Source organism: Nomascus leucogenys, chromosome 1a (genome assembly GCF_006542625.1).
Source record: "Nomascus leucogenys isolate Asia chromosome 1a, Asia_NLE_v1, whole genome shotgun sequence".
NCBI lineage: Eukaryota > Metazoa > Chordata > Mammalia > Primates > Hylobatidae > Nomascus > Nomascus leucogenys.
The window spans coordinates 47578352-47862567 of NC_044381.1; the positions used below are offsets into that span (position 1 = coordinate 47578352).

The following is a 284216-nucleotide window of genomic DNA, read 5'->3' on the forward strand; positions in this document are numbered from 1 at the left end:
CCGTGCCCAACCAGAAATCACTTTTTAACATGTTATTTTGCAGTAGAAAGAGAACAGTATAAGTTATGGCCTTTGAATCAAAGGGGATCAGAATATGCCAATCCCAAATATGCCACTTTGGCTTAAGAATTATTTTGAACTGAAGCCAATTAAGAAAGATCAGATGGGCCAGGCACAGTGACTCACACCTGTAATCCTAGCACTTTGAGAGGCTTGAGGTGGGTGGATTGCTTGAGCCCAGGAGTTTGAGACCAGCGAGGGCAACGTGACAAAAACACATTCTACAAAAAATACAAAAATTAGCCAGGTATGGTGGCACATGCCTGTGGTCCCAACTACTCAAGAGGCTGAGGTGGGAAGATCACTTGAGCCCAGGAGGTTGAGGCTGCAGTGAGCCAAGATCATGTCACTGCACAGCAGCCTGGGTGACAGAGTGAGACCCTGTCTCAAAAATTTAAAAAGGAAAAGAAAAAGAAAAATTAGATGTATAAGAAACACTCACCTCTTCTCCTTTCTGCATAGAAGAAAAACTAACTTTCCCTTTGTGAAGGTGTTTCTCCTACTCTCTCCATATTAGGAAGAGAACATAGCTCTTATTATTAGAGATGGCATGGACTTGAGTCTGCATAACTAACCTTACAGTCTCTGTCTTCCATTAGTTTTCCCCATATATTTACCTCCCATAATTTACCACACCTAGAAGCTCAAACACATTTTCGTTGTCTTGTCACTTCTCCACAATTTTTTGCCGTTTGTTAAAATGGTGTATAAACTCCCAGGCCTAATTGCTTTTGGGGGTTTTCGCTTCTTTTCTGTGAAGCTCCCGCTATACATATGAAATATACCTTTGTCCTGTTAATCTGTCTTTTGTCAGTTTAATGTTCAGGCCCCAGTTACTAAACCTAAGAGAGCAGAGGAAAACCATTCACTGCTGAATCAATTATAACAACTGATAGATTTTTGGTGACTATCATTAATTTTCATAGTATTGTTTCATAAATTTTCTAAACAATAATTCACAAACATTTGAAATAAACTAAATCATATGAGAAGTCATAACGTGTGTGATAAAAAAAAGTAAAACAAGTTCATTGGTAGCAGGACCGTTTTGAGGAGTCCTAGCCAGGTATCCTATAAAACATCCCCAAACTGAGTTGTCTTATGTTTTCTCATTATTAGACAGGTGTCAGGGGTTTTGGAAAAAAATTACTTTTCTTTTCTTTTTTCTTTTTTTGAGATGAAGTTTCACTTTTATTGCCCAGGCTGGAGAGCAATAGTGTGATACCGGCTCACTGCAACCTCTGCCTCCCAGGTTCAAGTGATTCTCCTGCCTCAGCCCCCTGAGTAGCTGGGATTATAGGCACCCACCACCACGCCCAGCTAATTTTTTGTGTATTTGGTAGAGACGGGGTTTCATCATCTTGACCAGGCTGGTCTTGAACTTCTGACCTCAGGTGATCCACCCACCTTGGCCTCCCAAATTGCTGGGATTACAGGCATGAGCCACTGTGCCGTGGCTGTGCAATGCACATCCCTTGGGAGACACCTCTCTGAGGAGTAACTCAAAGGGGTGGGAAAAGGGCTAGAAAAAGTATTAGTAAACTTTTTCTCTTGTTGATCTTTTGTGGGTCTAATTTGCAGGGCCTCAGGCAGAGGAAAAGTGTTTCCTCCCCTACAATCTCAAACTTCAGCATGCATCAGGCTCACCCAGAGGGCTTGTTAACGCACAGATTGCTGGCCACCCCCAGAGTTTCTGATCCAGTAGGTCTGGGCCAAGGTCTGAGAATCTGCATTTCTACCATGTTTCTGGTGATGCTGATGCTGCTGATCTGATCCAGGGACCACATGTATACAAGAAAGGACACTACTAGGATGAAGTTACCCCCTAATTAACTCTGGGACCCAGGTCAGTTTATAACTCTCTGGAGTCCTCCTGTTTCTCCACTCATAAAATCCTGTGGTCTTTTCAGTCTCCCAATATTTGGCACTGCTGGACAATGTGCAGAGAAGAAAGCTACAGACCATGTACCCAGAGGCAAGGACCAGCCTTTGTGCTTGCTGGGTTCCTGTGAAAGGAGGACCGGAGGCAGGTGGTTTATTTGGAGGCAAGCTCAGCAAGCAGCAGTACGGGAGCAGGGAAAGCAAGATGGGGAAGGAGAAAACGCCAACATCAGAGCACATTATTGTGGTCCCTTAAATCTCCTGGGACCTCTGAGAAGGTGAATGCCTTCCAAAATTGTCCACGGGAAAGATGGGCAGCCATGGCATTATCCACCAGCTAGACCCCATTGGTCCAGGGTTGTCTGGGGGCATTAGCCCTCCTGCACTTGTAGACCAAGACAGCTGCCACAGCACCAGATGAGAAAGACCAGGGGCAGCAGTTACGTGATTGAGTCATGACTGTGGTGAGGCAGATCTCCCATGGGACTGTCCAGCACAGCCACAGCAGAAATCAGAAGTGGACCTATGGGGCATGAAATAGGCAAGAGTGGTGTCTGCCACCTGGCTGTAAGTTCAGGTGTGCATGAGGGCTGAGAAGGCCCAGATTTTTACAGGTGCTGTAGGCTCTCCTAGGCCCTTAAAAAAAAGCTTTCTCCAATTGCATATCCATATTCTTAGCAGCACTATTCACAACAGCCAAGAGGTGCAAGCAATCCAAGTGTCCATCCACAGAAGAAAGGATAAACAAAATGTGGTACAAACAATGAAATGTTATTCAGCTCTAGAAAGCAAGGTGGGCCAGGCACAGTGGCTCATGCCTGTAATCCCAGCACTTCAGGAGGCCAAGACAGGCAGATCACTTGAGGCCAGGGAGTTCAAGACCAGCCTAGCCAACATGGTGAAACCCTGTCTCTACTAAAAATACAAAAATTAGCCAGGTGTGGTGGCGTGCACCTGTAATCCAAGCTACTCTGGAGGCTGAGGCACAAGAATCGCTTGAACCCAGGAGGCAGAGGTTGCAGTGAGCCAAGATTGTGTCACTGCACTCCAGCTGACTCAAAAAAAAAAAAAAAAAGACAATGGAGAGAATGAGAGACAGAGCTTTCTTATGCACAGAGCCTGGTGGAACCCACAGCCCCAGGCCACAGGCTTGTTCCTCCTTAGCCTCAGGACTTTGTCTTATCCTCTCAAAGGAGGGGAGCGCCCTGCCTGTCTGCCTCGTGTTTCACAGGTAACTTTCACTCATGGTTGAACAGGAAGTGAGGCTACAGATCCCCTTTTCTCAAATTATATTATTTGAAGCCACCTACGATTCCTCTCTTTATAGTTCTTTATGCCAAATTTAACAAAGCACCAAAGTGAGGTCCCAGGACAGGCAGCATCAGCATCCTCTGACAACTCATTTGAGATGCAAATCAGAATCCTTGGAGTAGGGCCCAAAGATTTAACCCTTGATAAATTTATGTTTTAATAAGCCCTCCAGGTGACCCTGATGCACCCCTGTGGTTTGTGAAGGATGGCCCCAGATGTCAATTTTTAGGATATGCATTTTGTTAAAGTAGTAACCAATTGATTTTTCACCTTGCTATGGTTTCAATGTGTCCCCCAAAGTTCAGATGTTGAAAACTTGATCCTCAATGTGCAATATTGGAAGGTGAGACCTTTAAGAGGTGTTTAAGTCATGAGTTCTCCCCGCTCAAGAGTGGATTCATGCCATTATCAAGAAAGTGGGTCTCTTACAAAAGGATGAGCTCAGCCTTCTCTTGCGCACTCTCTCTCTCTCTTAACATTTCTGTGCCCTTCCGTCTTCCACCATGGGATGTTGCAGCACAAAGGCCCTCACCAGATGCTGGCCCTTTGATCTTGGACTTCCAAACCTCTAGGACTGTGAGAAATAAATTTCTGCTCTTTATAAAATACCCGGGCTTTAGTATTCTGTTCAGCAGCACAGAACAAACTAAGACACACCCCCAATTTAAAAATACATTATCATGGATTGCCTATTATAATTACTGTAAAATGTTATCATCACTTATTCAGAATAGGATGAGTTTCTCTGCTCTTTTAGCAAACTACAAGCTAGCAAAACATCTCTCATAAACACTTGCAGAATGCCTCAGCAGACAAGAAATCATTTCACAACATAATCCAAATCCAGAGACATCTGAGATAATTTTTCAAACTCTCCTTGCTGGGCGTTTGTTTCTTTATATTGTCTTCACTTACTCTGTCCCTCTCTCCTGGTGACCAGAAATAGAAAGCAGACAGTGCAAGGGTCACAAAGTCCTGTCACACTTCTATCTTTGCAAATAGTCCTGTGGACTAAAGGCCAAGAAAGGTGAAGACATTTACATCCTATGATTTAGTAATTCCCCTCTAAAACCCTGTCCCATTTAGAAACAAAGGATTTATACATGTTAATAATAACAACAAAAATGAAAAACAATCTGAATAGCCAATGTTCGGGGAATAGCTACATAAATCATGTATATGCAATCACACAGTGGAATATTATTAAGTCATAAAATGATGTTTACAAAGAGTTGCAGTGAAGTGATGAAATGCTTATGATATAGTTAAACCAGAAAGCAGAATATGAAATTGTGTATACAGTATGATGTTAACCATGTAAACAAAAAGGACAAAAGTATTCTAAGGAAATAGTAAAAATGTCAAAATGTTAACAATGGTCATTATTAATTATTATTATTAATTTTTGGTGAAGAGATCATGAGGATTTTCTTGTGCTTCTTTAAGCTTTGTACTTTCTCTGAAGGAATAGATTTAAGTTTCACTTCCTGGAGGAAAATTGACACAAGAATCATTTCTCTTCTTATCTATTGGTTCAAGAAATATTCTGGGTTCCACCTCCCAAAACAGTTTTGTGACTCCTCAGTCACCAGCTAAACTTATGTGACAGACACTGGTCGTATTGTGTGGCTGCCCTGTATCTGCCTCTGTGAACCTCCTTCCTCCAGTGGATGAATGTCCCCCGTTGGACCCCATCCCCAGGGAAGAGCCAGGTGCTGACTTGTAGGATCCAGGCTCCTACAGCCAAGAGCAGCCCATCCAGGAAAGAGTGATGTGGGGAAGACAGCAGAGGCACTCAGCCCCAAGTGATCAGGACTTGGTCAATAACTGCTAGCTTCCCAAAATTTTGATTTTATTTCTTTTTTATTTTTATTGGCTTATTTATTTATTTATTTTGAGATGGAGTTTTGTTCTTGTTGCCCAGGCTGGAGTGCAAAGGCGTGATCTTGGCTCACTGCAACCTCCAGCTACGGAGTTCAAGTGAGTCTCCTGCCTCAGCCTCCCGAGTGGCTGGGACTACAGGCACACGCCACTATGCCCGGCTAATTTTGTATTTTTAGTAGAGATGGGGTTTCACCATGTTGTCCAGGCTGGTCTCAAACTCCTGACCTCAGATGATCCACACACCTCGGCCTCCCAAAGTGCTGGGATTCCAGGCATGAGCCACCATGCCCAGCCTTATTTGTTTGTTTGTTGGTTGGTTTTTTAAGACAGAGTCTCATTTTCTTGCTCAGGCTGGTCTCCAATTCCTGGGCTCCAGCCATCCTCCCACAGCCTCCCTCATAGCTGGGATTATAGATGCGTACCACCCCACTGGGCTACTCCCAAATATTTGCCTCTACTTCCAACTCAGGACCAACCTGAGAAAGCCCCATATGCTCCTCTAACCAATCTAATAGGCAGCCCCATCTCTAATTCACCCACCATGCCAACAGCCTCCAATCAGGGATCCCGGAAGCTTATCGGCACACAGCTTCCCCACTCCCCTGACTGCCCTTGAGCCTCTGCCAAGTGCAAGTGATGAGGCTGACTCTCATACTATGCTCTGAGTCAACAGCCTCTGGCTACTCTCATTGAGGGAGCTTCAGTTACTTCCACTGGGGAAGGCGGTGGGGGGCGGGGGATGTGGGGGGACAGCAGTGCCCAGTGACAGCTCTGTGGGGTGGGTGCCTGGCCCTGCATCAGTGGAGTGCTCCCTGGGATATCCTATGATGTGGCCGATGCTCCAGCCCTCCCAGAAGCTTTGTGAGCCCCCTAATATTCTATAATAATTCCCTTTCTACTTTGTTCAGCTAGCGGGCACCCTTGGGCTCACTGCCAAGAACACTGGTTAAATGTAACATCCAACACTGTCTACCTTTTGGGACAGACATCTCCCCTAAGGTCTGGGTATTGCAATGGCAGCAGAAAATATGTGTGCAGTTGAGGCTGCCGGCCAGCTGTGCCCTCTGCATCCACCTCACCAGGGAGTGCAGCCTGAATACCAACTAGTCCCATCTATCTGATTCATGGCTTTCTTTAAGGCAGGCTGGAAGTGTCAAGGATTTTATGCCCCTGGAAGCAGCCCTCAACCACTGGCTGACCAGAATTGGTGAAAAAACATTCCAGCTTGCTCCCCATTCTCCTCACTGATAAGTTAATTAGGTTCATGCCAACTAGGTGTGCTAACTCAGACCAAAGCAGGTTTCACAACGACTCAATAAAACATTTACACTAGGTGTGCTCAGATCAAAGCAGAAGGTGTTACAATGACTCAGTTACGCATATGTGCTCCAATTCATGGTTTATTGTGAGGGCTTCACACACCATCAATCATGCAATTAATATTCAATGCACAGGCAGTAATAAAAGGAGGATAAGGAGCCACAGTGATAGCTCTGGAGATCAAGGCACCCACCGATGAGTTGCATGGGTCCGGATGCCCTTCCAACACCGGGGGGATCTCTGCTTCTCTCCGGCACAGCCTCGCCAAAGTTGGAAGAAGGCCTCACAGTTCTCAAGGGCAGAGCCTCTGAAGGCATCTTGGAGAAGGCTAGATTTTTGCTGTCCTTATGATCCACAGTAGATGGGTCTATTCTCATTATCTCAGTCATCTTCCACTTTCCATAGGTTGGTTTCAGGCCTGGGGTGACACCCGGCAGCAGCAGGTGCAATATTATGACCTCAGGCCATCCCATATGTTTACTGCGTTGAAGGGGAAATGACTTCGCTGTGGGCTCAATGCCACTTGACATGAATGACTCCATTTGGAGATATTAGTGTCACAAATCATGACATCACTCACATGGGCTACTCTGAGGTTTCCATTCTGCACTCTCTCCGAGGCTTTCCCAAGGGGACCAGGCAGAGGTACCTTTTATTGGCTCCCTTCCCTGAGTCACATTCCCACTCCACAGTAGGGGTATCTGAGATCACCTCCCATTGAAAGGCTCGAACTTGGATCCTCTCCTCAGGGTTGGCTTCTGGGGATGCCCAAATCTTCACAGACCTGGAAATTTTCTAACTACTTTATCTGGTGTCAGTTCTTATCTTTCCTAGGTATTCCCCCTGTTTTAAGTACTGGTGATGGTTCAGTAAGCACTATTAACTAATCAATGCACTTAAATTATGCCCAATTTTCCCACCAAATGAGTTATTTTTTGCAGCTAGTGTTATTTCTCAACTCCTGAACTTAACCCTTTCTTTCTCTCACCACCAGAATAAGGAATAGTACAAACAGTACTCTTTAGGCCAGGAGTCACAAACTCAGATACCTTCCAGGATCCAGCAGATAATATTTGTGTGTATAGGGGCATGTGTAAGGCAACAGGGAAGATGGAACTGGGACAGCCTTGAGAAGAATTCTAACACAAAGTTTATAAAACCATCTTTCTGGATGAACAAGACAAATGAAGTGGGCCTGTGGGTCCAGATTCCACCTTCTAGATTTAGGTATTTTGTAGAAAACATCTATTTTTCTTCTGTTTGTTGGGTCTTCCCAAGGGCCATGTCTAAAAATTGTCTTACATCATGGTCATGGGCACATAGCTCCCAAAAAGGATTGATAATGTTCTGGAACTCCAGTTTCGAATACACTTACCTCTGCTCAAGCAGTCTACTTTACTCTGGGAGTCAAAAACATTGTGGCTATTATTACCTCCTAACCATTGCCCTCATTCAGTGACTCACTCCAACCCTATGTACACACAGGTATTGCTGAGGAGGAGGCATAAGGGGGCCAACTATTTGAATTTGCCCAGGACTGAAGAGGGTTGGGATATGTGGGACTTACGGTACTAAAACCAGGGAAGTCCTGAGCAAACCAGGATGAGTTGTTCACCCTAGATGTGGGCCTCAGCAGCCACGTGCATACGGCATGCCCCAGCCACCACGTGCATACTGCATGCCCCAGCCTTCTACTCTAGCCATAGATGATTGGACCATAGCAGACACCTGATCAAAGAGAAGCCAACCCCTAGCCTTGGCTGAGCCTGTCAGATTCTCTCTTTCTAGGACTAGAGAGAAACAGGGAATTATAGGATGATGGAGCCTTTAACTAAGAGGTCAAGCAGATCCAGGGCCAAGATGGTCACATGGCATACAAATATGGACTGCAATCATGAAGGCACAGAGAGACAGAGGGATCTCATCTATTAGCATTATCCTTAATGATGGAAGGCTGCATGATTTCTCCCCTAAGTTCAGGAATAAGACATGGATATCTGCAATTGCTACTTCTTTTCAGCCTATAATCGAGGTTCTAGCCAGAAAAATTAGGCAAGGAAAAGAAATGAGAAAACGAGGTAATCTCAGCAAGGCATGGTGGCTCACACCTGTAATCCCAGCACTTTGAGAGGCCCAGGCCGACAGATCACTTGAGATAAGGAGTTTGAGACCAGCTTGGCCAACATGGTGAAACCTCGTCTCTACTAAAAATACAAAAATTAGCCAGGCGTGGTGGTGGGCACCTGTAATCCCAGCTACTCAGGAGGCTGAGGCTGGAGAATCACATGAACCCAGGAGGCAGAGGTTGCAGTGAGCCAAAATCACGCCATTGTGCTCCAGCACTCCAGCCTGGGCAACAAGATGAGACTCCGTCTCAAAAAAAAAAAAAAAGAAGAAGAAGAAGAAAAGGAAAAGGAAGAAGAAGAAAGAACAAGAGGAAGAGGAAGAAGAGGAAGAAAAAATCTGGAATAATTTTTTTCTAGCTTGAAAAAAATAAACTGATCTCTATTTACAGATGATATGATCTTTTATATAGAAAAAACTAAGGAATCCACAAAAATATCCTAATACAAAGTTATTTTATATTACAACTAATACAATAGTGTATTATTATTAGAACTAATACAAAAGATCAGCAAAGTTACTGGATACCAGATCAATATATAAAAATCAATTGTATTCCTACATATTAACAATGAATAAGAAATTTCATTTACAATAGCATTAAAAAGAATGAATACTTAGGAATATGTTTAACTAAAGGAGTATAAGACTTGTACACTGAAAACTACAAAATATTATTGAAAGTAATCAAAGACATTAATAAACGGAAAGACGGCTGGGCGCGGTGGCTCATGCACGTAACCCAGCACTTTGGGAGGCCAAGGTGGGCGGATCACCTGAGGTCGGGAGTTCAAGACCAGCCTGACCAACGTGGAGAAACCCTCGTCTCTACTAAAAACACAAAAAATTAGCCGGGCGTGGTGGCACATGCTTGTAATCCCAGCTATTCGGGAGGCTGAGGCAGGAGAATGGCTTGAACCCGAGAGGAGGAGGTTGCAGTGAGCCAAGATCATGCAATTGCACTCCAGCCTGGGCAACAAGAGTGAAACTCCATCTCAAAATAAATAAATAAATATAAAAACATTCCATGTCTATGTATTATTAGAATACTTAATATTGTTAATATTAAGTTAATATTGTTAATGTAATAATACTCCCTAAATTGATGAAGAAATTAAATCCAGGGGCTGGACACAGTGGCTCACACCTGTAATCCCAGCACTTTGGGAGGCCAAGGCGGGCGGATCACCTGATGTCAGGAGTTCAAGACCAGCCTGGCCAACATGGTGAAACCCCATCTCTACTAAAAATACAAAAAATTAGCCAGGCATGGTGGCGGGCACCTGTAATCCCAGCTGCTAGGGAGGCTGTGGCAGGAGAATCGCTTGAACTTGGGAGGCAGAGGTTGCAGTGAGCCCAGATAGTGCCATTGCACTCCAGCCTGGGCAACAAGAGTGAAACTCTGCCTCAAAAAAAAAAAAAAAGAAAGAAAGAAAGAAAGACATTACATCCAATCTTTATTGAAATCCCAGCTGGCTTCTTTGCAGAAATTGGCAAGCTGATTCTAAAATTTTCATGGAATTGTAAGGGACCCAGGGTAGCCACAACAATCTTAGAAAAAAAAAAGTTGGAAAAACAACATTTCCCAATTTCAAAAACGTACTGCAAAGCAAGGGTAATCGAGATAGGGTGGTACTGGCATAAGAATAGAAAAATAGATCAGTGGGATGGAATTGAGAGTCCAGTTATCTACCTTCATGTTTATGGTCAATGGATTTTCCACAGGAGTACCAAGACAATTCGATGGGGAAAGAATAGCCTTTTCAACAAATGGAGCTGGGACAACTGGATATCCACATGCAAAAAATGAAGTTGGACATCCTACTTCACACCATATACAAAAATGAACTCAGAATGGATCACAGATCTACCTCTAAGAGCTAAAACTATAAATACTTCGAAGAAAACAAAGGAGTAAATCTTCATAACCTTGGATTAGACAATTGTTTCTTACATACGACAGTGAAAGCCAAATAACAAAAAATAGATAAACTGAATTTTATCAAAACTAAAAACTTTTGCACTTCAAAAGATATCATCAAGAAAATAAAAAGACAACCTATGGGATGAGATAAAATATTTGTAAATCACATAGCTGATAAAGAACTTGTCTCTAGGATATATAAAGGAACTTTACAACTCAGTAATAAAAAGTTAACATTAAAACATAGAGGATCGAAATAGATATTTCTTCAATGAATATGTACAACTGTACAGTAAGCACATGAAAAGATGCTCGAAATCACTAGTTACTAAGGAAATGCAAATCAAAGCCACAGTGAGATGGCTAAAATAAAAAAGACAGTAAGAAGTGTTGACAAGGATATGGAGAAATCAGAACCTTCATACACTGTTGGTGGGAATGTATAACATAGTGAAGCTACTTTGGAAAACAGTCTGTCAGTGCCTCAAAAAGGGCTGGGCATGGTGGCTCATGTCTGTAATCCCAGCACTTTGGGAGGCCAAGGCAGGTGGATCACCTGAGGTCAAGAGTTCTAAGACCAGCCTGGCCAACATGGTGAAACCCCATCTCTACTAAAAATTAAAAAAAAAAAAAATTAGCCAGGCATGGTGGTACATGCCTGTAATCCCATCTACTTGGGAGGCTGAGGCAGGAGAATGGCTTGAACCAGGGAGGCGGAGCTTGCAGTGACCTGAGATTGTCCCATTGTACTCCAGCCTGGGCGACAAGAGTGAGACTCTGTCTCAAAGGAAAAAAAAACGGTAAACATAGAGTTACTACATGACCCTGCAATTCCACACCCACTTGCCCAAGAGAACTGAAACATAGGTCCATAGAATTGAGAGTCCAGTTATCTATCTTCATGTTTATGGTCAATGGATTTCCCACAGGAGTACCAAGACAATTCAATCGGGAAAGGATAGTCTTTTCTACAAATGGAGCTGGGACAACTGGATATCCACATGTACACAAAAGTTCATAGCAGCATTATTCATAATAGCCAAAAAGTTAAAGCAAACCAAATGCCCTCACCTGATGAAAGGGTAAACAAAATATGGTACATCCACAGAGTGGAGTATTATTCAAATGTTAAAAAGGAATGAAATACTCAGAGATGTTACAACATGAACGAATCTTGAAAACATTCGGCTGAGTAAAAGAAACCATTCAAGCTGGGCACAGTGGTGCATGCCTGTAGTGCCAGCTACTTGGAAAGCTGAGGCAGGAGGATCACTTGAGCCCAGAAGTTCAAGGCTGCAGTGAGCTATGGTTGCACCATTGCACTCCAGCCTGCACAACATAGTGAGACCTTCTCTTTTAAAAAATGTATTAAAGAAGCTACATGGTGTATCATTGCATGTATGTGAAGTATCTGGAACAGAAAATCCATAGATATTCATAAAGTAGGTTTATGGTTGCTGGAGCTGAGGGGAAGACAGGAAATGAGGGGTGACTGCTAATGGGTACAGAGTTCGTTTTGGAGTGATGACATATTCTGAAATTAGATAGTGATGATGGCTGCATTATTCTGTAAATACAGTAAAAAACCAAGGAATTGTATCCTTTAAAATGGTGAATTTTATGGTATATGAATTAAACCTAGTAAAGCTATTTTTAAAAATCAGCAGAAGATGCCGGGCATGGTGGCTCACGCCTGTAATCCCAGCACTTTCGGAGGCCAAGATTGTGCCACTGCACTGCAGCCTGGCGACAGAGCAAGACTCTGCCTGGGAAAAAAAAAAAAAAAAAATCAGCAGAAGAATGCAGCAGACCCTAGGTGAAGGAGAAATGACCAAGCAGGTGGCCCATGTGAGTGGAGCCGCTGAGCCATGCTGCAGGTTCTCCAGCTCCATTCCTGTATGGCCAGTGCTGCTGGGTTCCCCTCTTGGATGTCTGAGCGACTGCATGGTGACTTCTCTCCATGAATCCCTTCTGACCTGAGCTAGTTCAAATGGGTTTCTGTTGCTTGTCCCCTAACAATTCCTAATACACGCATCGTTTCTGTCCTTGATTCTGCCTGGCCACCTGCAGTTCATGTTGCCCTTCACGCCAGGGGAGGTCAAGGCTCTTAATTCAGGCTTTAGCCTGGTAGAGAAGCATTCAAGTGTCCTTGCCATCCCAGACCTAGAGTGGATTTGTTCTCAAGGTTCACATTTATGATCAACATATTCATGCGGGAGAGACATGGCTGAGCCTGAAAGGATATTGTCAAATTTTTCCTGAAGATCAACAGCTTTCAAAAAGACAAATGTTCACTTGACCACTTTCCTACATCCATTGGGTAAAGACAATTTGGTGCTACAGGTCCCTGATAAGTTTTGCCTTGAAATCCATGTCTTCCTCTTTTGGTATTAGGTCCTACTTGTATATTATTTGATTAATGTTCCTCTCATTTCCTGCTGTACAGCAAGACCCACTCGAATATGAATCTGTAATATTGTTGCACAACATTCTTTAAAACTAACTTAAAAAGTTGGGCTTTCAGAAGTAACCTTCACCATCAGTAAAACAAATCATGAAAAATTCCCCGTTTCCTTGAGACCCTTTCGTTGAGCTCATTTAGTTCAGCATGTCTTTTGTGCTTGGGAGAAAATTGGTTTTCTGTTAAGAACAAATCATTCTGTACATTTTACCTTGATTGTAGGAGACAGTGCCTAGCTCCTTTCGGGCTTATTGTATTCAAACATCTGCAGTTTAATAAAAATATAAATTCATAGCATCAGGGAAAAAATCCGTAGCTTCTTTATTTTTCTTTTATGTGAGCAACTAATTGTTCAAAATCTTGCTAATTTGAAAATGTGTTGTGTGAAATAAAAATAAAATCCTAAGCCCCTGACTGACGGAACCAACCTCTCTCAACTAAGGAGGCCCCAGAAAAACCTTAGCACTAAGCTTCCCAGCCATGATGAGACAGGAGGTCAGTCACGTCTCAGTCCCCCCTACCCCACGGACCACCATTAGACACTTTCCTAAGAGAGAAACAGAGGCCAGGCATGGTGGCTTACACCTTTAATCCCAGCACTTCGGGAGGCTGAGGTGGGTGGACCACCTGAGGTCAGGAGTTCGAGACCAGTCTGACCAACATGGCAAAACTCCATCTCTCCTGAAAATACAAAAAGTTAGCCGGGCATGGTGGTGCGTGCCTGTAATCCCAGCTACTTGGGAGGCTGAGGCAGGAGAATTGCTTGAACCCAGGAGTAGAGGTTGCATTGAGCTGAGATTGCACCATTGCACTCCAGCCTGGGCAACAGAGTAAGACTCTGTCTCAAAAAATAAAAATAAAAAAAGAGAGAGAGAGAGAAACAGAAACCAGCCCTGGAAAACAAAGAACAGAAGACTCCCCCGCTGACCAGCCTGATGCCATGGCCAGACTCCAGACTCCCCTCCCTATTCATTGTCTCAAAATGACTGCTGACCTGCTTGCAGGGCGTTCCTTCCTGATGAATGCCCGTCGAACAGGGGACTGGTCCTGGCCAGAGTATGGGGGCTGTGCACAAGGTACCTTTGTGTCTTTGATCTCACCTTTTGACGTACAGATCCTAATTTTACTGCATTTTAATGTTAAATCTCCACCCCAAAGTGAACATGGGACATATGTAACAGGTATGTTTGCTCATCATGTATGCTGGAGAACCTCTTTTTTTTTCCCCTGAGATGGAATTTTGCTTTGTCACCCAGGCTGGAGTGCAGTGGCATGATCTCGGCTCACTGCAACCTCCACTTCCCAGGTTCAAGCAATTCTCCTGCCTCAGCCTCCGAAGTAGCTGGGATTACAGGCGCCCACCACCGCACCTGGCTAATTTTTGTATTTTTAGTAGAGACAAGGTTTCACCATGTTGGCCAGGCTGGGAGACCCTCTTTCATAAATATTCACAGCGTCTCCTATAACCTGTTAACTAACCTGTTATGTTAACCAGCCTGTCTAACATAAAATGCTTGTTCCAACCTTCCTCTCTGAAAGTGACTGCTTTTGGTCTCAGCCAGAGGCTTGTTTTCCCAGCCTGCAGGTTGCAACCCTCCTCAGAAATAATGTTCCCTTTTTCAACTTTACAGATTTTGTGATTTTTAGTTGACAGTTGCCACAGAGGATATTTATGAGTTCCTGGTATGGATTGCTCTTCTCATTCCCTTCCCAATGGAAGGCTAGTGTTGGTTTCTTCAGGCTGCCTGCACCTATACCAATGTCCCTCTGCCTCACTACCCTGTCCCACCTTGTCCACTACATGCAGCATTCATCTCATCTCCTCTTAGACATCCCTGCTCCCCAAATTGAGTCAGATACTTCTGAAATCCCGTATTAAAGCCTATGCAAATATCTCTTGGATACTTATCATATTGTATCATAAATAATGAGAATGTGAACTCCCTGAAGGCAAACTCTGTGATCCTAATAATGGACATAGTTCCTGACACAGAGTAAGCATTCCATTCATGATTGGCCAATGAATAAATACATAAATGACTGTAAAGATTTTCTTCTGCCACCCCCGCAAAAGACTTTCATTTTAAACCTTCCAGACAATCTGTTTTCTGCCACTTATTGTATGCCCCATACATTTGATGAGAATAGATAATATCACCAGATGCAATGGCTCACACCTATAATCTCAGTGCTTTGGGAAGCCAAGGCAGAAGGATCACTTGAGGCCAGGAGTTCAAAACCAGCCTGGGCAATGTAGTGAGGCCTTGTCTCTGCAAAACATGTAAAAAGTAGCTGGGTATGGTAGCACATGCCTATAGTCCCAGCTACTCAGGAGACTGAGATGGCAGGATCACATAAGCCCAGGAGTTCAAAGCTGCAGTAAGCCATGACCACACCACTGCACTCCAGCCTGGGTGACAGAGCAAAGCCTTGTCTCCAAAAAGATAAAGAAAAAGAAAGTAAGTGTATGTCCTTCATAATGAAGAGCATTGATTCCCAAAGAAAAATGCAGGTTCTGAAGCTGGTTTGTGATAGATCATTTACCAGTCAGCTGCACAATGAGAAAAGTAAGGACCTGTGTTCAGTTTTCATGGAGCTTGTTAAGTAAGAGGCCATTGTTTTGGACTGAGCTCTTGCACTAGGCCCCAGTAGACCAAAACAAAATGGAGTCACTCTTGCTAAGTGCCACATAATCAAACTGAAACTTGAAGGAAGCCAGAAAATCCCAAACTAGACCAGGTTTACCTAAAAACAGGAGATTCACAGCAACCAATCAGAAAGGGCCCAGTTAACCTCAGCTGACGTGATAAGGAAGTCCTCTCTGCTTTAACTCTTCCAAGGAAAGTAACCTGAGATAACCTGAGGTTACCAATCTACTTTTTTGTATTTTTCTGTTTTCTTGTTCCTGCTCAAGCTGTTAATGGTGGAGAGTGTGCAGGTTCTTGGCATCTTGAACAAAGAATTGGACAAAACACACAAAGCAAGGAAAGAATGAAGCAACAAAAGCAGGGATTTATTGAAAATGAAAGTACTCTCCACAGGGTGGGAGCAGGCCCAAGCATAGGGAATCAAGAGCCCCGTTACAGAATTTTCTGGGGATTAAATACCCTATAGAGGTTTCCATCGGTTACTTGGTGTACACCCTATGTAAATGAAGAGGATGAAGTAAAGTTACAGTCATTTATTCGGTGTACGCCCTATGTAAATGGAGAGGATATTTCCTGTTATAGCTGAAGTGTTTCCATTTGATTTAGTTCAAGGAAGTCAGCATGAATCGGCCTTATGTTCCCTGCCTCCAGACCCTATTCTCCTGCCTCAAAGCTATCTGTTTTAGGCCCTCTTGCATTGCTATAAGTACCTGAGACTGGGTACTTTATGAGGAAAAGAGATTTAATTGGCTCACAGTTCTGCAGGCTGTACAGAAAGCATGACGCTGGCATCTGTTCAGCTTCTGGGGAGGCCTCAGGGAGCTTTTACTTACAGTGGAAGTTGAAGAAGGAGCAGGTCCATCACATGGCAAAAGCAGAAACAAGGGCAGGGAGGTGCCACACACTTTTAAACAACCAGATCTCATGAGAACCCATTCGTTATGGTGAGGAAGGCATCAAACCATGAGGGATCTGCCCCAATGGCCCAAACACCTCCCACCAGGCCTCACCGCCATCATGGGGGATTACAATTCAACATGAGATTTGAGCAGCGGCAAATATCCAAACTATATCACTGCCGTATACAAAACAAGTGTTCTTTATTGCCCAACTGAGCTTCTTTTATTTGTAGAGAGATGCTGCAATTCATGAATTACTAACAAAAACCAGTTTAATATTTAAATTTGTTGAAATTTTGGTTTAACAAGCTAAATTGCCACTTTTTGCTTCTGAGATAATCCCTTTCCTACTTTTCTGTAGGAAATTAAGATGACTTTATTTAAATGCTTCTCTTTCAGAAACTGTTGATGCAACTAGAAGGTAAGGCACACACACGTGCAATATAGGTGAGATAGATATATAACAATACAAGGTATTGATATCTCTGCTATACATTAATATGTAACATAAATATGTACATTGATACTGACGTACTGTATTATTCAGAGTAATGGCCAACTGCTTTTTCAGCCAAGAAGGTCCCTAGACTCGATGTCTTGAGAAAAGAAGATTATTCCTCTTTTACATAATTATTCCACAAAGAGTAGACCAGGTTGGTGGGACAGCTTTCTTTTCTTTTTTTTTTTTTTTCGGATGGAGTCTCGCTCTGTCACCCAGGCTGGATTGCAGTGGTGTGATCTTGGCTCGCTGCAAGCTCCGCCTCCCGGGTTCACACCATTCTCCTGCCTCAGCCTCCCAAGTAGCTGGGACTACAGGCACCTGCCACCACGCCCGGCTAATTTTTTGTATCTTTAGTAGAGACAGGGTTTCACCGTGTTAGCCAGGATGGTCTCGATCTCCTGACCTCGTGATCCGCCCGCCTTGGCCCCCCAAAGTACTGGGATTACAGGCGTGAGCCACTGCACCCAGCCGACAGCTCTTCTTCAAGCAGTTATTCAGGAATCCTGACTCTTTCCATCTTGTCTCATCCCCTCAAGTTAGATTGTCAAAGGCGTTTGAACCAGAGCAACTCCATCTTGAATAGGAGCTGGGTAAAATGAGGCTGAGATGTACTGGGCTGTGTTCTCAGATGGTTAAAGCATTCTAAGTCACAGGATGAGATAGGAAGTCAGCATAAGATACAGGTCATAGAGACTTTGCTGATAAAACAGGTTGCAGTAGGCCAGGTGAGGTGGCTCACACCTGTAATCCCAGTACTTTGGGAAACTGAGGCAGGTGGATCACCTGAGGTCAAGAGTTTGAGACCAGCCTGGCCAAGATGGTGAAACTCTGTCTCTACTAAATATACAAAAATTAGCCAGGCATGGTGGCAGGCACCTGTAGTCCCAGCTACTTGGGAGGCTGAGGCAGGAGAATTGCTTGAACCCAGGAGGCGGGGGTTGCAGTGAGCTGAAATGGTACCACTGCACTCCAGCCTGGGTGACAGAGCAAGACTCTATCTCAACAAATTAAAAAATTAAGAATTAAAAATACATAAAACAGGTTGCAATAAAGAAGCCGCTAAATCCCACCAAAACCAAGATGGTGACAAGAGTGACCTCTAGTTGTCCTCACTGCTACACTCCCACCAGCACCATGACAGTTTACCAATGCCATGGCAACATCAGGAAGTTACCCTGTATGGTCTAAAATGGAGAGGCATGAATCATCCACCCCTTGTTTAGCATATAATCGAGAAATAACCATAAAAATGTGCAACCAGCAGCCCTCAGGTTGCTCTGTCTATGGAGTAGCCATTCTTTTATTCCTCTACTTCCTTAATAAACTTGCTTTCACTTTATGGACTCGCCCTGAATTCTTTCTTGTGCGAGATTCAAGAACCCTATCTTGGGGTCTGGATCAGGACCGCTTTGCATTATTAATAGGATGTCCTTGTCTGCATGGTCAAACCTGGGTCAGAGACGCATGTGTTCATATATCCAACATGCATGTGGATATATGAACACACATGTGTTCATATATCCAAGGGCAAATCTACATGTGTGTCCAAGTGGGAAGTAGAAAAGAGAGAACTCCAGGGAATGAGTCTGTCCTTTGGATTGGGGATGACGTAGGAGTGACACACTTATTTCTGCCCATGGTCCATCAGCCTGACCTTAGTAACAGAACCACATCCAGCTGCACAAGAGTCTGGAAAACGTGTTCCCTTACTCAGCAATTTTGCAACCAGCTTAAACTCTACTGCTATGGGAGAAACAGAAAACAGATCACGGTTGACAATTAGACTATAAGGGTAAAGAGAAATCTAAAAAAATATGAATTTTCTCTGATGCCAAAAAAGAAAGAAGAAAGGCTGAGCACAGTGGCTCACACCTATAATCCCAGCACTTTGGGATGTCGAGGCAGGAGGATTGTTTGAGGCCAGGAGTTCAAGACTAGCCTAAGCAACAAAGCAAGACCCAGTCTCTATTTTTAAAAAAAATTTAAAAATTAACTGGGTGTGGTGGTCCATGCCTGTAGTCCCGGCTACTCAGGGGGCTGAGGCAGGAGGATTGCTTGAGCCCAGGAGTTCAAGGCTGCAGTGAGCTATGATTGCACCACTGCACTCCAGCCTGGGCAACAGAGCAAGACCCTGTCTTTGTTTCAAAAAGAGAAAGACATAGAATGCACACACACATACTTTTTCTTAGAGCATTTCCCCAGGAAAGTCTTAATTGTTAATAATTTCTTTGTTTTTTTGAGATGTACATACATCTTTTTTTTTTTTTTTGACAGAGTTTCGCTCTTGTTGCCCAGGCTGAAGTGCAATGGCATGATCTTAGCTCACTTCAACCTCTGTCTCCTGGGTTCGAGCGATTCTCCCAGCCTCCCGAGTAGCTGGGATTACAGGCATGCACCATCATGCCCGGCTAATTTTGTATTTTTAGTAGAGATGGGGTTTCTACATGTTGGTGAGGCTGGTCTTGAATTCCCAGCCTCAGGTGATCTGCCCTCCTCAGCCTTCCAAAGTGCTGGGATTATAGGCATGAGCCACCACGCCTGGCCCAGAAATCTTTTTAAAAGTGAAATAAGCCTCATGCCAGGTCTTGCCTCCCAGCAATGTTTTTCCTGGGGGTTCTGAAACCTCTTTGAAATGTAAATATCAAAAAGAAGGGAGCTTTGACTCCTTGCCTCTGGGGGAGTTTAGCCTTGGTGCCTACCTTCAACTTCTAACTTCCTGCTTTGTTGTAAGAATGTGAGAAGTTTTCTTTTTCCCTTGGATAAAGACAATTAACATATAAGTACTGGGTTGTATCTGCCTTGTTAGATAAAAGAGAGGGATTTCTTTCTGTCTTTCCAATCTCTTTAGTGAATGCTGTGATACATCTGATCACAAAATAGTTTCATTCTTTTCTATCTTTTTCTGGAGAGGATTTGCCTGGGTTGGCAGAAGTTCTTATTTTTAATTATTTCCCCTCTACCACCATCACATAATAACCTTATTTGGTAAAAGTTGTCAACCCCTTGTCAGTTCTTCAGACTGCCCTGGCCCTCAAATCCTAAAGCCTGGGAACTCTCAATGTAGACTATGTCCAAGTGTTCCTTAACATGGTGTGTGTCATATACATATAGGCAGCCGGTCCAGCCCCATAACTACTCCCTTCTGGGTTTTCTTTTTTTTTTTTTTTTTTTTTGAGACAGAGTCTTGCTCTGTTACCCAGGCTGGGGTGCAGTGGTGCAATCTTGGCTCACTGCTACCTCCACCTCCCAGGTTCAAACAATTCTCCTGCCTCAGCCTCCCAAGTAGCTGGGATTACAGGCATGCGCCACCATGCCCAGCTAACTTTTTGTATTTTCAGGAGAGATGGAGTTTTGCCATGTTGGTCAGGCTGGTCTCGAACGCCACCATGCCCAGCTCCTTCTGTTCTTCGCAGCTCCCACAGTCCCAGCTCTGGTCTCCTGGTCAATCCCTTAGTGTCTGTTCCATTTCTAGATTCCATTCCTCCTGTTACTGAACTGAACCTGTGTCTGCTCATCCAGCACAGCAAAGCCAAACACTGATACTGAGGTTTGCAGTGAAAGAAAGAAATGAGTTTATTGCAGAGCACCAAGCAAGGAGAACAGGCAGGTAATGCTTGAGATCCGACCTCCCCTATGGCTGACAAGCAAGGGTTTATAAAGGCAGTGAAAATGCCTTTGCAAAACTACAACTGAGACAGTGAAAGAGATCCAGCTTAACCATCTCCATCCTGCTTCTAATCTCCAAGCTGTCTTTGTTCATTCCTGGGCGTAGGCTTGTTATGGGAAAGAGGTCTCAGTCCAGACCCCAGGAGAGGGTTCTTGGATCTCATGCCAGAAAGAATTCAGGGCAAGTCCACAGCGCAAAGTGTAAGCAAGTTTATTAAGAAAGTAAAGGAATAAAAGAGGCCGGGTGCAGTGGCACATGCCTGTAATCCCATCACTTTGGGAGGCCGAGGTGGGCAAATCACCTGAGGTTGGGAATTCAAGACCCGCCTGACCAACGTGGAGAAACCCCATCTCTACTAAAAATACAAAATTAGCCGGGCGTGGTGGCGCATGCCAGTAATTCCAGCTACTCAGGAGGCTGAGGCAGGAGAATCGCTTGAACCCGGGAGGCAGAGCTTGCAGTGAGCCAAGATTGAGCCATTGCACTCCAATCTGGGCAACAAGAGTGAAACTCCATCAAAAAAAAAAAAAAAAAGTAAAGGAATAAAAGAATGACTACTCCATAGACAGTGCAGCCCCAAGGGCTGCTGGTTGCCCATTTTTATGGTCATTTCTTAATAATATACTAAACAAGCGGTGGATTATTCATACCTCCCTTTTTTAAACCATAAATTCCTGACCTTAAATTCCCGATGTTGCCATGGCATTTGTAAACTGTCATGGCGCTGGTGGGAGCGTAGCAGTGAGGAAGGCTAGAGATCACTCTCGTCGCCATTATGGTTTCGGTGGGTTTTGGCCAGCTCCTTTACGGCAAACTGTTTTATCAGCAAGGTCTTTATGACTTGTATTTTGTGCTGACCTCCTATTTCATCCTGTGACTTTGAATGCCTTAACTGTCTGGGAATGCAGCCTAGTAGGTTTCAGCCTCATTTTACCCAGCTCTTGTTTAAGATGGAGTTGCTCTGATTCACAGGCCACTGACAGGCTGAACTAACTTAGGGAGAAACTTAGTTCGTAGTTTATAGTTTAAACAAAGACGGTAACAGCCCTTTCCCAAAGCAGACCTCCTACTTGCCTGGGGACTAAACTAACATTAGCCATAAGATTAGAAATTATGGTTTAGGAGTCATACAGCTGGAGGCTGTAAGACTCCGACCTTCCTTAAACTGCTCCTAAGATCAGAGCTCGAGATATTTCGCATACCTTGCACTTGATGGATCAGCTGGCTCCACCCAGATCAATAAACTGGCTCATCTGATCTTGCAGCCTCCCCAGCCCATGAACTGACTCAGCACAAGAAGACAGCTTTGACATCCCTGACCAGTCAGCTCTTCTGACTCACTGGTCTCCCCCCGACCCACCAAGTAAACCTTAAAAATTCTGCTCCCCGAGCTGGATGCGGTGACTCATGCCTGTAATACCAGCACTTTGGGAGGCTGAGGCAGGCGAATCACCTGAGGTCGGGAGTTTGAGACCAGAAAGAAACCCCTTCCCTACTAAAAAAAAATATAAAAAATTAGCCAGGCGCGGTGGCGTATATCTATAATCTCAGCTACTTGGGAGGCTGAGGCAGGAGAATCACTTGAACCCTGGAGGTGGAGGTTGCCGTGAGCCGAGATGGTACCATTGCACTCCAGCCTGGGCAACAAGAGCGAAACTCTGTCTCAATTAAAAAAACAAAACAAAAAAACTCTGCTCCCCGAATGATGCTTGGGGAGACTGTTTGAGTAATAATAAAACTCTAGTCTCCTGCACAGCCTGCTCTACGTGAATTATTGTTTGTCTATTGCAATTCCCCTGTCTTGATGAATTGGCTCTGTCTAGGCAGCAGGCAAGGTGAACCCCTCGGGCAGTTACAGCAGGGGTACATTTCATGAAAGCAGGAGTTACAGGGACTAAAAGAAAAATCTCAGCTGAATTAAATTTAAAGGAGTTTAATTGATCAGTGAACGATTCGTGAAGCCGGCAGCCACCCCTCCCCCAGAATCACAGCAGGTTCAGAGAGACTCCAATGCAGACACATGGTGGAAGATTTATGGACAGCAAAAGGAAAGTGAGGTACAGAAAACGGAAGTGAGGTACAGAAACAACTGGATTGGTTACAGCTCAGCATTTGCCTTATTTGAACATGGTTTGAATAGTTGGCTACATTTGATTGACCAAAACTCAGTGATTGGCACAGGTGTGGGCCATGGTTGGTTTATATCTCCACTTGTTATAGTTCACAATGTACAGAAAAATTTTAGGCTGAGCTTTAATATGTAAGGAGGCAGCTTTAGGCTAAACTTGATTTAACACAGGCAAAATCGTAAATCAATAAATGCAGGATATCTTGAGGCAGGGGCTTACAGGTCACAGGAGGATTCAGAGATTCTTTGATTTGCAGTTGGTTAAGGGAACAAGGCTGTGTCTAAAAACTTTAGGCCAGCAGGAAAGGAATGCAAAGGTTTGGCTTTAACATGTTTGTTAGGATAAGGAATCATTGTGCGTTGCTATGCCATAGTCAGTTTATGACAGCAAGCCGTAGCATACTGTGTCAGAGTGACCAGTTAGCAAGATTGATGGTTTGCAGGCATGACTGTCTCCAGGCTCCATCGTAAAATTTTAAACAAAGAACAATAGTCAGAATTCAGCCCTCAGTTTCCCCTTACCTGAAGTCTACGTGACAGCAGTTGGCATTTTCCATCTGGTGGGAGTCCTGGTTTCTGAAAAACAACTTAAGATGTTATCTTTTGGCTGGGTGTGGTGGCTGACATCTGTAATTCCAGCACTTTGGGAGGCTGAGGTGGGTGGATCACCTGAGGTCAGGATTTCAAGACCAGTCTGGCCAAAGTCGTGAAACTTGTCTTTACTAAAAATAGAAAAATTAGCTGGGCATGGTGGTGCATGCCTGTACTTCTAGCTACTCAGGAGGCTGAGGCAGGAGAATCGCTCAAACACAGGATGCAGGAGAATTGCTCAAACACAGGAGGCGGAGGTTGCAGTGAGCTGAGATTGCGGCACTGCACTCCAGCCTGGGCAACAGAGCGAGACTCAGTCTTAAAAAAAAAGATTTAATCTTTTAGTTTCTACAGAGAACCAAACACTTTGTGACTCTGACTTACTGGGTGGTTATTGTTTAAGCTATTATTGTCTTCTTGCTTCAAACGCTGTTCATTTACTTCTCTAATTGCTGGTTGCAGGGTCAGCTAGGTGACTAGAATTTCCTTGGAAGAACTCAAAATTTTTCTTCATTTCCATGCTTGTGGGACCCAGCAAGCCCCTAAGAGGGGTCCCTGCTCTGTCTCACTACCGCCCCAGGGCCTTAGCTTTTGTAGCCCCAGCCCCTGAAATGCCAGGAGCGTATCCGGTGTTGGCCTGGCCTGCTGCACTCTGGCCCCCAAGCTTCAGGCCTTGTATGCAAGAAATACATGCTCATGAAGGGGGCCAGAGTATGCCACCTTAAAACATGCCAGTTTAACATGTGGATTGTTTTGAGTCGAAGGTTATTGGGAATCAACAGATAGAGAAAGAAAGCCTTCTTGTAGCTTCCCTTATCTGACTAAAAGCAGAAACTTCCGAGAAATTAGGTTGCCATAAATCCCTTCTCTCCCCAGGGGCATTTTATGTCCATGAAAAAGATGGAAAGTTGACATTGAGATGAATCTGCACAAAGAAGCCTTCCTAAAATAACCCTGTCTTCCATTAGTTTCACCACATGTTTACCTTTTGACAATTTATTGCCCCTAGGGGCCCAACCCCCACCCTTTCTTTGCTAGTCACTTCTCCACAATTTATTGCCCTTGTTAAAATGGTACATAAGCCCCTGAGCTTAACCACCTCTTTGAGGTTTTACTTCTTTTTGTGTAGCCCCATGCACATAAAATTAAAACATCACCTAAACTTGTATGTCTTTTTCTCCTATTAATGTCTTTTGTTAGTTTAATTTACACTGACAATAAGAGGGTAGAGAAAAAGCTTTTTCTTCCAGGTACTTGCATATAATGATGAAAACTCGGCCAGGCACAGTGGCTCACACCTGTAATCCCAGCACTTTGGGAGGTCGAGACCGGTAGATCACCTGAGGTCAGGAGTTCAAGATCAGCCTGGCCAACATGGTGAAACCCCATCTCTACTAAAAATACAAAAATTAGCTGGGCATGGTGGCACGCACCTGTAATCCCAGTTACTCGGAAGGCCGAGGCAAGAGAATTGCTTGTGACCAGGAGGCAGAGGCTGCAGTGGACTGAGAGCTTGCCACTGCACTCCAGCCTGCACAGCAGAGCAAGACTCCATCTCAAAAAAAAAGAAAAAAAAGAAAGAAAGAAAACTCTTTATCATTACCTGGTTGTAGTATTTTAATTATATAACATATGACAGATTCTAAAATGTGGCACTGATGGTACAGCTAGAATATAAACCCATAACTACATATTATAACTAGGTGACATAGCTCCCCTAAGGGAATATTTACAGCCATAAAAATTAATTGTGTTAAAATTTCAAAGTTTCCTGGTGGAACAAGAAGTTGAAACTGCCCTTGGTCTGGCATTTCCTATGATTTGGGGTACTCTTCCCTGGACTTCCTAACCATTGCTGCTACCACCTTGAACCTATCTCCCATTAGGAAACCCTGAAAACTTCCCTCATCCAGTGCTCCCTCCTTGATGAAATCTGTGTCTTTAGGCTTGATGCAGGCGAATGTAATCTGCACACTATCTCTGTGCCTGAAGTTTTATTCTCAGGTTTTGGATTATCAGAGTGGACCCTAAATGAAGTCACTTATAGCCCTATTAAAGGGAGGCAAGAGGCTGGGTTCGGTGGCTCACACTTGTAATCCTGGCACTTTGGGAGGCTGAGGTGGGCAGATCACGAGATCAGGAGATCAAGACCATCCTAGCTAACATGGTGAAACCCCGTCTCTATTAAAAATACAAAAAATTAGCTGGGCATGGTGGTGGGCACCTGTAGTCCCAGTTACTCCAGAGGCTGAGGCAGGAGAATGATGTGAACCTGGGATGCGGAGCGTGCAGTGAGCCAAGATCGTGCCACTGCACTCCAGCCTGGGCGATACAGCGAGACTCCATCTCAAAAAAAAAAGGGAGGCAAGAGAGATTTTTTGTTTCGTTTTGTTTTGTTTTTTTTGAAGACAGAGTCTCACTCTGTCACCCAGACTAGAGTGCAGTAGCACAATCTCGGCTCACTGCAACCTCCACCTCCTGGGTTCAAGAGATTCTCCTGCCTCAGCCTCCCCACCAGCCACCGTGCCCAGCCTATTCAGTTATTTACAAGGTGCTAGACTTTTAGTTAATCTCTTCAGGATTGGGAGGGCCTGGAAGAAAAAGATCTAGCCATGTTAAGAGACTCTTTACAGATCTAGATTTTCCCCCACAAAGGATGGCTTTGCAGGGCCATTTCAAGATATGGCAGAGAAACATGTTTTGGGGTAAAATATTTTGATTTTCTTCCTTGTCTTGTAATGTTATGCCAGAGTCAGATTGGAAAGTAAGTCATAATATATAGGGTTAAATAAAATCCATCTGATGGGAATTTATGATTTGTGGGAGATGATTCCCCAGACCCCTTAGATAGAAATTTGGGCAAGATAAAAAAAATCAGAGCTTAGTACCCGTTTGTTACAGTGGCTCCAGAAAATAAATCACATTGTCTAAATGATTCTTATGTCCATATAATAAAATACTATTAGCCCGTTGCCAATGATCATGAAGAAGTTTACTTAGTGATATGGAAGATATACTGAGAGGACAGTGCCTGCTACAAAACTGCAGGGCTGATTAGTCACATATACAGTTGATTCTCATTATTCACAGATTCCATATTTTGTGAATTTGCCTACTCACTAAGATGTATTTGCAATCCTAAAATAAATATCCATGGTGCTTTTGTGGTTGTTTGTGGACACCTACAGAGTAGTGAAAAATTTGAGTTGCCTTACGAGCACATTCTCAGCGAGGTCAAACAAGGTGATGTTCCACCCTCTTATTTCAACTCTCACACTGTATCCAAAAGTCCTTTTTGCTATTTATTTATTATTATTATTATTTGAAACGGAGTCTGGCTCTGTTGCCCAGGTTGGAGTGCAGTAGTGCGATCTCTGCTCACTGCAACTTCCACCTCCTGGGTTCAAGCGATTCTCCCATCTCAGACTCCTGAAGAGCTGGGACTACAGGGGCACGCCACCACACCCAGCTAATTTTTGTATTTTTAATAGAGACGGGATTTCACCATATTGGTCAGGCTTTTCTCAAACTCCTGACCTCAGGTGATCCACCTGCCTCAGCTTCCCAAAGTGCTGGGATTATAGGCATGAACCATTGTGCCCAGCCCCTTTTTGCTATTTATTTAGTGCCATGTTTTTCACATTTTTGTGCTCTGTGTTGGTGAATCCATTGTTTAAAATGTCTCCCAGTGTAGTACTAAAATGTCCAGTGTTTCTAAGTCCAAGAAGATTAGGATGTGCCTTACAGATAAATCATCATCATGTATGTTAGATAATCTTTGTTCGGGAATGAATGAAAGTGCTCTTCATCATGAGTTCAGTGTTAATGGATGAAAAATATGTATTAAATAAGGTGTCTTTCAACAGAAACATGCATAAACCAAGACTATGTATTGCTCAGTTGCTGAAAATGTTGTGACAAGAGGCTCACAGGCACCTAACCCTGTATTCCCCTAGGAGTAATGTTTTAGTATTCACTAATTCAGTGTCAGTGGTGAGTTTATAGAATATAATTGCCGTGAATAATGAGAATCGACTGTACAAACATTAAATGAATTTTTTATGATACATATGTACAAACACATAGACAAATCTGAAAGAATATGCACAAACCTATGATCAGTGATTGTCTCAAGGTAATGTGTAGAATTCTGGTCTTTTACATTTTCCTCTTTTTGCCAGTTTTCATTTTCTAGTTTTTCTTCGTTTTTTTTTTTTTTGAAACAGAGTCTCGCTCTGTCACCCAGGCTAGAGTACAGTGGCATGATCTTGGCTCACTGCAACCTCCGCCTCCCAGGTTCAAGCAATTCTTCTGCCTCAGCCTCCTGAACAGCTGGGATTACAGGCATGCGACACTGTGCCTGGCTAATTTTTGTGTTTTTAGTAGAGACGGGGTTTCACCATCTTAGCCAGGCTGGTCTCGAACTCCTGACTTCAAGTGATCTGCCTGCCTCAGCCTCCCAAAGTGCTGGAATTATAGGCATGAGCCACTGCGCCCAGCTGAGATTACTTCTTTTTCTCATTTCTCTTCCTTGCCTAATTTTTCTGGCTAAAGACTCAATTATAAGGCTGAAAAGAAGTAGCAATTGCAGATATCCTTGTCTTCAATTCCATCCAGGTTGCTGTGAATGCCATAATTTCATTCCTTTTTATGGCTGAATAGTATTCCATGGTATACATATACCACAATTTATTTATCCACTCATTGATTGATGGGCATTTTGGCTGGTTGCATATTTCATAATTAAAATAAACATGGATAAATTCACTATCAAAATAAAATAGGGTCAAGCAATTCTTTTGCCTCAGCCTCTCGAGTAGCTGGGATTACAGGTATGTGCCACCACGCCCGGCTAATTTTGTATTTTTAGTAGGGAGGGGGTTTCACCATGTTGGTCAGGCTGGTCTCGGACTCCTGACTTCAGGTGATCCTCCCACCTTGGCCTCCCAAAGTGTTGGGATTACAGGCATGAGCCACTGTACCCAGCAACCAAAATTTTTAAAATATACAACCTTTCAACTTATTAAGAATATATTTTATCTTTATAGGGATCAAATTTTGCCCTGATAAAAAGAAAAGAAACATTAAAATGTTGCCAATTGAATAAAAACAAACACTGATATGGTTAGAAATATTAGTTTTAGATTTTAAATCCTGGATTTAAGTCTCAGCTTCATCACTACAACTGTATGATGTTGGCCAAGTTATAAAATCGACATGAGCCACATGTCAAGTATAAGAAAATTTGAATAGCAAGAGAAGTCTGAATGAAAATGCTTGCTTTGTCATTTGCCTTTGTATGTCCTTGGACAAGTTACTAGATTTCCCCATGCCTCAGTTTCCTCCTCTGCAAAAAAAATGGGGGTTGACAACCTTCTAGGTTTTTGGTCAGGATTAAATGAATGAACACATACAAAGCATTTAGAGCAATTCCAATCCCATGGTAAGCCCTTCCATAAGTGCTATTGTTCCCTCTCCACTAGGTAACTACCAAATGTTAAATGAGTTTATAAATATCAAGCACTTCACACAGTACCTAGCGCACCAACTCATGATACCTTTCATGATAATCCATCAATCCAGGATTCAGTGTTGTTGGTTTTGTTGTTGTTGTTGTTGTTGTTGAGGCAGAGTCTCGTTCTGTCGCCCAGGCTGAAGTACAGTGGCATGATCTCTGCTCAATGAAGCCTCTACCTCCCGGGTTCAAGTGATTTTCCTGCCTCAGCCTCCCGAGTAGCTGGGATTACAGGCACATACCACCATACCCAGCTAATTTTTTGTATTTTTAGTAGAGACAGGGTTTTGCCATGTTGGCCAGGCTAGTCTCGATCTCCTGACCTCAGGTGATCCACCCACCTTGGCCTCCCAAAGTGTTGGGATTACAGGTGTGAGCCACCACGCCTGGCCCAGGATTCAGTTTTGATGTTGACATTGTTGAAAGCTGAGCAACTCCTTCAACAGGTTGAAGGACCACCAATCTGTTGATCAAGCAAGACCATGGTGGCTACCAGCACAGTCATAGCAGTGTCTCAAGGGTAAGGCTTCAGAGATTCGGTGTAAGGTAGGTCGTTCGGTGCAGGTGTGGGACCTGACCAAGCGTAGGCAAGATTTGTACTTTAATAGGTGCAGAGAGGGCGGGGCATGGTGTCTCACGCCTGTAATTCTAGCACTTTGGGAGGCTGAGGCCCGTGGATCACCTGAGGTGGGGAGTTTGAGACCAGCCTGGCCAACATGGTGAAACCTCGTCTCTACTAAAAATACCAAAATTAGCTGGGTGTGGTGGCAGGCGCCTGTAATCCCAGCTACTCGGGAGGCTGAGGCAGGGGAATCGCTTGAAGCTGGGAGGTGGAGGTTGCAGTGAGCCAATATGATGCCACTACACTCCAGCCTAGGCAGCAGAGCGAGACTCCGTCTCAAAAAAAAAAAAAAATTCAGAGAGGAGATTTCAGTTTTGAACTGAGCTTTAAGGAACAAAGAGTTGTTTGATAAGCCCAGTTGATCAAACTGCTTTTCTGAAAAGGGAGCTATTAACCCTGATAATAAGAGATAGTTGAGTCCACAGTTCAGATAAATGGGGTTCCAGGAAGTTTTTGGCATAAACCATAAAGTCATTTGAATGTTATCTTCCTGGGCAAGAATTTTCTGGAAGAATAAAGTCATGTTAATATTGACAGTCTCAGCCTGACCTGGTGGCTCACATCTTAATTCCAGCACTTTGGGAGGCCGAGGTGGGTGGATCACTTGAGGTCAGGAGTTTGAGATCAGCCTGGTCAACATGGCAAATCCTTGTCTCTACTAAAAATACCCAAAAAAAAAAAAAAATTATCCGGGCATGGTGGCTGTGATCCCAGCTACTTGGAAGGCTCAGGCACTACAATTGCTTGAACCAAGGAAGGGGAGGTTGCAGTGAGCTGAGTTCGCTCCACTGCACTCCAGCCTGAGCAACAGAGTGAGACTCCATCAAAAAAAAGAATATATATATGTATATAAATAGTTTCTGTTCTTAATTAAACTGTGTGACTCTGAATGGTTTCAGATTAGTGTCCTTTAGTGCCATTGTTCTTAAGCAAGCCTTTCTAGAGCTTATGAAAGCAGGAAAACCAATGAAATTGAACTTGCATATAGGGACAGGCATTTGGAGCTAGTCTTGTCTTCAGAGACCAGACCTAACACAAGAAGACAGATGAAAGTCTTCATATATCTCAAAGAAAACCTGTTCTATTTGTCCATAAATGTGTCTTTATTAAATGTGAGATTTAATAAAGCTAGCAGTTAAAGTGATAAAACATTGATTGTAGTTTATGACAGTGCAGATGCCAAGCACCTTTGAGATAGATGTCCCTGGGACCAAATCTGGTGCAAGTGAGCTCATGTACCTGGGTGTAAGAGCAGGCCCAGGAACCACGTGACCACAAAACGGTTGATGCTTGAACAGAAGCTGCAGTGATACGCCTCTCTCACAGCTGTCGCTGTTGCCTCTTCCTCTTCCCACTCTGCCTAATCTAAAATACATTTTCTCCTTGAGCCATCCTTGCTGCAGGGAAGCGTCTGTCAACACTGCAGTTTGCCTTCATTTGTGAAATTCTAGTTAGTTTTTTTTCCCCAACTGCTCCTTCCATAGTGAGCTAAGTCAGTTCCTGATCATGCATTTCTCTTTTTTTATATACATAAGTAAACATTTCTTAGACAAAGCCATTAGCAAACAGTGGAGAAACAGTTTATACCATCTGTCTGATACACTCAGGGAACTCAGTTCTGTATTCCTCTAGATGCTTCAGCTATACCTTCCAAAAATGGTTCTCTTTAGAGAGATGCAACAACATCCTAAAAGCTTAATTGCATAACTGCTTACTTTATAGTCAGCATCAGGCAATTAAAAATCTTCAAAATCAGTTCCAGACTTGCTAACCCCAAGAGCCATTCTGAAAGGTAGGAGGATTAATATGGATTTTTTTTCTTTTTCTTTTTCTTTTTTCTTTTTGTGACAGAGTCTTGCTATTTCCCAGGCTAGAGTGCAGTGGTATGATCTCGGCTCACGGCAACCTCCACCTCCCGGATTCAAGCAATTCTCCTGCCTCAGCCTCCCGAGTAGCTGGGATTATGGGTGTGTGCCGATTTTTAGTAGAGTCGGGGTTTCACCATGTTGGCCAGGCCGGTCTCAAACTCCTGACCTCAGGTGATTGGCCCGCCTCAGCCTCCCAGAGTGCTAGGATTACAGGCGTGAGCCACTGCACCCAGAGAGTTTACCAGATATTATGCCCTGTTTATAAGGGAGGGAATATCCTCAAAATATTTAAGACAGTTCACATATTATATTGAATGCCACTAATTTCAATGACAAGAATCCATTTCTAACATTCCTCATATAAAGCCTTTAGAGCTAACAGGGATAGCTTCTCAGGTACTTATAGTAGCTGCTGTGGGAGTGTGGCCTTTCTGGTTAAATACTAGCTGGTCACCTCTAGAATGCAAATTCTTCTTAAATAAAATTTCGATTTAAATAACAAATGAGAATGTAAGCTCCACGAAGGCCAGAATTTTTGTCTGTTTTGTTCATTGCAGCATCTAAAATAATGCCTGATGAATAGTGAGGGCACAGATATTTGTTGAATGAGTAAATATCACGCTGATTTTGCTGAACTATTTTAACAAGTTACAGACATTATAAAAATAAATGTTTTGGGACGGACACGGTGGCTCACGTCTGTAATCCCAGCACTTTGGGAGGCCGAGGTGGGCATATCACGAGGTCAGGAGATTGAGACCATCCTGGCTAACACGGTGAAACTCCGTCTCCATTAAAAACACAAAAAATTAGCCGGGTGTGGTGGCGGGCACCTGTAGTCCCAGCTGCGCGGGAGGCTGAGGCAGGAGAATGGCGTGAACCTGGAAGGCAGAACTTGCAGTGAGCCAAGATTGCACCACTGCACTCCAGCCTGGGCAACGGAGCGAGACTCTGTCTCAAAAATAAATAAAAATAAAATAAATGTTTTGGCCACAAGCATACTCACTGTAACAGTAATAAAAAATAGGCTTGAACTACATAATCCTTAATTTTAGGGGGCTCAAGAGTTTAAAGGAAAGGGGGAGATATCCGAGTAAGAGAGCATGCATGCTAGCTTTCCAATAGCTGGATGTTATCTACTTTTCCTAAGACTATAGCAACCTGTTGATCATGACCTGTCTTTTCATAAGAGTCCCACTTAATCTAAAAATTAGGCTGGAACTTAGAGCCAATAAATACATTGTGGACCTGCATTTCCTGTATATCTTTTGTATTATAGCCTCCATGCCATCTAAGAACACTTTGTTCCTTCTCTCAAAATCCTTCCCTGCTTTTAAATAATTTACTTTTGAATTAATAAAAACCTTACCTTATTAATCATCATATTATTTGCATCACATTAAACCCTGATCAGTCCTTAAAATGTTAAAGAAAATACATTACTATGTTTCTTAATGAATACACAAAACCTTTCAGTACAAATACTTTTATATTCAGCCCCTGTAAAACCATCAGCTGTTGGAAACGTTTCTAAACATGAACCAAAGGGTCTAGTTTTAACAACTTAGTTATGAGTGGGTGAAATCCTACCCATTTCATAGAGTTCTCCAAATTAGTAACAACATATATTGGTCTATTCTCACGCTGCTATAAAGAACTGCCTGAGACTGGGTAATTTATAAAGAAAAGAGGTTTAATTGACACAATTCCACAGGGCTGGGGAGGCCTCAGGAAACTTACAATCATGGTGGAAGGGGAAGCAAACATGTCCTTCTTCACATGGCAGCAGGAAGGAGAAGAATGAGAGACAAGCGAAGGGGGAAGCCCCTTATAAAACCATTAGATCTCATGAGAACTCATTCACTGTCATGAGAACAATTACCTCCACCTGGTCCCACCCTTGGCACGTGGGGATTATTACAATTCAAAATGAGATTTTGGATGGGGGCACAGCCAAACAATACCACAGTGCAAAATAAAAGGAGGATCCCTTAGAGCTTTGAAATTCTTCTGCTGACAGTCCTATCTTCTTTATTCAAGAAGTATGTAGTCATTTTCAGAATTCACTCCAGAGCTAACTTCTTAATTTAGATGTCAGCAAATCAGTGATGGCAAAAGGTATGCAAAGAAAAAACCCACATCAAAAAGGATGCAGAGCCAGAGATCCAACCAGCAGGGGTGTTGGGGAAGCCCATTTGCCCAGGACTGAGGCTGCACATCAAAGTTCTGCTGCTATCTCTCAACCTTGCTCAAGCCTTGCCACTTCCAGGGACCATCTCAACCATCTACAACCGGTGAGGCCACCTTCAATCTTGCTGCAACTTCGTTGCAACCCTAGTCTCTCTCTTATTTCGATGAATGTCAGCATTTGCTGTTTTCTTCTCCATCCAAATACAAAGCTGTTCACTTCTGCTCCTGGTCTCATTTTCCAAGCTTGTTCAGCTTTCTCTCTTGTTGGATTTTCCCTACTGCCCTCAATAACCATAGATGTATATACAATGGACATCTATGTATCTGATGGCTGGAAATTGCAGAGGACTAATATTTGTAAACACTGATAAAAGCTGGAATTTATTTTGAGGGGAAAATTTCCATCAGTTCAAGGAGGAATCACATTGGTGAGCCCTTTTTGTCACATGGATATAACTGAAGCTCCTACACAAAAGTAGGTGCTTCCTACTGAGACATTAAGCATGCAGTGTAATTGGTATGTTTTGAAAGGCCATCCTTGTTATGGACTGGCATGGCTCTGCAGAGATTACTGACTTGTTTAGCAATTTGGCGGGTGGGCCAGGGAGTAGCAGAATGAGAGAGGGGGACTCCTAAGGAAGAAGGAGAGGTGCTGGCCCCAGCATTGCAGTAGCAGGAAAGGGGGAAGAAGGGATAAGTACCCCTGAAGAGACATGGCCCACAGACTTCCAGAGCTAGGATATCTGATGTCCAGTGTTAAACTTTTCTTTTCTGTATTTTTAGTTAGTGAGTGGAGTTGGTTATAGCTAATAATGTATTCTCGGTGCCTTAGGGGAAAAAGAGAAATAAAGGCCTGTGCCCCTACTTTGGAAGGAAGCAAACCCATTGTATCAGTGAGACAGCCACAACATCAGTAAGGATTAGGTTCACTTGCAAGTGAAAGGTAACAGAATATAAGAACATTTAAATAATGTAAACAAAGTCCAAAGTCAAACAGCCTAGGACTGGTGTGGGGGCTCCATGACCATCAGGAACCCGGGATCCTTTTATTCTGTTGCCCTACCATCTTCAACATGTCACATCCACCTAGGGTCCAAAATGACTACCTGACTGACAGCTGCCAGGTCACATTCTCAGGAAGGAGGAAGGCAGTGAAGAAGGTTACTCCCCCCTGTTCGAGGGATAGCTCCTCAAGCCCCACGTGATATCTCTGTATCTAATTGACCAGAACATAGTCCCATGACTGCATCTAGCTGCAACAGAGGCTGGGAGGTGTAATTTTTATTTTGGATGCCCACTTGTTCAATTAAAAACCAGAAAAACCAGAAGTTCTATTAGTACAGAAGGGAAGACTGATGTCATCACTGTGGTATACATAGTAATCCCCCTCCCCCAAGATGTTCATGCCCTAATCCCAGGACCTGTGAATATGTTATTTTACATGGCAAAAGGGACTTTGCAGGAGTGATTAAAATACGTAACTTGAGATGGGGAGATTTTCTCATATTATCTGGTGGACCCAATGCCATCACAGGAACCTTAAAAGCAGAGAATGCTTCCTGGCTGTAGTCAGAGGGAGACATGATGACAGAAGGAAGGAACAAAAAATGCAACATTGCTGCTTTGGCAAATGGAAGGGGACCCTGAGCCAAGGCATACAGGTGCCCTCTAGAAGCTGGAGGAGGTAAAAAACCTGATTCTTCCCTAGAGGCTTCAGAAGGAATACAGCCTTGCTGACACCTCGATTTGAGCCCAGTGAAACCCATGTCAGACTTCTGACCTACAGAGTTGTAAGATAATAAATTTGTGTTGTTCTAATCCACTAAATATGTGGTAATTTATTATAGCAGCGTAGGAAACTAAATCAGGCACACAACCTGCATTCAGAGTCTCTGCTACAGCCATGCAGGCATCAGAGTGATCCAGGGGTGGCCAGAGGCAGGAGAAACCCAGAGCACGCATCCACAGCAAGAAGTGGAAAACAACAACCAATGAATGTATAGAAATTCGCAGACTCACCAGGATCCTTAGAAGTGATCCCGGGCTTTCTGAAGAATGAGGCCTGCATTGTTACTATTTAAATATTAAAGGAAAGGATGACTCTCCCTTCTTGCATAATGCAAAGCTAGTTATATTACCCCCTCTCACCCTCAAAATCTGTATTCTTAGAGAACTGTGGCAGGAAATAGATGTTAACTATCTAAAGAAGGTGGGTGGTGTGGTGGGAAAAAAGGACCCAGATTTCATCCATCCATCATCCATCCATCCATCCATCCCTCCATCCATCCATTCATTCAGTACCTACAGAGTATTTATAAAGTCTGGAAACAGATTTTACAAGTTGCAGATGTCCTTGATGATACTGTGCACGTTTGCCTATGTGTTCAGACTTTGTGGACATCTTGCTGTGTGCCCAAGAAAGCAGTGAAGCAGAGAGTTGGGGGCCTGCCTGCAAGGAGCTTACAGTCTACCAGGAGGGCAAACAACTAACTGAGTGATGGCTCTAGAGAGGGAGGAGCTTCACATGATGGATGCATGCTCACTAGTTCAGATCTTGGCTCAGCACTTACTATAGTCTGACCTTGAGCAAATTTTTTTTTTCTTTTTTTGAGATGGAGTCTTCCTCTGTCACCCAGGCTGGAGTATAGTGGCACAATCTCGGCTCACTGCAACATCTGCCTCCCAGATTCAAGCAATTCCCTGCCTCAGCCTCCCAAGTAGCTGGGATTACAGGTGCCTGCCACCACGCCTGGCTAATTTTTGTATTTTTAGTAGAGACGGGGTTTCACCATCTTGGCCAGGCTGGTCTTGAACTCCTGACCTCATGATCCACCCACCTTGGCCTCCCAAAGTGCTGGGATTACAGGTGTGAGCCACCGCGCCCAGGTGACCTTGAGCAAATTACTTCTCTTTGCCTTCATTATAGAAAACAACTTCTAGAATTGTTGCTAGGATTAAATGAGTTAACACATACATGGAACAGCTCCTAGCACATAATAAGCAGCTAAATACTTACCAGCTACTACTATAATTGGTACCAGCCATGTGACCTGGATACTGGGCTTCATTTCCTCATACCTCACAGGGTCTGCCAGGTCAGATGCAATAATGGGTGTAAAAGACATTTATGTACTGTTAAGATACATTACAAAATGTATAGTGTCATCACCATGTATTTAGTTACTTCTAATCTTGATTGTTTACTGTCCCTACAGGTAAGCTTATAACGTAGGAATCTTTTTGTTTTCTGTCACTGATGCATCCTGACCTCCAAAAACAGTGCCTGGTACATAAAGCACTCAATAGAGAGTTGTTGAATTTCTTCAATGAATCAATAAATTAATGAACAACTAAATAAGTGATCCTGGGTGTCTGAGTCAGCTAAGATGGCCATAACACAATACCACAGATTAGGTGGCTTAAGAAACAGAAATTTATTTCTTACTCTCCTGGAGGCAGAAGTCTGAAATCAAGGCACTGGCCATTTTGGTCCCTGGTGAGGGCTCTCTTCCTGGCTTGCAGGTGGCTGCCTTCTTTGTGTGTCCTTACACAGCAGAAAGACAGACAGAAAGAGAGAGGGACGGGGAGAGATAGTGAGGGCTGGTGTCTCTTCTTACAGGGGCACAAATCTCATCACCAGGGCTCCACTCTTGTAACCTCTTTAACCTTAATTACTTCCTCAGAGGCCCTACCTCCAAATGCTGTCACTTTAGAGGTTAGAGTTTCAACATACGCATTTTGGGAGGACACAATTCAGTCCATAACACGGCGTAAGTGCACACATAAATTTCCATAAACATAGAAACAAAAATTCCGTAAATTCATTGTGGCTTGTCACCTCTTGATATGAACTTCTTTGAGCTCTGGCCATCTCAGGATACCTGCACCACCACCATCGGCACCGTGGCCTTTGTCTTCTTTGCAGGGTGAGTCTCTCCCAGGTTCCCCTGACTGCACCTCTAACAAGCCAATTGTCCAGTGTGACCAAGGAAGAAGAGTCTCGCAGATTTTAACCAAGAAAGGGAAGGTCCAGTTGGTCTTGTCAAAAGACAAAATTCCAACAAACATAGATCTAATTGGCTTTTATTTGCGATTCACGAATCAGGGCAGCTTCCATTCTACAAAAGAGCATGAGGGTTCCTGCTGGAAGGCAGCAGAACAGTGGGTTTTGTAAGGTGGGAACAAGGAAATAGGGGAAAAAAAATTTTAAAGGCAGATTGGCTAACATCAGGTTACTTTTTGTGTAAAAAAGCAGAGGACTTCCTTATTGCACTGACACAGATAGACTGGAATCTCCTGTTCTCAAGAAAAACTAGTCTGTGTTGGATCTGTCTGCTTCCTTAAAGCTTCTATTTGATGATGAGGTATTTAGTATGAATGATTCCATTTTGGTTTGGTCTGGTCTGCTAGGGCCTAGTACAGGAGTTCAGTCCAAAATAACGGGCTCCCATAATTTTGTTTAACAGCCTAAACTTAAGTTCTTCAGTGATCTGAATCCTCAGCTAGACCAAAATCTTCTGCTAAGCTGCTCTCCTTTGGACTGTCTGGCTGAGTTGTTGAAGGCCACAAAATATTTAGCAGGTAAAAGTACTGTTCAGGAACTATAATAATTTATTTTGTATTCATGGCGCTTTTCTGGCTTATAGAACATTGTTAATAAGTTGCTGTAATGTGCGTTTATATTTATGAATTTATAAATATTATGAATAATGTGATGATTATTGAGAGGCATATTGCCAAATATGCATATACTGATTATCAGTCTATCTATGTATTTATCAATGTATCTAAATATATCAATTTTGTTTTCAGGGAAAAAACTGTTTGCAATCTATAACTTTCAAGGCTCTTATCTCTAAATTGAACATGTGCCTAGTGGTATCAAACAGAACAAGACTCCAGATAGTAACTAAACAGTCCTTTTTCTTATGACAGCTACTTAATCTGTAACAAAACAAGCAAACATAAAAACTAAATGATATCTAAAGCTTACCACCAATAAAATAAGTCAGCAACTGAACAAAGCACCTTTCTTCAGGCTAGATCTTACATAGACACACAGTATCGACTTCAAAGCCACTTCAGAAGAGACTCAGAAAGGTGCTGGGCCCAGCCTTGCCCTTAGGTTTGTTAGCTAAAGGGTCACAGTCCCAGCGGGGAGCTGACCCATGAATCACACCTGCTTCACAGCCCTGCCAGCACTCACGGGGCCCAGTGAGAAGCCACAGGCATGTTGGTGTCCAGGCCAGGAGACCCAAGGGCCACGCCCGTAGTTCGACAGAGTTATGTTAACCGTGGTTGCTATGGAGACAGCCAGTGTTCTTCATGAATGAGTAGCTGTTCTGTCGCTCTGCCTGGGTCCGGGGACAGGCTGGCTCGTTACAAAGGCACCCATTACGGAAGACAGGCTCAGAGGCAGGAGTGGCCCAGCCCTGCCTTGTAGACGCTGATTGAGCTCTGTTACAGAAAATGCTTGACACAAGAGTGTGCACCCCACCCCCAGCCCAAACATGGCTTGACTCTTAAAACAGCCCTGTATAACCAACCACACAGGGCTTCTTGCCCTGTTGATGGCTGCACACACCAATTTTTCCACAACCTTCAAAACCCTTCCTGAAGGATGTTGTGGAGCAAATCCCAGAAGATAAATACCTTGTGAATGAACCCAAATGCAGAGGGCTGTGATTACAGACCCTAGAGCAGCCTTCAAAGTATGCAGGGTTCTTCCCTAAGGCATCACCTTCTCACTAACCAAAAAGGAACTGATTGGTGCTGAGTCCCTCTCACTTATTTGCTAGGTTGAAGCCTGCTGGATGCAAACTTTGTGCTGTGCTTTTTGTATTCGCTATTTGCAGAGCAGAACATTATTTTTTGGTGGAAGATACAGCTGTGGATATTTGAATCCCTGCCCTCAATTAACTCATAATCTCTTGGACTCACATATTAACAATAAGAGGGTGGAACAGAAAAGTGGCTCCCAACTGATACAGGGTTAAGCCTGTGTAATGACAAACTTCAGAGCTGAACAAGCAGAGGACAAATCACTTAAATGCATGGCTTTAGAGCACTGAGGTCAGAACTACACAGCCATCAAAAAGAATGAGGCAGAGCCTGTGTGCTGATATGGAATAAGCCTAAAACACACCAGAGACTGACAAAGTAAGGAGCACAACAGCCTGTATGATGTGTTCCCTTTTGTGGAGAGGAGATGGGGAGGAGGGGACAGGGAGTAGAGGGGGAGGGTGGGAAAATGCAGAGAAGAAGCCCAGAGCATTCCTAGGAAACTGGCAACAGACTGTTTGTTTGTTTGTTTTGTTTTGAGACTGAATCTCACTCTGTTGCCCAGGCTGGAGTGCAGTGGTACAATCTCGGCTCACTGCAATCTCCGCCTCCCAATTTCAACCAATTCTCCTGTCTCAGCCTCCCGAGTAGCTGAGACTACAGGCACATGCCACTACGCCCAGCTAATTTTGTAGTTTTAGTAGTGATGGGGTTTCACCATATTGGTCAGGCTAGTCTCGAACTCCTGACCTCAGGTGATCCACCCGCCTCCTCCTCCCAGAGTGCTGGGATTACAGACCTGAGCCACTGCACCCGACCCCCCCGCCTTTTTTTTAAAAGAAACTTTCTTGGGGTGTAACTGACAGACAATAAGCTGCACATATTTAAAGTATATAGTTTGATATATGTATACACCGGCAAAACTATCATCTCAAAGAGTACACATCTTCATCCCCCTCAAAGTTTTCTTGGGCCCCTTGGCAATGCCTCCCTCTTGACCTTTCCCACTCATTCCTCATTCCCTAGCCAACACTCCAACACTGATGTCCTTTCTGTCAATACAGATTAGTTGGTATTTTCTAGAATTTTTTTTTTTGAGACAGAGTCTCACTTTGTCACCCAGGCAGGAGTGCAGTGGTGCAATCTCAGCTCACTGCAACCTCCACCTCCTGGGTTCAAGCGATTCTCCTGCCTCAGCCTCCTGAGTAGCTGGGATTACAAGCACATGGCACCATGCCCAGATAATTTTTGTGTTTTTAGTAGAGACAGGGTTTCACTAATGTTGGCCAGGCTGGTCTCCAACTCCCGACCTTAGGTGATCCACCTGCTTACGCCCTGAAAAGTACTGGGATTACAGGCATGAGCCACCGTGCCCGGCCTAGAATTTATATAAATGGAATTACATCATATTTGCTCTTTTTTGTCTGGCTTATCACCCAATAATTAGTTTGAGATTCATCCATGTTGTGTATATCAATAATTCCTTTCTTTTTAATATTGAGTAATATTTTATTATATGGATATATCACAATTTTGTAATATACATTTGCCCATTGATGAGCATTTGGGTGGTTTTCTGTTTTGGGCTATTACAAATGAAGCTGCTGTGAACATCTGTATACACATTTTTGTATGGATTTATTTTTTCTTTTCTTTTGGTTAAATATCTAGGCTTGGCATGGCTGGGAATTCCTGTAGGTACATGTTTAACTGTTTAAGAAAATGCCAAATTCCTGGTTCTAGTAATTTCTTTGCAGAGTCAATCAGGTTTTCTGATGCAATTTCTAATGGAAAACCCAATCCAATTTTCTGATAGAAGGATCTGACAAATGCTCATGTGTGTAAAGAAAGATCGTTTTATTTGTTCTTTTCCAGTCTAGATGTCTTTTATTTATTTTTCTTGCCTGATTGCCCTGGAAAGAAGCTCTCACATAATGTTAAATAAAAGTGGTGGGAGCAAACATCCCTGTCTTCTTCCTCCTGTTAGCAGGAAGTATTCAGTCTTTCAACAGTAACAACATAGGACTTTTGCAGATGCCCTTTATCAAGTTGAAGAAATTCCCTCTTATTCATTTGCTGAGAGTTTTTATCAGGCATGAATGTTGTATTTTGTCAACTATTTCCATTTACTGCAATTATCATATAATTTTTTCTTTTTTCTTTTTTTGAGACAGGATCTCACTTTGCCACCCAGACTGGAGTGCAGTGGTGCAATCACAGTTCACTGCAGCCTCGATCCCCCGGGCTCAAGCAATCCTCCCATCTCATCCTCCCAAGCAGCTGGTACTACAGTTGTGCACCACCACACCTGATTCATTTTTAATTTTTATTTATTTTTTTTGTAGGGATGAGGGCTTACTATGTTGCTCAGGCTGATCCCGAACTCCTGGGCTCAAGCAATCCTCTTGCCTTGGCCTCCCGAAGTGCTAGAGTTATAGGTGTGAGCCACTGCTCCCAGCCTGATGTGGCTTTTGTTATTATTGTTATTTTTGTTAGTTAATATGGTTAGTCAATTAGTAATAATTGACATTATTAATAGTATGTTATGCATACTATGCATAATATTAATATAATATTAATATATCTCAGGATTCCTAAGATAAACCTTATTTGGTTATGTTTTATTATCTTTTTAATATATTTTTGAATTAAATTTGCCGACATTTTATTAGAATTTTTGTGTCAATGTTCATGAAGGATATTGTTCTGTAGGTTTCCATTTTTCTTGTTATCCTAAAGTGCTGGGATTACAGGTATGAGCCACCGAGCCCGGCCAGAATTTCTTAAAGCACAGATCAACAGCTTAGGATATTCATTTAAAATCCAGATTTACAGGCATCAATCTACCCATGGAATCAGTATTCCTAAAGATTGGCCCCAACACTAGCAGTTTAAACAGGCGCCCCAGGCAACAGCTCTTTAGAGCTCTCTTTAAGGTTCTGCAAGGTAGGCAACGTTACCATGTGATGGGAATTCAAGGTCAAAGTGTCTAAAAGCTGCCTCTCTACGTAAGGGCTGCCTTGAAATCCCACTGTCAAGACCTCAGTCATTCAGCTAAAGGGAAGGATTAAAAAGCAGAATGTCTATTACAAAGCAAGTGCCTCTGCAGTTGAGCCAGATGCTTTTGATCCCTTCCCAGAGAAGAGCAATTTATCCAAATTCGTACATCTCTACCTCAAAGCGCTTAATGCAAGTATACGTTGACAGGTCTCTACTCCAAGAGGTAAATGGCAGGACTTTCCCTGGACACACGTCTGTGTTGGGATTTACCAGAGGAGAATGTCTGGTGCAAGCTACTATCAGTCATTAAAACCTTAGTCTGAAAGAGCAGCCGTAGAGAGACAGAAAGGCTGCTGTGTGGATCACTTGCTGTGTGAGCAGGAGGCTGCCACTTACGCCACCTAAACCAGTTTTCCCTTATGAGAAATGAGGACTCCTGCCCCTCCTACCTGATAGGGGCTGTCATGACCACCGCAGGGCACGAGGGAGTAAGAGGCTAGTCCTGATGCACAGGAGCCCTCTGGCAGTCCCAAGGGAGGAAAAACTGCCTGCTTCTCTGCTTGCTTGGAGTCTACACTGTCTGGTGGTCTTTTGAAAACTGCTGTTAATTAACTGTAGCTGACTTGGTTGGCTACTCTTTTTAATTATTTGCTTGGGGGGTGACTCTTTTATTCTGTGTAAAATTAGTTTAATACTCAGAATAACCAGCCCCTATAGACTTAAAAAAAAAAAAAAAGACTTTAAAATGCAAATTTCCCTCCCTTTTCTTCTCCCTTGATCCCAAGCATCCACAGCACTTTAAAGGAGTTTGATAGTGATATAATAAGTGACATAAAGGCTCCTGGAGAACTTAACATAAATGCAAATAAATTTGTAAAATTTAAAACCAACCCAAGTGAAAAAAATCATAACTGTTGTTGCTTTTCTGGGCTAGGTGGGGATTGACTGGAAAGGTTGCACGAGGCAATTTTCTAGGGTGATGGTAATATTCTATGTCTTGGTAGGCTTTTGTGGTTACAAGGCAAATGCATTTGTCAAAATCTAATGAATGACTGTGCATTTCATCGTATCCAAGTTTTACATTCAAGGTAAGAGATGGATCTAGCAAAACGTTTCTTTCCTACCTCATGAAAACACCACCTTTTGGCAGACATGAAAAGAATGCTGTCACCGGATAGAAATGGGTTCATTTGCCCATGCAACAGAAAGCCAAACACCAAAGCACCAGATGTTTGTTGGGAGAAAGGATTATTGCCAGGCAGCCAAGCAAGGAGACGAGAGTCAGGCTCAAATCTGTCTCCCCATACAACACTTACAGTCTTAGATTTAAGGGAAAGATCTTGGAGGTGGAATTTTGGAGCTGGACAATGATTGGCTGAAAGGAAGCAGAGTTTGGAAAGTCCCTGGGTATGTGCAGTTGCCTCCTCAAGCTTCTTCATGGGTCGCATGTGCAAATTTGGAGGGAACTGGTTGTGACATCAAAAGGTCATTCATCGGCCGGGCATGGTGGCTCGATGCCTGTAATCCCAGCACTCTGGGAGGTGGAGGTGAGAGGATCACTTGAGGTCAGGAGTTTGAGGCCAGCCTGGCCAACATAGTGAAACCCCATCTCTACTAAAAAAAAGTACAAAAATTAGCCAGGCATGGTGGCACATGCCTGTAATCCCAGCTACATGGGAGGCTGAGGCAAAAGGATCGCTTGAACTTGGGAGGCAGAGGTTGCAGTGAGCTGAGATCACGCCACTGCACTCCAGCCTGGGTGATACAGTGAGACCCTGTCTCAAAAAAAATAAAAAGGTCACTCATCTGGCCTCCAAGTCTATGCTGTGCAGACTCCAGTCAGCCATATTGGTTCCAGACTGCTTCAGCCAGCTTTGTAAGCAGATGGGATTATAGCAAACTGTTTCTTTATCTGCCCTCCTGCAAGACAAGCTCAAGCTTTCTGTAGGTTACCAGTTTATTTAACCCTGTGGGGCACTGTGTCAATGCCAAGCTACTGAATGGTGACTCTGCCTTGCATTAAAAAGCATAGCCTGACCTGAATCCCTGTTTTCTAGACACCAGGAGGCTTCAATACAAAAGGCTCCTGCTGGTGTCCATAAATTTCTAGCCTCATCAGAATATGAACAATGTCCAGTGTAGCATAACAGTCACTAGTCTGGGTTCTGGAGCCTGACGCCTGGTTTTCAACACCGCCTCTACCCTTCTTATGATTTGGAGCAGGTCACTTAACTTCCAAGCCTTTACTCATTCACAGAACAGGAATAATAATTTTATCTATATCATAGAGTTGTTATGACAGGGATTAAATAAGAATTTAGCACAATGTATAAGGCGTGGTAATCACTAGAAATCATTGGCTATTGTCATAGGTTATTGTATTCGTATTTATTAGACTTCAAAGTCTCAAAGTTTGTGTTGGTTTGGAAACTTTGCTTTTTTTTTTTTAAATAGGAACAGAGGTAGTAACTCCATGTAGTGAAGAAATTATGTCTATTTAATTCTGTGCTGTCATAACCACTTTTAGAAAGGTGCTTGCAGTAACGAACACCCTATATTATTATTTTTGAGACAGAGTTTCACTCTTGTTGCCCAGGCTGGAGTGGCTCCTGAGTAGCTAGGATTACAGGTGTCCTCTACCACACCTGGCTAATTTTTTGTATTTTTAGTAGAGATGGGGTTTCACCATGTCGACCAGGCTGGTCTCAAACTCCAGACCTCAGGTGATCCACCTGCCTCGGCCTCCGAAAGTGTTAGATTACAGGCGTGAGCCACCGCGCCCAGCCCAACATCCTATATTTTATGTAAATATTATATCATGGACCGACTCGTGTCTCTTCAAAATTTATATGTTGAAGTCCTTACCCCCTGTACCTCAGAATGTGAATGTATTTGGAGGTGGGGATTTTAAAGAGGTGGTTACGGTAAAATGAGGTCATATGAGCGGGCGCTTATCAAATATGATATAAGCCGGGGAAATTTGGACACAGACATGCACAGACGGAAAGCATGTGGACACACAGGGAGAAGACAGCCATCTCCAAGCCAAGGAGAGGCCTCAGGATAAACCAACCCTGCTGACACCTTGATCGTAGACTTCCAGCCTCCAGAACTCTGGTAAAATAAATTTCTGTTGTTTAAGCCACCCAGTCTGTAGTACTTTGTTATGGCAGCTCTAGCAAACTAATGGAAGTACATATTAATAAATGATTTATTAAAAGATAAAGCATGGGCTGGGCATGGTGGTCACGCCTGTAATCCCAGCACTTTGGGAGGACGAGGTCGGCAGATCACCTGAGGTCAGGAGTTCGAGACCAGCCTGGTCAACATGGCGAAATGCTGTCTCTACTAAAAATACAAAAAATTAGCCAGGCATGGTGGTGTGCACCTATAATCCCAGCTACTCGGGAGGCTGAGGTAGGAGAATCGCTTGAACCCGGGAGGCAGAGGTTACAGTGAACCGAGATCGCACCACTGCACTCCAGCCTGGGTGACAGAGTGACTCTGTCCAAAGAAACAAAAAAAAGATGAAGCATGATTAAGTGACCTTTTAATTCTAAGAACATGATCTGTCATTTTTAAAAATGCAACATTGCATTGAAAATGAAAACTGTTCTTGGTTGTGTTTTATAAACAAAAAGAATAAGTCACAAAGTAAGCTTTAGTTCCCAGGCTAGACTTCACATTATATGATTTAAATTTCGATAAGTAGAATTTTTTGGTTTCCAGAGCATTGTTTCAAATTTCCCACTGAAGACGTTATTCTCAAATTGGATGACTACAAACCTAATCTTAGCTCAAAATCTACAAGAGGTACAGGCACTATTGAAATTGTCGAAGGAAATGAGCTGGGAGATTTCAACAGCATGTGCTTAGGAGGCACACAGGACAACACAGAGCACACAGTGACTGCTGGTGTGTTTATTAACCATTTCTTCTCAATCTCTGTATTCTTTTTTTTTTCCTTTGTTTTTTGTTTTTGAGACAAGGTCTCACTCTGTCGCCCAGGCTGGAGTCCAGTGACATGGTTCACTGCAGCCTCAACTTCCCTGGGCTCAAGCGACCCTCCCACCTCAGCCTCCTGAGTAGCAGGGCTACACGCACATTTTTGTATTTTTTGTAGAGATAGGGTTTTGCCATGTTGCCAAGGCTGGTCTCCAACTCCTGGGTTCAAGCATTCCTCCTGCCTTGGCCTCCTAAAATGCTGGGATTACAAGCATGAGCCACTGCGTCCAGCCTTATTTTCTGTACTTGTGATGCTCTGGCATTTGGGGACCTCACTGACTAGGTAGAGTCTAACCCTCTCAGGATTGGATTGCTAGAGATAACACATAACTCCCTTTTGATCTGAGTGTGCCTTTCATCTGAGTGTGCCTTTCTTCTTCTTTTTTTTTTTTTTGAGACAGAGTCTTGCTCTATCACCCAGGCTGGAGTGCAGTGGCGCAATCTCGGCTCACTTCAACCTCAGCCTTCCAGATTCAAGCGATTCTCCTGCCTCAGCCTCCAGAGTAGCTGGGACTACAGGTGCATGCCACCACACCCAGCTAATTTTTTGTATTTTTAGTAGAGACAGAGTTTCATCGTGTTAGCCAGGATGGTCTCGATCTCCCGACCTCGTGATCCGCCCGCCTCGGCCTCCCAAAGTGCTGGGATTACAGGCGTGAGCCACCGCGTATGAAAGTGTGTACTGCATATTGAAAGTGTGTATTGCATATGAAAGTGTGCCTTTCATATGCAAACCAACCAATCCAAAGCCAGTTATCCACCGACCCCCCACAACCTTCTCTATCTGGCTCTCACACTCTAGGTCACTATCCACCTGCCCTAATCACTCCAGAGCCAGGTGCCAGGCAACCAGGGACAACTCCTGGGCCCCAGAGCTCACTGTACTCAACCTAGACAATCCTAAATCTGCTTACCATGCCTTGCCTTGACTTTTCTGTGGAAACCATGCTAAAGACTATTGCCCAGGTTTTCCCCTTGCTGCCTCTGTCTCCTGACCAATCCTGCTGTTTCCCATGAGGCCCTGCAGTGCCTGGCCTGCCCCCGTCTGCAAGAACCAAGAGTCACAAACTGTCTTTCAATAGCAGTCATCTCCTGAACGGTTGGTCTCACTGTACCTGAATATAAAGAAAATCTTGGGTACATTGTAAAACAGGAAGCCCACTCAGAGGGGTCTACGCAGGAGGCCTGTGGTCTCCTCTTAATCTGGATGGAACCACCTAGTCTGTAGGTTTCTACTCATCACTAGGCTCTTACCTCCACACATCTTCCCCCAGGATGCCCCAAATTCCAAGTTAGATCTTCATTCCTTCAGTTTAAGCCTTTAGTTTCTTATTACGTGCAGTGCCCCTGGATGTAGACATGGCTATGCTTTCATCATTTATCCAACCCTTCCAGGATGTGACAGCAAACTACACAGGCACTGGGCTGAGAACTAGAGAGGGATGGAAGAGACGCCACTGCTGCCATTGATAGACGTCGTTGTCTAATTTTTTTTAACTTCTTTTGTCATTGATGATTAAGAAAGGGATTATGGGGATATGAACCTTGATTTCGACCTTGGTTTTCCTTTTTTCCTTGTCTGTTTCTTTCTTACCTTTTCGTTTTTGGCTTCATGGGTTATCACTATAGCTAATCCAGATAAAGAATTACAAGATTTCCTTAACTAGTTGGAAAACAACATTTCAATGATTACTCATCTCTAAATGATAATAATGCAAATTGTAAAAATGGTAAGGCTGCTTAAAACCAAACTCTTGGGATAAACAAGGAACCTGTGGAATAGGCTTCAAATTCCCACTTTTCTAAATGATTTCTACAAATACATTGATCTATTTTCCTTCCCTCCCTCCCTCCCTGCCTCCCTCCCTCCGTCCCTCTCTCCCCCCACCCTCTTTCTTTCTCTTTCTCTCTTTCTCTCTTTCTTTTCCGACACGGAGTCTTGCTCTGTTGCCCAGGCTGGAGTGCAGTGGTACTATCTCATCTCACTGCAACCTCTGCCTCCTGAGGGTTCAAGCGATTCTCCTGCCTCAGCCACTCGAGTAGCTGTGATTACAGGTGCACGCTGCCATGTCCAGCTAATTTTTTTTTTTTTTTTTTTGAGACAGAGTCTTGCTCTGTCGCCCAGGCTGGAGTGCAGTGGAGCGGTCTCGGCTCACTGCAAGCTCTTCCTCCAGAGTTCACGCCATTCTCCTGCCTTAGCCTGCTGAGTAGCTGGGACTACAGGCGCGTGCCACCATGCCTGGCTAATTTTTTGTATTTTTAGTAGAGAAGCTTTTTCACCTTGTTAGCCAGGATGGTCTTAATCTCCTGACCTCATGATCCACCCGCTTCGGCCTCCCAGAGTGCTGGGATTACAGGTGTGAGCCACCGTGCCCAGCCTAATTTTTTGTATTTTGGTAGAGACGGGGTTTTACTGTCTTGCCCAGGCTGGTCTTGAAAACTCCTGACCTCAGGCAGTCCACCTGCCTCAGCCTCCCAGATTGCTAGGATTGCAGGCGTGAGCCACTGCACCTGCCCTGCAATTGCTATTTTTACATATTATCTCAGTGCTCTGAAATTATTCTAGCCTACATGCAAGAATGGGTAAAGGCCCCTTAAACAAAAATGGAGTGAGTTCTGTTAGTTCTTTTGCTGTTTCACTGCTACAATGGCCTCTTAGAATTACAGTCGCGTCATTTAACTAGGGCCCGATTTCATAATTTGAGGTCTTGGTGGATAGGAATCTTCAGGAGAAATACCTAATTTGAGCTGTGTTGATGTCTTCAAGCATGAGGACAGGCTTGAAAGAAAACAGGCCGTTCCTAACCTGCAGGAGAAGTGAATCATGTTAACCTGGGGCCTTGGAAATGCTCATTTCAGGAGCTGTGCTTTGGGAGGTCTCAATCACTGAAGGTCTTGCCTTTTGAGTTTTCTCAACTGAGAACGGCCTCAAAGGGACAGAGATGGTCTTGGGACTCTGCCTGGCAGCAGTCCATCTTCATCAGCCACCTCCCACCTCCCCTCATCCCTCCCTCCTCTTCCTTCTTTACCCCACATAATTCCCTTGGCCCCTTGCCAGCCGTGCTGTCCATATGTGAACAATGCTCTACTTTGATGGAGGAAAAAAAGGGTCTTTAATTTTTTTTTTTATTATTATCAAAAGTATTGGTACCTTGTGGCTCATGCCTGTAATCCCAGCACTTTGGGAGGCCGAGGCAGGTGCATCAGTTGAGGCCAGCAGTTTAAGACCAGCCTGGCCAACATGGTGAACCCCGTCTCTACTAAAAATACAAAAATTAGCTGGGCGTGGTGGCGTGAACCTGTGATCCTAGCTACTCAGGAGGCTGAGGCAGGAGAATCGCTCAAACCCAGGAGGTGGAGGTTGCAGTGAGCTAAGATTGCAGCACTGCACTTCACCCTAGGCGACAGAGCAAGACTCCATCTCCAAAAAAAAAGTATTAGTACCTTGATATTTTTTCTATCTCTAGAGGTTTGCTTACAAATACACATATCTCTGTTAGGGAGAGGACTACATAAACACTCAAAGAGATAAAACATTAATGATGCAACATCAGACATTCTTCAGGAAGGCAGTGAAGGTAGGATCCACCAGGCCCAGCCTCCCAGAGATGTCCCCTCTGCTCCCCCCAGCTCCTCCACGGGTTAGGCTGGCTCCGCTCTTGTGTTCTTTCCATCCTTAATTCAAACTCCATGTCCCTCTTCTCCAACTGTTTCCAAATTTCAAACTGCAGCTCTGTTGGATCCTTTCTTGTAAGAAGGCTGCTCTTCCTGGCTAGCCTGAAAATCTTCCCCGGCTCATTACCATAGCAACGAGAGCACGCCGCTGAAATCTGCAGCACGGGGCTGGCAGCGCAGCCCCCACACACCACGACTCAGATGGCAGCCGCCTCAGGCCACTAAAGGAGCAACTCTTTCTGAGCTCATAGATATTAAAAATAGAAAATGGTATCCCTTGATCAAATTACTGCATGCCTCCAGACCACTTTCCTCTCCTATGTGTGACAGGAGTGAGTTTTTCTTTCATTGCAGAGGAAAAGCTAGAGATGGTTCTGTCTAATCCCAAACAAAATAGCAGTGACTCAGTGTACAGGTCGGGAAGACCCTCTATTCAGCAATCATCACCCCTCTAAGGACTTGGAGCCACCCTGCACCTCAGGACACTCACATCTGGGGTTGTGGAAAGGGGGCAGAAGTGAGCTGTTTGGGACCAAACACAATTTTGTGGCTGATACTGGCACGATCCTCCCTCGCAGTGCACGGGGCCTTTTGGCTGCAGAGGGAAGTGACCCATACTGAGAGGGAAAATAGAGGTTCTGTGGTTTTGGTGAGCACAGGGGCCACTCAGATGGTGACCAGGTGGGCCGCAGGCCCTAAAGAGGCCTTGACAAGGCCTGTGTCAAGTCTTCTCCCTAACCCAGGGAATCCTTTCTAGAGTCACTGCAGCCTCCAACTCTGGGCTCAAGAGATCTTCCCACCCCAGTCTCGTGAGCAGCTGAGACTGCAGGTGCGGTGCCACCAAGCCCAGCTAATGCTTTGTAGGGGAATGGGAGTGGTCTCGATTTTCCAGCTGGCTGGTCTTGATTAGAGTTCTTTCAACGCATTTCCCCAAATCTTTTTTTTAAATATACTTTAAGTTTTAGGGTGCATGTGCACAAGGTGCAGGTTTGTTACATATGTATACATGTGCCATGTTGGTTTGCTGCACCCATTAACTCGTCATTTACATTAGGTATATCTCCTAATGCTATCCCTCCCCTCTCCCCCCACCCTACGACAGGCCCCAGAGTGTGATGTTCCCCTTCCTGTGTCCAAGTGTTCTCATTGTTCAGTTCCCACCTATGAGTGAGAACATGCAGTGTTTGGTTTTGTGTCCTTGCGATAGTTTGCTGAGAATGATGGTTTCCAGCTTTATCCATATCCCTATAAAGGACATGAAGTCATCATTTTTTATGGCTGCATAGTATTCCATCGTATATATGTGCCACATTTTCTTAATCCAGTCTATCATTGATGGACATTTGGGTTGGTTCCAAGTCTTTCCTATTGTGAATAGTGCCACAATAAACATACATGTGCATGTGTCTTTATAGCAGCACGATTTATAATCCTTTGGGTATATACCCAGTAAAGGGATGGCTGGGTCAAATGGTATTTCTAGTTCTAGATCCTTGAGGAATTGCCACACTGTCTCCCACAATGGTTAGACTAGTTTACAGTCCCACCAACAGTGTTAAAGTGTTCCTATTTCTTCCAAATCTTTTCCTAACTGCATGCACCCCTCCATTTCCCCCTCACACCTCTGGCACTGAGGCTTTTAAAATTCAAAGACCAATAATCAAACCTGTTTTTCTTTCTGTTTTTCCCCTGTGCTATCCATACCCTTATGCAATGCACACACACTGCCTAGATCAGGGACTTATTTGAAGCTACTTTGTGCAGGCTGGTGGAGTCTATAGGCCCCTTCATTTTAAACGCATAAAAATAAAAAGGAAACCAGTCATTAAAAGACAAATTGCCAATATATTAAAAAACAAATGTGTGATATCATAATATGTGTGCTTCTTTATTAATGCATTATTAAGATCAAGTTTTTTTATTTCAAATTGTTGACATGCATAAGTGTTATTTTGAAACATGTGCCACAAATCTAAAATACTATGAAAATACCTGTGTTTTTTGTTGCTTGCAAAGTTATGAGTACTGTGGAAAAGGTCAGCTGCCTACGTTAAAATGGAAGGAAATGCTAAATTTCAGTTAGGTGTTATATCAAGAACTGTGAAGCATTTGAGATTTTACCCTACTAGGAAGGGTAACAAATTAGCATGAGACAGTTTCAGGGATGCTGATAGAAGACATGAGACTCCTAGGTCAGACATAAGACTCCTAGGTCAGACATAAAAGACTGTTTGCTATAGCAACAGCAGGATCCAGAATATCAGCATTTGTGCTCATTCTCTGAGCCCCATTTCTGGCAGGGTAATGCAAAGAGTGCTAGATGATCCCTGCACACATTGTGGGTTGCATTACATTATTTATGTTAACATGTAATGGATGTATCGCTTTTAAATAAATTAATATTTTAAATTTTTCTCAGGTTTTTTTTTTTTTTGCTTTGTTTTGTTTTTGAGACAGTGTCTCGCTCTGTCACTCAGGCTGGAGTGCAGTGGTGCAATATTGGCTCACCGCAATCTCTTTCTCCTGGGTTCAAGCGATTCTCCTGCCCCAGCCTCCTGAGCAACTGGGATTACAGGTGTGCGCCACCATGCCCAGCTAATTTTTGTATTTTTAGTAGAGATGGGGTTTCAACATGTTGGCCAGGCTGGTCTCGAACTCTTAACTTCAGGTGATCTGCCCACCTCGGCCTCCCAAAGTGCTAGGATTACAGGCATGAGCCACCGCACTTGGCCTCAGTTTTAATTCCTAAAATATTGATAGATTCACATGATCAAAAACTCTTTGGGCTTATCAATAATTTTTAAGTGTGTTTACTTTAAAATGTTGGTCCTGAGACTAAAAGCTTGAGATCATCTGGTTTAGATTATTACATTGCATGGTTGGGAAGGTAGGCCAGGGGCAAAAAACAAAACAAAACAGAAATGCTGGCTGCAATGAAAAAGCATATTAGATAATAATAAAAAACATTTTTAAAGAAAGTGTTGGGTGAGGTGATATCTAGGGTGGCAACATTAGGATTCTGTGACATGGGAGGGTAAAACTCTTTTCAAGACTGAAGTCAAAGACACTTTAGTGGAAGGAAGCAACGTGTTAGGAAGGAACAAATCCTTCCGGCAGCCTGGTGAATCCAAGGTTAAATTCTTCCCTCCAATACAGTATCATTTTAGTCTCCACTAGACTCTCCTAGAAAGAGCAGAGGAACAAGGAAGAAATCAGAAAAACTGAGCATTTGTCCGAAAGAGACTGAAGTCAGCATTAACTGGCTACTTTATGGTTCTCTTCCCAACTCCACACCATTTCTCACGGAAACTCAAGAGGTAGATGAGCTCTATTCTATAAAAGAAAGCAGCAGCATTCTCTGTATACATGCAAGTCACTGTCTCTCATCCTGCACCACTGTAAACACCCAGAACTGGGTGTCTAAATAACTGAAGTCAGGGCTTTGCATCTTCAGGCTTACAGATAAATGCTGCATAATCATTAGCTAACAAACCCATGGTGGTGGTGGTGGTGGCGGTGGTGGTTGGTGATGGTGGTGTCTATGACTCCAAAGGCAGAAACTGAGTCTCTGGAAGGCTGAGGTGGTAGATGGGGAAAACGAGAAGTAGAAGCGCCCAAATGTAAAGACCAGAGTTTCCTCATTTATGATTTTGCCTAGAATGAAAATGGAAGACAGGAGTGCATATCATTTAGACTTTTGGATGCTTGCCTTTCTCTATTTCCAGTCATAAACCCTTGACACATCGAACAAAACTTTTTTTTTTTTGACATGAAGTTTCGCTCTTGTTGCCCAGGCTGGAGTGCAATGGTGCGGTCTCGGCTCACTGCAACTTCTGCCTCCTGGGTTCAAGCGATTCTCCTGCCTCAGCCTCCCAACTAGCTGGGATTACAGGCATGCGCCACCAAGCCCGGCTAATTTTGTATTTTTAGTAGAGACAGGGTTTCTCCATGTTGGTCAGCCTGGTCCCAAACTCCTGACCTCAGGTGATCTGCCTGCCTCAGCCTCCCAAAATGCTGGGATTACAGGCGTGAGCCACTGCGCCTGGCCTAACACAACTTTTTTTTCCCGCTTTGCTTTGGCTTCCTGATTCCCCCTATTTTTTTTTTGTTCTCATTTCGTTTAGAAGTTCGATGTGAAAAACAACGTGGGTGGTGGAAGATGCCTTTGGCAAAGAAAGTAGCTACATCTCTTTCCATGCAACCTCGTCCTTCCCCCAACAATCTCCACCCTCCCCCTTGGCCCCTGATTCACTGTGTCCCTGACGTCTCTCCTTCTGACTGATTTCCACTCACTGCCCTCAGGAATGTGCTCGAAAACTAATTACCAAAGTATCAATGCCCTGCTGGCTACTCTGGTTATCCACTGCTGCATAACAAACCATCACAATATCCAGTGGCTTCAGACAACAATCATTTTCTTATTCTCCCTCTGGTTCTGAGTGCTGACAAGTGCAGCAGGCCCTTCTGGCTCAGGGTATCTCCTGCAGTTGCAGTCAGATGGAAAACTCAGTGGCAGGGGGTGGTGACTCCAGAGCTGGTCTCCGTGTCTGGCAGGTGATGCTAGCTGCTGGCTGAGACCACAGTTGAGGTTGGTGGACAGACACCTACACATGGCCTCTGCATGTAGCCTGGGCTCCCTTACAGCATGGTGTCTCCTCACAGCAACAGGAACCTCCCAAGAGATAGCCAGGAGGAAGCTGTGCTACCTTTTATGACCCAGCCTCGGCCTCAGATCTGCTGTAGTTCATCTGTTGGAGTAGTCATAAGCCCTCACCCAGATTCATGACCCAGCCTCAGCCTCAGATCTGCTGTAGTCCATCTATTGGAGTAGTCATAAGCCCCCACCCAGATTCATGGGGAAGAGACACAGACTCCAGTCTCAATGGAAGGAGTGTCCAAGAGTTTTGGGGCCAAAGCAAGTCACAACTTTCCCCTTGCCCTCCTTAGTTAAGTCTGGACCATTGAAACTCCAGCTTTACTAAGATACTAGGGGCCAGGCGTGGTGGCTCACGCCTGTCATTCCAGCACCTTGGAAGGCTGGGGTGGGTGGATCACCCGAGGTCAGGAGTTTGAGACCAGCCTGGCCAACATGGTAAAACCCCATCTCTACTAAAAATACAAAAAAAAATTAGCCGGGCATGGTGATGGGTGCCTGTAATCCCAGCTACTCACAAGGCTGAGGCAGGAGAATCACTTGAACCTGAGAGGCAAAGGTTGCACTGAGCCGAGATTGCACCATTGCACACCAGCCTGGGCAACAAGAGCTGAACTCCATCTCAAAAAAAAAAAAAAGATACTAGGGCTTCACTTGCCATTAACCTGCCTCACTAGGAATGGCAGAGACTGGTAGCTGTCACAAAATATCTCTTCTTCCTTTCTTATTTAGGAAAAGGTTTATCTGCTCACATTGCTTCCCACAATATGAAACTCTATTTCCCAGATGCCTTGCAGCTAGATGTGGACATGTGACTAAGTTCTGGAGAAGAAAAGTAATCAGAAATGTCATATGCAACTTCTGAAAGGTGGCCTTAAAGGAAGGGAAGAAGCTCTTTTTCCTTTCTGCGGAATGGAATATGGAAGTGACAGCTTCAGCCTCCCCAGCCGTCTTGGATTAAAAGGATGAGGGCCATATCTGGAGGCATGGAGCAGTGGAACCTGAGTCCCTGTTGACTTTCAGACCTGCCCTTTCACCCCAAGATTGCCCACTAAAGACTTACTCTGTGAGAAGATAAAACTTTGCGGGCTTAAGTCACTATCATTTTTGGCTTCTTGTGGTGATGAGACAGCTGAGCCTAATCCTAAAACGGTATACAAACAAAAGCTCTCTTTCTTGGCTTTATGTCCTAAAGAGCAGAACCCTAAAAAGAAAACAGATCTTCCCCAGATCCAGTTGAATATCCTTTTACTACTCACTAAAACATTAGATTCTCTCTTGAATCTGGGGTTTCTCAATAGGTGTGCTACTCATATGGAGAGACAGAAGCATTTGTTGTTGTTGTTGTTGTGCAGGACACTGAACTAAATCAATGGCAGGCTGGGCGCAGTGGCTCACGCCTGTAACCCCAGCACTTTGGGAGGCCAAGGTGGGTGGATCACCTGAGGTCAGGAGTTCAAGACCAGCCTGGCCAACACTGTGAAACCAACCCTGTCTCTCCTAAAAATACAAAAATTAGCCAGGTGTGGTGGCACATGCCTGTAATCCCAGCTACTAGGGAGGCTGAGGCAGGAGAATCACTTGAACCTGGGAGGCGGAGGTTGCAGTGAGCCGAGACCACACCAGTGCACCATTGCACTCCAGCCTGGGCGACAGAGTGAGACTCTGTCTCAAAAAAATAAATAAATAAAAATAAATATGAAAATATTTTTTAAAAATTAGCCAGGCATGGTGGTGTGCGCCTGTAGTCCCAGCTACTCGGGAGGCTGAAGCAGGAGAATTGCTTGAACCTGGGAGGTGGAGGTTGTAGCGAGCTGAGATCACACCACTGCACTCCAGCCTGGGCGATGAAACAAGACTCTGTCTCATAAAAAGAAAAAAAAAAGAAAAAAGGTCAATAGGAGACATTCCCTCACCCTCATGCCCACAAATCATTGTTAAAACACAAAAGTCAGCAGGGCACGATGGCTCACACCTGTAATCCCAGCACTTTAGGAGGCAGGGGCAGGTGGATCACCTGAGGTCAGAAGTTTGAGACCAGCCTGATCAACATGGTGAAACCCCGTCTCTACTAAAAATACAAAAATTAGCCAGGCATGGTGGTGGGTGCCTGTGATTCCAGCTACTCTGGAGGCTGAGGCAGGAAAATCGCTTGAAGCTGTGAGGCGGAGGTTGCCGTGAGCCGAGGTCATGCCATTGCATTCCAGCCTGGGCGACAAGAGCAAAACTCCATCTCAAAAAAAAAGTCTCCCCAAATTTCCAAATGCTCCCTAGGTATACAATATCACCCTCAGTTGGAAACCACTTCTTTGTGTATGTGTGTGTGTGAGTGTGTATATGTGTATTGTACAATACTGGTCTGTTTTTAATTTTTTTGATACATAATAAAGGTACATTTTTCAGGGTACATGTGATAATTTAATACATTCATATATTTGTAAAGATTAATTCAGTGTGATTAGAATATCTATCACCTTAAATATTTGTCTTTTCTTTGTGCTAGGAACACGTTCAAATTATTCTCTTCTAGCTATTTGAAATATACAATAAACTATTGTAAACTATAGTCACCCTACTGGTCTATCAATTACTAGTTCTTAGTTCTTCTATCAAACTGTATATTTGAACTGTATTAGTCAACCTCTTCATCCTCCCCTCCGCCCTTCCCAGCCTCTGGTAATCACCAACCTACTCTCTACCTTCATAAGATCCACTTTTTTTTAGCCCCCACATTTAAGTGAGAACATGTGATATTTGTCTTTCTGTGTTTGTCTTTTAACACCTAACATAATGACACAACCACTGCCGTAGACCAAGAAAGCAGGACTGGCCCTCTTTCCCACCTACCTTAGATGTTCTATGTTCTTTCTTTCTGATGACTAATACTGGGCATGACTCATTTCAAAACCCACATAGATGTGACCTCACCATGTCACCCTTGGTGGATGCCTTGGTTCACTTTTTTTTTCTTTTTCTTTTTCTTTTTTCTTTGAAACGAAGTCTCACTCTGTCGCCCAGGCTGGAGTGCAGTGGCACGATCTCAGCTCACTGCAAGCTCCGCCTCCCGGGGTTCATGCCATTCTCCTGCCTCAGCCTCCCAAATAGCTGGGACTACAGGCACCCGCCACCACGCCAGCTAATTTTTTGTATTTTTAGTAGAGACAGGGTTTCACCGTGTTAGCCAGGATGGTCTCCATCTCCTGACCTTGTGATCCACCTGCCTCGGCCTCCCAAAATGCTGGATTACAGACATGAGCCACCGTGCCCGGCCTTCTTTTTTTTTGAGACGGAGTCTCACTCTGTCTCCCAGACTGGAGTGCAGTGGCGTGATCTCAGCTCACTGAAACCTCCACTTCCTGGGTTCAAGTGATTCTCTTGCCTCAGCCTCCTGAGTAGCTGGGATTACAGGCATGCACCATGATGCCCAGCTAATTTTTTTCATATTTTTAGTAGAGATAGGGTTTCACCATGTTGGCTAGGCTGGTCTCAAACTTCTGACCTCAAGTGATCCACCTGCCTTGGCCTCCCAAAGTGTTGGGATTACAGGTGTGAGCCATAACGCCTGGCCAGTGCCTTGATTCTCAACTCAGGTTATAAGAAAATCTTTCTGGGTGCAGAGAACTAATCAAGTTTCATAAGATGAGAGGTCTCTGGGCACACAAATCAAGGTAGGATGAGAAGAACTGAGTGCAAGTGCTCTATTTTTTTTTTTTTTTTTTTTTGAGATGGAGTCTCGCTCTGTCGCCCAGGCTGGAGTGCAGTGGCGCAATCTCGGCTCACTGCAAGCTCCGCCTTCCGGGTTCACGCCATTCTCCTGCCTCAGCCTCTCCGAGTAGCTGGGACTACAGGCGCCCACCACCATGCCCAGCTAATTTTTTTTGTATTTTTACTAGAGACGGAGTTTCACCGTGGTCTCGATCTCCTGACCACGTGATCCGCCCGCCTCGGCCTCCCAAAGTGCTGGGATTACAAGCGTGAGCCACCGCGCCTGGCCGTGCAAGTGCTCTATTCACAGCCCATAAGCACATACTTGTGTGAAAAAAGAATATGCATCAAAACAAAGGACACAAACCACTGAAATACAATTGATGTTGATATTTCAAACTTTTTTTTTTTTAATTTTTTGAGACAGGGTCTCACTTTGTCACCCTGGCTGGAGTGTAGTGGTGCAATCTTGGCTCACAGAAGTCTTGACCTCCTCCTGGGCTCAAGCGATCCTCCCACCTCAGCCTCCCGAGCAGCTGAGAGTACAGGCGTGTGCCACCACACCTGGCGATTTTTTTGTATTTTTTTTTGTAGAGACGGGTTTTCCCCATGTTGCCCAGGCTGGTCTCGAACTCCTGAGCTCAAGCAATCCATCCACCTTGGCCTCCCAAAGTGTTAGGATTACAGGCGTAAGCCACCACACCACGCCAGCCCCAAACTATTTTAAATAAGTGTCCTCCTTTCTCAAAAGTCATTGAAAAATAAGCTATAGTAGAAGAATCATTGAGCCAGGCAACTTCTTAAGTTTGTAAGTTTACAAATATTCTTAATATTGCTGCACAGTTAAAATAAACCATGGAATCTCTCATTCCACAGTTATAAGCCTGAAGGTCAAAAAGCTAACCTACTTCAGAAGCTTTTTGAAGGAGCTGAGGGAATATTCTGAGAACAAAGGCATGCAAGCATTAGTAAAGTAGAAGAACCATTTTTCATACAACTTCATCTTGATGCAAAAACACACACCTTTCCCATATACACTGGACCAGGGTGTTACCTTATATTAGGCTGGTGCAAAAGTAATGGCAAGAGCCACAATTATTTTTGCATCAACCTAAAAAAAGTAATTGTGACTTTTGCCATTACTTTTGCACCAACCTAATATATACCAGACCTCACATCTTCAAACTGGTTCCCATGTAACAGGATACCCTCCAGCATGGTCCTTTTCCTTCCTACTTGCTTAAGGAAACTGACAGGCATTGCACACAGCCCCACCCCGTCCCTCTGGCTGGTTCCTCTGCAGTCCTTAGCATTTGGACCTGTCTCTAACTTGTACCCCACACCAAGAAGAGCAAATGGTGAAGGCAGCTCTGTAACAGCATCAGTCAAAAGATGTTACAGGTCTCACAATACACTACAGCACCTCTACTCAGTGATGGGAAGCTTTTACAAACTAATATGTCCTTCTCAATTCCAAATTGCATCCAGGTTCATGGCACCATGGAGGTATAATCACACTGTTTTACAATACCAATCAATATAGAAGACTGAAGGCAGTTACTTGAATGCTTAAAATTGCAAGAGCCATCTACTCTAGAATGAGGATGGATCAACATCCAGGCATTTCTACTTTCCTTTGTACTATAACAACCTGACCTTTCAAAGGTTTGGAATAATCAATAAAAAACCTTCTTCCAACACAGGATTTCCAGACAGCAAAAACAAAACAATGGCAAAAACCAAACAGGATACCCAGTTAAATCTGAATTTCAGAAAAACAACACATAATTTTTTTAGTATCTGTCCCATGGTACATTTGGGAAATACTTGTACTAAAACAATTATTTGTTGTTAATCTGAAGTTCATATTTAACTGGCAAACCTACCAGGTAACAAAAGGATTCTAAGACTCTATTAGTCAGGATTATTTTGCCTGCTTGTGAGAGAAACCCATTTCATACTGGCCTAAGTAAAATGAGAAGTTAATTGGTTGATAAAACTGATAAGTCCAGGGATAGACCTAGCTTCAGATATGGCTTGATCCAGAAGTTCAAATGACATAATCAACACTAGGTATTTGTCTCTATCTTTCTCCACATATAAGGCCCAGGTCTCTACATGATGGCTATAAACAGCTTGAGGCCTATATTCTCCCAATATGGGCTGCCTTCATGGGAAAAGGGAACTTTTCTGTCTCAGTAGTTCCAGGGATTGTCCTATAATGGAGTCTTACTTGACTAATTGAGTCATGTGCCTCTCCCTGAACCAATTACTATAGCCTACAGAATTGGATGTTGTAACAATTTCTTATGGCTGTTATAACGAATTTCCCAACCTGGATGGCATAAAACAATTGAAATTTTATTTCCTCATAGTTCTGGAGGTGGAGCTGTGTTCTTCCAAAGGCTATAGCAGGGAAACCGTTCCAGCTTCCCATGGCCAAAGACATCCTTGGCTTGTGGCCCCATACTCCAGTCTCTGCCCTCTGTAGTCACATTTGCCTTCTATTTTCTGTCTCAAAACTCCCATTTCCTTTCGATTATAAGGACACTTACGGTTTATTCATAGCCTACCCAGATAATCCAGGATAAGCTCCTCCTCTCATGATCCTTAACCTAATTACATACTTTGCCATATAAGATAATATTTAAAGGTTCTGGGGATTAGAGCATGGATATATCTTTGGCAGGGGGCAACTGTTCAGCTTAGGGCAGATATTTAGGATTGAAAAGTCCGGGAGAAATAGTTCTCCAAAAAATGATGATGTTGGTACCTGAAAAAGGAAATAATAGATGCTGGAAAGCAAACACAGCAAGATATTTACAGTAAATAGTTTTTAGTCTGTTCGATTCAATTTATTTCATGCAGTTTACCCTTGAACAATCTAAGGGTTAGGGACACCCCCATCTCTGCACAATTGGAAATCTGCATTTAACTTTGATTTCCCCAGAACTGTTGACTGGTAGCCTTACTGATAACACAAACAGCTGATTAACACATATTTTGCATGTTATATGTATTATAAACTGTATTCTTACAATAAGGTAAGCTAGAGAAAAGAAGGCAGCATTTAAGAGCAATGAACTAGGATACCTAGCAGAAGAAATATCTAAGCAGTAAAGCATTCAAGGTGTTGCATGGATTGTTTTGGCTGCTTACAGTAAAATTAGAGATGAGATAAATGATTAAAAGATTAAATTTGTAATTAAAAAGGAAGCAGAAAATAAAAATTTTGAAAATTTTCAGCCTGGCCAAGAGTGCAAAGGCATGTTTGGGAGAGCCTCATAAAGATGTAAGTCCTTGTAGGGATATAGTCCAGTGGACCCCTTGCTAAAAAGATTACCATGGAGAGAAGGGAGCCAGGTGCTATTCATCAAGACAAGAAAGACCCCAATAGCATTTTAGAGATTTTTTAGGTTGCCCCTTCCATCACAGGCCTAGAGCAGGACCTTGAAGGCAAGGTTTCCAGAGAGGTGGCCACAGGACCTCAGCATTTGCTACCTGGCACTGCCTCAAGTATCTGCTCCCCGCTTTCCAGCACAGCACTCCACAGCTGCTGCAGCTGTGTGGCTCAAGTGGGCCCAGCTGTGGCTTGGGCTACTGTTCTAGAGAGTGAAAGGGGTGGACTTTGGCGGCATCCATGTGGTGCTAATTCTGAAGGTGCACAGAGTTCACGAGCTGTGGGGCTATGGCAGCCTCCACCTAGATTCCAAAAAATGTACTGGACAGCCTGGGGATCCAGGCAGAAACTTGCTGTAGGGGCAGAACTGCCACAGAGATTCCCCACCAGGGAAATGCCTAGTGGAGCCATGGGAGCAAAGCCATAGCAGGGAACCACCACTAGGACAATGACCAATGGAACTGTGGGGTTGGGGCTATCCCAGAGCCCCCAGAACTGTAGAGCTACCAGTGTGCAACACAGCTCGGAAGAGCTTCAGGCATGAGATCACAAATCATGAGGTCTGTGACATGACTACGCCCAGCAAAGTTATACAGATGGGGCAGCCCAAGGCCTTGGGGGCCCAACTCCCACCCTAGTATGCTTAGAAGGTGAGACATGGTGAAGAAAGACTATTCTGAGGCTTTGGGATTTAATGTTCTTTTTTCCCTGTTGGGTTTTGGACTTACTTGGGACCAGTTACCCCTTTATCTTACGTATTTCTCCCTTTTGGAATGTGAATACCTATACTGTGCCTGTGCCACCATTGTATTTTGGAAGTAAATAATTTGTTTTAATTTCACAGGCTTATTGCTGGAGGAATTTGTCTTAGGATGAATTGTGCCTTGTATCTTGCTCATATCTGATTTAGATGAGACTCTGGACTTTCTAGTTGGTGCTAGAGTGAAGACCTTAGGGCTGCCAGGTGCAGTGGCTCATGACTGTAGTCCCACCACTCTCGAAGGCTGAGGCAGGTGGATTGCTTGAGCCCAGGAGTTTGAGACCAGCCTGGGCCACATGTCAAAACCTCATCTCTACAAAAAATACCAAAAAAATTAGCTGAGCATGATGGCATGCACCTGTAGTCCCAGTTACTCAGGAGGCTGAGGTGGGAGAATCACCTGAGCCCAGGAGGTTGAGGCTGTAGTGAGCCATGATCACACCACTGCACTCCTGCGGGGGGGACAGAGTGAAACCCTGTCTCAAAGTAAATAAATAAATAAATATTAAAGCCTTTAGGGCTACTGGGATGGAATAAATGTATTTTGTATGTGAGAAGGATATGAACTGGCGGCGGGGGGGCATAGAAGCAGAATGCTATGTTTAAATGTGTGCTCCACAAAGCACGTGTTGAAAACTGAATCTCCAGTGCAACAGTGTTGGGAGGTGGGGCCCAAAGGGAGGTGTTTAGGTCATAAAGGCTCCACTCTTATAAATAAATTAATGCCAATTATAGAGGGTTTGAGGCTGCAAGTTCAATTTCACATACACCCTCTTGCCCTTCTGCCTTCCACCATAGGATGATGCAGCAAGAAGGCCCTTGCAAGATGCCAGCACCTTGATATTAGACTTCCCAGCCTTCAGAACTATGAGAAATAAATTTATTTTCTTTATAAATTACCCAGTCTGTGGAATTGTGTTATAGCAACACAAAATGGACTAAGACATTAAGGAAAGGATACTTAACAGGCAAAACATGGATGCTTCCTTCAACCAACCACTGTAGCCCCTTGCACATTGTTTAATCAAAACCCATCCAATTGAATTTTCAGGGCCAGCAACTGATTAGCTTATTTATAAGGAGTGTAAATTATGTATATAGACGTATATAAAACTGCATCTTAAAATTTTCAACTTTTGTCATAAAGAATCTAATGAAAAGGACTAATTCATCTTCAATTAAAATATAGCTCATTCAGCCAGCTGCCTTAGCACCTAGACATATGGACCTGTTCCATAAAGTGTTTAAGAATCACTGAGTGAGTTGCTGACTAATTAGCTGCTGATAAATGAGAGACTAATGGAGACCCTCCTTAGAGGCAAATGATATGGAAGTTACGGTCCACCAGTCTAAGAATGCAAACTATACTAAGAGAGCTAAAATGGATAGGAAAGGGAATTTCCTGTACCTGTCACCGATTATGGTTATTTAAGCTCACTAGAAGATCACAGCACAGTGACGCAACTCAAGTCTGCAAAACCAGGGCTGACATCTGATACAGCCTCAGCTTCTGAATGCTTTGGTCTGACCCTACAACAGTTTAACAGTTGCAGATAACAAAAATATCATTTTGGAATATAGTAGAACATTCCTCTAAAGGGGTCATGTATGGTCAGCTTCTAATTCAGCTAAGAGGTTTTAGCTGGTAAAGATACGTTTCCTGCAGTTAAGAAGCTCCATGCTCAGGTGGCAGTAGGGTATCTTGATCACCTTTTTCAAGGTGACTCTTTGTTCTGGTTAAAATCAATTTCAGCTGTGAGCATTCCTTTAGGCGTTCATGTATTTACTTGTTTTTTTTATTGTCGGGATTTGGGAGAGGCACAGAGGAAGGAGTTTCCTTTCCCAGACACCAGAGCTAAGAAGACATGAAAAGACATGATTCTAGGAAAACTGTTCTCAATCTTGGCCGTATACTGTATTAGGATTATCTGGGAAGCTCAAAACAAACAAAAAATATCAAGTTCAGTTTGAACTCTGGAAGTGGGACCCTGGTACCTAAATGCTCTAAAAGGTCCCCAAATAATTCTAATGGATGGCAGGTGCTGCCAGAGTTAAGAACCATTGCTTTAGAATTTTCTAGCATGGTTTCCCTATAGGTCATTAGTTTTGTGGCATTCTCTCTAGGAGGTACGGCCTCATAGGGCTTCTCAAACGTCAGTGCGCCTGAGCGTCACCTGAGGCGCTGTTTCAAATGCAGCTGCCTAGGCTGGAAGATCACACCCGAAGGCGTCCGGGAATCTTCACTTTTTCCGTTGCTAGTAGTGGAAGGGTCACAGACCAAACACTAAGGCCTGAGCGGTGACAACCGAGGCGAGATGATGGTCAACAGGGAATGCCTCGTGGGAGAAAAAAGACAATTTTGTGAGTATAAACCCCCTAAAAACCTGTTTTTCGTTCGCTTCCTTCTCTGGGCAGTTTTGACCCAGACGACTTTTATAAAGAAGGTAACGTGAGTGTGGCGCTGGGTGTGGTTGGCTGTTCGGGAACATTCCCTCGGGGCGGAACGTGAGATGGGGGCTCCCCCCAGGTACCCTTTCCCCATCGCCGCTTCCCCACTCCGCGCTGCTGCTCAGGCGCCAGCTCCCGCGTCGGAAGGGGCGATGGGGTGGCCGGGGGGAAGGGGCAACGCCCAGCGGCGAAAACAGAGAGCACGCTGGCGTTCCTGCTCCCGCCGAGAGACGGCCACTGGCTGGGGCGCGCGCACCGTAGAGCCGGGAGTCCGCGCGGCCCCAGCAGCCCCTGCCTCGCCTCTCCGCGCTCGCGGCGCCGCCTCCTCCCTTCGCGCCGCCGGCGCTGCTCGGGGGCGGGGCCTTGCCGCTGCGGAGGCCGGGGACGCGGCGGCGCTGGACGCGGAGGCGCGGGGCGCACGGCGCGGAGCCGGCCGGAGCTCGAGGCCGGCGGCGGCGGGAGAGCGGCCCGGGCGGCCTCGTAGCGGGGCCCCGCATCGCCGAGCTGCGGCCGGAGCCGCGAAAAGAGGTGAGTGGGCGGCGCGCGGCCCCAGGCTGCCCGAACCGCGGTCCATCGCTTCCTCCCTCCTTTGCCCAGGGCCCGTACCCAGCGTCCCGAGACTTCGCGTCGGTCCCCAGACCCTCCCCGCAGCTTGCGCCGGGGCTGCAGCCTTCGCTGGCTGCGCTCGGGGCTGGCTCCGCACCTTCCTGCACCGAGTAGCCCGCGGCCGCCCGGGCCCCTCGGCTCGCTCCCCAAGGCCGGGCGCGCGGCCCCCTTGCCCTGCGATGAGGGGCCTCGCGAGGATTCCCTGCCCTGCAGTCTCAGGCGATGCGGGGCCTTTCTTTTTGTTCTGAGCTTTGTCACGCGCGTCGGCATCCAAAGTCAAAAGCGTGCACCCGCTAAGTAGCACTAGTTCCAGTTCTGCAGCGTGATTTGCACGAGGCGCGGGGGGCTGGTTGAGCCGCCAGTCTCTCGGCTCCCGCCTCCTCTTCCTCCCCCTCCAGCCCTAGGCGCGCTCCGGCCGCCCTGGGGTCCACGTTGCTGATGGGCCTCGTGGCTGGTGACCCCGGAGCTTGGCGCCTGGTCCTCCCGCCGCGCGGCCAGAGCGCGGCTGCATCCCGTTCTCGCGGATGCTCGGGGTTTTCTCGCATACCTGTGTTTCCACCTTTGCCAACGTGGAGGATCCACACAACTTTGCCCTGCTGTAAAAATCATATCCCATTTAATATTTTTAATGATTTGCTTTTAAGAAACAAAATGTGAAGAATAACAATTTTGATGAATTTTTTTAGCAAAATTTAAGAATTATTTGAAATACCACGATGATGCTGGACAATTTCAGATGTCCCACAGCCAGATTTGCAAAACTAAACTTGTGTGACTTGCACAGTTTTGAGGTTTCCTTTGTCTGATTTGGTGTCCCTAGGTCCTACATTATGCAAATTATTGAGGAACATTTCTAGGGCCGGATTAGTGAGATATACAATAACCTGATGAAGTATTTAGCAGCGCTTGAGTGGCTTTGTTTAGCTCATGACCATCAGGTTGGCTCAAATCTCAGTTTTAGTATTTCTGAATTTTGGAGGGCGTGGGACAATCTCTTGTCAGTTTTTGTGGGTCTCCAAAGGCATCCTGGTTTCCTCCAGTTGTGTTATAAAAGATGAAGCTAAGCTCATTACTTTCTAAATAGAAACTAGTAACTTGCTAAAACTTACTGTTTTTAGGCCAGACACTCAATTCTTAAGGTGTCAATGAACAAAAATTGAATTGTTAGGATGTTTAAAGAGGTTAGCTTTTAAGATATATTTTGTTCTCCTATGGAGAGGTTATCCGATTTTCACATTTTTTTTAAAGTTAGTTTTACAGGAAAACGAAAGAAATGAGAGGAAAGGAGTGCTGAGGGTGGGGCCAGGAAATTGTGGTGACTTGGATATTAAGGGCCAAGGATACCATCTGCTTCCTAATGGCTGGTTTAGGTCCAGTTATTGATGGGAAATGAAAAGATTTTGCATTTACATTCCACCCGCTGTTGTTGTTGAGGGCTGGGCAGAAACAACAGTTAGGACAGCTGACCGTAGCAGGCCTAGGGCCACCAGGGTTTATTATGGCCACCTTCCCCAGGAAGGAGGGAACTGCTACCCTTATCCTGTGAAAGTGCGAGCTGGCTTTCTGCATTGGAAGTACAGAGGGCAGAACCTGGGGAAAATGCGTCTGTGTGGATCAGTAGGAAGGGTGGAGCATCCCTTTAGGCAGGTGTGCTGAGAGGAGACAGGTGTCAGTTGATGGGCACTATTGGTGTGAGGGAGCTTGAAGGCAGCGTGGTCCCTGAGGTCCAGCCGCATTTCTCAAAGGACCTGGGGTGGCCACTGGGGGCGGGGGAGCGGTGTTCTGTGCCTTTGGCTTAAATTCTGCAGCATTATTATTATTACTTGTTTTTTCTTAAAATAAAAAATAAGTTGCCCTATGAAAAAAGATACATTTCTTTTTCAGTGACCTAATGTGAGAAATAACATTCGTAATTGGGATTTTTTAAAAGCACTTCTGTTTTCGTAAAGCAAAACAATTTTTTAAACATTTGTAAAAAAGTGGAAGGAACAGAAGGAATGGTGCTACTATGCTTTTGCTCTCATCTTAGAAAAGGGCGAATGATACTTCACTTGCTCCCCAAAAACTGTCCTTAAAGATCATGGTGGTTTTCTGGACTTTTCAAGTTATTGATGAAGTTACATTAAAAGAGAGACCTGTCTCCAAATTTATGAAGTGTTTCTTAAATTTCCAGAGAGTATTTCCTTTCTTTCACACAGATATTTGTCACGCTTTCAGGAAAAAAAAAAAAAAAAAGTCCATGCCTTCTCAGATTTTTACATTTTGATCTTATTTTCCTTTAACACCCTTAAGCGCTTTATTAGTAGGACTTCCTCTTGCTAAGATTTTGAAGATTAGTGCCTGACAGAAAAAAGTACATATATAAATACTATATAATATGATTATAGTTGTTTATATTGTAATTTGCTATCGTTTCCCAACTTTTTTGATGTTTCTCGGTAATAAAAAAACTTGAACACTCTCCTGTATGTGCATTTGTTGCTTATTTGTAAACTACATGTATTTGCTGTTACAGTTATATTGTATCTCAAGGCCCAATATACACATAGGGCTGGATTTGTTGTTAACAACATTAGAAGTGGAAACCCTGTTTTAAATACTCTTTCTCTTAATTTTAAGTATTTTGGGCCTGTGTCTTGTCAGATCTGGTTACATCAGCATAGTTTCTACTTCATGAAGTATCTCATGCAAGGCTGACTCAGTACAGAGCTTTGCCAGCCATGGTATTTCTCTCTCCTGTGTTTGCATTTATTAGTAGAATAAACAGACCTCTGACTTGGTAGGTCTGGGGTGGGCCACAAAATTTGCATTTCTGACAAATTCCAAGGTAATGCTGATGCTGCTAATATGGGGACCACACTTTAAGAACCACTGAACTACAGCAGGAGTTGGCAACCTGTTTCTGAAAAGGACCAGATACTATTTTAGGTGTTGAAGACCCTATGGTCCCTGTCACAACTACTCAGCTCTGCTGTTACAGCCCAATAGCCACAGACAATATGTAAATGAATGGGCATGGTTCTGTTCCAATAAAACTTTATTTATGGATACCGAAGTTTTAATTTCATGTAATTTTTGTGTGTCATGAGGTATCCTTTTATTTCCAAACCAAAAAAAAAAAAACCTATTGAGCAATTATCATGTGGTGTGTACTTTATTGCCATTGTAATTTTTAATCCTCACAACAAAAGGTTTTACAGATTTAAAGTCTCATATCACTGCATCCTAGAACATGGGGACAGTAGTAAGCCTACTTCAATGGACTTTTACAAGGATTGAATAAGATAGGGGGATTATACCACTCACCAAAATTTATGCAAATAATAAGAAAGCTAGGATTAAAACTCCCTTTGGCCTGACCCCCGTCCATGTTCTTTTCCTAAGCCACACTGCCTCAACAGTACTGCTAAGGAAGCACTCAGAATAACGGGTAGCTAAACTGACATCTATTGTCACTTCATGGTGTCCAGATTCTCCAAGGAGCACTGAACCAGGAGTCACCTGCCAGGTCAGTCTCCGTCCCTCTATCAGTAGGTCTGTGTGCGGGTTGGGGAACACTGCAAGTTTCAGCTGATTCTCAGTTCTTCTTGGTTTTCAGCCCTGCTGGGCTCTTTTGGGTCTTCCCCACAGGCAGCCAGGAATATGTGGAGAATTTATCTCAGCCCTTTGAAGCACTCTCTCATGAAATATTATTCTTTTAACTTTCTTCAGCCATTGAAAATGTAAAAACTGGCTGGGCGCGGTCGCTCACGCCTGTAATCCCAGCACTTTGGGAGGCTGAGGAGGGCAGATCACCTGAAGTCAGGAGTTTGAGACCAACCTGGCCAACATGGTGAAACCCCATCTCTATTTAAAAAAAAAAAAAGGAAAATACAAAAATTAGCTGGGCGTGGTGGCATGTGCCTATAATCCCAGCTACCTGGGAGGTTGAGGCATTCGAATCACTTGAATCCAGGAGGCGGAGGTTACAGACAGCTGAGATTGCACCACTGCACTCCAGCCTGGGTGACAGAGTGAGACTTCGTCTCAAAAAATAAAAAATAAAAAAAGAAAATGTAAAAACTATTCTTAATTTGTGGGCAGTGTACAAAAATAGATGGCTGGCAGGATTCGGCCCTTGGGCTGCAGTTTGTGACTTAAGGAAAACAGCTCCTACTAAGATGTATTCTTTTTCTTTTCTTTTTTTTCTTTTTTTTTTTTTGATGGAGTTTTGCTTTTGTTGCCCAGGCTGGAGTGCAATGGCACTATCTCGGCTCACCAAAAACTCCGTCTCCCAGGTTCAAGCGATTCTCCTGCCTCAGCCTCCCAGCTATCTGGGATTACAGGCATGCAACACCACGCCCTGCTAATTTTGTATTTTTAGTAGAGACAGGGTTTCTCCATGTGGCTCAGGCTTGTCTTGAACTCCCTACCTCAGGTGATCCATCTGCCTCAGCCCCCCAAAGTGCTTGGATTACAGGCGTGAGCCACCGCGCCTGGCCCAAGATGTATTCTTTTTTAAATATTTTTTTGTAGAGACATGGTCTCCCTGCATAACATTGCCCAATTGCCCAATCTGGTCTCGAATTCCTGGGCTCAAGTGATCCTCCTGCCTCGGCCTCCCAAAGTGCTGGGATTACAGATATGAGCCACCATGCTGGCCCCAGGATATATTCTTGACGGTGGTTCCACCGTTCTTCAGAAAATTTCAAAACAGGAAGAATTTGATTCCCTAGTTCACATCTACCTCGCTTTTTGGTGTTTCTACCACCTACCACTATACATTCATTTTAAAAGTTTTAATCTTTAGACACTGTCAGCTTCCAGCATTGGGGAAAAGATGGTGTTCATTTTGGGGAAGTGAGAGGAAGAGATTCTGTGTATTTCCTAGTAAGTTTTTAAAGCAATTTAAGCAGAACACAGTGACCTTGGTCATTTAATCCCAATGGGTTAGAGGCAGAGTTGACAAACTGTCTAAATGGTCAGATGGTAAATGTTTAATCATCATAATACCCTATGGGCAGAGTTGGTCTGTGGGTAGGCCTCTGTCTCAACTACTCAGTTCTACTTTGTAGCCAGAAAGCAGCCATAGGCAGTATTGATGGCTGCGTACCGTAAAACTTTAAAAAGCAGGCCCGGATCTGGCCTTTGGGCCATAGTTGGCTCACCCCTGGCTTAGAGACATTCATGGGACAGGGTGGAATATTTCCAAGCCATCAGAAAACTTGGTGACTGATTCTTTCCCGGACTCCAGGCTGCGCCGGGGTGTGCTCAAGTCTGTTTGCTCATTGCAGTGACTTCTGAACTTCCTGCTGAGCTGCTGGGGCCATTCCTATGAGAAGGAGTAGAGGTGTGGTTCCACTACTGTTTGGAGAAGCCCAGTTTCTGCGTGATGTTGGTCAAACATGCTAATCTGACCCGATTGCTCCTATATATTTGCTTTTCTGATTAAAAGCCTTGTATGAAAATAAGGAAATGTTAAACATAATATTTAACTAGGAAGGTCAAGGGGCTCGTGTATTTGGCATGCTGTCCATTTTCATATTCCTTTTCTTTCTTTTTAAAAAAGTAATTAGAAGTCTTTGTTAAATTACAAACATTTTGTCTTACAAGCAAATAATAATTTTAACCAATAGGTTGAATTTTTAAATTAATTAAACCAGTAGGTAAGAATATGCAGTTTTTTTCTTTTCTGATTTATCAAGTGATTTTTTTTTTTTTTTTTTTGAGACAGAAATCTTGCTCTGTCACCCAGGCTGGCGTGCAGTGACGCAATCACAATTCACTGCAACCTTTGTCTCCTGAGTTCAAGCAATTCTCATGCCTTAGCCTCCCAAGTAGCTGGGATTACAGGTGTGTGCCACCACACCCAGATAATTTGGGTTTTTTTTGTTTGTTTCTTTTTTTTTTTTTTGAGGCAGAGTCTTGCTTTCAGGCTGGAGTGCAGTGGCGCAATCTCGGCTCACAGCAACCTCTGCCTCCCAAGTTCAAGCGATTCTCCTGCCTCAGCCTCCCAAGTAGCTGGGATTATAGGCGCCCACCACCATGCCCGGCTAATTGTATTTTTAGTAGAGACAGGGTTTTGATATGTTGGCCAGGCTGGCCTCAAATTCCTGACCTCAGGTGATTGCCTGCCTTGGCCTCCCAAAGTGCTGGGATTACAGGCATGAGCCACTGCGCACACCAAAAACACACCACTTGTTTTCATTTTGGGAAAGCCTGGAGCCTCCCAGAGTTTAGCTGATTTAAATTAATCATTTTCAGTATGTTGGAAGCTTATAATCAAGTATGAGACAAACATTCTGAAGCTTAAAATGAATATTAAATTAATATATCTGGTTGGCGCAGTATATCACTCACCCACTTCCGTCTCATCCCCAATCCAAATAAATTCTAACGTGGGAGAAGGGAGAGTGTCAGATGTATTTGACCACCGTAAACTCTGCCTCTGAGTTCCTGCCCTCAGCCTTCATCAGTCTTGATCATTTCTTGCCAGTGTCTGTCCCTCATCCTTCAGCAGCAAGGGTTTCTACAGTCCTGGAAGCCTGTTAGGAAGCACCTTGCAGGCCTGAAGCCTCATTGTGTTACTTCCCTTCCTTGTGTCACTGTTTACCTGGGCAGCCATGCTCCCATTTGGAGCCCAGGGCTCTCCTAAGAGTGCTGTCTAGACAGCTGCTCACCTTCCTGGCCAGCCAAGCACTGGGTGACAGTGAGGGGCTTCCAGGATTGTATGACTTCCAGGACTATTTGAGGCTTGGCTTCCTCAAACCTTTTTCATAATATGATCCTGGTCTGGAATGTCCACTGCCTCAGTGGCATCTGTAGGTCATCCCCAGGTAATGGCAGGTACTGCTATTTTAGTTGGTGGCAGAGTCAGGAGAAGGAAAGAAGAGGGCTGGTTGCTATAAAGTAGAATGGTTATGGAAGGAAAACATGCATCACTGTTTCCTCATAAAATGGAAAAAAGATTGAATCTAGAAATGATTTGTTATTCATCTTTCCATCCCTAATAATTGTAAACATTTGTTGAGCAATTACTATGTGCCAAATGTAGCTCTAAGCGCCACTCACTCAACTCACTGAATTCTCATAAAAACCTTGTGAGCAGGACAGTGAGGCACAGGCAGGTCTTGTGTCCCCTGAGTGGTAGACCCAGGGTCAGACATGGTTGTGGGGTTCCAGTCTTGGGGTTCCTGAATGGTGGAGTCAGTGTCAGACATGGCTGTGAGGTTCCAGTCTGTGGGGTTCCTGAGTAGTGGAGCCAGGGTTCAGACATGGCTGTGGGATTCCAGTCTGCTCTTAATACCACCCTGAGCTGCCTGATGTGAATACAGCACCTGACTCATGGTAGCTGCTCAATAAATTTTTTATTGGCTGTCTAAAGAAAAGAGAATATTAAATGATTATCTGTACACTTCCCTTGAAGTGATAATCAAGTTTATTTTCTGTTTTCAAACTTATAACCCATCCACTGACTTACATCTACTAGAATAACAAAAGGCCTTGCAAGGGTCACATCTAAAAGTATTTTGTCAAGCCATGTGCCGCGGCGTGTGCCTATGGTTCCAGCTACTGGGAGACTGAGGTGTGAGGATTGCCTGGGTCCAGGCGTTCGAGGCTGCAGTGAGCCATGATTGTACCACTGCACTCCAGCCTGGGTGACAAGATTCCATCTCTTTAAAAAAAAGTATATTGTTAGAAAATTTAGTATATAACAAATATAGTTGTTCAAAGCAGTAGGTAAAAATAGATTATTCAGTAAAGGGCCGTGGCAGAACTGGCTTGTCACTACAGGAAAAAAAAAGCTGCATTCTTTGTATTTCCTTACTTCTGCATTCTTTGTATTTCCTTACTCCTTACATCAAAAAGGAATTTTAAATGGATGAACAATTTAAATGTAAATATGAAACTGTACATTGGAAAACAATGTGGGTAAGTGTGTTTATAAACTTAGAATAGGAAATGCCCTTCTAAATATAACAACAATCGAGAAGTAATAAAGGACTGACAAGATTAGGTTATTTAAAACAACAATAGAGTGGCCGGCAAGATGGCCAAATAGGAACAGCTCTGATCTGCAGCTCCCAGCGAGATCAACACAGAAGACAGGTGCTTTCTGCATTTCCAACTGAGGTACCTGGCTCATCTCACTGGGACTGGTTAGATGGTGGGTGCAGCCCACAGAGGGTGAGCAGAAGCAGGGTGGGGCGTCACCTCATCTAGGAAGTGCAAGGGGTTGGGGAACTCCTCCCCTAGCCAAGGGAAACTGTGAGGGACTGTGTCATGAGGGACAGTGCACTCTGGCCCAGATACTATGCTATTCCCATGATCTTTGCAACCCGGAGACCAGGAGATTCCCTCAGGTGCCTACACCACCAGGGCCCTGGGTTTCAACCACAAAACTGGGCGGCCATTTGGGCAGACGCTGAGCTAGCTGCAGGAGTTTTTTGTTTTTTTTTTTTTTGGTACCCTAGTGGCAGTTGGAACACCAGTGAGACAGAACTGTTCACTCTCCTGGAAAGGAGGCTGAAGCCAGGGAGCCAAGTGGTCTAACTCATTGGATTCCACCCCAATGGAGCGCAGCAAGCTAAGAAACACTGGCTTGAAATTCTTGCTGCCAGCACAGCAGTCTGAAGTTGCCCTGGGATGCTCAAGCTTGGTCGGGGGGAGGGGCATCTGCCATTACTGAGGCTGGAGTAGGTGATTTTCCTCTCACAGTGTAAAGAAAGCTGCCAGTTCGAACTGGGTAGAGCCCACTGCAGCTTGGCAAAGCCACTGTGGCCAGACTGCCTCTCTAGATTCCTCCTCTCTGAGCAGGGCATCTCTGAAAGAAAGGCAGCAGCCCCAGTCTTATAGATAAAACTCCCAGCTCCCTGGGACAGAGCACCTGGGGGAAGGGGTAGCTGTGGGCATAGCTTCAGCAGACTTAAATGTTCCTGCCTGCCAGCTCTGAAGAGAGCAGCAAATCTCCCAGCACAGTGTGCGAGGTCTGCTAAGGGACAGACTGCCTCTTCAAGTGGGTCCCTGACCCCTGTGCCTCCTGACTGGGAGACACCTCCTAGCGGGGCTTGACAGCTCATCTCATACAGGAGAGCTCCGGCTGGCATCTGGTGGGTGCCCCCATGCGACAAAGCTTCTAGAGGAAGGAACAGGCAGCAATCTTTGCTTTTCTGATGCCTCCACTGGTGATACCCAGGCAGTGTCTGGAGTGGACGTCCAGCAAACTCCAGCAGACCTGCAGCAGAGGGGCCTGACAGTGAGAAGGAAAACTAACAAAGGAATAACATCAACAAAAAGGACGTCCACACAGAAACCCCATCTGAAGTTCACCAATATCAAAGACCAAAGGTAGATACATCCACGAAGATGAGGAAAAACCTGCACATAAAGGCTGAAAATTCCAAAAACCAGAATGCCTCTTCTCCTCCAAAGGATCACAACTCCTCGCCAGCAAGGGAACAAAACTGGACAGAGAATGAGTTTGATGAACTGACAGAAGTAGGCTTCAGAAGGTGGGTAATAACAAACTCCTCCGAGCTAAAGGAGCATGTTCTAACCCAATGCAAGGAAGCTAAGAACCTTGACAAAAGTTTAGAGGAATTGCTAACTAGAATAAGCAGTTTAGAGAAGAACATAAGTGACCTGACGGAGCTGAAAAACACAGCACAAGAACTTCGTGAAGCATATACAAGTAATCAATAGCCAAATCAGTCAAGCGGAAGAAAGGATATCAGAGGTTGAAGATCAACTTAATGAAATAAAGCCTGAAGACAAGATTAGAGAAGAAAGAATGAAAAGGAATGAACAAAGCCTCCAACAAATATGGGACTATGTGAAAAGACCAAACCTATGTTTGATTGGTGTACCTGAAAGTGATGGGGAGAATGGAACCAAGTTGGAAACACTCTTCAGGATATTATCCAGGAGAACTTCCCCAACCTAGCAAGACAGGCCAACATTCAAATTCAGGAAATACAGAGAACACCACAAAGATACTCCTCGAGAAGAGCAACCTGAAGACACATAATTGTCAGGTTCACCAAGGTTGAAATGAAGGAAAAAATGTTAAGGGCAGCCAGAGAAAAAGGTCAGGTTACCCACAAAGGGAAGCCCATCAGATGAACAGCAGATCTCTCTGCAGAAACCCTACAAGCCAGAAGAGAGTGGGGGCCAATATTCAACATTCTTAAAAGAATTTTCAACCCAGAATTTCGTATCTAGCCAAACTAAGCTTCATAAGCAAAGGATAAGTAAAATCCTTTACAGACAAGCAAATGCTGAGAGATTTTGTCACCAGCAGGACTGCCTGACAAGAGCTCCTAAAGGAAGCACTAAATATGGAAAGGAAAAACCAGTACCAGCCACTGCAAAAGCATACCAAATTGTAAAGACCATCGACACTATGAAGAAACTGCATCAACTAACGGACAAAATAACCAGCTAGCATCATAATGACAGGATCAAATTCACACATAACAATATTAACCTTAAATGTAAATGGGCCAAATGCCCCAATTAAAAGACACAGACTGGCAAATTGGATAGAGTCAAGACCCATAGGTATGCTGTATTCAGGAGACCCATCTCACATGCAAAGACACACATAGGCTCAAAATAAAGGGATGGAAGAATATTTACCAAGCAAACGGAAAGCAAAAAAAAAAACAAAAAACCAGGGGTTGCAGTCCTAGTCTCTGAAAAAACAGACTTTAAACCAACAAAGATTTAAAAAGGGCATTACATAATGGTAAAGGAATCAATGCAACAAGAAGAGCTAACTATCTATCTATCTATCTATCTATCTATCTATCTATCTATATACACCCTTCAAAAAAAAACAATGAATCCAGGAGCTGGTTGTTTGAAAAGATTAATGAAATAGATAGACTGCTAGCTAGACTAATAAAGAAGAAAAGAAAGAAGATTGAAATAGACACAATAAAAAATGGTAAAGGGGAGATCACCACTGATCCCACAGAAATACAAACTAAAATCAGAGAATACTATAAACACCTCTATGCAAATAAACTAGAAAATCTGGAAGAAATGGATAAATTCCTGGACACATAAACCCTCCCAAGACTAAACCAAGGAAGAAGTCAAATCCCTGAATAGAACAATAACAAGTTCTGAAATTGAGGCAGTAATTAATAGCCTACCAACCAACCAAAGCCCAGGACCAGACAGAATCACAGCCGAACTCTACCAGAGGTACAAAGAGGAGCTGGTACCATTCCTTCTGAAACTATTCCAAACAATAGAAAAAGAGGGACTCTTCCCTAACTCGTTTTGTGAGGCCAGCATCATCCTGATACCAAAACCTGGCCTAGACACAACAAAAAAAGAAAATTTCAGACCAATATCCCTGATGAACATCGATGTGGAAATCCTCAATAAAATACTGGCAAACCAAATCCAGCAGCACATCAAAAAGCTTATCCACCACGATCAAGTCGGTTTCATCCCTGGGATGCAAGGCTGGTTCAACATATGCAAATCAATAAACGTGATCCATCATGTAAACAGAACCAATGACAAAAACCACATGGTTCTCTCAATAGATGCAGAGAAGGCCTTTGATCAAATTCCACACCCCTTCATGCTAAAAACTCTCAATAAACTAGGTATTGATGGAACATATCTCAAAATAATAAGAGCTATTTATGACAAACCCACAGCCAATATCATACTGAATGGGCAAAAGCTGGAAGCATTCCCTTTGAACACTGCCATAGACAAGGATGTCCTCTCTCATCACTCCTATTCAACATGGTATTTGAAGTTCTGGCCAGGGCAATCAGGCAAGAGAAAGAAATGTATTCATACAGGAAGAGAGGAAGTCATATTGTCTCTGTTTGCAGATGACATGATTATATATTTAGAAAACCTCATCGTCTCGGCCTAAAATCTCCTTAAGCTGATAAGCAACTTCAGCAAAGTCTCAGGATACAAAATCAATGTGCAAAAATCACAAGCATTCCTATACACTAATAGCCAAATCATGAATGAGCTCTCATTCATAATTGCTACAAGGAAAATAAAATACCTAGGAGTACAACTTACAAGGGATGTGAAGGACCTCTTCAAGGAGAACTACAAATCACTGTTCAAGGAAGTAAGAGAGGACACAAACAAATGGAGAAACATTCCATGCTCATGGATCGGAAGAATCAATATCGTGAAAATGGCCATACTGCCCAAAGTAATTTATAGATTCATTGCTGTCGCCATCAAGCTACCATTTACTTTCTTCACAGAATTAAAAAAAAAAAAAACTTTGAATTTCATATGGAACCAAAAAAGAGCTCATATAGCCAAGACAATTCTAAGCAAAAAGACAAAGCTGGAGGCATCATGCTGCCTGACTTCAAACTACTACAAGGCTACAGTAACCAAAACAGCATGGTACTGGTACCAAAACAGATACATAGACCAATGGAACAGAACAGAGGGCTCAGAAAGAATGCCACACGTCTACAACCATCTGATCTTTGACAAACCTGACAAAAACAAGCAATGGAGAAAGGATTCCCTATTTAATAAATAGTGTTGGGAAAACTGGCAAGCCGTATGCAGAAAACTGAAACTGGACCTCTTCCTTACACCTTATACAAAAATTAACTCAAGATGGATTAAAGACTTAAACGTAAGACCTAAAACCATAAACACCCTAGAAGAAAACCTGGGCAGTACGTGGGCATGGGCAAAGACTTCATGACTAAAACACCAAAAGCAATGGCAACAAAAGCCAAAATAGACAAATGGGTTCTAGTTAAGCTAACGAGCCTCTGCACAGCTAAAGAAACTATCATCGGCCGGGCGCGGTGGCTCACGCTTGTGGTCCCAGCACTTTGGGAGGCTGAGGCGGGCGGATCACGAGGTCAGGAGATCCAGACCACAGTGAAACCCCGTCTCTACTAAAAATACAAAAAAAAAATAGCCGGGCGTGGTGGCGGGCACCTGTAGTCCCAGCTACTCGGAGAGGCTGAGGCAGGAGAATGGCGTGAACCCGGGAGGCGGAGCTTGCAGTGAGCCGAGATTGCGCCACTGCACTCCAGCCTGGGCAACAGCAAGACTCCGTCTCAGAAAAAAAAAAAAAAGAAACTATCATCAGAGTGAATAGGCAGCCTACAGAATGGGAGAAAACTTTTGTAATCTGTCCATCTGACAAAGGGCTAATATCCAGAATCTACAAAGAATTTAAAGTTACAAGAAAAAAAAAACCATCAAAAACTGGGCGAAGGATATGAACAGAGACTTCTCAAAAGAAGACATTTATGCAGCCAACAAACATGAACAAAAGCTCATCATCATTGGTCATTAGAGAAATGCAAATCAAAACCACAGTGAGATACCATCTCAGGCCAGTTAGAATGGTGATCCTTAAAAAGTCAGGAAACCACAGATGCTGGAGAAAATGTGGAGAAATAGGAACGCTTTTACACTGTTGGTGGGAGTGTAAGTTAGTTCAACCATTGTGGAAAACAGCTTGGTGATTCCTCAAGGATCTGGAACCAGAAATACCATTTGGCATAGCAATCCCATTACTGGGTATATACCCAAAGGATTATAAATCATTCTACTATAAAGACACATGCACACGTATGTTTATTGCGGCACTGTTCACGATAGCAAAGACTTGGAACCAACCCAAATGCCCATCGATAGACTAGATAAAGAAAACGTGGCACATATACACCATGGAATACTATGCAGCCATAAATGAGTTCATGTCCTTTGCCAGGGACATGGATGAAGCTGGAAACCATCATTCTCAGCAAACTAACACAGGAACAGAAAACCAAACACCACATATTCTCATTCATAAGTGGGAGCTGAACAATGAGAACACATGGACACAGGGAGGGAAACATCACACACCAGGGCCTGTGGGGGGGTAGGGGGCTAGGGGAGGGGTAAGCATTAGGAGAAGTAACTAAATGTAGATGACAGGTTGATGGGTGCAGCAAACCATCATGGCACATGTATACCTATGTAACAAACCTGCACGTTCTGCACATGTATCCCAGAACTTAAAGTATAATAATAATAATTAAAAAAAAGTAGAACCTTCAAAAAAAAAAAAAAAAAAACTTTGGGCAAAAATTCTATAAAGTAAAAGAATAGATGAAAAATTGAAAAAAATTATTCAAATGAAGGACCAAAGATTGGTTTACCTTTAGCAGACAAAGAGCTTTAGCAAATCAATAAGATGAACACCCCAGTTTAAAATTGGGCAAAGAATATGAAAAGGCATTTCACTAAAATAAACATGCAGATGGCCAATAAATGAAAAGACACTCATTTATACTCATAATTAATGTGCTTGAAAATATCACTAATGAGATTGCCAGGCATTAAAAAGTTTGTTTTCTATGTTGTTATGTCAGAAAACAGGCATTCTCTTGCTGCAGAAGATTGTGATTAAAACCCCTATATGAAAGAAGGAAATTTTTTTTGTAGGCCTAACTATCTTTTTGTTTTTCTGGGACAGAGTCTCACTCTGTCGCCCCCAGGCTGGAGTGCAGTGGCACGATCTCGGTTCACTGCAACCTCTGCCTCCCAGGTTCAAGTGATTCTTCTGCCTCAGCCTCCTGAGTAGCTGGGACTACAGGCAGGCACCACCCCTGGCTACTTTTTGTATTTTTAATAGAATGGGGTTTCACCATATTGGTGAGGATGGTCTTGAACTGACCTCATGATCTGCTTGCCTCGGCCTCCTAAAGTGCTGGAATTACAAGCATGAGCCTCTGTGCCCAGCGAGAGGAAGGAAATTTTAAAGATATTAATATTTAACTAGAAGGTTCAAAGGGCTCATGCATTTGACAGGTTGGACCTGTTTTGGATATGGTTAGGATCTATCAATAATTTTTATATAGTTTAGACTTAAGGAAGGGTTGGAAAAATAGTACATATAGTTCGTATATACCCTTTACCCTGTTTCCCCTTAACCGTAGAATTTATCAAAATTAAGAGATTAACCTTGGCAGTATCTTTTTAACCGTGCTGGCCAAGTGTCTTATAGAATGTCTGACGAGTTGACTTCCTCTGAGTTTTCTCCTAATAAGATTGAGGTTATGCATCCCTGGCAGGAGACTGTAGAGGTGCTGTGCCCTCCTAGTGCGCCAGGTCAGGGGGTATGTGATGTCGATGTGCCTCATTATCAGGGATACCAAGCTTGAACATGTGGCTAAGGTGGCATCTGCCAGGATTCTTCATGTAATAGAACTGTTTTTCCCTTTGTAATTTGCCAACTATTTTGGAAGAGAGAAGCTCTATCAATATTAAAAACATACATTTTTGACCCAGAAATAGATCCACAGAGATGTGATTTATTTCATCTCCTGCAAAATGGGGATGATAATGCCCCCAAAGCTGATACGAGCCCCTGTATTGAGCACTGCCTCACAACAGTAAGCTCGCTGTTGGTTCATCTCAAGCTCCTTGAGCCCAGCTAGGTTTGGAACTCAGGACTTTTTTCAGAATTCAGGTAACATTGGGCATTTATTATATATTATGTGACAGCCCCAGGAGGATCTAGGACAGCACCGCATACTCAAACACTCATCTTTCTGCAGTGAAATGTATGAGCATTCACATGAAGGGAGGAAGATAAAGACTGTAAGTAGCTTCAGATAAGTTCTGATCAGACCTTGATCTCAGTTCAGGTTTTGTTGCTGGAAAAGTTTTTAAAAATGTCTGAGTTTTTAGAGACCGTTTTGGATTTCAAAGTTGTGAATAAGGGACTGTACACATAGGTAAGAGTTCATAAACACAGAGATGGGTGCACAGTTCCACATCTGCAGATTAAACTAGCCGTTCAAAATGTAGTTAAGCCTGGCTGGGCATGGTGGCTCAACACCTGTAATCCCAGCACTTTGGGAGGCCGAGGCAGGCAGATCACTTGAGGCCGAGAATTCGAGACCAGCCTGGCCAACATAGTGAAACACCGTCTCTACTAAAAGTACAAAAAAACTAGCTGGGTGTGGTGGTGGGCACCTCTAATCCCAGCTACTCAGGAGGCTGAGATGGGAGAATCCTTTGAACTTGGGAGGCGGAGGTTGCAGTGAGCCAAGTTCGTGCCACTGCACTCTAGCCTGGGTGACAGAGCAAGACTCTATCTCAGAAAAACAAACAAAAATTAGGCCTACAGTGGTTACATCTCTACTGAACGTGTATAGACTTTGTTGTCATTAGTTCCTAAACATGGCTTAACAGCTAATTACATAGCATTTACATTGTACTAAGTATCGTAAGTAATCTAGACATGGTTTAAAGCTTAGAGGAGGATGTGCCTGGGTTGGATTCACATATTATGCCATTTTATATAAGAGACTTGAACATCCTTGGCTTTTGGTGTCCTCGGGGGGCCCTGGAACCAATCCCCAGTGAATACCGAGGGACAGCTATGTAAGGCTGTTATGGTAGCATTGTTGGAAATAAGCCTGGAAAACCTTGACTGTTTCTCTGTAGCAGATCAGTTAAGCAAATCTTGGCACACAGTGGTGCCCTATTCAGCCCTTTGAAAAGAATGGAGCAAACCATAATGTGCTGCTAAAAAAGGGAGGCAAGATGTGTTACTAAGAAATAAACAGCATTTGCGGAATAGTGTGAATGGTGTGATCTTGTTTGGATTAAAATAAATATATTGATGCTTATATATGCATCTAGAAACATCTAGAATAGCGGCTATACATATGAATCACCTGGGGAGGTTAAAAAATACCAATATCTGGGCCTTGCCCTAAACCCCACTGAATTAGAAATGCAGGGGTGGGGGCCAGGTGTGATGGCTCACACCTGTACTCCCAGCACTTCAGGAGGCTGAGGCGGGAGGATCACTGAGCCCAGGAGTTTGAGACCAGATTGAGTAACATAGTGAGACCCCATCTCTACAAACATAGAAAAAATTAGCTGGGCATGGTGGCACACACCAGTAGTCCCAGCTACTTGGGAAGCTGAGGTGGGAGGATCACTTGAGCCCAGGAAATTGAGGCTGGGATCACACCACTAGGCAGCTATTTCAGCCTGGGCAACAGAGTGAGTGTGTCAGCCTGAGTGACAGAGTGAGACCCTGTCTCAAGAAAAAAAGGAAAGAAAGAAGAAATGCAGTGGTGGAGCCCAGGTATTGATATTTTAAAAAGTGTCAGGCCGGGTGTGGTGGCTCACGCCTGTAATCCCAGCACTTTGGGAGGCTGAGGCAGGCAGATCACGAGGTCAGGAGATTGAGACCATCCTGGCTAACACGGTGAAACTTTGTCTCTACTAAAACTACAAAAAATTAGCCAGGCGTGGTGGTTGGCCCCTGTAGTCCCAGCTACTCGGGAGGCTGAGGCAGGACAATGGCATGAACCTGGGAGGAGGAGCTTGCAGTGAGTCTAGATCGCGCCACTGCACTCCAGCCTGGTGACAGAGTGAGACTCTGTCTCAAAAAAAAAAAAAAAAAAAAGTGTCCCAGGTGATGCTGATGCCCCTTGAGTGTTGAGGACCACTGGAATAGAAGGACCCAGATGTTAGAAAATGTTATCCCTTTCCTTTGGAGTAGGATGAGGGGGATGTAATTTATCCTTTTTTATTTTTTTATTTTTTGAATCAGAGTCTCACTCTATTGCCCAGGCTGGAGTGCAGTGGTGTGATCTTGGCTCACTGCAAGCTCTGCCTCCCGGGTTCAAGCTTTTCTCCTGTCTCAGCCTCCTGGGACTACAGGCATGCGCCACCAGGCCTGGCTGATTTTTGTATTTTTAGTAGAGATAGAGTTTCACCACGTTGGCCAGGCTGGTCTCAAATTCCTGACTTCAGGCCATCTACCTGCCTTGGCCTCCCAAAGTGCTAGGATTACAGGCATGAGCCACTGCACCCGACCAATTTATACTTTACTGTGTGTAGTTTCCTATTTTTTCCTTAGCAAAAGCTATTTGGAAAAGTCCCCACCACCCCCTCTTGTGTTTGTACTTTTATATTTTAAAAACAAGGTTAGCTGGCCATGGCGGCGCATGCCTGTAATCCCAGCTACTCGGGGAGCTGAGGCAGGAGAATCGCTTTAACCCGGGAGGCGGAGGTTGTGGTGAGCCGAGATCACACCATTGCACTCCAGTCTGGACAACAAGAGGGAAACTCTGTCTCAAAAAAAAAAAAAGTTAAGGCTGGGTGCACTGGCTCATACCTGTAATCCCAGTACTTTGAGAGGCCCAGATGGGAGGATCACTTGAGGTCAGGAATTTGAGGCCAACCTAGGCAATAGTGAGACCCTGTCTGTACAAAAATTGTTTTAAAAAATTATCTGGGCATGGTGGCCCATGCCTATAGTCCCAGCTACTTGAGAGGGTGAGGCAGGAGGATTATTTGAGCCCAAGAGTTTGAGGCTTCAGTGAGCCACAGTTGCGCCACTGACTCCACCCTGGGCGACAGAGATCCTGTCTCTAAAATAAACAAACAAAAATTTAAAAAAATTTAAGAGTCAAAAAAGAGACTCTTGTGATCAAAATGAGATACGATAGGACAATGGAGACACATTTTCAGCGGGATCTGTAGAATCTTCTAGAAGTTTCTTATTTCTGAGCTTATGCTTCTTGAGTATATTCAGTGCTTGCTGATATCAGCTGATAATTGAAAGAAAAACGTTGTTTCCCCTTTCATCCTGAGAGGCCAGAAGCTGGTAAGACATGATCACAGGTCAGAATTTCCACCCATGGGAATTCTGGGGATGCTTTATTTTAGATGATTCTGCTAGATTGCTTCTTTATCCCCTGGCAGGCCCCCATACTAGTAGCTAGCTGTTAAGAAAGAGGAAGCCTTTTGATGACCCACCTGACAAGACCATAGGGTGAGGATCAGCTCTCCCACGTTCTCACTGGTGAGAATTGGGTTTTGCAGGTGAATCCTTGGTGGTCTCCTCTTCCTTCCCCATCCCTTGTCTTTTTTCCCCACCCTCCCCTTCCCTTTCCTCCTCTGTTGCTAGACACCCCTGGTGTAAAAGGCTCTCTGTGCTCAAAGGCTGTTTGTTGCAGTGCAGCTACTCTCACTCTGATAAGGTTCTGTTTTATCTGGCTCGGGAAAAGCCATTTGGAAAAGTCTACTTTCCTTGTTCCTAGAGACCAGTGCTTGCATCCAGGTAGACCTGGCTTTGAATTGAAGCCCATTAACAAAATTTATGGCATCTTTCTTCTAAGCTGTATTTTTTGTGCACTCTGTAGCTCTCACACAGAGGCACTGTGTTTCCTAACGTGAGGCGTACGATGCAGCAGTTGCACAGATACGGTCCCTAAAGTGAGAAATGAATGTTCGAAAGACAAGGTGCTCTCATTTGGCATGGAATGAATGCCTTGTTTCCACCTCAAATCCTAAGATGGAACACATTTTTTCTGGTGACTTCAGGCAGATGGCACACCTCCCACTTGTGTTGTATGTCATGAAGGAGGAGACACTTCTATAGCCAGGGCTGTGCCTGAATAATGATGTACATGGGGGGAGTTCACGTTCACCTCCAGAATGGGTTTCCTGCTTTGCTTGAGAAATGCTTTAATTGGGTGTCATTAGTAATCCTGTCAAGGGTAAAAAAAAACCTCCCTAGTTAGGAATCAAAGCAAAAAGCTCTCTCTGAGGAATAATGAGGAATATAGTCTTTCTAATATGATGCGGAAGCACTTAATATTTGTTATTGGTGTTTACAGAAATGATTACTTCTCAAACATTGCTGTTTACAGAAATGATTAATTCTCAAACTATGCCGGGAAGGTGAGTATGGTAATGATTTTACAGGGGAGGAATCCGAAGTGTAAGAGGAATCATGTCTTGCCCCAGGTCTCTAGCTAATCTGTGGCGGGTTTCGGGGCAGTGCCTGCTCCTCTGAGCCTGTCCTGGGAGCTGGCCACACTGCCCTGGGTGCACAGCACCGTGGGCTCTGTGCATGCCATCCACATACTCTTCTCCCTCGACAGCTTTGCACGTCAAGGAGGAGCTACCAGCCCATGCTTCCTGGCAAGACCCCTTTCCTCTTGGTTGTAAGGATGATACGGTCTGCTTCAGAGATGATAATACTAGTGTTGATGTTTATTTATTTGCTTTTACTTGGCAGATTCTCAGTGCTGATTTTGAGATGATGGGCTTGGGAAACGGGCGTCGCAGCATGAAGTCGCCGCCCCTCGTGCTGGCTGCCCTGGTGGCCTGCATCATCGTCTTGGGCTTCAACTACTGGATTGCGAGCTCCCGGAGCATGGATCTCCAGGTGTTTTGTTTTGTTTATTGTTATGTTTATTTTATGTTTATGTTTTGTTTATTTTGTTATGATGGGGTCCCAGGGGTTTGTTGTTTCGTGTCAGCCAGGGCGTTTTGTGCAGGGCACATGCTTGTAAGGTGAGTTTAGGACTCTGCACACCCCCACAGCCCTGGGCCAGACCCCAAGCAGCTTTGGGTAGGAGAGGTCCCCTCTGTGGTTGTGTAGGATTGCAGTTGTGGTATCCCTCCCTGCCTTTCCTGTGAGTTAACAGCATTCATTTGAGCTACTGGGGTGGTTCTGGGAAGACAGCTTGCTTACGTACACTGGCCATAGTCCATTGTTTGCGGTCCTCCGGTGCACAAGATATCGAAGAGTAGTATTAGAAGTGTGCTTGGATGTTGGGTATAAGAAATATGTTTTGAAAGGTACCAATCTTTATCTTCATCACTTAACGATAATAATAATTTTAACTTCCTCATTTACCGTTGCAGTCATGGGTCAGGTACAGTGCTGAGCAGTGACAAAGATGCTCCTTGATTGAACTTGAGTTGGGCCCTTCTGAGCCGTCTTCTTGACTAGGCCTTGATCTTGGCCCCTCCCAACTCTCACTCCCTGTCTTTGGCCTGCCCAGCCCAGTCCTAGCAAAGGATCCCGCTAAGCCATCCTTCTACCCCTGATCCTTGACCACGTTCCTCATCCCTACCCTTGCTGTCTAAGTCGTTGGCCTGCATTTAGCAAGAATCTTGTTAGGCCAGTTTAGCAAGAATCTCCCTACTCTGGGGGCGATTTCCATCCACTGACTCCCCGCACTGTGCTCGTTGGCTGTAAATCCCCAGCTGTCTTTGATGTGTTCAGCGTTGAGCACAATTTCCCTCTCCTATTGCAATCGTTTTGAATAGTCTTTCTTACCATTTTAATAAATGTCAGAATAATTTCTCTTTCACAGTACTTTATACAAATTATCTCCTTTTGTGCACAAACCCTACAAGGTTGAGACTTGACTTTCCTCATTTCACAGGGGGTCAGACTGAGGCACAGAGAGGTTGAGGTGGAGCAGGGATTCCAACCCGCATGGGCTTAGCCGTGGCACCCCAGCCCGTCTGCGCTCTGTCCTGTTCTCACACTTACCCTCCTGGGCTTGTACTCCCTGTGTCTCAGCTTCCACGGGAGCTCCTGTTCTCTGGGCAGATGAGGTCTGCTTGTCTGGAGTTGGAGAACTGAGTTTTCAGAAATTGTGTCTGCTAAAGAGTTGTTAAGTGCTTTGTTAGCAGCAAAGAAGAATTAAATATTTGAGCATCATCTCATGCCAGGTAAAGCATGAGGCATTCTATGCACTTAGCACATTTAAGCCTCACAAAAACCCAGCGGGAAGTGCGGTGTGAGTGCACAGAGCCTTCCTTCACTTACAGAGACCATTTTTCCAGAAGAAACTGCTCCAGCTTCTATCCAGTTGACTTAAAACACAGCCTTGGGCACTTGTGTGTATGAGACTGGTACTGGCCCTGGGCCCCAAGGTGGTCTTTGTGGAGGGCGCTCAGGTGGTCCAGGCTCCGCAGGTAACTTGGCATCAGTCCTAATGCCACGGTCTCCTTGTAGACACGGATCATGGAGCTGGAAGGCAGGGTCCGCAGGGCGGCTGCGGAGAGAGGCGCCGTGGAGCTGAAGAAGAACGAGTTCCAGGGAGAGCTGGAGAAGCAGCGGGAGCAGCTTGACAAAATCCAGTCCAGCCACAACTTCCAGCTGGAGAGCGTCAACAAGCTGTACCAGGACGAAAAGGCAAGGCCTGCTTTGTTTCCTCTCAGTTCTTTTTTAAGGGACGGTGTCTACATTGTCTGTTTCTTCTTGGCGAGAGGGTGGGCAAGCGGCTGGGTTTAGATTTATGTAATTATGTGGAAAGCGCCTATTGATCAAGCTTTGGGCATTCTCTCCCTTTCCCCTCCAAGTCCCTGGCTGGGCTTTCAGTGAAGCCTTTTGCAATGGTAATAAACAGGAGAAATGCAGAAGAACAATTTCAGATTCATCCTCCTATTGGCTTTTTTTTTCTCCTGTTGGTTTTTTTTTTCTTCCCACTTTCTACAAACATGTATTAAATACCTACTCTGTGCCAGGCCTATGCCAGGTGCTTATATCTCACAGAGGAATAATATTTGTGCCCTCCAAGTATCTAATGGAGGGGAGGAGAGGCAGACTGTACTAAATACTAACAGAGAAAGTGGGGGACTGCACACTGGCTTGTAAGCTAAGAAAAAACCCGACAACTCCTGCGTAGATTAAAAGGCACCTTCCTGCTAATTAAAATATCTAAGCTTTGTGTGTCTTTTTTTTTTTTTTTTGAGATGGAGTTTGGCTCTGTCGCCCAGGCTGGAGTGCAATGGCGCCATCTTGGCTCACTGTAACCTCTGCCTCCCGGGTTCAAGCAATTCTCCTGCCTCAGCCTCCCAAGTAGCTGGGACTACAGGCATGTGCCACCACACCCAGCTAATTTTTTGTATTTTTAGTAGAGATGGGATTTCGCCATGTTGGTCAGGTTGGTCTCGAACTCCTGACCTCAGGTGATCTACCCGTCTTGGCCTCCCAAAGTGCTGAGATTACAGGCATGAGCCACTGCACCCAGCCTGAAAAATTTGGCTTTTATAATGCATGTACCTCTCTGTCTGGAGTGGCTAATTTATTGGAAGAATGTTGTAGCTCAACTTCCATTATCTTGAATTGTCTCCGAAAATGAATTATTTCCAGGAAGGGACTCAGACTTTCCTCACATAACTGATTTAAAATGCAAGAAGTACTTTTTTTGTTGTTTAATTTGCAGAGTACTTTCCTATATTTGCAAGCTCATATTTCTTCTCTGGGAATTGTGCATAATGTTGTTGTGATAAAGTGCTTCTTTATGTTTCTTTCCTTTTCTCACTGGTGAGATATGCTTTTTGTGCTCCTGAAATCCCCTTTAACCTCATCTCTCAAAAAGACAAAGAAAAAAGAGCATCAAGTAGCTATTTGAAAAGAGAGTCTGTTTCCACAGTTTTTCTCTTTTAGAACATGTGATATAAATGTCTTTTCATTTTGGTGAGCAAGGGTGGGTTCTCACATCAAACCTTAACTGCAGGAGGATTTTAGCTGTGGTTTGGTGGTAGGAGGCATGGAACTTGTGAGTCAGGAAGACCCGGGTTTAAGGTTTCCTCAGCTGTGTGATTTTAGGCAAGTCACTTAAATTCTCTGGGTCTGTTTTCTCAACTGTCAAGTGGAAATGAGAAAGGAATCTCACAGGGTGCCTATGAGGATTGAATGGGATAATATTTTTAAAGCGTTTAACCCAGTGCTCAACACAGAATGAAAGCTCAGCAGCTGGTGGTTGGTATTATTACACCTAATTGTACCAATGGCAGTGGAGGCTGTCATCACAGCAGCAGTGGTGGGCACAGTCATAAGCCACCGCAGCAGCGGTGATAATGTTATCTCTTTCTGTATGGACTTTGTCTTAGTCTGTTTAAGGCTGCTGTAACAAAATATCATAAACTGGGCAGCGTATAAACAACAAATATTTATTCTCACAGGTCTGGAGGCTGGGAAGTCAAAGATCAAGACGGGGCAGATTCATCTGGTGAGGGCCCACTTCCAGGTTCATGGATGCCTTCTTCTTGCGGTGTCCTCACCTGGTGGAAGGGGCAAGGCAGCTATCTGGGGCCTCTTTTATGGCACTAATCCCATGTGTGAGGGCTTGACCCTCAGAGGCCTCAGCTCCTAACATTATCACCTCCATTTGGTATTTGGTGATTTGGTTTCAATGTGTGGATTTTGAAGGACACCCACACTCAGACCAGAGCAGATTTTTTTTTCCTCCCAAATTGAAACCACGAAACCAAATTGTGCTAGCTTTAAAAAGAGTTAGGAAGACACCGAGGGAGGTGGAATCAAGAGCAAGCAGTGTGGCGGGGCTGTGGAAGGAGAACGATGACAGGCACCACACCAGCCACAGGACTGAATGTTTCCTGGGCCTATGCTTGGCCAGACGTGAGGCTGAGCATTTCACAGGGACTGTTTCATGAATTCCTCCCGGCAGTCTGATGAGATTGGGGCTCATATTATTAGTGAACGGAAGCTCAGAGAGTTAGCAGCTGTCACCCAGGATGATACCTAGAGAGCCCCCAGGCCAGCCTCCACCCCTGCACGCTGGCCTTCTTCCTTCAGTGTAGACACAACTTCTTGCCTGCCCCCACCTGAAGGGCGCCAAGGTGGAAGGGAGGGGGGATGGAGGAAACCAGATGGGCTTGAGCTGGTTAGTGCTGAAGCTGGTGATGGGTACGTGGGAGTTCAGCATACTAGCTTGTTTACCTTTGCCTGCATTAAAGACTTCACAGTAGAAACTTTAAAAACATCTTTATATCTTCTTCCAAAGACCGCTGTGTTCTAACTAGCTCTGTTTTGGCTACATGGATGGGCTGATCCTTCACCTAAATACTTTTCTCTACATTGTCTGTCTCTTTTTTTTTTTTTTTTTTTTGTATCTTAGAAGGTTGGCATTTGTGGTTAGAAATGGAACAAGGCTCCTTAAAAAAGTTTTAAAGAACCATGGTGATTCTCAGCCATGGGAGGAGCTGGGGTGTGGGGACCTGTGGCTTGGGGTGGTTTGCAAATGACACCTGACCTAGAGATTTCCCTGCCTGTCTCTGCCAGCGTTCCTCACTTCAGGCAGTCACTGTCACTCTGGGTGGGTGTTGTATCCCTCAAGTGCGGGGCTGGACAAAAGCTTGAAAACCAAACCTATCATCAGGGAAAATGTGAACAAACACCTGTTCATAATGAAATTACTGCTTTGGGTAGGCCCTGTCTGATAGAATTTTCTGTGATGGCAGAAGTGTTTATAGTACAGTAGCCACCAGCCACATGAGCCTAATGAATACCTGAAATATGGCTATTGGGACTGAAGAACTGAATTTTATTTAATTTTATCTAATTTAAATGTAAATAGACAAATAATGGCCTCATTGGACAGCACGGGTTTGTGTGGTTGGCAGAAGGCTGGGGAAAGCCTTGTTTGGGCCTCTGAGTCATAGGGAGCCATGTTCGTCGGTGGAGCAGAGGGCAGAGTCTGAGTCTCCTGCGGTTCCTTGGTGCCTTTCCCCCTTCTCTGTAAGGTTCAGGAGTAGTGTGGGCAATTGCGCAATGGAAGATGAAATCACCTTTGGCCTGGGAAGTTGTGCACCCCCTTGAAAGTAAGTCTCCGCAGCTTGCTGGTGTTCTCATGCAGAATGATCTGTTCAGCTTATCAAATCAGCTTTTGTTTACACCCCAGCTTGGGGTTTTGATCTTGTTATGGAAGTTGTTTCAGAGCAATCCATCCTCGCCTGGCTGCCCATGATAACCACCTGCAAGCTTATGAACAAAATACAGATTAAAAATATACACTAGATCAGACTCTCTGGATGTTTGGGCTCAGAATATAGAATTTTTTTTAAAGACCTCACACATACATAGACATACACACACATTCATACGTGTACTTTTTTTTTTTTTCCTAAATTTCCAGACCACTGTGACGTAGCTAGCTGATCCAGAAACTGGTGATTGAGATCAAGTGTTTCGCAGAATTGCACTTTTAAAAATAAAAATGCATTGTCAAGGTTATCTTTTTTTTTTTTTCAGTTTCCTTTTTACCCTTTAATGAAGTGATTTAAAAATTAAAGGACATTGTAATTAAGAGGTATGCAGTCATGTGCCACATACGATGTTTTGGTCAATGATGGACCCATAAAATTCTAATACTATAGGTTTACCGTATCTCTTCTATGTTTAGATACACAAATACTTACCTCTGTGTTACAAGGCCTGAAGTATTCAGTACAGTCCCATGCTGTACAGGTTTGTAGCCTGGGAGCAGTAGGCTGTACCATACAGCCTAGGTGTGTAGTAGACTGTAATATCTAGGTTTGTATAAGTGCACTCTATGATGGTCGCACAAAGACAAAATCTCATAATGATGCATTTCTCAGAGCATATCCCCATCATTAAGCAGTGCATGACTGTAATTCATCTAAATGTAATTTGGTAAAGCTATTACAAAGTAATTGAGTTAATACTTGCTTTTCTGAGGTTATTTGTTTCATCTTTACCCACATTTACTGGAATCCTTGAACATTTTTCGAAGCTGTGCCGGACTGGAAATTTACTGCTCACTACTTTTTTCCCAAAATGGCCAACTCACCCAGGATTTAAGTATACATGGATCTCGAGGTCCTCAGCACTGAGACAGGCTTGCTCAGAGACCCCTTAGAATGTCACCCAGGGTGGGTGGGCAAGTGTAAGACATTGTGTGAGCTTCTCAACAGCTGTGTGATGGTGACATAATGAGACATAGAATGGTTTTCTTATGAAATAGCTGGACATGCAGAGAGGTCAGATGAATAATAAGCTCACACCTGCGTGCCCCTCACCCAGATATTATTTAAAGCAAAAAACATCGTAAATACAGTCAAGGTTCTCTGTGTTCCCCTTCTCCGTCTGTTCTCTCCTTTCCCTCCTGTCTGTACAACCACTGTTGTGAATGTTAATGATTGTCTTTGTAGCTTATATTTCTGAACTATTACTATACACGTTCAAAAACAACATGTATATTTTTTCTCTGGTTTTAATGTATATGTTTGGTTATGCTATCATTTTATAACTTGCTTTTTGTAGTCACCATTGTTTTTGAGGTCTTTATTGATTTGATAGATTTAGTTCATTCTTTCTAACTGCTGTACCCTCTTTCTTTATATAAATATACCCAAGTTTATTTACCCACTCCTTATTGGTGAGCCTTTAAGTTGTTTCTAGTTTTTTACTCCTTGAGAGAAGGGACAGTGAGTATACTCATAAAGTGCTCTTCAAGCACCTGGGGGTTTTCCAAGCTTGCAGTGTTTGCCAACTATAGTTTAGGACCTTTTAGTGAGCTATGCTTAATAATTTAGTGGATAATGACCCGCATTTTAAAAAACTAAAAATATTAGAGTGTTATTGTATATATTAACTATTGTGTTATGAAACCATTTTTGCTTTTTTTTTTTTCCTTTTGAGACAGAGTCTCACTCTGTTGCCCAGGCTGGAGTGCAATGGCACGATCTCAGCTCACTGCAACCTCCACCTCCACCTCACAGCGATTCTCACAGCCTCCCGAGTAGCTGGGATTACAGACCTGCACCACCACACCCGGCTAATTTTTGTATTTTTAGTAGAGACGGGGTTTCTCCGTGTTGGCCAGGCTGGTCTCGAACTCCTGGCCTGAAGTGATCCACCTGCCTTGACCTCCCAAAGTGCTGGGATTACAGGCATGAGCTACCATGCCTGACCACTATTGTTGCATTTTATATTAAAAAAAAAAAAAAAAAATAGGTGCTTTGGGAGGCTAAGGTGGGAGGATTGCTTGAGGCCAGGAGTTCAAGACCAGCCTGGGCAACACACTGAGACCCTGTCTCTACAGAAAATTAAAAAGTAACTGGGAATGGTTGTTGCATGCCTGTAGTCCTAGCTACTCGGGAAGCTGGCGTGGGAGGATCACTTGAGCCCAGGAGTTTGAGGTTCAATGAACTATAATTGCACCACTGCACTCCAGCCTAGGTAACAGAGTGAGACCCTGTTTCTAAATATACGTGTGTGTGTGTGTGTGTGTGTGTGTGTGTGTGTGTGTGTGTGTGTGTAAATGTTTGTACTGAATCACAAGATAAAATTTATCATTGTGGGTCATGGTCAAAAGAGTCTGGAAAGATACAGAGATACACCTGGACGTTAAGTAGCTGGATGGTTGTACATCCTTTCATTTTTATTAGCTGTTGCCACAGAACATTGTTCCTGCTGTTATATTTCACTTTGTACAACTTCCTGGCCTGCAGATTAGATCCTTTGGCCCTACATTTCTGTGTGTAATATTCACTCTTTTCTTATTTCTTCCAATCTAAGTTATGTGCCTGATCAATTAGCTTATCTCATGGCTTTGAGACTGTTACTTAGTAAAAGTTCGAGTTTGTGGTGAATGAATGAATGAGAATCTCAGTCCATGTACCAGTACTTACTGGATGTCTAGGATGTGCCTGGGGCCCTGTGTCCTTAGCAGCTTGAATGCTGTTTTGGAGGAAGATGAGATTCCCTCACGTATCTAGAGAATAATCAGTTTTTGGTTTTTTTTTTTTTTGAGGCGGAGTCTCGCTCTTGTCACCCAGGCTGGAGTGCAGTGTCATGATCTCGGCTCACTGCAACCTCTGCCTCCCGGGTTCAAGCAGTTATCTGCCTCAGCCTCCCAAGTAGCTGGGATTACAGGCACGTGCCACCACGCCCGGCTAATTTTTGTGTTTTTAGTAGAGACAGGGTTTCACCATCTTGGCCAGGCTGGTCTTGAACTCCTGATCTCGTGATACACCCACCTTGGCCTCCCAAATTACTGGGATTACAGGCGTGACCCACTGTGCCTAGTGAGAATAATCGATTTTTAACAGCAGCTGGAGTTACATGAAAGGAGAGATGGGTACTGGCTAAAGTAGTTAGTTTTTTTTTTTTTTTTTTTTTTTTTTTTTTCTCTAAAAAGATTGGCTTTAGGTGGGACACGGTGGCTCACGCCTGTAATCCCAGCACTTTGGGAGGCCGAGGCAGGCGGATCATGAGGTCAGGAGATCAAGACCAGCCTTGCCAACATGGTGAAACCCCGTCTCTACCGAAAGTACAAAAAATTATCCGGGTGTGGTGGCAGGCACCTGAAATCCCAGCTACTCTGGAGGCTGAGGCAGGAGAATCGCTTGAACCTGAGAGGCGGAGGTTGCAGTGAGCCGGGACCGCACCACTGTACTCCAGCCTGGGTGACAAAGTGAGACTCCGTCTCAAAAAAGAAAAAAAAAGATTGGCTTTGAGCCTTGGAGACTAAAATGGGATTTAGAGAAGGGTAGAAGGGCGGCATTTCAGCATGTAGAGTAGTGTAATCAGAGGATTAGAAAAGGAATGTGGAGGTGTGACAGGTCCCACCTAAGTTGGGAAGAGTGTTGTGAGATAAAGATGTAAAATGGCAGGTGCCATTGCTGGCCTCAGCCAACCCCCTGCCCATGTGGAAGGCTAGGTGGCCATGTGTGTTCCATTTTAACGACCCCACACCCACAGCCCCTTAGATGAGAGGAGGAACCTCGCACAGAAGGAATCTGTCCACTGGCCAGAGTATTAATGGGTTAATTAGATTATGTCTCGTTAATCTGAACCAAATCCTGCAGACTGTGCTCATTCGAGAGTAAATACTTCAGATGAGTGAGACTCAGTTCTTGGGGATTGAGCTGCCATTTCCGTTTCCTTTCTTTTTTGCCTCCCTGTCTGTTGCAGTAGTAGGTGTGGTGAAGATGGTTTGACTGCATCAGTGCAGTTGTGCAAGTTCATGAGAATTTATATAACTTAATAGAAGCAGCACACTTCCTTTTCTGTGTATAAGAAAGGATATTAAGCCTTCTTTTGCAATGATTGCGTTAAGTAACTTTCAAAAAAAGTTGGCTTTTCCTTAATTAAAATAATGTTATAGGCAAATTTGAAAACAGAAAAGAAAAATTCACCTGTAGTTCTCACTCAGAAATTAGCTATTGAGAACTCTCCACTCCCTTTCTTTAAAAAAAAATACAGATTACATGTAAGCTTTTATTAGTTACTACTTAATAATATACTTACAATACTTTATAAGTGTAGGTATGCCATGAGAATTGTAGAATATAAGTGGGGTTCTTTAAATGATAAAATGTTTAGCCATTTCTGGCTTTTGCATATTGTTAAAAAAGAAAACCCAGACACTGTTGGCTTATTGTACCTTACTATCTTAGTTGAGGCAACCACTTTGTAAGTAGACAGTGAGAGGTATAATTCCAGACAAGAGGACTCTGCATACCTGTTTGCAGAAGGGAGCTTCTGTAGACTGCCCTGATACCCAGTTGGGACTGGTATAACTATGTTTTGAACACAAAACATACATTTGGTCCTGGTGAATTTAGACATACATGTGTTGTTTTTGTTATCTGTTACTGCATATCAGGTTATCCCCAAACATAGTCAGTTAAACCCGTGACAAACATGTATTTTGCTCCTGCATCTGCAGTTTGGAAAAGCTCAATGGGAATGGGTTGTCTCTACTCTGCACTCCATGTCTGGGGTGCCTTGAAGGCTGAGGTTAGAATAATCCAGAGAGTCCATTACTCAGGGGCCTGGCAGTTAAGTGCAGCTGTCACCTGAGACCTGGGCAGGGGCCAGGACCAAGACACCTACACTCCCTTTTCCACATGGCAGTGTGGCTTCTTTTCAGCAAGGGCTGGGTTTTGAGAGTTAGCATCCTCGCTCACAGCAGACCTGACCAGCGAGAGGAAGCTGTGTCATCTTTTATATTTGTGTCCTAGGGCTGCGTACAAATTAATACAGACTAGATAGCTTAAAACAACAAAAATGTATACTTTTACAGTTTTGAGGGCTAGAAGCCTGAAATTCAGGTGCCAGCAGGGCCATGGGAGGACACTACCTCGCCTCTCTGGCTTCTAGTGTTTGCTGACACCTTTGGTGTTCCTCAGCTTGTAGGTGCAGTTTTGTGCAATTTCCACCTCACATGGCCTGCTTGCCTCAGTCTTTCTTTTCGCCTTTTCTCCTCCTCTTGTAAGAACACCAGTCATACAGGATAGGACCCACCTAGCGACCTCATTTTAATTTAAGTACGTCTGCGTAGACCTTGTTTCTTTTTTTTGAAAATTAATTATTTATTTATTTTTGAGATGGAGTCTCACTCTGTCGCCCCAGGCTGGAGTCCAGTGATGTGATCTTGGTTCGCTGCAACCTCTGCCTCCCAGGTTCAAGTGATTCTCCTGCCTCAGCCTCCTAAGTAGTTGGGACTACAGGCACCCACCACCATGCCCAGCTAATTTTTTTTGTATTTTTAGTAGAGATGGGGTTTCACCATGTTGGCTAGGCTGGTCTTGAACTCCTGACCTCAGGTGATCCGCCTGCCTCGGCCTCCCAAAGTGCTGGGATTACAGGCGTGAGCCACTGCGCCCGGCCAACCCTGTTTCTAAATGAGGTCATTCATAGGCTCCTTCACGGGTTCAAGATGGATATGAATTTTAGGCGTACACTGTTCAACCCACGGCCCCTTTTGTTGACCTTGCCTTGGAAATGAGCATGGTCACTTCTACATTCATTAGAAGAAAGTCACTAAGGCTGCCCTGAATTTCAGGGGAATTGGACTCCCCCTTTGGGAGTTAGTGTCAATGAATTTGTGGTAATGTTTTTAAACTACCACATTTGTGTGCATAGAAATAATCTTCAAGCAAGCAACCACCAGTGAAATACTGTTTTCTTTTTTACAGATTCATACATGTGTACATATAAAACAGGTTTTTAAGGGGCCTAAATAGAAACAGATACTTGGGTTTTAGTTAGTTTTTGGCAAAAGCCCATGGAGATTCACTTGTAAAGGTGTGCATTCTCTCCTAAGGAGCACACAGAGTGGTTTAATTCATTCTTTTATGTTGTTAACAGAGGCTGATTAATAATTTGGGTCTGGGCCAGGCTTTCCTCTTGTAAAGAGCTGGTTCATGAAGTGCGTTCTTGGGTGTCCTCTGAGCCTGGGATGCGGTCACTTCCCTCATGTACAATGGCATTTGTTTGTAAGTGACTTTTGCTGAAAGATTTTGCCTCTTCAGAAGGAAATAATTAACATTAACAAGTCTGGTCATTGGTCCTACTTTAGAGTTTCAGAGTGCTTTTGTCTCATGAACATATTTATTTATTTTTCGGAGACAGAGTCTCACTGTGTCACCCAGGCTGGAGTACAGTGGCATAATCTTGGCTCACTGCAACCTCTGCCTCCCGGGTTTATGTGATTCTCCTGTCTCAGCCTCCCGAGTAGCTGGGATTACAGGCAGGCACCACCACGCCTGGCTAATTTTTGTATTTTTAGTAGAGATGGGGTTTCACCATGTTTGCCAGGCTAGTCTTGAACTTCTGACCTCGTGATCTACCCTCCTCTGCCTCCCAAAGTGCTGGGATTACAGATGTGTGCCACCACACCCGGCCCAACATGAACATATTTAATTTCTCAGTTAATTTCTTTGTTTTTGTTTTTGTTTTTTTTAGGAGACAATCATTCTTGTCGCTTGAGACAGAGGGGAAGAAAGTGAGAGCCAGAGAGGTCATGGAGGGCTCCCGGGACCTGAGAGTGGCCAGCGTGGGGCTGCCGGGTCTCCTCGTCACACTGGCCCCACCAGACTGCATTCTCCTGTGGCCAGATGCAATTCTCAGAGGGTTGCAGTGTCTTCTCTCTGGGCCAGCTTTGCTTGTGCACCTGAGAATGTGATGATTGTCTTCTGGAGGGTTAGTTTTCTTGGGGAACCAGAGCAGTCTTGTGCAGATTAAAGTGGTGTCTTTGATTTTTATCACCTTTAATCCCCATGACTGAGGAATCCAGAGTTCTAGAGCAGCTTTTCTGTTTTTATTCTCACTGATTTTCCGGGTCCAATTCTGTCAATCTGTTCCGTATTTGTTCTCTTCGGCCCTGGCCTGTGCCCAGTGGTGGGCAGGCTGTGTTCATTGTGCATTTACCATTGAGTGCTGGACAAAGATGAGGAAGTGAGTGTACTAGGGTCAGTGTAGACAGAGAAACCACCTAGCTGTTTTAAGCAGGAAGGATTTAATACAGGGAAATAGGTACCTGTAAGCTGTGGGAAGGGCCTGCATTGAGGTGGGGTGGCTCTGAGGCGCTATCTCAGGACCTGCCCCTGTGCTCAGCCTAGAGCGTGGGACCAGCAGGGTTCTGCTGCAGCGTAGGCTCAGAGCCAGGGGCACCCCACTTTCTCTGTTCTGCATCTCCCACACCCTCACTCTGTTCCACATTCTAGCCTCCAGTAAGTGCATCTGATTGGAGTCAGAATCCCACTGGAAATGAGTCTGGAAAGTGCATTTTAGCTTCCGAGTCTTTGCGGTCCAGGAAAGCACAGCAAAAGGTGTGTGGAACTGACGTGGAGGAGCCGATCTGCTGCATCCCCCACCAGGCAGGCGGCCCGAGGGCCACGGGAATCAGGAGCAGTGTCCCCCATGGTGTCTAACCTGGAAGGGTGCCTAGGGAACTGCTAGTGGCTGGGCCCAAGCAGAGTGTGATGTTGGGGTGCAGGAGTTTGGACATGAGTTTGAAGGAGTTTGGACCTGAGTTCAAGACCGGGGAAGCCGTCATAGGGTTTAAGCTGTGATGGAGCAGTGTGGTCAGATGTGGGGTTTCAAAGGCAGGCCCTGGCCATGTGGGAAGAGGGCTGGGTGGGGAGCAGGGCAGAGAGGAGGCAGCACAGTGAGGCAGCTCTTGAAATATTTGGAGTAAAAAGTGATGTTGCACTGAATCTGGGCAGGAGTAGGATGATCTCTACAAAGTGAGCAGATTTGGGAGGCAGCCAAGAGGAGGGATCGACAGGCCCCGTGACAGATGGGATAGGTGTGGGAAAGTGTGAATTGAGCAGAATGGAAGCAGGTCAGTAAAATCCATTGAAAATTTGCTGCCCTGAAAATAAAAGTGTTTGTCTCAGAAGACTTCTAGTCTTTTTAGATTGTAAGTTCTCCAGTTTGTCAATTGGATTGAACCTTCAAAGACAGGTTTATAATTAAACTCAAGTAATTTGCTTCCCACACTTAAAAACATTTGTAGGAGAAACAGCAAACATGGCATTCAGGTAGATGTCCTTCACTGCAGACTGTGCTTCAGTGGGTGTCCTAGTGGTGGGTCCTCACCTCCCACCTCCAGGGAGGGGCCTGGGCCTGTCATGGGATGTCCTGGACCTCAGGAGAAGACTCAGATGCCTATTTGACTCAGGACGTGGTTTGATTTTTAAACATGCCATGGACAAGTTCCACATGGAAAGCATTGTCGTGCAATGTGAGGTTGCCCACGATGGTTAGCAGCTGACCAGACGAGGCATGGATTTCATGTACATTGATCTCTGCTCCTAATGGGACAGAACTAAATCCTGCAGGTGTCCTTGCTCTCGGCCTTGGCTTCATACGCACTAGAAAGAGCGTTTGCATGTTTGATTGCCATAGAAGGCGTAATGGAGGCTTTGGGTTTTGCTGTTGTGGTTGGCTTTTGTCTTGTTCTCTCTTCACCCAGAAAATTGCTTGAGTGACTTGGAATTGACTCCGTTTACCTTCTGTACTTCTTAACCCAACCCAAGACAGGCGTTTGATGGGAAATACATAAAGAAAATAGGAGGTAGCTATTTTTTCACTTACCGTCTCTGGCAGGGATCTGCAGTCATTCATATTTAAGAGCAAACAGCAAGTGGGGTCTGTTAGATGCCTTGACTGTGACCCTGTAACCTGTACACTTGGTTCAGTTGTAGTTTCTCTTTCATCCCCAAATGTCTGTGTATGCCTGTTTACCTGTCTGCAGAAAGTCAGAGTGTACAAAAGTGTCTCCTCTTCCGCAGGTGGGAGCAGGGAAGCTGCTGGGATTCCCGTTTGAAAACGGAAACCCCAATGCCCTCAGGTGGCTCAGTGCTGGGGTATCCATTGAGATTGGGAGTCTGCGGTCCCAGGCCTCCAGCCCTTGCGCAGGGCATTTCCTGGCTGGTTAAAGAACAGCCAGGGAACGAATATGCAGATCGCTGGTGCCATGTTGTCATCCGGCATTCTTCTTCCTCTAAAAATGGAGCTGGAGCTTTTTAAGCCCCTGCTCCTGGGTCAAGCCTGTTGGCAGTGTGTGGGGGTACTCCTCTGGTTCGGCAGCTCCTCCCCTGCTGTCTCCTTAAGTGTTTGGGAGTGAGAGCAGCAGGAAGAGCTAAGGGGGCAGCATGGGTGGTGCTGCGGAGGGGACAGACCAGTGTGAGCTGCTTCAGGGGCAGCCAGGTTCCCTGGCAGCTAGGCTATGAGGAGATCTTCAGAAAGATCCAGGGTCAGGGACTAAGAAGACAGGCGCTCGTCCACTGCTAGAGAAGCATCAAAGTGCATTCTGGGGTTCCCACTGTCCATCAGGTTTGGGTCCTCCTGGAAGTTTTATTTGACCCAAGTCACGTGTAGGTTTGAGGCACAGGGGTGGGCTGCTACCGAAGGAGGCAGTGTGGCAGGTTCTCAGAGGCAAGGACAGCCTCCCCTGTTTGCTTCTCCTCCTTTCCTTCCTCCTGCCTCCCCTCCCTCCATCCTTCCTCCATCCTTCGTCTTCCTTTCTGTCCCTCCACCCCTCTCCCTTCCTTTGTCCTTTTCCTCCCTCCATCCTCGTCTTGCCCTCCTCCCCTCCAGACCCTGTCTCTCTCCTCTTCCTTCCATCCCTTTCCTCCATCCTACTCTGTCCTCTTTTCTTCCCTCCTCCTCTCCCTCCATTCTCCCTCCTCCTCTTCCTCCCTCCTCCCCCGTCCTCCCTTCCCTCTGTCCTCCTTTCTCTCCCTCTCCTCACCATCCTTTCCTCTCTTCTTCCTCCCCTTCCCCTCCTCCCCATCCTCTCTCCTCCCTCCCCAAAGCACCTGCAGTGTGCCCTGTGCAGGAGCTGCTGGGGGAGGGTGTGAGCCAGTCTTGGGTTCAGGCCCCCTCGCCATCAACCCTGTGCTTATCTCTGTGATGGCCACCACACCTCATGGACCTTGTTCTGCCAAGCTGGGCACCCGGGTGACCCCAGGGCGGGTCCTGGGAGCATCCTGTGCCCTCCCAGGGAGGTGATTTCCCACACCCACCAAGCTGCAAGGTGGACGGGGTGGGAGGATGTTACCCTCTCTGTGACAACACATGGATGTGTTGGCAGGAGCTATTCTGGGCGTGTAGCAACGGTGTCTGTGTGTACTAGGTGTTTTCCTGGGTAGATGCTGTTTTCTGAAGCTTTGTAGAGAGTTACACTTAATCTCCCCACGCCGTTCCATTTAAACTTGGTGACTTGTGCACACTCTCCCACAGCTGCAGGTCCAGACCCGCCCTTCTGCCCATCTGTGTCCCCTGCCCTGAAGCCTCCTCAGCTGCTCTCTGACCAGGATCCTACCATTTACGCTGACATTTGACTCTGTCCCCTAAACACTTAGCCACTCCTCTCCTTCTGTTGGTATTCTCACACTCAGTTCAACTCACACTCACACACACTCATTCACACTCTGACCCATGCCCACATTTTTGGGGTTCCCACTTGAGGTGCCTGTAAGGTGCCCCTTTTAAATAAAACTCAGCAGGCCACCCTGCTTAGGTTCCATTTGGGGAAACAGAGGCACAGAGAAGTTAAATGAAGTGTCCAAAGTCAAGGAGCAAATTAGCAGCAGACCCGAAACCAGATGCCACAGTCTCGGGTCTTCAAGAAAATCTCTCCCATCCCGGTCTTCCCTCTGCTGCCGTCTTTCTCTGTTACTCATTTCTCTTTTCTTTTTCCTCCCTTTATCCTCATTAGTGAGCTTCAAAGGCCATTTGTCATAGCTGATAATTGTTGATGGAGCTATACTATGAAAAGAAAATTGCTTAATTTTAGGAGTGAAATTACAAATGAGAAATAGTGCAGCAAAGACCTGCCCTTCTAAAAGTTCTTGAACCTACCTCAAATTTCTCCAGACAACAGGTTTATCTCAGCATCTTCTAATTCACCTTTCTTTTCCTCTAAAACCAGCCTGGAAGTTAAGATTTTTAAAAAAATGTACTTGGCAGATTTAATTATCAATGTGGCAATTTTATGTGTGCCTATCTGTGTGTGTAGGCTGATTGTGGAAAACCGTAAACACGAAAAGGTAGACAGAGTGACCCAGTGAGTCCTCACACATCCAGTGCCAAGCTTCAGCAATTATAACTCATGCCGTTTTAACTATGAATATTTCAGCACACATCCCAAAAAGGTGGGATTGTCTCTCTCTCATAGCCACAATACCATGATCATACCAAAACGTCCAGGAATTCCTCATGTCAAGTATTCAGTGTCAGCCACAACATTTCTGTGTTGTGTAACTTCTTTTTTTTTTTTTTTTTTGAGACAGAGTTTTCACTCTTGTTGCCCAGGCTGGAGTGCAATGGCACAATCTCGGCTCACCACAACCTCTGCTTCCCAGGTTCAAGCAATTCTCCTGCCTCAGCCTCCTGAGTAGCTGGGATTACAGGCATGCACCACCACACCCGGCTAATTTTGTATTTTTAGCAGAGATGGGGCTTCTCCATGTTGAGGCTAGTCTTGAACTCCTGACCTCAGGTGATCCGCCCGCCTCGGCCCCCCAAAGTGCTGGGATTACAGGCGTGAGCTGCTGCACCCGGCCTGTGTGTTGTGTAACTTCTTAACCCACAAAACATAATCATGTCATCTTTAGGGGCTTGTGGACTGGACTAGTTTCCTCATCACTTTGTGCCCTTGTCCCTATGGGAACATGCATCCAGCGACCCACCATTTGGCTTAGTGGTGGCTGTAGGCATGAAGCATTTGGGAGTCACTGCTTGTCTTGTTGTTTGTGTGTGTGAATGAGTGTGTGAGTGTGTAATCTTAGCAGGATGCCATAAATGACTCGTTTGCCAGTCTCTGCCTCTCTCTCCTTCCCTCTCCCCGCTTTCCCTCTCTCCCTCCCCTTCTCTGTCCCCCTCTTTCCCCCCACCTTCTTATTCCTCTGGAACTTGCTGTCCCTAGCTGCAGGTGGCTGTTGAGCACTTAGCATGTCGCAGCTGAGATGTGCTACAAGTGTAAGATATGCTGGAGTGTAAAGATTGAGTGTGAAAATGCCAAATTTCTCAATAATTTTTATGTGGAATACATCTTGCAATGATAATCGGGATACATTAGGGTAAATAAAATATTAATTTCACCTGTTTCTTATTTTTAAAGTTGGGATAAAATTCACATAACATACAATTCATTATTTTAGCCATTTTTTAATGTATCATACATCTCAGTGGTTTGGGTATGTTCACAATGCCATGCAACTATAAACACTAATTCCAAAACTTGTTTTTTTTTTTTGTTTTTTTTTTGTTTTTTTGAGATAGAGTCACACTCTGTCACCCGGGCTGGAGTGCAGTGTCACCATGTTGGCTCACTGCAACCTCCACCTCCTGGGTTCAAGCGATTCTCCTGCCTCAGCCTCCTGAGTAGCTGGGATTACAGGGATTACAGGTGACACCATGCCCAGCTAATTTTTGTATTTTTAGTAGAGACAGGGTTTCAGTATGTTGCCTAGGCTGGTCTCAAACTCCTGACCTCAAGTGATCCACCCACCTCGGCCTCCCAAAGTGTTGGGATTACAGGCGTGAGCCACCACCCCCAGCCAGAACATTTTTATCACCCCAGAAAGAAATGTGTACCCATTAAGCAATCACTCCCCATTTCCCTCTTCCCCTAGCCCCTGGCAACCACTAATCTGCTTTCCATCTCTAGAGATCTGCCTATTCTGGACGTATCATGTAGTATAGAATCATGCAGGATGTGGCCTTTGTTTTGTATCTGGCTTCTTTCACTTAGTGTAATGTTTCCAAGCCTCATCCATGTTGTGGCACGTGTCAGTAATACTTCTCTCCTATGGCTGAATGATAGTCCCTTATGTGGATATACCATGTTTGCTTTATCTGTTTGCCTGTTGACGGACATTTGGATTGTTACCACTTTTTGGCCTTCATGAATAATTCTGCTGTGAGCATTTGTGGACAGGTTTTCGAGTGGGGATATGTCTTCTTTCTCTTGGGTGTACACCTACAAGTGGGATTGTTGGGTCATATGGTAGCTCTGTGTTGAACTTTTTGAGAAACTGACAGACTTTCACAGGGATTGCATTGTACATTCTTAGCCACTGTGTATGGGGGGGTTCTAATTTCTCTCCAGCTTTTCCACATTCTTGTCAACACTTGTTATTTTCCTTTTTTATTTTTATTTTTATTTATTTATTTTTTTGAGACAGAGTCTCTATCGCCCAGGCTGGAATGCAATGGCTCAATCTCGGCTCACTGCAACTTCTGCCTCCTGGGTTCAAGTGATTCTCCCTACCTCAGCCTCCCGAGTAGCTGGGATTACAGGCATCTGCCACCACACCCAGCTAATTTTTGTATTTTTAGTAGAGATGGGGTTTTGCCATGTTGGCCGGGCTGGTCTTGAACTCCTGACCTCAGGTGATCCGCCCGCCTCGGACTTCCAAAGTGCTGGGATTACAGGCGTGAGCCACCTCTCCCTGGCTTTTTTTTTTTTTTTTTTTTTGAGACAGAGTCTTGCTCTGTTGCCCAGTCTGGAGTGCAGTGGCATGGTCTCAGCTCACTGCAACCTCCGCCTCCTACGTTCAGATGATTCCCCTGCCTCACCCTCCCAAGTAGCTGGGACAATAGGCGCACACCACCATGCCTGGCTAATTTTTGTATTTTTAGTAGAGACAGAGTTTTGCCGTGTTGGCCAGTTCTGACCTCAAGTGATCCACCTGCCTTGGCCTTCCGTGCTCGGCACCTTCCGATCCACCGTGCTCGGCACCTTTTTAAAAATTATAGCCATATTGATAGATGTGAAGTGGTATCTTCTCATTTTGATTTGCATTTCACTAGTGACTAATGAAGTTGAGCATCTTTGATGTACATATTGGCCATTTATGTCTACTTTAGGGAGATGTCTATTCAAATCTTTTGCCCAACCTGTTTCTTTTTACTTAATTGAATGTGGCTATTAGAAAATTTTTAATTTCCGTGTACAACTGACACTTTATTTCTATTGAATAGCACTGTTTTGGATAGCACCATTTTGAAATTGCTAAGAGGTAGAAAGATTCCAATGAATACTTGATATTCTTCCCTTCATTCTTATGTCGTTCCTAGGTTACCAAGATTAACTTTTTCATTCTAAGGCAGTAACAGGAGTAACTCTGAAGCAGTAACAGGAATTTCAGTACAAAGAAGTTTTCCAGGCATCTGATTGCAGAGGGTTGACTTGGATTAGATAAGGGTCCTTTTTAAGGCTGAAAGTTAAAGTGGACTCACGCCCTCAAAGCAGGTTGGTTATTTTAATGAGCCAAAGAAATACAGTAGTTTAAAGGCACCTTCTGGAGGGGACAGCTGGCTTCAGCCAGGCTTGGTGGACACCCTGGCCCTCTCAGGGTAGAGCTGCCAGTCTCCAGTGTTTCTCAGGGATGTGACTGAGGCCCAGGAGGGACCCGTGAGGGTCTGTTTACAGAGGCTGGGCAGGGGCCGCTTGGCTGTGGGGTGCGCACTGCCCCGGCACCTGCTTGCCCTCCACGCTCACCCAGGGCCGCAGCATGCCTATGGCTCTGCTTCCGGCCGGGAGCCCTGAACACGGGTGTGCAGACCCACCCTAAAGGGCGGCCCAGGCCCCACGCTAGGCAAGGCTGGCAAGAGACCGAAGGCAGCATGTGAGGCCTCTCCTGGGAGTAGGGGTTGTGTTTCCCACAGTGGCCTCAGCTGCACCCCCGCTCAGGTGAGCCTACAGGTGGGAGCCGGGAGGCACTCCTCCCAAACACTCCTCTCAGACCATAAAGCACTCCTGTTTCACTCAAAAAAATAAATAAATAAAAAAAGTCACCTTCTACTTTCTACAATGTGATCAGCATCGTGCTTCCAAGTGAGTGTTTCAAATATTAGTATTTTTAAAATTAGTCACTACATCTTATTGAGCTTTCATAATGTGATACTTTATTGTGGATTTGTTGCTTTGAAAACTTATGAAATATTGAGCTTATTTTTCTAGGAATCTAATACAGAAAAAGTTTGATCAAAATATCCTTGTTTCCCAGAATGGAATGGTCATAATAAATTTGTACATGGGTAATTCACCCAGATTCTTTGAGGTTTCGTTTCCAGTTAATTTCTGGTGGCACTTACTGCCTCCTTGTGTATGACTGTGTTTTTAGAGGACAGCTTCTGAACACCAGGAAGTACAGCTACCCCTAAAGTCCCTCTGCACCAAAATGTGAAAAACAACCTGGCTGTTTAGAGTAGAATATATAATTCATTTAAGAACAATTTTGTTGAATTATGGCCCGGCACCATGGCTCAGTCCTGTAATCCCAGTGCTGCAGGAGGCTGAGGCAGGAGGATCACTTGAGGACAGGAGCTGGGGGCTACAGTGAGCTATGATAGCGCCACTGCACTGCAGCCTGGGCAACAGCGTGAGACTGTCTCTTAAAAAATTTTTTTTGGCTGGGTGCAGTGGCTCATGCCTGTAATCCCAGCACTTTGAGAGGCCAAGGCAAGCAGATCACGAGGTCAGGAGATCGAGACCATCCTGGCCAACATGGTGAAACCCCGTCTCTACTAAAATACAAAAAATTAGCCAGGCTTGGTGGCAGGCACCTGTAGTCCCAGCTACTCAGGGGGCTGAGGCAGGGGAATCGCTTGAACCCAGGAGGTGGAGGTTGCTTTGAGCCAAGATCACGCCACTGCATTCCAGCCTGGGCGACAGAGTGAGACTTCTTCTCAAAAAAAAAAAAAAAAAATTTTTTTAAATAAAAAATAAAAATCATTTTGTTGAACTCAGGGTTTTTTCTTCTTTATAATATGTTGAACCCTGAAAGAAGCTAAGAAGCATTTTTATAGTTTCCCTGAAAATGATTCAACAAAATTTCTATAAATATAAAATTATATATAAAAGATCTTGATGGCATTTTATGATCCTTTTTTTATTTTCCTAAGTGGAGGCTGTATTTTTCCATGCATAAGTAAGTAGATAGGGGAAGATAACAAAAATACATTTTTTTTGGAAGAATAAAGTCACATGGAGACAGAAGTATCTTTAGATACTTCAAATTGCAGCAGTATCTGAACCCTCAGATAGTTGCAGGCACTAATGTGATTTGGGTCGGAGGGGAGCTAAGGGGAATGGATGGAAAAGGACTCATCAGATTGCCATAATTTTCATAGAAATTATTTACCCAGGAGATGTGAAAGACATTATTTACCCAGGAGATCAACTCTGGGGGTAAACACTGTATAATTATTTAAGTGCTTTTTGTTTGTTTTTGTTTTTTTTTACTGTTCAGTTTTCACTCTGATTTCCAGAGGAAACATGGTTTTCATACCGATGCAAGGTGGAAATTTCAGTGTACAGATAAGTGATGTGAAGGATATTCACGTTGTTGTGCAACAGATCTCTAGAAATTAATTCTGCAACCCTGGGCCTCGATACTCACTAAACACCAATTTCTCTCCCCCCTCTCCTATCCCTGGACAGCCACCTTTCTATTTCATTTCTGTGATTTTGATGACTTTAGGTACTTCATATGAATGGAATCCTACAGCATTTGTCCTTCTGTGATTGGCTTATATTTTCACTTAGTGTAATGTTGTCTGCATTTATCCATGTTGTAGTATGTGTCCGTATTTCCTTCTTTGTAAAGGTGGCATAATATTTCATTGTATGTGTATGCCACATTTTGCTTATCCATTCATTCATCTGTGACCCCTTGGGTTGCATTTGCCTCTTGGTAATTGTGAGTGATGCTGCAGCGAACATGAGAGTGCAGATATCTCTTGGGGATCCTGCTTTAAATGCTTCTGGGTTCATACCCACAAGTGGGGTTGTGGGATCATATGGTAATCTTCTCGCTTTTCACGCAGAGCAAGCTTTTTCCAAGAGTAGCAGGTGCTGCATAAATCTGATTCCTACTGTGTGGATCCTCCTTTAATTTCCAGTCTCTCTCCCCGAAAAATCCCTGATGTATAGCATACCTATACACACCCCTTCGGATTATCTTTCCCTGAGGGATGACTTTTACAGGTATTATCACCATAACTTCTCTCCTGTTGCCCCAGGAAATGTTCCATATCCCAGAGCTCCCAAATACCAGGTTTGTTTGATGCGATTTCATTTATGGGCATGCATCCCTGTGTTCATAAACACCTTACTCCAAAAGGCTGTTGTTTGCCTAAGCCTTGTTTCTGTCCAGGCCTGAGAAAACAGGATGGTTGCATAGAAAGGTCCCAGAGGAGGAAGAGGCACTGTGCTTGCCATCGTCCACCACTAAGCAGGAATGGGACACAAATGTGTCTCCACATTATGGGCAGCACGTCAAGTAGTGGATTATTTGTAAACTTTGTGGATGATGACACAGTAAGAAATGTTTGCATTGTAGCCCAGCACACATACGTGCTGTATGTGTTTGTCTATGAGATGGCGTTTACCTGTGCAGTGCACTCTGATATTTAATATTCTGTTCCCTGCTTTTTTCAGGGTTTTGTTTGTTTTTAGCATTAGGTACAGCCTACTACATTGGTGTCCTGCTTGGGTTTGTAGCAATTTGGCAAGTAGCTTTGAAGAACTTGCTCTCTGGAGCACATTTGTTGGAGCTGGAGTTTGGCTTTGCCTCTTAGTAGGCAGGTGACCGTGAGCCATTTAAGCAGCCAGTGCCTCCGTTTCCCTTTTCTTAAAATGTGATAATATACTACTACCTCACATAACTGTCAAGAAGAATAAATGAGGCTGGGCGCAGTGGCTCACACCTGTAATCCCAGCACTTTGGGAGGCCAAGGCGGCCGAATCACTTGAGGTCAGAAGTTTGAGACCAGCCTGGCCAACACAGTGAAACCCCATCTCTACTCCCAGCTACTTGTGAGGCTGAGGCAGGAGAACTGCTTGAACCCGGGAGGTGGAGGTTGCAGTGAGCCGGAGATCATGCCATTGCACCCCAGCCTGGGCAACAGAGCAAAACTCTGTCTCAAAAAAAAAAAAAAAAAAGTAAATGAGCAAGTAGATGTGGAGTGCTTAGAAGAGCTCCTGGCATAAAGTGACTTTTCAGGGCATATTGGCCAATTGTTACATTGAGCTTGACCAACTCATTCTTCCTACTTTTCACTTTGTTGTTGTTATCTGGATTCTGTGTGGCTTTCTGTCCTCCTGTACTGTTGACTTTCCCAGCATGGTCTAAGCCTATAGACTCTGTGGACAGGAGAAGGAGGCCAGAAGTTCAAGTGCATCGAGAGGTCTTGTTAGTGGAGGGGCCACTGCATTCCCTTTTCTTTTTTAGCCAGCCTGGAATTTGGAGATTGAGCTCTGAGGGAGGGAGACCTGGGCTGGTGTGGAGTGGAGTGGAGTGGTGCGGAGTTGTGCAGTGTGAGCTGGTGTGGTGTAGAGTGGTGTGGTGTGGTGTGGTTTGGTATGGAATGGTGTGTGTGGTGTGGTTTGGTGTATGATGTGTGGTGTATGGTGTTGTGTGGAGTGGTATGTGATGTGTATGGTTTGGTGTGGTGTGTGGAGTAGTGTGTGGTGTGTGTGGAGTAGAGCGGTCTGTGATGTGCTGTGGTATGTGGTGTGTGTGGTGTGGAGTGTGGAGTGTGGTATGGTGTGTGTTTTGGTGTGGAGTGGTGTGTGGTGTGGTAGTGTGTGGTGTGGTGTAGCATGGTGTGGAATGGTGTGTGCCGTGTGTGGAGTGGTGTGGCATGGTGTGGTGTGTGGTGTTTTGTGGAGTGATGTGTGGTGTGGTGTGTGTGATGTGTGTGTGTGGAGTGGTGTGTGTGGTGTGGTGTGTGATGTGTGTGTGTGGAGTGGTGTGTGTGGTTTGGTGTGAAGTGTATGGTGTGTGGTGTGGTGTGGTATATGGTGTGGTGTGGTTTGGTGTGGAGTGTGCTATGTGGTGTGGTGTGCCGTGGTGTGTGTTGTGTGCCGTGGTGTGTGTGGTGTGTGGTGTGGTTTGGTGTGGGAGTGGTGTGATGTGATGGTGTGTGGAGCAGTGTGTGGTGGTGTGGGTGTGTGATGTGTGTGTGGTGTGGAGTGTGTGTGTGGTGTGGAGTGGTGTGTGTGGTGTGTGTGGAGTGTGTGTGGTGTGTGTGGTGTGGAGTGGTGTGTGGAGTGGTGTGTGTGATGTGGTGTGTGTGGAGTGGTGTGATGGTGTGTGGTGTGGTGTGGTGTGGTGGAGTGGTGTGTGTGGTGTGTGTGTGGAGTGTGTGGTGTGTGATGTGTGTGTGTGGAGTGGTGTGTGTGTGGTTTGGTGTGAAGTGGTGTGTGGTGTGCCATGGCGTGTCGTGTGGAATGGTGTGGTTTGGTGTGGAATGGCGTGCTGTTGTGTGGAGCAGTGTGTGGTGTGGTATGTGATGTGTGTGGTATGGAGTGGTGTGGTGTGATGTGGTTTGGTATGGAATGGTGTGTGTGGTGTGGTTTGGTGAGTGTGGTGTGGAGTGGTGTGTGGTGTGGAGTTGTGGTGCGGTGTCGTGTGGTGTGTGGCCTGCTGTGGTTTGGTGTGGAGTGGTGTGAGTGTGGAGTGGTGTGTGGTGTGGTCTGGTGTTGTGGTGTGGTGTGGAGTCATATGGTGTGGTGTGTGTGGTGTGGAGTGGTGGGTATGGTGTGTGGTTTGGTGTGAAGTCTGGTGTGGAGTGGTGTGGAGTGTGTGGTGGTGTGTGTGGTGTGGAGTGGTGTGGTGTGGAGTGGTGTGTGGTGTGGGTGGAGTGTGTGTGGTGTGGAGTTGTCATATGGTGGTGGTGTGGTGTGAGTTATGGGTGTGGAGTGGTGTGTGTGGTATGGTCTTGGTGTGTGTGGTATGGTTTGGTGTGGAGTGCTGTGTGGTGTGGTGCGGTGTGAGGTTGCTGATTAGCCCTCTGGGTGCCCAGAGCCTCTGCTGTGTCAGGCAGAGGAGGAAGGAGGGCCTGGCTGGCCCTTTCCTGGAGGAGCAACGTTTCCTGGACTGGAGTGGGGTCTGGACCCGTTGGCTTTTGCTTGGGTCCAGAGGCGATGGTGGTGAGCGGATCTCTAGGTCGGGCGGAGGCGCTGGTGGTGAGCGGATCTCTAGGTCGGCCTGTTCCTTTTCAGCAGCAGACATGGGAGGTCCAGCCTGAGCGCTGAGCGCGAGCTCCTTCCCTGACAGCAGCACTGGGTTGGGGACAGTGGCCCCATCCTTGGTTTGCATCACATCTGGCTGTCAGACTGAGGTGTTGGTTTGGGTGTTTCATGCGAGTTTATCTTCCTTGCAGGCGGTTTTGGTGAATAACATCACCACAGGTGAGAGGCTCATCCGAGTGCTGCAAGGTAAGTTCCGCTCACTCCTCCACGCCAGGCACTGGCCTTTTAGGAGGAAACTGCCTTTCTCTCATTCTTCTCTAGGCCCAGGTGGGTCTCCATTATAATCTCATGGCGGATAGTGTCATGAGTCATTGAGCAATCTTTATTCTTTTTGCCTAAGTCTATCTCCTTAAGAGGCTTTTCCTTTAAAAAAAAAGATTGCCAAATACATTGCAAGCTGTTAGGTACAGAAGAGTTAAGAGTGTCACTCATGAATGTGTTAAGAGATAGTACTTATGATAGGTACATGCTCTGTTATATATACATATGGTATACATGTGACCTGTTAATTTGGTCATGCTGAATTTAGATTGCAGGAAACTTAGAAAAACTGTCCAGCCCAATTTAATTCCCCCTCTTTGCTGCTCTGACTCAGCTTGGCAGCTGGGGATTGGTCTTCCTTTGAGTCCTTCTGAAGCAGCCACAGAGCAGGAAATGGGGTGCTGTCCTTTGTCGGGGGCTCCTTCTTCCGCTGTGATCCATGCTGCTGGGCTAAATCATCTGTTGGGTTGAATAATTTTTACTCTAAAAATGTGGTTACTGGGAAGTTAAAAATTCCCTATACGACTTGCATTATAATTCTTTTGGTCAGTGCTGGTTTCGAATTCTAGTTCTAAGTCAGGTTCTAAGAATATTAAAAAGTCTTATGTGAAAAGGGGTCACTTTGTGAAATGTGTTTGGGGGAAACGTAGGGTTACATAAAGTTGAAGAGGCTGCCTGGCTTCGGGGGTGGGAGTGGGGGGGTCTCACATAAAGGTTCAGTTTGACAGCGGTTTTGATAGAGCATACATGTCAAGTAACTCCACCAGAGTCAACACAGGGAGCATATTCATCACCCCCAAAAGCTTGCTTGTGCGCCGTGGTGATCCACTTCCCTCAGGCAGCCTCTGGTCTGCCATGTAGACTAGTTTGCATTTTTAATAATTGGGTGCATGCCCCAGATTCTTAAAGCAAATCCTTAGAGACCTACAAAGAGACTTAGTCTTCCACACAATAATAATGGGAGACTTTAACACCCCACTGTCAACAGTAGACAGATCAACGAGACAGAAAGTTAACAAGGATATCCAGGACTTGAACTCAGCTCTGCACCAAGCCGACCTAATAGACATCTACAGAACTCTCCACCCCAAATCAACAGAATATACATTCTTCTCAGCACCACATCACACTTATTCCAAAATTGACCACATAGTTGGAAGTAAAGCACTCCTCAGCAAATGTAAAAGGACAGAAATTATAACAAACTGTCTCTCAGACCACAGTGCAATCAAATTAGAACTCAGGATTAAGAAACTCACTCAAAACTGCACAACTACATGGAAACTGAACAACCTGCTCCTGAATGACTACTGGGTACATAACTAAATGAAGGCAAAAATAAAGATGTTCTTTGAAATCATTGAGAACAAAGACACAACATACCAGAATCTCTGGGCCACGTTTAAGGCAGTGTGTAGAGGGAAATTTATAGCACTAAATGCCCACAAGAGAAAGCAGGAAAGATCTAAAATTGACACCCTAACATCACAATTAAAAGAACTAGAGAAGCAAGAGCAAACACATTCAAAAGCTAGCAGAAGGCAAGAAATAACTAAGATCAGAGCAGAACTGAAGGAGACAGAGACACAAGAAACCCTTCCAAAAATCAATGAATCCAGGAGCTGGTTTTTTGAAAAGATCAACAAAATTGATAGACCGCTAGCAAGACTAATAAAGAAGAAAAGAGAGAAGAATCAAATACATGTAATAAAAAATAATAAAGGGGATATCACCACTGATCCCACAGAAATACAAACTACCATCAGAGAATACTAGAAACACCTCTACGCAAATAAACTAGAAAATCTAGAAGAAATGGATAAATTCCTGGACACAAATGCCCTCGCAAGACTAAACCGGGAAGAAGTTGAATCTCTGAATAGACCAATAACAGGCTCTGAAATTGAGGCAATAATTAATAGCCTACCAACCAAAAAATGTCCAGGACCAGACAGATTCACAGCCGAATTCTACCAGAGGTACAAAGAGGAGCTGGTACCATTCCTTCTGAAACTATTCTAATCAATAGAAAAAGAGGGAATCCTCCCTAACTCATTTTGTGAGGCCAGCATCACCCTGATACCAAAGCCTGGCAGAGACACACACAAAAAAGAGAATTTTAGACCCATATCCCTGATGAACATCGATGCAAAAATCCTCAATAAAATACTGGCAAACCAAATCCAGCACATCAAAAAGCTTATCCAACACAACCAAGTTGGCTTCATCCCTGGGATGCAAGGCTGGTTCAACATACACAAATCAGTAAACGTAATCCATCACATAAACAGAACCAATGACAAAAACCACATGATTATCTCAATAGATGCAGAAAAGGCCTTTAACAAAATTCAACAGCCCTTCATGCTAAAAACTCTCAATAAAACTAGGTATTGATGGGACGTATCTCAAAATAATAAGAGCTATTTATGACAAACCCACAGCCATTATCATACTGAATAAGCAAAAACTGGAGGCATTCCCTTTGAAAACTGGCACAAGACAGGGATGCCCTCTCTCACCACTCCTATTCAACACAGTGTTGGAAGTTCTGTCCAGGGCAGTCAGGCAAGAGAAAGAAAGGGTATTCAATTAGGAAAAGAGGAAGTCAAATTGTCCCTCTTTGCACATGACATGATTGTATGTTTAGAAAACCCCATTGTCTCAGCTCAAAATCTCCTTAAGCTGAGAAGCAACTTCAGCAAAGTCTCAGGATACAAAATCAACGTGCAAAAATCACAAGCATTCCTATACACCAAAAACAGACAAACAGCCAAATCATGAGTGAACTCCCATTCACAACTGCTTCAAAGGGAATAAAATACCTAGGAATCCAACTTACAAGGGATGTGAAGGACCTCTTCAAGGACAACTACAAACCACTGCTCAATGAAATAAAAGAGGACACAAACAAATGGAAGAACATTCCATGCTCATGGATAGGAAGAATCAATACCGTGAAAATGGCCATACTGCCCAAGGTAATTTGTAGATTCAATGCCATCCCCATCAAGCTACTAATGACTTTCTTCGCAGAATTGGAAAAAACTACTTTAAAGTTCATATGGAACCAAAAAAGAGCCCATATTGCCAAGACAATCCTAAGCCAAAAGAACAAAGCTGGAGGCGTCATGCTACCTGACCTCAAACCATACTACAAGGCTACAGTAACCAAAACAGCATGGTACTGGTACCAAAACAGAGATATAGACCAATGGAACAGAACAGAGCCCACAGAAATAATACCACACATCTACAACCATCTGATCTTTGACAAACCTGACAAAAACAAGCAATGGGGAAAGGATTCCCTATTTAATAAATGGTGCTGGGAAAACTGGCTAGCCACATGTAGAAAGCTGAAACTGGATCCCTTCCTTACACCTTATACAAAAATTAATTCAAGATGGATTACAGACTTAAATGTTAGACCTAAAACCATAAAAACCCTAGAAGAAAACTTAGGCAATACCATTCAGGACATAGGCATGGGCAAAGACTTCATGTCTAAAATACCAAAAGCAACAGCAGCAGAAGCCAGAATAGGCAAATGGGATCTAATTAAACTAAAGAGCTCCTGCACAGCAAAAGAAACTACCATCAGAGTGAACAGGCAACCTACAGAATGGGAGAAGATTTTTGAATCTACCTATCTGACACAGGGCTAATATCCAGAATCTACAAAGAACTTAAATTTAGAAGAAAAAAATCAACCCCATCAAAAAGTGGGCGAAGGATATGAACAAGCATGTCTCAGAAGATATTTATGCAGCCAACAGACACATGAAAAAATGCTCATCATCACTGGTCATCAGAGAAATGCAAATCAAAACCACAATGAGATACCATCTCACAGCAGTTTAGAATGACAATCATTAAAAAGTCAGGAAACAACACATGCTGGAGAGGATGTGGAGAAATAGGAACGCTTTTACACTGTTGGTGGGAGTGTAAGCTATTCAACCATTGTGGAAGACAGTATGGCGATTCCTCAAGGATCTAGAACTAGAAATACCATTTGACCCAGCCATCCCATTACTGGGTATATACCGAAAGGATTATAAATCATGCTATTGTAAAGACACATGCACACGTATGTTTATTGCAGCACTATTCACAATAGCAAAGACTTGGAATCAACCCAGATGTCCATCAATGATAGACTGGATTAAGAAAATGTGCACATATACACCATGGAATACTATGCAGCCATAAAAAGGATGAGTTTATGTCCTTTGTAGGGACATAGATGAAGCTGGAAACCATCATTCTGCGCAAACACCACATGTTCTCACTCATAGGTGGAAATTGAACAAGGATAACACTTGGGCACAGGGCAGGGAACATCTGGGGCCTGTTGTGGGGTGGGGGCAGGGGGGGAGGGGGAGGGATGGCATTAAGAGAAATTACCTATTGTAAATGACAAGTTAATGGGTGCAGCACACCAACATGGCACATGTATACATATGTAACAAACCTGCACGTTGTGCACATGTACCCTAGAATTTAAAGTATAATTTAAAAAATAATAACAATTGGGTGCATGCATATAGATGGAATCAGACCATCTGTATCATTTTTTGCCTGCCTTCTCTCACTCAGCATAGTTATTTGCGATTCGTCCATGTCATTGTGATACAAGTCATTCACTTCTTTGACTGCTGAGTTGTATTCCATCGTCTCTTGCCTAGTTGGATTGTGGGGTGTGTTCAGTTCGGCATATTAAAGTATCATTTATATACAAGAACATTTACCCCTTGTGGGTACAGTTGGATAAGCCCTGACAAATAGTCTCATGGATCACCACTGCAGTCAACATGACAGCTGCCCGCCGCTCCAGGACCCCCCACCCATGCCCTGTGAAGTCACCAGTCCCCTGTCTAGGCCCAGCACCCACCCAGCTGTTCTCTTTGCCACAGCTTTGTCTCTTGAGGGTGTCACGTGCGTGCTTTTGGGATGAGTCCGTGTTGTGTGTATCGTAATTCACGGAACGCTTCCATTTTATTTCACTTTATTTTCCACCTGAGACTATTGTAGGTCTAGTGTTGTGAGGGCCCACCTTGGGGATGCCGGCATCTGTCCTGGCCTGTCTGTCCCGGCTGTGTCTGGACCTGGCTGCTGCTGCTGCTGCCCACTCTGGTATCCCCCTGGTGGCTGCCTTCCCCTCTGCCCCAGCTTGGCCCTTTGTCCACTGGGGCTCTTTAATGAGCCAAGTCATCAGGGCAGCAGGGATGGGGCTGATTAATTTCCTTAAAGAAAGCCGTTCTTTCCCTGATGAGAGTGTTGGGTGATTAAATGGGCACAGGGCCTTGGAGAGTGGCTTGGCTGTGAATAAATGATGAGGGAGGATGCTGGCAGGTAGCCTGGTGGCCAAGGGCAGGGTGTCCGGCAGGAGTGGCTGCTTATCTGACCAAACATCAAAACTCAGTGTTTTTCAGATGAAAGGATGAGTCAGCCAGGGATGAGGGCAGGGTGGTATGTGTGACCTTTGGGGACAGCTCGGGGCTTATGATGTCTACAAAAGAGGCACATAGAAGCTTCCAATATACGTTAAAGGCTAGCGGCCAAAAAGGAGATTTAAGAGAGACATTTGGGAAAGGATCAAGACGCAGGTTCTTTCGACTTGCTGCTCTTCCAGAGCATTCTCCACAGCTGGGATGTAGTGACTCTGGGGAGGGGCTGTGTTTTCAGCTTTTTCTCTCTCCTCTCCTTTATCCCAGTCTGTCCTTGCCCTTTATGGTCTGATGTGTGAGTCTGCCTCTGTCATATTTTGGCTGAATGGCATGACAGCTGTGCCGGTGACCTGTGCAATTCTTGTCCCCTTGGTGTAGACCAGTTAAAAACCCTGCAGAGGAATTATGGCAGGCTGCAGCAGGATGTCCTCCAGTTTCAGAAGAACCAGACCAACCTGGAGAGGAAGTTCTCCTACGACCTGTAAGTGCACCTCAGAGCGCATGCCACAGTGCAGGGTGCATGCCACCTGGGAGGCGGGGGGTTAAGCTGAGACATAACCTCTGATAGAGCATGCACCTTCTGCTCCATGCAGGACTCTGAGAAAGGCACGGGCCCCTCTAGGATTCATGTCCTACACAAATGCACAAGGAGGCCAACTCTCAGCAGGAAATGAATTTCTCAGCACGCCTTAAAATGTAACTTAAAACTCTGTAAGGCACGGGTGTACTGGTTAAGTCAACAACATAAAGCTTTAAAAATGTGTTTCGTAGGTGCTCACGCGTGAGCTAAATCAAATTCATTGACTAAAAGACATTTTGGCAAAATATTGATATAGTAATAGTTTATTGCCTGGCGATCACATTGTGGACATTTTGTTTTCTTTAGACTTTTCAGTGATTTTTCCCAATTTTTACAGTGAGAATGGAATACTTTGATAATCAAAACCAAGCAATATTAAACTATTAAAAAGTGAGCTAAGCCCTGTGGGAAGATAGTAAAAACCAGTTTGCAAGCCAGAGGATAAAGTTGTGTTTATTTTTTCCACTTTTTTTCCTCATAAAAACAGTATAGCTAACGTGTGGGAAGTTTGGGATTCAGAGAGAACCAACCACCCACGGCCCAGCCCTCATGAGTGTCCTTTTCCCTTTGACTTAACTCTCTCCAGTCCATGCCCAAGTTCACATGAATGTTTACTTAATTGCAGTCATCATCAAAAAATTTTAATCATGTTTTTACTTGTGTTATGTACGTGTGTGTGTGTGTGTGTGTGTGTGTGTGTATAGATATACCTTTTTTTTTTTTTTTTTGAGACGGACTCTCGCTGTCCCCCAGGCTGGAGTGCAGTGGCACGATCTCGGCTCACTGCAACCTCCACCTCCCAGGTTCAAGCAGTTCTCATGCCTCAGCCTCCTGAGTAGCTGGGACTACAGGTGCCCACCACCACACCCAGCTAATGTTTGTATTTTTTTAGTCGAGATGGAGTTTCACCATGTCAGCCAGGCTGTTCTTGAACGCCTGACCTCAGGTGATCCACCTGTCTTGGCCTCCCAAAGTGCTGGGATTACAGGTGTGGGCCACTGTGCCTGGCCATATTCTTAGTCACAAACATTTTATTTTATCTTATTTTTTGAAACAGAGTCTCGCTCTGTCACCCAGACTGGAGCGCAGTGGTGCGATCTCGGCTCACTGCAACCTCTGCCTCCTGGGTTCAAGCAGTTCTCCAGCCTCAGCCTCCTGAGTAGCTGGGACTACAGATGCCTGCCACCACGCCCAGGGTTTCTACTAAAACCTTGTCATTGGTCGGGCTGGTCTCAAACTCCTGACCTCATGATCTGCCTGCCTCAGCCTCCCAAAGTGCTGGGATTACATGCATGAGTTACTGTACCCGGCCACAAAAATTTTATTTATAAAAGTAAAATTAGGTAGACATGCAATGATAAAAGGGATTTTAAGGATAAAAATATCTATTGCCATAATTTGTCTCCTAAATAATGACAACACATTAGCTATAGCCTCTTTTTTTTTTTTTTTTTTTTTTTTTTTGAGATGGAGTTTCACCGCTCTTGTTTCCCAGGCTAGAGTGCAGTGGTGCAATCTCAGCTCACTGCAACCCCTGCCTCCCTGGTTCAAGTGATTCTTCTGCCTCAGCCTCCTGAGTAGCTGGGATTACAGGCACGTGCCACCACACCTGGTTAATTTTTGTATTTTAGTAGAGATGGGGTTTCACCGTGTTGGCCAGGCTGGTCTCGAACACCTGCCTTCAAGTGATCCGCTTGTCTTCGCCTCTCAAAGTGCTGGGATTACAGATGTGAGCTACTGTGCCTGGCCAGCCTCTTATTTTTAAATTTTTAAATTTAAAAAATTATATTACTTGCATTATATTTAAAACATCCATACAGCTCCTAATTGTCTGTTAAAAATTGCTATTTTGGATTATTTCCTTCTAGGCTCATCTGTAGTTTAGCTTGTTGCTGGGTGTGAATTGTCAAATTGCATTCTGAAAGGATTTGAGCCATCTGCGTGGTCACCAGCAACCTGGGAGAATCAGTTGCCTCACATGCATTGCGTTCTTGGGCATTTCCGTGTTCCTCCAAAACATTGTCCACCTGCCGTAATATCTTCCTACTAACTTTATAACCACATACAACTAAAAACATGAAGCCCCAAGTACATGTCTCTGTAGAGGACATGAGCAGCCAGTCAATAGAAGGGAAATGTGATTGTCACTCGTGTGCGGAACCTTTATTCAGCTATGCCTGTGGTTCTCATGTGGGGGCAGTCTTGTCTCCAGTAGGCCTTTGGCAATGTTTGGAGACATTTTTGTCTGTCACGGCTTACAAGGAGGCTGCTACTGGCATCTAGTGGGTAGAGGTCAGGGACACTGCTAAACATCCTGTAATCCACAAGACAGCTTCCCACAGTCACGTTTTATCTGGCCTAAAACATACACAGTGCTAAAGTTGAGAAACCTTGAGTTAGGCTGATAATTAAAGAATTGCATTTAGACAGAAATGAAGTACCTCAGTCTTATTATTCATCCTTAAAGAAACCTTAATGCAAATATTTCCCTCGTATAGATTGAAACACAAAAAGCCATAAATGGCCTCACTTGATAAATGTTGACCGAGAAGGTTTTGACCTAGCTGGAAATCAGTCAGGGCCCAGTGACAGGGAAGGAATCTCTGCTCCCCATGTAGGAGAGCTTGGGCCGAGGCGATGGGTGGACACCTCTGAGCTGGGCTGGAGACGCATGTAGGATGCACTCCTTTTGCTCCTGGCAGGTTGATAACTAGATTGAAAGCTCTTTCTGGCTGACTGTGTCTATTTCACTACTTGTGCCCAAGCCCCTGTACCAGATATGCGGTGCTTCCCAGGGATAATGTTCATGGAGTGTTGGAAGCAAAAAAGATCTAGTTATTCTTAACTTTCTTTAGATTTTAGGCCCTTTTAGAGAATCTGATAAAAAGTATGAACACTTTGTTAGCAAACTTATAAATGGACACCTGCCTAAAGTGTGCAATTTGTGCAAATTATATGGGCCTCTGAAACATATCTGCACGCCCTCCCTTAAAACATCCTGTCTGGTCTAATCCTTCTGTAGAAGGCAGTGCTGAGAACACAAGCTGATGGAAAGGCCAGGTTTCCTGATGTACAAGGTAGTGTTCTTAGTGTTCTTTCCGTTTGAATCAGTCAGCACACATCCCACTTTTTACTCTCCTACACCTGTGGCAGGCATCACTAAGCAATCACTGCACTCCATCCGAAAATAGCCTTGCGTTCTTTCTCCCTGAAGCACCTGGAGTCAGCACATGAGATGAACCACTCACCATCTCATCTCCCTGCTATGAGGAGACAATTTCCAATGTTGATACTGGAATATAAAGTAATACAGTGATGGTCGGTGCCCTGGGTGATGCAATCACCTGCCCTGATAGATCCTTGTACTGAACACATTCCATCAGTGGTACTCTGGCCATCAATTGCACCAGTTAGAATAATCACTAGTGGCCACATCGTATATTCCTCTCCAATTTAGCTCCAGTTAGTGCTGGAATATTTGCCACTTACACGTAAGAAAAAGCCAACCTGAGTCCTCAGGAAGAAACACTTACAATCTGCATGACCTTTGTCTCAAAATTGAGGATGGAGGTAGTTCGGTTCCTGGCTCTCAAGTTGGAACATGGAAAGCCACAGTTCATCTGCAAGGCTGCGAGATAAAGGCTCTTTGTACTTGATTTTAGCAGGGCTGGGAGCAGTTGCAATCGGTACTTCCCTTTTGCAGGTTTAAAGGTTCAGGGATAACAAATGACCTGCTCATTTAGTTCTACAGTATACAGACAGCTTTTTGTTCGCTATGTTTCAGCTCCTGTGCACTAATCTACCACCTGTGGCTTGTATATTTGTGAGAATTGTATTTAAATGAAATTTTCATCTGATCTGTCAGCTGTTCAAGGTCAGGAACTCTGCACTGCATTATTTCCACAGCACCTGGTTCCCTTCTCTGTGTGTGGTACATTGTGACCCAGTGGTGCTTTGAACTGAAGGGTATATTCCAAGAGTCAGAGGTTGATGTAGTACTCACTCACATTTGGCTCTGAAATGCCTGCAACTCAGAAGAGGTGAGCTGTGTGGTGGAGAGGGCACAATAGCAAGGAGCCCTGGAGTCTGGCCTCAGTTTCCGCCTCCCTCTGACCCTGGTCCATGCCAGACAACCACGTCACCCCTTAGTATTCTTATTTGCAAGACGAGTGGGTAATTCTCTTAATTACTTCATAGCTCTGGCACTTGTCAAAATACTCTTAAAATAAATCCAGGCAGAAAGCTGATGCAATGCAATAGCAATTCAACCGAGTGTCCTCCAGTTCAAGTTTTGTTTTGTTTTGTTTTGAGGCGGAGTCTCGCTCTGTTGCCCAGGCTGGAGTGCAGTGGCGCAATCTCGGCTCACTGCAAGCTCCACCTTCCGGGTTCACGCCATTCTCCTGCCTCAGCCTCCCGAGTAGCTGGGACTATAGGCGCCCGCCACCACGCCCAGCCAATTTTTTGTGTTTTTAGTAGAGACAGGGTTTCACCGTGTTAGCCAGGATGGTCTCCATCTCCTGACCTCGTGATCCACCCACCTCGGCCTCCCAAAGTGCTGGGATTACAGGCATGAGCCACTGCGCCCGGCCCCAGTTCAAGTTTTGATACTACCCACTTAACACAGACTCCCTAGGTTAAGGGGCTCCCTCCCATACTACTGCTCCCACCTCAGATGCCAGCCATAAGTCTGACGTGTCCCCTAGCCACCCTCACTTCTGCCTGGCTGGCTACAGCTTTAGGGTTACCCGCCACCCCCTCAGGTTTGATAATTTGCCAGAATGACCGTCACGGAATTCAGGAAAGCTGTATTGACTTTTACAGAACAGCCCAGTGGTGGAGTCCTAAGGCGAGGGCTGGCACCATGGGGGAGACAGGAACGGCTGCCCCGTGGAGTCATCCGCCCCCATCCAGTGCATCGTTATGCTCCCCAGCCAGAAAGCTCCCCAAGCCTTGTGGTCTGGAGTTTGTCTGAGTGTTTTATATAAGCATGATTGATTAAACCATTGGCCACAGGGTTGAACTCAATCTCCAGTCCTTCTCCCCTCCCCGGAGGAGGTGGAGCTGAAAGTTCCAACTTTCCAGTCATGTGGCTAGTTCTTCTGGCAGTCAGCCTCTGTCCTGAAACTATCTGACGCCCATCCTTCCCCACCTCTAAGACCCCCTTATTAGTGTAAACTCAAGTATGGTCCAGAGGGTCTTGTTGTGAATAGCCAGATACCCCCTCAGGAACCTCCAAGGCTTTTAAGAGCTCTATGCCAGTAGCCAGGGACAAAAACCAATACATATATTTTTTATTATTCTACAGATTGTATGTTAAAAAAAATTTTTTTCCTAATCAGTAAAGTTCAATGTTTTAGAACAATGGGATGATGATTTTTAGTGTGTTTCTTTTGGTCATTTAATTGTTGAACACACACATGTGTTGCCACGTCGTAAGTGCCCTCTTCAGATGAAGTGCCTGAAGCAGGAAGAGGGTCTGTGTCTCTTATGGAAGTAGATGTCACCATCCATCAAAGACACAGCCATAGACATCAGGCCCTTCCTTTGCTTTCCTTCACCAAAGGAGCCAGTGCATCAATCAGATGAAGGAGGTGAAGGAACAGTGCGAGGAGCGAATAGAAGAGGTCACCAGAAAGGGGAATGAAGCCGTAGCTTCCAGAGACCTGAGTGAAAACAACGACCAGAGACAGCAGGTAACTGGGGAATTTTTGCCAAGAATTTCTAGAAGGTACCCCTATCTTCAGGCATTTTGTTTCTTTTATGTGCCACCTGGCTTTCTCTAGACTCTGCCCTCCCTTGCGGGCTTGGCTCCCTGAGATACAACAGAGCAGAACCTGGTCCTGAGATGACTGGACCCTAACCAAGGGTGCTGGCCTCCAGCCCCACTTCCCAAACTCAGGGCTTTATAGGAATTATCATATTTAAAGCTCGCAGCCAGCCTGGGAGAGAGATGCTGTTTTCCTGATTTGAGGACCCCAGGCCCATGGGAGGGGTTAAGTTCTATGGCCAGTGTCACACCACCTGGTCAGTGGTAGAGCCCATCAAGACCTCAGGTCTGGCCGACTCCATGTCTCATTCTGTCATTCCGCCTCCTGTGCAGAGCACAGCCCACGAAGCTGCTGCTTGAAGCCTTCTGGGTGATCTTTGGTTGGTTTTTAAAAAATATAGCAGCTTTATTAAGATATAATTTGCATTGCCTATGATTCACCCATAGAAAATTTACAATTCATGGGTTCTCGGTATATTCACAAAGTTATGTAGCCATGACCACAGTCAATTTCAGAACATTTTTATTGGCACAAAAGAAACCCTGTATCCCTTAGTTCTCGCTTCAGTCCCCACAGCCCTAGACAGCTAACTGCTAATGTACTTTGTGTCTCTTGATTTGCCTCATCTGGACAATTTCCTGTCAATAGAATCATGTATGTGTGGCCTTTTGTGTCTGGCTTTTTTTTTTTTTTTTTTTTTTTGAGCGGGCATCTTGCTCTATTGCCCAGGCTGGAGTGCAGTGGTGCAATCTCAGCTCATGCAGCCTCTGCCTCCCAGGTTCAAGCGATTCTCCTGCCTCAGCCTCCCAAGTAACTGGGATTACAGGCACCCACCACCATGCCTGGCTAATATTTGTATTTTTAGTAGAGACGGGGTTTCATCATGTTGGCAAGGCTGGTCTTGAACGCCTGACCTCAAGTGATCCGCCCACCTTGGCCTCCCAAAGTGCTGGGATTACAGGCGTGAGCCACCGCGCCCGGCCTGTCTGGCGTCTTTGAGTATGAATGCTTCAGGGCTCATCGGGGTTGCAGCATGTGTCTGCACTGCATTCCCTTTAATGGCTGATTAATCCATCCTGTGGATAGACCACATGTGGTTTATTCATCATCAGTTGATGGGCATTTGGAGTGTTTCTATGTTTTGGCTATTATGAATAATGCTGTATGAACATGAAGCTTTTGTGTGGTCATATGTTTTCATTTCTCTTGGGTAATACCTAGGAGTGGAACTGCTGGGTTATATGGTAATCTATATTTAACCTATTGAGAAACTCCCAGACTTCTTCCAAAGTGGCCATACCATTTTCAGCTGCCACCAGTAGTTTATGAGGGCTCCAGTTTCTTCACATCCTTGCCAACTTTTGATACTACCTTTTTCATGATACCCTTCCTAGCAGGTGTGGAGTGGCAGCTCATTGTTGTTTGGGTTTGCATTTCCCTAATAACTATGATATCCCTGATGATATTGAGCGTCTTTTCACATGTTTCATTGGCCATTTGTGTATCTTCTTTGGAGAAATGTCTATTCAGGTCCTTTGCTTATTTTTTAATTGAGTTATTTTTGAGTTGTAAGGGTTTTTAAAATCTATTTTACTGAAGATATATGATAATGGATATATGATTTGCAAGTTTTTTTTTCCAATTCTGTGGGGTTTTTCACTTTCTTGCTGGTGTTTAGTTGAAGCACAAAAGTTCTTAATTTTGACAAAATCCATTTTATTTATTTTTTCTTTTGTCGTGTGTTCTTGGTGTTACATCTAGGAACACTTTGCCTGACCCAAGATCTTGAAGATTTACTGTTACATTTTCTTCTCAGAGTTTTATCGTTCTTAGTCCTTACGTTTAGGCCTGTGATTCATTTTCAGTTAATTTAATTCTTGCACATGGCGTGAGGTAGAGCTCTCGCTTCATTCTTGTGTGTGTATGGTTATCCAGTTGTCTCAGTTGTCATCACTTGTTGAAAGAAAGACTGAATTGTTTTGGCACCTTTGTCAAAAATCAGTGTGCTTTAAGTATGAGGGGTTTTAGTGAGCCTGCATGTTTTAGTGAGCCTGAGTCCCTTGGCTGTGAATGTCCCCTATCCTTCTCCTCAGTACCCACTCCCTACCCTAGTGGGACAGAGTGGCTGGAATGGGCTGGAGTTGAGTAGCTTCCTTCTCCCACGTGGAAGTCTAGAGCTTACTGGAGTTGGGTGTTTCATTTCCCCAGGTCAGTTAGGCTCGGATAATATCCCGGCAGGAGCTCTGGGTAATGCGCTCCTTGTGAGGGCCGTCCTGGTTAAGGAGAATAGAGCACTCTGGCCTGTTTCAGAATGGTTCCTTTTCCCGCCACACTGCTGGAAGCACAAGCCGATTTTTCTCTGATATTCACTGACAGCTTTTCTCTGATATTCACTGAGAGCCTGGTTTAGCTCCTAGGGGTAAAACTCATAAGTATGGGAGTCCCTTATGACTGGGGCGGGTTTTTTTCTTTTTTTTTTTTTTTTCTTTTTCTTTTTGAGTTGGAGTTTCGCTCTTATCACCCAGGCTGTAGTGCAATGGCGCAATCTTGGCTCACCGCAACCTCTGCCTCCCGGGTTGAAGCAATTCTCCTGCCTCAGCCTCCCAAGTAGCTGGGATTACAGGCATGCACCAACACACCCGGCTAATTTTGTAGTTTTAGTAGAGACGGGGTTTCTCCGTGTTGGTCAGGCTGGTCTTGAACTCCCGACCTCAGGTGATCAGCCCGTCTCAGCCTCCCAAAGTACTAGGATTACAGGCATGAGCCACCACGCCCGGCCGGGGCAGGTTTTTAACTCTCAGACTCATCCACACTGAGCCTCAAACAGTTCATAAATGACAGGTCAGGCTCTCCCACCCCAACACCATTTCCCGCGGTGATGTCTGCCCCAGCCTGTCCTGGTGAGCCAGGACTCGCTGTATTGGGCTGTCTGTCTCCAGGCTTAAGGACAGTGATTTACACTCTGTCCTCACCTCTCCTATGGTTCCAAGAAGAGCTGGTAACTTTTCAGTCTGTTTAGTTTTTTACTGTTAGGACTAAGTGGTGACTTCTAAGCTTCTCACATAAGGAACTGAAAACTGGAAGTCTTCTAATACAGATGCTTGAAGCTGTATATTCCTTCTAAGCACTGCTGGAGCTGCTTCCCATAAGTTTTGGTATGCTGTGTTTTTTGTTTTCTGTCAAAGCATTTTTTTTTTTTTTTTTTTTTTTTTTTTTGAGACACAGTCTCGCTCTGTCGCCCCAGACTGGAGTGCAATGGCGTGATCTCGGCTCATTGCAACCTCCGCCTCCTGGGTTCAAGCGATTTTCCTGCCTCAGCCTCCCAAGTAGCTGGAATCACAGGTGCCTGTCACCACGCCTGGCTAATTTTTGTATTTTTAGTAGAGATGGGGTTTCACTATGTTGGCCAGGCTGGTCTCAAACTTCTGACCTCTGATGATCCGCCTGCCTTGGCCTCCCAAAGTGCTGGGATTACAGGCATGGGCCACCGCGCCTGGCTATCCAAGCATTTTCTAATTTGTGTTGTGGTTTATTGTTGGACTCACTGGTTATTTAGGAGTGTGTTGTTTAATTTCCAAATATTTGCGAATGTCATAAGTTTCATTCTGTTATTGATTTATAATCCATTCCATTTCTATTAGATAATTTACTTTGTGTGATTTTAGTTATTTAAGTGTATGGAGGATTGCTTTGTGGCCTGCCATTTGTCCATCCTGGAAAATATTACGTGTGTACCTGAGAAGCAGGTGTGTTTGCTCTTGCTGGGCTGAGGGTTCTGCAGATGTTTGTTCTGTCTGTATTGTGTCATTCATGTCTTCTTTTTTGTTGTTGATCTTCCACCTAGGTATTTTATTATTCCGTAAATGCTTCCTCTCAGCAGAATCACTGCCCAGTTTTATTCTGTATTGACAGAACTTTCTGGGAGACCTTGACTCAACCTCTTCTGATTTACACCACACGACCAGGGCGTGACCAGAGTAGACTGTGGCGTTTCTCAGGGTCTTGGTCAGAAAGATATGGTGGTGGGATTGGTGGGATTCATTGCATTGGTGGGATTCTTGTATGGCTTCTGCTCACAGAGCCCTGCCCTGGCCGTCTGTCCTGTGCTTCTGTTTCAGCTCCAAGCCCTCAACGAGCCTCTGCCCAGGCTGCAGGCGGCAGGCGTGCCACAAGGGAAAGAAAACCTGCCCGGTAACAGCAAGTCCCAGACACCAGCCCCCAGTTCCAAAGTGGTTTTGGATTCAAAGAGACAAGTTGAGAAAGGTAAGCAGAGCTCATCAGTTGCCCTGTTCCCCGCTCTCCAGAGCCCCGTCAGAGGAAGTAGTCCCAGCGAGCTGCTGACGCAGTCAGTGAACCCAGCAGCGGCGCAGCCAGGAGCAGGGATGTCTCTGGGCCCCTGGAATTGGGGCTTTGGAGCTTCTTCTCTGATGTCGCCTCCTTGTAAACGAAGTGCCTTGTTCCTGGGCAGCTGTGTAGAGAAAGTCCCAGGCTGCACCTTTATGCAGGATATTGGTGGGCTTGTGGGACTCGGGGGAGGTGGCTGAGCCCCAGACACTGGGAACCAGAAGGCTGCTGTGTCCATGAGCAAGCCCCTGGTGGGCCTGCCTGCCCTGGCTCCCAAGTACTTGTCTCCAGCGGACACGACAATCAGGCCACTCAGCAGGACACCCTCTTCCCTTTGTACCTTGTCAAGATAATTTAGTCTGGGTGTGTTTTTTTTTTTTTTTTTTTTTTTTTTTTTTTTTTTTTTTGGTAAGCTACTTTTCCCTTTGTCGCGGTTCTCACGATGAGCTGCAGGCACAGTAAGGCCTGCAGTCTCAGTGGCTGAGGTCACAAAAGGAGCTACCTGGTGGTTCTCCTGTGTGCAGCCCACCCCACCCCCACTCCTTAGGAAGGCTCTGGGAATTGAGTGGCACGAGGTTTTGCTTTTTTTTTTTTTTTTTTTTTAAATCAAATGCTGGCGAGGTCACAGCTAACTGTGTTCTGTGCACAGAGGAAACCAATGAGATCCAGGTGGTGAATGAGGAGGAGCCTCAGAGGGACAGGCTGGGGCTGCCGCAGGAGCCAGGCAGGGAGCAGGTGGTGGAAGACAGACCTGTGGGCGGAAGAGGCTTCGGGGGAGCCAGAGAACTGGGCCAGACCCCACAGGTGCCGGCTGCCCTGTCAGTGAGCCAGGAAAATCCGGAGATGGAGGGCCCTGAGCGAGACCAGCTTGTCATACCCGACGGACAGGAGGAGGAGCAGGAAGCTGCCAGGGAAGGTGGGTGTGAAGCTTCGGGGGCTGCCGTGGACTCCCTTCCACCCAGCCCACCTCCATCTCCTTCCCAGCACCAACGGATCACCCTGAATTTTACCAAACAGCAGTCCACAATTTGCCAATTCCTTATTCGTTATCAAGAGGGAGGCAGGAAGGAAGAGCAGCATATGCAATATTGGCAGGGAGTCGAGGGGACCTTGCAGGTGGGTGGCCTGCAGATGGGTGCTTAGCATCAAGTGGACGCCCCCTCCTGGCAGGCAAGCCACATGCCCCATCTTTGTATGTCCACTGTCGTGCAGTGTCTGGTGCCATTTAGACAATCAGTGCCTAGTGAATGAATGATTGAAGGAAGGAATATTGGGTAGGTGAAGGTTAATGCATATGTGAACATTGAGAAAAAATGACATGTGAATCACTCCTTTTTGGTTTGGTTGACTTTTTTCTTTTTAAAGAAATAAAAGGTAGGAATCGGAGATCAACCGACTATTCCGGGATGTATTTCAGTCCCTTCAGATGTGGAAAATGTCCTTCCTACCTGAGCCAGGAACACTTCTGAGGACATGACACCTGCACTCTGGGGTGGACCAAGTCACAGAAGTTGGAGAATATACTTATTTGCAGAAGTTACCTTGATTCCATTTAAATCTAATTTTCACTTCAGTGTCTTACTGAAGAACGTGTCCTCCCAAGTTGCAGTTACAGAATTGCATTTTGTCAGCCTCCCCCTAAGTATCCCTGCTCTGTCCCTGTGTTCTGTGCTCACTCAGCAAGAAGATGCTCGTGGTGTGTGAGGCGGGGAGATCCCACTGGCTGGCTCAGCCTGTGGCGCTCCAGTGTCAGACCCCTCAGCGGCTGGTCACAAAGTGTAACAAAGGTGGGCCTGAGATGCCACAGTGCCTGCAGGATACACCTGCTTCTGGATGCAGGTGTGGTGACCTCATTTGAAGAAATGCGCTGGACACATAGGCCTGTGCAGTTTCCACCCCAGGCAGTGAGCCAGAGAAAGAGACTAGAGCTGCTTTTCCAGGTGTGCACTTTTAAAAAAGATTTTGTTTGGCCGGGCGCGGTGGCTCACGCCTGTAATCTCAGCACTTGGGAGGCCGAGGTGGGCGGATCATGAGGTCAGGAGTTCGAGACCATCCTGGCCAATATGGTGAAACCCCATCTCTTCTAAAAATACAAAAATTAGCTGGGCGTGGCAGTACGTGCCTGTAATCCCAGCCACTCGGGAGGCTGAGGTAGGAGAATCGCTTGAACCCAGGAGGCAGAGGTTGCAGTGAGCCGAGATTGTGCCACCACACTCCAGCCTAGGAAACAGAGACTGCATCTCAAAAAAAAAAAAAAAAAAAAAGATTTTGTTTTGTTTACCAGCCTGCATACACACATACAAAATATGTAAGTTAAACCCTTTGGGTAGGTCTCTTGAAAGCCTTTTGTCCTCATCTTCTCTGGCTGCTGCCCCCTCCAGGGATGAATAGAGTAATGGGTGCTCTCATGCTGTAAGTTTGAGGGACACCTTCTCCCGTGGCAGCTCCATTTCTTCTCTCCATTCTAAGGAGATGTTGTCATTAGCTGTAGATACCCATTCCTTCCTAAAACAGTGGCACCTTTCTTTATCTTGAGTTGATTATCTCTTTAAAAAAATTGAGATTTGGGTTGTTAGTTTCTCCATGTTCAGCCTGGAATGCACCCTTGTATTTATGGCCATGCTGTCTCTAGATTCCAAGTCCAAGTGGAGTACACATAATGCATGTGCTTGTCCTGGAAGCCAGCCCATGTGTCCCTACCATTCCAGAGAGGCAGCAGACAGATCTGATTGTGAGCAAGTATGGCTAACCCCCAGCACCTGTGCTCTGATATTCCTGTGACATCAAGACAGAAATGATGTAGCTTATGTTTTATGTGCTAATTTTACAGGGAGAAACCAGCAGAAACTGAGAGGAGAAGATGACTACAACATAGATGAAAATGAGGCGGAATCTGAGACAGACAAGCAAGCAGCCCTGGCAGGGAATGACAGAAACATAGATGGTAAGAATGGGGCCTACGTCGGTGAGGAGGTCACCTTTCATTTCCCCTTTCCGGTCCTTCACTGTGATTATCCAATGAATCCCCAAAATTATATTGTAATGAATGCGTCCTTTCAAGGAGATCGTCTCTTCTTTAGGAGCCTTTAAACCAGGGGCAGTGGAGGGAGGTGAGGGTTGAGAAGCCCAAGGTGATGAAAGCCATTCGGAAAGTCTGCATCGTTTCTAGAAACATATTCGGTGTGGCTCAAGTCTTTAATTAAGTAGGATGATTTTTCAGTGACATTTAGGGATTTCCCAACAAAATGGCTAGGTCACTACTTGATCAGTCTGCCTCCCAGATGAAAAGCCCCAGTATGTGCATAGAGCTTCCAAGCAGCTATGATAGCTGCCCTTTGTGTTATTATTTTGAATTTTTGAAGAGTCCAGGCCAGTATCTTGTAGAATGTATCAAACTCTGGCCTTGTCTGTTTGCTTGTGATGGATTCAGGCTGATGAATTCTTGCTTCTCCCCAGGAGGCATAACAGCAGGTGGTCCTATGGGTGACTGGTTGATCCCTTAGCTAACGTGGTGCCCACAAGGTCTCAGAAGGCCATTTTCCTTCTGATATTAATACATCATCTAGAAGAGGATGCTTTGAACTTGTGTAGCTTTACCATCCATTGATGAACATTGCCCAAGTGGTGACATTTTACATGCTGTCATCCCAGCACATTTATTACTTGACATTTTTTAAGGAACTCCTCTCCCTCCTCCAACACACTTGTTTGTTTTGGTATCACTATGGACTCACAGTATTCTTTCTTAAAATTCATTTTTCTGGGCCAGGTGTGGTGGCTCACGCCTGTAATCCCAGCACTTTGGGAGACCGAGGCAGGCAGATCACCAGGTCAGGAGATTAAGACCATCCTGGCTAACACGGTGAAACCCGTCTCTACTAAAAATAGAAAAAATTAGCCGGGCGTGGTGGTGGGCGCCTGTAGTCCCAGCTACTTGGGAGGCTGAGGCAAGATAATTGCTTGAACCTGGGAGGCGGAGGTTGCAGTGAGCCGAGATCGCACCACTGCACTCCAGCCTGGGCAACAAGAGTGAAACTCCATCTCAACAACAACAACAAAAGAACCCAAGCCATGTGACTAGTTTCCCACAGCCTGAATACTGCTGATTATAGAGTCATGGGGGAGTTGAGCGAGTTCTCCTGGTCTCTGTTTCTGTAGGGTGGCAGCTACACCCAGAGGCTTGATGAGACTCAGGTCCACGCTCAAGCCCTCGGTAAGATTAGTGGTGCTGTGTTCTTTCACTGGGAGGCACATCATGTCTGGCGTCTTTTTTTTTTTTTTTTGAGATGGAGTCTCACTCTGTCACCCTTGCTGAAGTGCAGTGGCACAGTCTTGGCTGACTGCAACCTGGTGTCTTTCTTTTTATAATGCCAGTTGATGGTTAATGCCTGTATCAATTCATTTTTATGTTGTTAATGGGAATGTTCTTAGAAATAGACACTTCAGCTGGGCATGGTGGCTCACACCTGTAACCCAGCACTTTGAGAGGCCAAGGATGGTGGATCACCTGAGGTCAGGAGTTTGAGACCAGCCTAACTAACATAGTGAAACCCCGTCTCTACTAAATACAAGAAAATTAGCCGGGTGTGGTGGCACATGCCTGTAATCCCAGCTACTTGGGAGGCTGAGGCAGAAGAATCGCTTCAACTCGGGAGGCGGAGGTTGCAGTGAGCTGAGATTGTGCCATTGCACTCCAGCCTGGGCAACAAGAGTGAAACTCCGTCTTGGGAAAAAAACAAAAAACAAACAAAAAAAACACCTCAGTGGTATTGTTTGTATAAGGTAGATAGGATAAATGCTTGATTTCTTTCCTTTTTATTTAACAGTTTTCATGACTATGAATTCCCCATCTTCTCTGAGGGTAACTACTTTTAAAATATCATCATAAACTTCAGAATTCAGCAGAAATCCTCAGGGCAGCAGGAGTCATTGTAACAACTACTTCACTTCAGTTTCGGCCTTGCTGATCTTGCCGATGCCCCCCTTTTTTTTTTTTTTCCCCTCAGATGGAGTCTCTCACTCTGTTGCCAAGGCTGGAGTGCAGTGGCATGATCTCAGCTCACTGCAACCTCTGCCTCCCGGGTTCAAGTGATTCTCCTGCTTCAGCCTCCCGAGCAGCTGGGATTAGAGGCATGCGCCACCACGTCCAGCTAATATTTGTACTTTTATTAGAGACGGGGTTTCACCATATTGGCCAGGATGGTCTTGATCTCCTGACCTCGTGATCCACCTGCCTTGGCCTCCCAAAGTGCTGGGTGGCGTGAGCCACCACGTCTGGCTAACAATGCCTTCTTTTATTACCATCTGGGCAATGCATTATTCATTTAATGTTTTAATACTTACATTTTTTTACCTTTTCATTTTGGAATAATCTAGACTTCTTTAAAAAGCAAAAAATTTCTGTATACCCTTCACCCAGGTTCCCCAAATGTTAACATCTTATATAACCACAGTAAAATTACCAAAATAAGGAAATTAATGTTGATACAATGCTATTATCTAATCTGTAGACTTCGTTGAAATTTAGTGAGTGTCCAATTCATGTCTTTTTTTCTGATTCAGGATTATACACTGCATTTATTGTCAGACCTCTTTAGTGTTCTTTATCGTGGAGCAATTTCTTTATCATTCATGTTGTTGGTCTTTTTTGAAGGATAGTGGCTGTTATTTGGTTGAAAGTCCCTCAATCTGTGCTTGTCTGATTCTTCAACAATGTCCCCTAAAAATTATCTTTTATATTTCTCCAGGATGTCAGTTGTTTCAATTGGCAGAGTTGTTTGGAATTTTTAGAATCCAAGTCGTAATTTGAATTTTCAGCTATCTTCATTTAGGCAATTTTTTAAAAAGGCAAATGGCAAAATACACTAGCAGCCAGACTTTGAAGCAAATACAAACTCTTTCTGTTCTTTGTCATTGACTCCACTCATTTCTGTTCTTGAGCATGTTTCACAGTCTGGTCACTGTCTTACTTCTATTCTAACAACTTTTTTTTTTTTTGAGACAGAGTCTCACTCTTGTTGCCCAGGCTGGAGTGCAATGGCACAATCTCGGCTCACTGCAGCCTCCGCCTCCCGGGTTTAAGTGATTCTCCTGCCTCAGCCTCCCGAGTAGCTGGGATTACAGGCTCGTGCCACCACGCCCAGCTAATTTTGTATTTTCAGTAGAGACAGGGTTTCACCATGTTGGCTAGGCTGGTCTCGAACTCCTGACCTCAGGTGATCCGCCTGCCTCAGCCTCCCAAAGTGCTGGGATTACAGGTGTGAGCCACCGCGCCCGGCTCTAACAACCTTTTAAATTGGGCCTAGTTTCCTACTAAATGATTGGCTTTGTGGTGAAGCCTTTTTGGATCTCTCATTCCCTACACTCAGGTGTCCTAAGGACTTGACCTTGTGCAAGGTTTCAAACAAAGTAAGTAGGTAAGGTAAAGAAAATGAGTGCCTTGTCAGCTCTTTGAAGAAGTTGAAGAAATGTCAACATCAGCTTCAACATTAAGATTGTGTCATTGAAATAGTGAGACCTTACTTGCTCCAGGGAAATTAGAAGAAAAAAGCATTAGCTCCAACTTTATTAGAGCCTTTAACAGATACTATTAATTTGGTAGTTATTTAATGGTCATTAAAACTACCATTTAATGTGCCATAGTTATAAATCAAGACCGTGGTTTTAGGTTTTATTTGTGATGTGCCTTTTTATGTTTTCTGTGTGTTAAAGGATAGAAGAGTAAGACCAGATGGTAGAAGGTACATACAGACATCAGCTCTGTAAAGGGAGAGCTTTGGAGTCACAAGAGCTGTCTGAAGCTGCGAACGGCTCTCAGGAGGCAGCGTGTGCCATTAGAAGTGCAGTAGCAAGGGAATCACGCCGCACAGGAGCGTGGTGATTGTATTTAAAATGTCATGAGTGCACTTGATACTGTCCATTTTCTATGGCATATGGGGCATTATGTCACTGTTACAAACAAGTATGGAATCTTTAGGTGCTTCAGCTTTGTTTCATGGTACATTATTGGTCATCCATTTGGACCCTTTGAAAGGGAAGGAGTTCCAGCTGGGCGTGGTGGCTCACGCTTGTAATCCCAGCACTTTGGGAGGCCGAGGCGGGCGGATCACGAGGTCAGGAGATCGAGATCATCCTGGCTAACACGGTGAAAACCCGTCTCTACTAAAAATACAACAACAAAAAGAAATTAGCCGGGAGTGGTGGCAGGCGCCTGTAGTCCCAGCTACTCGGGAAGCTTAGGCGGAAGAATGGCGTGAACCCCGGAGGTGGAGCTTGCAGTGAGCCGAGATCGCACAACTGCACTCCAGCCTGGGTGATAGAGCGAGACTCTGTCTCAAAAAAAAAAAAAAAAAAAAAAAAAAAAAAAAAAAAGTTCCCTTATCCCCTTCACAGGGCATGCAATGGGGGTGTGGCTCTCTTCAGTGCCCCAGAGCTCAAACCCCTAGGGGGAGCATGTGGACGGGCAAGTTGTGGGGAGGATGGGTTCCGACTCCGCCGCAGCATCTAGGGTTGAGTGGTTACAGCTCCTGGAGCCCCAGTGGGTGTGTGTTGCAGTGCGCTCTTTCAGCTTAGCTGTCCACAGGCGGCTTGTGTTAATCAGCTCAATTAGACCCTCTGCCTTATCGCAAGAACAGAGGGCTTTCTGTATCCCAGGTTCTTGCTCTAGTGTACTGAAAAAATCAGATCATGTGGGCTTGGAGAATGAATGCAAGATTTATTGAGTAGTGGAAGTAGCTCTCAGCAGATGGCTGGGGAGCCAGAAGGGGGATAGCGTGGGAAGGTGGTCTTCCTCTGGAGTCTGGCTGCTCAGCAGCCGGGATCGCCTCCTACTGTCCTTGGCCGAATTTCCCTTGGCGTCTGAATCGTTCCACCGTCAATGGCCTGCTGGCGTCTTTCGATGTGTTCTTCTGCCAGTGTGTTCCTCTCGACGTCCCGCCGCTTGTATATGCCCGCTGGGGTCTCAGGGTTTTTATAGGCACAGAATGGGTGGCATGGCAGGCCACAGCGGTCTTGGAAAATGTAACATTTGGGCATGAAGACAGGAGTCCTTGTTCTCATTAGGTCCATGGGCACAGGCCTGAGGGTGGAGCCTTTGCGAGGGACCCTGCCCTTCTCTACCCAGCACTTCCCTGTCCCCCTCCCATATCACCGTTGCCATCTTGTCCTTGATGAGGAATGCAACTCCCAATTACAGTGTTGCTGTAGGAGATACAGTCCTCTTTATGACAGTTTCTAGAAATTGATAAGTAAATGGGACCTGCCTAGGGCTAGTATCTCATTTAATACTCTATAGAATATTATGTGTTTTTCCTTTTTAGTTTTTAATGTTGAAGATCAGAAAAGAGACACCATAAATTTACTTGATCAGCGTGAAAAGCGGAATCATACACTCTGAACTGGAATCACATATTTCACAACAGGACTGAAGAGATGGCTATAAGACGTTCATGAGGGACTGAATACTGAAAACTGTGAAATGTACTAAATAAAATGTACATCTAAAGATGATTATTGTGAAATTTTAGTATGTACTTTGTGTAGGAAAAAAATGGTCTTTTAAACAGCTTTTGGGGGGTACAGATGTCACAATTTATGGTAATAGGTATTTCATGAGAAGTTCAACACCAGAAACGGAACAACACCAGAAACGGAACATAGTTCTCCTTCAAGGGTAGGTGACAGTGGGGCTTCCTGTTTCTGGAATATAACTTAACTTTTTGTGTAAATTAACAGCCACTATAGTAAGAGTCCATCTGCGGTGAAGGAGAGACAGAACTCTGTCTGGGTTCCCTCTGGCGTCCTCCTGTCCATGTGCTGTGCCGAGTGCTGGTGCCAGCCTGTTATCTGTTCTCACTGAAAGACTGACTGGCAAATGCTCTTGTGCAGTCACTTCCGATTCTGACAATCAATCAATGGCCTAGAGCACTGACTGTTAACACAAACGTCACTAGCAAAGTAGCAACAGCTTTAAGTCTAAATACAAAGCTGTTCTGTGTGAGAATCTTTAAAAAGGCTATTTGTATAATAACCCTTGTCATTTTTAACATGCAAAACGCTATTAAGTGGCTTACAATTTGAACATTTGTGGTCTGTATTTACTTTGCTTCGTGTGTGGGCAAAGCAACATCTTCCCTAAATATATATTACCAAGAAAAGCAAGAAGCAGATTAGGCTTTTGACAAAACAGGCCAAAAGGGGGCTGACCTGGAGCAGAGCATGGTGAGAGGCAAGGCATGAGAGGGCAAGTTTGTTGTGGACAGCTCTGTGCCCACTTTATTACTGGAGTATTACTGGAGTAAAAGAAAACAAAGTTCATTGATGTTGAAGGATATATACAGTGTTAGAAATTAGGACTGTTTAGAACAACGAATACAATGGTTGTTTTTATCATAGTGTACACATTTAGCTTGTGGGACTCACAAAACTGATCTTAAAATCAAGTTAATGTGAATTTTGAAAATCACTACTTAATCCTAATTCACAATAACAGTGGCATTAAGGTTTGACTTGAGTTGGTTCTTTTAGTACTATTTATGGTAAATAGGCTCTTACCACTTGCAAATAACTGGCCACATCATTAATGACTGACTTCCCAGTAAGGCTCTCTAAGGGGTAAGTAGGAGGATCCACAGGATTTGAGATGCTGAGGCCTGAGAGATCATTTGATCCAACCCCCTTATTTTCAGAGGGGAAAATGGGGCCTAGAAGTTACAAAGCATCTAGCTGGTGCGCTGGCACCCCTGGCCTCACACAGACTCCCGAGTAGCTGAGACTACAGGCACACAGTCACTGAAGCAGGCCCTGTTTGCAATTCACGTTGCCACCTCCAACTCAAACATTCTTCATATCTGATGTCCTTAGTCACTAAGGTTAAACTTTCCCACCCAGAAAAGGCAACTTAGATAAAATCTTAGAGTACTTTCATACTCTTCTAAGTCCTCTTCCAACCTGACTTTGAGTCCTTCTTGGGGTTGATAGGAATTTTCTCTTGCTTTCTAAATAAAGTCTCTATTCATCTCATGTTTAATTTGTGCACATAGAATTGCTGAGAAATAAAATATTCTGTTAAACTTTTAAAACTTGTCACAGCTCTGTTTTTTGATTTTCCCCTTCATCCTCTATTAGATCCTTAAAGAATCCACCCTCAAACTGTGGACTAAGGATGGCAGTTTGCCTTAAACCTTCTGTGGAATGAGATGGGCTGTCAGTACAACGTCTTCAACCCACAGTGCCCCGAAAGTTGTGTGCTCAGCACATGTGCACCTCTGCACGCTTTCTCCAGGCTGCTCTAGGGATCACGACGGATTCAGCCAACAATGGAGAGGGCGGTGGGCTGTTCCAACAAAATAGAACAGTCACCTGTGGTGACATGCATCTGTAGTCCTAGCCTCCCGAGTAGCTGGGACTACAGATGCGTGTCACCATGCCCGGCTAATTTTTTGTATTTTTAGTAGAAATAGGGTTTCACTTTGTTAGCCAGGATGGTCTCAATCATCTCCTGATCTCATGATCAGTTTAAAGACTCAGAGAGCTGTTGCATAATAACTTCACGTGAGTCTCCAAAATTTGATACTAAAGGCTTGGGGGTCTCGGGGGCAACGTGGCTGCAGCCTGAGGGGCCAAACGGAGAGGGCAGAAATGAAGGAGAGGCAGAAGGGGTCAAACTGGCATTCTGGGTAAAGACTAGGTCATTCATTAGAGAACAGTGGATTTTAAGTAGAGTTGTCAAGTGACCATGCTTGCATTTTATGATCTTTTAAGATCATACCAGCCACTCCACAAATAGAGTGGGGCAAGTATGAATATGGGGAAGTCGGTTCTTCAAGCCCAGTTGAGTCACTCTTTCCTCACCGCATGGTCTACACCTCAACTGACTTTCCAGCTTCTGCCCCACCCCTTCAAGAAAGAGCTCACCCCAGTCACCAGCAATCTACTTGCCAAGTTCAATGGGCTCTTTTCAGTCCTTTGTGAAATGGCCTTTGAACAGCATATGGCCCTGCATTCTGCTTATTTTCCTGATAAGTCTCCTTTGCAGGCTTTTTCCAGTGCCCAGAGCATAGCCAAAGAGGAACAAGGGAAACACCCACCTCTCCTGAACTTTTCCAAACAGGGTACGCTTTGACTATTTAAGGCAATATACAGTCTTGTGCAAACAAAACGGTGAAAGAGGCACACTTGTCAAACAGTGGCCTGGTATGATTTTGAGGTACTCTTCCCTGCAGCCTGTCCCACCAACTCAGTGGCCTCCCCATTCCCTGGCCCTCCCAAGTCTATTCCTTGAGATCTATCTCAGTCCCTTACTCTAGGAGCTCCCTGAGCAATGGCAGCCCCCAGATAATTACAGTGACTATAGTTACTTAGTCCTCAGTTCATCTCCACCCCAGATGGCACCTCCCAGTTTGAGACCAAACTACCTGCCATCTTCACCAGGATGTCCCAAAGATATCTCAATGTCTAAAGCAATCTTTATCCCAAACCTGGTCTCCTACCTTGCCTAGATATCTACGCAAGTGGCACCACCATCGTCTAGTTGCCAAAGCCAAAAAAACTTCTGAAAAATCATCCTTGATTTTGGCAGAAACTCTCATTTACCATGTCCCATTAGCTGTACCTCTGAAAACATTTGATTTCATCCACTTTTTTCCACCTGCTCTGCCACTACCTTTGTTAAGACCAACATTTTCTCTCACGTGACTGGCTTCCCTGCCTCCCTTTTCAACCATTCTCAGGCAAGCAGATTTGACTTGATCCCATCATGTCCCTGCATACAAGCCTTCAGTAGAATCTACCAATATCAGAATAAAGTCCAAAATCTTTAAACTGTGGCCTCCCAGGGTTTAGGGTATCGGCTTCTCGTCTCTCATCTCCGCCATCCTTTTCCTGCTCTATACTTCAGCCAGGCTGCTACCCTCTCCCCTCCAAGCCTGTGCACATTCTGTCTGGCACCCTTTTCCCAGCAGTGCCTCCTGAATAGATGTGATGGGGATTTGTCACCTAAAGTTTCATGTGGGGCGGTTCTCCTACCCAGCATATGGCATATTCCTCACTGCATTTTCAATATCTGTTGCTTTTCTGTATCTGTCGTAAGATGATAAAAGCTCTACGAGAGGAGACTGTCTTATTTCTCCTATTGTTTTTTTCAGTAAGTACCTTGAATGGCAGATTACTTTAAAAATTATAAAATGGCAAATTTGTTTTTATAATTAGAAACCTGCTATTTAAAAACAAAAACTAGCCAAGCAGGCATGTGCCTATAATCCCAGCTACTCTGGGGGCTGAGGCAGGAGGACTGCTTGAGCCCACAAGTTTGGGTCAGTTTGGGCAACATAGTGAAAACTCATCTCTAAACAAACCAAAAAGCAAAAATTAAAGCTACTTAAAGGAAACCACATGATTCTGTCAGTAACATACACTGATAAATCTAACACGAATCAATCTTTTTTTTAGTTGATAATGGGTTAATAGGAAAACTTTTACTTAGGAAGACCTACTTCAAAATAACCTAGATGCTCATCTATACCAGCAGACCCAATCAGACATAGTGGCTAAAAAATGCCAGAGCACCCTCTTAATTAAAAGTGATCCCATCATCTAGCAGGGCCCTTGTTGCATTAATTTACATTCCTTTTTTTGCTTTTAAGGGGGACATATTTTTTATACTTTATATCTTGGCCACTGGGAAAGAATAATAATTTCTCAGCTTTCTAACTTGCTTCAAGCTCTCTTCTTGATTGTTTGCCAAATGTCCATGCTCATTCTGTTTTCCTCTTTGCGTTTTCTTTTGATTCTTTGTTTCTTGTCTTGCCTATTTCCTACCACTCCTTTGCCTTTTTTTGTTTAAAGCATTCAGTAATTACCAGCCAAAAACAGTGTTTTCATTCTGAACAAAGTAACTAAATCAGTAACAGGTATACTCTTTGTCTCTCCATAATTCAAGTTTCTATTGTACAGGCTACTTAAAAAAAAAAACATTTTTAAAAAGATTTTTGGGTTCTGAAATTTCAGGACACCTAATGGCTGTTCTTGAATAACAAGTATTACCACTCTTGGAAAGGAGAGCCAAGAGAGCTCATTAGCTGCAAAGAGGGGCAACAGGAACCCCCTTAGCAAGTTCAGTCAGGTTAGCTGCTTTAAAGTACTGCCAGAAAAGTTTCACTATCATATTTTTGTGAAAGATACCAAATCAGAGTTAAAATATTTGAAGCTGAGAACCCTTTTAACCACAGACCAAATATAAAACTCACTAGTCTTAGGCTAAGCCACCAAAGCCAATTTACACCACAGAGTAACTCATTTTGCTAAGAGTATTGCCTGCTACAAAGGACAAAAAGGAAGGCCCAAGAGGCCTAGATAGCTGCCACCGCAAACATCAGAGCGGAGACAGGACAAGCAGGAAAGGAAGGGGAGGGCCTCTGGCAGCAGGCAATTGCAAGCACAGGAGGATGCAGTCAGTTTTTCAAAGCCACAGGATACTGAACAGACACCCATTTGAAAATGTTTCATGGGTTAAACTGAATATGAAGTAAACAAAAAGGAGTACACCACATTTAAACATTAATTAAACATATATAGATTAAATTAGACCTAAATTTTAATCTATATACATTTCTATCTGCCTCCTTTTTGAATAATGTCACCAGCAAACATAATGTATAATCTTTTAAAAGTGCTAAAAGGATTTTTACACATCTGTATTCTTACAGATATATAATTTGTGATGTCATGACACATAAAAATCACAATTTTCACGTAATTTAGAGGCCCTCCCAAAAATCCCTTCTAAATGTATTTTACCAAAATCTCATACAAGTGTTTAATTAATCCCTTGATTTGAAACTTCTTTTGGATAACGTTTTTGGAACTACTCAAATGTTAAAGAGCACACACCTTCTTCAGTTCTTAACATGGACAAAGACCTACTGTTTTTCATCTCCAGCAGTGCATTTTTTTTTTTTTGTCAAGAAATTTATTAACCTTTACAAACACTATTTTCACTCAATCATTCATAAAAAATGATTTGTGATTAAATCTGTAATAAAACCATATAACGTTCATCAATGCATTCAATAAGACCGGTTTCTTCCATGGAACATAATAAACCACTTTAAAACAGCAGTTTTCATTCATGTCATATAAGGCTGTCAAACTAAAAGTATTCCTTATAATGAGTTGTTACCCAAGAAATCCATCTCAATTCCCGTGATGTGGAGCCTGGTGATGTGCCCTCTAAGAGTGGGGTCTGAAAGAAGACTCTGCCCCTTTATGGCCACCTTCCCAGTCTCTCTCAAACAAGTTTCACAACAGGAAAATATTTATGAGCAGAGAAATCAAATTCAGGAGGAACCTGTTAAAGAAAACCAGAAACTCAATTAATGTATCTACAAATATTCAGATGGTACACCAAACAAAGACTATTTTTATTTTAGAGTTTCTTGTGTTCTTAGAAACAAGGCAGCACAAAATAGATTTAAAAAACTAAGTTAATGATAAAAAACATAGGAACTAATCTGGAAGAAAAACTGATTGTTTTTGAGTTTTATGAAGATCATAAGAAAACAGGCTGACCAGCTGTTTTCTATCTTCGGAGAACAGTTAAAAAAGATAAACAGTCAAAAATTATAGGAAAGGCATTCAGTTAGATCAGGGGTCAGCACACTTTTTAGTTCCAGGGTAACTGATAGAACTAAGCAATGAGATGAAAGTCAGTCAGTAGGAAACCAGGGCAGGAGAGGAGGAAGGCAGGTCACAGGAAACAATAGAAGAAAACAAGGTGCACAACACACACAGGCAAATGCCCCCACGGTGCCTCCGCGGCTGGCCTCTCCACAGCGCAGAATCTCTGCTCTGAAATGCTGACGTGGCATGGATGATAAACATTACCAAGAAAAGCTTCCTCTTCTGAGCCATTACAAAGAAGTCTTTCATTATTAAAGCATTCACTTTCCCAAAGGCAGATGACTTTTAAATACCTCATACTTCTCCCATAAAATTTCTTTACATAAATTTTCTTTTTTTACCCCAAGTTATTCAGTAATTTACACAGCAAGGAGATGGAAAACATATGGGCAGACTTTAGACATTTTAACTCAACAAAATATACATCTCAAGACAAAATGGCAAGCTCTAATTTTTTGCTGGTGAACTAAAATTTTTAGAATGATTTTTGTTCAGTGGTTTAATTTTTCCTGTAATATTTACACATCTTATTGGAAAAAATTATGAAACTTCACAATAATTTAAGACCACTTCTTTTTCCCACAATGTACTCACTTTAGATTCCTTTTTGTGTCCTCCTGCCAATAACTTCATAACCACAAAGTTGGGTTTGGCAACCTTTAAAATTCTATTAACCTGAAACATGAACATAAAACTACTGAAACATTAACTTCATAGTCAAAATTTCTCTTTTTCTTTTTTGAGACAGAGTCCTGCTATCAACCCAGGCTGGAGTACAGTGGTAAGAACACGGCTCACTGAAGCCTCAACCTCCTGGCTCAGGCAATCCTCCCACTTCAGCCTCCCAAATGGCTGTGCACCACCACACCCAGCTCATTTTTAAATTTTTGTAGAGACAAGACCTCACTATGTTGCCCAGGCTGGTCTTGAACTCTTGGGTTCAAGCAGTCCTCCCAACCTGGCCTCCCAAAGTGTTGAGATTATAGGCGTGAGCCACTGTGGCCAGTCGAAATTTCTTAATTACAGATACTAATAGGAACTTTGTATAATGGAAGTGTTGATGTTTTATTAAATAAAAGCAATTTAAAATTATATTTCTTTTAATAATACAGAACTTCATTTCAATTAACTCTTAATTGAAATGGCTACCTTATCTTGCTTTCCTGAATAACAAAAAAATTAGGCTGCAAAGTCCTGAAAAGGCAGCATAGCATAGTATTTGGAGCATAGACTCATCTTTGAATAAATGAAGTTTCACTAAATATGTCATCATAGGTAGCTCCTCAAATTTTTAGACTCCCCCTTTATATTTTCTTAGATGGTACATATAATTTTTAAAAAGTGTCTCTCCTATCCCTCTTCCAGGCACTCTGCTTCCCTCCAAGGAAGGAAACAAAACTACCAATTCTGATATTATCTTTATAAAGATATTTTATACTTGCACACATACATATAGGCTTCCTTGCATCCTTTGATTGAAACTGCACCATACTATGCATATTAAACTGCACCTTTCTTTTTAGATTTCTTAAATCATAAGGAGCATTCCATCACAATACATAAAGATCTTCCTCATCCTTCTTAAGCTTCATTCCACTGTGTGAATGTATCATAATTTATCAGTCCCCTGTTGATGGATACTACTGTTACTTCCTACTTTTTGCTATTAGAAATCCTGCTGCAATGAATACTCTTATATTCGTCACTCTCACTTCCTATATGTGTTCATGTCTCTATATAAATCCCAAAAAGCAGAATTGCTGGATCTAAGCATTAATGATTTTTGACAAACACTGCTAAGCTACCCCTCTATGGAAGTGGTCCCAAGATATACTTCCCAAAATAGTATGTACATGTTACAGGTAACTTTTAGAAAATAAATGTATGTCAATAAAATTAGGGATATGGTAAATTATTAAAATACCAAAAGCCTGAAACAATTTTTTTCCAAGTTTATTTTGGTATCTCAGAGTCTTCAAAAGCAGTAGCCTTTATTTTAAATGGTCAAGTGGAATTAAGGTTGTTCGGTGATAACTGACCAGGTCATTTTTCGTATTTATGTAAGACTTAGTTACATTTTAATAATTTTTTTTTTTTTGACATGGAGTTTTGCTCGTCACCCAGGTTGGAGTGCAATGGCGCAATCTCAGCTCCCTGCAACCTCTGCCTCCCGGGTTCAAATGATTCTCCTGCCTCAGCCTCCCCAGTAGCTGGGATTACAGACAGGCATGCACCACACCTGGCTAATTTTTTGTATTGTTAATACAAACGGGGTTTCACCATGTTGGCCAGGCTGATCTCAAACTCCTGACCTCAGGTGATCCACCTGCCTTGGCCTCCCAAAGTGCTGAGATTACAGGTGTGAGCCACCATGCCCGGCCCCTTTAAACTACTGATTAAAACAGAAATGTTTCAATGCTAACATTTTGAGCTATAAATCAGATCAGTCTGGATCTTATGCTCATCCTTCTTACTTTATGATTTTGAGTCATAATTTGTCTTTGCATTGACTTCTAAATTTATACAAAACAGGTATTTACATCACCTCATTCTTAAAATAACTTGAAGTGTGACAAGGTTAGTTTGACAAAACTATCTGAAATCCTTCTCCTTCGCAGAAACATGACAAGTTCTACTCACTAACACTATTAAAGTTCACTTTCATAATGAACTTTCATCCAGCAGTAAGAGATGTTATTTCCTGCCACGCTTTTCCCCTAAAATTACTGTGAATCCAGTCTCACCTCATGGTCTGGGTTAGGAATATTTTCCAATATCATTTTTGCCTGTTGAAAGTGCTTACTAGCTGCCACATACAGTTCAGGAGATTGAGGAGGAGGGCTATATTTATTGAGGTCAGACATTTCCTAAAAAGAAGGGGAAGTATAATTCAAAACACGTTTAATATGAACAACTCTAAAATCCCATTTCTAATTATTAAAGTATTCTACATTTTCTACCCACTCACACACAGACACTGGGGCAAACATTCAGCACATCTCCCTATTTTTTCCTAGGTAATATATAATTCTCAACCCTCATACGCTACCTCATATTATTCTTATAATTTAAATAACTGTTAATGTAACAAGATGGCTAGGTACAAATAGCATCTCTCTAAGAAGGTCTAAGACTAAAGATTTCATAACAATTTCATTGAGCAGGTTCACCTTGAACTGTAAGTAGTGCACTGGCGGTGGGGTCATCACACTGTTGAATGGAGCAAACCTGTGTTCATACCGAACTTGTTCACTATCAAGCTCAAACTTCGGTTTACGTACTTTGCCGTCCATGTCAAATGCTACCATGGTCTAAATGAAAAAGGGAACAAGAAAAAAGATGAACACTCATCAATACAGAATGGAAGACAAGAAACAGCTATTTAAAACCTTCAAGTAAACACTTCTGAAGAAATGAGGACATATATGTCATAAGCACAGGTCCTATTTTCAAACAGAAGTCCATGTTCTGCTTTATGCATTTTAATGTGAGTCACCTCAAATGATTTCCTTGACTGCCAAGTACAACTTAAGAGTTAGTACCCACTGCCTCTTAAAAAGACCTGCTTTTGCTTAAGCCATTCGTTGTGGAGCTCACCCTCTTCCTAATACACTCCTAAAAAACCTAAACTCCATCTTTTCCACGAAGCCTTGCCTGATCATCAATCAGAAGTACTCTCTTCGTTTACTTACTACCTGTCACAGATACATCAACTGGCCTGTCACTAGAGACTTCAAACAAGGACCATATAGAATTGGTATCTCCTGCAATGTACTCAGTACAAAGTGTCTCTCACACATAGCAAGGGTTCAAATGGTTGTTGAAAAAACTAATGATAATAAAGGTAATCTTCAAGCAGACAGGAAGTAAAACAAAGGTGAAATTATAATCTGGAAAGAATCACAGAGAAGAGTTTAAATAAACTATATAATAGGGATATAGCTAAAAGGCAAAAAGAACTTCACTTTCAACAACTTACTTTAAACATTCCAGCACACATGTTCTGATATGCTTGGCTCATTGTGATCTCTCGGCTCAATGGGCGAACTGTAATTAGAAAGAAAAACATAATCTTCCATAATCTTTTCCTCCTCCCTCTTGCATTACTGCAAAAGAAAATCTAATTTTAAAAAATCTTTCAGCTTGTATACTAAATTAAAACTTCAGTGTGTTCCTACAGGTTAAATTTTATTTATGGTCAAAATCTACAAATAAAAAAATATAATAATCATGTCCCCAAATAGCTAATACTATAAAATTCCAGTATAAAGTAATTATAACTTTTCTGAATTTACCAAAGATTTAACCTCTTATATAGGAAACCCATGAATACAGTGATTTAATGACCCATCCAAACTGCTTTAAGTCCTAAGGAAATATGAAGTAGTATTTTATAATACTTGCAGCCATATCTATAGCCTTCCCTAAGTGATCAATAGGGCAGTCCCTTTGAAACAGTTCTCTGTCCTCATGGTTCTTGGGTGATGCCTCAAGGCACTCTGTAACCACCTTTCGGTGCCCACTACCACAGCACAGCTCCAGAACTACTGCCCTCCTGAGCTATCTGGCTCTGTCAATAGGTCAATGGCCTCCTGCTGTCTTGTTCCCTCACCTATATCTTGCACACTCCACGTGGCTACTTCTTGATCAAAGATTCTCTGATACACAGAACAGCAAAGAAACAAAAGCAAGGAAAGGAACCAAAAAGCTTATGTCATTGATACTGGGACTCAGTCTCTACCTTATAGTTTCTGAAAAGAAGAGGAACAAGAACTAAAATATAATGACTAACTTGCGAGTAGCTCTCCATCTATTTATTTGTAGAAGTTAAAGTACACTCTGTTCTTAAGTTTAAAAATAATCCACAGCACCTTTCTTTTTTTTCTTTGTTTTTTTACTACTACGGCCTTTCTGCTGCTCTTCCATTATCCTTTCCTCTGCCATTTGAGAGCCATCGGCACGACTCAATGTTGACATCAACCATGCGTAAAGGAATTCAGAGAGATACCTTAAAAGTTACAAAATGTTAGTTAATGGTAGATGTCTAATCAGACAGCTTTATCAACACATATATTAACAATAGAGATTTCAAATAATGTTTTAGGTCTTTAAAAACAGATCATTCATTAGATAATAGATTAGATCTTACAAGAAATGAACATAAGATTTTCCCTTTCTACATTTTACAACTTTCCAGAAGATTTGATAATTATACATGTACATATGCAAATCAAATGAATGCCCATTAAGTTTTTATTATATCAGAACACAGTTCAGTTCAGTCTATAAATATTTTAATCACAAAGCAAATAAAATCAGAAAAGGATAAAAAATTATTGGCATTATATAAAATCATTCTTAAAAATTAAGAACATTCACATTTACAATTTGAGTTTATTTAGTAAATGAAATATAAAACAGAACATTCTCTACCAGACACTAATTTTTCAGAACTTTAATTAATACTGCTAAGCCAGAAAAGTCTTCAAATCTATGAGATATATATATATATAAATATATATATATTTCATAACATAATAAGACGGCCTATAATTTCATATGGAGAGTAAACAATTCCTAGCCCGGAATTTAAGAAAAACATTTACTGTAGTACCCTTTTATACCATATAACTGAATTTTGTTCCCTGCCACCCTACAAAATGTGAGAGTCCATAACAACTCATATATATTCAAGTGAAGGATTTCTATAGGGAACTGATGGTGCCTTCTACCTTCTGTTTATCTAATCTAGGGACACATGAGTGAAGGGGACAACTAAGATGCAGCCTTTTCTTCTCAAATATCAGGTACCCCAATGATCTTTTATTAAGTGCTTTATCAAAATTAATACACATTTATGTCTAAGAGAGTGCTGATATTCTATACCAATGGTTCTCAAACTGTCATCTCTGGGCCAGCAGCAGTTCACCTGAGAACCAGTTAGAAATGCAAATTATTCGGTCTCACCCTAGAACTAACAGGTCAGGAATTCTAGGAACTTAACCCAAAACTCTGTGTATTAATGCACTTTCCAAGTGATTATGATGCATGTTAAAGAATCACTGTTTTTGCTGATGATTTAAAGAGTCCACATGCTTCAGGGACCGTATGCATGAAAAACAACTAAAGGTTATCTTGGGGAAACGCAGAAGCCCAATCTGTAATTTTGAAATTAAAAAGCAGTTCAAAACCAATTATGAAAAGACCACAAGGTTATTTATGGGCAGAACTAAAGTTCTTTTAACAAGAAAAGAAACAAATCTACTTATGTATATAGACAAATGTGTAATGGAGTATTTATCTGAGTATCATTTATTTGCTGAATTAAGATCCCAATTCTCTGTGCAAAAAAGCATATAAAAATAATATTCTGATCTGATAAATCAAGAACAAAGGTTCCATTAGCTGCTTCAAGCCACAAAAGAAAGAACCTGAGCATGTTCCCCTATAAAAAGGAACAAAAGTAGCCAGCTGCAGTGGTGCACGTCTGTAGTCCCACCTACTTGAGAGGCTGAGGTGGGAAGACTGACAACCCAACAGTTCAGGACCAACCCGGGCAACATGGCAAGACCCCACCTCAAAAAACAGAAACAAAAACAAAACCAGAATTGTCTACTATGAATAACAAAATGTAGTATCCAAAGTAGCTACATAAATACCTGTTATTAAGGATTATTTGGTATTATCTATATAAATGTTGAAGAAGATATAGCAAGGAAAATTATTCTCATATTGCTATAGTTGATGCTCAAATTCAGTTTTCACAGGCAAGAGTTGTCTGTCAAGAGCCTTCATTGCTCATAACAAAATCTACGTCAACAGCATGGAAGAGAATCACTTTCCCTCCCACAGCAGTGACTTCAGAGAATATACAATATCTTAATTACTAAGTAAAATTAAAGTTTAAAAGGTGAACTCTATCAAAGTCTAATATACTAAACCTGAGTGTTTGTGATGAGTAACACAGGTCATTAGTTTAAAATTATGTGCCAGACTGAGAAAAAGATTCAAAATCACTGAATTCATTAACACTCAATCTTATTTTCTATGACAACTTTTACATATGTTCAAATATCCTCTTTTCCAAACATCCTCTTACTAGGTTTATTTTGTCCGCAAGTGAAAGGGAAGAACTACTCTGCCGAAGATCATCTTTTATCAACTCCAAAGCTCCTGAAGTGAATCCTCAGCACCACGGTTTGAAACAGTTATGCTCCCAGTAATCATCTTGATCATGATTTCTTCCAAGAAGAAAGACCTGATTCCAATTTGATGTTTAACTGTTAAGTACATCCACAGCTAGTGCCACCAAATTCAGGGCAAAATGTGTTGATTTTTCTCCATAGGAGCAAATAAATGATCTTCAATTAATCCATTTACTTTGGAGCCATTTTTTTGTTAATTTTTACATAAATATTTGGAAAAATACACTCATGCAATATTATAGCACTTAAAGATATTCAAGATGATCTAGCTCTAATTTTCAAATTTTTCCAACTGTCCCACAACTAAAGATAAAATATACTAAATGAAAAAGTACCCTGAAATTAACTCTGAATTCTCAGATCTTATCCATTGCACCCACCACCAATTTTAACTCAAACTGTGCTCTTACCAATATATGTAATAGTATTCGTGCATACTGTAGAGTTCCAATTCAAAGCCACTTAGAAGGTACTGTATCATAATGCGAAGGTTATGGTAAAGGACCCAGGTACCTAAACAGGCCAAATGTTGCCTTTGGGGTTCCTGTTTCAACAGCATGGTGTGAAGCGCTGCATCAACCTTCTCTGCCTATTAAAATAAAATGTCATAAACTGTGTTCATTTTGTTTTCTTAAGGTAATGAGAGAACTTTAAAAAAACATACAGCTAAAAAGAATATGAGCAGAAAATTTAAATCTGACCACCCAAAGAAACATTTTTAAATGCATTTTTAGTTAGGTTTACATTTGAAGTTCTCATTTCACAATGGTTAACATTTACCTAAACATGCCTTAAACCAAAAAGACATCAATTTTCAAGGACAAAAATATAAATAATACACTTCAGATCTTATCAATATTGCTGCTGCACACAAATTTAAAATATATTATTTTTTATAATGTAAGCTTGCAAAACTATCATTTTATACATATTTCATAATTCCTATTATCAAAGAAATATTTAAGATGTCTATCAGTTTTGATTATTGTTCTGCTTCATTTTGTAAACGTTGATGTAAGAAACTGTTATATTTTAAGTGAAAAGTGGATCATGTTGAAAAAGTAGTCAAAATATTGTTCTGAAGAATTGTTTTTAAAAATCTGGACAAAGTGTGTGAATCATTTAATTTTAGAAGAGAGGGGAACCTGGCTCTTACCTCATCCTGCAAGGTAGCAAATTCCTCAAGAATATGACCAAGCTTATCTCTCTGTCGAGCCCTGTTATGTCCATGGATCTGAATAAGACTACAGAATGGCTGCAATACACATATAATTTGTCAACTGTAAATATGAAATTTCCTAGTACCAAAGAAACTTAACATTCCAAGTTCATAATCTGGTTTAAAGGAGAAAAATGCTGTGTATATAAGAATTATGTCTATGTATACTTTTAATTTTACATAGGTGTTTAAGGAACTCAACACCAGAATTTATCAATAACTGGAAAAAACAGCTTCATGTGAAACTTGCTTTCATATGGTAAAAATAGCTTCCTTCGATCTTTATTTCACGAGGACAATTTCTTTCCTGCTTGAGTCAAAAGCCAATGTTCAAGGCTGACATTCCTTTGCTGCTATGAATATATCAGAATGCCTAATAATTATATAGCTTAAGAAGAGCTAATAGCCATAAACCTTGACTATAGTTCTTTATTCCTGCTTTCTCCATAAGGTGTTCTCATCTAAAATACTATGTAACATTCCACTAACCAGGCAAGAGACAGGGATTAGTTAAGTGTGAGTTAGAAGATTCTCAAAGTATAATACTGTTTTATATTTGCATACTTTGACAGATATTCTTTCATTTGATCAATAACTACCCTGTAAGAGGTCAGAGAAGATATACGCATTTTACTCTTTAAAGAGTGGAAAGTTGGGTCGGGCACGGTGGCTCACCCCTATAATCCCAGCGCTTTGGGAGGCCAAGGCGGGTGGATCATGAGGTCAACAGTTCAAGACCAGCCTGGCCAAGATGGTGAAACCCCGTCTCTAATAAAAATACAAAAATTAGCTGGGCATGGTGGCAGGTGCCTGTAACCCCAGCTACACAGGAGGCTGAAGCAGAGAATTGCTTGAACCTGGGAGGCGGAGGTTGCAGTGAGCGGAGATCGCGCCACTGCACTCCAGCCTGGGCAACAGAGTGAGACTTCATTTAAAAAAAAAAAAAAAAAAAAAGGAAGCTTATAAAAAAGTGATATGCCTGATAAAATATTAATGATAAAAACGAAATGAAATCTGGTCTATTGTTTTTTCTTTCCCCATACCATGCTGCCTTTCTCTATAGTATATATATTATATATTATATATAATATACTGTATACTATATATTATATATAATATATGTTATATATAATACCTATACGTTATATAATATATAGTATGTTATATATTATGTATTATATATTACATATAATACATATTTAGGAACTGGAAGTAAATATATATAATATATAATATACAAATATATAATATATATCATATAAATATATATTAATATATAATATAAATTAATATATATATTATATATTATATTATATAATTAAATATATAATATATTATATAAATAATATATCATATAAATATAATTATATAATATATAATATATATTATATTAAATATATTATATTATATAAATATATATATTAAATATATAATATATATTATATAAATATATATTAAATATATAATATATATATTTTATATATAATATATATTTAGTAACTCCAAGTAGACCCAAAAAAGCTGCCTGTTAGAGTTCTCTAAGAGAAATACATCTAATTAAATAAAAATGAAGCTGGGTGCGGTGGCTCATGCCTGTAAATTCTAGCACTTTGGGAGGCCAAGGCGGGTGGACTTGAGCTCAGGAGTTTGAGACCAGCCTGGCTAACAGGGTGAACCTGTCTCCACAAAAAATACAAAAAAATTAGCCAGGTGTGGTGCCGTGAGCCTGTAGTCTCCACTACTACGAATGCTGAGGTAGGAGGATTGCTTGAGCCTGAGGGTAGAGGTTGCAGTGAGCCAAGATCACTGCACTCCAGCCTGGGCAACAGAGGGAGACCCTGTCTCAAAAATAAATAAATAGATATTTTTAAAAATTAAATAAAAATGAATAATTCAACTCACTACAAGATTTGCATTTTTTCCTAATTTCTTGAGATGAAAACAATTTGTGATCTCATTTAAATTAATTTTAATTTTTTTTTTTTTTTTGAGACAGAGTTTTGCTCTTGTTGCCCAGGCTGGAGTGCAATGGCATGATCTCTACTCACTGCAACCTCCGCCTTCCGGGTTCAAGCAATTCTCCTGCCCCAGCCTCCTGATTAGCTGGGATTACAGGCATGCGCTGCCACGCTCAGCTAATTTTGTATTTTCAGTAGAGACAGGGTTTTTCCATGGTGGTCAGGCTGGTCTCGAACTCCCGACCTCAGGTGATCCACCTGCCTCGGCCTCCCAAACTGCTGGGATTACAGGCACACGCCACCACGCCCAGCTAATTTTGTATTTTCAGTAGAGACAGGGTTTTTCCGTGTTGGTCAGGCTGGTCTCGAACTCCCGACCTCAGGTGATCCACCTGCCTTGGCCTCCCAAACTGCTGGGATTACAGGCGTAAGCCACCATGCCCAGCCAATAATTTTAATTGTATTATAACTCAGTTCATTAATATAATACAAAGATAAGTGTACAAGGATGTTAAAAATATTCAAAGGTTAAAAAAAAAAAAAAGGAAAAAAGTTTTTATGCCCATTCACAAAAAATTTTGAGGAAGCAACTGCTGTTTTCCCAGTTGAGAGTCATAACATTCCCTATCTATGGTCCCCACAGGCTGCAGTGGGAGGTCATCCAAGGCTGCCTCTGTAGCTAATAACTTATCAGAAGACCTTAGGATATAAAACCATCTACTCAAGTGTTAGGAGGAGAGAGTTTTTATTTATTCACTGAAAGTAAATAAGAAATATTAGATGAAAAAAAGCACAAAGACACTGAAGGAATTACAGTCCAGCAATTTATTATTATGATTATTATTATTATTATTTTGAGACAAAGTCTCACTCTGTCGCCCAGGCTGCAGTGCAGTGGCACGATCTTGGCTCACTGAAACCTCCTGGGTTCAGGCGATTTTCCCACCTCAGGCTCCTGAGTAGCTGGGACTACAGGCGTGCGCCACCACACGCTAATTTTTGTATTTTTAGTAGAGACAAGGTTTCACTATGTTGGCCAGGCTGGTCTCAAACTCCTGACCTCAGGTGATCCACCCGCCTCAGCCTCCCAAAGTGCTGGGATTACAGGTGTGAGCCACCATGCCTGGCCACAGCCCATGATTTTTAAAGTACCCATTATGACAATCCAAATTGTAGCTCTTACCCGAACACAGTGAGTAACAAAGGAGTCGATACAGTCCTTAGCCTGGTGATTATTATATAGGTAGCACCTGCAAGATAATAGTCACATCATTAAAATCTATTCGGCCCAAACAAAAGCAGCAGCAATTACTGCAGATGCTACCAAATGACAGAGAAGGTGAATAAAAGAGAAAATGGAACCGATTCCTAAGTTAAAGAATGCCAGTATTAGATTAAGAAACATTTTACAATTATTATGTAATTCACACAATAAATTTGTGATATTTCCTATAGGTCTATATTCCTATAGACCTATATTTGACCTAAATTTGTGATATTCCTATAGATCTATATTTGAACGATCAGAGTTGGATCCAGTAACATCAAATTAGCAAGGAGAAAAGGAAAAGTCCAAAGCCCTACTTTTTCATGACCCTACTTCAGTGTCACATATTTTCCTACAATTGATTTCCTCATGGACTGTGCTCATAATCGTAATTACAAAGAAAATACTATACAGGATCCTAATTTTTTCTGTATCCCCACTCCTCACCATTGTTTATAAATCACCTATACCTCCCTCTGGCACCTCATCTCTTCTCACAAAGTGGTTTCCTTTACGGTGTTCCTTATCTCTGATTAACAGAGCCAAGGTCACACAATGGAAAAGACAGTGCACCCAGCACCCAGGAGAACGAAAAAGGTGAACACCTGGAACAGGCAGTTGGTGAAATGAGAAGTGCTGAAGGTTCATTACGTCTTTAACCCTAAAGCAATAAAATTACTTGAGATTAAAATAAAGCACTTTAAAAAGGCTCTCTCAATCTAAAAATGATTATTTTCAAATTAAAAAATTCAGTAGAAGAAATACATTCATTAGTAGCCTTGAAGATCAAGAGGAAGAACTTTCTCACAACACAGCAAAAATAACAAGGAGATGAATGTCATGAGGCATAGGTAAGGGAGCTCTAGAAGACCTAGTATGCTAGGAGCTCTAAAAAAGGAAAAATCAAAACAGATGAAGGTGAAGCAATAAATTAGTAGTAACAGGGACAAATGATCTCACTGAAAACTTGAGTCTTTAATGACTGAATTCCAGATAGCACTAGCTGAAAATCACACATGAATATTCTGGTAAAACTTCTGAACTCCTAAAATAAAGAGAAACTCATCAACGCTTCAGAAGAAGTTTCAAATCACTTACAAAGGAAAAGAGGATTCTCATCTATAACACTGAAAGTTTTAAAACAGTGGAACAGCTAGACTACCACACAATAAACTTTTCCATATATACGATTATCATTATTTGTGGTAGTTATGTTCCATAAAGTTTCTGAAGATACTAAATTAGACTATTAAATCATTGCTAACATGGGAAATAAAGGGTTAGATTCCTATAAGTCTCTGGTCACAACATTTCCATGCACTGATCAATGCATAACCTTGTTTTATGTGTATTTCTGTTTAAGACACCTTATTTAATGGATTAATATACTGTTGATTTATTAACATCAAACTCATGACCCAATAGCATATACCAAATGTGAACAGGCTGAATTCTGCTTTCAAAAGATTTGAGCTAACAAAAATTACACCACCATGTAAAAGAAGCATATTAGGCCGGTGCAGTGGCTCAAGCCTATAATCCCAGCACTTTTGGGAGGCCAAGGTGGGCAGATCACTTGAGGTCAGGGTTTGAGACCAGCCTGGCCAACATAGTGAAAGCCCATCTCTACTAAAAATACAAAAATTAGCTGGGCATGGTGACATGCACTCGTGATCTCAGCTACTCAGGAGGCTGATGCGGGAGAATCTCTTGAACCTGGGAGGCGGAGGTTGCAGTAAGCTGAGATGATGCCACTACACTCCAGCCTGAGCAACATTATATACATGCAAATATTTCAAAATCCAAAAACATCAGAAATCTAAAACACCTCTGGTCCAAAGCATTTTGGATAAAAGATACTCAACATTTATTATGAAATATTTGGCAGCCATTACATATAATTAATTAGATCTACCATGAAGTAATGTGATAGAAAGCCATCCTGTATCTTTCAGCGGAAAAAGATACACTTTGTTAAGTGTATCTTTTTTTTTTAACAAAGTGTAAGTGCTTTGTTAAGAAATGACGACTCCTTTCTTCCCTTCCCCGATGGAAAAGTCTGACATTTCTGAGAATGCCAACTTTCAAATGATAATTCTTTCTGCATGCAATCCTTTCAGCCTCTGATGGCAGCATGTTTTCGGGGCAGTGCCTCTACTAGGGCAAAGTTTAAGGACTTACACTGGAGACAAAAAACTTAGAGGAGTTATCAGAAATTTTGTCAACCTCATAAAAACCTTAGTTTTAATCTAAACAATGTGGCAGAGATCAATTAATTTTAACACGAATAAGTTACTTTTACATGGAGATTTGGTCCCAATTTTGATACTTTGGCTACAAAGAAGGAGTACAAAGAAGTTGGGCTTTTAAAGGAGCACATACAACTCTAAAATGTCTTACAATACTTACTTGGGGGAAAGCACCGGAGGACTGACAAAAGACCGAAGTGCATCTTTCACCATGTCTTGCATGAGATGAGTTCCAAAGACCTTTTTGTTATCCACCAGGAAAGTGGTCTTAAAACAAATGTTATATATTAGTTATGGTGTCACGCACAGAGTTGTCATTACTGTAAAATGAATATACTTATAAATACCACAGACCATGCAAGTGATTAAAATATAAAAAGTTTGTGAAAATTTTTTATAAATTGTCTCCACAATAAGTGTTATTAATCCTTATTGAAGGTGAATTCTGATGTAGAATAAAAAATATACAGAAATAAAAACCTCCCAAGAGTAGTAATATTAAAATAGTCAAAATAAACTGACTAATCTGATTATGTCAAATGAGCTAATGTATTAAAAAATGCTTCATAAACTATGAAACAGTAAATGGCTATAAATGTTATTTGATAATCCTACGTTTACTTCTAATGAATGTTTTGTAACATATACAAATATTTTAAATATTTTTTCATGTTCATTTCTGAACATGAAAAAATTTAAAACAACTTGCATTTAATAATTTGTTTTAATTTCATTTCCTTCCCTTAACAATCCACTGTATTTTAATATTTAATATACCATACCTTGATTTCCTAATACTGTTTTTAAATTTTAAAATTTACATGTTTGTTGTACAGTTATAAGTCTAACAAAAGCATAGTTTTTCAAATCAGTCTCACAATCAAGATACAGAACAACCTGTATCACCTGTATCACCCTAAAAACATTCCCTCATGTGATCCCTTTGTGGTCAAACGCTCCTCCCGCCCCAAACCCCTGGCAACCACTGATCTGTTCTCCAACTCTATCAGTTTTGCCATTTCCAGAATGTCATTAAAATGAAATCATATAGTCTTTTGAGTCCAGCTTCTTTTACCCAGCATAATGCAGTTGAGATTCATTGGCATTGTTAAGTGTATCATGCTTCATTTTCTTTTTGTTTCTCAGTAGTATTTCACTGTGCATGTACCACAGTACGTTTATCCACTGACGAGCTCAAGAACATTTGGGTTGTCTGTTTTTGATGATCATGAACAAACAGCTCTACACATTTGCAGAGGTTTCAAGAAGAATGTCAAATTTCACTTCCCTTAGGCAATCAACCAGGAGTGTGAGCTACATGTTTAATTTATAAGAACGTGCCACGCTATTTTCCAAAGCAGCTGAACCACATTACTTTCCTATCACCAAATACATCCTCGCCAGCGCTTGGTATTACCAGATTTTTTTTTTTTTTTTTTTTTTGAGACGGGGTCTCGCTCTGTTGCCCAGGCTGGAGTGCAGTGGTGCGATCTTGGCTTACTGCAACCTCTGCCTCCTAGGTTCAAGCAATTCTCTGCCTCAGCCTCCCGAGTAGCTGGGATTACAGGTGCCTGCCACCATGCCGGGCTAATTTTTGTATTTTTAGTACAGATGGGGTTTCACTATCTTGGCCAGGCTGATCTTGAACTTCTGACCTCGTGATCCACCCACCTCCGCCTCCCAAAGTGCTGGGATTACAGGCGTGAGCCACCGCACCTAGCCAGATTTTTTTTTAAAGATATTCTGAAAGGTCAATAGTATTTCTATGGTTTAATTTGCATTTCCCTAATATTTACCATGTTGGATTTGAATATTTAATATACTGAATATTGTTGAATATTAATCATATTAGATTTGCACCTAAGTATTTCATTTTTTTGTTATTGTAAATAGTTCGGTTTTTAAAATTCTGATCTCCCATTGTTCATTTCAAGTATATAGAATTACAACTGCTTTCTGTATAATGACTTCATATCCTATAACCTCATTAAATTCACTAATCAGTTCTAGGAACTTCCTTGTAAATTCCATGGGCATTCTACATGGAGAATCATGTCGTCTCTAAATAGACAATATTTTTTCTTCCTTTCCAAATCTGTGTGCCATTTCTTTTTCTTGCTTTATTGCACTAGATAAGATTTCCAATGTTCAGTAAGAGCGAAGTAGGCATCTTTGCCTTCTTCCCATTCTTGAAGGAAACCATTTAGTCTTTCATCATTAAGTATGATGAGATAAGTTAGCTGTAGGGTATTTTTGTATATGTCCTTTATCAGGTTTAGGAAGCTCTCTTCTGTATCTAGTTTTGCTAACAGTTTCAAATCATGAATGGATGTTGAATTTTGTCAAATTTTTTTTGTGAATCTACTAAGACTTTAGATAATATGGTATATTATGCTGACCAATTTTCAACTGGTGAACCAGGCTTGATTCTTAGGATAAATCTTATTTGGTCATAGATCATATTTTGGTGTATTACCTCTTTTTATATATTGCTGAATTTATTAATAATTTATTGAAATTTTTACATCTGTGTTCATGGAATAAGATTTTTACATCTGTGTTCAAGGAATAAGATTTTTACATCTGTGTTCATGAGGAAACTATGGTCTATAGTTTTCCACATTTGTAAAGTTGGTTTGGTTTTGATAGAGTAAATTCTGGCTCATATGAGTGTTCTTGCCTCTTTTATTTCCTGGAAGACACTGCATAGAGCTCGCCTGGAGTTTGCATTGTTAGGTTTTTAACCATAAGTTCAATTTATTTAATAGATAAGAGATTATTCAAATTATCTGTTTCTTCTTGAGTTTTGGTAGTCTGTATCTACATTTAAAGGAATAGGTCCATTTTATCTGCTTTTGTATTTATGGACAGAGTTGTATATCCCATTACTATCCTTTTAATGTTTACAGAGTCTGTAATGATACCCCTTCTTTCATTCTTGATATTAGTCATTTTTATCTTTCTCTTATTATGCCTCATTAGAGGTTCATCGACTTCATGAATATTTTCAAAGAATGAACTTTGGGTTGCACTGATTTTCTCCATTGTTTTTCTGTTCCATATTTTACTAATTTCTGCTCATTATTTCCTTCCTTCTGTTTATTTTAATATGCTCTTCTTTTTCTGGTTTCATACAGTGGTAGCTTAAATTACTAACCGTAGTTTTTTTTTTTTTTTTGACAGGGTCTCACTCTGTTGCCCAAGCTGGAATGCAGTGGTGGGATCACAGCTCACTGCAGCCTGGACTTCCCAGGTTCAAGCGATCCTCCAACCTGTAATCCTAGCACTTTGGGAAGCTGAGACGGGTGGATCACCTGAGGTCGGGCGTTTGAGACCAGCCTGGCCAACATGGTGAAACCCCGTCTCTACCAAAAATACAAAAATTAGCTAGGCATGGTAGTGTGCACCTGTAATCCCAGCTGCTTGGTAGGCTGAGGCACAAGAATCACTTGAACCCGGGAGGCAGAGATTGCAGTGAGCCAAGAGCATGCCACTGCACTCCAGCCTGGGCAACAGAGTGAGACTATCTCAAAACAAAAACAAAACAAAAAAACATTCAATGCTACAAATTTCCTTCTAAGCACTGCTTTATTTGTATCTCACAGATTTGGGTATATTTTAATTTTCGTTCAGTTCAAAATATTTTTGAACTCCCCTCAAGACCTCTGTCTTCGACCCATGTGTTACTTACAAGTTGTTTAGTTTCAAAATATTTGGAGATTTTCCTGGATATCATTCTCTTGTTGGTTACTAGTTTAATTCTAAAATGATAAGAAAGATACTTTGTAGGAATTTGATTGTTTTTAAATTACTGAGGTTTGTTTTATGACCTAGGATATGACCTTGATGGATGTCTAATGCTTAAAGTTAATACTTCAATTAAAAAAAAAATACACAACACTAACTGGAAAATCCTTTAAAAGCATCTACCTTTTGTTCAATCAATCAATAAAACAATGTCAATACACATATAATGTTTAAATATTTTGATACTAAGTGGAACTTACTTGTAACAGAGATCTTGAAAGAACACATGGTGACTGTTCACTAAATTCACAGAAAAAATCCTAATAGATATATAAAGAAAAAGCAATGTCATTAATAGATTAAATAAAAGCTAAAAATACTTCATCATAGAGTGTAATTTTTAGTAGGCCTTCTGGAAATGACATAGTACCAGAGTTAAAATATGACAAATAAAGGTCATTTCTATAGAAATTATTTAATTGTATAAAAGGGACAATGGATAACTCTAGACTCTAAAAAATTTTCTTAAAAAAACTGACCAATCATAGAATTGTGTGGATACCAATATTAAATTTGTCTACCATAAAAATACCAATAATAATTTACTAAGTCATGGCAGAACTTTAGTTCCTATTTCACAGAAATAAATTCCAAGTAACCAAGTCAACTGGATGCACATTACTGATTGTTGCTGACTATAGGGAAAGACCAAAAGATACAGGTTTTTGAGCAAGAGTCTACCAAGTGATCAACAAGCCTAAGTGTCACCAAAGCTTCAACACCAAAAGTACCTCACTAACATACCCCATTTTGAAACCAGAGACAAGAAGTCAGCTTCAAATAAAGACCCTACAGAGAGCCTCGGCCCAGTGAAAATATCCAAAAAAGAAGTCTATTGACTGTAGTCAATCTACACTGCAGTTAAAGGAACACCCACACACAGAGATGAGAAAGAACCAATGCAAGAACTATGGTAAATCAAATGGGCAGAGTGTCATATGTCCTCCAAATGACTGCACCAGTTCTCCAACATGAGTTCTTCACCAGGCTGAACTGGCTGGAATGACAGAAATAGAATTCAGAATATAGACAGGACCAAAGATCATAGAGATTCAGGAGGACAGCAAAACCCAATCCAAGAAAAATAAGAATAATAAAGTGATACAGGAGCTGAAGGATAAAATAGCTGGCATAAAAAAGAACCTAAAAGGTCTGACAGAGCTGAATAATACAAGAATTTCACTATGCAATCACAAGTATTAACAGCAAAATAAACCGAGGTGAGGACGGAATCTCAGAACTTGAAGACTGGTTCTCTGAAATAAGAAAGTCAGATAAAAATAAAGAAAAAAGAAGAAAAACCTCTGAGAAGTATGGGATTACGGAAACAAGCCAACTTTGAATCACTGGCATCCCTGAAAGGCAGGGGGAGAAAGCAAACATCTTGGAAAATATATTTCTGGGTACTGTTCGTGAAAACTTCCCCAACCTTGCTAGAGAAGCCAACATTCAAATCCAGGACATACAGAGAAGTCCTGCAAGATTCTACACAAGCAGATCATCCCCAAAACATAAAATCTTCAGGTTTTCCAAAGCCAAAATGAAACAAATGTTAAAGGCAGCCATAAAGAAAGGGCAAGTAATCTAAAAAGGGATCCCCATCAGGCTAAAAGGAAATCTCTCAGCTGAAACCCTACAAGAAGAGATTGGGGGCCTATATTCAACATTCTTTTAAAAATCTTCAACCAAGAATTTCATATCCCACCAAACTAAGCTTCTTAAGTGAAGGGGAAATAAGATCCTTTTCAAATAAGCAAATGTTGAGGGACTTCATTACCACCAGTCCTACCTTACAAGAGGATCTTGAAAGAAGCACTAAATATAGAAAGGAAGGCCTACCACCAGCTAATACAAAAACACACTTAAACACACAGACTAGTGTCACTATAAAGCAACCACAAAAACAAGCCAACATAATAACCAGCTAACACCATAATGACAGGATCAAATCCACACATATCATACTAACCTGAATGTAAACAGGCTAAATGGCCCACTTAAAAAACACAGAGTGACAAGCTGGATAAAAAAGCAAGACGTACTGATGTGCTGTCTTCAAGAGACTCATCTCACACATAATGACACTCACAGGCTCAAAATAAAGGGATGGAGGAAAATCTTCCAAGCAAATGGAAAACAGAAAAAAGCAGGGGTTGCGATCCTAATTTCAGACAAAACAGATTTCACACCAAAAAAGACAAGGAAAGGTATTACATAAGGGTAAAGGGTTCAATTCAACAAGAAAACCTAACTATCCTAAATATATATGCACCCAGATTCCTAAAGCAAGTTCTCAGAGACCTACAAAGAGACATAGACTCCCACATAATAACAGTGGGAGACTTCAACACTCCAATGACAGTATTAGATGGATCATCGAGACAAAAAATTAACAAAGATATTCAGGACCTAAACTCAGCACTGGACCAAATGGATTTGATAGACCTTTACAGAATTCTCCACCCCAAAACAACAGAATATACATCTTTCTCATCACCACATGGCACATACTCTAATATGGACCACATAATTGGACATAAAACAATACTCAACAAATGTAAAAGAACTGAAGTCATACCAAACATACTCTTGGACCACAGCGTAACAAAAATAAAAGTCAACACAATGAAAATCGCTCAAAACCATGCAATTACATGTGAATTAAACAACATACTCCTGAATGGCTTTTGGGTAAATAATGAAATTAAGGCAGAAATCAAGAAGTTCTTTGAAAATAATGAGAACAAAGATACAACATACCAAAATCTCTAGGACACAGCTAAGGCAGTGTTAAGAACGAAATTCATAGCATGTAATGTCCACATCAAAAAGTTAGAAAGATCTCAAACAACCTAACTTCACAACTGAAAGAATCAGAGAAACCAAGAACAAAAAAAATACCCAAGCTAGTAGAAGGCAAGGACTAACAAAAATCAGAGTTGAACTGAGAGAAATCAAGACATGAAAACCCATGCAAAAGATCAACACCTCTTGCAATTAGTTTTTTGAAAAAAATAAAATAGGCCACCAGCTAGACTAAGAAGAAATGGGAGAAGATCCAAATAAACACAATTAGAAACGATGAAGGGAATGTTACTACTGACCCCAAAGAAATAAAAACAATCATCAGAAACTACTATAAACATCTCTACAAACTAGAAAACCTAGAAGAGATGGATAAATTCCTGGACACATACACCCTCCCAAGACTGAGCCAGGAAGAAATTGATTCCCTGAACAGAACAATAATGAGCTCCAAAACTGAATCAGTAACAAATAACCTACCAACCAAAAAAAAAGGCCAGGACCTGATGGATTCACAGGTGAATTCTACCAGATGTACGAAGAGCTGGTACCATTCCTACAGAAACTATTGCAAAAAACTGAGGAGGGACTTCTCCCCAACTCCTTCTATGAGGCTAGCATCATCTTGATACCAAAACCTGGTAGAGACCCAACAAAAAAAGACGACTTCGGGCCAATATCTTTGATGAGTATCAATGCAAAAATCCTCAACAAAGTACTTGCAAATCAAACCCAGCAGCACATCAAAAAGCTAATTCACCATGATCAAGTAGGCTGCATCCCTGGGATGCAAGGTTGGTTCAATATACAAAAAAATCAATTAATGTAATTCATCACATAAACAGAACTAAAGACAAAAATCACATGATTATCTCAATAGATGGAGAAAAGCCTTTTGATAAAATTTAACATCCCTTCATGTTACACTCTCAATAAACTAGGTATTGAAGGACCACACCTCAAAACAGTAAGAGCCCGAGGCAGGCCGAGTGTTTATTTATATAACAAACCTTCACATGTACCCCCAAATGTAAAATTTTTTTTAAAGAAATTTATCTAAAAAATGAAAAGATATGGGTTTATATGTAGACATAAAACCAGATGACAAAATACACTGAAATGCTAACATCTACAGAGTGTGGGACAGCAGTTATTTATCATCTTCACAGTTCTCTGCATCTTCCAAATTTTATAGTTAAATAATAATGTATGTATTTTAATATTTGGACTTGGATTTGTTAAGGATAACTATTTGGGCTTGGGATAGCAGCTCTTCAGAAACCAAAATCAGAATAAATGCCTATTCAGGCATCCAACTGATCAAGCTCTTTATTAAGAAATCCTGCAGCTTGCTGAGAAAAGTCTAAAGGATCACTGACAATACCTCAGCTACCTACCCTTGGATAGAACCAATGTGGGTCCCCCAAAGGTACCTGGAATGGGCCATGGTTTCCTCAGAGGGCTCAGTGAAACTGACTGACAATAATGGCAGACAACTTAGCCTTCAATATCAGGAGCCTGTCACAACCCAAGTCAGCCCTGTTGCTTACTAAAAAAATTATTTTAAAGTCCATTTGCTTAACAATACAACTATATACATTAAAAGCATTAAGTAAAACAACTATATACATTAAAAGCATATTACCTTATGGTTGACACGGGTTTATAGGTTGATTTTACTTAAAGACCTTGCAATTAATCTAGTGAACACAAATGTATATCCATGTAACAATTAAGATCAAAAAAGTCAATGTGGCAGAAGAGAGTAAGAAAATATCTATTCTCATTCCAGATATGCTACTATAGTCATCTAATTTGGTTACTTTAGAACCTCTGAACCTTAGTTTGTTTAGCTGTAAAACTGTCTATGATCTTTTTCCTAGGAACTTTTAAAATTCTGATTCTTATGTCAGAATAAGAGCAATCTAATAAGAAAGCAAATGCAACAGAAGGTATTAAAGGCATAACCAGTGAAAGTTTTACTAAGGAATGAAGACAAGCTGGGTTTTAATGACAAAGAATTAATAGAAGGAAAAATAAAGAACATAAACAAAAGCACAAATCTTTACTATCAACTATTTCCCAGAGACTGCTGCTAAATGCTGGGAGTATAAACTATATACTGTGTGATCTCAAGGAACACAGGTACAGAGGCAACCAGCAACCAAAGGGGAAGATTTCACAGAGAAAATGACATGGGGCTGGCAATTCCACACCTCAGTGTGTAAGGTAACAACACTCAAACGCTTTGCTATGCCACAGATGTTACTGTACTTATGTCCTAACAACAACAGTACTGTCTTGCACATTTTCTACCTTTCCTACCAACCTTACATGTGCTACTATAATCATACCAATTAAAAAGCTTTTCTGCTGTCAGTGGGTACAGGAGAGAAAAACAAAAAGCAACAAAAAAAAAGCTCCATCTCTGAATGTTCTTAAAATGAGCCTTGTTTTTCCATATTTTAATCCATAAAAAATATTAATCCAAAATATGATAGTTGACAATGTACCTAGCAGCTTCATTTTTTAGGAATTTATCTTAAGGGGAAAGGAAGCATATAATAAAAAGAGTTACCTATAAATATGTTCACCTTAGTATTGTTGGTTAACACTGAAAATGACCTAAATGTAATTTAATATGAATGAAATTTAAAAAACTGTAATATATGCTTAAAATGGACTACCACACAGCCATTAAAATAACGTAGAATTTGTCATGTATTTGTTGACATGAAAAGGAAGATGTTCATGATACAGAGACAAGCAATTTTAAAAAGTGGGTTACCAAACACCATGACCCCATTTTTACATGTAAAACTACATACACACTTAAGGCCGGGCACAGTGGCTCACGCCTGTAATCCCAGCATTTTGGGAGGCCAAGGCGGGTGGATCACGAGGTCAGGAGATCAAGACCATCCTGGCTAAGACGATGAAACCCTGTTTCTACTAAAAATACAAAAAATTAGCTGGGTGTGGTGGCGGAAGCCTGTAGTCCCAGCTACTCGGGACGCTGAGGCAGGAGAACGGCGTGAACCTGGGAGGTGGAGCTTGCAATGAGCCAAGATCGTGCCACTGCACTCCAGCCTGGGCGACAGAGCGAGACTCCGTCTCAAAAAATATATATATACACGCACACACACACACACGTATGTATGTATGTGTATACCAGCATATATATACACATTTATATGTTTTGAAGACAGAATCCAGAGTTCAATCCCCACTCTTAAAACTAAGGTGAGGCCAAGCACACTGGCCCATGCCTATAATCCTGGCACTTTCAGAGGCCAAGATGGAAGGATTGCTTGAGCCCAAGAGTTCGAGACCAGCCTGGTCAGCATGGTGAGACCTTGTCTCCACAATAAATAAAAATTTAAAAATTGACCAGGTGCAGTGACTCACACCTGTAATCTCAGCAGTTTGGGAGGCCGAAGCAGGTGGATCGCTTGAGCTCAGGAGTTAGAGACCAGCCTGGGCAAAATGGTGAAACCCTGTCTCTACCAAAAATACAAAAAATTAGCCATGCATGGTAGCACGCGCTTGCAGTCCCAGCTACTTGGGAGGCTAATGTGGAATGATAGCTTGAGTCTGGCAGGTGGAGGCTGCAGGGAGCTGAGATCACACCACTGCACTCCAGCCTGGGCAACAGAGGGAAACCCCCTATCAAAAAAAAAAAAAAAATTAGCCAAGTCTAGTGGCATGTGTCTTCCCCAGCTACTTGGGAGGCTGAAGCGGGAGGATCACTTGACCTCAAAAGTTCAAGGCTAGCCAGAGCATGGTAGCTCACATCTGCAATCCCAGCATTTTGGGAGGCAGAAGTGGGAGGACTGCCTGAACCCAGGAGTTCAACACCAGCCTGGGTAACACAGTGAGACCCCATCTCTACGAAAGTAATGATTATACTAAAATATTGTTGGGCATGGTGGCACACGCCTGTGGTCCCAGCTTCTTGGGAGGTTGAGAGGCCGAGAAGGTCAAGGCTGCAGTGAGCTGAGATCATGCCACTGCACTCCAACAGAGGTGACAGATCAAGGCCCCCATCTCCAAAAAAAAAAAAAAAGGTTCAAGTTCGCTTTGAGCCAAGATCACATCACTGTACTCCAGCCTAGACAATAGAGTGAGATCCTATCTCAAAACAAATCTTGGATAAATTAACTAACCTTTCAACATCAGCTTCTTAATCTCTAAAATAGTGTAAAAGCTTTTGAGGATTAAATAGAATGTATGTAGGTATAATATTTATGAACCACTTAATCCTCTAGCTGTCACAGAAAATAGACAAAGAGTAGTATTTACCCTTGGTCAATGTCTATAAAGCAATCAACTATTTTGTTGTTAAACCAAAGTTACCACATAAATATGTACAATTATTATGTATCAATTTTTTTTAAATGGAAGTTACATTCTGAAACAGAGATTTGTACTTACCAGGATACAATGTAAATTTGTTAAATTCACAACCTCACAGACAGTTTTTATTCTATCTATTAATCTTGCAAAATAGTTCACCATTTCTTCCCTTTTAATTATTTTTGCATATCGAGGGAAGGTAGGTGGAAGTAGCCTCTGGTTCACAAGGGGTTCAAAACCCATCATAATTGGATGATCTAAAAAGAAAAAAATGAAAGTAAAATTGTTCAACATTTCTCTGAATTTTAAACTGCAAATGTTATTAAATATAAAAATGCCAGTTTAAAAAGCTTTTTCAAACAAATTCTAACCACAAAATCCTCTAAATAGATTTTATAATTTAGAATGTATCTATATATATACATTTTTAAAAAACTAAGTAAGTAGATTTAATAACCTAAAACTACCTCCTACCTACATGGTGGTGATAGTGGTGATGGAGGGGAGTTTCTATGTCAAAACGAACTTGAAGAAAAAGCTCCAAGGATAAAATAGGGTCAGTATATTCTTTCAAAACAGAAGAAATGATACATTAACCATGAGATTGTGAAGAAAGGTAAAATGGGAACACAAATAATGTAAGCTTCTCTTCCTCTCAATTACTAAACAGTAGAATCCATTCAAACTTAGCTACATAATAATCCTGAATAGCAGAGCAGAGCAGCACAGCCCTCAACCCTCAATGAGCCCGAAATGCATTTGGTACAGAAATATAATTACAGAAATCCAGAATATTTTAAAGACAGTATTGTAAGACACCTAAGGGTGAGTTCCTCTTTCTTCTGTCCACTGGTGATCTCACTTTTCACACTACTGCATAGCTCCAAACTAAGTCTTTCTCAACTTGAAATCTAAAATGAGGGAGTATATCGCTAAAATGATAAATGAATAAGAATTTTTTATTCAAAGCTCTCCTGCTAGTCTACAAACTGGCCACACAACCTAAGAAAAAATATGGTTTCAGATGCCAATGAAAGATAAAATTAAAGCTGAATAGCTGTTGTTATTACGAATTAAAAGCAAGACTGACAACCATATTATAATGCCTCTGAGATATACACCATAATTGTTCTTTAGGACCATGCAAATAAAGATGTTCTCAAGGTTCTTAGTCTTTTTCCTCTTCTCCGTATTTTCTCCTTAAGCAACTGGTTGATGTTACTTATTCCAATAAAAATTGTGATTTAAATGATTCCAGACTAACATCTTTAGCCCACAATCCTTCTTAGTTCCAAATCCCATCTCAAATAATTAAAAAATTAAAAATAAAATGCTAAAAATCACTTAGTACAAGAGGGCCAAATAAAATTATCTTCCCTTCAACTAGCACTCTCTTAAAATAATAAAGTATAACTGATATTTTCAAAACATTATGATACATGGGTTTAAACTGTTGAGGTACTACAATTCCTGTTAGGTCACTGGTCTTCATTATTAATAACAGAAAAGTATTACCAACAGCACATGGTCATTACATAATAATTTTTTCTTTTTTAAAAACTGATGTATGATAGTTGTATGTATTTTTGTGGTATATGTGATATTTTGATACATGTACACAATGTGTAATAATCAAATCAGGGTAATTAGGATATCTGTCACTTCAAATGTTTCTCTCTTCTTTGTACTAGTAACATTCCAATTCTCTGCTAGCTATTATTCTGAAATATACAACAAAATATTAACTATAGTCTCCCCTCTGTACTATCAAATAATAGAACATATTTCATCTATCTAACTGTATTTTTGTACCCATTAACCAACTTCTCTTTACCTTCCCCTTCCCCCTGGATAAAAGATTTATGGTAACAAGTACTTTGGTTTTACTGAGCAAAGTAAGTTATTCTAAAAGTAAATTAGATGTCAAAATTAAAGATCTGGAAATGTATTAGTCAAGAGAGACACTGTATTATTTATTCGACATATCTTTCCCGAGTTACATAGGCAATTTATAGTCAGGTTTATTAAAATAACGAGTTTTGGCTGCCCTTAAGTTGGAAGGAATTCTGGAAAACAAAATAAAAGCTGCTGAGCTTTGGTTATGTTATTCTGCACTTCTTGGCTATTTTATTTCCTTTTACAAAAAGTTGTAGAATTATACTAAGCCAGACACAAAAGGACAAGCATTGCATAATATCACTTGTATGAGGGACCTAGAACAGTGAAATTCAGAGACAGAATAATGGCCGTGAAGGTTTGTGGGGAGGAGGGAACTGGGAGTTCATGTTTTAGGGGTAGAGTTCCAGTTTAGGAACATAAAAAAGTTCTGGAGACAGTGGTGATAGTTGCACAGCAACGTGGATGTAATTAATGCTAGTGAATTGTATGCTTAAAATGGTTAAAATGGTAAGCTTTATGTTTTATTTAACCAAAATGTTACAAAATAGTATTAAACTACAACTGTTAAACTCAAGGCATGGCCTCAATAAATATTATACCCTAGTCATTAGTGAGAGTAACCTAGGATGTCATATCACACAAATCTACGTATCTAATACTTTTTAGCGTATATTTTTAAACAGGTAAAACCCAGTCACTACAAAAAAAAAAAAAAAAAACAATTAGCCGGGTGTCCTGGCTCATGTGTGGTCCCAGCTACTGGGGAGGCTGAGATGGGAGGATCGCTTGAGCACAGGAGGTTGAGGCTGTAGTGAGCCGTGACTGCATCATTGCATTCCAGCCTGGGTGACAGAGTGAGACCCTATCTAATAGATGCAAAGGGTTTTTTGAAAATCTCATTCTTACCACTGAGTTTAAGGGAAAAAAAGCCATCCACTTGTGATACCTGGTTTATCTCTTGAGAAATAACCACGACTACAAGTTTCTTCCATGTGTGGGAGAAACTTCCCTTTTCTAATTTTACTGAGGCACAATTCACATACAATACAAACATTAAATGTACAGTTCAATGGTCTGAAAAATATGTACAACCATGTAACTACCACAATCAACAAAAAGAACGTTTTTACAACCCCAAAAGGTTTTTTTTGTGCAATTTCCCAGTCTATCACTCCAATGCTCAGTAACCAAGGAACTTCTTCCTGTCCCTATAGATTAGTCTTTCCTAGCCGGACATAGTGGCTCACGCCTGTAATCACAGCATTTTGGGAGGCCAAGGTGGGCAGATCACTTGAGGGAGTTCAAGACCAGCCTGGCCAACAGGGTGAAACCCCGTCTCTACTAAAAACACAAAAATTAGCCAGGGGTGGTGGTGTATGCCTGTAATCCCAGCTACCCAGGAGGCTGAGGTGGGAGAATCGTTTGAACCTGGCAGGCAAAGGTTGCAGTAAGCTTAGATTGCACCACTGCACCCCAGCCTGGGTGACAGAGTGAGACTCAGTCTCAAAAAAAAGATTAGCCTTTCCTACTTTTAAACAAACAAAACGATCAGACAATTTGTACTCATTTATATCTGACTTCTTTGGCTCAACATAATGTTTCCAAGATTTATCCATTATATTGCATGTATCAGTATTTCATTCCATTATGATATCTCATTGTGTAGATATATCATAACTTATCCATTCACGTATCAAAAGCACCAACATATTACTGATCTATTTTGCTTTGAGGTAAACTTTTTTCTTTTGAAACAATCTCAAAAGTTCCAAGCGCAGTCAATAGTAAATCACCCTCAAGTATGTTTAGAGTGTTATTCCTACAAAGACACAGTCTTACATAATCACAATACAGCCATCAGAATTAGAAAACTAACACCGAGCAACTACTGTCACCTAATCCTCACACCTCATTCAAGTTTCACAAACTTCTTCATAACCATGTCAACTGCATTTAATTTCACTGCCTCTTATTCTCCCTCAGTCTGACACAGTTCTTCAGTCTTTCCCTGACTTCCATGACACTGACATCTTTGAAGACTAACAGACCAGTAATTCCGTATACTGCCTTCCAATGTGAATTGTCTTGTTTCCTCATGATCGGATTCATATTATGAATCTTTGGAATATTACAGAATTAATGTTATATTCTCATTGCACACTATCAGCAAAATGAGGATCTTACTACTGGTGATGTGAATTTTAATCACTTGATTAAGGTGTATCCAACAGGCCTCTTCATTGTAGTTACTCCCTTTCCTTTTGAAATTAATAAATATTTGGGGGTTGGGGGGACACTCATATAAATATTCTCATCAAACTGTCCATTTCATTTATTTACATCAGGGTAGAATAATGGCTTTATCTTTTATTCAATAAGTTATGATCTGTCAGAATTATTTACTTTGATGCTTAAGTTTTTGCTAATTTTGACCACGTGAGATCCCCTTCAAGTTGTTTTCTATATCCAACTGATATGTTCCTATTATTTTATTCATTTATTTATTTTTTTTTTTGAGATGGAGTCTTGCTCTGTTGCCCAGGCTGGAGTGCAGTGGCACAATCTCAGCTCACTGCAAGCTCCGCCTCCTGGGTTCACCCCATTCTCCTGCCTCAGCCTCCTAAGTAGCTGGGACTACAGGCGCCCGCCACCACACCCGGCTAATTTTTTGTAGTTTTAGTAGAGATGGGGTTTCACCGCGTTGGCCAGGATAGCCTTGATCTCCTGACCTCGTGATCCGCCTGCCTCGGCCTACCAAAGTGCTGGGATTACAGTGTGAGCCACCACACCTGGCCCATCCACCTCTTTTAGAAGGACACTTAGGATATTTGGGTACAGCCAGACAATCCATGATCACCCCCTCATCACAAGACCCTTAACAATCACATTTATAAAGATCCCTTTCCCAAATAAAGTAATATTTACAGGTTCTGAGAAGTAGAAATAGGACCTTGATAACTTTGGGACCATCATTCAGTCCACTACAATCTCCTGTCACTGACATGTTAGGCCACCATAACCTCCACTCCATTTGGCACTCCTCTAGAGATGCTCTCCTCACCCCATCTGAGCTCTGATATCCCACAACAGGCCACCTTTCTGCACAGAAACTTTTCATCAATGTGCTTAGGCTACAACTTCCCGCATGGGGCCACCTTTCTACTCTTCTCTTCCTGCTTAGGCTTTGACATCTCATGCCATCCTGTCCTCCTGGACAGCCTCTTCCCCCCACTTATGATCTGACACCCTATATCTGGGCAACCTTCCCCAAGGACACCCTTTTCAACATGCTTAGGCTCTGAAACCCTGCACCTGGTCACCCACATGCACAGATCCCTCATTACCTGGCTTGGGTGGTTGATAGCCCTGCACACAACCACCTCCATGAATTTACCTCAGGTTTCACCACCCTACTCTGCCAGGCTCCATTAACATGAGCTTACCCTGCCTGGACTCCCACACCCCATGCCTCTCTCTGCTCCCTGCCTTTATACTCCAAAACCCTGTACTAGGCTGCCTTCCCATAGACACACTCTCCTCATCCTACTTAGGCTCCTGACATACAGTGCCAGGTTGTTCCCACATGGTCCCCTTCTCCATCCTGCTTAGGCTCAGGCACCCCAAGCTCAGCTACACTCCTGTGGAAATACCCTTCTTCACTCACTTAAGAAGGAGTGAATCCAGTTAGGCTACCAGTTCATGGTGATGCTCTCAACGTATCTTGAACTGTTCCAAACCTCTGCTCTAGGTCTATCTCTTTGCAGATGCCCTCCCCATTCCACTACCATTCTACATGGACACTTCCTTACTCCACACAGACTTTGATGGCCCATGCTAGGCCTCATCCTGCTAAAAGGACACTCCACCTACCCATATGGTTACAACACCTTATGTCAGGCTACTCCTATCTCCCATGTGGACACCATCCTCATCCCTAAGGCAAGCTCCAAAGTCTCGCTCTAGTGCACATGCCCATTGTGCTCAGGCCCACCTCATGGCATTAGGAGTGAATTTTTTCAAGAGAAGGAAAGAAGAGCAAGAATCAGAACTTAGTTTTGTTATCACTAAATTGGAAATACATGGTTCCCTTTGTTATCTTTCATTAAGATCATTCATTCTCTGCTGTATTTTCTTTCTGATAATTGAGAAGTCTTTTATTAATTTTGTATCTACAACTTTATTAATATCTCTAAAGTTCTATTCCTTCAGAAAGGTATGTTTATCTTCTTACCGATAATAAACAATGATAATGCTAAAGACCTCCCTTTACCTTCCTTTGGCCATTGCTATGGTTTGGATGTGTTTTTGTCCCCACCAAAATTCATGTTGAAGTTTAATTGCCAGTACAACAGTGTTGGGAGATGGGGCCTAACAGGAGGTGTCTGAGTAAAGGGGGCAGATATCTCCTAAACAGATTAATGCCTTCTCACTCTCGTGAGACTGGATTAGTTCTCACAGGTACGGATTAGTTCCTATGATAGTGTATTGTTAAAAGGGAGGTTCTTTCTGTTTAGTCCCTTTCCACATGTCTGCTTAACTTCTCTGCCATGTTTTGACCCAGTGCATGGCCTCACCAGAAGCTGAGCATGTACCATGAATCTTGAACTTCCCAGGCTGCAGAACCATAAGCTAAGTAAACCTCTTTTAAAATAAATCACCCAGTCTCAGGTACTGTTACAGCAACACAAAATGAACTATGACAAGCACCAAACTTGAATAATCTTATCTCTATCGCCATTGGTTACCTCCACATGTTGAAATATACCTATCTTTATATTACAGATGATTTCTCAGCTTTAACTAGTATCTCTGGACCCCTGCATATAAAAGAAAATTAGTCTTCCCTGTTACTTCCTGACTTTGGTTAATTACTTTTATATTGTCAAGATTCTTGACACTTATGTTACATTTAGTAAAATCAATTTCCACCGTTTTAACCACAGTTCTACAATGAAACAGAATCAATGCTCAATGCCTGTCCTTCTGCCACAGCTTTTCCATTCATGTCTCAGTAGGCTGAATTTCATTCCTGATTTCAGTCTTTCTCCTCCAGGAAAAAGGTCTTTGGAAAAATATTCCAAGTTCTTGGTAGTTTAAAAATATTTCTACGAGTGTCACTCAAAGATCTTTAGAATGGGTGTAAAACTCTTAGGTCAGTTTTTTTTTTGGTTTTTTTGTTTGTTTGTTTGTTTTGACAGAGTCTCACTCTGTCACCCAGGCTGAAGTACAGTGCCACGATCTCGGCTCACCACAACCTCTGCCTCCCGGGTTCAAGCGATTCTCCTGCCTCAACCTCCCAAGCAGCTGGGATTACAGGCGCCCACTACCATGCCCAGCTAATTTTTCTATTTTTATTACAGGCAGGGTTTCACCATGTTGGTCAGGCTGGTCTCAAACTCCTGACCTCCTGATCCGCCCGCCTTGGCCTCCCAAAGTGCTGGGATTACAGGCGTGAGCCACCACGCCCAGCAGGTCACAGTTCTTTACCTGAGGACTTTGAAGATATTGTTACGCTACTTTCTGTGATGATGTTGATGTGAAGAAACATGAAGCCAATATAACAGTTGCTTTAGATCTTAATTTACTAGGCTCTATTTTACCATTAATAATTCTTTATCAATTTATCCTGGAACACATTATACTCTTTCAATGGACACTCACGGATTTAATTCCAGTTTCTCCTAGAAATGTCTAATATTTTTTCTGTTCCATTATATGGTTCACATCTTAAGGGACACCAATTATATGTATACTGAGTCTTGTTTTGCCATTACTTTCTCATCATACTTCAAATCTCCTTTGCTCACTTCTGCTTCACTTAGTTTTTTCCTCAATCCTGACCTCCACGTCCTTTTTTTTTTTTCCGAGACAGAGTTTCACTCTTCTTGCCCAGACTGGAGTGCAGTGGTGCGATCTCGGCTCACTGCAACCTCTGCCTCCCAGGTTCAAGCGATTCTCCTGACTCAGCTTCCTGAGTAGCTGGGACTACAGGCATGCACCACCACAGCTAATTTTGTATTTTTAATAGAGACGGGGATTTCCCCATGTTGGTCAGACTGGTCTCGAACTCCCGACCTCAGGTGATCTGCCTGCCTCAGCCTCCCAAAGTGCTGGGATTACAGGTATGAGCCACCACGCCCGGCCCTCCATGTCCTTTACAGCTTTTCAGCAATGTCTGGAATGCTTTTGCTATTTTCAATGAGATCTCTCAGGATTTTTCCCTTCTACTGCTTTCCTGAACTCTGCCTGGTCACTTTTACTCCCTTTCTATTATTCGTTACTTCTTCCTTTAGTCTTAATATTTTTGCTTTCTGCTCTTGTTCTATAGAGGCCATTTTTAAATATATTCTTTCAATTTTTGTACAAAAGTGTTTCTGAGCAGTGTCTTTCATCTGCTTTTTTTCTTAGAATATTTGTGTATAAATACTGTGCAGTTTCTTTTTTGATTATGATATCACTGAAGGAGTGCTTCTTGAACCAGTTTTTTGAGTGAGGTGTTAGAATAGCACTCTAGACTAGCTGGAGGCCTGATTGACTTTCCTTAAGCCACATGTGATGTGCCCGTGTGCATGTGTTTCTTTTACTGACACAAAGATTACCAGTTAACCAGACTACTAAAACATCAACAGCATCTCCTCTATCTTGCAGCAGAAACCAAGACAGTACATGTGCATGTTTTCTGGCAGAGCCCTACCTCCTTTGCCTTTCCAAGGTATTATTTCACATAGTTTAACACAGTCAGCCTGTGTAGTCCACACCTGTGATTATTCCAAGAGAATCCCTAGTTATGGAGATTCCCTAGTTATGGAGTTACGGAGAATCCCTTGTCCCTTCAAGTTATGTCAACTTCTTGTGAGAACACTGTCCTTTGCAGGTCTACTTATGTTTACACCAAGAAAATCTATCCATTCTCAATGTTCTCCCTCTCCTGGGTCCCATTCTATTTTGAATCTGGTTATAAGTGTTCCCTATTTTTTAAGACACTGGAAAGATTCTATTTCCCATATTCCTTATAGATTTTGGCTGGTTTTAGAGAGTAGAAACATCAGAGCCATCTTCACAGTACCATCCCCAAACTAGAAATCTCTAGATTAGACACACACAAGCACACGTGTGGGTATGTATGGACTCTTTTAAAAACAGAAAAAATTCTGAACTAAAAGAAAAAACATCTCAAGATCCTGGCACTAGCACATCATGGCTTAGTACTCTCTAATGGCTTGTGATTTTAAAATGAAGTCAGCTCCACCTTTGTTGCACAATACACTGCCACGGTGGGCAAGTTAAGCCGACTGGGTTGTAATAGCATAGTTTTGTCTTCAGCACCAAGGTCAGTCCTCAGGAAGTTAAAGGAGCCACATCACAGGTAATGTACCATCATATTCTATATATTTTAATCTATTTTTAATACACACAAAAATTTTAACTTTTTTCAGTCACACATGCATGTGGCTCAAGAATCAGTTGAACAGGCTTTTATTAAAACCAACAATCAATCCTCTAACCACATTCTCCACCCAACATGCCTCTCTCCCTAGAGGCAATCTCTTCCATTTCCTCTTAGTTATCTCTTGTATTTCTTTTTTGGTATTATCTACCTCAAGCTTGTCCAACTTGCAGCCCAGAACACCTTTGAATGCAGTACAACACCAGTTTGTAAACTTTATTAAAACATTATGAGATTTGTTTTGGTGATTCTTTTTTTGGCTCATCAGCTCTCATTAGCATATTTTACGTGTGATGCAAGACCAATTCTTCTTCCAGAGTGGCCCTGGGAAGCCAAAAGACTGGACACCCCGGCCAGGCGCAGTGGCTCATGCCTGTAATCCCAGCACTTTGGAAGGCCAAGGCAGGCAGATCACTTGAGGTCAGGAGTTTGAGACCAGCCTGGCCAACATGGTGAAACTCCATCTCCTCTAAAAAAAGAATACAAAAAGTTAGCCAGGCATGGTGACAGGTGCCTGTAATTCCAGCTACTCAGGAGGCTGAGGCAGGAGAATCACTTGAACCCGGGAGGCAGAGGTTGCACTGACCCGAGATCACGCCATTGCACTCCAGCCTGGGCAACAATAGTGAAACTCCGTCTCGGAAAAAAAAAAAAAAAGATTGGACACCTCTGATCTACATATTGCCAAAAAACAAGCTTAGAGTACTCCGTTTCTTTTCAGTGTTACATTATCTCTGACTTCCACCTCCATCTCTAGAAGATGTCAGAGACCTGAAAAGGAGGAAGTCAGAGATAATGTGTAAAACAAAAAACAAGTAGCACTGTAACCACATACAAATTACATGCCTGCACACACTTCTGTCCCCTCACCTACAATATCGTTAGATCGTAATTTTGGTTATAATCAATATTCAGCATTTGCACCACTATGATCAAGTAAATAAGTCAGCATTAGCACCACTATGATTTAAGTTATCCATTGCCCCAGATGTGAAAAATTTTAATTTTTCATTTGCATTCTGAAGTTTAATAATTGTCTCATAAGGCTTAATTCAACCCCAAACCATTTGTCAGTTCTCTCAATCTCTTCTGAATACATCAAACGCAACAGTGGTCTTGTATCTTCAAGACATTTTCCCTAGAGCCTTGGGGGATTTCCTCCAATCTGGACTTGTCCATACATGGTGCTCAGCTATTATCTTGTGTTTTTCTCCCTTCACCACCATCCTGGGGATTTCCTTCATTATTTTCTTATGATGGATTCTCATTTTCCCATGATGGATTCTCATTTTCCCTAAACCTCATGCTTCCCTTTCTTGATTTATTCCCATGTTTTAATGGAGCACATCTTCCAAAACTTTTGTGAGATAAATTCTGAGACTTTAAGGGCCTGAAATTATCTTTCCTCAAAATTAAACGATAGTTTGTGTCTAGAATTCAACATTAAAAACCATTTTCCCCCAAAGTCTGAAATCATTTCTCTAGTGATTTTTTTTACTCACAATTCTAATGAGATATAATTAACATACCACATAACTCACCTATTTAAAGTATACAATTCAATGGTTTTTTATACATTAACGGAGTTGTGAAGCTATCACAATCAAATTTAGAACATTTTCATCACTCCACGAAGAAACTCTATACCCATTAGCAATCACTCTCTTACCTGCCCATAATTCTTCCCCCAATCCTAGGAAACCACTAATCTACTTCGTCTCTATGGATTTGCCAACTTTGGATATTTTATATAAATGGAAATCATACAATACGTGGTCTTTTCTGATTGGATTCTTCCATTTAACACAGTGTTTTAAAGGTCCTTCGGTACTTCGTTTCTTTTTGTTGACAAATAATACACCACTACATGGATATACCATTTTATGCATCCATTCATCCATTGATGGACATTTGAGCTATTTTTCCCTTTTGGCTATTATGAATAATGCTGCCGTGAGCATTAGTGTATAACTTTTTGTTTGGATGTTTTCATTTCCCTTGGATAATTCTATGTTTAACATTTGAGACACTACCAGACTATCTCCAAGAGAGCTGTATCATTTTACATTCCAATCAGTACTGTATTAGGGCTCCAGTTTCTCCACATCCTTGCCAACACTTTTTATTATCTTTTTTATTAAAGCAATCAAGTGGGTGGACCGCAGTAACTTTTCATTTTGATTTGCATTTCCCTGAAGACTAATGTTGTTGCACATCTTTTCATGTACTTTTTGTCCATTTGCAAATCTTATTTAGAGAAATGTCTGTTCAAATCTCTTGCCCATTTTTTCATGCAAGTTTGCTTTTTTTAATCTGGGTGTAAGATTAATGCCTATGTTTTAAGAGTTCTATAGCTTTAGTTCTTACATTTAAGTCACTGATCCATTCAGTTGCAAAAGTTGACTTTTGCATAAGACCAGCAGGGGTGATGGGGAGTATCCAACTTTATTCTCCAGCATATGGATATCCAGTTGTCTTAGCATCTTTGATGAAAACACTTTTCTTTCCTCATTGAATTGTCTTGTCAAATAGCAACTGAGAACATGAGTGTTCATTTCTGGGCTCTCAATTCTATTCTATTCCACTGATCTGTATCTATCCAGAACCACACTGTCTTCACTGCTATAGCTTTGAGTAAGTTTTGCATTAGGAAATATGATCTTTGTTTTCGCTTCATTGACTTCTAATTTCCACTACTGCTGCACACGTGACACTCTGTCTTGATTCTGTGTATGTAACTTGGTTTTGCCTCTTTTCTCTTAGGATCTTCTATTTGTTGCCACTTTTCTAAAGTTTCATAATGATATGCCACCTCAATACAAGTCAATTTTCATTCTGGTTGTGGTGGGTGGCTCTTTATTGGCCCTTTCAATCTGAGCATTCATATCATCTGTCTCCAGGAAATTTTCTTAAATGTTTGTTTGTTTTAAAAAGACAGGGTCTCTCACTGTCGTCCAGGCTGGAGTGCAGTGGTACAATCATAGCTCACTGTAGCCTCAACCTCCTGGGCTCAGGCATTCCTCCCACTTCAGTCTCCCAAGTAGCTAGGACTACAAGGCACGTGCCACCACACCTGGCTAATTTTTAAACTTTTTGTAGAGATGGGGTCTTGCTATGTTGTACAGGCTGGTTTCGAATTCCTGGCCTCATGCAATCTTCCTGCCTTGGCTTCCCAAAGCACACTGGGATTACAGGCATGGGCTACCACATCCAGTGATTTTTTTTTTTTTTTTGCTTCTATTTTCTGATCTATATTTCTGGAACAACTTTTATTAGTTTATCCTTTATATGTTTTATTTACTTACCTTTATTAGATAGTAGACTTTTCTTGACTAAGCCTAGTATAATCTTTATCTTTCCTATTTTTCACCTTTTCATTTTTGGCTCTAAGATTTCTGCAACTTTGTGTTCTAAACTTCCTACTTATTTTTGTCATTTCTGCTCTTCCATTTTAAGTTCTGGGATACATGTGCACAACATGCAGGTTTGTTACATAGGTATACATGTGCCATAGTGGTTTGCTGAGCCATCAACCCATCATCTACATTAGGTATCTCTCTGAATGCTATCCCTCCCCTTGACCCTCACCCGCCGTGCTCTTCTATTTTCAATCTCAAAGAACATATTCCCCTTTTTTCCTTTCATATAGCATCCTATTTTTGTTTTACATATGTATTGATTTTTCTCATTTCTCTTAAGGTACTTTGTTTGCTTGCCTGTTTTATTCTTTCTTTCAGGCTAGAGATTTCTACCCTTAACTATATACTCAGATTTGAAACTAGAGCACACACCAAAAAAAACCATTAAGAGCACTGTGAATATAGGTCGAGCTTTCAACCAAGCCATTTTATCAGGAGAATTGCTGAAATTAGCATATTTAGATTTTGCTGTTGTTTTTCCCCACCTCTTGGACTTGTCAGATTTCCCTAAGAAGAATCTTCTAAACTCTTAAGTGGAGAGCATGTGCCTGGCTACACTGTTATGAAAGCTGTGTGGAGCGAGGAGAGGAGCAGATGGAGAAAGAAAGTAGGTCACAATAATAACTACTTAATTTTCTCATAATGTGTACCCTTCAACTGGGCCTCATATACCCTCAAGTACAGAATCCCTCTGTCCCCTTCCTCCAGAGAATAAACTTTTAGTATTGTGAGGTTCAGGAATGTCACTCAGCAAAAAGGGGGAAGAAATTTCTGCTTCTGAACAGATTATCAACCAGTTCTCATGTTTTCAGCTAAATTTCTCATATCCATTTCCAGAAGTATCTGGCAAACCAATAATGCAGCCTTCAGGAGATCCACAGTATAAATTGGGCTGCCTTTGACTTCCTCTATCAGTGGCTAAAAACACAGTTATTTGGAGATAGGTAAGTCAATGTCCTTCTGTTTTCCAGCTTCTAAAATAATTTTGTTGCTATTTTGTCCTTTCCCTGTCTTTTATCAATTATGCCTTGAAAGAAAAAAATCACTTCTTCATTGCTTCTTTGGGATTTCAGGAAGCAAATACATGTGTTCAACCCACCAAGTTTATTCAGTTATCTTTTAATTTATTTTTAAAAGATGACAAGTCCTCTTGAAACTGTGTGTTAGATTTGAAAATACACTCCTCAAGAGTATCTATCAATTTCAGGCAACATAAATTTAAATATATTATTTCCATTGGCAACTGTTAAAGAAGCTCATAATCTGAAGGGTAAACCAGACCCAATTCACAGGTAACTATGAGTGAACATGGAAAAAGAAACATATTTTGACAAATAGAACCAGGAAAGTCTCACTGGAGGAGGTGATGTGAACATCATTTTGAAGGATGAGCTAAACTTCCACAGACATATAAAAAAGAACTGCAAAATTCAAGACAGCATAAGCAAAAACAAAGAAAAACATCCGTTTCACTGGATTTTTTTGCTCCTTTCTTCCTTCAACAATATAACCCAAGGTCACATCTTTGAATCCAGTAAGTCCCAAGTAAACACATCTACTTCTACTCCCTCAACAAGCACTGAAAATGACTCCAAAATGTTTTTCTATCCATTTTCCAGGGCCAAATACTTACTTTACTAGTGCAGTGCTCCATGTAACCACATCAAAAAATCCCATTATCAGTAAGCTGCCCTCCTTATCCACCTCCAAAACCGCTTTTGCATTCTGCATCTTCATGAAGATATTACTATGCATTGAGTAAATGCACCAGCAAGTAATTCTCAGGTCAAGTTTGATTATTCCTACTTTCTCCCTTAATGCCAGTTTACAATTCATACTGAATATCTACCTTTCAATGAGAAGCTAAAATGAATGCTCAGTGATTTCAAGATTTACACATCCATCTTGTCACCAGTTGGAGTTGTAATATAATCAGAAGGCAAAATGAGTAGAGACCAAAACTAACCTATACTATTATTTTCTCATCATTCTTCTACTAGAATAGACATTAAGAAGGCATTAACTTTTTTATTATAGAATTGTATGGCTTATGATTAAGGGATAATTAGAAAGTTAAACTATGCCAGCTACAAGGTATTACACATACAAGCACAGGGTGAGTACTTGTTAAATTTAAAATTTCACTTGCATAGTCGTAAGATTACATTTTTAAAAGGTTTATTCAAGCCAATTTTACGTAAACAATTTTCCTGAAGCCTGTCAGCACACTATAAAACCAGAGTAATAGAGGAGATCATATGCACAAGCTATTTTTAACACTGGTCTGAAATATAGGAAAGTCACAAGCTGTAGCTACTAATGATCCCATGCAAATTATCATCTCAGAGTTTGATTACAGATACAGAGCAGAATAGCCCAGGAGTAGTCAGACATGGCAAAAAGAAACATCCAGATTCCAATCATCTGGAAGATTCTTGCTTTGCATCATCTTGTTGATACTTTGAAGTTATTTCTTATATAGTGGTTTTCATAAAAGTATTATTGCTGTAGATTTCAAAGCATTTTAGAGTTGTGGACATTTTATCCCTCTCTGTAAACATGTACTATTATGTTGCTATGCATAACCACCTCCTTATGTCCTATGGTACAGAATGCCACCTAGTCACTCATCCTATAAACACATTCCCTCTTTTGGAAAAAGTGAAAATGATGACAAATACATACAAAATCAGCACAACTAGTAGAAACATAAAAATTATGACAATACTGATTTCCTAACCCAAATTACCTTCTGGGTTGCTGTATTATCTTATGGAAAGAAAAATGTATGGGAAGGGGAACACAATGCCTGTCTCTAAATGGAGGGTAGGTGTGGAAAAGGAATGAGGTGTCAATCAGTAAAAACTTGCCTTTCTGGTTACAAGACTGACAATTGGGTAACACTAATTTGAAGCATATAAATTTCTCTTCATCTCTACTGGAATGGCCAAGTCGTTGAGAGGGGAAAAAAGGATATAAATATCATCTCATTTTAATGAGCTTTAAGGACAATCAAAATTGCTACACATTATCTACAATGTTAATCCATTGTAAACTTTACAACAGAGGTACACTATTCTTTTTAAGGCATATTTCATAAATAAAATCTGAGTGCCAACAACATGCCAAGCATGGCAATACACAAGTAAGAAGAGAGTGCCTGGCCTAAAAGTGCTCAAAATCTCATGGAAAGACAAATGGGTAAAAAACTAAAATACAATGTACTCAAAAAAATGTAACAGAGGCCTGTATGAATGCAGTGAGAATACAGAGGGTGTGACATTATGAAATATATATTTGGTCTTCCTTCTTGTTTTCTAACCTAACTCCTAAAATCCTTAGACTCTCCAAGTGCTGTCTTTTGATATGTGAATGACTGATAGTTTCAGGGTAGGGCAGATAACCAAAAAGACAGGCATGATTACAAGGTTGCGACTTTCAGCCCCACCCCACAACTTCCAGGGATAGGACAGAGGCTGAAGGTCCAGTTGATCACCAATGGCCAAAGGTCTAATCAATCATGCCTATGTAAGGAAACCTCTGCAAAAATTCAAGAGGACACAGTTCAGAGAGCTTCCAGATATCTGAACATGTGGAGGTTCCTAGGAGATAGTACACCCAGGGAAGGCATGGAAGCTCCGAGACCCTTACCCATACTTCACCCTATGCATTTCTTCATCTGTATCCTTCACATCCTATAGCCTCCACAATAAACCAGTAAACACAGTGTTTCCCAGAGTTCTGTGAGTCGCTCCAGCAAATTAGCTGAAACCAAGAAGAGAGTTGTGGGAATCCCAACTTAAAGCCAGTGGGTCAGAAGTTCTGGAAACCCAGACTTGGAACTGGTGTTTGGGGAGGAAGAGCAGTCTTGGGGACTGAGCCGTCAACCTGTGGGATCTGGCATTACCTCCGGGTAGATAGTAGAGGTTGGAGTTTGTGTTTTCCACACTACCACAAACACTCCTTCAATGGGAGTTTAATTAGAGGGCACCCAGCTGGTGTGTGTGGAAAAACCTACACAGTTATCACTCAAGTCTTCTGTACTGATGACTGTTGTGGTGGTGTGAGAGCACAGGAAAAATACAGACTGAAATTTTTTCCAAAACAGGAAGAATATCTAAGGCCTGTCTGGTGCTCGGAGTAGACTGTGTGTAAAAAGTAGAGGTTCCTCTTCAAAGACTTTCTTCCCCATCTAATTAGGAACAAATAGTAACTTCTCTTAGAAGCAAAATTTATTCAAAAACCTGTGCTAACATTCTTAAATATCTGCTAGCCGTAATAAATCAATGTACTTTATGTTCTTAGCTCCCAGAATTTAGCCTAAATATTTGCCCTGGCATGCTTATACTGGTCCAAGCAAGCATTAGGTCATAGCCTGTTCTTCTTCTTTATTTGAAGGAGTTTTTACTTTTCTCAGCATTCCACGAGTTCCTTCCTCCTTCCTTTGTTCTCCTCTGCCTTTGCCTCTTTTAAAAAGTTCTAAGTTGCTAGCCAACTGGGACAAATATAGAATGTGAGGTCCTGTTCCAGCCAATGGAAACCGGACACAGCAGTAGGGTGGACACGTGAGGTTATAAATGACTCTGTCTCCTTTGCTTAGTGTACTCTCGTGGCAAAACTGCTGGCGAGTGTACCCTTTCTGCAGAAAGTAAAAATGGCCTTGCTGAGGAAATTAAATTTATGTTCAAGTGCTATTTCTTTACAGCACTGGGGAACAAGCATTTCTAACATGTGTAATCGAAGTGATGATCTCTCAGACAAAAAAGAGGAGAGGTGATTAAAAAGGTGATTCACTGTTATTGAAATGGCCTTTGTAAAAATTATGAGAGAAACCTGACATAGCTGACTCCATCTTGCTTCTAACCTCACAAGCTGTTTTTGCTTATTCCTGGTGTAGGCCAAGCAACTATGGGAGAAGTTTAGTTTACAGTTTAAAATAAAGATGGTAACTGTCCCTCCCTGAAACAAATCTCCTCTCCTTGCTCACCCACTGCCCGCCAAACTATTCTTCAAAAACTCTAGTCCCTGAATTCTCGGGCAGGAAGATTTGAGAAACAGCTCTCATCCTTCCACTTGGCTGACTCATAATAATTAAACTCTTTCTCTGCTGTTCTCATTGCGCTGGCTTTTCTGGGCAGCAAGAAGAACCTGCCAGACTGTAACATCACAGCATGGACATAAGACAGGATACATATTCCAAGTCTAAATAGTAATATACAGGAAACGGCCAAGTTCTACAGTATTGTTTTTTAGTCTAGTATATATTTATAGAGAAGAGCCTAAACACTGTAAGTCTCTGGAGTAAAACATTCCAAGGTACAAGACTGACTTGAAAAAAACTTTAGTACAAGCTAAGCACTAAATATTTTGGATAGAAACGAAGAAAAGAAAGAGTAGGAGCAAACTGAACAATTACCTCCTTTTGTAGTATCATTCTGGGCCTGGATGCCATGATGCAATGAATTATGAATGGCAGAAAGAAGATCTGCTGCTTGAACCATCAATTTTTGAGCTTCTGCAACAGCACTGGTCTAGCAAATAAATCACCAAAAACATTCTTACATATTCTTTCACTGAAAGATATACATTAAATAGGAAAATCCTATAAACAATAATGAAATTAAATGCTTGCTGTAATGACATTGGTTTTCATAAACTATGCACTTAATACAGGATGTCCAGATCCTGTTAGGATAGAAAATGTTTTTTTTACTCACATCTGTAACTTGTAGGATCAATTAAAATAATAGAAAATATTTTTGGTTTACTTTATTATTTTTTTCACAATAAAAACCAAAGAAACAATCAACTAGAAAATGAAAAAATTTTCAACAATTCTACTATGTCATTCATCAAGGTAGGAAAAAAAAAAGGGAAGAAATAGAATTACAGAAGTTAAATTAATGGTAAAAATTGGATCCCTATTCACCACTTATAAATTATTCACAGATTAATCTGTAATTGACTTGAATTAGTGCAAAAATACAAAAAGGAAAAAATATTCACCAATTAGGGCTTGCTTTTGGTTCTATACAAATCCAACAGTTAATTATGTAACTGAAGGTAAGAATAGGCCTACCTAAAATTTTTACTTCCTCCTTTTCAATTCACAAAATATAACAACCTACAAGCAATTTCAGCTTCTAATGTATTATTTACAAATAAGTAAAACAAAATAAAATAAAATTCATGTGACTTCTTGAGAAAGTCATCAGTGTTACTCTGGTATAAATACACCAAATGCTGAGTTCCGTATATCTGGGATCAGGAGCACTTCAAGGGAAAAGTTTCAGAACTGCTTCACTCAGGAATTCCAGCCAAAATCACTAAAACAGATAGACATATTATATTGAATGCCCTTACCTCTTTCTTAGTAAAGGCTATAAGCACTGTCAGTAACACACGAGTAAATTTCACTCTGCTGAATACTGCTAAACATTGTTGATGCTAAAAAAACAAGAAAGGACTAAAAGTTAAAAGACGCAAAGCCCGTGAAAGGAATTTCATTTAAAATATATTAACTCCTAAATCTCAATGTTAATAACTTACTACATTACAGACACCTTCACTTATAGGCTTTTAAAAGCCTGAAAAATGAGCTGCAGAAAACAAAACAAAGCCTATCCTTTTGAAATCAGAATGTGAAGTTTCTATATCAACAGGACTGACCTTGTCCTAAGTCAAAATTTACACTATTACCTCAAAAAACTGATGTTATCTGCATTTTAAACAGGACTGATTAAAATGTGCTTTAAGCAGTCAGAAAATTTAGAATCTCAACAAAGGTTCAGCAACTTTTGATACTGTGGAGCTTTGGTGCATCATCTGTGAAAGATCATTTTTCTTCCTACCTCACAGGAATACTGAAGAGTTTTGAAATCATCTATTTGAAAGAGCTGTATTATCATTCTATCAAAATAAATACAAGGGAAATAAAATCCCTTGCAATGTCCAATTTTTAAAGAAATACCTTAAAAAGGGCTTCCATAAATTATAACGCAGTTCATAAAACTACAACATTAACAGGTAGACTTCTCTGATATTATCTACCAGAAAATAAGTTCAATTACTTCTAGTTCAACTTCTGGATCTCTTTCTTCTCCTTGTCGACTTCGAGTACTCTAAAATTTTAAAAAAGGTGAATTAAACACAAACCTGAAAAAGTATTACATTACAAATCTATAAGGAAAAACGCTAATTTTTTAAGTATACACAAGAATCTGTTTTTGGGAAAAATAGTTGGGGAAAAAAAGCTGTGTCTAGTATTTACGTTCCTCCTATTAATCCTATACACAGAAAGGTCATTTTGACATAAATTATAAAGATCATGCAAAAGAATTAAGTATTCAAACAGCAAAAGCAAAACAATGAAATAACATTTAAGCAGGAAGTATACGGCACGTGGTACATTTTCCTTTAAAAGGAGCTATTAATTGAAATTCTGATGCTCTCAAAACTAACCCTGTTAGAAAAAAACTGTAACCTTCACAAAAATCACATCATGAAAAAATAAAGTTCAATGGTCAGTACCGATCCGTTTTACACTAAAATAAAAAATATCTTAATACAAATGTTATAGGGGACAATTTTATTTGACCAAATACCAGGGTGGTACTACAGGAAGATCTACTAGATGATGTGGGTTCTAGCCCTAAAGCTGCCATTTACATGCCCTTTAGTAAAGCTAAGACACAGGTTATTTAACTCCTTTGATCTGTATTTTCCTCATCTAAAAGTGGAGCACTGTGTGCGTCTAACTGCCCAATTCACTGAATTGTAAAAATCAAAAAAAGAGAATATGAAGTTTGACAACCATACTGTTATACTAGTGTTAAAAAAAATGTAGAAATATAACTTTTCCCCCATCTCTATGAAAAGCAGCAAATCATCAAGGTCATCTAGAAGGTTTTCACCAGACTTGGGATATCACCATTTACTGAGCTCACCTACTGTGTTCCAGACACTGTACCAGCTATTAAAGATACAAAGGTGAACAAGATAGTCCTTACCTTTGAGGAACTCAAAACAGTAGTGGGAGAAAAATACTATTTTTAAAATACCATAGTAAAAATCTAAAACACTGGCAAAAAGTTGAAAGAATAGAGTGGGTTAAATTTTAATATACTCATCTCTCTGTATCCATGGGTTGGATTCAACCAACCACTGACTGAAAGTATTCAGAAAAAAATTTTTAAGTAACATTAAAAAATTCAAATTTTAAAAGTACAGTACAACTATTTACATAGCATTTACATCATATTAAATATTGTAAATAATCCAGTGATGATTTAAAGCATACAGAAGGATGTGAACAGGTTATATGCAAATATCACACCATTTTATATAAGAGACTTGAGCATCCTTGAGTTTTGGTATCCACAGGCATCCTGGAACCAATACCCTGAGAATACTGAGGGATGGCTGTAGTTGAAAATGACATTAATTTGTGCTCGCTTCAGCAGCACATATACTAAAATTGGAAAATGACATTAATTTATCAGAAACTCCTCTAGCAGTGTTCAAATTCATTACAAAAAAAATACAAAGCACATACAGGAGAAAGGTGGTTCTACACATTTGTAATTAGGTAAAGTTAAACTGACATTTAGAGGTGTACCAAAACCCCACACCAAAGAGAAAACATATATACCTTTACTCTTCTTTGCATGTCATCCTCCACATCTTTTAGCATGCCTAGAAAAAGAAACAATAAGTTTTAAAAGGAAACATGAAAATGTAAAACTTGTGAATTATCTTTAAAAATAATTTTACCTGTAACTCGAAGATCTGTCACACTGTTAGCCATTTTAAATCCATAAGTCATTGACTGAAAATCTTCCTATACAAAAAGGAAATAATCAGGCTTATGAATAGCAAAAAACCTTAAATGGCAGCAAAATATAAAACTTTTCTTTATATTTCTCTTACAAAATCACTATTTAATAAACAAACAGAAATGGGAGGTCATCCTGCTTGTCTAAATATTGCTAGGATACACCCAAGCTTTTCCTGAAGGGATACACTTAAAACACCATATTCAAATGTTGTCTCTGTCCTTACTTTCAATTGCTTGTCCTTAGGCAATTTAATACGTTCACTTGCCATATAAGGGCAATGCTTACAAAAATATCGCACAGTAATAATTCTCACAAAGTAGTCTCACATTCACAGGTGAACAGTAACTATATAATAATTACTGTTTAATGACCGTGCTGCAAGATTTAGATAAGACTACTTAAACAATTATTAAGTGACTGCTTGGCACAGTTAAGATTTCTCAAACAGAATTATTCAAAGTGAGAGTAAAACCATGTTCCACTATAGTCCATTGGAAGGAAAAAAACTGAGTCATTCAGACATAGGACCCCCATTCCCCAAATCATTTTTTAAATGATTTCATTGCTGAGTCATTAACAAATTAAGTGATTTGCTGGACTTTCTTTGAAGAAAATACATTTACTGTCATCTGGCTGATTTGATTAACAAGTCATAAGCCCCATTAAAAGAGTGTTTCTGCCTACTACAATTCCTATAAAAACATAGCTAGGGCTGGGGGTGGTGGCTTGTGCCTATAATCCCAGCACTTTGGGAGGCTGAGGCGGGCGGATTACCTGAGGTCAGTTCCAGACCAGCCTGGCCAACATAGTGAAACCCCTTCTTTACTAAAAATACAAAAAAAATTTGCCAGGCATGGTGGCATATACCTGTAATCCCAGCTATTTGGGAGGCTGAGGCAGGAGAATCACTTGAACCCAGGAAGTGGAGGCTGCAGTGAGCAGAGATCGAGCCACTGCAATCCAGCCTGGGCGACAAAGCAAGACTCCGCCTCAAAAAAAAAATGTAGATAGAATCCTAAAATAACAGAATAATAGTTTCAAAAGGGGATGGAGCTACAGCACAATTTCTGGATTCTTAAAAAAAAAAAAAAAAAACAGCATCAAATTCAAGTGAGGTACTATATCCCACAGACAGTAAGAAAATAAACCCAATGTCCTTGGTCTCAAAGAACTCAGGTGTATTTTATGACTTACATGATCAAGTCGTTAAAAAGAAAAAAACACTCATTTTATTACAGAGCTATATAAGCTTATCCTCTTTTATAGTCTGTCTCTACTTGGACATCAAACAGGATTCTCAAATTTTATGTCTCCAAAAAGGAGCTTGATGCCTACTTTCCTAGCGTTTACCATACCACTAAATTGCACTATCTATCTATCTATCTATCTAGAGTTGCTCAGGCTGAAAACCTGGCCTCTACTCCTCTCGTTTTTCTACATCCTGTATCAAATCCACCAGAAAACAATGTAGGCTCTACCTTCAGAATCTAGTCTAATTACTTCTCACCCTTTCACAGCTCTCTCTAGTTTAAGTCACCACTATTGCCCACTCTTGTAACCACCTCCAGACAACTCCCCCACCTACCACACTAGTCCCTGCTATAATTTATACACCACCAGAAGGCAGAAGGATTGTTTGAAAGTAAGTCAGATCATGTCATTTCCTATGCAAAACCTTTCAATAGGTTTTTCTACCTCATAGCAAAATCCCAAAGCCCACCATGGCCTCTATGGCCCTACATCACATGGCCCAGTCACCCTCGCCAACCTTTTCCTACCACTTCACATTCACTGCACTGCAGTCTGACAGGTCTTTCTTGTCAGTCAAACACACCAAACACATTCTCCTCTCACGGCTCCCACACCAAAATGATTTTCTTCAAAATATTTACAAGGCTTCATCCCTTATATTCCAGCCTCTGTTCTAATGTCAATTCCTCAAATAGAGGTTTTCCCCGTGCATTCTAAGACAGCACCATCCACCATTTTATATCCCCTTAGCCTGCTTTACTTTTCTTCATGGCACTTAATCACCACCTGACATTATGTATGTATTTAATTACATATACACTGACTATCTGTCCCAAGAAAGGTATAATCCACAAGATCACGGCTTTATTTACCACTTTACCTCCAGGACTTAGAATAGTGCTAAACAGACTTCTATTCAATAAATATGTGTTCAACAAATGACTTATTCCAGGGCAGGGGTCATGAACTCAAAAGGCAGGTCATCTTCCTAAATACATCTGGCTGGCTACAACATACACTAGGGAATGGTAGAGACTGGCAAATTGGAAAACATATGCTTCATTTAAAAGGAGTCAGCCACTACTTATCCTGTTGTGGCTATGAATGAATACAGGGCCAGTGTGGTCAGGTCTCCTAATTTTTTAGAAAAAAATCTAGGTTTTTCTTTTTCAACGTAAAATCTCCGCTTTTTTTTTTTTTTTGAGACAGGGTCTCACTGTCATCCAGGCTCGAGTGCAGTGACGCAAACTCAGCTCACTGTAACCTCCACCCTCCTCTGGGCTCAAGCAATCCTTCCACTTCAGCCTCCTAGACAGCTGGGAATACAGGCATGCACCACCACACCGGGCTAAATTTTTTTGTATTTTTAGTAGAAGACATGGGGTCTCGCCATGTTGTCCAGGCTGGTCTCAAACTCCTAAGCTCAAGTGATCCACCCGTCTCAGCCTCCCAAAGTGCTGGGATTATACGTGTGAGCCACCACATCCAGCTTCCTCTTCCTATTTTTAAAAAATCAGACAAACACTGTGTAGGAAAAACAACAAAACAAAAATATCCATAAACCTTATCTGTAAGTTTGCCAAGAAGAGTCTTCAGAAAACTTTCTGGAAGAACATCACAAGTCCTGGGAATATAAACCTCAGTAATAAGAATTTAAGTTATTGGATAAGTGAGAGCAAGAGAGTCATGTAAACAGACTGCTGCCATTAAAGATCACTCTTGAAGATTTGTGGACTTGAGGACAGAAGTCAGGGTGAAACAAGGGAGATCAGACATTGGACTCTATCCAACAGTCCAAGCAAGGGCTGATGACGACTTGGATGGGATTGCAACAGTGGGGAGAGTAAGAAGTTGGTAAAAAAAAAAAAAAAAAAAAAAAAAAAAAAAAAAAAAAAAAAAAAAATCAGGATATATTTCAAAGGTAGAGCTAACATGATATGCTGATGAACTAAATGTGGATATGAGGTAAACTGTACAATCAAGCCTCATTTTTAGGGTTTTGGTCTAAGCAGGTGATGGTACCATTTCCTGGGATAAGGCAGTATTTGGGAGGAGCAGGTGTAAGGGCAGAAATGAAGTACAATTTTGGTTATATCAAGTCTGTAATTTCTTTGATCATCCAAGTGGAGATTTCAGATTTCACTTGCTTGAGACTGGAAGTCAGGGAAAGACTCAAGGCTAGAGGTATAAATTTGGACTTCATCATTGTATAGTTAGTTGATACTGAATGCCACAGAACTAGAGGAAATCAACCTAGGGAGTGGTTATGGAGGAGGGAGTGAGTCCAGGAGTACTCTAGTAATTAGAGACGTAAGCACAGGAACTAGACTTACCAGTGAGGCAGAAAGAAATCCAAAAGACTGGTATTAAGAAGACAAAGAGAAAAAAGTATTTCACAGTGTGTCAATTGGGTCTAATGATGCTCACAGGTTGGAGAGGGAGGGGTGAGAACACTGAATTTAGCAAGATGGGTAAAGACCAGTTCTCTGTAGTGGTGGTAAAGAATGACCATTTGGAGTAAATAAAGATAAAATGAAAGAAAAAGTAAAATAAGCAAATCATTAAAGACATTTTTCCTGGCGAGTAGCTGGGAAATGGGATTGCAGATACAAGAAGCCATGGGATCAAGGAAACTGTGGTGTTTTCAAATGAATGTAAAGCATGTTTACATGCCAATGAGAGTAAGCGAGTAGTGAAGGAGAGCCTAGTAATGCAACACAAGTGGAGGAGCTGAGCTTAGATTATAACAGGAATACTTTCATCTTAAGAGAGAAGACAGAGTTTGTGAGTATTAACAGGTTAGCACTTGTGATAGTGACAAAATGAAACCTTCGAGATTAGGTTGCAGACTATGACGTCCCTTTACTTCTAAACACTTCAGCGTGATTTCCTAAAAACAAAATCTTCCTCTTGCATAACCACAGTACAATTACCAAATATAGAACCTCCTTTAATCTGGAGCATTTCCTCTGTCCTTAACTTTCATATCTGACATTTGGAAGTATCTTTTCAAACAGTACTTCAAAATAGTATATTTTGAATAGTACTTTGTAGTATACATTTTGTAGTATATCCCTCAGTAATGGGTGTGCCTGATATTTCTTCAAGATTAAATTTATATCATTTTTGATAGGAATACCACAGAAATGATGTGTTCTTCCTAGAGCACTGTATAAGTAGGCACGTGTCAATCTGTCCAATTACTAATGGTAATTCTGGCCACTTGACTAAGGTGCTATCTGCCAAGTTTCTCCATCACAAAGCTATCATTTTTCCCTTTGTAATTAATAAGCATCTGGTGGAAAGATATTTTGAGACTAGGTACATATCCTGTGTCTCATTATACTTTTGTCCAGTAGTTGTAGCATCCTTTGATTGCCAGAAATAAGTATTCAAAAACTGTACTCTTCACACAATACCATGCAGCCAAAACATTAATATTTTAGATATACTGAGTTAAATAAAATATAGCATTAAAATTATTTTCACTGAATCAAACTATACATGTGGCTTACATTATATTTCTATTGTATAGTTCTGGTTTACAGAAAGAGATAACAGACAAGAATCACCAGTGAGGTAGCAAACCAGGGAAGAAAAGCATCTTAAAAGCCATGCAAAGAATGTATTTTGAGGATGGAGTGATGACTACATCAAAATCTGCTGGTAATTCAAATTTAAGATCAAATCTAACCACTGAATTTAACACTGAAGTCTTTGATGACTGTGACATAGTAGTTTTAGTGAAAGGTGTAAAGCCTGACTAGAGCAGAGAGAAAAAGAAAACCAAAGACACTGAGTATGAACACATCTTTTTTTTTTAAGAGACAGAGTCATTTGACTGCCCAGACTGGAGTGGAGTGCAACTGTAGCTCACCATAGCCTCAAACTCCTGGGCTCAAGCGATCTTCCTGCCTCAGCCTCAAGTAGCTGGGATTACGGAGGTGTACCACATCACCATGCCTGGCTAAATTTTTTATTTTTTGTAGATGGGGTCTTGCTATGTTGTCCAGGCTGTGGGTACCCCTTTTAAAAAGGATCTGGCTGAAAAGAAGAATTAAGGTATGTGCAGAAGATGGACAATATATTTTTTTTTTTTGAGATGGAGTCTTACTCTGTCACCCAGGCTAGAGTGCAGTGGTGCGATCTCGGCTCACTGCAAGCTCTGCCTCCCAGGTTCATGCCATTCTCCTGCCTCAGCCTCCCGAGCAGCTAGGACTACAGGTGCCCACCACCACACCTGGCTAATTTTTTGTATTTTTAGTAGAGACGGGGTTTCACTGTGTTAGCCAGGATGGTCTTGATCTCCTGACCTTGTGATCCGCCCGCCTCGGCCTCCCAAAGTGCTGGGATTACGGGCTTGAGCCACCGCGCTTGACCTAGAAGATGGACAATATTATGCTAAGAAATGATAGATTTAACAAGTGGAATATAAAGCACGTTTGCAAGCTGATGTAAATTATCTAGCAGAGGGGTAAATTCATTACGCAAAGAACACAGGGAAGAATTGCTAGAGCAATATCTTTGAAGACAGAGCATGGGATCAATGCACAAGCAGAAGTTATCGCCCTTAGGAACACAGAAGGTCCATCTATATAACAGAAAAGCAACAGAATATAGGGCACATTTTGGCAGGTCGGAAGACTACTTCTATTTATATGGTAAACAGCAACTTAGCAAATAAGTGTGAGGGTAGGGAAGACTTTTTTTTTTTTTTTTTTAGACATATCAGGTCTCAAAATCTACCTTCTTGTCTCTCTGAAGAACTGGAAATATTCCACCAAGCAAAACAATAAACTAAGAATAAACGCATGTGGGCCAGATACCAAGGGACCTAACAAAACAATGAAATTCCCGGAGAACAGAGAACAAAAAACTAGAATGACACAGCTGTGTAGTGGGCATAGAACACAAGTGATGCAGACTGAAGCTGGAGAACAAGAGGACTTCAAGAGGAGCATTTTCAAAAAAATATATACAACTGACAGATTATCTGATAGGTTTCACAATAGAGGGCAAAAGAACTGGGGAGAAGTACATAGAAAACTAAGCAAATCAAAAAGAGAGACAATTATCACATATAAGAAAAACAAAATTTTGTATGAGAAGGGAAATATAAGCATATACTACTTTGTTTCGCCTCTCATTAATATTTATACAATCACAACAACATTGATGCTCCATAATGATTTAACCAGCTTTTAGATTACTAGTTGGGGCAAGGGCAAAGGAAATATACGATATTTAATTTGATCTAATCTAACATATCAAAGCTAAAGTTAGTAAATCCTTAAATCCAGAAGTTAGAATATTAGATTATATCCAGATACATGGAAATAATATGGAACAGTTAAAAAAAAAGAGCAGAGAACTATTTTTCCTCATAAGTGGGCTATTTAACTTTCTAAACTACATACAAGTATTAGTACTTTTATTAAAATGTACATACACACACACCCCACTTAAATTTTCACATAAGAAATATGAGGATACCTATTTTTAGGAAGATAACTGGTGGTCACATGGAGAATGAACTAGAAAGAAAATACTGGACCAGAGAGAAGAGTTCAGAAACTCCATGGACGCCAAACCTAAAGTTGACGAACTAAAGCAGAAAGGATGAGAGAAAAAACAGTGCCCCGATTCAAGGCATCTGCAAGCCAAAGCAAAATAATCTGAATGTAAGGGGTAAGAGGAAAGAGGTAATCAAAGATAACACTGGCCGTACGATATTGCAAGATACAGAATGCCAAAGGAAAAGTGGTTTGATAGGGTTCCTATTTTGGGCATGTGAGCAAGATGTTAAGAAATCAGAAAATGTCTCCAGATCAGGAGACACGCCTGAGAACAAAATATACCAGCAGCTAGGAACTCCAGAAACATCCAATTTAAATAAATAATTTGCTCATTATAAATCTTTTTTTTTTTTTTTTGAGACGGAGTCTCACTCTGTCACCCAGGCTGGAGTGCAGTGGCACGATCTTGGCTCATCGCAAGCTCTGCCTCCCGGGTTACGCCATTCTCCTGCCTCAGCCTCCCGAGAAGCTGGGACTAAAGGCACCCACCACCACGCCTGGCTAATTTTTTGTATTTTTAGTAGAGATGGGGTTTCACTGTGTTAGCCAGGATGGTCTCGATCTCCTGACCTCATGATCTGCCCACCTCAGGCCTCTCAAAGTGCTGGAATTACAAGCGTGAGCCACCGTGCCCGGCCAAATCATTCATCACTAGGTCTCTTGAGGACTTTTTACTAGATTCGTATTTTTTTCTAATTATAAGACTAAGACAAACTTATCTGGAAAACCTGAAATATTTAGCAAAACAAAGAAAACAGAATCTTCTGGCCCAGAAGCAAACTTCTTGTTTTCTCTTTCCAGTTGTTTTTACACAGTTGGCTACAATGCTGCTTTTTTAACCTTTTGACATATGCATTTCTCCATGTTATTAAGCACTCTTTCATCGTGTTAATAACTACATACTCAATATACATAATAAATTATGTGTAATCAATTATCCATAATTTATTTCAACCATAACCCTAATGGTGGCATTCTGGTTGGTGTCAATTGTTCACTACTGAAAATTCTGGTTAATGTATTTGGGCATAAAATGCCCACATTTCTAATTACTTCCCTTTTTTGTTATTGTTGTTGAGATGGAGTCTCACTCTGTCACCCAGGCTGAAGTGCAGTGGTGCAATCCTTGGCTCACTGCAGGCTCCGCCTCCTGGGTTCAAGCCATTCTCCCACCTCAGCCTCCTGGGTTCAAGCGATTCTCCCACCTCAGCCTCCCAAGTAGGTATGACTACAGGCATGTGCCACTATGCCTAGCTAATTTTTGTATTTTCAGTAGAGACGGGGTTTCGCCATGTTGGCCAGGCTGGTCTTGAACTCCTGACCTCAGGTGATCCACCCATCTTGGCCTCCCAAAGTGCTGGGATTACAGGCGTGAGCCACAGTGCCTGGCCTAATTATTTCTTTAAGGCTGAGTTATAGAGGTGAAATAACTAGTTTAAATGATATCAGTATTTTTAAGATTCTTGATATACACATTATTAAACTGTTTGCCAAGACAGCTGTGCTAATGTCTACCAGTAAAAACAGAAGTGTCAACTTACTGCATTCCTTCCAACATTGAACATTTTCATTTTTAAAATTATATTCATGAAAATCAATCAGTTCTAGGAGCCGCGAAATCTGAGATCAAGAGGTGGGTGAGGTTAAAAAAAAAAAAAAAAAAAAAAAAAAGAAAAAAATCAAACTACTCATTTTCATTTGTATTTCCTGGATTATAGTGAAGCTAAATTTTAAAGGTGTTATAGACATTCGATAACCTTCCTTCATAAAATAAGCAACTTATTTTATTGCCCATTTATTCATTTGGGCCTGAGTGTTGTACTTTATTTGAACACGATCATAATTCATAAAAATTGTCTTATCTTTGTAACTTTATTTTTCCTAAAAGTTTTTCTATCACTCTTGTCCTATTAGTCTCCTCCTTTAAGATTTCTCCCATTTCCTAGTAAGACCTTCATCCAGAATATAAATGGATGTTCAATTACAGGCCAGGTGTGGTGGCTCACAGCTATAATTCCAGCACTTTGGGAGGCTGGGGTGGAAAGATCACTTGAGCACCGGAGTTTGAGACCAGCCTGGCCAACAAAGCAAAACCCAGTCTTTACAAAAAATTTAAAAATTAGTCACGTGTGGTGGAACACATCTGTAGTCTTAGCTACTTGGGAGGCTGAGGCAAAGTATCGCTGGAGCATAGGAGTTCGAGGCTACCAGCGAGCTACGCTCATGTCACTGCACTCCAGCCTGGGTAACAAAGTGGAACCCTCTAGAAATAAAATTCAATTACAATTTCTTCTGTTACTAAAAAACTTAAGTTTATTTAAAAACAAAATAATGCAGACACACCCTAAAAATCCCAACAGCGCAAACAAGTGTATACCCCAGCCCTCAAAATCTGTTATCCTCTTATGTATGAAGATTTAGCTACCTCCCTTTTTAAAAAAAAGTGGTAGCAAGCTATACACATGCTTTACTACACCTGACTTTTCTCACTTTAGAAATCTAATCTTATCTCTACATATAAATCAATCTCCTTTTTTTTCCATTTTTTTTTTAATTGACCTCTATTTTAAAGGCAGTAAAATACCCTTTTTTTGAGACAGGGTCTCACTCTGCACACAAACTGGAGTAAAATGGCACAATCACAGCTCACTGCAGCCTTGACCTCCCCAGGCTCAGGTGATCCTCCAACCTCAGCCTCTCTAGTAGCTGAGACTACAAGCACACAGCATACACCCAGCTAATTTTTGTATTTTCTGTAGAGACAGGGTCTCGCTATGTTGCCTAGGCTGGCCTCGAACTCCTGGGCTCAAGCCCTCTGCCCACCTCATCCTTCCAAAGTGCTGGGATTAATAGGCATGAGCCACCATGCCTGGCCAGCAGCAAAGCACTTGATTGTATGAATGTAACATCTTTTAATTAGTCTCCTACTGATGGATACTGAGGTGGTTTCCAAACTAATTACTACAAACAATTCTGTAAGCAATATCCTTGTACACAGGTCTTTGTGTACAAACACAAATATATTTGTAGGATAGAGTGCTAGAAGTGAAACTGCTGAGTCAAGATGTGTATTTTAGATTATGATAGATATCACCATATTGCTCTTTTTAAAAATTGTTAAGAGTTTACACTCCCATCAAAAAAGTATGAGCCTTGCTTAGAGTAGGATGTCAAGTGCTGACTCATCAATGTGGAAAATGAACCAGAATTAAAAAAATACAAATTTTGCAACCATCACAGTAAACATTAGTCCAGGCAAGCACCATCAATGGATATTCGATCTAAGGGGAAAGACTTCAGTCAGTAGGATATTTTTATGGTCTTAAAGTGTATCCCAAGATTGCTTAAATACAAAGGGAAAAAAACAGTAACCATATGGTGATAAGACAAAATCTTCATGGATTGATCAAAATAGTATCGCCATTGAAGGACAGACAGACTGTGTACCTCCAGTTGTGACACCCTGAAAAACACACATCACTTACGTTATATTCCAGCCAAGACTGCACAATCTAAATCTAATCATAAGGAAAGAACAGATAAACCCAAGTGAGGCACAGCCTATTAAGAAATGAAAAGCAGGATAAGATTGTGTTCACAAAAATATCAATGTCACCGGAAACAAAGAAAAGCTGAGGATCTGATGTGACTTAAAGAATACTATAGAGCTATGCAATTAAATGCAGGACATAATTCTAAACTGGATCCTGTACTGTTGGGAAAAAACACTAAGGATTGGGTCAATTAACAAAAATGGAATCTGAATAGTGCATTATTACAGATTTGTTGAAGTTGATAATTGTGTTGTGGTTCTGCAGGACAGTGCCCTTTTTCTTCAAAGAAACACACTAAAGTGTCACAGGGAAGAAGGCTTTAACGGGCACAACTTACTAACAGGTCAGGAAAAGACATACATACATATATACATGAGAGAGAGCATGAGCAGGAGCATGCGCATAAGTGAAAAAAGCAAATGGGACAGTATGTTAATTGTAGCTGAATCTGCACACGAATTATATGTTCTTTGTGCTGGTTCCCATAATTGCTGTTAATCTGAAATTATTCCCCAATAAAAAGTTCTAAAAAAAAAAGACTAAGAAGTGGGAAATAATGACCGCTCATATTCATTGACACACACACATACATAGAGTATTTGAGTGCCTGTTTTCCCATCCTCATCAATCTTGTTATAAAAAATTTCTAAACTGCTAAATGGAACTAAAATCTTGAAACAGATCCTCAAAATACACCAAAATAGAACCTCCTTAAAGAATAAATCTCACAGGACCTATATAACAATAACACAATGAAAAATAACCTAAAGTATTCAAACAACAAATAACACAATGAATAGAATAGTACCTCACATCTCAATACTAACATTGAATATAAATGGCCTAAATGCTCCACTTAACTGATACAGAATGGCAGAATGTATAATAATTCACCAAGTTTCTGCTGTCTTCGAGAGATTCACCTAACACATAGGGACTCACATAAACTTAAGGTAAAGGGGTAGAAAAAGATATTCCATGCAAATGGACACCAAAAGCGAGCAGGAATAGCTATTCTTACATTGGACAAAACAAACTTTAAAGCAATAACAGTTAAAAAAGACCAGGAGGAACACTATACAATGATAAAAGGACTAGTCCAACAGGAAAATATCACAATTCTAAATATGAACGCACCTAACACTGGCGCTTCCAAATTTATAAAACAGTTACTACTAGACCTAAGAAACGAGATGGATGGCAACACAATAATAGTGGGGGAATTTAATACTCCATTGACAGCCCTAGACAGGTCATTAAGACAGAAAGTCAAAAAAGAAACAATAGACTTAAAGTATACCCTACAACAAACAGAATTAACAGATTTTTACAGAACATTCTACTCAACAACTGCAGAATATACATTCTATTCATCATTACATAGAACATTCTCCAAGATAGACCATATGATAGGCCACAAAATAAGTCTTGGTAAATTTAAGAAAATTGAAATTACATCAAGTACTCTCTCAGACCATAGTGGAATAAAATTGGAAATCAACTCCAAAAGGAACCCTCAAAACCATGCAATAACATGAAAATTCAAGAACCTGCTCCTGAATGACCATTGGGTCAACAATGAAATCAAGATGGAAATTTAAAAATTCTTTGAACTGAACAATAACGGTGACACAACCTATCAAAACCTCTAAGATACAGCAAAAGCAGTGCTAAGAGGAAAGGTCATAGCGTTAAATGCCTATATCAAAAAGTCCGAAAGAGTACAAATAGACAATCTAAGGTCACACCTCATGGAGCTGGAGAAACAAGAACGATCTAAACCCAAACCCAGCAGAAGAAAAGAAATAACCAAGATCGGAGCAGAACTAAATGAAATTAAAACAAACAAACAAAAGTACAAAAGATTAATGAAACAAAAAGCTGGCTCTTTGGAAAGACAAATAAAATTGATAGACCATAGTGAGATTAACCAAGAAAAGAAGAGAGAAGATCCAAATAAGCTCAACTGGAAATGAAATGGGAGATATTACAACTGAAAACACAGAAATACAAAGGATTATTGAGGCCGCTATAAACACCTTTACATGCATAAACTAGAAAACCAAGAGGAGATGGATGGATAAATTTGTGGAAATATACAATCCTTCAAGATTAAACCAGGAAGACATAGAATCTCTGAACAGACCAATAACAAGCAATGAGATTGAAATCGTAATAGAAAAATAAGCAGCAAAAAAAAAAAGTCCAGGAACAGATGGATTCATAACTTAATTCTATCAGATATTCAAAGAAGAAATGGTAACAATCCTACTGACACTATTCCAAAAGATAGAGAGAATCCTCCCTAAATCATTCTATGAAGCCAGTATCACCTGAATACCAAAACCAGGGAAGGACATAACAAAAAACGAAAACTACGGGCTGATATCCCTGATGAACACAGATGCAAATATCTTCAACAAAATACTAGCTACTTCAATCTAACAGGACATTAAAACGATAATCCACCATGATCAAGTAGTTTTCATACCAGGGATGCAGGGATGGTTTAACATACATAAATCAATAAATATGATACACCACACAAACAAAACTAAAAACAAAAATCACATGGTCATCTCAATAGATGCAGAAAAAGCATTTGACAAAACCAGCATCAAAATCGTCAGCAAAATTGGCATAGAAGGGACATACCTTAAGGTAATAAAAGCCATCTACGACAAACTGACAGTCAACATTATATTGAACAGGGAAAAGTTGAAAGCATTCCCAGTGAGAACTGGAACAAGACAAGGATGCTCACTTTCACCACTTGTACTCGACATAGTACTGGAAGTCCTAGCCAGAGCAATCAGACAAGAGAGAGAAATAAAGAGCACCCAAATCAGTAAAGAGGAAGTCACATTGTCACTGTTTTTGATGATATGATCGTATATCTAGAAATCCCTAAAGATTCATCCAAAAAGCTCCTAGAACTGGTAAATGAATTCAGCAGGGTTTCAGGATACAAAATTAATGTACACAAATCAGTAGCTCTACTGTACACCAACAATGACCAAGCTGAGAATCAAATCAAGAACTCAGTTCCCTTTACAACACCTGCAAAAAAATTAAATACTTAGGAATATACCTAACCAAGGATGTGAAAGACCTCTACAAGGAAAACTACAAAACACTGCTGAAAGAAATCATAAGCGACACACACACACACAAAACACATCCCTTGCTCATGGATGGGTACGAGCAATATTGTGAAAATGAGCAAACCACCAAAAACAATTTACAGATTCAATGCAATTCCCATCAAAATACCACCATTATCCTTCACAGAGCTAGAAAAAACAATCTTAAAATTCATATGGAGCCAAAACCCACATAGCCGAAGCAAGACGAAGCAAAAAGAACAAACTGGAGGCATCACATTATCCGACTCCAAACTATACTATAAGGCCATCGTCACCAAAGTAGCATGGTACTGGTATAAAAATAGGCACATAGTCCAATGGAACAGAATAGAAAACCGAGAAAGAAAGCCAAATACAGCCAACTGATCTTTCATAAAGCAAACAAAAACACAAAGTGGGGAAAGCACATCCTATTCAACGAATGTTGCTGGAATAATTGGCAACCCACATATAGAAGAATGAAACTGGATCTTCATCTCTCATCTTATACAAAAATCAACTCAAGATGGATCAAGACTTAAATCTAAGACCTAAAACCATAAAGATTCTGGAAGATAACATCAGAAAAACCTTCCAGACATTGGCTTAGGCAAAGACTTCATGAGCAAGAACCCAAAAGCAAATGCAACAAAAGAAAGATAAAGAGATGGGACCTAATTAAACGAAAAAGCTTCAGCACAGCAAAAGAGATAATCAGCAGAGTAAACAGACAACCCACAGAGTGGGAGAAAATTTTCGTAAATTATGCATCTGACAAAGGACTAATATCCAGAATCTACAAAGAACTCAAACAAATCAGCAAGAAAAAAAAAACAACAAACAATCCCATTTAAAAAAGGACATGAATAGACAATTCTCAAAAGAAGATATACAAATGGCCAACAAACATATGGAAAAATGCTCAACATCACTAATTATCAGGGAAATACAAATCAAAACCACAATGCGATACCACCTTACTCCTGCAAGAATGGCCATAATAAAAAAATTAAAAAAAATAGATGTTGGCATGGATGCAATGAAAAGGGAACACTTTTACACTGTTTGTGGGAATGTAAACTAGTACAACGACTATGGAAAACAATAGGGAGATTCCTTAAAGAACTAAAAGGAGATCTACTGTTTGATCCAGCAATCCCATTACCAGGTATCTACCCAGAGGAAAATAAGTCATTATACAAAAAAGAAACTTGCACATGCATGTTTATAGCAGCACAATTTACAATTGCAAAAATATGGCACCAGTCAAAATGCCCATCAATCAACGAGTGGATAAAGAAAATGTGGCATATATATACCATGGAATACTATTCAGGCATAAAAAGGAACCAAATAATGGCATTCGCAGCAGCCTGGATGGAATTGGGGACTATTGTTCTAAGTAAAGTAACTCAAGAAGGAAAAACCAAACGTTGCATGTTCTCACTCATATGTGGGAGATAAGTATGAGGATGCAAAGGCATAAGAATGATGATACATTGGACTTGGGGACTCAGGGGAAAGGGTGGGGGATGGTAAGGGATAACAGACTACACATTGGGTACAGTGTACAATGCTCGGGTGATGGGTACACCAAAATCTCAGAAATCACCACTAAAGAACTTATTCATGTAAACAAACACAACCTGTTCTCCAAAAGCGATTGAAATACAAAAATAAATAAACTCAGAACAAAATAAAAAAATAAAAAAAAAAAATTTCTAATCTTTGCCAACAATGGGTAAAAACATGACATTTCAGTTTTATTTTGCATTAAAATTAGGTTAAGCACCTTACATTTAAAGGCCATTTTATTTTCTGTGAACTATCTTCTCTTGATTTTTAAGTAATTTTTTATACTTAACACATTTCAGCTATCTGAAATTTTGATATGAAATGATGACAAAGTAACTTTCAAGTGTGCTAATCAATTGATCACACACTGTTGTTCAAGGAATCCTCTCTATGCCCCACTGATTTTGATGTCCTTTTAGTTGTACTTTGAAAATACTAGTATTTAAAATAATCTGTATTTCTCTAACTCAAACTCATCTTTTTAAAATTCCATCCAAATGAATAACATTTTCCATAATGATACTCATATCAATACAAATATGTAAATAACCATTGACTATAAAAAGTAGACACTATTTCAAACAACTCACAAAGCCATACAGCCAGGAACAGTGGTTCATGCCTGTAATTTCAGAACTTTGGGAGGCTGAGGCAGGTGGATCCCCTGAGCTCAGGAGTTCGAGATCAGCCTGGCCAACACAGTGAAACCGGGTCTCTACTAAAATACAAAATTAGCCAGGCGTGGTGGTGCATGCCTGTAATCCCAGCTACTGAGGAGGCTGAGGCACAAGAATAGCTTGAACCCAGGAGATGGAGGTTGCAGTCAGCCGAAACTGCCCCACTGTACTCCAACCTGGGCATTAGGACTGAAACCCCCTCTCAAAAAAAAAAAAAAAAAAAGCCACACCTTCAAATATGGACAAACATATTGGGTATATATTTAATTATTCTCACATACAGAGTATAAATTGAGAAAAGTTTTACATACTATACACTGACCACTGTTGGATCCTAAGAAATTTATTCTGGACCAGTAACAGCACTAAAAAGAAACATCAGTTTCAACAGAAGAATTTAACAAAAATAGTTATCAATAATTTCAAATGCTATCACATTTTCTCTTACAATTCTTTTTTTTTTTTTGTAGTCCTAGGTTGAGATGCAATTCCCTGAAAATTATCAGCATCTGAAAGCTTATTTTTTATACTAAAGGGGAAAAAATCTTTCTGTCTCTAAAACTCACAATACTTCCTCAGGTGAGGTACTTAGGACAAACTAAAGGAAAATGTCTATACCCTAAAATATTTGTATCTTTGTTCTCCTTAGCTCCCTTTTTGTATTATAACTTCTAAGGGACTTGAGGAAAAGGGCTGTCTCTTTCATTTTTCTCTGGGAATCCCCACAACATCCAAAAACAGTACTCTGCACGTACGGATACTCAATGAATGGTACTACAGAAAGAACATATGCTAAGATGAAAGCCCTTTCTTGGAAAGAACCGAATTACTTTACCCAATATATCCGTAAATAGCAACAGCATTACTTTTAAAAACTGTTTTTAAATATACACGTAGACGAAAGTACGTATCACAAAATCATTTAAATACATCACAGTGAATAAGGTAGTCAATAAACTTCAGAAATTTTTTTTTTCTTTTTTTTTTGAGACAGAGTCTCGCTCTGTTGCCCAGGCTGGAGTGCAGTGGCACAATCTCAGCTCACTGCAACCTCTGCCTCCTGGGTTCAAGCAACTCTCATGCCTCAGCCTCCCAAGTAGCTGGGATTACAGGTGCATGCCACCACTCCTGGCTATTCTTTGTATTTTTAGTAGAGACAGGGTTTCACCATGTTGGCCAGGCTGGTCTCAAACTCCTGACCTCAGGTGATCTGCCCACCTTGGCCTCCCAAATTGCTGAGATTACAGGCGTGAGCCACCTCACCTGGCCAAGGAATTCTTACATTACAAAATCTTACCTCTTCAAAAACAGCAGCTTTATTTACTTTTTCCCTTGCAATGTCACAGATTTTCAAGATTCCCAGAGCAAAAGCCTTCATAGCAGGATCTTCTATAAAGTCTGGATTATGAATGTAAAGGCACGTAAATACTGTCTGTGCCAACGAATGGCCTTCTAACCATGTTATCTATAAAGAAACAAAAAAGTATATATTTAAGGTGATAAACTGAGTCTGCAAAGTCTAAATTGATCCTAGAGTCAAAGGCCAGAGCATCATAGACCCAAATAAGATCACAAGACTTAAAAAAAAAAAAGACCCGTTAGAATTCACTTTCATTGACTAACATTTTTCAAGTGTCTATGGGAATCACTGTCGCACATAAATCAGTTTGCAACATATTAGAGATTAATGAAATTAAGATTGCCTCTTTATGTAGCATCCAAAAGAAATCAACTCCACAATGTAGTCACTAAAAATCCATAAACTGGAAAATTCACAATTATAGAACTAACCAGATCCTTAGACACTCATTGAACTTTATAATCCTTACCACCACAACCCAGCCAACACTGTATCTCACCTAGATTACAGCAAGAAACTAGATAGGTTTTCCTGCCTCCCATCTCTAATTTAATACCCCCAACTAGAGATCTTTCTAAAACACTAAGATAATCGTTTTATACTATTGTACTGAGTGACCATTATATGTCTGGCACCATGTACTAGAGTTTGGGAATACCAACAATAGGCAAAATTGGGTAAGTACTGTGTCCCAAATATTATACTAGGTTATTTTCAAATAACTTATCTCATTTTTTCCTAGCACTTTGAGAAAGGTTTTATTTTTCTTCTTTTACATGTAAAGAAACAGAGTAAGAGTTTAAATCATTTGCCCAAGTTTATAGTTATTTTTACCTTAAAACCAAGAATTCTGCAGCAGAGTAAGACATATGCTACTGCATTGCAAACTGACAAATGTTTGTGGAAAACTCTGTAATTAAGGTGTGTATTTGGTATTAACTAGTGTGCAGAAGACAGACTTTCCAGACTAAAAACCATCTGCCTTTTAAAGTCCAAATTTTTAAATACAGTCCCAAGAGTCTCACAGAACAGTTCCTCAACTTTGGCAAAAATCCTCCCTCTGTTTACCCTTTCCTCCTTCTCCACCACTCTCCATTAATCCCACACTCCTCCTACTTGGCTCCCTGCCAGACTTCAGCCTTAAGCAGCTATTTATGATTTTCCAAAATGAACATTTTCACATTGCCATGCCCATGCAATATACCCTCTTTGCCTACTAAACCATGAATCTTCCTGTCATACGCCTACCATTCTTTAGTACCTCACACCAGTATTACTTCCTTTCTAGTCTTTCTTACTCTCTCAGACATAATTAACTCCTCCTCTCTGTTCCCACAGCACCATGATAAAAGCATTTACATGTTGTCAGAATTGTTTATTCACATGTCTGTTCCCAGCAATCCTTTGACTCCTTTCTTTACTCCACCCGCTAGGACTGTAAACTGCTAAAAGGTAATAAAGAAATCTTTGAGGGGGTAAAGAGACAGCTTTGGAAGATGAAGGATCAGGATTAAGATTCTGGCTAGGCCCCTCCCAAGCAATGTAACCACAGGCAATAAGATAATACAGATACCTAATAAAGCTCATGTAAAACCTAAGTGAAAACTATACATATAAAACACCTAATACAAGTAGACACACTGGCAATCAATAAATAAATGCTGAATGAACAAATGAATAAATTTTACATATTTCTAAGGACAATGATTTAATGTCAATTTAAAAAGAAAGGGATGGTCAGAAAGCGGGGCGGGGGGGAAGCAGTACAAATGAGAATTTCTCCACAAACAATACTTTCTAGGGAAGACATAATTCAGCATATACAAATCACTAAAAAATTTTCTTCACAGGAGATGGCCAGTTTACTACAATTTATCCTAGATTAGAAAAAAATCTCTCCAAAGCCATTGTATAATAGCTCTCTTTTGTTTCAATTTCATGCTTATTTATGAAAACTTCCAATTACAGACTTATCACTTCAGTAACTCGAGAATGAAAAGGGTATTATGAACAACGGCTATAATATCATCTTCATTGAAAAGAAAATATTCCTTCACCCGGAAAATTAGAATGTAAAATCAAGTAGATAACAAGACGAAATGCTATTACCGGGCCTGCTAATCTCATGTACATCTTTACTAGGCCAAGTATTACATTTATTTCATACTCAACATTAGTGTATAGGCTTTTAAATCACAAGATTCAGGTAAATCACAGTTTTAAAATTAACCAATAGTCTTATTTCCATTCTTACCAAACAGCAAAAACATGTATCCATAATCCCTATCAGTTCAGGCAAGGTGAGATCTTTAATTTTAATAGTGCCATCCTAAAAAGGAGGAAGAATGTGATATATAAGCAGAAATTTTTTTAAATTTATGGTTACTATGTATAGTAGCACTTTGGATTTCTAACATTCAATGTTTAAAAACAGCAATTCTAACAAAATGCTATCTTATCATCTTATAAAACTATCACACCAAATTAACTCTGTATTCTTAAAAATGATATATAAATTTTATTTTTAATTGACAAATAATAATTGTAAAAACAATATATCTTAGGTCTTCAATAAGAAAAAATAAAGGCCTTTATATAAAACGAAAAGCCAAATCAACAAGTATTTTAAAAGCACAGTTCAAACCAGCTTTAAGTATTAAATCATTTTAATGACCCAAAACTACTTAGACAGAAAACTAAAGATTTTCTTTTCTTTTTTTTGACACAGTTTCACTTTGTCGCCCAGGCTGGAGTGCAGGTGGCGCAATCTCAGCTCACTTCAAGCTCCGCCTCCCGGGTTCACGCCATTCTCCTGCCTCAGCCTGTAGCTGGGACTCCAGGTGCCTGCCACCACGCCCCGCTATTTTTTGTATTTTTAGTAGAGACGGGGTTTCACTGTGTTAGCCAAGATGGTCTTGATCTCCTAACCTCGTGATCCGCCCACCTCAGCCTCCCAAAGTGCTGGGATTACAGGCGTGAGCCACCACGCCCAGACGAAAACTAAAGATTTTTTAAAACGCTTCACTTAAGTTGGTTAACTATACTATTTGTAAATTTTGTTTACAATATCCATTTGCTTAGTAAATCTTTCTTCATAAAATATGTAAAATCAAGCTCTATGGCAAGTATAAATGAATTTCTAAAGCAATTTTAAATTAACTACAACTATTTTACTTGTGTAAATTTACTTTTATATATGAATATATTAATACACAAAATTTAACCCCCAAGCCAATTTTCCTTTGAATATATAGTCAAATGCTTTCAAAAATTAATTTTAAAAGTACACAAATGCACAAATTTAGAGCAAGATTTTAATGAAGACCTCAATTTTCAGACTTTAACATATAAAGGTTATAACTAATTCTTGTTTATATACTTGAGCTGCTTTGAAGGAAATAGACTTTAATACGTTTCATTTCATTATTAAGCACAATGTTTTAACATGAAGTAACAAAAGATAAATGGAAACGCAAAAAGTACAATGGTGACTACCTTGATAGCTTGTTCAAAATTGAGAACTTTTCGATTAACTTGGTTTCCAATCATGCCAGCATCCATCTTGGGATCCATCATTTCAATAGCAGACATGGCTTCAAAAAGACCAAATCTGCAAATAAAAAAATTGAGCCCACAAATTGTTTTTGAGCCAGTAAGCTTATTCATATTTTCACAACAGTATAAAATTATACTACTTTTAATAACTAAAGTATTCTATGCATTTAGTCTTCTCAACTTGCTAACACTTCTATTTCAATTAATTGTCAATTGATTGACACAAAAATTATTTCATGTACTTGCCACTCAAATTATTTCACATGCACTGTGAGGAAGAAAATGACTTCTGCCAGGCATGGTGGCTCATACCTGTAATCCCAGCACTTTGGGAGGCCGAGGCGGGTGGATCACCTGAGGTTGGGAGTTCAAGACCAGCCTGACCAACATGGAGAAACCCCGTCTCTACTAAAAATACAAAATTAGCTGGGTGTGGTGGTGCATGTCTGTAATCCCAGCTACTTGGGAGGCTGAGGCAGGAGAATCGCTTGAACCCAGGAGGCAGAGGTTACAGTGAGCCGAGATTGCGCCATTGCACTCCAGCCTGGGCAACAAGAGCGAAACTCCCTCTCAAAAAAAAAAAAAAGAAAGAAAGAAAAAAAGAAATATATAAGATGTCTGTGGTCTCACACTAGACCTAATAAAGAATTCTCGGGGTAGGGCCCAGCAATCTATGCTTTAATAAGCCCTCCAGACAATTCTGACACACGCTCAAATCTGAGAAGAACTGAATTTCAGATTCTACTTCCCCTTCCCTGCAACCACAATGTCTAATCTTGTCTACTTACTAATTAAAAGTTTCACATTCCTAACCTTGAAAATTGAGCCTGGCCATGGCAGTATAGGAACTGGGGCTACATACAGGCATATAAACATGAACAAGTATTTCCATTTATTTTGTTTTTCCAAGGTGCTATGGTTTGAATGTGGTTTGCCTCCACCAAAATTCATGTTAAAACTTGATCCCCAATGTGGCAGTGTTGGGAGGTGAGGCCTAGTGGGAAGTGTCTGGGGCATGAGGGAGAATCCCCATGAATAGATTAATGCCCTCCCAGGGAGGTGAGTTCTTGCTCTCCCAGGAATGAATTACAGTTGACCCTTTCACAACATGTGTTTGGATTGCAGGAGTCCACCTAGACAAAGGTTTTCTTGCACCTATGCCACCAGAGACTGCAAGACTAACTTCCTCTTCCTTCCTCAGCCTACTCAACATGAATATGAAAAACATAAAAACCTTTATGATGATCCACTTAATGAACAGTAAGTATATTTTCTCTTCCTTATGATTTTCTTCATAACATTTTCTTTTCCCTAGTTTATTCTAAGAATACGGTATATGGCACATATGACATACAAAATATGTGTTAATCAATGGTTTATGATATTGGTAAGACTTCCAGTCGATGATAGGCTACCAGTAGTTAAGTTTTTGGGGGAGTCAAAGGTTATACGTGGATTTTTCACTGTGAGGGGGTGGATCAGCAACCCAATCCCCAAGTTGTTCAAGGGTCAACGATACTACCCAAGAGGGTGGTTTGTTTAAAGACTCTGACTTCCTTGGTTTCTCTCTCTGGCGTCCTCCCCTGCCATGTGATCTCCTTGCACCACATGCCACTCCCCACTGCTCCCCTTCTGCTTTCCACCATGAGTTGAAGCAGCCTAAAGCTCTCACTAGATGCAGCTGCCCAGTCTTGAACCTTCCAGTCATCAGAATTGTGTGCCAAATAAACCTCTTTATAAACTACCCAGTCTCAGGTATTCAGCTACAGCAACACTAAACTGACTAAGACACAGGGATTCTCATTTACTTTTATCTAGGCACTTAGTCACCCAATTTCTGGTTATCAACCAACCTATCACATATGACATACAACTGACAGATTTTCTTCAAGAAATTCCACATTCATTACATCTGCTCTCAAGGAAAGGACCATAAGTTACAGCTTCCCTAGGTACAACCATTTCACATCGCAACTAGGGTCAGCTGCCCCAAAATAGCTCATCACAGTTAAAAATATATGTATAATTAGTTTTATTTTCACAATTTTGAAATGTAAATTTACTCAAACTTCAGGGAATATTACTCCACATGAGAAAAAAAAACAGACTGAAATATTACACTACACTATTTTCAAAGGATAAATACTTACAGCTTATCATGAAGTAGTTCTCCCAACTTTAATTCTAAAAAAAAGAGAAAAATCCTTTGAACATATTTATATTTAACTTTTAATTCTAAGAAAAAAAAGACATTAGCACCTGAAAAGATGTGCTTGTATTACTTTAAAATTCATTTTCTAAGAAATACTTACTTCTACTCAATTACTAATATAATGCATTCTATACAGTGAGTACTTGTGTAAATACAAAAGAATACTATAAATCAAGTGGTTTAGGAAAAAAATACTTTTGAGAATAAGTGACCCATCGCAGGCCCTAACATTCCAATCAGAATTACCAACCCCATTTTTAAAAATCACTAGTATATTTCGCCAAGTAAACTTTTACATAGAACTTACTGCTACTTCTCAAGTTTTTAAACCATGTTACCATAATCTAATTTCCTTTTATTCCAGTAACAGTGTCAAAACCATTTTTTAAAATCCTATTTAAATCATGTAGAAAACACTTGAGTAAACAGGTAATCAAAACACTGTTCAATCCCTATAAAGCAGTGGTCCTCAACCTTGGCTGCATATTAGAGTCAACTGAGAAACTTTCTAAATCCCAAAGTCCAAGCAGCATCCCAAACCAATGAAATCTAGAGTTGGGACCTATACAGTGGTTTTAGAGCACTCCAGATGATTTTAATACGCAGGTAAGTCAGAAATCACTGCTATAACATGGTAAGTAGATTAAATATTGATGGCCGGGCCAGGTGGCTCACGCCTGTAATCCCAGCACTTTGGGAGGCCGAGGCGGGCGGATCACGAGGTCAGGAGATCGAGACCATCCTGGCTAACACAGTGAAACCCCATCTCTATTAAAATTACAACAAAATTAGCCAGGCGTGGTGGCGGGTGTGGGCGGCAAGCCACCCAGGCGCCAAGGCAAGAAACCAAGGACACGAGCTGTTCCAGTATAATAAAATATAAAACAAGAATAGTCATACCAGATATAGATTTTAGATATGATTATATATGAATATCATTAATCATTAATTGGTAGTAATTACTCTTTATCCCAATATGATAATAATCCCCGCTCTATAATCATAACCTAGGAAAAACCAGGCCATACAGAGATAGAAGCTGAGGGGACATAGTGAGGTGCGACCAGAAGACAAGAGTGCAAGCCTTCTGGTATGCTGGGACAGGGCCACCAGAGGGCTCCTTGGTTTAGCAGTGATGCCAGCGTCTGGGAAGATGCCTGTTGCCAGGTGGACCGTGGTCTAGCGGTAGCAAAAGGTGTCAAGGAACAACACCCACTGCTTAGCAGACCGGGAAAGGGAGTCTCCTTTTCCCCAGGGGAGTTTAGAGAAGACTCTGCTCCTCCACCTCTTGTGGAGGGCCTGACACCAGTCAGGCTTTCCCGCAGTTATCCGGAGGCCTAACCGTCTCTCCCTGTGATGCTGTGCTTCAGCAGTCACGCTCCTAGTCCGCCTTCATGTTCCATCCTGTACACCTGGCTCTGCCTTATAGATAGCAGTAGTAAATTAGTGAAAGTACTAAAAGTCTCTGATATGCAGAAATAATGGCGTAAGCTGTCTTTCTCTTTGTCTTCTCTCTCTCTCTGCCTCGGCTGCCAGGCACGGAAGGGCCCCCTGTCCAGTGGACACGTGACCCACGTGACCTTACCTATCATTGGAGAAGACTCACATTCTTTACCCTGCCCCTTTTGCATTGTATACAATAAATAACAGCGCAGCCAGACATTCGGGGCCACTAGCGGTCTCCGCGCATTGGTGGTAGTGGTCCCCCAGGCCCAGCTGCCTTTTATCTCTTTGTCGTGTCTTTATTTCTACACTCTCTCGTTGCCGCACACAGGGAGAGACCCACCGACCCTGTGGGGCTGGTCCCTACAGGCGGGCACCTGTAGTCCCAGCTACTCGGGAGGCTGAGGCAGGAGAATGGCGTGAACCCAGGAGGCAGAGCTTGCAGTGAGCCGAGATCACACCACTGCACTCCAGCCTGGGCAACAGAGCAAGACTCCATCTGAAAAAATATCTATATATCTATATGTATAGATATATAGATATAGATGACTAAATCCTGTGGAAGGTGTAAAAAAGCAGTTTACAGAACTTTTAGCCAATCTTCCCTAGCCAATTGTAAGTTAAATAACATTAATTTTTAACAGTTCCAGGTATTGAAACAGATAAGAATCACGTGTGAAAATACAACAAGGCTGAAGCTAGTGGATCACTTGAGGTCTGGAGTTTGAGACCAGCATGGCCAACACAGTGAAACCCCATCTCTACTAAAAATACAAAAATAGCCAGGTGTGGTGGTGGGTGCCTATAATCCCAGCTACTTGGGAGGCTGAGGCAAGAGAATCACTTAAACCTGGGAGGCAGAGGTTGCAGTGAACCAAGATTGTGCCACTGCACTCCAACCTGGGTGACAGAAGGAGACTGCATCTCAAACAAAACAAAACAACAAAACATAGCAGAACACATACTAGTAATCCAGCAATTCTCGAAGAGTGGTCTGGGAACCCAGGAGCAATGTTAAAATTACTTTGATAATCATACCAAAACATTCATTGTCTTTTTTGATTGTGTTGACACCTGTACTAATGATGCAAAAGCAATGATAGGAAGGTAAAAAGGCAATGGAGGGCAAAACTGCTGCAGCTTCAGCACAAATCAAGACAGTAGCCCCAAGCTAAACTAATCAGGTACTCTTCACTTCCATGCACTTACGGCTAAAAAAAGACAAAAATTTTCTTCAATCTAAGAATGCCCTTGATGATCACTATTCATTAGGAAAGTGCAAATTAAAATTACAATGACACCACCTTATACTCATTAGGATGGCTACTACAAAAAATAAAACACCCTGCAGAAAATAAGTGTTATGAGGATGTGAAGAAATTGAAACCCTTGTGCACTGCTGGTAGGTTTGTAAAATGGTCGAGACACTGTGGAAAACAGTATAGCAGTTCCTTGAAAAATTAAAAACAGGACAGATGCAATGGCTCACACCTGTAATCCCGGCACTGTGGGAGGCCGAGGCAGGAGGACTGCCTAAGCCTGCAAGTTCAAGACCAGCCTGAGCAACACAGTGAGACCCTGTATCTATAAAATATCTTTTAAAATTAGCCAGGCATGGTGGTGCACACCTGTAGTCCTAGCTACTGGGGAGGCTGAGGTGGGAGGATTGCTTGAACCCTGTAGTTTGAGGGAGAAGAAAGCCACGACAGAACCACTGAACTCCGGCCTGGGTGACAGAGTGAGACCCTGTCTCTAAAAAAAAAAAAAAAAATTTTAAACAGAATTACCATATGATCCAGCCAATTCAAATTCTGAGCATATACCCAGAAAAATCGAAAACAGTCTCAAAGAGGTACTCGTATGCTCATGTTCACGGTAGCATTATTCACAATCACGAAAACATGGGAAACAACCCAAGCGCCCATTGACAGATGAATGATAAACCATGGTCTATACATACAATGGAATATTATTCAGTCTTAAAAAGGAAATTCTGACATGCTACAACATAGATTAACCTTGAGGACATTATGCTAAGTGAAAAAAGCCAGGCACAAAAAGACAAATACCGTATGGGTCCACTTAAATGAAATACTTAAAGTAGTCAAAAAATAATAATGTAGAGCCAGTCATGGTGGCTAATGCCTGTAATCCCAGCATTTTGGAAGGCCAACACAGGCAGATCACCTGAGGTCAGGAGTTCGAGACCAGCCTGGCCAACGTGGTGAAACCCCATCTCTACCAAAAAAATACAAAAATTAGCCGGGCATGGTGGTGGGTGCCTGTAGTCCCAGCTACTTGGAAGGCTGAGGTGGAAGAATCACTTGAACCAGGAGGCGGAGGTTGCAGTGAGCCAAGATCATACCACTGCACTCCATCCTGGGCAACAGGGTGAAATTGTCTCAAAAAAAGAAAAAAAGTCATAGTGTAGACTGCTAGTTGCCAGAGAATGGGGAGAAGAATGATGAAGAGTTACCATTTGTTTAATGGATAGAGAATTTTAGCTTCACAAGATAAGAGTCCTGGATATGAATGGTGGTGATGCTTGCAAGACATTACAAATGTACTAAATACCACTGAAGTGTACACTTAAAAATGGTTAAACTGGTTAAAAAAAAAAAAAAATTCCTCTTGAGACAGGTCTTACTCTGTTGCCCAGGCTGGAGAGCAGTGGTGCTATCGTAGCTCATTGCAAGCCTTGACCTCCCAGGCTCAGGTGATCATCCCACCTCAGCCTCCTGGGTAACTGGGACAACAGGTGCAAACCACCATGCCCAGCTAATTTTTTGTATTTTCTTATAGAGACGGGGTTTCGTCACGTTGCTTGGGTTGTTCTCAAACTTCTGGGCTCTAGTGATCTGCCACCTTGGCCTCCTAAAGTGCTGGGATCACGGGCATGAGCCATCATGCCTGGCCTAAGATGGTAATTATGTTGTTTAATTTAACACAATAAAAAAGCTGGGGAAAATAAAAGAACAACCTTGATAAAGCAGTAAAAATTATTATTCTCAGGGCCAGGGTGCAATAAGTGAGGTACCTACAGGGCAAAATGTACTCACTTTTAGTTCTTGCCTTCTTAAATTTTGCACCATAAGGTACCTCACTCACTTCACCCTAGTACCAGCCCTGTTTAATCTTATTCAGTTTCAACCTTGTATAAGTTTTTAAATATTCTACTTGAAAAAATGGGAAGCAGACAAACACTTCTGCTGCATATCAAAGAAAATAGTTGTCTTGGGAAAAAACACACTTGCACAGCCAGGCGTGGTGGCTCACGCCTATAATCCCAGCAATTTGGGAGGCTGAGGCAGGTGGATTACTGGAGGTCAGGAGTTCAAGTCCAGCCTGGCCAAAATGGTGAAACCCCATCTCAACTAAAAATACAAAATTAGCTTGGCATGGTGGTGTGCGCCTGTAATCCCAGCTACTCAGGAGGCTGAGACAGGAGAATCGTTTGAACCCAGGAGGTAGAAGTTGCAGTGAGCCGAGATCGCGCCATTGCACTCCAGTCTGGGCAAAAAGAGCGAAACTCCGTCTCAAAAAAAAAAAAAAAAAAAACACTTACACAATTATCATGGAACACTACTTTTACCTGGGGAAAAAAAAAAAACTATCAACAGACTATGGTTACTCAGACTTGAGAATGTGGCATTTTTTAAAAAAATAAATTAGTCTGTCACTTCAGGAAAAACTGACAATGTTTGTTGTCAATAATAAAATTTGAGCTTTCAAGCAAAATCTAAAATTTTGGAAAATATGTATCTGCCACTGTAATCCTAACAATTTCCCAATACTTAGAAGAGCTTTCTATATTGGTAGTGACAACAAATGTGCTTATTAATATTGTATAATGAAACGTGTTAACATTTGGAAGATCTAGCCAGGTGCAGTGGCTCACGCCTGTAATCCCAGCATTTTGGAAGGCGGCCAAGGCAGGCAGATCACTTGAGGTCAGGAGTTCCAGACCAGCCTGGCCAACACGGCGAAACCCCGTCTCTACTAAAAATACAAAAATTAGCCAGGCATGGTGGTGCACACCTGTAATCCCAGCTACTCTATTCAGGAGGGTGAGGCAGGAGAATCTCTTGAACCCAGAGGCAGAGGTGGCAGTGAGCAGAGATCACGCCACTGGACTCCAGACTGGGTGACAGAGCAAGACTATGCCTCAAAAAAAAAAAATTTTTTTTTGGAAGATCTGCGTAACTTATTGAATATTCAATATTTGGAAAACAATATTTTCCAAATGGCAGTGCATGTTACAAAATTGGGCATGGATTAAAGAGTCATTCAAAGTTCAAGAAAGAGCAACGAATTTTAATGTAACAGAGCATAAAGAGTCCATTGATAGGGTTTCAGATTCCAGACTGCAACTAACCTTTAAGAAACTACCACCTGTCAATCTTCTGGAGTATCAAAGAGGAATATCCAAAATTATCTGAAGATTCCCCCATTTTTCAACTGCATATTTGGTGAGGCCAGATTTACGTCAGATACTTCAACCAAAACAACATGTGGCAACAGACTGAATTATAGAAGCAAATATGAGAATTCAGTTGCCCTCTGTTATGCCAGACATTGAAGTGATTTGCAAAAATGTCAAACTCTACTTTTGTATGTTATTTTGTTTTGGAAAATACAATTATTTCTCATTTAAAAAATGTTATTTATGTTAACATGCAATGGGTTATCATTGCTTTTTTTTTTTTTTTTTTTTTGAGATGGAGTCTCACTCTGTTGCCCCAGCTGGAGTGCAGTGGTGTGATCTCAATTCACTGCAACCTCCGCCTCCCGGGTTTAAGCAATTTTCCTTCATCAGCCTCCCGAGTAGCTGGGACTACAGGTGCACACTGTCACGCCCGGCTAATATTTTTGTATTTCAATAGAGGCGGGGTTTCACCATGTTGGCCAGACTGGTCTTGAACTCCTGACCTCCAGTAATCCACCCGCCTTGGCCTCCCAAAGTGCTAGGATTACCGGCGGGAGCCACCGTGCCAGGCCCATCATCATTTTTAAATGGATATTTTTTAAATGTCTCAGTTTTAAATTACAATAAACATCTATATATATATATGTAATGCATCCATAGACTATAATTTTAAAAAGTATAATGGGGTCCTAAGACCGAAAAGTTTGGAAACTGCTGTAATAATCTATCAGGTATTTAGGGTAAACCTAGGTACCAAATAGCTTCATCAAACTTAAAAACACCCCACAGATCTAGAAGCAAGTCAAACACTCTTGGCCCTTGGTTTCCTCATCTGTAAAATGAAAGGTTAGACTAGATGACTCGTAAGATTCCTTAGAACTTCAGTAATCAGGGGCGCCGTGGCTCACACCTGTAATCCCAGCACTTTGGGAGGCCAAGGCAGGCGGATCACCTGAAGTCAGGAGTTCGAGAACAGCCTGGCCAACATGGTAAAACCCCGTCTCTGCTAAAAATACAAAATTAGCCAGATGCGGTGGCACATGCTTGTAATCCCAACTACTTGGGAGGCTGAGACATGAGTGTTGCTTGGACCCGGGAGGCGGAGGTTACAGTGAGCTGAGATTGCGCCACTGCACTCCAGCCTGAGCAAAAAGAGCAAAACTCCACATCTAAAAAAAAGAACTTCAGTAATCATATCTCTCACTAGTAAACTTTATAGACAGTAAACTTCAGAATTTACTCATGAAGCAGAGTACAAGCCCCACCCTGCATGATCAATGACTGAACACAGAATCGTGATCTTAGCCCTATAGAACTGAGTAAATTGGGCCTTATCCAACCAGGCAGCATTTCTCAAAAAATTTAACGAGAAAGATAATGTTTCAAATTATCATTAGCCATCAGAGCAATGACATCATCACACATCATGTAGCCTCTGAAAAATTCCACCGTATACTAATAAGAGAGTAACAGTCAAAAAGGCAAGTACCTTCTTAGTATTACCACCAAACTGTTTCAACTCTGCATATCCTGCAGAACAGTCTTGGGGATCCCAGCAATTCTAGACGAAACCAAACCACTGAACTAAGGGTAACATGATACTGTTTTTTTTTTTTTTAAGTTACTTCTACTTTTAAGTTAAAGCCTTAAGTAGGCTCGACAGCATACAGCTTACACCACTCACAGCAAAGGGAAAAATCTGATGTGAGGAAAATTGGACTCAAGCCATAGTTGTAATGATTCAAAATTAAAAATATCACAGGAGAAAAGTGCAATGAAAGATCTGGAAGATGAAGTTGAGGAAAAAGACATAAAAAATAGGAAAGAAAGGGGCCAGGCGCAGTGGCTCACACCTGTAATCCCAGCACTTTGGGAGGCCGAGGTGGGTGGATCACAAGGTCAGGAGTTCGAGACCAGCCTAGCCAACACAGTGAAACCCGGTCTCTACTAAAAATACAAAACTTAGCCGGGTGTGGTGGCAGGCACCTGTAGTCCCAGCTACTCGGGAGGCCAAGGCAGGAGAATCGCTTGAACCTGGGAGGTGGAGGCTGCGGTGAGCCGAGATTGCGCCATTGCACTCCAGCATGGGCAACAAGAGTGAAACTCTGTCTCAAAAAAAAAAAGAAAAGAAAAAAGAAAAATAGGGAAGAAACGATAAGAAAAAAAATCCAGAGGGCAAGTTTAGGAGATTCAATATCCAAATAACACACATTTCATAAGGAGAGTATAGGAAAAATAGGATAATTCAAGGATGCTTCCTAGAACTGAAGCATCAAAGTGAAAAGGCTCCAGACCACACTGAAAGTTCTGGACAAGGAGGACAAACAGAAAATCCTAAAAAGTTATGTATGAAAGGTATCAAGGTCAGGCATGGTGGCTACCACCTGTAATCCCAGCACTTTGGGTGGCTGAGGTCGGTGGATCACCTGAGGTCACGAGTTCGAGACCTGGCTGGCCAACAGGGCGAAACCCTGTCTCTACTAAAAATACAAAGATTAGCTGAGCATGTGGTGAGCGCCAGTAATCCCTGCCACCTGGGAGGCTGAGGCAGGAGAATCACCTGAACCCGGGAGATGGAGGTTGCAGTGAACTGAGATCTTGCCATTGCACTGCAGCCTGGGCAGTAAGAGCGAAACTCCATCTCAAAAAAAGAAAAAAAAAAGAATAAAGGTATCGACATACAACTCTCACATGTATCAGAATGTCATCAGATTTCTTAATAGCAAAAGATCAATGGACAATGCCTTCAAAATTCTCAAAGGCACCCAGACATAATATCAGTCAAGTGGGAGGACAGAATAAAGACATTTTCATATATTAAGAGCCTCAAAACATTTTATCTCCCATGCACTTTACTCAAGAAGATAATAATGATGTCCAATCACAACAAGAGAGAAAAGACACCCCAGGCTGATGAGGAAAGGAAGATCTCAAAATGAAGTTACATACTAGGTACAAAAGGCAATAAGCCTAGACTGCAGTTAAGAGGATCAAGAAGAAAGTTCTATAAGGAGATGAAACCAACAGGATCTCCAATGAGTCTGAATGTCTTAAGGAGATTTAGACAACTGGTGAAGAGTCTGAAGTAGAATTAATGATAAGTACACCAATTTTTGGGTAAAAATTTTTTGTGTAAAACAGAAGTATGCAGGAAAGAAAAAGTAGTAATGGTTTTACTCCTTGGCTCAGCTATGAATAATATTTGCATATCCACAGTGTAGCTAACTATAGGGGGTTAAGTCCATAGATACAGCCTAAACTGGGGATGAAGGGAATCAAAAAGTAGTATAAAAGCAAGCTGCCCAAAACCAGCAAAATAAATATCAAAATAACCAGCTAAAAGGAGGAACGCGGTGTCTTCTAGAGACTCCTTTTTTATTAACTAAAGCTCCTAAGATGAAGCAAGATACACTATACGTGATTAAGGGAAAAATCTGATAAGATGTATTCAACACTGCAGAAGAGCTCTCAAAGTACATCAAAGGTCCCATTCACACTGCTTGCTCTATGTCAATGCTAGTTCTTAAGGGTGTTAAGTCCAGTATCCATGTGTTCCTTTCCTGAAGAATTCAGGGTTTGAGAGGTTAAGTGATAGCTGAACCTTCTTGAAAGTAATCTAAATGCAGTGAACTAAGCAGCATTATTGATATTTTGAGGAGGATAATTATTTGTTTGTGGGGGCTGCCCTGTGTGTTGAATTGAATGAGCAGTATACCTGGCATGTACTTGTTAGATGCCAGTAGCACCACCTCATAGACACTGTGACACTCAAAAATGTCTCAAGACATTAATGTCCCCTGAGGTGAAAAATCACCCCCAGTTGAGAACCACTAATCTAAAGTGATCCATAAATGCCAGCGCTGGCCATCTCACCCATGCCCCACCTCTTGATAACATTCTGGATGGCACAGAACAAGGAAAACAATTTTACATGTTGCCTAGATCTTTTGCCAGGACAATTTCTACCCATTTTTCCTTTTCCTCTTACAATCAAGTACTAACAAACAGTAAATTCCTAGAACAGTGACTCTCACCCCACACGGATGGTGGTGTGGGGGGCAAAAAAGATGTCACTGAAAGTTTCACAAAGAATTTGTATTTTTTCCATAATTTTTAAAAGCTATGTAATCAGTTCAATGATAGTCTTTAAAAAAAAAAAAAATCACAGAATATTCCAGATCACCTAGATAATAACATTATAATCAAGTATCAACATAATTTCAGTGTCCATGCTTGTGGTTCATAATTATGCTGGTTACAGGCAATTCCCCAAAATGACAGCATTTAATGTACTGCAGTGGTTCTCAAACTTCTGTAGTCCCAGATCCAAATATTCTCCAGTTTGAAGAAACATGGCCTTAGAATATTCATTCATTCTTAAAACAAATATATATATTGAGCACCTACAAATGTTCTGGGTGAGAGAAAATAGAAAAGAAAGGAAGAGCAACAAGAAGCTTAAGAATCCCAAGTTTTACAAGAGGGAAGAGAAAGTGTAAAAGGAATTTTCCTAAAGTACTAAGCAAGAACTGAAGATGATGAATGGATATGGAAGGCCTAGACCAATGGTGCTAGTAATAAAGACTGACTACAGAGGAATGAACAAAGCCAGGCATGTCCAATCTTTTGGCTTCCCTTGGCCACAATGAAAGAATAATTGTCTTACGCCACACATAAAATACACTAACGATAGGTGATGAGCTTTTTAAAAAAAAAAAAAAAATCACAAGAAAAATCCCATACCGTTTTAAGAAAGTTTACCAATTTGTGTTGGGCCAACTCAAAGCCATCCTGGGCCACATGCAGCCCTTGGGCAGTGGGTTGGACAAGCTTAAACTAAGCCATCAAAAAGAAAAGAAAATGGAATGAAAGATTGGGCCCATATCCTCCTAGACTAAAACATAAAAAGAATGGAAGTCAGCATGGCAGATTTTGGATTACTCCTGGGCTCCAGATACCACTGGTGCCATCATCCTAGGAAAGAATGTTGCTATCCATAGTGTGGATAAAGCCTAGAAGCTGAGGCGAGAGGATCCCTTAAGGCCAGGAGTTTGAGACCAGCCTACGTAACATAATGTCTCTACAAAAAAAAACAAAATAAAACAGGCATAGCACATGCCTGTAGTCTCAGCTACTCAGGAGGCTGAGATGAGAGGACTGCTTGAACCCAGCCTATAGCCAAGGTTATAGTAAGGAATGATCATGGCACTGTATGTACTTCAGCCTGGGTGACACAGCAAAACCCTAACTCTAAAAAGAAAAAAAAAATTTTAACTTATAAATTTTTTTTTTAAAAAGAAAGCCTAGAAGTGTTACTTAAAATAATCACATATTTCCTATCAGGCAAAACAACAGTAATGGCTACATTATAAATAATTTAGAAAAGAAAAAAATAAGAGCCTCAAGATTAGTTATAAGGAATGTGTGCCACCTGCCTAGTAGGAAATAAAATAAACCATAAAAGTTAAAAGTTTGTATTTGATTCGGGACTTTAAAGAGCCACTAAAAATAAGTACAAATGTGCATGAAAAACACCTTCGCCATCAGTATGCCGACTATTTTGTGGTACTAAAAAAATCACCAGAGTCAGGTCAGGCGTGGTGGCTCATGCCTGTAATCCCAGCACTTTAGGAGGCCAAGGCAGGTGGATCAAGAGGTCAGGACATCAAGACCATCCTGACTAACATGGTGAAACCCCGTCTCTACTAAAAATACAAAAAAATTAGCCAGACATGGTGGCAGGTGCCTGTAGTCCCAGCTACTCGGGAGGCTGAGGCAGGAGAATGGCGTGAACCCGGGAGGCAGAGCTTGCAGTGAGCCGAGATAGTGCCACTGCACTCCAGCCTGGGTGACAGCAAGATTCCATCTCAAAAAAAAAAAAAAAAAAATTCACCAGAGTCTAGCCAAATGCCACCAGAGTCTAGCCATTGTCACCAAAGGGGAGAGATTACTCCAAGTTAAAAGAAAGAGGGTAACCATATCTGTTTTACATTTAGTTTTTAGAAAGTCACTAGAACAGAAGCCTAAACCATAATCAAGACTACGAATCTGATTATTCCAAGAAGGGAAAATAAATACCATGGGCTCAAGAACTGCCACCAGTCTTTAGTCCTAAATCTACATATGAAGATTAATTCTACATCAATTTTTTTTAGTTCCAAGAAGGATACCTCACATTTGTGCCACTCGACACAGTGCAAGAGCTAATTATGGAAGAGTTAATAGGATGGTATGTTGGCCACAAAATGGCATACCACCCCCTCTCTATCCACAGTGAAGCATGGATTAAACTTTATCCCCCACTCAAGGTTCCTTCACAAAGAAATAAGGCTAATTTATGATATAACTCAAAGGCAAGCCAAAACATCTCTCCCACCAGTATTCTAAACTGCTTTCTTGGGTTCAATTTTTCTTACAATCAAAAACAAGTAGAGAATGTATATATGAAAGCAAGCTGCAAGACTAAAATTAAGAGGACCTCTATAGTCGTATTTCATTGAGACTAAATTCTGCGGACCTGTGGTTTTCAAACTGTGGTATGCAACCACCCTGGGTGAACATCATGTCCCAGAGGATTCAAAGACACAGGATAAAAATTTGTACAGCTGCCTAATATCAAATTAATGTGATGTTGTGGGAAGCAAAAGACCTTTAACACAAATGAAACATAAGTGTTCCCCTCAAACAAACATGCTGTAAAATGCAAACTTTTCCATGAATTTCTAAGATAAAACAGGAAATTATAAAGATATCTTGTACCTATGAATTAAGATACTTTGAACTCCACCCATAAGATCTGGGAAGGGAAGGTTGAGAAGCAGTGTACGTGTTCACTCTCCTCTGCTGTCACCAACGGAAAAGTTTAAGGAACACATCATCTCTCATGTTTCTTTCACCTCTCTAGCAACATGAACTTATTTGTTCTCATATGTTACCCTTCTAGTACATTCTGTCAAGGCCTAGTCCAAGGCCTTAAAGCCCCAATCTGGGCTCAGTGCAAAACCTTGTCTAAGGTTACAGACTCTTTTCATCCTAATCCATCATAAATTATGCTGGTAGAGAAACTTCTTTATATGCTTTCAACTCTAAATTAAATACCTTGAGTAACAACAGTTACCATCATTGAATGCTACTATGGATCCAGTACTTTATATCCACTATCTCATTTAATCCCCAAAATTTTCTAAAGTAGAAGCTCTGTTTTCCAGAGTAGAAAACTAAGATTCAGATTAATTAAACTCCAAGGAAACTAAACTAGTAAGTGACAGAGTTAGGACTCCAGCCCATATCTGACTATAAAGCTTACTACATTACTTACTGGGAAGCTACTTGGTCCAAGCCACTGTACTGATCATCAAGGGGAATAAACTTTCAATCTTATGCTCAAATCCATTACTCCTACTGCCTATAAAACAAGCTCAAACTAAGAAAACAAAAACAAACAGAAAACATCAATGGCACTAAGGACCCTCTATAATTCCCAGCATTGAAAATTGTTTTGTGGCCAAGTAAAATTATTTACTGTTCCCCTAACATAAAATCCTCACCGAACTCTGACTCATATAGTTCATCTCAGTCTAGAATAACTCTATCACCTCCCCTTGTAAAAACTATCTCTCCTTATGGCCCAACCCAAGCCATATATCCTTCAAAAACCTTCCCTATTTAGGTTAATAATGACAGCCCCCTAATAGAGATTATTTAAAATCAGTGCAAGATGACAGGTATAATCCACTTAATAGTCTAAGATCTCAGCACAAAAACTACACTGTAACTTGACACTTCTTTCTCTCTTCCTTAGATAGACATATATGGGCAGTCACCCAACCCCCAATCTTATGTCCTTTCCACTGTCTCACTGAGGCTATAAAAAGTGATTTCAAAACAAAGGATGGCACATGATTTATCATTCTGCTTATACATAGCTGGGTCCCTTTCAACCTGCAGGTGCCCCAAGTCTTTACTCCTCCCCTTCAGAGCACTATTCAAACACACCCTACCTATCATCAAAAGACCTAAGCTGCTTGAGACAATACAAGCCATCAGGTGTGAATTCCTTCACCAGTCCTCCACTGTCACTTAGAAATATACTTTTATCTTCATCCTAACTTCAGTCCTTCCTGTCTCAGTGTGTCCCTATGCTTTTCCCCAATTTCTCTACTATCTCCTTGATCTCATCCTCTCTTTAACGTTCAAGCTCTCACTCTAGTTAATTTGTTCCTGTCTCTTATCTTCAGTCTCTCCCTAGACTCTTTCCCTTCAAACAACAAGCATGTTCATTTCTCCAATCATTTACTCCTATTTACTGAATTTACTATGTGCCAGGAACTGTTCTGCATACTAGGGTTACAGAAATTATCTCTGCCCCCACGGAGCTTATATTCCAGTGAGTGAGACTGAAAGTAAACAAGAAATAATTGAAAATTATGGCTTCTGAAAAAGATAAGCTGTATGAAGAAAATAAAAAGTGATTCAACTGAGGTGGAATTGCAGAGGAGAGAATGAGTGGTTGTTTTGAGGTCCTCAACAGGGAGGTTAACACTTAAGAAGAACTGTGTGAAAGCAAGGGGCAAAGCAATTTAAAAGAAAGAAAACAAAAAATGCAAACACCTGGGAGAACGACCTTGGTGTGTATCACGAAGAGATAAAAAAGACCTGTGACTGGAATGTAATAAGCCTGGAGGGGGCAGTGGCACATAAATGAAACCTGAGTGGTAGGCAGGGACCAGATTTTACAGACCCATAGGGAAGGAGTTTGGATTTTATTCTGCCTGCAACAGGAAGCCACTGGACGATCTTAAGCTAAGGAATGATGTGATCTGATCATTCTGAAACCTCAAACATACAAAAATACTATTATCTTTTAGATTAACAAAGTGTTTTCCACAGTTAGAAATTACTGCTCTCTCTAACCTGTTAAAGCAAGAAAAATTCAATTTTAAAAAACTGCCTCAACATCTGTATTTAATGCTGTATCAAATATATACTTGCTTTAAAGTTAAAATTAGAGGATACAGAATAAGTGTGGTTAACAAACTCAACAAACCACACTTACCTGTTGATTTCATCTAATGAGGTAAATTTAGAAAGCACAATCGTCATTCTACCCCTTCCAGATGTTGAACTTCTAATCCAAAAATCAGACTCACCTCGACAAGCTTCTTCAAAATCTTGGGTAATGTCCACCCAGTTTGTATTGCTTTTTTCCATTTTTTCTGGCATACTGAGCTCCCATCCTGAATCATCATCATCTACAGAAGCTTTCATAACCATTATGCCTGTAAAATTAATACTGATGTAAGAGAGAGGATGTAGCTTTCAGGGCAAGAGTATTTGCAGAAATGGGTGTTTGTTTCAGTACGGGATGAAGTCTTAACTAAACTCTTCAAAGCAGAACTCTTCTGAGTCTAAGGACAGTACTGCAAACAATAACCTTAATGCAATCAAATCGCACGTCAATTAACACTCCTGCTGCTTATTGACTATTAGCCCACCACCTACCAGGGCCCATAAACATTTTGCCTTCCTACTGTTTAAGAAGAAAAATCACAAACCATCTCACCACTGGCCCGAAAAGAACAACTCCAGAGCTTCCAACTTTCAATAATAGCCACAAATGACCAAGGCACTATTCAGGGTCCCCTCTCGCAGCCCAGGACCCCATGCGGGAGCTACCGAAGTCAATCAAGGTAGCCCTTCATCTGGCCAGAGCTCGCTGGGACCTCTCCCGGGCCAGGGCCGGCCCGGACCCAGGCAGAACCTCGCCGGGAGCAATGAGGAGCCGGCACGCACCGCAGGGTCCCGCCGGCCGGGCCTAGGGCCGAGGCACACCTGAGGCGAGCACCCGCTTCCCTTCCGCCCTGCCCGGGTCAGCCTGGCCCAGCCCCGGTCCCACTGGGCGCGTAAGCAAGGACAGAGCTGTCGCCGCGCGGGAGGGCGGGCACGTCCGGCGCCGGGTCGTCGCCTCGGCAACACCGGGCAAGGCCGGGGCCTCGGCCGACGGCGGGCACTGGGGAGCCCGCGGCTCCTACCTGACGCGCAGCGGGAGGGCCGGGGCCACAGGGTGACCTGGGGTCCCCAGGGTCGGCCACACGCGCAGGGGGCTGCGGCTCTCGGACACACGAGCGAGAGGGTTTCAATGGCTACGCAGGGGCGGTCCCTACCTACTTCTCCCGTGGTCACCCGCGCCGCCACGCACTGTCCGGACCACGGAAATAACGATGCCGCCTCTGCCGCCGCCGCCCCCTCCCCTCTCAGCCCAGCCCGACCAGCAGCGTGCACGCATGCGTATGCCCGGGGCGCGCGACCCCGCCCCCTCTCCCTTACTCCCGGGGACTTCGCGCTCCCCGGCCACACCCCCTCCCTCGCCACCGCCTCCGTTTGGCCGATGGCGGCCGCCTTCTCTTCTCGCGAGATTAGAGACGATCGCGAGACCGGAAGTTATCTTTTTTCACCCTCAGTCGGAGTTCTGGGTAGTGGGCGGTTCCCGGAAGGAGGCGGAGCCCGGAGCCTCAGAGCCCGCCCCGTCTGCGCTGCCCTCTGGGAATTTCTTAGAAAGGTGACGCGAAGGCGGAAGGAAACCGTGGAGGTTTGCGTAGACCTTAGTGGTTGCGAGCACGAACGAGCAGCCAAGCTCCGAGAGCAATAACGTGCTACTGCAGCCTGACAACGGATTTATGTTTCCTATACAGCGCCTGGGAGTTTCGTGAGGGAACATAGATTCAAAATATCTGCAAAGTCAAGCCAGACATTTAATTTCAGATTTTTACATGTTTTCGATTTTTTTAATTTATTAATAAAATGATCAGTTTTTAAATGGGGTTACATAAATAGACGGGCGCAGGTAAGAAGCACATCTTTATCACCACCTGTTCTTTAGGATGGCCCAAAATTAAAAGATGGAAAAGATAATACCAAGTGTTGGCAAAGATGCAGAGCAACTGGACCTCTGTTATGTTGGTGGTGGTAATGCCAAACGGTACAACCACTTCCGAAAACTTACAATCTCTCCTATAATCATATACTTATCATTCGATCCAGTAATGTCCTACGAATTTACTTAGGAACAAAAACATTCATACAAAGGCTTGTACGTTAATGTTCATACTACCTTTGTTTTGCTTTGTTTTTGTTTTTGTTTGAGACAGTGTCGCTCTTGTCGCCCATGCTAGAGTTCAGTGACCTGATCTCGACTCATTGCAACCTCCACCTTTCAGGTTCAAGCAATTCTCGTGCCTCAGCCTCCCGAGTAGCTGGGATTACAGGTGCCTGCCACCACACCAGGCTGTTTTTTGTATTTTTAGTAGAGATGGGGTTTCACCATGTTGGTCAGGCTGGTCTCAGACTCCTGACCTCGTGATCCGCCCACCTCAGCCAGCCAAAGTGCTGGGATTACAGGCGTGAGCCACCGTGCCTGGCCCAGCTTTGTTTTTAATAATCAAAAACTACAAACAACCCAAATGTCCATCAACTGTTGAATAAAAACAACTTGTGGCATATCCATACAATGTAATGAATGTAATTATCAATAAACAGGGATCAACTACTTGACATACAACATGAATGAATTTCAAAAATATATTGAGTAAAAGAAATCAGGCTGAGCATGGTGGCTCATGTGTGTAATCCCAACACTTTGGGAGGCTAGCAGGTGGAGAGGTGGGGTTGGAGACTAGCCTGACCAATATGGTGAAATCCTGTCTCTACTAAAAATACAAAAAAATTAGCCAGGCATGGTGGCGTGCGCCTGTAATCCCAACTATTTGGGAGGCTGAGACAGGGGAATCCCTTGAACTCAGGAGGCAGAGGTTGCTGTGAGCCAAGATGGTGCCACTGCACTCCAACCTGGGCGACAGAGTAAGAAATCAAATGCAAGAGTATGATTCCCCAAGTGAGACCCCAAGCTCTAAAAGACATCTATAGTGACAGAAAACAGATTAGTGGCTGCTCAGGGCTCAAGAAGAGACTAACTTGGATAGAGCTTGATTTGAAGTGATGTAAATATTCTGTTTTTGATTAAGGTGGTGCCTGTGTGGGTGAATACATTTGTAAAATTTCACTGAAGTATATACTTACAATGTGTACATTTTGTTGTTTGTAAATCGAACTTCACAAAAGTTGGTTTAAAAAAATTAAAAATGTCTGGGCACAGTGGCTCACGCCTGTAATCCCAGGCCTCTGGGAGGCTGAGACGGGTGGATCACATGAGGTCAGGAGTTCAAGACCAGCCTGGTCAACATGGCGAAACCCCATCTCTACTAAAAATACAAAAATTAGCCGGGCGTGGTGGCATGCGCCTGTACTCCCAGCTACTCAGGAGACTGAGGCAGGAGAATCACTTGAACCTGGGAGGTGTAGGTTGCAGTGAGCCGAGATCGTGCCACTGCACTCCAGCCTGGGCAACAGAGCAAGACTGTCTCAAAAAATTAAAAAAATTAAAAATGCCTATCTCTCTTACAGAATAATTTCCCAAGGGCAGAAGTTTTGCCTGTTTTGATCAAAGCTGTGACCCTAGCACTTAGGGCAGTGGTTGGCCTGTAGTAGGTACTCACTAAATACATTAGAGGATGAGAATGTAGAAAAGAGTTACAATAAAGTAGAAACATATATGCTAGTTTTCCAAAACTGTTTAATGATCTCTGCAGGACCATGAGATATCTAGAAAAGGATGAGCTGACTGCATCTGAGTTGTTCAGGGTCATGTATAGGTTGTGACAGAAACTGATAGAGGAAAAAACACTCTTTTTTTGTAAATAAGACTGCTTCAGAACATATATATTTCAAATATACATATATATCTCAAACACAAATATACACATATATATTTTAAATACACAAATATACACACATATATATTTCAAATACACAAATATACACACATATATATTTCAAATACACATTTATAACCAGAACAGGGCGGCCAAGGGAAACCATTTTAATTTATTTACTAAAACTGTAATTTATTTGAAATCCATATTTGATTTCTACTAACCTCTCTGATTTAAAAACCATTTTCCCTGAGAAACGTTTAACTCCTGATGACATCCAATATTCTTTCTAATGTTGAAAAAGCAACGGGCATTTTAGACACAGACTGTGTGATGAATGGATGCAAAGGAACTGATTGACAAATAATGGTCTACCCAAGCAACATACAGAGTAGATGGCCATTTTTGGAGAGATGGAAATTAATTCCTACAAGTCTAAATCTTGTTGTTGCTAGTAGATAAAATCCTAACTATTCCGTGATTCAACACTTGTGTTGAGATGAAATTTAGCTTAATGTCATCATATTGTACTGACACTGGAACCCAGTGTCACATGAGTTTGATAAGAGCAGAGCTGCAAGTCAAAGTGGATTTTACATCAGTTTTACCATTATATAAAATAAATTAAGGAGGACCTACAGGCTGCTCAGAGAAATATTTGCAGAAAAGGAAGCAGAAAGAGTTAACATATCCTACTGTATCATGTGGCAGAAAGAAGCATGGCACTGTTTTTGTGAGTTTTTAAATTAAATATGGATAATATCAAAATATCAGTTTAGTTCGTCCTACTATATTTATTTATTTATTTTTGAGACAGGGTCTCCCTCTCTTACCCAGGCTGGAGTGCAGTGGCACAATCTCAGCTCACTGCAGCCTCGACCCTGGGCTCAAGCGATCCTCCCACCTCAGCCTTCAAACTACTTAGGACTACAGGTGCATGCCACCACACCTGGCTAATTTTTTGTATTTTTGGTAGAGATGGGGTTTTGCCATGTTGCCCAGGCTAGTCTCAAACTCCTGAGCTCTCGGGCGATCCACCTGCCTCAGCAGGTGAATGGCGTGGACCCAGAGGGCGGAGCTTGCAGTGAGCCGAGATTGCGCCACTGCACTCCAGCCTGAGTGACAGAGTGAGACTCTGTCTCAAAAAAAAAACAAAAGAAAAGAAAAGAAACTCCTCTCATCTCTGTAACAGTTTGAGTGACTTATCAGTAAAGATGTCTGTGCAATTCCCCTTATCTTACGCAGCTGTGGGTATGTCTCTAGACAAGCACAAAGCGCTGCTTCTCTTGTTTGTATAACTGTGGGTTTGTTTTAGGTAAGATCCCCTCCTTCCTGTGCAGGCTCCCAACCTGTATATGCCTGAAAAGAGGAGGAAACTTTTTCCTGGGAGCTTGCTATTAATACAAACAACAAAGGGCCTCTGTGCTGGACCCTGTCTGCTTATCTGTCTGCAGGGGCAGCCTGAGATTTTTTTTCCTAGGTTATTTTATTTTTGCCTGTTGCTGTGACTTTTCAGGCAGGCCACTTGTGCAGTCTGAATTTTCCCCAAATAAGTCTTCCTTTCCCTCTCCCGCATTAGTACTATTAATTACTAGTCTTATTGTTTAATAACAACATTTATGTAACAGAAAAATAATGCAGAATATATAATTTCAAATAAACCTCTATTAAAATAACACATCATATGTCAGAATTACCTATGGATCTATGGAGGCTTTAAGAAATCTTTTTTTTTTTTTTTTTTGAGATGGAGTCTCGCTCTGTCGCCCAGCCTGGAGTGCAGTGGCACGATCTCCGCTCACAGCAAGCTCCGCCTCCCAGGTTCACACCATTCTCCTGCCTCAGCCTCCCGAGTAGCTGGGACTACAGGCGCCCGCCACCACGCCAGGCTAATTTTTTTGTATTTTTTCGTAGAGACGGTGTTTCACCATGCTAGCCAGGATGGTCTCGAACTCCTGACCTCGTGATCTGCCTGCCTCCACCTCCCAAAGTGCTGGGATTACAGGCGTGAGCCACCGCGCCCGGTCAGGACCCCAGTATTTCTAAACAGCTCTTCAGGTAGTTCTAATGTTTCCTTCCAGTTGAATCACTGACTTTAGGTCGACTGGGATACTTTGGGTTTTTGGTGTCGTTTTGGGGGGCTATGGGAAGCTTTTCTCACAGATTTACGAAGAGTAGTAAAAAACTTGGCTTCTGGCTTTTTTGTATCTGTCTCAGGCTTTTTTCCCCAGTGAAGTATTTTTTTTCCTTCACTGACTCATTAATTTTTGGCTTCTTCCCTGGGCCTTTCCACGGGATCTCAGACTCTGCAGCCTTTGGGGTCTTAGAGGCTGGCAAGGCCTTTCTCTTCTTCCCACGAGATGTGTTGGGATCAGGACTCTTTTCTGGAGACTTCTTTCTATAGCACGTTTTCTTCTTGTTTTGTTTTTGTTTTTGTTTTTGAGACAGAGTCTTGCTCTTGTTGCCCAGGCTGGAATACAATGGCGCGATCTCCGCTCACCGCAACCTCCGCCTCCTGGGTTCAAGCGATTCTCCTGCCTCAGCATCCCCAGTAGCTGGGATTACAGGCATGCACCACCACGCCCGGCTAATATTGTATTTTTAGTAGAGACGGGGTTTCTCCATGTTGGTCAGGCTGATCTCAAACTCCCGACCTCAGGTGATCCACCCGCCTCGGCCTATAGCACGTTTTTCAATCTGTATATTTTCATGAGCTGGAGTTTTTCCTATGGTTACCAGTCGTGGAATTTCATCTTTTGATTCATTTGTCACTTTATCTTGGGCTTTTCCTGTGCCGCATTTTTTATTCTCATGCTCTGGAGTCTGTTTCTTCTTTGATTATGGTTTCTTCACTGCAGTGCCACCACTTTTAGGTGCCACGTCATCTTTACTTAGGACTGATGCAGGCTTGCTAGCCTGTTGCCTTTTCTTTTTGTTTTTATTCCTCTCCTTTTGTTTTTCAAGATTTTCTTCCCTTCGTTTTCTCCTTGCTGCTTTTTTCTACTTATTAAGCATAAATTTTCTGGTGGCTTCATCCCAATTGTTGACAAACAAGGAAAAAATAGGAAGGGCAACCGATTTCTCAGTTTTCACAAACAGAAGTTTCACGCTCTCCCACTTCTCTGGCAATTTTTCTGAAAAGTCCTTTTGTGACAGCAACAATGTTTTCAACGATGTACTCAATCTGCATCCCAGTGTGACCGATGTGTATAGCACTGCAAGAACCACTTTTAGAAATACTTAGATGGTTCCACCTATACATTCATTGATCTCTCTTGATAAATTCCTGGACAGAAGGTTTACAGATACTGAAACTTTCTTTTTTTTTTTTTTTTTTTTGAGACGGAATCTCGCTCCGTCGCCAGGCTGGAGTGCAGTGACGCGATCTTGGCTCACTGCAACCTCTGCCGCCTGGGTTCAAGCGATTCTCCTGCCTCAGCCTCCTGAGTAGCTGGGAATACAGGCGCCCGCCACCATGTCCAGCTAATTTTTTGTATTTTTAGTAGAGACGGGGTTTCATCATGTTAGCCAGGATGGTCTCGATCTCCTGACCTCGTGATCTGCCCGCCTCAGCCTGATACTGGAACTTTCTTTGTTTGATAGAAATGTCTCTTAATGTGTGAAGGTAAGAGCCACCTAATTCTGGCATCGGTAAGGAAGAAGTCAAAACTGCTCAGAAGGTGGAGCTTGGCTTCACAGGCTTTATATTCCTTTTTTAAAGTTTTGGAGGGGGATAATCTGAGATACGGTTTTAATTCCATGCTTGTTCAAAAGCTTTCTATAGAACTGTTCTGTCTTTTCAGGAGTTGAATTGAGTTCATCCTTGGTAAATAAACAGATTTCTTCTAAATGTGATTGAATACCATGAGGCAAGGCCAATCTGACCCTCAGTTCTTTACTTGGAATTTTCCATAATACCACCATTAAAAATACATTTTCATTCTTGTTCAAAAGCAATCCATGATCATTTTTCCTGGACTTGCAATGTGTCAACACGGCTAAAGTTAATTCTGTTTTCATCTCGTGAAGATGCGCCTAGAATTTGGTTTTTATTTCCACAAGCTATGTATGAGAGTGCTTGCTTTCCCATAGCCTTACCAATAAAGTATATGGTCAAACTTTTGGAATTTTGCCAAGCTGTTAAGTGATAAAAATGTTCAATATAGTTCTAATTTGCATTCTTTTATCATGCAAATTAGTGGGGTGGAGAATCTATCCTTTTAATGACTATTTGCATCTTTTTCTATGATCAGTCTGTGCCTGTCTCTAACCCATTTTTCTATAGGATCATTGATGATGATGATGATGATGATGATGATGATGATTTTGGAGACAGAGTTTCGCTCTTGCTGCCCAGGCTGTAGTGCAGTGGTGCGATCTTGGCTCACTGCAACCTCTGCCTCCCAGGTTCAAGCGATTCTCCTGCCTCAGCCTCCCAAGTAGCTGGGATTACAGGCACGTGCCACCACACCTGGCTACTTTTTTGGGGGTTTTTTGTTTGTTTGTTTTTTGAGATGGAGTCTCGCTCTGTGGCCCAGGCTGGTGTGCAGTGGCGCGATCTCGGCTCACTGCAAGCTCCACCTCCTGGGTTCACGCCATTCTCCTGCCTCAGCCTCTTGAGTAGCTGGGACTACAGGCGCCCACCACCACACCAGGCTAATTTTTTTGTATTTTTAGTAGAGACGGGGTTTCACAGTGTTAGCCAGGATGGTCTCGATCTCCTGACCTTGTGATCCGCCCACCTTGGCCTCCCAAAGTGCTGGGATTACAGGAGTGAGCCACCACACCTGGCTGATTATTTTCTTTTCTGTTTTTAAGAAGCTCTACATATTAACTCTTGATTGAAGCTGCAATTTTTGTAAGCCAGTGTGTCATTTTTCCTTTTTACTTTGTTTTGGTATTTGCTATGTGAAACTATTTTTGGTCAATTTTGCCAATAAAGACATCATTTACAACTAGGGGTATTACAGTGATCTCATAAAAAAATGATGCAAAAGAAGTGAGCTTCAAACGGCCTACTGAGGAACCCCAACATTTAGAGGTCAGGTAAACTAAGAGGACCTAAATAAAGGACTCAGAGTAAACAGCAGAAAAAAAACCAGAAGAGTGTGGTTCACTGAATCTGAGACGTTAAAATTATTATCCTAATAACAATATACATACATAATATAATATTTAATATATGTTTTCCTTTTAAAATTCCTATTCAAATCACTTTTACATTAATAAATAATTTTCAAGCAGTTTCCTGGGGTCATCAATATGTTAATTTTTTACTAAAAAAATGAACTACGTTTATAGATTTTTTTACATTTCATCAATGAATTGTCTAATGCATAGATATTGAAACTCTTGAGTTTCTATCAAGAGGGAAGTGAACATAAGACAAATATCAACCAATTGCAGATATAATGTAAAATTAATAAACTTAGGCTGGGTGCAGTTGGCTCAAGCCTGTAATCCCAGCACTTTGGGAGGCTGAGGCAGGGAGGATTGCTTGAGCCCAGGAGTTCGAGACCAGCCTGGGCAACCTGGGAAAACCCTGTCTCTACAAAAAACAAACAAGCAAAAAAAACTCCACAAAAATAATTATCCAGGCATGGTGGCATGTGCCTGTAGTCCCTGCTACTTGGGAGGCTGAGGCCAGAGGATCACCTGGGCACAGGAGGTCAAGGATGTAGTGAGCTGAGATTGCACCACTGCACTCCAGCCTAGGCGACAGTGAAACCCTGCCTCATAAATAAATAAATAAATATAAATTTAAAAGAAAGAATAAATATTGAAAAGACTTATGAATTAGATAAACTTTAGGTCCTATTTGAAATAAACTGTAAACAATTTGAAGCCATTGAATAAATGTGAACACTGACCAGATATTTGATGATATTAAGAAATAAAAATCGGCCAGGCGCAGTGGCTCACACCTGTAATCCCAACACTTTGGGAGGCTGAGGTGGGTGGATCATGAGGTCAAGAGTTCAAGACCAGCCTGGCCAAGATGGTGAAACCCCATCTCTACTAAAAATACAAAAAATTAGCCAGGAGCGGTGGCAGGCACCTGTAATCCCAGCTACTCAGGAGGCTGAGGCAGGAGAATCGCTTGAACTCGGAGGGCAGAGGTTGCAGTGAGCCAAGATCGCACCACTGCACTCCAGCCTGGGTGAGAGATTGAGACTCCGTCTCAAAAAAGAAAAAAAAAAAGACATTAAAATTTTCAGGTGGGAGAATGACATTGTAGTAACCTTTTTAAAAAATGTGTGTCTTTCGGAGAGCCATACTGAAATACTTAGGAGTGAAAATATGTGACGTTTGATATTTGCCTCAGAATCATTCAGTGAGGCTGGGGATGAATGGATAGAGGGAATAAGATTGGTTGACAATTGTGGAAGATGGTGATGAATATAAGAGTTCATTTTACTATTCTTTCTACTTTTGTACATATTTAATGTTTTCATAATAAGAGTTTTCTAAACTGGGCACAGTAGCTCACACCTATAATCCCAGCACTTTGGGAGGCTGAGGTGGGGGGATGACTGAGCCCAGGAATTCAAGACCAGCCTGAGCAACCTAGTGAGATCCTGTCTCTACAAATTTTAAAAGTTAGCTAGGCATGGTTGTGTGGCCTATAGTCCCAGCTACTCAAGAGGCTAAGGCGAGAAGATCCCTTGAGCCCGGGAATTCTAGGCAGCAGTGAGCTATGATCACACCCCAGCCTGGGCAACAAAGCAAGACCCTGTCTCAAAAAAAGAAAAAAGTTTTCTAAAAGAGAAAATAATAATCAAATTTCGGTTTCTATTGGCTTCATCTCATTTAAGGAGAAAATAATCATTACTCCGCTGTATTACCATTGTCCCAGCAATATAAGTAACATGAAGCATTGCAACAGGTATGTTGCTGCAAAATCAAATGTGTTGGTATGGAAACTGCAAAGTAAATTGGGGAATTTAAAGTCACCTTTCCTTAAATGTTACATCGAACAGTTACTGTTCAGTGACTTAAATTCTCTTTTAGCGCTTATTATAATTATATTATATATAATATATTAATATAATATATATTTTATAGCAATATATATATTGCTATAAAACCAATATATGTTTCAACAGAAGAGTTACCCATGCATATCAGCAAAACTATCAGGATCACCCATAATTTCATGCCTAGAAATGACTTTTGTTCATACTGTTTATTTTCCATACATAGATCTGCTTTTATTTATTTAAAAAAATTCTCACTATATATATTGTTTCCCATTCTATTTTTAACTTCAAAATGGATTATATCTTTCACATTAGTGAAAATTATTCTAGACCACTCAGACACAAATATTTTTCTCCCACTCAAGATTTTTTACAATCTCTCTCATATCTGTGGTTATTTCTCCTTTTGATTTCCGATCTTGTCAGTTTCATTCCCCAACCCCGTGCTCCCCACCATTAGGCTTGTACGAAGCTTATTTAACTCATAAGATTTTTCCCATTTGTGTTTTTCTTAAAAATTAGGTTTTTATTTCTTAATCCTTCTTGTATGTTTTCTAATTTATTAATGTCTTATTTTATCTTTACTAATACCTTATCAGGCTATTTCCATAGTCCTCTCCTAATTTCATAAGAGTAGTTTGTTCCTTCAATTTTTAATCATTTGTATTTAATAATGTGGACATTTGAGACAATAGTTTCCTTCTAAAGGCTTTGATTACAAAATATTCCTATTTCCACTGACTTATTGATTTCATCTCTCTCTTAAGCTCCCCCTTGATCCAATGATTATTTCAAAGTTTTTTGTTTTTTTTTTTTGAGACAGAGTCTCGCTCTGTCACTCAGGCTGGAGTGCAGTGGCGCGATCTCGGCTCACTGCAAGCTCCGCCTCCCGAGTTCACGCCATTCTCCTGCCTCAGCCTCTGGAGTGGCTGGGACTACAGGCGCCCGCCACCACGCCTGGCTAATTTTTTTTGTATTTTTTTAGTAGAGACGGGTTTCACCGTGTTAGCCAGGATAGTCTCGATCTCCTGACCTTGTGATCTGTCCACCTCGGCCTCCCAAAGTGCTGGGATCACAGGCATAAGCCACCGTGCCTGGCCAACTATTTCAAAATATTTAAAATTTTGAGGGGTCATCAATATATTATACATTTTGAATTTTATTGGCTAATAATCAGTTAACATCCTAAAGCACTGAAATTTCATGGTGATATACTAAAGTATGAGTCTATTTTCACTTATTTTGTTAGGCACACAGTGGACCCTTTGAGTGTGAAAACATGCATCTTTCAGTCCCAGGGAATTTCCTTAAGTTGCATTTGATGTCATCTCGTCTTTCTCTGTCCTCAACTTCTGAAAATCTTACTATTCAAATGTCAGATTTCCCTAACCGATCCTTTAATTTTTAAAACATTTTCTCTAATTTAGATGTTTTTGCTTTATTTACCAGGAGACTTTTTCAACTTTATTCTCTAACCTTTCTATTGAGTTTTCATTTTTACTATCACATTTTTAGTTTCCAAGAGCTCTTTTTTGTTCTCTGCATGTTTCTTACTGTAATAAAACACTGCTTGTCTTCCACATATGCATTAGCTTCTCATCTCTCATATGTTAATGGTAATTTTGTCTTCTTCCTGCATATTTTATTTCCTCTAAGTTTTTTTTTTTTCTAATTATTTCAGTCTCTGTCTTTCATATAGAGATTTCTTCAGTCTGGTGATTCTTGGCTAGAAATTAATCGGTTCCAAAGAGTGGATCTAAGACTCTTTGCTCATGATAGGGGCTTGTCAAATGTTCACTTCACTGCTGGTAGAGCCAGCTGGACCACTTAGTTGGTGAATCTCTGACATCATTACCATTGGGTCTTGTGTCTTGGGCTGGTTCAGTTTCTCAGAAGAGGTGCCTCTGCTCTGGGACCTTTACGTATGACAGTGCAAACTAGACCCTGCATGACTCCAGGGGACATCATTCACATAACCATGTGTATGAAAGACTCCTCAGGAGCTGTGCCACTTAGCCCTGCCCTAAAAATATGCAAGCTGCCAGCCATTTGGAGAGGAGGAAGAAGGTTGGGAAGTGGTGGGGGGTGGGAGGCGGGGAGTAGAGAATCTCAACATCCATTATTTTTTTTTCCACTCAATTCCCTTTTTCATAAGGTACCCCAACTCTCATCTGTTCTAGTGTCTCCTCCCTAGCCCTCACTACCCTCTCCTTGCCAGAGATTTTCTCTTCACTCTTGCCAGTCGTCTACAGACATTGTGGAGGGCAGTCATAAGCAATATGGAATCAGGGAGATGTCAGGTCCTGGTGCTTCTTAAATACACTCTCTTGATTCAACTTCACCCTAAACTCTGCCTCTGGGGGTACCTGGCTCCATCAGTTCCTGAGTCTTCTGGGCAGTTCTGTGATACAAAACAGGTGGCTTCCCAGATTTCCCACCAATGGTTCATGAGTCAGCCTTCCTGAATGGCTAAGTCATTGTCCCCCTCCATCTGTCTCGTACTTTCAAAGGTTTGGTTTTTCTTCACCCATTCATTTTGTCTTTGTGTCTTTTATAGAGATTAATACCTTTGTTCAGTTCTCCATATTTAACTGGCTTAGGATCTTGAGCAAGTGTCCTGAATATGATAAATCCCAGTGTCCTCTTTTGTGAAACAGACTTTGCATTGCTTAAAGTTCGAGAATCAGAGAATTTGATGAACTATATAAAATTACATAATGTAATAATTTTCAATTTTCTGATATCTCAGTTATTCAATTCCACTTGACCACATTATCTAGATGCTATTTATCTTGGTACTGAAAGTTAAATTCAAGTACTTTACTTTTGTCACATTCATGGCTGCTGATCCTATTTTTAATCTTTTTAATTTTTAACTGTAATTTTTTTTTTTTTTTTTTAGAGACAGGGTCTCACTCTGTCACCTGAGCTGGAGTACAGTGGCTATTCACAGGTGTGGTCATAGCTCAATGCAGTCTCGAATCCTGAGCTCAAGCTGTTCTCCTGCCTCAGCTTCCCCAGTAGCTAGGACTATAGGCGCATACCAGTATGCCGAACTTGATCCCCCCCCTGCTTTTTTTTTTTTTTTTGAGATGGAGTTTCACTCTTGTTGCCCAGGCTGGAGTGCAATGGTGTGATCTTGGCTCACCGCAACCTCCACCTCCCTGGTTCAAGCGACTCTCCTGCCTCAGCCTCCCAAATAGCTGGGATTACAGGCATGTGCTACCACGCCTGGCTAATTTTGTATTTTTAGTAGAGACAGGATTTCTCCATGTTGGTCAGGCTGGTCTGGAACTCCCAACCTCACGTGATCCGCCCACCTCGGCCTCCCAAAGTGCTGGGATTACAAGCATGAGCAACTGAGCCCGGCCTGATCCCATTTTTAAACATCTTTGAGGAGAAGACCTACAACCATCTCTTTGAAAATGCATTCCAGAGGATTCCTTGAGCCCAAGAGTTTGAGGTTACAGTGAGCTATGATTTTGCCATTGCACTGCAGCCTGGGTTACAGAGCAAGACCAAGAGGAAGGAAGGAAGGAAGGGAGGGAGGGAGGGGAGGGAACGGGAGGGGAAGGGAAGGGAGAGAGAGAAAGAAAGGCAGGAAGGAAGGAGAGAGAAAGAAAGGGAGAAAAGAAAAAATTCATTCTATTGATTAAGTTTATAAAACTATTAAGGCGCTCCTGCTTCAGAGTCAGTACTTTGCAGGTACTCGAAGAAAAAATCATTTCAGGTTGCCTGAAAAGCAGCCTTTCAGATACTTGAAGATTTATATTGTGCCTGATGATTGTCAGCCCTGAGATAAAATGTAAAACCAGTTTTATTCTAAAATAAATGGAAACAAAAGTATAGATGCTTGCATGAGACATAATCTTTTAAATTGCTCTCTTTATCCTTTAGACATGCTTTTTTAGAAGCTATAAAAATCATGTTTACCTTTTAGAAAGGAAATATGAAATGCCACCCTAATCTATGCAATCTCTACACATCTTAACTCTTTGGAGAACTTTGTCAACGTTAAAAAAAAGTAGAAATTTATGAAGATAATTTTGTTATTTATAGAATGGTATATTTCCATCCTTCTGTGCCAGTTATCCTTAAAATATATTTGAAAACAAATGAGATTTATATTCATTGGTATTATTAAGTGGGAATATATTATGTGAAGTTAAGACTATGACTCATTCAAAACTGGAAGGAGTAGCTAAAAAAAGGATCCAAAATGAAACCTACTGTAACAATCTTTCCTATCAAATCATTGCCAAAATAATTTGAAAATAATCCAGATAAAATATTTTGGGAAGTGTTAAGGGAGAAAATAGATGCTCTGTTACAAACTGTGATTAATAACATTTCCAGTGCTTCTCAGCCTTTTCCTCCTTAGGGAGGTTCGAGAAGTAGGATTGCAACAGATATGCCAATACATGAAATTTGGAATTAACGGAAATTATAATAGCAGCACATGAGTGTTGGAATACCTGGAGTTATACTAAAGAATCCCAAGAAACATCATAACTTCTAGATTCTACTAGGATCTAAGTTAATCAAGACATACCGTTCCATGCACATATTACAATGAAAACAGAGACAACTTAGAAGACATCTGCAAAACATTTGCAGTGCAACCTTTCTGGAAATTAAAGAAGACTGGAGAAGATATTAAATGCCTATTTCTGAGGATTTTGGTCTGGAACGTTTACTTCTGCACATCATCTTTGTCCTGCTGATGGCCAGCTACATTTATGTTTCAGAAACTTTCTCCGCAACACAGACCTCGAAAAATGATTCCTCGAATCTTTACATGGTGCTCGACTTTCCTCCATATGAGAAAAATACAGAACAATATTACCTCTTTTACTCTGAAGTCCACAACTGCATTCCAGACTCTACTTATTTTTCCATTGCGATGCTTTTTTTTATTGATTACTTATCTAACTCAACAAATATTTATTAAGCGCCTTTTTTGTTAAGTACTCTTCTGTGCAGTGGTGATATCTCTGTACAGAGGACAAACAAGACCACTGATCTTGTAGAAATTAAACATAGGCAGAGAAATTGTCCTGGATTTTACTATTAAAATAAATCTAAGCAAATTGGAGGTAATTCAGAAGAAAGAAAAGCAGAAAAAAGTAAATCCACATGAACAAAATTATTGTTAGGATTTTGGTTTCTTTGTTTTTAGTTATTTTTTTTCCTCTGCCAGGACTTTTGTTTTTATTTTGTTGCTTTCCTTTGTTGAGTGTGTATGTTGAGGGGGTTCTGTTTAACATCTGAGATCCTACATTCTTCTACTTATAAACATGTGCCTATGTAACAGCATAATCTTCATGGCCATCATTTTGATAGGGCATAATATTCAAACATTCACTTTTCTTTGAGATTGGTATTTGGGTAGGACACCTGACTTAAATTCACACGTCCTGTCCCTAGGAATAACTGATGTCCACTAGGGTTTGTTAGAAATGCTCCTTATAGCTGGGCGCAGTGGCTCACGCCTATAATCCCATCACATTGGGAGGCCGAGGCAGGCAGATTACCTGAGGTCAGGAGTTTGAGACCAGCCTGACCAATGTGGAGAAACCCCGTCTCTACTAAAAATACAAAATTAGCCGGGCCTGGTGGCACATGCCTGTAATCCCAGCTACTAGGGAGGCTGAGGCAGGAGAACCGCTTGAATCTGGGAGGCTGAGGTTGCGGTGAGCTGAGATCGTGCCATTGCACTCCAGCCTGGGCAACAAGAGTGAAATTCCGTCTCAAAAAAAAAAAAAAAAGAAAGAAAGAAAAGAAAAGAAATGCTCCTTATATTCCCAAATCCTCTTTTAACTTCAGGCTTGCTGATCAGAAGTCACTGGGTCTACAACACACATACACAGAGAGGAGACACATGTTTATGCAGCTGCTTGATGCCCTAACACACTTCCCCATGGACATCACATGATGAGTTATGCTTCCATTCCCAGGCCAGACCAGATCATGAAGGGCTCTTTTGGCCTATGATGTACACGCTTACAGTAAGCTTCTTCAGAAATACAGTTGGCTTTGAGTCCTAGAATTGTAAACTGAGCCATTGTTATCACATTGGTGCTAGGTGAAAATATGTTCAGCACTACAAATAACTGCCATACAAGTGAATTTTTGGAATACAGCTTATTTATAAAATGGTGACTCACATAGCAACACTATTTTTTTTCTTGGTAAAGGGAACAATTATTAATGGATAGAATCAATTGTGTTCGCCCATACATTTTATCCAGATACAAGGCAGCTGTGTTGTCTTGATGTGGAAAACAAAATCTCTGGCTTTAGTAACATTCTAAATAGTTCATACAGTAGGATCTGGCATGCAGGCCTCAAATCCCAAATGCACTATTCATGTGCAGAAAGCAATCTAGGTTTCTGGTGGTATACAAAAACAAAGATATGCACCTCAGTTAGCTTCTGATTTCAAAGAAGAGTTGTACATGTTAACAACTCACTATAACATGAGCCAGCATGAAGCAGAGTATCACAAGAGTGGTAGAAACTTTTAAGAAAGTCCAAAGACAGGCCGGGCACCATGGCTCACGCTTGTAATCCCAGCACTTTGGGAGGCCGAGGCGGGCAGATCACGAGGTCAGGAGATCGAGACCACGGTGAAAACCCGTCTCTACTAAAAATACAAAAAAATTAGCCGGGCGTGGTGGCGGGCGCCTGTAGTCCCAGCTACTCGGAGAGGCTGAGGCAGGAGAATGGCCTGAACCCGGGAGGCAGAGCTTGCAGTGAGCTGAGATTGCGCCACTGCACTCCAGCCTGGGCGACAGAGCGAGACTCCGTCTCAAAAAAAAAAAAGAAAGTCCAAAGACAATCCAAAGAATGGAAGATAATTTTTGCAAGTCATATATCTGATACAAGACTTGTATATAGGACATATAAAGAACTATTACAACTCAATAATAAATAAACAAGTAACCCAATCTAAAAATAAGCAAAGGATCTGAATAGACTATTCTCCAAATAAGAACTACAAATGACCAGTGTACACATGAAAAGATACTCAACATTAGCCATCAGGAAAATACAAATGAGATACCACTTCACACCATAAAAGAGATCCATAATAACAATTGTTGGTAAGGATGTGAAGAAATTGGAACCCGCATACTTTGCTGATAGGAATGTAAAATGGCACAGCTGCTTTGAAAAGAGTAGCAGTTCCTCAAAAGGCTAAAACAGGCCAGACACACTGGCTCACACCTGTAATCCCACCAGCTTGGAAGGCCAAGGCAAGTGGATCACTTGAAGCCAGGAGTTCAAGACCAGTCCGAGCAACAAAGTGAGACCCAGTCTCTACAAAAACATTTTTAAAAATTAGCCAGGCATGGTGGTGCACGTCTGTAGTCTTAATTATTAAAGAGGCTGAGGCAGTAGGATCACTTGAGTCCAGGAATTCAAGGCTGCAAGGCTATGATCCCACCACTGTACTCCAGCCTGGGCAACAAAGTGAGACCCTGTCTCAAGAAAAAAAAAAAAAAAAGAAAAGAATAGAAAGCTAAATATATGTTACCCTATAACCCAGCTATTCTACTCCTAGGTATATATCTGAGAGAAATAAAAACTTATTTCCACACAATGTGTACATGAATGTCCTGTTAAAAGAAAAACTTTAGACAAATTAAACTTAGAGTTTAACTGAGCAAAGAACAATTAACAAATCAGGCTCTGGGGCTGCCACATAGTCACATGACATTTATGGACAGAAAAAACAAATGATATACGGAAAACAGAAGTGAGGTAAGGAAAAAGATGGATTGGTTACAGCTCTGCATTTGCCTTATTGGAACGTGCTTTAAACAGTTGGCTGCCTGTGATTGGCTGAAACTCAGCTTCTGTGATTGGCTCTCTGCTACTTATTACAAGAGTAGGTTACAGTCCCTTTATTCCTAAGAGCCAAAAAGTGAAAACAACCCAAATGTCCATCAATTGATGAATGGATAAATAAAATGTGATATATTCATACAATGGAATACTATTCAGCAATAAAGAGAAATGAAGTATTGATATATGCTATAACATGGGTGATGAACCTTGAAACTCTCATGTTCAAAGGAGAAGCCAGTCACAAAAGACCACATCATTATATGATTGCATTGATGTAAAATATCTAGAGAAGGCAAACCTCTAGAGACAAAAAGTAGATCAGTGGTTGCCTAGGGCTAGCGGAGTTAGAAGGTTGGGAGTGATGGCTAAGGGGTACAGGGTTTCTTTCCGAGGTAATGAAAATGCTCTAAAATAGATTGTTGTGATGGGCCCACAACTCTGAAAATACTACCAGCCCTTGAATTGTACACCTTCAATAGAAGAATTGTATGGTATGTGAGTTGTATCTCAATATAGCTCTTTAAAAAAAGAATTTGACCAGGTGCGGTGGCTCATGCCTATAGTCCCAGCACTTTGGGAAGCTGAGTGGGGAGGATTGCGTGAGCCCAAAATGTTGAGGCAGTGGTGAGCCATGATCATGCCACTGAACTCCAGCCTGGGTAACAGGGAAAGACCCTGTCTCAAAAAAAAAAAAAAAAAAAAATAGAATTTGAGCATGGTCAGGAGTGTGAATGAGGAGTGATCGTAAGGGGTCATGAGGGATGTTTCTGGGGTAGTGATAGCTTTACAACTTTGTGAGTTTACTAAAAATCATTTAACTGAAGCTATGGTATATGCTTTATTCAGCAATACAACTTTTTTAATTAAGCTCTCAGAGGGCTTAGGATTCCAGCTCAGAGAGGCAAGAAACATTCTTGGTTAGAACTCAAACTCCTGGAATAGTCCCAGAAGCAGAAGGTCTGGAGGGCAGCATATTTTATGGCCAACCTGGTACCATGGAGGGATTTGTGGCCACCCACAAGGCCCAAAGAGCTGCTAGCAATAGTATCTCATAAGTTGCAGCTAACCAGTCATATGCTGATTTCAGAGTGGGTAAGTGTCAAAGAATGGGCAACTTGGGAAGATCCACATTTCTCCTGGCTCCACCTGAACCTCCAGGGCACAGGGTAATGAAAGTTTTTAGAAACCCGCCAGGTGCTTCTGATGTGAAGCCAAAGTTGAGAATCACTTCTCTAGAGAAAGCTGGCTGATATGGTTTGGAGGTTTGTCTCCTCAAAATTTCATGTTGAAATGTAATCCCCAATGTTAGAGGTGGAGCCTGGTGGGAGGTGTCTGGGTCATGGAGGCAAGTCCCCCATGAAATGGCTTGGTGCCATCTTCATGGTAATGAGTGAGTTCAATAGATAGATATAGATAGATGATAGATAGATAAATAGATAGATATAGATAGATAGATAGATAGATAGATAGATAGATAGATAGATAGATACAGAGAGACAGATGCTCTATCTATCTCTCTAGGCTGACACACATTCACTCAAACTGACGCTCCCTTCTCTTTCAAGTCATTAGATGGAAGAAACAATTTCCTATCCTAATCAGTGTGGATCGGGTGTGACTTGGTGTGTCACACAAAAGAGCAAACATCACTTGACTTCTACCTTGATTTCTGAACAGCACACAAATGAAAAAGGAAGGAATGAAGCAGCTTAGGGCAGGAGAAGTTGAGAAAGACATCACAGTTTTAAGGTGAACTCGTATCTCTTCCATTTTAGTAAAGAGGCATTACTTATTACTATGGCTTTTAAATAGTGAATATTTGTTTATAAATGAATTTTTCCATAAGTCTACTAGACAAGGAGCCATGAAAGCAGGGCTTTTCAAACTCGAGAGTGCATCAGAATCACCTGAATGGCTTCTTAATATGTCCTGCTCCTTCTTCCCCAGATCCTGATTCAGCAGGTCCAGGGTGAGGCCCATGACTTTGCACTTCTAACAAGCTCCTAGGCGATGGCCTGCTTCAGACCATACCTCAGCCCTATGCTAGAAGGCAGAATCCACCTATACCTCAACAAGTCGCACATTTAATCCGTACACAATATATTCAAGACCCTACATTAGCTACTTAGAAAAGAAGGAACATAATCGGTTTTTAACAGGTTCATAGTCTTGTAGAAGCAAAAATATAAAGAATTTCTGTCTTTTGTCAACTAAATTTATTAGAAAACTCAAATAGGATAAAGATGAGCTATAAAATCAATAGAATTTTGACACCAAGAAGACATTTACATCCAAACCCAAGACATTTTTAATAAATGTGCTTCCTTCTTACATCAGCAAGGGTCAGTTTCTGTCATTTATAACCAGGAACCACGGAGTCTCTTTCCTTATTTTGAGGTGTGATTGAAATGGAAAGAATTTCAGTTTCTTCCATTTAGGGAAAGGTAATAATATGGGGAAGATAATAATAGCACCTATTTTTTAGCATAATTGGAAAGATTAAATAAGATCATATATAGAAAGCTTGAAATATAAAGAATTTATTTTAACAATGTCTGGCACTTAATAGATGCCTAAATCTTAGCACTTGGAGCTGATTGTATGGGAAAGGGGAAGCGAGAGATTATAGCTGCTGGTGGAATTCTAAAGAGTCCCTTGGCCAGGCGCAGTGGCTCATGCCTGTAATCCTAGCACATTGGCAGGCCAGAGTGGGCGGATCACTTGAGGTCAGGAGTTCAAGACCAGCCTGGCTAACATAGCAAAACCCCGTCTCTACTAAAAATACAAAAATTAGCCAGGCATAGTGGTGGGTGCCTATAATCCCAGTTACTTGGGAGGCTGAGCCATGAGAATCGTTTGAACCTGGGAAGTGGAAGTTGCAGTGAGCTGAGATTGTGCCACTGCACTCCAGCCTGCGCAACAGAGCGAGACCCTGTCTCAAAAACAATAATAATAATATAAATAAATAAATAGTCACCTACCTGAGGCTGCGGGTGCACTCACTGATGTCCACACAGCAAGTGGATAAGGGGACAAAATGTACTGTGTCAGACAGAGGTATAAAGAGTTCCCCAAAGAAAGAGGTGGAAAGCACAACTCGAAAATTCAGCCACAAAACTTAGCAGACAAAAGAAAACAGAAAAACACAAAAAGAAAGCAAAATATGTATTCTGGACAACTCCTGGAAACACTGCTAACTGCAGCCTATTCCTGTGCACCAAATGCAAATTGGAATGGCACTGGGTTGCCTGCTTTTAAAAGCCATGCACCAGATCAGGCACGGTGGCTCACACCTGTAATCTCAGCACTTTGGGAGGTCGAGGCAAGCAGATTGCTTGAGCACAGGAGTTTGAGACCAGTCTGGGCAATATGGCAAAAACCCTGTCTCTACAAAAAATACAAAAATTATTTGGGGCATGGTGGCACAAGTCTGTAGTCCCGGCTACTTGTGAAGCTGAGATGGGAGCATCGCTTGAGCCCAGGAGGTTGAGGCTGCAGTGAGCTGTGATTGCACCCTGGCACTCCAGCCTGGGTGACAGAGCAAGACTCGATATCGTTAAAAAAAAAAAAAAAAAAAAAAAAAAAAAAAAAAAAAAAAAGAGGCATACGCCACATGAACTGAATAGATCCATAATCAAGAGGGGGAACTGGCAGAAATTATGTTTTGTGTGTGTGTGTGTGTGTGTGTGTGTGTGTTTGTGTTTTTGTTTTTTTTTTTTTTTGAGACGGAGTCTCACTCTGTCGCGCAGGCTGAGGTGCAGTGGCGCGATCTCAGCTCACTGCAACCTCCACCTCCTGGGTTCAAGTGATTCTCCTGCCTCAGCCTCCTGAGTACCTGGGACTACAGGCACGTGCCACCACACCCAGCTAATTTTTTGTATTTTTAGTAGAGCAGGGTTTCACCGTGTTAGCCAGGATGGTCTCGATCTCCTGACCTTGTGATCCATCCGCTTCAGCCTCCCAAAGTGCTGGGATTACAGGCGTGAGCCACCGCGCGCGGCCTGGAAATTACGTTTAATCACCCAATGTACTTGTTTCAGCTTTCAAAGCCTTTGTTTCTACATAAGCAGTGGTTCTCAACCTTGATTGTAGATTAGAATCACCTAGAGAGCCCACCTCCAGAGACTCTGATTTAACTGCTCAGGGTGCAGGCAAGGCATAGGCTCCTCCAGTGATTCTCATATCCAGCCAAAGTTGAGAACCAACTGTCAAAGTCTTTAGAAATATCCCATGCTCAGTTTCTATAAAGAAAAAACAAAGATTTTATTTCAAAGAATTCATTATTCCACTATTCAAAAATTTCTAAGTAGGTGTTCAAAATCACCCTCATATTGAGGCTATAAAAGAGTCAAAAGAGAATTTGTTAGGAAGGTTTCTTTGGAAACAGTTGTTCTTTGACTCTCATCCCTAGAATGGAGAGAGAGAGAATATCTGCCCCTTCACCTTAGTTAAGAGAGAGAGGCTTCAGCAGTACTACTTAGAGAGTTTTATATTCATTCTACTAGCCGGGGAGACACAGTGGACTGGTATCTGACCACTGGAAAATTGTGAAGGCAGAGGTAGACTCACTAACTACTCCAGTGCTGGAAAGCAAGAAGTTAGCAGCTTTGGGGTCGGCCTGTACTTCCAGTTGGTCAGGGCAATGGATGCCTATGCCGACTGCTCAGGGCAGCCCTGGAGGCTGATTCCCTATGTCCTTTCAGTAGCCTGGTAAAGAGCTGGCTCACCAGATCTGAGTTCACTCAATAGGAAAACAGGCTAAAACATGAAAACTGATCTCAGAAGTTGCTTCTTTCTAATAAAGCCTGTTTCCAGTCAGAGGTTGTCCATCACTACAAAGGCATGTAGATGATCCTTGTCTCTATTTTCCTACCAATATGGAATGTATGTGGAAGTGGAGCTCTTCTTTACGGGACCACGGCCCCACTGAGTCCAGTCCACCCACAATCGGTCCAAGCATCATTCCTGGAGGACTCATGACAATAGGAGCTGTCAACTATGCACATTTCTGCTTATCCATTTCTCCCAATAAATGTTATTTTATATTTGTACCATATAGCATTGATGGAGTGCATGTATTCATGCTACCTTTGCAAAATGACCACTAAGGAGAAAGAGCTAATCTGGTGCCTTTTAAGTCCCAAGAAGGGCTGCCTGGGGGAGCCACAGGATCTTAACAGAAAAAGTCTGTGAGTGCCTCCCGAATAGAGTCAGTCAAAGGACTAGGGGCCGAGAGGGGAGCAGCAAGTCAGAGGAAACTCCAGTTCCCCTATCGTGGAAAACACCATTGAGCATTCCCAACGGAATCCTCTGAATACTCCCACCCCAAACATTATCAGCTCTAAACACTTATTAGGTCCAGAGAACACCATCTTACAATACCAGTCATCATGTTCCTAACGCTTTTTACCTCCTCTCCCTCCCCATTCTTAGAGGAAATCATACTTAGCAACAGACGGAGTGGAAGGTGAGCATAGAGAAAAGAAAAATCACAGTCCCTTCCCTGGTTCCTGCCTGTAGAAGGTTCCATCAAGGGAAAGAGAAAGATTTTAACTTAATTTAAATGCAAACATTTTATAATAACTTAACATAATGTACTTCTAGTTACTGAAATGAGACTGTGTTTTTATTCAATGTCACCAAGATATTTTTATTTCCTGAAAGTAAGAGAAATGTCATGGGAATGCGTACATTTTCAAGTTGGAACAGAAAGTACTTTCCCACTAAGTAAATTTAAAGGGAGCAGAAGTCAAGAAAGAATTAGAGAAAGAAAGAGAAGGAAGGAAGGAAGAGAGAGAGGGGAGAGGGAGGAAGGAAGGAAGGAAAGAAAGAAAGAAGGAAGGTGTTTTCTGATTACATTCTTTGAATCAAGTTTTTCTAGTTTCCCTAAACATTTCACGAATATTTTGCATTATCTGATATTCTAAGTTTTACACCCATCAGATCAGAAAAACTTAGAATATCAGATAATGCTAAATATTGGTGCGAATGTAGGAAAATGGAACCCTCCTACTCTGCAGGGAGCGTCATCCAGCCACACCCATTTTGGAGAGTAGCCTGAGAGTACTTATTTGGATATGTGTACTATGTACCCTATGACCAAACAATCCATATTGAGTACACCCAGAGGAACACGCACATGGGTCCCAAAGGGGATATGTAAAGGATGTTCATTGCAGCGTTGTTGGGGTGACCAGCAATTGTTAGGAATGAATAAGAGAGCCTCGCTTCCAGCTTCCATATGGAAGTCACTCAGGGAGTAGAGTGATCAAGCTGTTGAATCAGGCAATCTGCAGTATCCACACAACACGTAAGTCCAGTTTAAACTGGAATTTTTAAGATCACACAAGAATATCTAAAGAATCTTAGTAGACACCTGGAGTCCATGTCACCTCTAACTGGACACTGACAAGGTCCCACATATTTTCTCCAAACAGCAAACCCCTATGCTATGACCTTTTAAAAATGTTAATACCAATAATATAATCAATGACTTGGTTTATTTTCCATGTAGGTTCTGCATTCACTGCTCAGTTTTTTTGTCGTTTTTTTTTTCGGAGATGGACTTTTGCTCTGCCGCCTAGGCTGGAGTGCAGTGGCAACAGCTCGGCTCACTGCAACCTCTGCCTCCTGAGTTCAAGCTATTCTCCTGCCTCAGCCTCCTGAGTAGCTGGGATTACAGGCCCCTGCCACCACGCCCAGTTAATTTTTGTATTTTTAGTAGAGATGGGGTTTCTCCATGTTGGCCAAGCTAGTCTCGAGCTCCTGACCTCAAGTGATCTGCTGCCTTGGCCTTCCAAAGTGCTGGGGTTACAGGCATGAGCCACCGTGGCCGGCTTCTGCTCATTTTAAAGAGTTGTATTGTCTGTATTTTCAGAGCACATTGCTACTATATATTACACATTACACCATTTCTCTTATAAGCATCTTTTTTTTTTTTTTTTTTTTTTTTTTTTAGATGGAGTCTCACTCTGTTGCCCAGGCTGGAGTACAGTGATGTGAACTTGGGTCACTACAATCTCCACCTCCTGGGTTCAAGTGATTCTCCTGCCTCAGCCTCCTGAGTAGCTGGGACTACAGGTGTGCACCACCACGCCCGGCTAATTTTTGTATTTTTAGTAGAGACGAGGTTTCACTATGTTGGCTAGGCAGGTCTCAAACTCCTGACCTCAGGTAATCCGCCCGCCTCGGCCTCCCAAAGTGCTGAGATTACAGGTATGAGCCACTGCGCCTGGCTGCATCATTTTGTTTTATTAATAGTTCTACAGAAAGGGCACACTTAAACCTCACCACAGCCTTTATTTCAATGTTTCCCTTCTTTTTCTTTGTCTGAAGCTCATTAACCCCCAGGTTGCTCAGGAGGGATCATTGAAATAGTTTCTAAGTTTGTTGCATATTCTTCAATATTTGCAGTGGACTATTTTGTTTTGATTTAGGTGAAATTCACATAATACAAAATTAATCATTTTAAAGTGAACAATTCAGTGGCATTTAGTATATTCACAATGTCGTTCAACTACCACATCTATCCAGTTCCAAAACATTTTCCTTAACCCCAGAAGAAACTCTGTCTCCAGAGTTACTCCCACAGCTCCTAGCAACCACCAATCTGCTTTCTTTTTCTGTGAATATTCTGGATATGTCACATAAATGGAATCATACAGTATGTGATTTTTGTGTGTCTGGCTTCTTTCACTTAGCATAATGTTTTCGTGGTTCATCCATGTTGTAGTATCCATGTATCAGTCCTTCGTTCCTTTAATGATATTTCATTGCATAGCAGCTATACCACATTTTGTTTATCCATCTGTTGATGGATCTGTTGCTCATTTTTAAGTGAAATAAGGTTTCACATAATAGCGAGAGGGAGGGTGTATTAGTCCATTTCCACACTGCTGATAAAGGCAGTGAGACTGAGTAATTTTTAAAGAAAAAGGTTTAATATGGACTCACAGTTCCATGTGGCTGGGGAGGCCCCACAATTGTGGCAGAAGGCAAAAGGAATGTCTTACATGGCCACAGGCAAAGAGGGAAAATGAGAACCAAGCAAAAGAGTTTTCCCCTTATAAAACCATCAGATCTCGTGAGACTTGTTCACCACCATGAGAACAGTATGGGGGAAACGGCCCCATGATTCAGTTAACTCTCACCAGGTCCCTCCCACAACACATGGGAATTATGGGAGCTACAATTCAAGATGATATTTGGGTGGGGACACAGCCAAACCATATTAGAGGGATAAGCCAGGACAGATCTTCTGTCTTCTCAGCTCTATAGTTTGCTCTTTTGATGTTGTCATAAAGTGATCACAAATATGTCCTCATTCTTTCTGATATCTGTCTCTTCTGTTGCCCTCCTCAACTTTCATTTGAACTTTTTACATTTGCTTTGTACTAGTTTCCCGTTACTACTGTTAATACCTTAACACAAAGCTAGTGTTAAAACAATAGAAACTTATTCTCTTACCATTTGGAGGCCAGAAGTCAAAGTAAGTCTTATGAGGCTAAAAAATCAAGGTGTCTGCAGGGCCACACTCCTGCTGGAAGCTCCAGGGGAGAATCTGTTCCCCTGCCTTTTCCATTGAGTACGTTGAGGTGTTGACTACAATTGAGCGGTTGAGAACCACTGCTTAAGTTTGCAGTAATGAAAACTGAAAAAACCTGAAAGTATAATCTACCAATGGATTTTTTTCTCCTTTCACAAAGACATTTGAGACCTTTTGCTTTTTTTGTAAAGTTAAATATCTGCAATAGAGGCAGTCCCTATTTCCAGGTCATATTTGAGGTACATTTCTCACCAAGTAATTTCAAAACTTCTTAAAATCCATGTCTCCTGGGAGTTTCAGTACTGAATTTCGTGACATGGTGTCTATTCTCTCTAAAAAATGGGCCTTTTTAGGCATGAGCCACAGTATCTATTTTTTTCTGCCTAATATCATGTAAGAGCAAGAAATAACTTAAGATTTCTAAGAAAGAAACCTTAAGTGATTCCTTAAGATGACCACATGATTCATCATCCAAACTAAGACACGTTTGAGAATGAAAGGCACTCACTTAATAATTATTACAAGGACAGTTGATGAAAATTAGGACTATCTGAGGCAAAATGGTATGACAGTCAACTTACTTATCCATAATTAACCAATCCAGACAGGATAACTGTTGAGCCCACTGACAAGTGACATGATTCCAGGATTAGATTGTCCTCAGTTCCCTACTTGCTTCTGAAAGCCTAATGGAATTGGGAACAGCTGATTTACTCTGAGGACCACATACACCCAGAGAGAGAGAAAAACAATTGCCTTGTGATTTAAGTGCAGATATTGCTCTCCATTCAATAAACTGTTTTTCTAGGACATGTAAATTACCAAATTTCAGAAGTAAAAATCAGAATGTACCAAGAATCAATACACCAATATCAATTTTTATAAAGGCAGAGATAGTTAAAAAAAAGTCACGCCCATCCCTGACATAAATGCCCCAAGCACAGTTTTTTTTTAAAGTAAATAACTAAAAATTAGAAGATCTGCTTTATTTTAAAATATTTTTATTTAAAAACTTGATATTGATTAATTATAATTTATATTTTTTCCTTTAATTTTCTTACATGAGGAATAGTTTACATTGAGTTAAATATATGAATCTTAAGCCCACAAATTGATGCATTTTCACAAATGCATAAACGCAATTAACATTACATGCCACCCATACCCATATTAACACAAAAAATATTCCGATCACCCCAGAGAGTTCCTGTGTGCCTCCTTCAGTCAATTCCCTCCTACTCCCAGAAGTAGTAGGTTCACATGTCTATCACGGTAAATTATATTTGCCTCTGCCAGAACTTCATATACAGGAATCATCTTAGTATACGCCCTTTCGTGTTTGGCTTCTTTTACTCAGCATGTTTTTGAGATTCATCCAGGTTTCTGCATGTGCCAGTAGTTCAATCCTTTCTTACTGATAAGTAGTGTTCCATTGTTTGACTAAACCACAATTTCTTTATCCTTTCTCCTTTTGGTGGACCTTTAGGATTTTTTCCCCCAGTTGTTAGCTACTATGAATAAGCCGGCTACAAACATTATTGTACAGTAGTTTGTGGACATAAGTTTTCATTTCTCTTGAGTAATACCTAAGAATTGGATTGATGTGTTTATGAAAATATAGTCTGATGGTTTTCATATCCTGTATTTAGTTTCTGTTTCACTATGCTGCCCAGGCTAGTCCCAAACCTCTGGCCTCAAGTAATCCTCCCAACTCAGTCTCCCAAAATGCTAGGATTATAGATGTGAGCGACTGCATCCTGACAATGTTAGTACATTTTTAAAAATCCAGTCTGTTCATCTTTATCTTATAATTGGAGTGTTTAGCTTTTACATTCAATGTAACTGTGAATGTGGTTGGGCTTAATTCTACCATTGCTATTTGTTTTCTGTTTGTCTCATGTGTTCTTTGTTCTTCTCTTTTTTATTTTTTTCCTGTCTTCTTTTGAGTTAATCAGTTTTTGTTTTTAGAATTCCATTTGTCACCTCCACTTCATGTATATGTATAGTTGACCCTTGAACAATGCAGGTTTGGGCTGCATGGGTCCACTTCTATGTGGATTTTTAAAAATAAATTTGTTGGAAAAATTTTTGGAGATTTGCAACAATTTGAAAAAATTTGCAGACAAATTATATGCCTGGAAATACCAAAAAAATTCAGAAAAAGTGTCTCACAAATGCACACTAGTCTATGTGTTAATCAACTATTTGTGTTAATGGTAAAGCTTCCAGTCAACGGTAGGCTATTAGTAGTTAAGTTTTGGGCGAGTTAAAAGTTATGTGCAGATTTTTTACTGCACAGGGGTCAGCACCCCTAATCTTTGAATTGTTCAAGGGTCATCTATAAATATATATTTTTATTTTCATAATAATTGCTTTAGAGATTATAGTATGCATCTTTAACTTATGTTTACCTTTAAATAATATATTTCTTTTTTTTTTTGAGACAGAGTCTCACTCTGTTGCCCAGGCTGGAGTGCAGTGGCACGATCTCGTCTCACTGCAACCTCCATCTCCTGAGTTCGAGCGATTCTTGTGCCTCAGCCTCCAGAGTAGCTGGAATTATAGGCATGAGCCACCACACCCAGCCTCAAATAACATTAAATGACCACAAACAATGTAAGAACCTTACAGTTGTATAATTTAATTTTCCTCCTCCTCATCCTTCATCCTCTTATTGTTATGTATTATAAACCCCACAATACATTGTAAGTTAAAAGCCCCCATGATATATTGATATGTTCATATTTTTACTTTAAAAATCAATCATCTTTTCTAGAAATGAAAAAATGTGTGATACAGTTAAATGCAAAATTAAAAGGTTTTTCCCAGGAGGAGGAGGTTGCAGTGAGCCGAGATTGTGCCATTGCACTCTAGCCTGAGCGACAAGAGCGAAACTCTGTCTCAAAAAAAAAAAAAATTTAAAGGTTTTTAAAATGTTTATGTACTTATTTACTTTTCCTGATATCCTTCATTCCTTATGGCAGATTTGATCTTCCATCTGACCTCATTGTCCTTCAACCTAAAGACTTCCCCTTCCCCTAGCATGTCTTATGGCACTGGTCTGGGGATAAATTCTTTCCATTTTTGTTTATAAATGTATCTATTTGGCCTTAACTTTTTGAAGGATATTTTCACTGTATATAGACTTCTAGGTTTAGCTTTTTTTTTCTTTCAGCATTTTAAAGTTGCTGTTCCATTGTTTGCTCATCTCCATTCTTTCTGATGAGAAGTCAGCCAAAAATTTTGTTATTATCCCTCTGTTTAAGATTCTGGATCTGTGAGTTGCCACCACCACCCTCAATCCCCCATCAATTTTGCAAAATTCTTGGCCATTATTTCTTCAGGTATTTTTCCTTCCCCACTCTCCCTTTCCTGTTCCTCTTAGGCTCCAATTACACGTCTATTAGATGATTTGATTATTACCTGTAAGTCTCAAAGATTTGTTCAGTTTTTTCATTCATTTTTCTCTTTACATTTCATTTTAGACACTTTGTATTTAAATTCCCTGATCATTTCTTCCACGCTTATCAAAGTTGGCCATTAAGCCCAATTGATGAAATCTTCATATCTAATATTGGACTTTTTCAGTCCTAGCATATCCATTGCATCTTTTCTGTAGTTTCTATTCCTGGAATGAAATTCCCTGCTTATATATTGTCCACCTCCCTGCACCCCAATCTTTTAAACATATATACTATTGTTATTTTAAAGTCCTTGTCTGCTAATTCCAACATCTTTTCCATCTGTGCGTCCACTTTTATTAACTGTCACATTTTCTTGCTTCTTTATGTGTCTCAATTACAGCAGCCACAGCAAACTAATATACTGCCTATTTCTCAATTGATTCAAAACTTTGGGGGTGGGGGAAGTGTGCTGTTTATTAGGTGCACTGAAATCCCCCAACTGCATGGCAAATTGTAGTGTTCAATAAATGTCTGTAGAATGAGAAATTTAATAATTTAAAATTTTAAATTATTAAATTTAAAATTTAAAATTATTAAATTTTAAATTTAATAATTTTCTTATTAATAAGAAAAATCTAAAAATATAAATTGCTTTTCTGATATTTGTTCTGAATTTGCTCAACTTAGAGGAGTTTAGACTGTGGCAGTAACATTATTTGTAGCTACTTCTATAGTTGACTGTGATGGCCTTGGGAGAGCAGTTTATGCCACATTAACAAGGGTAAACACAGGTCATGAGTCATTGCATGGGAAGATGGTGGCTGTACTGAACATAGATACATACTCAGATGACTTTCATATTTCCACACACAAGATAGCATACCCTAGGGGTTAAAACCACAGCCTTGACATCATACTCCCTTGATTTGAATTATGTCTCCAGAACTGAGTGGCCTGGAAGTTTGTTTAATATTTTGATGTCTTAATTTCTTTTTTTGAGACTCTCATGCCCAGGCCGGAGTACAGTGGCATGATCATGGCTCATTGTAGCCTTGACCTCCTGGGCTCAAGTGATCCTCCCACATCAGTCTCCCAAGTATCTGGGACTACAGGTGCATACTACTATGCCCAGGTATTATTTTTTTTTTTTCTGTAGCGATAGGGTCTCCTTATGTTGTCCAGGCTGGTCTCAAACTCTTGGGTTCAAGTGATCCTCCCATCTCAACCTCCAAAAATGCTGGGATTACAGGTATGAGCTACCACCCCCAGTAGTATCTTAATTTCCTTACTGAAAGGTGAAATGATATTAGGGCTTTGGTGAGGACTAAATGAGACAGACTACATAAAACGCTTAGGACATCAAATGGCACATGGTAAGTAATAAATGTCAGCTGTTGGGCTTTTGAGGAGTTCAATATACAAAACCTCTATTTCTTGCCTGAATTCTGAATAATTTCAGGTATAAAATGGTAGAAGCAGCAGATGAAACATCAAAATGACATCTGTGTTATTGGTAAAGCTAGGTTGGAGAATTTAACTCATTGTGAGAGCAAGAGAGTCCTGAACTCCTTATTCTAGTGGTCCTCAAAATATATTCCAGTATCATCAGTCTCACCTAGGAACTTGTTAGAAATTGGGGCCCCACCTCAGCTATACTGAATCAGAAACTCTGGGAGTGGGGCCAGCGATTTGTGTTTTCACAAGCCCTAATAGTTTGACAACCACCACCTTCCCCATCCCGGTCTGGGACTTAGGAAATAGCATTCTAGGGGAAGACTGTCAGATCAGAAGCCCTTTCTCACGGTCCAGATGAAGGAAAGAGTGAAGAGGAAGAAGCAAACTAGACCATAGCCAAGAATGTTCCAAAACAGACAAAAGATGTCAAGAAAGAACAGAAGTAATGAGTAGAGGTAGCCCTTGCAGGAATTTTGCTATAAAGAAACAGAGAAATGGAGTGGTTGATTGAGGGGCATGTAGACTCGATACAAAGATTATAAATAAAATTGGCTGGTTAGTTTCTTCAGGAATTTGTGTATCTATCATATAACTTACAGATGATTCCCATGGAGATTTTTTTTTTTTGAGACAGAGTCTTACTTTGTCTCCCAGGCTGCAGTGCAATCATGCAATCTGGGTGCTTGGGGTCACTGCACCCTCTGCCCTCTGGGTTCAAGCATTCTCCTGCCTCACCCTCCCTAGTAGCTGGGATGACAGGCATGCCCTACCTTTCCTGGCTAATTTTTGTATTTTTAGTACAGATGGGGTTTCTCCATGTTGGCCAGGCAGGTCTCAAACTCCTGACCTCAAGTGATCCACTCGCCTCGGCCTCCCAAAGTGGTAGGATTACAGGTGTGAGCCACCGTGCCTGGCCTATGGAGATAATTCTTATAATTTAGAATTTTTGTGGCTGCAGTCTTGGCAATAGAATCATCAAAAGAAGAATTCATTTGATTTTAAGAGTGAAAATCATTTAATAAGCTAAAGCTTGTTGAAGGTCAGACACTTTACATGTATTTATTTAAGATTCATGGATTAAGTGTCATTATCTCCATTTTTTAGAGATTAAGTAACAGGACCTAAATTGAGAGGAAAAATTTTCAACCAGGCATTCTGGCTTTCATGTACTTATTTTTACTCCTACCAGGTCTTCTCCTGTAAAATAGAGCTTAAAAGACTCTTAAATCAAGGACTGATACCTAAAAATCTGTATGTACATCAGCAGAAGGATATAAATACTGACAGCATTTTCATTCATTGGGGAATTGAGCTGAGATCAGAAGAAGCATATTACTATTACAGAATCATAAGATCTCAGGTATCAAATGTCAAATGAAGTGACATTAGATAGCTGGCCAAGGTTTATCTCTGCCACTCTTTTTTCCTTCAGTAAATCCAGAAAGAATCAAAGGGCTTATTGGATTGGTTAAAGGATTTTTTTAAAAAATACATGGAGAGAGAACAATGCTTTATTCATACTGGAGTGTGGGGTCCCAAATAGGCCCTATTTGGTTAATGAGAGATCTGTGTGTTATGTGTAGGAGAAATCTAGAAAAGCAGCTCCTTCAATGGTAAAACCCTCCTGGGGTGAAGAGTTCATCTGCAGCCCAGCTCTTCTCACCACTGCTGCTAGAGGAGGAAACTGGGAGGGTTGCACATGGAGAAAAACTCAAAAACAGACGATGGAAGGGGAAGCAGTTGATGAAAGTCATGTTAGGGAAGCGATGACATGAGATCCCAGCATTTCGTGTTGGACATACTTTTCTACCTTCTTTGAAGAATCTTTTTTTTTTTTTTGAGATGGAGTCTCACTCTGTCGCCCAGGCTGGAGTGCAATGGCGCCATCTTGGTTCACTGCAACCTCCACCTCCTGGGTTCAAGCAATTCTCCTGCCTTAGCCTCCCGGGTAGCTGGGATTACAGGCACATGCCACTATATGCCTGACTAATTTTTGTATTTTTAATAGAGACAGAATTTCACCATGTTGGCCAAGCTGGTCTTGAACTCCTGACCCCAAGTGATCCACCCACCTTGGCCTCCCAAAGTGCTGGGATTACAGACATGAGCCACCACACCCAGCTGAAGTATCTTACTCGGAGTTTTAACACTACTTAGTGGCCTTAGAGGCAATAATCCAGTTCTTCTTCAGCCACTTCCTGGGGCCTCCAAAAAAATATTTTAGCTATAAGACACTGGGAAAAGAGAGAAAAACTGCCAAATTATCACCCTCCCCATGTCCCCAGTCCTACTCTTCTACTAGGGTTGGATGGGTGGGTGTACCCTATGGGAACAAACCTCAGGGAGCAGATTTTCAGGCTGGGTATGTTTTGAAGCTGGAGAGAATTAAGTCCACTTCTAGTTGAAAATGACAATCATGCCCCACCCAGCTTGGGTGTTCTTGAAGCTGGTGGGAGTGGGAAAGAAACCATGAAGCACTCTGTTCTTGTCTGTGGCTCCAGGCTGGACCAAATTCTTGTGGTGATGTCCACAGTGCAGCCCCTCACCCGAGACTGGCAAATGGAATTGAAGTGTGGAACAGGAGTAGCCTCAGGGTAGGCAGTGTTAAGGGAACTGGTTTTGAGTCTGACCCTGATTACCCGTGTGTCCTTGGATAAGTTTGTGATAATGTTGGTTTATGCAGGTGCAAGTAGCCTTTCATTTTCCTCATGGCCATGAAACTCCCTTCCAGAGAGGGGATTTATGGAGGCCTCCCACTGAGAGAGGGGATTTCTGAGAGCCCCAGAAATTGCTTCTTTTAGTCAGATAAGGGAAGGTCTAAGAATGCTTCTTTTTGCATTTGTTGAATTTCAAATATTTTCAGCTTAAAATAATCTTCATACAAACTCTGGGGTTCTGAGTAGGTCCCCTCAAAATGCTAAAAAGCTAAAATGGCAAGAAAAAAGAGACATATAACAAAAGATAGAAGAGATATAAATAAATAAGACATGGTAAAAGATGAGCATAATTTTAAAATTTTAAAATCAAAGATAAGTAAAAGGCAGAATAAAATAAACTGCTTATATAATAAAATAAGATAAAACGGTAAAAACTAGACAATATACAAAGCAGCAACACTGAAAGTCAATAAACTAAATGAACATAGGAATAATAAAATAATAATTAAACCAACAGGTCCAGCTACAAGTATGTATAAAAAAGGAAAAAATTAGAGTGCAGAACAGTGCCAAGGGAATGTGATAGGGACCAGGGATAAAAAGCTGGTTGCTGGCCAGGAGCGGTGGCTCACGCCTGTAATCTCAGCACTCTGGGAGGCCGAGGTAGGTGGATCACTTCAGGTCAGGAGTTCAAGACCAGCCTGGCCAACATGGTGAAACCCCATCTCTACTGAAAAATACAAAAAATTAGCCAGGTGTAGTGGTGCACACCTGTAGTCCCAACTACTGGGAATGCTGAGGTGGGAGAATCGCTTGAACCCAGGAGGCAGGTGGAGGTTGCAGTGAGCCGAGATACTGCCACTACACTCCAGCCTAGGCAACAGAGTGAGACTCTGTCTCAAAAAAAAAAAAAAAAAAAAAAAGAAAGAAAAAAAGCAAGATTGTTGCTTTGGAAAAACCAGCAGTTCCAGTCTCTTCCATTCCACGTTCTTTTGGAGTATAGGGTCATTGAAGGAAAAAGCCTAGGATTTAGAGCTTTAGAGCATAGAAAAGCTGCTATAAGCCTGTGTGGTGTTGTCTACCTGTAGTACCAGCAACTCAGGAGGCTAAGGTAGGAGAATCCCTTGAGCCTAGAAGTCAGTCTGGGCATCATAGTGAGACCCTATCTCTAAAAAGAGAAAAGAAAAGCAGCTATTCATCCAAAGAGTTCCTTGAAGGACAAAGAAAAGCTAGCTGTGGTTTAATCGTAATTTCCATCTCGATGCATTATCGTGACATTTTTCTGGCTTGGTTAATGAATGCCAGCATGTTATACAGAGAGAGCAATAGGCCTAAATCAGAGTTGGTATTATTATTCTTTAAGTATGCAAATGCACCGTCTACTTTTAGAAGTGAGACAAGTTGGAATGGGAACAAAACTTTCATAGAAATAGTGAAAAAAAAAGTTCAATTGGAAGTTTATCTTGAATCGTAAAATTAAGGAATGTAAAAACTTTATCCTAGTCGGATAAAATTGAGGTTTTAATTTCAACTAAGCATCAAATCACAAAATAAATAAAGACTAAAACAAGTATTGATTTTTGCAGGATAGTAGGAGATGCCGTTCTTCATAAATGACATTTGCAGCACAAGTATTTTTGCAAAAATACTTAAAGACGTCATCAGATTTCTCAAGAGGCCTATCTTAATCCTTTGATAGTTAGCTCCTTTTTGAAGCTCCTCTCATGTCTTAATCACCCTCGTTATATTTTTTCCCTCATTTATTAACTGACCTAGATACACCAGATCATGTGGTATCTCCTCTTTCTTGCTCTCTCTTTTTTTTTTTTTTTTTTTTTTTTGAGATGAAGTCTCACTCTTCTCCCCCAGGCTGGAGTACAATGGCGCGATCTCGGCTCACTGCAACCTCCTCCTCCCAGGTTCAAGCGATTCTCTTGCCTCAGCCTCCTGAGTAGCTGGGATTACAGGTGCCTGCCACCACTCCCGGCTAATTTTTGTATTTTTAGTACAGACGGGGTTTCACCACGTTGGCCAGGCTGGTCTCGAACTCCTGACCTCAGGTGATCTGCCCACCTCAGCTTCCCAAAGTGCTGGGATTACAGGCAAAAGCCACCGCGCCCAGCTTCTCACTCTCTCTTTTTTTAAATCAATTTTGCTTCTCTTCACAACCTTGTTACTTCAAGAATTAAATAACAAGTATTCAGAAAATACTTCTGGTAAATAATGAATATTCAGAAAATATTTTGGACAATAGCATGTGTACTTCTGTTTTTGACTGTACGCCAAGTTCACATATACAGTGGGAACAAATGGAAATGTTTTGCAAATGGATGTGTGTCTGAGACCTGGGAAAGATCAGCTACTGCCAACTCTTGTTATTGTTAAGTAACTTGTATCCCAACTTAAAATCAAACAAGAAAGCAGGCAAAGACACTCACATTTGCACAAAGAGCATCTGATGAGGCTACAGTAATTAAAATTGACTAGCAAAATAGGAAATAGAAGTTAGCAATTCCTTCTTCTTCCTTAAATCCTCAGTGACCCCCAATAAAGACGTCAGACTATAGCATCCTGGAGCAGGTGCTAAATTTGTCCATATTTTTCCATGACAAATTAATTTCTACAGTCCTAAGTATTTTATTGTAAATGTGACAGTTTTTCAACTAAGCAAGTTTTGGAGCGCCAACCAGCTATAAAGAAGAAGGCATTGTGCTAGTGCTGCAGAGTTCTTTTGCATATATTATTTCTCTCGGAGTAAATAAATATTATTGTGCACATGTCTGCCTCCCTTGCATTATTTCAGTTCTGCTCAAATATCACCACCTCAAAGACTTTCTTTGACCAGCTCATATTGCACTCCTACCTCACTGTCTATTATATCACCCTGTCCCACTGCCTTATCACTATTGGAAATTATCTTGTTCATTCAATTGATTGGTTATTTCCTGAATGTAATGTCCAAGAATGTAATATCCACAAAGACTAGGACTGTGCCCATCTTGTTCGCTACCATACCCCCAATGCCTAAAGCAGTGCACCCGGCGCATATCAAATTTTTTGAACAAATTAATAAATTACAGTCTGTAAGGGATAGTCAGCTAAATTAATACATAGGAGGCCGAGCGAGTCTGAAAATTTCATTGAAATATTTGCTTTAAAATGTTAATTTGCACAATATTAACTTGCAGTTATTTGTAGAATGCAATGCAAACATCAGATATGTGGCCTTCTCTAACCCAAGATTCCATTATTCAAATATGTTTCATCAGCTCTTGAGATAGTGTCATTGCATGGGATAGCTAAATTTGGAATAAACACCAACATTTTCATGCAAATCCATCATTCTCCCTGTCTATTTCTTAGAAATTTATATGCTATCCAAAGGCAGGGAGACTAGACAGAAAATATGTGGCTCGAATAAGAATTGCTTCACCTGGAGGCAATTGTAATCCCTGAAGTCAATAGAAGTTACACATTCATCTTACTCTAGAAATGGAATTCTCCTTTCAATGCTCATCTTTGAAAGAGCAACCCATATGACTAAGACAAATGTACATATCTAAGAACATTGAAATCATTCTATGGGAAAAATCAGTTTCATTTTTGGTAGTTAATAGTTTCTCTTTTTAGCATGCATTGTAAATTTAGTTTATAGGATAAATTGAGCTGTCAAAAATATTCCCCTGGCCAGGCACGGTGGCTCATGCCTGTAATCCCAGCACTTTTGGAGGCTGAGGCGGGTGGATCACTTGAGGTCAGGAGTTCGAGACCAGCCTGGCCAACATGGTGAAACCCCATCTCTACTAACAACACAAAAACTAGCTAGGCAGTAGTGGCACGTGCCTGTAATCCCAGCTACTAGGGTAGCTGAGGCAGGAGAATCTCTTGAGCCTGGGAGGCGGAAGTTGCAGTGAGCCGAGATAGCACCACTGCACTCCAGTTGGCAGTGACAGAGTGAGACCCTGTCTCCAAAAAAAAAAAAAAAAAAATCCTCCGTTCAATCATTAAGAAATAAAGAAAAATATTATTGCTTATAGTACATAGCTAGCTCTTATACCTTCCTGATCAAAGGTAGAGGTAGCATAAGTTACTGAAAACAATATCCCATTCCTTAGTTTATTCATTAGTTCCAGCTTCTTTTCACTAAATCCATTATTGAACAGCCAATAAAATCATTCAGTTTATGTTTTACCATTTGTTAAAATTAGTCTAGGTTGATTTCCAACTGGAAAGGTACCTGGGTGTCTTTCCCATCTTGATTTTCTGCCTCAAATTTCCGGAAGAAAAGAAAGGTTTCTATACACATTGTATCTGTGGAACAAAGGTTTCCCCACCTGCATCCCAGGCCTCTGTTTAGAATTCAAGAACTGTGTTACTACTGTGTTGGAGAAGATCATAGGACTGTATAGAGGTATGTTCCTAGGGGTAAAGCTACATCCCTTTGGGTGTATTCTTAGGTCAGCCAATTTATATCCTTGCCTTTAATCTTATTGCTCTTAGGGTTGACACTACCCTAAAAGTCAGGAAAGAAAACCTGGCTTAGAACTAGGAATGCTATTCTACATTCAACATTCAAAAACTCTTCTGTTGGTGGTTGACTCACCAACATCTATTCATCCCCAGAAAACAGTCTAAATCAAGTTTAGTAATTCTATTTCTCTTCCAAATTGGAATGATGAAAAATATTCCTGGGTTGCCAATGGCAGAATTGTGCTACTGAATCCACAAAGCCTGAAGCCTGCTCTGCCTCTTGGAGTTTGATTTATTGAAATAATGAACTTCTTTATTGTCTAAGCCAGTTTGAATCAGTTTTTGTTACATACAGCAGAAAGTATCCTAACTCATGCAGCTCCTTTAGGAAAGAAGTCCACTGTCATGATTCCAATTCACTAAGAAGGACATCAGAGTTCTGGTTCAGGGAGCATCTTCATCTAAATTCTCTGAGACCAGTGCCCTCTGAGCCTCAGATGAACCAGTTTGTAACTTTTTGAGTACAGTCTACCTTGACTATGTCCCCTGGAGTTTCTAAAGGCTATTACCAGTTTTACTTATTCATGCTTTGGAACCCATTGAGATTCTCCAGGGGTTCAAAGGTCCAGTGTGTTCCACTGTGGAATTTTCTTTAAAAATTCATGTCTAGGCCAGGTGCGGTGGTTCACACTTATAATCCTAGCATTTTGGGAGGCCAAGGCAGGAGGATTACGAGGTCAGGAGTTTGAGAACAGCCTTGGCCAACATAGTGAAACCATGTCTCTACTAAAAATACAAAAATTAGCCAGGCGTGGTGGCACTTGCCTGTAGTCCCAGCTACTTTGGAAGGCTGAGGCAGGAGAATCGCTTGAACCTGGGAGGCAGAGGTTGTAGTGAGCAGAGATTGCGCCATTGCACTCCAGCCTGGGTGACAGAGCTAGTCTCTGTCTAAAAAAAAAAGTGATGTTTAGCAGCTTCAGTGCCCGTAGATGCATGAGGCGCTGGATTATCATACTTTTTCTAACCTAAGTGTGCAGACTTTCGTATTATTTATAGTTGACTCTCTGTCCCCATAAACAAATGGAAATGAGATGTGCACTCACTTCTGAGATTGTCACATCTAGTTTGACAAACAGACCTAAGGTATTTGAATTTATTTATTTATTTATTTTTGAGATGGAGTCTCACTCTGTCGCCCAGGCTGGAGTGCAGTGGCACGATCTCGGCTCACTGCAACCTCCGCCTCCCAGGTTGAAACAATTCTCCTGCCTCAGCCTCCTGAGTAGCTGGGATTACAGGCATGTGCCACCACATCTGGCTAATTTTTAGTATTTTTTTGTAGAGACGGTGTTTCACCATGTTGGCCAGGCTGGTCTCAAACTCCCGACCTCAAGTGATCCGCCCACCTTGGCCTCCCAAAGTGCTGGGATTACAGGCATAAGCCACTGTGCCCAGCCAGGTATTTGAATCTAAGCAAGGCATCTAACAAGGACTCTTATGCCAACTCAAGACATCTCAAGGCCTTTCACGGACAAGTTGGAGGAATGTGAACTGGCTACACAGGCAAATTTATTAATGTTTAAAACTGCATACCTGCAGAATGTTGATTCATGGATCAAGGTCAATTTAGAAAAAGTTCTCCAAAGCCTGCTCTGAAGCACAGTCATCAGATATGTTCTATTCAATGTTTTAATCAATGAATAAGATGAAAATATAAAAAGCATGCTTTTTGTGTCATTTCCCTATGATATGAAATGGAAGAAAGTGACAATATGATGGCTCATTGAAGCAAGGTCTGAAAATAATTTAACAAGCTGGATCAATGGGCCAACTGTACAAGGAGCTGTTTTCATAAATGATACAAAAAATATGGTGAAGATTATGTTAAAATTATTTTTTAAAACTAGGGATACATAAATAGAAAAATTGGTATCCATATTCCTATATCTGATGGACTGTCATATGAAATGAGAGAAAGAGATATTGTCTATGTCTCAATAAAGTAGGTCTAAGATAATTTTTTTGGCTCAATAATGAAGGGATTCTTTAACATTTGAAGACAAAGGAAAAGAAAAGAATTACCTGAAAAAAAAAAAAAAGGAAAAGAATTACCTGAAGCCAGGTGCAGTGGCATGTGCCTGTAGTCAGCTTCTTGGGAGGCTGAGGTGAGAGGATTGATTGAGCCCAGGAATTTGAATCTAGGCTGGGCAACATAGTAAGATCCCATCTAAACAAAATTATCTGAATTAGGATCTAGTGATAAGTGAGACTGCTATGGTTTATAAGTTCAAACCAAATCTGAGGGACTATAGATAGTTTTGTTTTATAGATAACCTGGAGGAGATGAAATCTAAACTTTCTTTCCATGGGGTTTATTTTTTTAAACTAGCCTCTCATTCTTTGTGTTTTAATTGTAGCATTTAGTTGCTTTACATTTGCTATAATTATTGATATATTTGGTTTTAAATCTACCAAATTATTATGTGATGTATACTTGTTCTGCCTGTTCTATGCTCCTTTCTCTCTCCATTCTTGTCTCTTTTATATTGATCTTTTTTTTTCTTTCCTTTATTTTTTATTTTTTGGCAGAGTCTCACTTTGCTGGCCAAGCTGGAGTGTGGTGGTGCAATCAAGTGATTCTCCTGCCTCAGCCTCCCAAGTAGCTGCGACTACAGGCACCTGCCATCACACCCGGCTAATTTTTGTATTTTTAGTAGAGATAGGATTTCACCATGTTGGCCAGGCTGGTCTCGAACTCCTGGCCTCAAGTGATCCACCTGTCTCGGCCTCCCAAAGTGCTGGGATTACAGGTGTGAACCACTATGCCCAGCCGATAATTGATATTTTTAACAGTTCTACTTTTAATCTGTATTTGCTAGGACATTATACAGCTTTTACTCTTCCTTTGGTGGTTGCCTTAGAGACTATAGCATGCAGATTTTTAGCAAGCATTAGACTTGACAAAGTCTAATGTCAACTGGTATTTTTACCCTTTTCCAGTAGGAGGCTTTTAAGCCCTGTAACTCCATATACCTCCCCCCCAAATTATATACTGTTGTGGTCTTATATCTATAAATATTTTAAGCTGCACAATACATTATTTTTGTTTTATATAGTTAACTATTTATTTAGAGTTACTAGTCGCTATGCTCTAATGTGTTCTTGATAATTTGTGTTGAAAACTCAATCCTCAATTCAACAGTCTTGGGAGGTGGGGCTTTTGGGGAAGAGGTAAGGTGAATGGATTAATGGGTTTGTGGGAGTAGGTTCACTCTCTCTTGCCCTTCCGTCTTCTGCCATGTGAGGGCGCAGCAAGAAGGCTCCCAGCCCCTAGATCTTGAACTTCTCAGCCTCCAAAAGTATGAGGAAATAAATTTCTGTTCTTTATAAATTACCCAGTCTGAGATATTCTGCTATACCAGCACAAATGAACGAAGACCCTAGCATAATTATTATTTTTATTGCTTCGTGTTTCTTCCTCTATTTCTGACCTTCTGCCTGGGCTCATTTTCCTTTTAGCTGAACACCTTTTAATACTTGTAGTATGGGCTTGCTAGGGATGAATTCTCACTCTATTTTTTTCTTGAAAAAAATCTTTATTTCTACATCATTTCTAAAGAGTATTTTCACTATTTGTAAATGCTTGTAAATAACTCACTATGGCAGTTATTTTCCTTCAGCACATTGAAAATGCCATGTTATTGTCTTCTGGCTTCCATTGCTTCTACTGAGAAGTAAGCTATCATTTCAGTTGTTGTTTCTTTTAAAATGATCTGTCTTTTCTTCCTCTGGCTGACTTTTTTGTTTTAGACTAATTAGAGATCTGAAGTGATTTTACCTTTATTTCCTTCAGTTTAAGCCAATTATGAAATTTCACGGTGATTTCTGAGGTAGGGGCAGAAGGAAGGCGGTCTTAAGAATCATCGGGACGGCCAGGCGTGGTGGCTCACGCCTGTAATCCCAGCACTTTCGGAGGCCGAGGCGGGTGGATCATGAGGTCAGGAGTTCAAGACTAGCCTGGCCAAGATGGTGAAACCCCTTCTCTACCAAAAATACAAAAAATTAGCCGGGCGTGGTGGCGTGGGCCTGTAGTCCCAGCTATTCAGGAGGCTGAGGCAGGAGACTCTCTTGAATCCGGGAGGCAGAGTTTGCAGTGAGCCGAGATTGCACCACTGCACTCCAGCCCGAGCGACAGAGCGAGACTCCGTCTCAAAAAAAAAAAAAAGAATAATCGGGGCTGTGGCCCAGTTGGCCTGCGGAGGTGCAGGCAGGGTGGGCCCTCACTGGGGCAGCCACAGGGGCATGGACTGCCCCGCCCGCAGGTAGGTGATGTTCCGAGAGCGTAAAAGCTGGTAGGTGATGTCCTCCACAGCTTCCAGCTTGTGCAGCTCGATCAGGGCGTCCCCTGCTGTGGACAGTGAGTTGGTGATCAGCTCGGCAACCTTGGAGTCGCCCTCAGCAGACATGATGGCCGCCTTTTTCTGCCGCTCAGCCTTTTCCACCACAAATCTGGCCCTCTCTGCTTCCTGCTGAGCTATCTGTTTGGCTTCCACCTCTCCTACGAACTCCCTCCCGAGAGTCAGATATGTCAAGGACAAGTCGTCCAGGATGAGCCCAAAGGTGGCTGCGCTCCCTAAGGTCATCGCTCACCTGCCTGGAGATCTGCTCCTCTGGGTGATTAGTTCTCCAGCTTCAAAGCGAGCCACCACTGACTTGAGGATCTTGGTAGTGATAGACGGCGGCACACGCTCATCATTGTCCTCTCCGATGCTGGTGAAGATGCGAGGAAGCTGGCTAGCGACGGCCAGAAGATGATGCGCGGTGTGATGTTGACATTCTGTAAATCTTTGCTACCGGTGATGACTGGCACATTACGTGGTTGAGAACGGCAGTCAAAGATCACTGGTTTCTGTAACCATGAGATGAGAAAGTGAGTCCCTTTCCCTACCACAATGTCCTGTACTCCACGGAATCGGTCAAAGATGACCGCTCTGTGCCCAGCATCCATACTATATAAGGCAGAGTTCACCACGCCTCCTGCAACAGCTAAGGCCAGGCCAAACTTGCCGATGGACTCCAACATTTTGGCAGCCATGTTCTCTTCTGCTGGACCCTCTCACACCTGCTTCCACCCTGACGTCCACACGAATTCCCTAGCCACATATACTGCGCGTGCGCCGCGCAGCTTCTCCTCTGCCCGCTCTCCTTCCCTGGCTGCTTTTTAAGAGTTTCTGTCTTCCTTGGATTTTCAGCCGTTTTACTCCAATGTGCCTAGGTGAAAACCTTTTCCTATCCTGCTTTGGGCTTGTAGGGCTTCTGGAATTGGTTGGACTGATGTCTGTACGAGATTTACTTCTGTGTTACCCCAGATCCATGCGGTAACCTTATTGACACAGATTCATATCAGCCCTCTGTGGTGGCTGTTCCTTGATCCTTGTCACACTTAAGCACAACCTGCCAGCGGCTTATCTCACACACTTGCTACGTGCTTTCATGTCCTGCCCTGGGGCTTTCCCAGTGGGCTGAGGCATGAGATACACACCATGGTACCCACTCAGTGCTCACGTGTACACAATCTTGAAGTGTGGGAGGTATCACGCCATGTAGTGGGTTCTACCCAATGGGAGAGGAAAACTCCTGGACAGTTTTCTCTCCCTTCCTCCTCAGAACCAGATTGTTGAAGTAACAGTTGCTCACATACGTTTTCTGATGATGGGTTGCGAGACGAGGTAATAGACTTTGCAGTGAGTGTATGCTCATGTTAGTATAACACACGCTACATCTGTACTACATCCTTCTCTGTCTCACGTCAATTTTACTCCACTCTTGCGCTTGTGGGAATACACTTACCAGCAAAGTATACACGTAAGCTTTTGCCTCAAGCTCTGCTTTTTAGAGGATCTGGGCTATGAGCTCCTCAAATACTTATTCTGACCCACTTCCTCTTTCCTTTTTTTTTCTGGAACTCCCGTGAAATGCATGTTAGTTTTTTTCCTTCACCACATCCTCTGGGTTTATTATTCTCTCTTATGTAATTTTTATCTGTTTGTCTCTCCACGCTTCATTCTGGGTATTTTTTCTGTCCGCTCTTATAGTAATTCTCCTTTAAATCTGATGTCAAACCTACCCACTAAATTCTTGGTTTCAGTTATACTTTTTAAAGTTCGAATATTTCTGGGTACTTCTTTTTTTAAATTGTCTATGTTACTTCTGTACAGTTTTCAACTGTATTTTCTATCTTAGGTTTGCTTACTTGGCTATAGTAAGCATAGTTATTTTAATATCTAGATCTGTTAGTTCCAATATCCAGAACCCCTACAGATATAGGTCTATTGCTTATGTTTTCTTTCAGTCTTCATGTTGTCTTGTCACCTCATGTGCCTGGGTACATAGGAGTGTGTGTTGGACATTTTATTTGAAAGATTGTTCACATAATTTGAGCCCTAGGAGATACCTCTCCCCAGAAAATATTTTCGTGTGTTTTGATCAGGTCCCCACGAGCACTGTCGTCTTGAGCGACCTCAATCTGATTTCAGAGACGAGACTTCGAGATCACTGGAAGCTGGGCTGCAGTCTGAGGAGGGGCTGCTTTTCTTTTAGTTCTCCCTACTGTTGGGATACTATCATTTAGATAAAACTGTGTATATCGGGTGTGGGGGGTTGTGCTAATAGGATATTTCCCTTAGTGGGACCTGGACTCCAACTTTTGTACCCCTTTTACATTACAGCTGTCAAAAGAACCACTCCTCCTTTTAGCTGGAAAATGTCCTAAAGATAAATAACCCCAATTGCCAGGATTCCTATCTTCTAGATTTTGCTAAAATCTAAATTAAATGAAGAATACATTGTCAAATTATGTGCCAGCAGAGTCAAGCTGGCAATAATTCTTTTCTGTACTGATAAAGAAATATGATAAATATTTTTATACTTTAGAAATATAGAGATGATCCTAAAAGAAGCTACCAGGCCGGGCGCAGTGGCTCATGCTTGTAATCCCAGCACTTTGGGAGGCTGAGGCGGGCGGATCATGAGGTCAGGAGATCGAGACCACGGTGGAACTCCATCTCTACTAAAAATACAAAAAAAAAATTAGCCGGGCGTGGTGGCGGGCGCCTGTAGTCCCAGCTACTCGGAGAGGCTGAGGCAGGAGAACGGCCTGAACCCAGGAGGCGGAGCTTGCAGTGAGCCGAGATTGCGCCACTGCACTCCAGCCTGGGCGACAGAGCGAGACTCCGTCTCGAAAAAAAAAAAAAAAAAAAAGAAGCTACCACATTGCAGCTTCAACTCAACATTATGCCCAGAAGTACAATTTATCAAATAAGAAAATGTATCCAGTAAGAAAAGTAATCAAAAGTACAGATTATGGTGGAGCTTATTTTCAAAGCACATAATAATTTCTAGTATGTGTTTCACAATGACTCTGGTCAAATAATACTTCCTGGAAAACTTTACATTAATAGACAACAAAGCATAGATAACATTAACTCAAATTCACATGAATCTCTGTCTGACAAAGAGAACAAGACGGGTAATTCTTGTGAAAGTTTGCAATTTAATGGCCGGGCATGGTGGCTCACGCCTGTAATCCCAGCCCTTTGGGAGGCTGAGGCAGGTGGATCACCTGAGATCAGGAGATTGAGACCAGCCTGGCCAACACGGTGAAACCCTGTCTCTACTAAAAATGCAAGAATTCGTCAGGCATGGTAGTGCACATCTGTAATCCCAGATATTTGGGTGGCTGAGGCAAAAGAATTGCTTGAACCCAGAAGGTGGAGGTTGCAGTGAGCCGAGATCGTGCCACTGTACTCCAGCCTGGGTGACAGAGTGAGACTGTGTCTCCAAAAATCAAAACAAAAAAAAGTCTGCAATTTAACATGTTACTAAAGAATATTCTTTGAACTTGATTTATGATACAAAGCAAAATCCTTCTGTTGCTGTGGGGGAGATGGTACATCACCTTTATTTGTTTTTAGATAGATCCTTAGTTAATTACAAGGACACAAATTAATTTGCATTTTTTATAAAAAGCAGCCTGTGGAGATCGAATTTACTTGCAGTTATGGAGAAAGCACTTAAGGATATTACCTACTAACAGTGAAATCAAGAAGTTATAGCATTTTTTTCTCTAGTCTTCCATCTTTGTTGTTATAAGACCTAAATCTGCATATAATCTTTTATTACTTGAGCCTCAAATTTGCTTTCTCTTAAATACATAATGTACAGTTTCAACACTTACACAAGAAAATTTTTGATGCATTCCTTTAAGACAATATATACAACATTTTATCAGTATTACCACAATATACAGGCTTATCATAGTCCACAATATTGCCAATATGCCTTACACAATTTTCTGAAAGGCTACCAGCCCATGCAACTCAGTTCCTTCTCTCCGACTGCTGAAATGTGGTAGTTTCTATTTGAATGGGAATATGCAAATCCTAGACAAGTTCTAATTGACAAGAATATCGATAGCATATTTATTGCCAATAAGAGCACACACTACTCTTCTATTGATTAAGGTGAAATCTAGAGTCAAGAAGTTACAAAGGAGCATGGCCCTAGTGGCCACTGTGTCAGTACTGAGCAGATTTTAGAGATGTAGCCGAGGCATTGCCAGATTGTTCCAAAAAGGCCAGTGCAGTCCTCAATCCTGAATAGAATGTAAAACTCCATTTGATGAAAACTTACTATTCTATTCTTCCAAACTGTAGTGTTTCATTTATGTCATGGAAGCTGTGAACCTTTTCAATATGGAGAGTTGGGAGATGACTTGTTCTGGAGGTACTATAACATACATGTATAAGTTGAACATATAATTTCTCATCCAAACTGGGATACTTCTGAAAGCATAAGGTACTATTAATATTTATACTATACTAAGATATAAGGTACAAACTGAAATTTCACAAGAGCAAATAGTACTGTGCAAACTCAAACTAGACTCACCCTACCTATAATGCAAGAAATGGACCAAACGCACGATAAACACAGGCAAGCATAGTTTCCACAAATAGAATAGGTGCTCTTATGAGTTGTAATAAAGCTGCAAGTTTCATCCTAAGAACAAAAGAGAAATCTACTTTGCAAGGGTTATATTTTTAGCACAGCCTAGGCCAGGTACCACCATTGATACATCACAATAATCCAGGAACACCGTTTTTTCTCAACAGGATGAAGCAGACAAGTATCAATTATGCAAAATTAGAACTCTGCTGTACCCAAATCAATATTTAGCTAGACGTTTGCCTTCTTTTGCCCAGCCAGCACACCTGTCATCCCAGATGCAAGACAGCGCATCAGAGACATTCCTCACACAGTGATGAATGGAGTATAAAAGCAGATATAGAAATGAGAGATATTTATAACATTTGCATATTGATATAACAATAAAAACTGCATTGTTATTGTATTCACAGGCTACCAACTCATGTAAATAGTCATGGTTTCCAGTTTTGGCCCCATGGTTTTTTTTTTTGTTTTTTTTTTGAGACGGAGTTTCACTCTTGTTGCCCAGGCCAGAGTGCAATGGCGGGATCTCAGCTCACCGCAACCTCCACCTCCTGGGTTCAAGTGATTCTCCTGCCTCAGCCTCCCGAGTAGCTGGGATTACAGGCATGTGCCACCACGCCTGATGAATTTTGTATTTTTAGTAGAGACAGGGTTTCTCCATGTTGATCAGGCTGGTCTCAAACTCCTGACCTCAGGTGATCCACCCACCTCGGCCTCCCAAAATGTTGGGATTACAGGCGTGAGCCACCGCGCCGGCCTGGCCCCGTCTTTTAGAGAAGCTCAACTTTACTCTTTCCTTGACAGAGAACCTTGATCATCTTACAATTGTGAATTAAACTCAGGTAGAATGCTGTGATATCAAGCAAATATCAGGGTACTGGATTGCTGACACACACGTTTTACTCTTTAATAGAAGAGAGAATTAACAATCTTACTCAATCTCTGCATTGTGTAAAAGATCCCAAGAAAGGACTTATTTCCAGATGAAACAGAAATTTAATCAGTTTCTGGCAAAAATAGGTTGTCAGTACATGAGGTTGCCCAGCATCTGGTCTCAGTTCACAGATAAGCAGAGCAGCTTTGACAAGACTAGAGAATTCCAGAAAAAGAACTAGGGATGGAAGCATCCCAGTAATATCTGATTATTTCTAGCATGCTCCTTGGGTTACATGAGCAAGGTGAGGAGCACACCTTGGCATTGCCAGGTAGCTCCAGAGGATACAGCAAAGAACAGCAAAGATGTCTAAGAACAAGAAATAGCCATAACCATGGCTGGATTATTAACAACAGAGTAACAGCATTTTATAACAGCGATAGCAGAGGTAAAACGCTCCAGTAGAATTTTTTTAAAAAAACACAATAAATTGGCCGAGTGCGGTGACTCACACCTGTAATCCCAGCACTTTGGGAGGCCAAGATGGGCGGATCACTTGAGGTCAGGAGTTCAAGACCAGCCTGGCCAACATGGCAAAACCTCATCTCTACTAAAAATACAAAAATTAGCTGGGCATGGTGGCGGCACCTGTAATCCCAGCTACTTGGGAGGCTGAGGCAGGAGAATCTCTTGAACCCGGAAGGCAGAGGTTGCAGTGAGCCGAGATCAAGCCACTGCACTCCAGCCTGGGTGACAGAGCAAGACTCTACCTCAAAAAAAAAAAAAAAAAAAGATTTCATCAGTAGGCTACGCGCAGTGGCTCACGACTGTAATCTCAGCACTTTGGGAGGCTGAGGTGGGCAGATCACTTGAGCCCAGGAATTCAAGACCAGCCTAGGCAATGTGGTGAAATCCCATCTCTACAAAAATGAGATGGGTGTAGTAGTGCATGCCTGTAGAACCAGATGCTTGGGAGGCTGAGGTAGGAGGATTGCTTGAGCCTGGGAGGAGAAAGTTGCAGTGAGCCAAGGTTGTGCCACAGCACTCCAGCCTGAGCGACAGAGCAAGACTCCATCTCAAAAAAAAGAAAGGATTAATCAGTACATCCATTACGAAAAAACAGTATGGAGGTTTCTCAAAAAATTAAAAATAGAACTACCATATGATCCAGCAATCTCACTACTGGGTATACGTCCAGAGGAAATAAAATCAGTATGCTGAAGAGATGTTTGTACTCCCGTGTTCATTGCAGTGCTATTCACAAGAGCCAAGATATAGAATCAACCTAACTGTCCATCACCTGATGAATGGATAAAGAAAATGCAGTATATATACACAATGGAATATTATTCAGCCCTTAAAAAGACAAAAAATGGCTCGGTATGGTGGCTCACGCCTGTAATTCCAGCACTTTGGGAGGCCAAGGCAGGTGGATCATTTGAGGTCAGGAGTTTGAGACCAGCCTGGCCAACATGGCAAAACCCCGTCTCTACTAAAAATACAAAAATTAGCCAAGCATGGTGGCGCATGCCTGTAATCCCAGCTACTCAGGAGGCTGAGGCAGGAGAATCACTTGAGGCTGGGAGGTGCAGGTTGCAGTGAGCCGAGATCACGCCACTGTACTCCAGTCTGGGCAACAGAGTGAGACTATCTCAAAAAAAAGGAAAGATGGAAAACTTGTCATTTGAGAAAACATGGATGAACCAGGAGGACATCATCATGCTAAGTCAAATTAGCCACACACAGAAAGGCAAATACTGCATGATCTCACTTATATGTGGAATCTAAGAAAGAGGAACTCATGGAAGCAGAGAGTAGTATGGTGGTTGCTAACGAACGGATAGTGGTGAGGGGATAGAAAAGATGTTGGTCAAAAATAGAAAATTTCAGTCGGACAGGCAGAATATGTTCAAGAGATCCATCCTGCAATATGGTGACTATAGTTAATAACAATGTATTGTATATTTAAAATTGCTAAGAGGGTAGATTTTAAGTGTTCTCACCACAAAAAAATGATAAATGTGAGGTAATGCATATGTTAATCAGCTCAATGTAGCCATTCCACAATATGCACATATATCTCAAAATATCACATTGTATACTAGAAATACATACAACTCTATCTGTCAATTTAAAATAATAGTAAAAGAATTTATCAGAAAAATAAAACACCCAAAAGCATCACCAGGATTGTGGTGTTGATTCTGGAGAATCTCTGTAGGTCCACATAATCTTCAGTAGTGCCTGAAATTTGCAAAAGCCAATTTTATGACAATAATAGTTTAAGAATTCAGTTTACTGAATTCATATTCACTTTTACATACTTTAAAATAATGGTGTAAGGAATAAATACAGTCATGTAAGGAATAAAAATGTCACATAATGGGCCAGGCGTGGTGGCTCACACCTGTAATCCCAGCACTTTGGGAGGCCAAGGTGGGCGGATCACGAGGTCAGGAGATTGAGACCATCCTGGCTAACATGATGAAACCCCCTCTCTACTAAAAATACAAAAAATTAGCCGGGCGTGGTGGCATGCACCTGTAGTCCCAGCTATTCGGGAGGCTGAGGCAGGAGAATGGTGTGAACCCGGGAGGCAGAGCTTGCAGTGAGCCAAGATCAGGCCACCGCACTCCAGTCTGGGCGACAGAGCAAGACTCCATCTCAAAAAAAAAAAAAAAAAAAAGTCACATAATGATGTTTCAGTCAATGACAGACCACATGTACAACTGTGGTCCCACAAGACTATAATACTCATGTTTACTATTCATTTTCTATATTTAGATATGTTTAGATACATAAGTACTTATCATTGTAGTGCAACTCCTACAGTATTCAGTACAGTAACCTGTTGACAGATTTGTAGCCTAGGAGCAATAGGGTATACCACAGGATATGGTTTGGCTATGTCCCCACCCAAATCTCATCTTGAATTGTAGCTCCCATAATCCCCATGTGTTGTGTGAGGGACTCAATGGGAGGTAATTGAATCATGGGGGTGGGTTTTTCCCATGCTGTTCTCATAATAGTGAATAAGTCTCACAAGATCTGAGAGCTTTATAAAGGGCAGTTCCTGTGCACATGTTCTCTTGCCTGCCGCCATGTAAGACATACCTTTGCTCCTCCTTCACCTTCCACCATAATTGTGAGGTCTTTTCAGCCATGTGGAACTGTGAGTTCGTTAAACCTCTTTTTCTTTATAAATTACCCAGTCTCTGGTATGTCTGTATTAACAGTGTGAAAACAAACTAATGCACCATATAGCTTAGTGGTGTAGTAGGGTATACCATCATGGTTTGTGTAATTATACTCTATGATAATGACACACTGTGATGAAATTGCCTGACAATGCATTTTTCAGAAAGTGTCTCCTTCATTAAGTGATGCATGACCATGTAACAAATGTCGGCAGTTAAAATTACTGAACTTCTTGCGAAAAAACAAATTCAAAATTTAAAGTACAATGTCATGTCTGCATTTAATTTTTGCACTATGGTAAAAATCAAGAGAAGACATTTAGCCATCTTTTAACCCCATTCATAAAATAAACTTAAGTAAACTTAACTAATTCTTAAAATAGAAGTCTTCAAATTAATTTTATGGTCTAGTATTAAAACTCTGTAAATCTTAGCAAAAGGTCTTAGTAAAGAAAAGTTCTTGAAGACTTCTCACAACTACTAATCGTTGGTCTAGTGTCAAGTATGCTAATGTGCATTTCTTTGGTCATGATCTTATAACTGATTAGTGAGGATACTGAGCAATACCTTAATAAACCAAAATTACATTTTTATTTGGTAAAAATAGCATTTATCTTTAAGCAAAAGTCTCATAACTCAGTTGAGTAATTGATTTTCACTTGGAACAGAGAAAGGATATTTTCCAAAGTAAAAAGCCATTGCAAAATTTAGTTCTCTAAAGACAGATCTTTTTAATGTATTTTAAAGCATATGTGCAAATTATAGAGCAAAATGTACTGCTTGGCTCTTTCATGAAGTCCATAATTTTATTTCTACCATCCTGAAAAGTTTTTCTTAAAGAGCTCATATAAAACAGTAAGAGTTTTGACTTCATTTGTTTCTTTGCTTTTTTTTTTCATTTCTTTTCTTTCTGCAAGTCTTTGAGACCTGATATTTTAAATTTGTGTAAGTACTTAATACCATCTAGAACTCAGTCAAAATAAGAGCTTTATTGAATCTGAGACTTGATAACTTTACTTGCTAACTGTCTATGGAGTGACCATCCTGTCTTGTTTAAAAGTAGCCTCCGAGGTAAACACACTTTGTTTTCCATCAGTGGCGTATCTATACTAACCTGGTACAGATTCTTTATCTGGGGGGGACAATTATTTATTCATAAAACAACCTATAACAATCTGACTTTAAGGAGGCCCTCCTTGGAGATCAAGAGTTCATATTCCTAAGTCTGAGAGATGAGACTTTAGTGAGGATCTGAGCAGGGTGATTTTAAAGTTGTTCAACTATGAATACGGCAGATGCCAGAATGACCAGATGGATGCCAAACCAGCACACACCAGCAGCATATCAGAGCCGGAGCCCAACCAAAACAGGTACTGGTTTTTGACTAGGTAATTCTTAAGTGAGCAGTTTATAATAAAAGTTATTTTTCCCTATTTCATTATGCACTTTAAAAAAGAGATGAGTTTGATCAATCAGATGTTCAGAGAGCCAGCAGGGTCTCACTCTGTTTCCGAGGCTGAAGTGCAGTGGTATGATCATAGCTCACTGCAACCTTGAAATCCTGGGCTCAAGGGATCCTCCCACCTCAGCCTCCCAAGTAGCAAGGACTACAGGTGTGCACCACCACACCTAGCTAATTTTTAAATTTTTTTTGTAGAGATGGGGTCTCACTATGTTGCCTCAGCTGGTCTCAAACTCCTCGCCTCAACTGATCCTCACACCTGACCCTCCCAAAATGCTGGGATTGTAGGAATGAGCCACCACACCTGACCAAAGCCAGCTCTTAATGCAAAGATTTCAAAGCCTCATGGGAAAGCCTGTTACCAGCACTCCAGGGTTTCCCCCTACAGCTTGGATTGGTCCACTTTTGTATTTCTAAGATTTATCTATTTCCTCTGAAGGAAAGAAACAGATCAATCCTGAACCAGCTTCAGGTTGCTTGAGTAGAATTTAAGAAGGAAAAGATTTTGTGTCTATGTGCCATTTTACCTGGCATTCAAATTTTAACATGAGAGGGAATGAATGCATTCACACAGATGTTCTGAGCTTCCCAGGAACCAGTCTTTCACTCAGAATTTATCCTCCATGTGGCAGAAGCCCCTGTTTCCAAACAAAGGTGATTTTGCCAGCTCTGGTTTTGTGTCTGGGTGTCTTTTCATGATGTACATCCCAGTTCACCCACAGTGCATGCAAACTCACTCTTCCAGAATGAAATCTTATAAAGAACATGTATCACCTAAATTCTAACCTGAACAACTCTCAAACCTAGAATACAACCTTTATCTCAAGTACCTATAATTTTGAGTGGTTGTCTTACTAGATGTGGCAGAAACTACTAGCTAGTGCATTTCCCCCTCCTTAATGGCACAGTTAGAATACCTTTCCCAGCTTTCCTTACAGTTAGTTGTGACTATGTGACTGAATTTAGCTGATGGCTTGCAAGTGGAGGTAACTTTACAGAAATAAGTTTATGCCATGCACCCCCTTTTCCTCTTCTGCCATCTGGTTGCAGACAAGAGATCCTAAACTAGAGCCACAAGAGGGAAGAGCCTGGGTTCCTGAGTCACCTCCTGGAGCAAAAACACCCACATCCCATTGCCCAGGATGGTTAAGTGAGTGAGAAGTCTCATTCTATTGTGATTGAGTACATCTTGGGATTTCTTTGTTACAGCACTTTAGCCCACCTTAACATTTTATTTGATAAATGACTACTCTGGAGATAATGTTAAAATTGATATTACTGAATTTTCTTCTGTGTATACAAGTGTGATTAATATGGACATCTTTTGGATTGTCTTAATCTCTCCTATAAAATAATACTTAAGTTTCCATATAATGCAAAGTGTTTTTTCCAAAAGGATTGTAAAACTTACCTTTTTACTTTGGATGCTCTGAATTTTTATAAAGGTGGTTTCCAAATATTGTCAAAGAATATTCTAGAATGTGTGTTTTTAATAAGAAAAGAACATTCGTTCATTTATTGTAAGGCATAGTGTAGGTCCCTACCTCTGGGTTTGCTTATATTCCAACACTGAAGAAATAAGATACATGCATAAATAACATTAGCACAATAATTAGTGATAGGTTCCAAATACTGATTTTAAAATTATTCAATTTGAAAACATTGAATACCAAATATGAATATATGTTTCCGGGTGACTCATAATTGTCTCAGAAATGGAAAAGTCCTAATTGTAATAAACCTTGTAATCCAGAACGAAGATTAATTTCTACTTTTAGTTGTGGGGATGGAAAGACAGAAATAAATTTTAAAAATTAATGTATAGCCAGGCGTGGTGGCTCACGCCTGTAATCCCAGCACTTTGGGAGGCTGGAGCAGGCGGATCACAAGGTCAGGAGTTCAAGACCAGCCTGGCCAATATGGTAAAACCCTGTCTCTACTAAAATTACAAAAATTAGCCGGGCGTGGGGCGGGCGCCTGTACTCACAGCTACTTGGGAGACTGAGGCAGGAGAATTGCTTGAACCTAGGAGGCAGAGGTTGCAGTGAGCAGAGATCGCACCACTGCACTCCAGCCTGGGTGATAGAGTGACATTCAGTCTCAAAAAAAAAAATTAATGTATAGATGTTTTCAGTGTTCAAAGACCTCAAGTATTACTGAAATGAACAGCTGTTTTAAGATGTATGGGGAAAAAAAAATAAGACAAATTCATCAGCCTTGAATGTAATCAGGGAAATTTTAGAAAGACTCTGACAGTAATACAAAAAAGTTATAGCTAACATAGTTACACCCAAAGAATGATCACTCCTCATTTTAAATGTCTCAGGTTTTCATAGGTATAGAGAACCTGTTTGGACTACATTATATCAGTAATACTTTCATTTGTACTTTAAAGTAGATTAAAATGGGCTTTACTATTTGCTCAAAATTGGATAGCTCTCTCCAGGCTTTTTTTTTTTTTTTTTTTTTTTGAGATAGTCTTGCTCTGTCACCCAGGCTGGAGTGCAATGGCATGATCTCAGCTCACCACAACCTCTGCCTCCCAGGTTCAAGTGATTCTCCTGCCTCAGCCTTCCAAGTAGCTGGGATTACAGGTGCATGCTACCATGCCCAGCTAATTTTTGTATTTTTAGTAGAGACAGGGTTTCACCATGTTAGTCAGGCTGGTCTTGAACTCCTGACCTCAGGTGATCCACCCACCTCGGCCTTTCAAAGTGCTGGGATTATAGGCATGAGCTACAGCGTCCGTCCTCTCCAGCTTCTTGACTGTGGTCTGATAGGTGTACCTGTTTCATAATGACTGCAGACTGAGCACCACTTCACATGCTTGCTGGTGGATAGTATGAAATCTTGAAGGCAAAATGAAATTTTATTCTTGACTTTGGTGAGTCTATTAAGTCATTAAATTCATATTTCATCTTTATATAAGGAATGTGGTCATGATGGCAGGATTTCATGGTCAAAAAACAGTTTCCAGCTTTTTAATGATCATTCTCCAAGGTCTTTTATTCCTCCCTTCCAAGTGGGGGTATGTATTTGTGCAAATATTATTGCTATAGACTAAGATCCTTGGAGATATACCTACTTTCATGCCCCAGGACAAGTGATCTTAATTTGGGGGAATAGAGGAGTGTTTTTTTCTAACTCCTAAGAGCTTTTCTTCTTTGTTTGTATGCTAGATTTATTTGTCATATAAGTAACAGTTATCTGCTAATTGAACAAAACTAAAAAAAATTATAAATAGATATTAATGAAATATATTTTTAACATTTGAATTTTCCCACTTCTCCAGAGTGGAGGTCTAGCATACTGCATGGATTTGAATTTTAAAAATTTAAATACACATATTGACAAAAAAGAAAACAGATTACAAATATATATTTTTTATACATTTATTGGTGTCAACAGATTTTTTAAGAATAATTTTTACTAAATTCAATTTATTTAATATTGCAACCTAACTTCTGGGTATGAAACAATTCTACGGTACCTAATTTTTGAAAATACCATTACCAGCTGGGCACTGTGGCTCACGCCTGTAATCCCAGCACTTTGGGAGGCCGAGGTGGGCGGATCATGAGGTCAGGAGATGGAGACCATCCTGGCTAAGATGGTGAAACCTCATCTCTACTAAAAATACAAAAACAACAACAACAACAACAACAATTAGCTAGGCGTGGTGGCATGCGTCTGTAGTCTCAGCTACTCGGGAG

General features: G+C 41.7%; 2 protein-coding genes and 2 pseudogenes across 8 annotated transcripts; 1 reads left to right on the forward strand and 3 right to left on the reverse strand.

Annotated features, from left to right (window-relative positions):
* The first annotated feature begins 64759 nt into the window (after positions 1-64759).
* Positions 64760-138001, forward strand: GOLM1 (golgi membrane protein 1). Of its 2 annotated transcripts, none has more exons than XM_004087027.3 (10): positions 64760-64936; positions 85683-85832; positions 87420-87599; positions 111654-111708; positions 117615-117717; positions 123380-123509; positions 127703-127847; positions 128578-128844; positions 130759-130872; positions 136247-138001. In XM_004087027.3, the coding sequence occupies exons 2-10, from the start codon at positions 85704-85706 to the stop codon at positions 136321-136323; spliced, it is 1200 nt and encodes a 399-aa protein (XP_004087075.2). In that variant the 5' UTR covers positions 64760-64936; positions 85683-85703; the 3' UTR covers positions 136324-138001. The 2 variants fall into 2 exon arrangements, with proteins under 2 accessions (XP_004087075.2, XP_003267542.3); XM_003267494.4 differs by lacking the exon at positions 64760-64936 and adding an exon at positions 65372-65551.
* On the reverse strand, positions 111824-228123 carry NAA35 (N(alpha)-acetyltransferase 35, NatC auxiliary subunit). 6 transcript variants are annotated; one of them, XR_004029302.1, is made up of 24 exons: positions 227990-228123; positions 226976-227104; positions 211896-211929; positions 209686-209800; positions 208445-208519; positions 206128-206295; positions 189008-189074; positions 188886-188929; positions 187306-187356; positions 186599-186682; positions 185652-185766; positions 167549-167727; positions 160510-160569; positions 156663-156769; positions 154170-154236; positions 150966-151064; positions 150220-150398; positions 147476-147612; positions 146584-146651; positions 145775-145915; positions 145349-145471; positions 143199-143279; positions 142105-142272; positions 111824-112242 (listed from the first exon to the last, which is right to left on the reverse strand). XR_004029302.1 is itself a non-coding variant. In XM_012500767.2 (23 exons), exons 2-23 carry the CDS (start codon positions 227097-227099, stop codon positions 142213-142215), a joined length of 2178 nt encoding a protein of 725 aa, XP_012356221.2. In that variant the 5' UTR covers positions 227100-227104; positions 227990-228115; the 3' UTR covers positions 138673-142212. The 6 variants fall into 6 exon arrangements, 5 of the variants coding, with proteins under 5 accessions (XP_012356221.2, XP_030665149.1, XP_030665152.1 ...); XM_012500767.2 differs by lacking the exon at positions 111824-112242 and having other exon boundaries at positions 138673-142272; positions 227990-228115; XM_030809275.1 differs by lacking the exons at positions 111824-112242; positions 227990-228123 and adding an exon at positions 227389-227734 and having other exon boundaries at positions 140703-142272.
* A 4565-nt stretch (positions 228124-232688) lies between these two features.
* LOC100591646 lies at positions 232689-234613 on the reverse strand (annotated as a pseudogene).
* Positions 234614-270238: 35625 nt separating this feature from the next.
* LOC100607355 lies at positions 270239-271053 on the reverse strand (annotated as a pseudogene).
* Positions 271054-284216: the final 13163 nt, after the last annotated feature.

Coding starts and splice junctions, on each gene's coding strand:
- NAA35 (XM_012500767.2), bottom strand. CDS start 227,099: ATGGTTATGAAAGCTTCTGTAGATGATGATGATTCAGGATGGGAGCTC. Junction 188,930..189,007: donor GACAGATCTTCGAGTTACAG/GTAAAATTATTT, acceptor TTCTTTTTCTAG/GCATGCTAAAAGATGTGGAG. Junction 160,570..167,548: donor CAAATTTACATTGTATCCTG/GTAAGTACAAAT, acceptor TATATCTATTAG/GATTTTTTCTGTGAATTTAG.
- GOLM1 (XM_004087027.3), top strand. CDS start 85,704: ATGATGGGCTTGGGAAACGGGCGTCGCAGCATGAAGTCGCCGCCCCTC. Junction 111,709..117,614: donor GCTCATCCGAGTGCTGCAAG/GTAAGTTCCGCT, acceptor CCCTTGGTGTAG/ACCAGTTAAAAACCCTGCAG. Junction 127,848..128,577: donor AAAGAGACAAGTTGAGAAAG/GTAAGCAGAGCT, acceptor TTCTGTGCACAG/AGGAAACCAATGAGATCCAG.